This window comes from Haliotis rufescens, unplaced genomic scaffold (genome assembly GCF_023055435.1).
Source record: "Haliotis rufescens isolate VD_foot unplaced genomic scaffold, xgHalRufe1.0.p SCAF_11, whole genome shotgun sequence".
Taxonomy (NCBI): Eukaryota; Metazoa; Mollusca; class Gastropoda; order Lepetellida; family Haliotidae; genus Haliotis; species Haliotis rufescens.
The window spans coordinates 42,260,431-42,519,558 of NW_025963791.1; the positions used below are offsets into that span (position 1 = coordinate 42,260,431).

Consider the following 259,128-nt stretch of genomic DNA (forward strand, 5'->3'; position numbering starts at 1 on the left):
TGTTCTTTTTATTACCGAAGAAGATGTCTACATTTAGAGACGAATTTTATTATATACTTCAGTGTGAAAGACTGAGTTTTCTGAAGTTGAGAAAAGTGATATTTTCATTGCAGTTAACATAACACTTGATATTTCACTGCAGTGAACATAACACCTGATATTTCACTGCAGTGAACATAACACGTTGACGGAACTATGTTGGCCTACACGAGATAGCTCGTACACAAACTGTTGTATACGTCAGTTCAACGTTGACAAGTCATATAATGACAGATGGTCATTTATGTAGTTAATACCGATTCTTACCGTTTGTTATTTTGTTGAAAATGATTTGTATTAAACTGTGAATTTCTATTCTGATTTGTCAGTCGATACTTTACGTTTCGCAAAGCGCCATTTTGTTACTTGAATTGCGTGTATTCTTTCGCTTCGAACAACCATCTCATTGATTTGAAATTTATTTGTTGATGAATTTGATTTTGAATAAAATCATATCCAAATGTATACTAAAGAATTTTAGCGACATCAAATATTTTTGGTTACTTTTGTTTATAATTTTTAAGATTTAGCAAAGACGGAACTACATTTTTAGTCGTACTTACAGGGGTGGAAAACCGTCCATATGTGTTATGTAGGGAGAATTTACGCTTGAAGGTTTTACATTTGTAATGAAATATTTTAATCTTCCTGCAGACAACTACACATAAAGTATATAATAAATAGGATATTTCATGTGTCGAGTGAAATATCATGTTTCTCTCACCGAGTGACGGGGGGAAAGGAGATATTTTCACTCGTGGCGTAGTAGCCACGAGTGAAAATATCTCCTTTCCCCCCGTCACTCGGTGAGAGAAAAATGATATTTCACTCGACACATGAAATGTCCTCTATTTACGGACAGCAAGTCGCAACAGCATCGCAACCACAAATTGCCGAATGAGGTCAACAATCTTCAGCTATGACGTCGTTTCAAATGTGACTTCATTCCGACCTTACGTCACAATAAAATTCGAATGACGTCAACAATGCCGTCCGGATGACGGAAACAATACACTGTTGTCTCGTGACGTGATCTGACCCTAGGGCACTTATGATTTTTATGAACCCCTAAATGTTTGCCCTCGTAGGTAATAAACATCCATATGATGCCCGACACTGAACGCGCACTGTACCGCAACATGAGACGGCGAGGCACACGTTTAAACACACAATGGCTTTCACAATGTCGCAGTTCAAATGTACTCCAGCGATAATAATTGGACCTGTTATTACATATATTATGGAAAGTAATAAATATGACTCTATATCCTCTTTATTGTTTAAACTGTTAAGCTGAAAGTGGGGTTTGTTGGTGTTTTCTTATCAAGCAAATTTCAATTCACTTCCTGCTTTACCATGTTGTTGTACACGAATTGTGAGTACAGTTCTGGAAATTATCATTTCATTATAGCAATGCTCGGGGGCTGGGACGGTAGATCACAGGTTAAAGCTCTGATGCAGTCCAACTTGGGTGAGGTTCTGATACTGAAATCCAACCTATAAACGGCTGCATGTACCTTGAGGTCGACATGAACCCGAGCTGCATGTACCGTGAGGTCGACATGAACCCGAACTGCATGAACCGTGAGGTTGACATGCACCCGAGCTGCATGTACCTCGGGGTCGACATGAACCCGAGCTGCATGTACCGTGAGGTTGACATGTACCTGAGCTGCATGTACCGTGAGGTCGATACGTAGCAGAGCTGTATGTACCGTGAGGTCGATACGTAGCAGAGCTGTATGTACCGTGAGGTCGATACGTAGCAGAGCTGTATGTACCGTGAGGTCGATACGTAGCAGAGCTGCATGTACCGTGAGGTCGACACTTAGCAGAGCTGCATGTACCGTGAGGTCGATACGTAGCAGAGCTGTATGTACCGTGAGGTCGATACGTAGCAGAGTTGCATGTATCGTGAGGTCGATACGTAGCAGAGCTGCATGTACCGTGAGGTCGATACGTAGCAGAGTTGCATGTACCGTGAGGTCGATACGTAGCAGAGCTGTATGTACCGTGAGGTCGATACGTAGCAGAGTTGCATGTACCGCGAGGTCGAAACGTAGCAGAGCTGCATGTACCGTGAGGTCGATACGTAGCAGAGCTGCATGTACCGTGAGGTCGATACGTAGCAGAGTTTCATGTACCGTGAGATCGATACGTAGCAGAGTTGCATGTACCGTGAGGTCGATACGTAGCAGAGTTGTATGTACCGTGAGGTCGATACGTAGCAGAGTTGCATGTACCGTGAGGTCGATAGGTAGCAGAGTTGTATGTACCGTGAGTTCGATACGTAGCAGAGTTGCATGTACCGTGAGGTCGATACATAGCAGAGTTGCATGTACCGTGAGGTCGATACGTAGCAGAGTTGTATGTACCGTGAGGTCGATACGTAGCAGAGTTGCATGTACCGTGAGGTCGATACGTAGCAGAGTTGTATGTACCGTGAGGTCGATACGTAGCAGAGCTGTATGTACCGTGAGGTCGATCCGTAGCAGAGTTGCATGTACCGTGAGGTCGATACGTAGCAGAGTTGCATGTACCGTGAGGTCGATACGTAGCAGAGCTGTATGTACCGTGAGGTCGATACGTAGCAGAGCTGTATGTACCGTGAGGTCGATATGTAGCAGAGCTGTATGTACCGTGAGGTCGATACGTAGCAGAGCTGTATGTACCGTGAGGTCGATACGTACTGCGAGGTGCATGTACCGTGAGGTCGATACGTAGCAGAGCTGCATGTACCGTGAGGTTGGCTTGTACCCGAGCTGCATGTACTGCGAGGTCGACATGTACTGCGAGGTCGACATGTACCCGAGGTGCATGTACCACGAGGTCGACATGTACCCGAGATGCATGTACCGTGAGGTCGATACGTAGCAGAGTTGCATGTACCGTGAGGTCGATACGTAGCAGAGCTGTATGTACCGTGAGGTCGATACGTAGCAGAGCTGCATGTACCGTGAGGTCGATATGTAGCAGAGCTGTATGTACCGTGAGGTCGATACGTAGCAGAGCTGTATGTACCGTGAGGTCGATACGTACTGCGAGGTGCATGTACCGTGAGGTCGATACGTAGCAGAGCTGTATGTACCGTGAGGTTGGCTTGTACCCGAGCTGCATGTACTGCGAGGTCGACATGTACTGCGAGGTCGACATGTACCCGAGGTGCATGTACCACGAGGTCGACATGTACCCGAGATGCATGTACCGTGAGGTCGATTCGTAGTAGAGCTGCATGTACCGTGAGGTCGACAAGTACCTGGGTTACATGTAACGTGAGGTCGACATGTACTCGAGCTACATGTACCACGAGGTCGACAAATATCCAGCTGTGGGTGTGAAGCAAGCGTGACGTTTGTGTTCAGATCCATGTGTGCACTCCTTAATCCACGAGTATTTAGACACGGGTAAACGTGACAACATTTCAACGGGATAATGGACACAGTTGCGACGGCTATGTGGCTCGGCTTTCCGAAAGAGTATTGTCACTCAACCTCTAACACTCCATGGATGACAGAGCCCGTGTCCTTGTCTCCAACAACCACATTCAGCAAGAGGAAGCCATCTTGATACGTCGTTTATCTGGCCAAAAAGACTGAACACAGAACAATAGTTAAATGATCCATATATATATATCTCACATTTTTCGATAACATATTCTAGTTATACCTACGTGTTTTCACAGGACTAAAGGTTGTAGCCCTAAAATTACCCCAAGCTATTCACACCTCAACACATGTATACCAGGCAGGTGTTCGGATTCTGATCCATCGTCTAGAATGGATTTTAAGCAACTGTCAGTGTTGATCCATCTTGTTGGGAGTAAACTTTATTGTAACAACCCTTCAACTAAAGCCTGACAATTTAAAGTGACATGACATTTGTTGGGTTCGCAATGCAGGTGTGTGAGCGAGAATAGCTGTGTTGAAGTATGTCCCGCGATATGGATCTGTACTGTGGATCCTGGGTAGAAAGCTGCGGTGGTCGCCATGGCCACAATCAACTCTTTCATTCAGCGTGTAGGATTCACACGCCCGGGAAATCATTAGGGACTTAAACACCTCCATATGAGGAACACAACATCGTTAGCATGCATTCTTCACCTCGATGGGACAGATTGCTACAGACGTGTATGTAAAAGAATGAGAACTTCACGTGTGAATGCATGTAAGATATGCGGACGTCTATAAGGCCAGCTTTGTTATCGGTACATGTACATGTATGCCATTAGCAAGTGAGTATGTACTTCTTACATGATTATCATAATGAAGAGACGGCATAAAGAAATATATGGGACTGACATTGGTGGAATAAGAAATGAAAACCTAGACAGTGAGACATTGTATGACATTGTATGACATTGTATGACATTGTGTAAGTACATTGCTGTGTTATGCAGCTGACCAGTGTTGTGAGAATGTAAAAGCCATGGGATACTGTGATTTATCATCCCAAACTGGCTCTCACAGGAGATATCGCTTGGGTGAGATCTACATTGTAGATATCGCTGCAATGAAATTGTATCACAATGATTTGCATACCATTGTGACGTCGTTGGTTACCATAACGTCACAATCAAATGACATCACTAATGACTCTACTACTTAAGCTGTTAGCAGAACTTTTTATACATACGACACTGCTTAGTACTGTCTACAAATTGGCAAAGCTGGAAGAATAATGTTGGATGATATAGAGAACCTCATCCGAGTGATATTCAAATATATCAACATGAGTTTATAAAAGTGGAAAAACTCTGAGGCTTGCCGAGGAGTTTTCCACTTTTATCAACGAGTGTTGATATATTTCATATCAAAAGAGACGAGGATGAGATTTTATTTACTTTACTATGAAACATTTGCTACATATATCTTATTATAATCTAGAAACTGTAAAAACACATCAGTCAATAATCATTGTCATGTTGGTCAGCTCGACGTCATGGAGTCATCCTCGATTGTCCAGGGCATTATATATCAATTCTTTATGACAATAAGCCTGGACACATTCGCCACCGTAGAGGTCTCGCCTCGATATCTCTAATGTCCAGTTTCCCACATGATATCTCTCGCTCTGTGAAATGTCTTTTTCATCCTCGTGTCATTCGAATCGGACTCCATAGAAATAATTGTTGCTAATAGGTCTAGGGTATATGTAATAAAAGACGCTGGTTATTCAGGGATAGACACTCTTACATCACCATCTCCGTAGATACTTAGTCGATATAAGCATCTATTCTGTAGACACCTAGTCGATATAAGCACCTAATCAGAAGACACCTACTCGATATAAGCACCAAATCAGAAGACACCTAGTCGATATAAGCATCTATTCTGTAGACACCAAGTCGATATAAGCACCTAATCAGTGGACACCTTGTCGATATAAGCAACTTATCAGTAGACACCTTGTCGATATTAGCACCATGTCTAAAGACACCTAGTCGATATAAGCATCTATTCTGAAGACACCAAGTCGATATAAACACCTAGTCTGTAGACATCTTGTCGATATTAGCACCATGTCTGTAGACACTAAGTCGATATAAGCATCTATTCTGTAGACACCTAGTTGATATAAGCACCTAATCAGTAGACACCTAGTCGATATAAGCATATATTCTGAAGACACCAAGTCGATATAAACACCTAGTCTGTAGACATCTTGTCGATATTAGCACCATGTCTGTAGACACTTAGTCGATATAAGCATCTATTCTGTAGACACTTAGTCGATATAAGAACCTAACCAGTAGACACCTTGTCGATATAAACACCTAATCAGTAGACACCTTGTCGAAATAAACACCTAGTCTGTAGACACCTAGTCGATATAAGCATCTATTCTGTAGACACCTTGTCGATATAAGCACCTAATCAGTAGACACCTTGTCGATATAAGCACCATGCCTAAAGACACCTTATCGATATACGCATCTATTCTGTAGACACCCAGTCGATATAAGCATCTAATCAGTAGACACCTAGTCGATATCAGCACCTAATCAGTAGACACCTAGTCGATATAAGCACCATGTCTGTAGACACCTTGTCCATATAAGCATATATTCTGTAGACACCTAGTCGATATAAGCATATATTCTGAGGACACCTAGTCGATAAAAGCACCTAATCAGTAGACACCTAGTCGATATAAGCACCATGTCTGTAGACACTTAGTCGATATAAGCATCTATTCTGTAGACACCTTGTCGATATAAGAACCTAATCAGTAGACACCGTGTCGATATTAGCACCATGTCTGTAGACACTTAGTCGATATAAGCACCTATTCTTTAGATAGACAGACAGACAGACAGAAGTTTATTCAATATTTTAGGCCATATGACCTATAGTACAGTAGTGTTTTTTTTTGTATCAACATTGTACAGTCACGTGTAGGTAATAATAAGTTTACATAGAATATTAACGTCTAATTTCAAAAATCTTCTTCAGGAATATTGACAGAGATGATATTGTATTTGCATTGCAGGAGTTCAACAAATTTTTCATCAGTTGTTCATCTTTGTACATAGTTGAAATCATAGGGAGGTATCTATTTCTAAGAGACTGATAATATTTACAAATGAGAAGTACATTCTTTAGACGCCTAGTCGATATAAAAACCTAGTCTGTAGACACCTAGTCGATATAAGCATACATTCTGTAGACACCTAGTTGATATAAGCACCTAATCAGTAGACACCTAGTCGATATAAACATCTATTCTAAAGTCACCTAGTCGATCTAAACACCTAATCAGTAGACACTTTGTCGATATAAACACCTAGTCTGTAGACACTGAATCAATGTATGCACCTATTCTTTAGACACCAAGTCGATATAAACACCTAATCAGTAGACACCTTGCCGATATTAGCACCATGACTGTAGACACCTAGTCGATATACGCACCATGTCTGTAGACACCAAGTCGATATAAGCATCTATTCTGTAGACACCAAGTCGATATAAACACCTAGTCTGTAGACACCTAGTCGATATAAACACCTAGTCTTTAGACACCTAGTCGATATAAGAGTACATTCTTTAGACGCCTAGTCGATATAAAAACCTAGTCTGTAGACACCTAGTCGATATACGCACCATGTCTGTAGACACCAAGTCGATATAAGCATCTATTCTGTAGACACCAAGTCGATATAAACACCTAGTCTGTAGACACCTAGTCGATATAAACACCTAGTCTGTAGACACCTAGTCGATATAAGAGTACATTCTTTAGACGCCTAGTCGATATAAAAACCTAGTCTGTAGACACCAAGTCGATATAAGCATACATTCTGTAGACACCTAGTTGATATAAGCACCTAATCAGTAGACACCTAGTCGATATAAAAACCTAGTCTGTAGACACCTAGTCGATATACGCACCATGTCTGTAGACACCAAGTCGATATAAGCATCTATTCTGTAGACACCAAGTCGATATAAACACCTAGTCTGTAGACACCTAGTCGATATAAACACCTAGTCTGTAGACACCTAGTCGATATAAGAGTACATTCTTTAGACGCCTAGTCGATATAAAAACCTAGTCTGTAGACACCAAGTCGATATAAGCATACATTCTGTAGACACCTAGTTGATATAAGCACCTAATCAGTAGACACCTAGTCGATATAAACATCTATTCTAAAGTCACCTAGTCGATCTAAACACCTAATCAGTAGACACTTTGTCGATATAAACACCTAGTCTGTAGACACTGAATCAATGTATGCACCTATTCTTTAGACACCAAGTCGATATAAACACCTAATCAGTAGACACCTTGCCGATATTAGCACCATGACTGTAGACACCTAGTCGATATAAGCACCATGTGTGTAGACACCTAGTCGATATACGCACCATGTCTGTAGACACCAAGTCGATATAAGCATCTATTCTGTAGACACCTAGTCGATATAAACACCTAGTCTGTAGACACCTAGTCGATATAAACACCTAGTCTTTAGACACCTAGTCGATATAAGCAACATGTCTGTAGACACCTAGTCGATATAAGCACCATGTGTGTAGACACCTAGTCGATATACGCACCATGTCTGTAGACACCAAGTCGATATAAGCATCTATTCTGTAGACACCAAGTCGATATAAACACCTAGTCTGTAGACACCTAGTCGATATAAACACCTAGTCTTTAGACACCTAGTCGATATAAGCAACATGTCTGTAGACACCTAGTCGATATAAGCACCATGTGTGTAGACACCTAGTCGATATACGCACCATGTCTGTAGACACCAAGTCGATATAAGCATCTATTCTGTAGACACCAAGTCGATATAAACACCTAGTCTGTAGACACCTAGTCGATATAAACACCTAGTCTTTAGACACCTAGTCGATATAAGCAACATGTCTGTAGACACCTAGTCGATATAAGCACCATGTGTGTAGACACCTAGTCGATATACGCACCATGTCTGTAGACACCAAGTCGATATAAGCATCTATTCTGTAGACACCAAGTCGATATAAACACCTAGTCTGTAGACACCTAGTCGATATAAACACCTAGTCTTTAGACATCTAGTCGATATAAGCAACATGTCTGTAGACACCTAGTCGATATAAGCACCATGTGTGTAGACACCTAGTCGATATACGCACCATGTCTGTAGACACCAAGTCGATATAAGCATCTATTCTGTAGACACCAAGTCGATATAAACACCTAGTCTGTAGACACCTAGTCGATATAAACACCTAGTCTTTAGACACCAAGTCGATATAAGCAACATGTCTGTAGACACCTAGTCGATATAAGCACCATGTGTGTAGACACCTAGTCGATATACGCACCATGTCTGTAGACACCAAGTCGATATAAGCATCTATTCTGTAGACACCAAGTCGATATAAACACCCAGTCTGTAGACACCTAGTCGATAAAAGCACCATGTCTGTAGACACCAAGTCGATATAAGCATCTATTCTGTAGACACCAAGTCGATATAAGCATCTATTCTGTAGACACCAAGTCGATATAAACACCTAGTCTTTAGACACCTAGTCGATATAAGCAACATGTCTGTAGACACCTAGTCGATATAAGCACCATGTGTGTAGACACCTAGTCGATATACGCACCATGTCTGTAGACACCAAGTCGATATAAGCATCTATTCTGTAGACACCAAGTCGATATAAACACCTAGTCTGTAGACACCTAGTCGATATAAACACCTAGTCTGTAGACACCTAGTCGATATAAGCAATATGTCTGTAGACACCTAGTCGATATAAGCACCATGTCTGTAGACACCAAGTCGATATAAGCATCTATTCTGTAGACACCAAGTCGATATAAACAACTAGTCTGTAGACACCAAGTCGATATAAGCATCTATTCTGTAGACACCAAGTCGATATAAACACCTAGTCAGTAGACACCTAGTCGATATAAACACCTAGTCTTTAGACACCTAGTCGATATAAGCAACATGTCTGTAGACACCTAGTCGATATAAGCATCTATTCTGTAGACACCTAGTCGATATACGCACCATGTCTGTAGACACCAAGTCGATATAAGCATCTATTCTGTAGACACCAAGTCGATATAAACACCTAGTCTGTAGACACCTAGTCGATATAAACACTTAGTCTTTAGACACCTAGTCGATATAAGCAACATGTCTGTAGACACCTAGTCGATATAAGCACCATGTGTGCAGACACCTAGTCGATATACGCACCATGTCTGTAGACACCAAGTCGATATAAGCATCTATTCTGTAGACACCAAGTCGATATAAACACCTAGTCTGTAGACACCTAGTCGATATACGCACCATGTCTGTAGACACCAAGTCGATATAAGCATCTATTCTGTAGACACCAAGTCGATATAAACACCTGGTCTTTAGACACCTAGTCGATATAAGCAACATGTCTGTAGACACCTAGTCGATATAAGCACCATGTGTGTAGACACCTAGTCGATATACGCACCATGTCTGTAGACACCAAGTCGATATAAGCATCTATTCTGTAGACACCAAGTCGATATAAACACCTAGTCTGTAGACACCTAGTCGATATAAACACCTAGTCTGTAGACACCTAGTCGATATAAGCAACATGTCTGTAGACACCTAGTCGATATACGCACCATGTGTGTAGACACCAAGTCGATATAAGCATCTACTCTGTAGACACCAAGGCGATGTAAGCATCTATTCTGTAGACACCTAGTCGATGTAGACACATGATCTCTGAAGACACCCGCCCCTACGGTGGAGACAATATAAGACGTTTCTAGCCTAGTATTTGCAATTGTAATAAATTCGAATATAAAATAATCTTAAAAGTCCCATTCCGATACAAACTAGGTTTTATCTTCAACTGCTTGACACAGACAGTGCGTAGCAGATCGGAGACTTGGGGGCAGGCTTGGAATATCTTCCATGATCTATGCTAATGGGTAATCTACCGCATCTTAGACTGAGCATCTTTTGTGCAAAACATTCTCAGTCAAGTGCGTTGTCCGCTGCAGGTTGATGAGGCGTTACAGTTGCCCAACCTGCCGCTACCCACAGGGTTGATTTCAACCATTCCGGCATGTGTACGCCCCCAGACCGTCTCTTGTCGTCTTTATGCCACGTTGAAGCACATATCATAAGAAACATGCACAGTCACTTTTGAAATGTCTCTTGTCAACTGAACCGGTTATGTGCGTGAAATCCCGTGTCAAGGGTTCACTGTTACGGACGCGGACAACCAGAGACAGTTTAACAAATAACCTTTCACAGCTCATGGAGGGCTTGTGGGCTTAACAACGGATTTGTTTCTTAAACGCCATCATTGTCACATCTCCAATCTGAGGTAATACGTGCATATACTGCTGAAGGGATGGTCGTGGGGCTGGCTAATGCACCAACCTGCTCTGGTGCTCTGTAAACTTAACCCACTTGTCGGGTGAACGTGACGATGAAGGCCGACTCCTGCTAGGTGCATAAGCTGCATACGTCATCAGTAACGGCGTAAATACGGAGGACATCGAGTTTTACTCCCCCTTTTCCCTCTCAAATAGAGCATCGCACTTATGTTGAATTATGCGGAAATACTCTGAAATCTAGTTATGCAAAAAGAGTACAGATGTAAATCCTTCAGGTACACGATCCCCATGTCACCTGCATTAGTTTGCGCCGCTTAACGTGGCCATCGGTGATTACGACGTGACATGAATGACTATAGGATTTAACTGTGAATGAACTGCCGTATATGTTTCCGAAATTAAAATTAAAATATCTATTAAATAGTGTTCGACAGTAGACACCAATTTTATCGTTCAAATATTTATATAAATCATTAGTGTAATCAATTATGCTGAGTCACGTTGTCCAATGCTGTTGACATTGTTGATCAGCGGCCTGTGTTTACAAGGTACATGGAGGGACATTACACAACAATCTGCAGGGTTCTCACCCGAGTATCTACATGCATAAGTAGAACAGGCGGAGGTAGATTGACCTAGATACTCCTTAGAGCGTCCAGTGGCCAGAGCTTCTCTCGGAGGGCGGGTAGTCGGGGATCTGATCCTCGTCATACCAAAAGACGTGGAAATGTGTAATCCTGCCTGGCAATCGGCATTAAGGGGCTAAATCAAGGACTCGGCTCGGAGTCAGTATACGGTGTCTGAGTGGGTATTCTGCAATTCATAACAAGGCAAAGAAAACCAATGTTTACACGGCACTACCCACATATTGGAGCACGTACATCCAATCTACACCCCATGTCAAATGCTTTAATCTACATATAGGGCAACGCACTTCCCATCTTCTCCTAAAGTCACGATCCACAACCTATTTATTGGGTCACGTACTTCTCATCTTCATTCAAAGTACCGGTTAGGTGGCTCGAGTCTCCACATAGGACCGTCCATATATGAAGCAGACTTGGAGAAAGCCACGAACACGGGTATGACAAAAAAAGACACCCCGATCATCGAATACTGGTATGAGTAAGGGACGTAACTCCGTATTCCGGCACCGATGTTTATCCGCTGATGTGTCTGAAAGGGAAGTGAAGCATAAGACTTTGACTGTTTTGAAGGACCGTTGGATAGCCAAGTGGTTGACGGTCGTCACGCCGACATTCAGCGTTTGACTTCTACCATGAGAACAGGGGCGGTCGGGTAGCCTAGTGGTTGAACGTCGTCACGCCGACATTCAGCGTTTGATTCCTACCATGAGAACACTGTGTCAAACCCATTCTTGATGGCCCCATCTGTGATTCAGTGTTGTGGGATAGACCCGTTCCAACTCACTCACTCACCAATTGTCGCGCGTGTCTGTATTCACGAGACAAGTACATTAATTACTCAAGGCTGAGGGCAACCCGACTCTTTCATATTTCTTTTGTTAACCGGCAATGTCGTGACAGATTAATTATAATGATATGAAACAACTGGGCGGTCGTTAACTTCTTTTGAGCAGTATGTATCTACATGAACTGTATGCTTCACGATTCTGATATCGCCGATGACAATGTTACGTCGTCATGGTCGACTTGTCATGTTTAATTAAGTTGAACTCATGTAGGACCCCTCTCTGTGCGCTTTCAGAACAGATCAAAGCATCTCATCCAGCTTTGTGTCAGTTTATAGTACACGTCACTTGCCTGGGGTAAACAATTTGCATCCAGACAATTCAACAGTGTACATCCTGCTTAACAAGAAATGAGTTTGCATAATAGCGTAGTCATAGTCTGCACGCATTCTGCTTCTACTTCCATGTCTGACTCTCTCTGAGACTGTGTCGATAGATACACTTGACCTGCACTGTGCATGATGTTTGACAGCCTCATCAACTATAGTCTGGAGGTTTTAAGGTACCGACGTTTACTACAATATCTGAAAAACTATTGGACCTACTCCAGTCAAAGTTGGTATGAGATTATTAAACAGTCATACATAACTGGATATTACATTTAAAGACAATCGGTGCATGAATAAAAAATCTGTCTACTTAGCTATCACTATATTTCATCAACAACCAGACCTGTTCGTCACGGGTGGAACGAGCATTCATTGTAACAGCCATCTGCATAATGCTAACCCTGAGTGACAGGGCCATATGACATAATTGAACCAATCAACTCAACTAGTAGTATAGGTAATGATGGCTCTGGACCACTTCCACTGGAGCCAGATTCGTATACCTATACTGCTACTACAGGGGGGATTTTTTATGTCAAAATGATTATGTGATTTAACGATAGTCATGAGTTTAAGTTAAATTGGCTCTAGCTCACCAATACCTGGGGCCAATCATTGCTTTAGATGAGCCTAAATGGTAATAAAAATATTCTTGATTATTTTCATCGATAAAGCGATGTTCAACATTTTTATTAAGTTCTTCGTTAATTTTACTAGGAGACCAGACTATATAACTACACTCTTTTTGTAAATTGATAAGAAACAATTGATAACCGTATTTGGTTGGTTTGACATCACTGATATAATAAAAACCTTGTGGTAATTCTTTCCATTTAATAGCTTTCTCCATTATTATATATTTATGTAAGCAATTGTCTAAATGTGATCAAACGATAGTAAGCAATCTATTTTTAATCTCCAACCAGTTCTTTGGTTTTGGCACGGAATAATTGACGAGCTTGTTGCCTCCCCTCTTCTATGAACTTTTTTTTCTCGCCTTCGCTAATACCACTGGTCTTACGAGATTTTGATCGAATCTCCTGCTTCATTTTATTGTATTTGTTAAGCTCCGACAGCACTAAACGAAACTCATCCTCGGATATCTTACAATCGGCCATTGCTGTCGAAATATGATCCTCGATGCTGTTCAACTTTGCTTCGGCGAGTATCCGAATATTATCGTGTTTTAATGCTTTCTTTTGTAACCCACGAGAAATGAATTTTATCGCTATTCCTGCCAGTCCCGAGACTCCAGCGGCTATTTCCATGCCTAGCACAATAGGCGCGGCGATTATAGTTGATAGGAAACCGATACCCGCTACACCGAGTCCCATGCCAGATACTACAAGAGCGGTGTCAACTCCGTCCAGAGCATTCACGGCTCTGCGATACTTTTTATACAATCCAAGTCTCAACTCCCTATCCTTCCCTATTCGATGTTTTATGTCGCTTATTTGATGTAATCGAAATCCATCAACAGTTTCCATCTTTTCAAATGCTTCATTGAGCGCCGGATATAAACTCATAGTGTATATAACGATCATATAATAGTCTTTAATTGGTCTTGTTTAAATGTTTTGAGACTATACATCAACCTTATTAAATGTATATTATACGGCAATAATATCTTAGAAAGAGAAATACTACCACTTTTAATAATTTGGACCCCCTCGAGGGTTGCAACGGGCGATGCTCCGATATGAATAATACTGCAACGTTGACGCTCGTGATTCTTGAACCATTTAATCGATAGACCTGGTAATATTTCGAAGGCATCTACCGGTGCATCTCCGAACAAGACTTCAATAATAAGCGTAGAAAGATTAGGTATTGCACTTAGGTTAACTTTAATTTCTTCGAATTCAGTAACCAAATTTAAACTAATGTTTTTTAAGGCCGGACGACTATATATCATATGACCTGGATCATCTGGCAGGGGAGTGACCAACACACTTTTTCGTTTTGACGGGATATAAGCCGCGAGTACGATGCCACTATTTATTATCTTAGTTAAATTATGTCCCTTACCCATCATCGCATAAGGTGGGATAATGACGATATTCAGTAGCCACTCGATGTTTGCTTCGACCATAGTCCATTTATTATCATCGTTGCGAGTAATATTGTACGAAGTGTTTTTAAGGAGTCTACTAACGTCAACATCGCTTAAATCTCCTAGATTACCCGTGAATGTGACTTCTTTCCGCTTGTATACATTATCGTGTAAGTGTAAAGCGTATAACTTACCATTGTCACCGGGTTTATCAAATCCTTCCGTGTCTCCGAGATCGGAAAGCGCAATTGTATTACATTGTCTGAGCGTTCCAGGGCCTGATGCATCAACCATTATTTTTAATATGGAGTGTTACGCTTAAGTATCCTATATGTACAGGTTGGTGTTTTACATCTAATACAGAAATTTTGAGGTCTGAAATAATACCACGCTTCAATTTTTTATATTGTAATGATGAGAAAGATTCCGTTCTACCGCTATTATATTTTTCATTTTTCACTGGAACACTTCTGAGCAGAGTTGAAGGACTTTCTTGTTGAATATTATCTGTCGTGCTTATTTGATCAAGATGGATGCACAACTCTTTATAGGGAACTAAATCGGGCAATGTATTTCCATGTTGTGTTTCGTTAGAACTTATAATTTTAAGCTCAAATCCAAGTGTAATTCCTAAGTATGGGATAAGAATTACACCATTTTCTCCAGTGTCGATTTTCAGCATCCCATTCGATTCATTTTGTGAGAAACTAATTCCATTAGGCTTAAAAATTTCATCATTGAGTGAGCATACGCTGTAATACCCATCAGGTATAGTAATGTATTTGTCAGGAGCATCTTCATCTAATATATGTATCCTATTATTAATTTTCGCAGCACTTATATTGGTCCACAGTGGGTAATATGTTACATCGCATAGTGCGACTTCGAGTTGTCCATCCGAGTTATCGATAGTACGAAGCAGTTGAATAGACTGACCATTTGTTATTCCCAGGAGTGTAACATACATATCAAATATACAATGATACTATATCATAACTTAAATATGGAATTAACCATTATTTTTAATATGGAGTGTTACACTTAAGTATCCTATATGTACAGGTTGATGTTTTACATCTAATACAGAAATTTTGAGGTCTGAAATAATACCACACTTCATTTTTTTATATTGTAATAACGAGAAAGATTCCGTTCTACCACTGTTATATTTTTCATTTTTAACTGGAACACTTCTTAGCAGAGTTGAAGGACTTTCTTGTTGAATATTATCTGTCGTGCTTATTTGATCAAGATGGATGAACAACTCTTTATAGGGAACTAAATCGGGTAATTCAGCTCCCTGTAATGATCCCTTGTGGAATATTATATAACTGCGTACAAATCCAAGTGTATCTGATAAGTTCTCGTAAATCTTTACATTATTTTCTCCAGCGTCGAATTTCACTGTCCCAGTCGCCTCATTTTGTGTGAGACTCATTCCATAAGACTTAAAAATTTCATCATTGAGTGAGCTTATGCTGTAATACCCATCAGGTATAGTAATAATATTATTAATTCTATCTTGGTCATCTAATATATCTATCCTATTATTACCTCTCGCAGCATTTATATTGGTCCACCGCGGGTAATACGTTACATCACAGATAGCTACTTCCAGTTGTCCATCCGAGTTATCGATAGTATGAAGCAGTTCAATAGACTGACCATTTGTTATTCCCGGGAGTGTAACATACATATTAAATATACAATGATACTATATCATAACTTAAATATGAAATCGACTCACATTACTAATCAATCGATTATGGTAACTGCCTCCGGTGCTGAGTTTACCGTTAAATTCCACGATATCTTTGAAAAATACAGTTTCACGGCAACTAACGATACAATGGTGGACGATTGGTTTAACCGTCCGATGCAATTTTGGCAGAATCAGTTAAACTTTGCCGTATGGTGTGCCACAACGGGATGTGGTGTATCTGTTAATGCCCCAGGATTTAAACTATATAAGTCTGTTATATTATTTCACGTGTACTATCAGATTAGACGTATACTTAAAGAAATTAGTGCTCCATTACCGATTGATCCAGCATGGAATCATGCAAATAATCATTATAATAAGAGGGCCTTCGAACGTATTTGTAATGAATTTAATGTTTCTACGAGTAAAGATTGGCGCATTAGTGGACCTAGCCATGGTCTAGGTATTCCGTACAATGGACAAAGAACTATTAAAGATAAAAGCGATTATTTAATTAAAGCGGGTGTGATCCCTTCAGGCTTTGCTCTCTCGGATAAACAGTTTAGAGCAGATCGTATGAACTTTGAGAGTGGCATTCCTTATCTTATAACAAAGTTTGTGCATCCAAACGATACAACAGATGCTTGGAATGAATTTCTTAATGATAAAACGGAAAATAATTTTACTAACCCAGGATTTGAAAGAGTTAATGAATCGATAAGAACTTATGTGTGGGCAATTCTCGGTGCACAATCGCAAACACGAACGTCCATTATTGGTACTGGGACGGCGTTCGACGCACAAAAACAGTTTGTCTCAAACGTGGAGGACGCCATTAATTCACCAGTTGACATACCATCGTCTATAAAGCGTTTTCAAGATGCATTACAGTACGCTCAATCCAAAGTGGACTTCGTTTATGCGCCGGGACTATACATGTCTCCGAGTAATATGGAACTTAAGATCGGTCAAGTGATAGGCTATAATAATAAAATTGTTATCGCTACCGAGCAACAAAAACCAGGTATAAATTCAGATATTAACGTCGAATTAATAACGCAAACGATCACGGGCGAAAAGGGAATAGTCAAGCCACAAACACCAACTATCGCTCTACCATCTACTAATGCACATGCACAAGTACCACCGCATATTGAGGCTAAAAATCAACAACATATCGATGAAAAAACAGCGCTTGTAGTGGGTGGAGTCTCGGTTGGTTTACTCATGATTTGGTGGTTAAATAGTTCTTAGCGAACACGTACAGCAGCCCTGCAATTGCTACGATCAGCCCCCACAAGTTTTGACTAAGCCAAGTGGTGGTCTTAGCTAATAAATTCAATAGCCAGGAAACAACACTCCCTATTATACCGGGAAGTGCGGCCGCGGCTTTCTCAGCGAGCTTTCCCAGTGCTGAACCTAATGCTTTTAAATGCTTTTTTATCCACTCTTTTATACCATTTTTATCGTTGGGCGGTGTACCTCCACCTGTACTGCCACCTGTTAACGAGAGAGTCAAAGTCGATATAATAAATCCCAACGCGGTTAAAATACTGGCAATGGTTATTCCCTGTTCTCTGAACAATGTTTTAATTTTATCGGCCAGTGTAGTGTCATCGTTGAGGACTTGATCGATAGTTTCTCGAATACGACTGATTTGCGAACGAAGTGCCTTTCTATTACTGGAAGCCGCTTCGAGGCGGGCCGATCTTTCGTCTTCTAAGTTACGCAATCTTTCCGCTACGCGGCGTCTACTGAACTCATCGTCCGCCTGTTCGAGTTTTGTTTTCTCTTTAGCTATATGCTTGTCGATTTCGGATATCTTGGCTGTATTATTGATGAGTTCTCCCCGCATTGTTCGCATTGCCTTGTCAAGACCTCGTAATTCCCTAATACTAAACTCCGAATATGGTGATACACTGACCGTGGAATTATCGTAATAGGTATCTAAGATTTCTCCGAGTCCGTTCGAGGCCACGTTAGAGGCTTCTTCCAAATCATCTGTATTAACGAGTTCATCACGCACGGTTCAAAGAACCTTAGTAGTCTTCGCGGAAAGTCGTCGGTAGTCCACAAAACCTAATTTATCACGAACAGTGCTGATGCCGTGTTTAGCAGCTATCGTAGACAAGGCTAGGGGCTTACGAGTACGAGAATGCATAAGATCAATATCCGGAGAGTCACGCAGTCGCAATATTCCTTTACTATCTATCTCAAACTTTGAATAGTCACGACCTATTGGGGTATCATCTTTTAAGGCATCGTAATAATCATTGACGGACGATTGTAAAAGTTCATCGTTAAGATTCGTGCCACCAAAGTTGGTTTCATCAGTACCCTCTTCGATTGGATTCAGATCATCATAGGTACTTAGATCATAGTTATTAATATCAAGATCAGTCATTTTTATATTAAACATAGGGTACATAATTTCAATATAAACAATGTCTTCGCAATACGGACGCAAGTTAAACCCACAACGTAGACTTCGAGATCCATTAGGGGTCAAGGCAATTCGTCAGTCTGTAACTATAACTAATAACCCTAGTACCATAGATCAGAATCAAACGCTTCTGGTTCGCTTTCCTAATCTCGGCGCACACGATGTGTTAGTTCCGGGAACTGTCCGACTAGCGTTTACGATTAGTTTGACTTCTACAGACGTTAACAGGGAGCCCGTTCAGAACATAGGTCGTGCTATCGTTAAGAAAATCGCCATTAAAATTAGCGGTAATGAGGTTTTGAGTATCGATGATAGCGATGTATACTATTGCTACATGGATCTCTGGAGAACGGATAAAGAGCGGGAAAACTTACAGTACCAAGGTATTTGTAATAAGAACACATTGAGACTGCGCGTGGGTGCTGAAAATGGTGTTGATACCAACGAAAAAGATAAGGCCGTTGCCGACGCATTAGGTAACAGATTCTATGTTCCCCTAGACTTTGAATTACTAGATTCCCACATGCCCTTTTATCAAGCATCCCTAGGTGATAGGTTAGAATACGAACTCACTTTTAATGACTACGGTAGAGTAATCAGATCTGTTAATGATGATGCTAGCTATTCTATTGACAATATCTCGCTGGAGTACGATATGATAACGGATCCCGAATTAGCCAGACAAATTCGTAACCAGTATACCGGAAGTTTAGCCATTTTGTACGATCGCGTGCTGCGACACCGAAAGATAACGAGGGACAAAAAAGATACGATGTGGAATATCAATCTAAACGTTCCCACGAGGTCGCTGAAGGGTATTTTAATGTTGTTCGAGGACCCCTCCGATGCGTTTAAAAGAAATACCGAGAAGTTCTACAATCCCAAGATTACAAAAGTAGAATTGACTATCGAGGGCGTTCCTAATCAACTATATAGCCAAGGAATGCTAGCGTATCACCAGTGGGATGAGATTAAAAAACTTCCTTCTATAAAACGTTCTCCGGAAGTTAACGCGGTCGTGAAAGATCTGTCTCTCGGGAGTGTATCGATGGGTGAATACCTCACCACGAAGTACGCGCTATGGCTCGACATGCGAACAACGGACGATGACCAATTACACGGCAGTGGGAGGAGAATAGAAAATGCTAGCGAGGGTGCCACCATACAGATAACGAAGCTCCAGGAAGCGGCTGGTAAATTAAACATATATTTGTACGTGATTATGGATGCGCAACTTAATATACAGAATGGGAGATTCGTGCAAGCAATCTATTGATAATCTTTTACCTAGAGATCCGCACTGCGCTATCATATGCGGGCAAACGGGCTGCGGAAAAACAGCTTTTATTCTAGATATTTTAGAAAGTCATTATCGGGACGTTTTCGATCATATCATTATTCTGTGTCCGACTATAAGCGTTAATAAAACATACTTATCGAGAGATTGGGTAATGAATGACGACGGGGTACACAGAGTCGATCCGGGCGATCGTTTACAAGACTGCCTCCGAGTATGTCACGAAAAATACAAAGGAGAATCGACCCTTTTCGTAATAGACGATTGCAGCGCGAGTAAAGAACTCACAAAAAAGAAAGATATGCTTTCGTATTTAGCATTCTCCGGTCGTCATACTCAACATAGCGTTTGGGTACTTACACAAAAATACAACTCTGTCCTGAAAGATCTCAGAGAGCAGACCAAATGGGTAGCACTCTTTCATTGCAAAGATCGAGATTCATTCGAGGAATGTCTACGCGAAAATGATGTCATTTATACCAAGGGGGAACGAGACAAAGTCAGAAAAGTGTTAGCAGCAACGAAGCACTGTAAACTCGTATTAAAAACCGATCAACCAGCTGCTTATGCAATTGCTTAGCAAATTGTAGCAAAATTATAGCAAAATTATAGCAAAATGTAGCAAAATTATAGCAGAATGTAGCAAAAATGTAGCAAAATTATAGCAAATTGAACATTAGCGGTTAATATTACATAAAATGTGGTTCGAAATCCTCATTCTTTCACAACAGTTCATTATTACGGGTTTTATTGGATATGTCATATTATATTATGTTAGACTTAAATATCTCCTTAGGTATTACATTATGGAATGCGACGAACTCATCGAACAAATGCTCAAAGAATCTGATGCAGATCAAAATGCTGATAAATCTTTAGATAAACATAGAGAAAGACTTGCCGCTTTGGTAGCCGGTGGAAAATGTTCCCAATATTTGGGAGAAAATTATACCATCGAAAAAATTGATAACATGACCGACGAAGAGATTAAAAAACTGTACGCTCGTTACGAGTCTAGACTGGGAGCTACCATGACTAAAACGATAGGGTCTTCTATATTACAACTATACACAGCCGTAGCTAGTACATTTCTCCCCATCCCGGCAGAACATCGCCTGTATTTATGCGAATCTCTCGAGAAAGACCCATTCATCGAACACGCTATAAGCTCAGTGAGCTGTGAGTTTTATCATAGATTCGGAATGTTCTTAGCTCCGTTCACCACAGCTTTAATAACGGCTAGGTATTGTCAATTTAAACATACGTGCCCACTTAATAATATAAATGGAGACACAGGTGACACCACAACAGATTGTGAACGAGGAACCACAACAGATTGCGGAACAACAAGTGAATGAGGAACCACCACCAGTGAATGAGAAAACAAAAAAACAACCCAGAGTTACTAAGAATCCTTTGAAAATAGCCGCAGGAAGAAAGGGTGGGCTGGCGCGCAAAGCAAAATTAATAAATAATTCAAATATTAATCCGATTAAAACATGGGCACTAGTAGGAGTTGCTGGTATAGCGGCTGTATGGTTCTTTTATAAGTCCGGAGAAGATAAAACGTCACCCCCGCCGCAACAACAAGTTCAATTAGAGGTTAGTCCCCATATAATGCTATAAGAAGCATGACTACTCCAGCTACAGATGGTAAAATGTTGGTAAACGCGACGTATCATTCAGCGGTGGTCACCGGCTTGGCCATTGGCTATGCCCGTATGGCTAAAATGATTACTAAAGCCACACCACCCAAGCTAGATTTTAATGGATATGACATCGGAATGGCCATTCTTGATATTGGATTAGCTATGGCAACGAAGGATATGCTCATCAAACAAGGACTTATCCCGGAAGACATAATGAAGTAATTAAACATTTGAATATTTTATATTATTATACATATGGCATCAATTGCGATGATGGTCGGTGGAGCTGTTGTTAATGCTCTAGCTTTTTCGGGGAGTAATTTTTTATTTTCCAGTATGAGGGAATCAAACGCTAAAGAAGTTGAAGAGGAGCGTAAACGACATAACGAAGCTTTAGAACAATACCAAGCAGCCCAGTTACAATATACACAGCAGAGAATGAAGAGATTAGACTTTATTCATGAACAACTGATGAAGGAAGGACATTCAATTCAAACGTTTAAGGATGTCGAATCTGCCATGCACGAATACTTCCTCGTTTATGGGAAAAAACTAGACCCAATACTGAGACCAACAATGAGTCAGTTTTATACACCGTCAGAGGCTCAAAAAAACCGAGAGATGACATTTATGATTATTGGTTTGACTGGTGTATTGATTTTCAGCTATACCATGCATAAGTCAGAGTGACAGCTGTGGCTATGAGCGATCTATAAATAGCGTTGGCTGACTGCCTAATCAATAGTGTAGATGTGTTTTACCTTTTAGACAAATGATATGATATGTGTATAACCACCATGAATCTATGCAAATATACACTCATGGGGAAATCGATTCAATGTCAGAAGCCATCGGTGGGTATTTACTGTGGCACTCACGCTTATAACATCAGAAAGGGTTTTAAAAATTACGTTTGTTCTGTATGTGGGATTGGAGTCAAATGTAGTTACAGTTTATGTAAGAGTCACGGTGCTGATAAGTTCAGGAAGCAGATTATTTATGCTAGGAAGAGAGATTACATCAATGAGAGGAATAGGTTGGGGAGAATACGTATTTATATATGAAAAACAACCATTTAGACAAATGAATCATTTTGTATATACCATTCAACCACAATGGTTTTTGTCAGAGAATTAAAAGCTATGGCAAAGCAAAGTGGACTGCATGGATATTCTCGTATGAGAAAAGCTGAATTGATGGATTTACTCGGTTTGGAATACAACAGACCCGAGACTGTTAGAGAACTCAAAGTTCGAGCGAGAAACAGTGGGCTGAGAGGTTATTCTCGAATGATAAGAGCTGAATTGATCGCTTTACTAGATAATAATCAACCTAATGATAATGTTGATGATATTGATAATGTTGATAATGATAATGATGATGATAATCAACAACAAGAATTAATATTTGTACCCACATCCACCGGCGTTGGTAAATATCTAAGAGGTTGGAAGATGGATATTAATTCCAACATGGATGTTAACGATATTAAGCCCATCATATCGAGTAAAATTAACGAGGAATTAGATGATTTACATAGTATAAAATACCAGCTGACGATTAAAATGACATTGAGTAAAAGTAACACAGACGATAGCACCGAATATACCGAACCATATTTCCGTAGCAATCAAGAAGTTATAACCGAATCCGATGCTATAAACTCATCATTAGATACATCAATTCAGAGAATACAGGAAACTTTAGAACGCTGGACTAATAGAGGTTCGGGTTGGGGTGTTGATAAAATCGATAGTTTATATTTAGATATAGCGAATTATATGCCCTTCAAAGGTGGATCTTATATAGATTTACCTCCGTATTATAAGAAGAAAAAAGCCATAATTAACGTAAAAAATAAATCCGATGACTGTTTAAGAATGATGATAAGATCTGCATTGTTCCCCGTAGACAAGCATCCGGATAGACCTTCTAGCTATCCTCAAAACGATGGACTCAACTTCGATGGTATAGACGAACCTACACCAATATCACAAATTGATAAGGTGGAAAAGCAAAATAATTTAGCTATAAATGTTTTTGGACATTCTAAAGGAATTGTTGTACACAGGATAAGCTCCGCTCCGGAAAATATCCCCAGAATCAATTCATGTCTGATCGAAAAAGATGGTAAATATCATTATACGTGGATAAAGAGTTTAAACAGGCTACTATACGATCAAACAAAACATGCTAGAAAGAAATATTTCTGTGAAAGATGCCTGCATGGGTACAGCAGACAAGATCTATTAGAAGCGCATAAAGAAGACTGTAGAGGTGTTGGACAGAATGCTATCAGGATCGATATGCCTAAAGAAGGAAAAAATATATTAAAATTTGAACATTATTGTAATCAAATGCCAGTACCGTACGTAACGCCGACTTCGAAGCGCTTATCAAACCCATAGAAAATACCAACCATAATAATCAAGATAGTTTTACGTACAAAACTCAAGAACATATTCCTTGTGGGTTTGGATATGTAGTTGTAAGGTATGATGGGAAAACAAACACTCCCGTGATTTACAGAGGTCCCGATGCAGCGGGAAAGTTCCTAGAATATCTACAAAATGAAGAGAGAATAATCAGGGAAAAATTATCGTGTAAGATACCCATGCGTATGACGAGGGATGATTGGAGTACCTATAAGAAGTCAACGAGTTGTCACGTTTGTAATAAACCCCTGGATGGGGATTCCGTAAGAGATCATTGTCACGTCACGGGTAATTATCGGGGAGCCGCTCATAACGAGTGTAACTTGAAACTAAAAATGAACTCTCAAACAATACCCATCCCCGTTGTGTTTCATAACCTTAGGGGATACGATTCACATCTCATTATGCAAGCTATCTCGAAGACCGACGGCGGTTTAACGTGCATTCCTAACAATATGGAAAAATACATATCGTTCTCGTTGACTAAACCTATACATTATAGGGACAAGGATGGGAAATCTAGAACAAAGCAAAGTAATGGGCTTAGATTCATAGACTCCGTACAGTTTCTGTTATCTTCCCTGGACAATTTAGCTAATGCGAACAATCCCGATGACTTTGCGATAACAAATCAATATACCGATAAGATAACTCGTCATTTGTTGCTGAGAAAAGGTGTATATCCTTACGAATATATGGATGATTGGTCTAGATTCGAAGAAACTGAATTACCACCCCTCGAATCATTCTATAGTAACTTAACAGAATCTAGAATAACAGATGCCGATTATGAACACGCTCTGACGGTCTGGGATAAATTAGGTTGTAAGAATTTAGGTGATTATCACGATCTGTACTTAAAAACCGATGTACTGTTACTCGCCGATATATTCGAGATATTTAGAAAGACGTGTTTCAAACAATACGGCTTGGACCCGGCATGGTACTATTCCAGTCCCGGACTATCGTGGGATGCATTGTTGAAGAAGACCGGCGTAGAACTAAAACTACTCACAGATTATGATATGCACTTGTTTATTGAGAAAGGATTAAGAGGTGGTATATCGATGGCAGCTAAAAGGTATTCTAAGGCTAATAATAAATTGGTGGAAGGATACGATCCTAGTAAACCCGACACCCACATATTACATCTCGACGCTAACAATTTGTACGGATGGGCTATGAGTCAACCTTTACCCACGGGTGGTTTTGAATGGGTCAATGATATCAATGTGAATAATATCAATAATATCGAAGTGAATAAAGGGTACATACTAGAAGTTGACTTGGAATATCCAAGTTCGTTACATAAAGATCATAACAGTTATCCGCTAGCTCCCGAAAGATTAATGGTTAATAAAGATTGGATGTCGGAATATCAACGCTCCTTGATGGGTAATAGTAGGTTAGCTAACGTAGAAAAACTCGTACCAAATTTGATGGATAAAACAAAATATATAGTTCACTACAGAAATCTCCAGTTGTATCTATCGTTAGGTATGAAACTTAAGAAAATACACAGAGTTCTAAAGTTCGATCAAAGCCCTTGGATGGAGCCCTATATAAGGTTGAACACAGATTTAAGAAAGATAGCTACCAGCGATTTCGAAAAGAATCTATATAAGCTCATGAATAACTCGGTATTTGGTAAAACTATGGAGAATCTAAGGAAGCGTGTTGATGTTAAATTAGTCAGATCTAATGAGGAAGAAAGACTCAGGAAACTTATAGCCAGTCCGGCTTTTAACAGAAGCAAGATATTTGATAACGACTTAGCCGCGTTGCATATGCAGAAGAGTAATATAAAATTCAACAGACCGGTGTACGTCGGTATGAGTATTCTCGACTTGTCAAAACACTTAATGTATGACTTTTATTACAACGAACTTAAGAAGCAATACAGCGATAGATGCGAGGTGTTATATACCGACACAGATTCTTTGTTGATGGAAATACAAACCGAGGATGTGTATAAAGATATGGCAGAAAAAATAGATATGTACGACACGAGCGATTACCCTAAAGATAATCCACTGCACAGCGTAGTAAATAAAAAGGTATTAGGTAAGATGAAGGATGAATGTGCTGGGACCCCTATAGCGGAGTATGTGGGATTAAGACCTAAGATGTATTCTATAAAGAAGTCCGATAATGGAGAGATAAGAAAAGCTAAGGGCGTTAAGAAGTATGTTGTAAAAAAGCATATCAAACATGAACAGTATAAAGAATCATTATTCAACGGTAGAACGTTCAAACACGAGATGAACTCTTTAAGAAGTTACGATCATAGGATATATGGATTAAGAATGAACAAGACATCATTATCCCCCTTAGATACAAAGAGATGGATTGATAATGATGGTGTAAATACCTATGCTTATGGTTATGGTGGTAATACCGTACCATCGGGAACTATGAACAACTCTTCTCGTACAAATGCCCTACCCGGTCCATCTTGAAGATAATAAAGAATAGGCTCTCCTTCTTTCGTAACCAATCGACTAATGTTATACGTCTTAAGGGACCATATGGGATCGGTTGCGCGACGTAGGCCTCCTTCGAGTTCACCGGCCTGATATAAATATCTTACCCTTACTCTATCCGGAAGTTTTCGTTCTTTGCCTCTCCTCGGTGCTGAAGATTCGGAAGTCACGGATTTCATTTTAATAGCATCGGATGGTTTCTTCCCTATTAATCTCATCACTTCATTATTCAGCGCTGATACAACGGCTGATAATCGTGTCACCCATTCGGTTGATCTCAATCGCTCGGATTTCATTTCGATCCCATACTGATAGCCAAACAAACGTTCTGCTAATGTCCTATTAAATCTTTCGACGATAGCTTGACTGCGGTGGGCCTCTCTTTCACCACGGACGATTTTGACATCGTTCTTTGTTAACAGTTTAGTTACCGATCCCATAAACTCGCGACCGGGATCTACTTGAAATAGCTTAGGCCATTTTAGCGGTCCACGTTTATATATGCGACTCAGTGCATTAGCTACCTCTGTTGATTCTTTCGATGTTAATGGCTCAGCCTCTTTGTATCGACTAGCCACATCCACTACCGTTAAAGCGTATTTGTACGTTTTGCGTTTTACCTTATCGTGGGGAAGAAACAAGAGGTCAGCCTGATGAACTTCATTCGTTGTAAAAATATCAAACTTCTTCCTCGGTATATAACGCGGTGCCGGTAAATATATCTGCCACATCGCTTGTTTCTTTAACCAATCCTTGGCCACATCTTTAGATACCTTAGCCGTGGTGGCTAATTTTTTTATTGCTCCTACACCTTTCCAATATCCTCGTGGGCTATAGTAAATTTTATCCATTATTAATTAATATTGATATTTCGTTTAATACGAATTATGACTATCGTTAAATCACATAATCATTTTGACATAAAAAATCCCCCCTGTAGTAGCAGTATAGGTATATGAATCTGGCTCCAGTGGAAGTGGTCCAGAACCATCATTACCTATACTACTCAACTCGAAAGGTTGCACGGGAATCACGCACGCACGAATACGGTGTTAGCATTAGATGTATTGATGTCTTTGCGCAAGCATCTTTCCGCTGATGCGAAAGGTTTCGTTGTTAAAATATTTGAATACTTTAAGGCTGAAAGTGAAAGACGTTCGCCCTTCTTTGACATTTCAAAGTACATAAAAAGAACAATTCATGCGTTACAGCTTCCCAAACAAACCGTAGTAAAGATTTTGAACTCTCATAAAAACACATGCTCCCCTGCACATCCCTTAGAGGGCATCTCAAAACAGGATAGGAAATTAAAGTTAGATTCCTTTGAAAAGAAAGTTGTCAGGGACGTGATTCGGCGGTTAACACGAGAAAATGAATTTATTTCAACACGAAAACTAATACAAGTTCTCCTTACAGAGCATGACTTAGATATTTCCAAATGGACCATTTGTAAACTCCTTTCCAAATGTGGATATCAGTACAAAAAGGCGAAAGGGTCGAAACTAGCAATGTGTGAACGACCAGATAGCATTCGTTTGCGTATCAATTATTTGCGCACTATCAAAAAGAAACGAGAAGAAGGCTATGAGCCTGTCTATTTGAACGAAACCTGGGTTAACGCCTGCCACACAGCGGCTTATCAATGGTCTCACCCAGATACCAGAAAGCCACAGCGCAAGATCCCCCCTGGTAAAGAGGAGCGCCTGATTGTCCTCCATGCAGGCTCCCACAGAGGTTTCCTCCCTGGGTGTGATCTAGTGTTCAGATCCAGATCTACAGATGGCAGAGACTACCATACCGAGATGAATAGTCAGGTTTTCACTGCGTATGTTGAGGAGCAGCTCCTCTTAGCACTGCCTGATAGATGCTTGGTGGTTATGGACATTGCTCCCTATCACAGTTGTCGAGATACTATTAACCGTTGTCCAACCTCAAATTCCACCAAAGGTGAGATATGTTAGTGGTTGGACAACACGGCCCACGAAAGCCAAAAAAACTGACTACTACCAACTGGCTCTTCAGAACAAACCCCCGCCCTCTTATTTGATTGACAACATGTTGAGAGAACACGGTCGCACGGCAAAATACGACCTTCAAGCTTGCCGACGTCAAGCAGATTGTCTTGAAAGGATGGGAGAAATTACAGATGTACGTTGGGCAAACTGTGTCCAACATGTTATTAAAGTTGAGGAAGAGTATTCGAAACAAGACTGTATCCGACCAGATACTGTCCAGCCTGTTGTTGTTCACTTAGGTGACAGCACAGACTCCGAATCTGACGACGAGGGCATTTCGTCGGACCAAGAATAGTGCAATACATATACCCCTGTTTCACTACGACATGTTATAGCCCGAATTACCACTGATATGAATTCTTACATATTCGTACATATTCTTGATCGTTTCTTAAGAATCCTAAATATATCTTAATTGATTCCTAAACATTCTTGCAGTTCGTGTGATTCGTGAGAAAACATTTGTTTATCAAAGAATTTCTAGGAATCGTCTACGAATTTCAGGTTCGTGCGTTGTAGTACATGTCGTAATCAGATCTTGTCCACTTTGTGCAATTCTTGGCTCAGATTTTGATTCTCTTTCACCCGAAACAGCCCCGACAGTCTCGAATCATCTACGAAAATATTAAAATATTTTCTTCGAAACCATTAAGCAATGATTTGTCTGAATGAATAATTACGTATGATATATTACACCTAATAACATGATGCATGACATAAAATAATGTTGCAAGGAATGATACATTCAAGTCAATAACACTGACCTGAAAAAGAGTGCAAAAATAATTAGATAAATATTATTAACTGTTTGAGACGCCCAACGCTAACACCGTATTCGTGCGTGCGTGATTCCCGTGCAACCTTTCGAGTTGAGTTGATTGGTTCAACTGTGTCATATGGCCCTGTGACGCAGGGGTAGCATTATGCAGATGGCTGTTACAATGAATGCTCGTTCCACCCGTGACGAACAGGTCTGGTTGTTGATGAAATATAGTGATAGCTAAATAGACAGATTTTTTTATTCATGCACCGATTGTCTTTAAATGTAATATCCAGTTATGTATGACTGTTTAATAATCTCATACCAACTTTGACTGGCGTAGATCCAATAGTTTTTCAGATATTGTAGTAAACGTCGGCACCTTAAATTAACTTCCAGACTTTACTGGCGCAATGCATGACGTCCCACTTCACTGCCGCGCTCGCCGCAACCGTTCATTGCAGATTCAAAGTGACAGATGCCCCAATAAAATCCTTCCTGGGAGTGTTATGAAATGTGCGTCCACATCATTGGGGAAAAGTTGTTTCTTAAGTTGACATCTGTTTTGGGCTGACATGTGTGGAGGTGCTGGAGAGACGGTGCAGCCTATACCGGACGAGTGAGGACATTATATTATGTCATTGAAAGTTGTGTTTATCCTTTTCCCCGTGTATTGATGTTATTTTTACATTGAACCATTTTGAAATTTCGTTAATTATACACGCTCTCTATGTCCATATATACTGAACCAAATTAAAAACTTCACAATCCTAAATTTTTAACAATTTGACCAGTTATCATTGTGGGCCCTTATTGTGTATTTTAACAGTAATGGCCACGTACTGTCTTCAGATAACACCCGTTTTTGTGCAGGTGAATCGATCAAAATCATGTGCACAGCACTTTAGTGGCAAAAGTGTTTTTTTCACGTGCAGCTGGTCACGTGGCCAAAATACCGCACGTGTTTTCAGCCATACTTCAGAAAAACACAAGAAAACAAAAGTCTTTACGGCCATTTGTCATGCCACGCCTTTCAAATGTGCAACGTGAACGTGCCATCGGCATGTTACAGACGGGAACGTCCGTAGCTGAAGTCGCATGGGCGATGGGTTGTAGTCGACGGACTGTTTATGATTTACAGACGCGTCTACAGCAAACGGGTACCACCGCTGATCGCCCTCGGCCAGGTCGACCACGTGTGACGTCACATGCAGAGGATCGTCAGATTGTCTTACGTCACCTCCGTAACCGATTTTTGACGGCTACATCAACTAGAAATGAACTGTTTAGGGGTAGACTGAGTGCGCAAACTGTTCGAAACCGTCTGAAAACTTGTCACCTTCAAGCACGACGGCCATCGTGCGGGCCGATTCTGATTCAATTACACAGACGTCAACGTCAATTGTGGGCACAGCGACACTTACGGTGGACTCAGAGGAATTGGAATCAACTCGTCTTCAGTGATGAATCCCCATTTAATCTTCGATTTGCTGATGGTAGGGCGAGGGTGTGGAGGCGCCGTCATGAACGTTACGCCCAGTGTTGTGTACAGGAAGTTGACAGATTTCGAGGCGGAAGTGTCATGGTGTGGGTCGCTTTCTGTGGCAATGCACGTTCGAGGCTTCCTGTCATCCGTGGCAACCTCAACGCTGCTGCTTACCGCGACGAGGTACTGGCACCAGAACTTTTGCCTTTTATGGCAGCACATGGACCCGGTTTGATCTTCCAACACGACAATGCCAGGCCCCACACAGAAATTTTGACAAGGAATTCCCTTCAGAATGCGGGAGTCAACGTCATGGACTTGCCGTCAAGGTCTCCCAACCTCAATCCCATCGAACACGTCTGGGATGCTCTTGGCACTCTCCAGAACCAACCACAAAGTTTGCAAGATCTTGGCACCATTATGCAGCAACAACGGCGTCGTCTTCCCAATCATGTGTTCACAAGCATCACAAGGTCCATGCGGAGGCGTTGTGTGGCTGTTGTCAACGCACATGGTGGCCATACACGCTACTGAACTTGTGTGCCATCAGATTCTCGTGCTTGGGACTTATGATTTAAACTGTTGATGTTATTACCGAATACCGTAGGTGCAAACCGTTAATTACCACCGTTAATTAAAATCCTTCTTTGGACATAATGATTAAAAATTACCTTCTCTAATACATTTGTCCGTTGTATATCATATATCGGATTACTTTTAAAAATGTGTTTTTAATTTGACTCAGTATATTTTCATTGGCTGTGTAGCCTGTCGAAGCCGCCAAATCCAGTTGCACAAATTATCGAAATGTTCAGGAATTATGTGATAGACTTGGGTTCAGGGACGTCGCGTTATCGCCTTCAGTTACGGCCGCGAGAAAGCGAGAAAGCGATCACACGAGACGAGAAAGCGATATTGTGCTATCGCTTTCTCGTCTTGTTCTATCACTTTCTCATCTTGTTCTATCGCTTTCTCCTCTTGTGCTATCGCTTTCTCGCTTTGTGCTATGGCTTTGTCTTCTTGTACTATCGCTTTCTCCTCTTGTTCTATCACTTTCTCGTCTGGTGCTATCACTTTCTCCTCTTGTGCTATTGCTTTCTCCTCTTGTTTTATCGCTTTCTTGTCTTATATTATCGCTTTCTCGTCTTGTTCTATCGCTTTCTTGTCTTGTGCTATCGCTTTCTCGTCTTGTTCTATCGCTTTCTCATCTTGTTCTGTTGCTTTCTCATCTTGTTCTATCACTTTCACATCTTGTAAAATCGCTTTCTCCTCTTGTTTTATCGCTTTCTCGTCTTGTACTATCGCTTTCTCCTCTTGTTTTATCACTTTCTCGTCTTGTACTATCACTTTCTCGTCTTGTACTTTCACTTTCTCGTCTTGTGCTATCGCTTTCTCGTCTTGGGCTATTGCTTTCTCCTCTTGTTTTATCGCTTTCTCGTCTTGTACTATCGCTTTCTTGTCTTGTTCTATCGCTTTCTTGTCTTGTGCTATCGCTTTCTCGTCTTGTACTATCGCTTTCTCATCTTTTTCTGTCGCTTTCTCATCTTGTTCTATGGCTTTCTCGTCTTGTGCTATCAATTTCCCGCCTTGTTCTATCGCTTTCTCGTCTTGTGCTATCGCTTTCTCTTCTTGTGCTGTCACTTTCTCATCTCGTACTATCGCTTTCTCGTCTTGTACTTTCACTTTCTCGTCTTGTGCTATTGCTTTCTCATCTTGTGCTTTTGCTTTTTCCTCTTGTTTTATCGCTTTCTCGTCTTGTACTATCGCTTTCTCGTCTTGTACTATCGCACTTTCTCGTCTTGTACTTTCACCTTCTCGTCTTGTGCTATCGCTTTCTCGTCTTGTGCTATTGCTTTCTCCTCTTGTTTTATCGCTTTCTCATCTTGTACTATCGCTTTCTTGTCTTGTTCTATCACTTTCCTGCCTTGTGCTATCGCTTTCTCGTCTTGTACTATCGCTTTCTCATCTTGTTCTGTCGCTTTCTCATCTTGTTCTACCACTTTCTCATCTTGTAAAATCGCTTTCTCCTCTTGTTTTATAGCTTCTTGTCTTGTACTATCGCTTTCTCATCTTGTACTATCGCTTTCTCGTCTTGTACTATCGCTTTCTTGTCTTGTTCTATCGCTTTCTTGTCTTGTGCTATTGCTTTCTCATCTTGTGCTATTGCTTTCTCCTCTTGTTTTATCGCTTTCTCGTCTTGTACTATCGCTTTCTCGTCTTGTGCTATTGCTTTCTCATCTTGTGCTTTTGCTTTTTCCTCTTGTTTTATCGCTTTCTCGTCTTGTACTATCGCTTTCTCGTCTTGTACTATCGCACTTTCTCGTCTTGTACTTTCACCTTCTCGTCTTGTGCTATCGCTTTCTCGTCTTGTGCTATTGCTTTCTCCTCTTGTTTTATCGCTTTCTCGTCTTGTACTATCGCTTTCTTGTCTTGTTCTATCACTTTCCTGCCTTGTGCTATCGCTTTCTCGTCTTGTACTATCGCTTTCTCATCTTGTTCTGTCGCTTTCTCATCTTGTTCTACCACTTTCTCATCTTGTAAAATCGCTTTCTCCTCTTGTTTTATAGCTTCTTGTCTTGTACTATCGCTTTCTTATCTTGTACTATCGCTTTCTCGTCTTGTACTATCGCTTTCTTGTCTTGTTCTATCGCTTTCTTGTCTTGTGCTATTGCTTTCTCATCTTGTGCTATTGCTTTCTCCTCTTGTTCTATCGCTTTCTCGTCTTGTACTATCGCTTTCTCGTCTTGTGCTATTGCTTTCTCATGTTGTACTATCGCTTTCTCATCTTGCTCTATCACTTTCTCATCTTGTAAAATCGCTTTCTCCTCTTGTGATATCGCTTTCTTGTCTTCTACTACCGCTTTCTCGTCTAGTGCTATCTTCTACTACCGCTTTCTCGTCTTGTGCTATCGCTTTCTCGTCTTGTACGATGGCTTTCTCTTCTTGTGCTATCGATTTCCCGTCTTGTTCTATCGCATTCTGGTCTTGTGCTATCACTTTCTCTTCTTGTGCTATCGCTTTCTCATCTTGTACTATTGCTTTCTCGTCTTGTACTATCACTTTCTCGTCTTGTATTTTCACTTTCTCGTCTTGTGCTATTGCTTTCTCGTCTTGTGCTATTGCTTTCTCCTCTTGTTTTAATGCTTTCTCGTCTTGTACTATCGCTTTCTTGTCTTGTACTATCGCTTTCTCGTCTTGTACTATCACTTTCTCGTCTTGTACTTTCACTTTCTCGTCTTGTGCTATCGCTTTCTCGTCTTGTACTATCACTTTCTCGTCTTGTACTTTCACTTTCTCGTCTTGTGATATCGCTTTCTCGTCTTGTGCTATCGCTTTCTCATCTTGTGCTATCGATTTCTCGTCTCGTGTTATCGCTTTCTCATCTTGTGCTGTCGCTTTCTCGTCTTGTGCTATAGCTTTCTCGTCTTTTACTAACGCTTTCTCGTCTCGTGTTATCGCTTTCTCGTCTCGTGCTATCGCTTTCTCGTCTTGTACTATCGCTTTCTCGTCTCGTGTTATTGCTTTGTCACTTTCTCGCGGCCACCATATTAGAGAGCAGGCATCCATTACTGCTCCAACTGCGAGACTGTCATATGTAGGACAATGCGAGATCAGTAAAATCTAGTTCTGTTGTAAAGCGGATGTCAGGCCGACTGACAACAGTATATGTCGTTATCTAGATGTTTAACTGCATTGCATGCTTTAAGTGTTTAGTTATGTTTTTATCGCGATAGTGCACATGACAGCACCCTTTGTTGCTTGGTACAATGTTAGGTATACGTTACACACTTGGCTTTGGTAGCTGTCACAGCACACGCTGTGAAGTAAAACTTAGACCTGTAGTAATAGAGATAAGTAATTTGTTTACATGGAGACAGGAACGCCATTGTTTGGCGAGAGAATGTTAGGGAGGACCGACCATTTTGATAGTCTGGAATGGGTGGGGTGGTGGATGGTCTGGGATTTTGTAACAAGATCAGATGTTTGTTAGCTATGATCCCGAACGTTCAGAGCATGGGAACCCCATTGTTAAGCGGGAGAACTGCACAGAACAAGATGATACAGACAGTTGATCCTGACACAATAAACGCAGTGTCTTCTGATCAGTCTTGCGACAAGTACACTGCCTGGCAAAAGAAAGTATCCACCCATGTTTGATGGAGGCATAAAAGTGAAATGGTTATTCCACGGTGATGTATTTGATACGGGTATCATAGGCGATGTTCCATACATCTTGTCAATGAAAAACAGGTCAGCCGAGTCACTTACTAGCGTTACAAACGTGTGTAATCGTTTTGTCAAATCCAATTGTCAATTGTATTCTTCTTTTACCCGGCGGTATATATACTCACACGCAAAAGAAACGCAAGTGGTTTAAGCAAATAGGTAACAAACACGGAACCACAAATTGATACGAGTTTTAGCATGTAGTGAAGCCTGATGGTGTTATCAATATTTTTGGTTGCATTTTGGAAGCCCCGAGTAAAAACGCAACATAAAAAACGAATCGCCAAACGCACCATTTGAATGAATACGTGGATATCATGCACCCATTTCTCGCGAAATCGAAAATGCACGAACTGTCACGAACTGTAGTAGGTATAAAACTGTGGCCGATTCTTGGACCTACCACTCCTTTGTCAACAATGCCACGCCTAACTCAAATTCACGCCTAACTCAAACCAGGTTATCGGACGTTTGGAAGCTGGAGAGTCTGTCCAAGATGTTGCCCGTCATTTTAACGTTAACATAACCACAATTTACCGTCTCCTGCATCGATACAATGCTACACAGACCACAGATGACCTTCCTCGGAGCGGTCGTCCTTGGGTCACAACACCTCGACAAGATCGGCAGATTACCCGTCAACACCAGCGACATCCGTTCCTAACTGCAAGTGAAAGTGCTCGACAGACCATAGGAACACATAATCGACACATTAGCCGGGATATTGTGATCACTGTCTCCGTTCCAACAACCTCAGATGTCGCCGACCAGCACGTCATCCTGTTCTCCAACCACGGCATCGACAAGCACGACTTCAGTAGGCACAGGATCATCGCAATTGACCTCATCGTGAGTGGAGGCGTGTCATCTTCTCTGATGAAAGTCGCTTTTGTGTCTCCAATGCAGACGGAAGAGTCAGAATTTGGCGGCGTCGAGGTGATCGTTTCGCTGACAGAAACGTTGTGTAAAGGGATCTATTGGGTGGACCTAGCGTCATGATATGGGCAGGGATTGGACTTAATGTGAGACTTCGACCCATGTGCTTTTGTGAATGTTGGTCAAGGTCGGGGACACGGCGTCACTGCCCAGCGGTATATCGACCTAGTGATCAGACCCCACGTTGTTCCATTTTTTGCACAGCATTAACAACACATTTTCCAGCAGGACAACGCTCGTCCCCATGTTGCCAGAGCTACCATGGCCTTTCTGCAACAATACGACATCCGTGTTCTACCGTGGCCAGCCCTCAGCCCTGATCTGAACCCCATCGAACACTTGTGGGGTGAGGTTCAAAGGCGTCTGCACAATGTGCGCGCAGTCCCTACAACTGCCGATGAACTACGCACAGCTTCTCTGGATGTGTGCAGGAGGATCCCTAGTGCCTTCACAAATCGTCTGATCAACTCAATGTACAGGAGATGTGTGGCAGTGATCAATGCTAATGGTGGTCACACCAGGTATTGACTGATATTTAAGGTATTGACCCGAAACTGTGTAAGCCCTTAACACTTGGGAAAAAACAATTATGTCATCTGCCTTTTAATCCATTAAACTGTCTTCAGTCAATTTCTTGTCAATCTTGCCCTATTAGTATTTCTTGTCTTTACTGTTGAAAATAAATAACATGTATACTGCATACTCGACTTGCGTTTCTTTTGCATGTGAGTATATGAAAGGTTGACTGAGTGTATTCAACCACAGCAATATTGGAGGCGGGTCTTCTACCACGGCAATATGGGAGGCGGGTCTTCTACAACGGCAAGATTGGAAGTGGGTCTTCGACCACAGCAATATGGGAGGCGGGTCTTCTACCACGGCAAGATGGGAAGTGGGTCTTCGACCCCAGCAATATGGGAGGCGGGTCTTCGACCACAGCAATATGGGAGGCCGGTCTTCTACCACAGCAATATGGGAGGCGGGTCATCTACCACAGCAATATGGGAGGCGGGTCTTCTACCACAGCAATATGGGAGGCCGGTCTTCTACCACAGCAATATGGGAGGCGGGTCATCTACCACAGCAATATGGGAGGCGGGTCTTCTACCACGGCAAGATGGGAAGTGGATCTTCGACCACAGCAATATGGGAGGCGGGTCTTCTACCACAGCAATATGGGAGGCCGGTCTTCTACCACAGCAATATGGGAGGCCGGTCTTCTACCACGGCAAGATGGGAAGTGGATCTTCGACCACGGCAATATGGGAGGCGGGTCATCTACCACAGCAATATGGGAGGCGGGTCTTCTACCACAGCAATATGGGAGGCGGGTCTTCTACCACAGCATTATGGGAGGCTGGTCTTCTACCACAGCATTATGGGAGGCGGGTCTTCTAACACAGCAATATGGGAAGTGGGTTTTCTACCACGGCAGATGGGAAGTGGGTCTTCGACCACAACAAGATGAGAGGCGGGTCTTCTACCACAGCAATATGGGAAGTGGGTCTTCTACCACAGCAATATGGGAGGCTGGTCTTCTACCACAGCAAGATGGGAAGTGGGTCTACTACAACAGCAGATTGGTAGGCGGGTCTTATACCACAGCAATGTGAGGGGCGGGTCTTCTACCACAGCAATGTGGGAGGCTGGTCTTCTACCACAGCAGGATGAGAGACGGGTCCTATACCCAGCAATATGGGAGGCGGGTCTTTTAATACAGCAAAATGGGATGCGAGTCTTCTCCAACAGCAGGATGGTATAAGGCGTGTTTATGTGAGGTTATAGAATCTCAGACCATGAAAGTATGTTCACCCTTCTTAACTCAATATTCTCTTCACATCGAGACCTTGCTCGATCTCGATATTCGGCTCACCTCGACACTCTGTTAATAAAGACATTCTGCTCACCTCGACACCCTGTTTATCAAGATATTCGGCACACATCGACACCCTGTTTCTAAAGACATTCTGCACACCTCGACACCCTTTTTATCAAGATATTCGGCTCACCTCGACACCCTGTTTATCAAGATATTCCGCTTACCTCGACACCCTTTTTATCAAGATATTCGGCTCACCTTGACACCCTTTTTATCAAAACATTCGGCTCACCTCGACACCCTGTTTATCAAGATATTCGGCACACATCGACACCCTGTTTCTAAAGACATTCTGCACACCTCGACACCCTTTTTATCAAGATATTCGGCTCACCTCGACACCCTGTTTATCAAGATATTCCGCTTACCTCGACACCCTTTTTATCAAGATATTCGGCTCACCTTGACACCCTGTTTATCAAAACATTCGGCTCACCTCGACACCCTGTTTATCAAGATATTCGGCTCACCTCGACACCCTGTTTATAAAGATATTCTGCTCACCTCGACACCCTGTTTATCAAGATATTCTGCTCACCTCGACACCCTGTTTATCAAGATATTCGGCTCACCTCGACACCCTGTTTATCAAGATATTCCGCTTACCTCGACACCAGTTTATATCAAGACATTCGGCTCGCCTCGACACTCTGTTTATCAAGATATTCGGCTCACCTCGACACCCTGTTTATAAAGATATTCAGCTTATATCTGATTATCTTCATACTGATGTCATGTCTACTGTATGTAGAAGGGCGTCACTTGATATGTTAATGACTGGCTGATGCGTTGGTTCTAGCCCTGTTTAACCTTCATTAAAGCAGGCAGTAACAGGACAGATATATATTAAGGAGCATGTGTGTTGAGCAGATGTTCGTTGCTGATAGTCTATCACGTGACCTGTTACAAGCGAACTGTTGGGAACTGATAGTCTATCACGTGACCTTTTACTAGCAACTGTTGGGTACTGATAGTCTATCACGTGACCTTTTACTAGGAACTGTTGGGTACTGATAGTCTATCACGTGACCTTTTACTAGCAATTGTTGGGTACTGATAATCTATCACGTGACCTAGTACGAGTGTGAAGTAGAAGTAATTAGTAATTAGTAAATATTAGCATAATTGATATTCATCTTCACCAGGGGCGGTCGGGTAGCCTAGTGGTTAAAGCGTTCGCTCATCACGCCGAAGACCCGGGTTCGATTCCCGACATGGGTACAATGTGTGAAGCCCATTTCTGGTGTCCCCCGCCGTGATATTGCTGGAATATTGCTAAAAGCGGCGTAAAACCATACTCACTCACTCACTCATCTTCACTACAGTAGAACGATAGCAGATCTGATTGTAGGAGATAGACGACTCAGACCGAAGCTTACTGGGCGGGTATTGGTTACCCCGATCCAAGCACGATTACCCCGTCCACGCCGCAGTGAATATATCCGATGTTGGTCTGACCACAGAACGACACTTACATTCGCACTCGCAAGACAACACCGTCGTTTGTCTATACTTACAAGATCAATACACAATCATACACTGTGGACGTACACGGCCACACAGGACGCTGGTCGTTCATTGTTCGACACGGGTCTGTCTGGTTGGTCGGGGAACACCTCACACCAGAGTAGAGATCCAGTAATTGAACATTCAGACTGTCGCTGCTTTGACGGTAATGACCAACTGGGAGCCTGATATCGGTAATCATAAGCTTAATGGGGTATAAAATAGAGGCTATTACTAGGCCACGGAATTAGCGGCATTGAATCCAGCTGGGAAATATGGGCCCTAGGCTCGGAAACATCACAGAATACCCATAACTGCCCGGTTACCTAACTGTAGCATCTTAATACTGACAAGTAGAGCATTACACTTGATGTCGAACAAAGATCGTACCATAGAGACTGGATCATTGGACTTGAAACTGATTAAAGAGGATGATGGCATGTTTAGTTTGTCATAAGTGGGTCATTCCTTTTCTTGTAGCTGATTCAGGACAACCGACTTCATTAGGGTAATACATTAATCATAGTATCGGCGTTCTGATGCATCGTAACTATGCATTGAATATTCACGTCCTTGCGTCTTGCTAGGAACAAGGACTTGGTTACCGCTTCAGGAGAGACGAGCAGAGCGGCTAGCTCCACTCTGGAATGGTTGGCGGTACAGCAATTGCAGTATCGATTATTGCCATCAGGCCATACCACGGGATAAACCATTGACTACGGCGAAGTGGCAAGAGGCGGGAGAGACGTGTTGATGTTGTCGTGAAGGTGTAGAGGAGTTGCAGTCGTCGTGACAGCCGGGTGGTTAGGTATCTCAACAGGAGATATCGTCATCAACAGGAGGGTGATTACCTTCCCATGACCAGGGTTCTTGTAGGAGGGTCAGATTGTCTCACTGGCTTCTCGTGTCTCGTGTCTCAAGGATGTAAACTGAGGGTGCGCCACCACCGCCGGATATAGACTTTAAAAACTACGTGACACCCATTTGTCGTCATGCACGTGCAGTTCGAGCTCCTCGTGCCTATCGTGGCTCTGTTTCTACATGTAGGTCGACAGGTGGCCGCTGATGTTCAAGGTAAGTGGCTTAAGGGCGGGCGGTCGATATTTGTGATGCGTTTTTTGGCAACTCGTTAAGTCAAGGCGATGGATCGTTACGTTTTTATCAGTTTAAACCTCGTGGTAAGATACAGCCCTATTATATGTCTGTGTTGATGACACGATGCCCATTGAGTCCTGCAGCTGATGCTGATGTGGTTGTTGAAGACGTTGCACTGTGGATACTCAATGAGAGGCTAGAGGCTATTTTATATGCCGTGATGAGGGAATTGGCGTCGTTTGAAGTGGTGATTGATGGTGTTTTGAGTGAACTATCACATGCAGAGAGGCTACATTTAAGTTCTTTAATTGAAGTCAAGTATGAATAATGTGATAGCTCTCGAGTTGGAATAGCATAATTAGAATGCATTACGTCCGCTGCACCAGTGAGCATCATTAATATCTCTTGTTGTGTGGTTGAATGTGTGAATGAGCCATCATCTTCAAGACCATATGATACTGACACACAACATATAATCATCATTATATATCCCGAATAAAAAGGATATATAATTTATATTCTGTGAGGGGTCCGAGTCAGAATAGCTCCTAAACAACCTATATACTTGAGGCGACGAACTTATTCGGGTGACTTGTTTGATTGCGAGGCTTCACATCCCGAGGACGTAGGACGTTGCTTGTAATATCAGTCACTTGTTTGTCTGATCCAGACTCAGTTACTTGCCGGCCGCATTGACAAAGCTGGAATATTGCTTTCCTTGGTGTAAACAACAACAAAAATAACACAAAACTGATATATTCCATATCGATTCACCATAGTCTTGACATAACGCATATAATATTGCCATACCATATTTGGATTCCCTATTACATTGCCAGACCATGTATGGATTCCCTCTTAAATAGCCATATCATACATGGATTACCTTTGATATTGACATGCTTCCTTGGTGACAATAACTTAGCATGGTATTTTATGTACCTGTGCACACAATCCGACACGACACACCCGCAGATTCTATTGACTACTGCCACACTATGTTACTGCACCACAGTCTCGACATGCCAGTCGACCCGTGAAGATCCGGGGTAGAATAGGTCTTCAGCTAGCCATGCTTGCCGTAAAAGGCGACTATGCTTGTCGTAAAAGGCGACTAACGGGATCGGGTGGTCAGGGTCGCTGACTTGGTTGATGCATGTCATCGATGCCAATGGCGTGGATCTATGCTCATGATATTAATCACTGGATTGTCTGGTCCAGACTCGATTATTTACAGACCGCCGTCATATAGCTGGACTATTGCTGATTGCGGCGTTAAACAACAAACCAACCAAACCAACAAACCAACATGCCAGTCACGGGAAACCAACTTTATCCTCATTCATGTTTAAGGTTATTTATCCCCCACGTGGAACTGGTCAATAGTATGTTATGCAGTCATCTTATATATTTAGTGAGTGAGTTGGGTTTAACGCCGCTATTAACAGTATCCCAGTGTCGGCTTACTGTGGGATGAACTCCCGACATGATGCAGGTCTCAGACGTTTACCACTTTGCTGAAACCCGCATATGGTGCTGACAAACCTGCTTGTTTTTAGTAGTAGTTATACTCAGTGTATTGGTGGCACATTGTCCTCATATTCTATTAGATGTCATACAGTTAAAACGCCGGATGTTGATGACACATTGTTGTCACACATTCTATTAGATGTCATACAGTTAAAACGCCGGATGTTGATGACACATTGTTGTCACATATTCTATTAGATGTCATACAGTTAAAACGCCGGATGTTGATGACACATTGTTGTCACATATTCTATTAGATGTCATACAGTTAAAACGCAGGATGTTGATGACACATTGTTGTCACATATTCTATTAGATGTCATACAGTTAAAGACCCGTGAAGATTCCGGGGTAGAATAGACCCGTGAAGATTCCGGGGTAGAATAGGTCTTCAGCAACCCATGCTTGCCGTAAAAGGTGACTCTGCTTGTCGTAAAAGGCGACCAACGGGATCGGGTGGTCAGGCTCGCTGACTTGGTTGATGCATGTCATCGATCCCAATTGCGTGGATCGATGCTCATGATATTAATCACTGGATTGTCTGGTCCAGACTCGATTATTTACAGACCGCCGTCATATAGCTGGAATATTGCTGATTGCGGCGTTAAAAAACAAACCAACCAACCAACCAATCATACAGTTAAAACCCCGGGTATTGATGACACATTGTTGTCATATATTCTATTAGATGTCAAACTGTTAAAACGACGGGTATTGATGACACATGTCGTGACATATTCTATCGTGACATGTTTATTCAGATGTAATATAGCCATAACGTCGGGTATTGTAATTGCAGTCATGAGACAAATTACAAATACTGTACTAGATGCTGTGTAATTATGAGCTATTGTTGGTGATCTGGCCCTGGCCTTTAGTGTGCAGATGTCGTGCGGCAGTTATAGCTGACATAATCGTCTCACAATGTGCCAGGATGACTTGAAAACGCGACCATTTTGTCACCCGATGGCGTGCAATTGGATGGTTACGCGTCTGTATACCAAAGGTGTGTTATGCAGCGTACAAACATACAAGTATCGTGTTGGCTCACACGGGAAGCAGCCGTGTGATGCTCACACGGGAAGGAGCTGTGTGATGTCAGTGTGTACATCGTGTACACAACACGTATTTGTTTCCGTGGCGCTGTCGTTCCAGGCAATTGTCAGATCAATATTCACAATTCGAGACGACGCTTTTAGTCGTACGCGTATCTTAGCCTGGCTGAGAATCGATCTTCAAGACACAGGGTATAGCGGCTCCGATCAGAATGCGTGTCGTCTGCTCATTGAACCGGGGGAAATGGCTAATGTCTCCAGCCTTGTGCTGACAGGTCATGATAACCCACTGAGCAAATATTAGAGAGAATACACAACTGTTTCCGTCACACGGTTAAGTCGGTCGACGGATTGACATGAAACATCTTTGATGAATATAGAATGATTGTGCACATGTTTTGTCTGCATTGAAACACGAACAGAACAGAATGTTAGAAAGGCGCATACGTATATATCGGTGTATCTAGTTCGCTTTTCCTGTCATTTCTTGTGTAACATGTGTCAGCTGTATGTGGAAACACCGTGAGGTCATTGTACCAAAACCATGTCCAGCTATCAGAGGACCCATCATGGCTGACTGCTATACAGTCATATTCTGTCCCAAGGTCCGATGCTTACTATATATATTGGCTTCTGGTTTACCATCTTCCCGAGGTGAGGGAGTTAACTGAGCTTATAGGGTCAGGGAAACTACACTTGTAAAGTCAGTTAACTCCCTTGCCTCGTGAAGATGCTGGTTTAACATGCTCCGAGCCGAACTGGACGCGCTGCTACGGGATATAGCTGGAAAAGTGATCTAAGCTAAAATGAATAAAACTTTTGCATTCAAGATATCTATTTCTCCATATTTATCGAAACTAGATGTCATAATATAGGTACAATATATACCTGACTACAGGCTGGCGTCATTTAGCTGCAATATCTATCTGGCTACAGGCGAAGTATGTGGTGATATACATATGGTATAGCTGAGTGAAGGTTGTGATGATATACTTGTGGTATAGCTGAGTGAAGGTTATGGTGACATACTTGTGGTATAGCTGAGTGAAGTTTGTGATGATATACATGTGGTATAGCTGAGTGAAGGTTGTGGTGATATACATGTGGTATAGCTGTCTCACGTTTGTGGTGATATACCTGTGGAATAGCTGAGTGAAGGTTGTGATGATATACATGTGGTATAGCTGAGTGATGGTTGTGGTGATATACATGTGGTATAGTTGTCTCAAGGTTGTGATATACTTATGGTATAGCTAAGGGAAGTTTGTGATATACTTATGGTATAGCTGAGTAAAGTTTGTGGTGATATACATGTGATATAGCTTAGTGAAGGTTGTGATATACTTATGGTATAGCTGAGTGAAGGTTGTGATATACTTATGGTATAGCTTAGTGAAGTTTATGGTGATACACTTGTGGAATAGGTGAGTGAAGGTTGAGATATACTTATTGTATAGCTGAGTGAAGTTTGTGGTGATATACTTGTGGAATAGCTGAGTGAAGTTTGAGGTGATATGTTTATGGTATAGCTGAGTGAAGGTTCTGGTGAAATACTTGTTGTATAGCTTAGTGAAGGTTGTGATATACTTATGGTATAGCTGAGTGAAGGTTCTGATATACTTATGGTATAGCTAAGTGAAGTTTGTGGTGATATACTTGTGGTATAGCTTAGTGAAGGTTGTGATATACTTATGGTATAGCTGAGTGAAGGTTGTGATATACTTATGGTATAGCTGAGTGAAGTGTGTGGTGATATACTTGTGGAATAGCTGGATGAAGGCTGTGGTGATATACTTATGGTATAGCTGAGTGAAGTTTGTTGTGATATACTTGTGGAATAGCTGAGTGAAGGTTGTGGTGATATACTTGTGGTATAGCTTTGTGAAGTTTGTGATATACTTATGGTATAGCTGAGTGAAGGTTGTGGTGATATACTTGTGGAATAGCTGAGTGAAGGTTGTGGTGATATACTTATGGTATAGCTGAGTGAAGTTTGTGGTGATATACTTGTGGAATAGCTGAGTGAAGGCTGTGGTGATATACTTGTGGAATTGCTGAGTGAAGGTTGTGGTGATATACTTGTGGTGTAGCTGAGTGAAGTTTGTTGTGATATGCTTATGGTATAGCTGAGTGAAGGTTGTGATATGCTTAAGGTATAGCTGAGTGAAGTTTGTGGTGATATACTTGTGGAATAGCTGGATGAAGGTTGTGGTGATATACTTGTGGAATAGCTGAGTGAAGTTTGTGATATACTTATGGTATAGCTGGGTGATGGTTTTGGTGATATACTTGTGGAATAGCTGAGTGAAGGTTGTGGTCATATACTTGTGGTATAGCTGAGTTAAGTTTGTGATATACTTATGGTATAGCTGAGTGAAGGTTGGGATATACTTGTGGAATAGCTGAGTGAAGGTTGTGGTGATATACTTGTGGAATAGCTGATTGAAGGTTGTTGTGATATACTTATGGTATAGCTGGGTGATGGTTTTGGTGATATACTTGTGGAATAGCTGAGTGAAGGTTGTGGTCATATACTTGTGGTATAGCTGAGTTAAGTTTGTGATATACTTATGGTATAGCTGAGTGAAGGTTGGGATATACTTGTGGAATAGCTGAGTGAAGTTTGAGGTGATATGTTTATGGTATAGCTGAGTGAAGGTTCTGGTGATATACTTGTTGTATAGCTTAGTGAAGGTTGTGATATACTTATGGTATAGCTGAGTGAAGGTTCTGATATACTTATGGTATAGCTGAGTGAGGTTTGTGGTGATATACTTGTGGTATAGCTTAGTGAAGGTTGTGATATACTTATGGTATAGCTGAGTGAAGGTTGTGATATACTTATGGTATAGCTGAGTGAAGTTTGTGGTGATATACTTGTGGAATAGCTGGATGAAGGTTGTGGTGATATACTTATGGTATAGCTGAGTGAAGTTTGTGGTGATATACTTGTGGAATAGCTGAGTGAAGTTTGTGGTGATATACTTGTGGAATAGCTGGATGAAGGTTGTGGTGATATACTTGTGGAATAGCTGAGTGAAGTTTGTGATATACTTATGGTATAGCTGAGTGAAGGTTGTGATATACTTGTGGAATAGCTGAGTGAAGGTTGTGGTGATATACTTGTGGAATAGCTGATTGAAGGTTGTTGTGATATACTTATGGTATAGCTGGGTGATGGTTTTGGTGATATACTTGTGGAATAGCTGAGTGAAGGTTGTGGTCATATACTTGTGGTATAGCTGAGTTAAGTTTGTGATATACTTATGGTATAGCTGAGTGAAGGTTGGGATATACTTGTGGAATAGCTGAGTGAAGTTTGAGGTGATATGTTTATGGTATAGCTGAGTGAAGGTTCTGGTGATATACTTGTTGTATAGCTTAGTGAAGGTTGTGATATACTTATGGTATAGCTGAGTGAAGGTTCTGATATACTTGTGGTATAGCTGAGTGAAGTTTGTGGTGATATACATGTGGTATAGCTTGGTGAAGGTTGTGATATACTTATGGTATAGCTGAGTGAAGGTTGTGATATACTTATGGTATAGCTGAGTGAAGTTTGTGGTGATATACTTGTGGAATAGCTGGATAAAGGTTGTGGTGATATGCTTGTGGAATAGCTGAGTGAAGTTTGTGATATACTTATGGTATAGCTGAGTGAAGTTTGTGGTGATATACTTGTGGAATAGCTGAGTGAAGGTTGTGGTGATATACTTATGGTATAGCTGAGTGAAGGTTGTGGTGATATACTTGTTGTATAGCTGAGTGAAGTTTGTGATATACTTGTTGTATAGCTTAGTGAAGGTTGTGATATACTTATGGTATAGCTGAGTGAAATTTGTGGTGATATACTTATGGTATAGCTGAGTGAAATTTGTGGTGATATACTTGTGGAATAGCTGAGTGAAGGTTGTGGTGATATACTTGTGGAATAGTTGAGTGAAGTTTGTGTTGATATACTTGTGGAATAGCCGAGTGAAGTTTTTGGTGATATACTTGTGGAATAGCTGAGTGAAGGTTGTGGTGATATACTTATGGTATAGCGGTGTGAAGTTTGTGGTGACATACTTGTGGAATAACTGAGTGAAGGTTGTGGTGATATACTTATGGTATAGCCGAGTGAAGTTTGTGGTAATATACTTGTGGAATAGCCGAGTGAAGTTTGTGATATACTTATGGTATAGCTGAATGAAGTTTGTGGTGACATACATGTGGTATAGCTGAGTGAAGGTTGTGATATACTTATTTTATAGCTGAGTGAAGGTTGTGGTGATATACTTATGGTATTGCTGAGTGAAGGATGTGGTGATATAATTGTGGAATAGCTGAGTGAAGGTTGTGGTGATATACTGATTGTATTGCTGAGTGAAGGATGTGGTGATATACTTGTGGAATAGCTGAGTGAAGGTTGTGGTGATATATTTGTGGAATAGCTGGGTGATGGTTTTGGAGATATACTTGTGGAATAGCTGAGTGAATGTTGTGGTGATATACTTATGGTATAGCTGAGTGAAGTTTGTGGTGATATACATGTGGTATAGCTTGGTGAAGGTTGTGATATACTTATGGTATAGCTGAGTGAAGGTTGTGATATACTTATGGTATAGCTGAGTGAAGTTTGTGGTGATATACTTGTGGAATAGCTGGATGAAGTTTGTGGTGATATACTTGTGGAATAGCTGAGTGAAGTTTGTGATATACTTATGGTATAGCTGAGTGAAGTTTGTGGTGATATACTTGTGGAATAGCGGAGTGAAGGTTGTGGTGATATACTTATGGTATAGCTGAGTGAAGGTTGTGGTGATATACTTGTTGTATAGCTTAGTGAAGTTTGTGATATACTTGTTGTATAGCTTAGTGAAGGTTGTGATATACTTATGGTATAGCTGAGTGAAATTTGTGGTGATATACTTATGGTATAGCTGAGTTAAATTTGTGGTGATATACTTGTGGAATAGCTGAGTGAAGGTTGTGGTGATATACTTGTGGAATAGTTGAGTGAAGGTTGTGTTGATATACTTGTGGAATAGCCGAGTGAAGTTTTTGGTGATATACTTGTGGAATAGCTGAGTGAAGGTTGTGGTGATATACTTATGGTATAGCGGAGTGAAGTTTGTGGTGACATACTTGTGGAATAACTGAGTGAAGGTTGTGGTGATATACTTATGGTATAGCCGAGTGAAGTTTGTGGTAATATACTTGTGGAATAGCCGAGTGAAGTTTGTGATATACTTATGGTATAGCTGAATGAAGTTTGAGGTGACATACATGTGGTATAGCTGAGTGAAGGTTGTGATATACTTATTTTATAGCTGAGTGAAGGTTGTGGTGATATACTTATGGTATTGCTGAGTGAAGGATGTGGTGATATAATTGTGGAATAGCTGAGTGAAGGTTGTGGTGATATACTGATTGTATTGCTGAGTGAAGGATGTGGTGATATACTTGTGGAATAGCTGAGTGAAGGTTGTGGTGATATATTTGTGGAATAGCTGGGTGATGGTTTTGGAGATATACTTGTGGAATAGCTGAGTGAATGTTGTGGTGATATACTTATGGTATAGCTGAGTGAAGGTTGTGGTGATATACTTGTGGAATAGCTGAGTGAAGGTTGTGGTGAGATACTTGTGGAATTGCTGAGTGAAGGTTGTGGTGATATACTTATGGTATAGCTGAGTGAAGGTTGTGGTGATATACTTGTGGAATAGCTGAATGAAGGCTGTGGTGATATACTTGTGGAATAGCTGAGTGAAGGTTGTGGTGATATACTTATGGTATAGCGGAGTGAAGGTTGTGGTGATATACTTTCGGAATAGCTGGGTGATGGTTTTGGTGATATTCTTGTGGAATAGCTGAGTGAAGGTTGTGGTGATATACTTGTGGAATAGCTGAGTGAAGGTTGTGGTGATCTACATGTGGTATAGCTGAGTCAAGTTTGTGGTTTATAATATGTTATTCGAGCTAATTATATACTTAGACACACACCATGCACATTCATTTATCAGTGTGAAAATGTCAACCGGCCGATTTCCTGAAAATGGCCCAGTCTGTGAGTGAGACTGAGACTGAGACTGTGAGGGAGACTGAGACTGAGACTGTGAGGGAGACTGAGACTGAGACTGTGAGTGAGACTGAGACTGTGAGTGAGACTGAGACTGTGACTGTGAGTGCGACTGAGACTGAGACTGTGAGGGAGACTGAGACTAAGATTTCCCCGTGTCCCCAGGCTACCAGACTGGCAAGATGGCGGTGAGACAGCCCCTGCGGTGCTACGACTGCTACGAGAGGGAGAAGAACTGCCAGACGCTTGCCAACCTCACCGACATCATGGTGACCAAGTGCAGAGACTATGAGCATTTCTGTAAGGTGAGTCTCATTGATATGACCCGTGAAGACCCGGGGTAGAACAGGTCTTTAGCAATCCATGCTTGCCGTAAGAGGCGGATAACGTGATCGGGTGGTCAGACTGGCTGACTTGGTTGATGCATGCCATCGTATCCCAATTGCGTTGATCGATCATACCGCCGTTATATAACTGGAATATTACTATGCGTGACGTTAAACAACAAACAAACAAACAAACAAACAAGCATACCTCCGATAATATGTTGTTATGTCTAAAGCATCTACAACACGTGATACTCCGTACCTCTGATATTATGTTGTTATGTCTAAAGCACCTACAACACGTGATACTCCGTACCTCTGATATTATGTTGTTATGTCTAAAGCACCTACAACACGTGATACTCCGTACCTCTGATATTGTGTTGTTATGTCTAAAGCATCTACAACACGTGATACTCCGTACCTCTGATATTATGTTGTTATGTCTAAAGCACCTACAACACGTGATACTCCGTACCTCTGATATTGTGTTGTTATGTCTAAAGCATCTACAACACGTGATACTCCGTATCTCTGATATTGTGTTGTTATGTCTAAAGCACCTACAACACGTGATACTCCGTACCTCTGATATTATGTTGTTATGTCTAAAGCATCTACAACACGTGATACTCCGTACCTCTGATATTGTGTTGTTATGTCTAAAGCACCTACAACACGTGATACTCCGTACCTCTGATATTTTGTTGTTATGTCTAAAGCATCTACAACACGTGATACTCCGTATCTCTGATATTGTGTTGTTATGTCTAAAGCACCTACAACACGTGATACTCCGTACCTCTGATATTATGTTGTTATGTCTAAAGCACCTACAACACGTGATACTCCGTATCTCTGATATTATGTTGTTATGTCTAAAGCATCTACAACACGTGATACTCCGTACCTCTGATATTATGTTGTTATGTCTAAAGCACCTACAACACGTGATACTCCGTATCTCTGATATTATGTTGTTATGTCTAAAGCATCTACAACACGTGATACTCCGTACCTCTGATATTGTGTTGTTATGTCTAAAGCATCTACAACACGTGATACTCCGTACCTCTGATATTATGTTGTTATGTCTAAAGCACCTACAACACGTGATACTCCGTACCTCTGATATTGTGTTGTTATGTCTAAAGCATCTACAACACGTGATACTCCGTACCTCTGATATTGTGTTGTTATGTCTAAAGCATCTACAACACGTGATACTCCGTACCTCTGATATTGTGTTGTTATGTCTAAAGCATCTACAACACGTGATACTCCGTACCTCTGATATTGTGTTGTTATGTCTAAAGCATCTACAACACGTGATACTCCGTATCTCTGATATTATGTTGTTATGTCAGTTCATCAGTACCTCTGATATAGATTATGCTGCTTGGTCTGAAGCTCCCCCAACACATGGTCCCCCGAACTTCGGATATTATGCTGATCTGTCAAAAGCACCTACAACACGTCTTCCTGCAGTACCCTCTGACTTGGTCGATGTCATCGTATCCCAATTGTGTAGATCGATGCACATGATGCCAATCACTGGATTGTCTGGTCCATGCTTGCTTAGCTACAGATCGCCGTCATACATGCATATCTGAGTATGGCGTTAAGCAATAAACCTCTGATGTAATATTATTATGTCTAAAGTACCAACAACACATGTTTCCATCATCCATGTCAGATTGACGAGATCAGATTGTTTCACGTGATCTTGATAAAACACTATGTATGTATCCCGCCTGATGGGACATAAACGAACGGCCAAAAGAAACTCAATCTCTTTAAATTCAGACCTCAGTTCTCGCTACCGCTAAACAAAGATCTGAGGACATCCCATTAGGGGTCACGTCAGAACGTTGCATGAGGTTAGTTGAAACACGGGAGCAACTAAAACATCTAGCAATGTGGGCATTGGTGGCCCCCATCTGTATCATACCCGCAGCCCGCTCGCGTTGTTCGGGTGTCACTCGTGGCCATTCGGAGGTGATTGTTATTCATTGTGAGTGACTGACATGCCGTCCGTATCATTTATATACCCTCATTGCACGTGTAGTTCCGTCTGCCCAAGCGGCACGTGTTTTTCCCTTTTTGCATTTTCTACAGAAAATCTTGCCGTGGACGTGTATCACTTTCTGCACAGAACATTGAGAATAAATCCTTTATACCCCGCTTCGAAGATTTTTCAGAGATATAGGACAAGTTAACCTTCTCTCAATGGAACAGCTGTTTTCTATCAATTTTGAATTATTTTATAATGGCACATTAAAACATGTCGATAAGATAATTTCGTTGTAACAGCATCATTCGGGGTTGCCATGCTTTAAACACATATAAAACATGACCCTCCGTACCTCTGATATTATGTTGCCATTCTTAAAGCACATACAACCATCTATACCAATGTTTCAGGTTCGTCGTATAAACAACCGGAAGTCTCAAACAGTGTTTGAGCGCAGGTGCAGTCCTGACTGCACACCCGGATGTACCACCATGTTGTTCCGAACTCAGTGTGTGTCCTGCTGCACATCAGACTTATGCAACAGCGACAACATGGCACAACGTCATGACGTCACGTGGCACGTGACACTGGCAACTGGGATCCTTGTTCTAATGACAAATGTGATGTGACCTGGTTTTAAATAGATTGGATCTGACTCTTTCTGAAACTTGAATGTAACCGAAACCCTCTCCTTAAATGTAAAAGAAATAATCGTGGAGTGACGAAATAGTTAAATTGTTAATAAAAGTTTCATTGCGATAAAAAAATATGTTTGCAATTATAATGTGCTTTCAGAATGTTTTGAAGCAGATCCAATCTATATATTCATACCCGGAAGAGATGCAGCAAAAACGGCCAGGGTTAATGAGAATTTGAAAAAAGCTATTTGTTTTGAAGGAGGTTGGTTTATAGCATTTGTGAGCTGCGCGTGACTCAACATTGAAATTTAAAGCCTCTCTTTAAAGGTTGTGTATTTGATTGCCCGAATGACACGGGTTTGTGATGTGGGTTGTGAATGTAGATATACATGCACCTGTACAACATCAATGATATACACTGTCAACAACATGAGACATATGCTATACACTGTCAACAACATGGAACATATGATATACACTGTCAACAACATGGAACATATGATATACACTGTCAACAACGTGGAACATATGATATACACTTTCAACAACATGGAACATATGATACACACTGTCAACAGCATGAGACATATGATATACACTGTCAACAACATGGAACATATGATATACACTGTCAACAACATGGAACATATGATACACACTGTCAACAACATGGAACATATGATACACACTGTCAACAACATGGAACATATGATATACACTGTCAACAACATGGAACATATGATATACACTGTCAACAACATGGAACATATGATATACACTGTCAACAACATGGAACATATGATATACACTGTCAACAACATGGAACATATGATACACACTGTCAACAACATGGAACATATGATACACACTGTCAACAACATGGAACATATGATACACACTGTCAACAACATGGAACATATGATACACACTGTCAACAACATGGAACATATGATACACACTGTCAACAACATGGAACATATGATACACACTGTCAACAACATGGAACATATGATATACACTGTCAACAACATGGAACATATGATACACACTGTCAACAACATGTAACATATAATATACACTGTCAACAACATGGAACATATGATATACACTGTCAACAACATGGAACATATGATATACTCTGTCAACAACATGTAACATATAATATACACTGTCAACAACATGGAACATATGATATACACTGTCAACAACATGGAACATATGATATACTCTGTCAACAACGTGGAACATATAATATACACTGTCAACAACATGGAACATATGATATACATTGTCAACAACATGGAACATATAATATACATTGTCAACAACATGGAACATATGATACACACTGTCAACAACATGAGACATATGATATACACTGTCAACAACGTGGAACATATGATATACACTGTCAACAACATGAGACATATGATAAACACTGTCAAAAACATGAGACATATGATATACACTGTCAACAACATGGAACATATGATATGCACTGTCAACAAACTGTTTCATGTTATATACACTGTGAACAACTTGAGACATATGATATACACTCGCCAACGTGGAACATAAGATATACACTGTCACTAACATGGAACGTGTTATACACACTGTATATGAACATAACGATACACACAAGTGTGTGCGACACTTTACTGGTACTCTCCACAGGCGAAGCGTGCTTACCTCCCTTTAATCCTTCACACCGCCATGTCGTATATACACCTTGTTATCTCATAGAAATCATAGATTGTCATTATATCATCTTTTTTATATATCTAGCTGACAGCATATTTCACCGTTTTTAGTAGTGAAAGTATTACAGGAAGATGAAAATCTTAAATCATTCAATCGACATTTCCACTGCACCTGTGAGTAGGAACTCTTTAATTAGATCCAAATCGCCGGGATATTGCAGAAATAGTATCCCCTTTTCCAAGATGATAACCCAGTATGTGACAACAGAGTATATCGTGACTTTCAAAGGGTGACTACACAGCTGTGTACAGTATGTCCGGGCCTCCTAGAGGGACTACCCAGCTGTGTACAGTAGGTCGGGGTCTCCTAGAGGGACAACCCAGCTGTGTACAGAGGTCGGGGTCTCCTAGAGGGACTACCCAGCTGTGTACAGTAGGTCGGGGTCTCCTAGAGGGACAACCCAGCTGTGTACAGAGGTCGGGGCCTCCTAGAGGGACTACCCAGCTGTGTACAGTAGGTCGGGGTCTGCTAGAGGGACAACCCAGCTGTGTACAGAGGTCGAGGTCTCCTAGAGGGACTATCCAGCTGTGTACAGTAGGTCGGGGCCTCCTAGAGGGACTTCCCAGCTGTGTACAGAGGTCGGGGTCTGCTAGAGGGACTACCCAGCTGTGTACAGAGGTCGGGGTCTGCTAGAGGGACTACCCAGCTGTGTACAAAGGTCGGGGTCTGCTAGAGGGACTACCCAGCTGTGTACAGAGGTTGGGGTCTCCTAGAGGGACTACCCAGCTGTGTACAGAGGTCGGGGTCTCCTAGAGGGACTACCCAGCTGTGTACAGAGGTCGGGGTCTGCTAGAGGGACTACCCAGCTGTGTACAGAGGTCGGGGTCTCCTAGAGGGACTACCCAGCTGTGTACAGAGGTCGGTGTCTCCTAGAGGGACTACCCAGCTGTGTACAGAGGTCGGGGTCTGCTAGAGGGACTACCCAGCTGTGTACAGAGGTCGGGGTCTCCTAGAGGGACTACCCAGCTGTGTACAGTAGGTCGGGGTCTCCTAGAGGGACTACCCAGCTGTGAACAGAGGTCGGGGTCTCCTAGAGGGACTACCCAGCTGTGTACAGTAGGTCGGGGTCTCCTAGAGGGACTACCCAGCTGTGAACAGAGGTCGGGGTCTCCTAGAGGGACTACCCAGCTGTGTACAGAGGTCGGGGTCTGCTAGAGGGACTACCCAGCTGTGTACAGTAGGTCGGGGTCTCCTAGAGGGACTACCCAGCTGTGTACAGAGGTCGGGGTCTCCTAGAGGGACTACCCAGCTGTGTACAGAGGTCGGGGTCTGCTAGAGGGACTACCCAGCTGTGTACAGTAGGTCGGGGTCTCCTAGAGGGACTACCCAGCTGTGTACAGAGGTCGGGGTCTCCTAGAGGGACTACCCAGCTGTGTACAGTAGGTCGGGGTCTCCTAGAGGGACTACCCAACTATGTACAGTAGGTCGGGGTCTCCTAGAGGGACTACCCAGCTGTGTACAGTAGGTCGGGGTCTCCTAGAGGGACTACCCAGCTGTGTACAGTAGGTCCGGGTCTCCTAGAGGGACTATCCAGCTGTGTACAGTAGGTCCGGGCCTCCTAGAGGGACTACCCAGCTGTGTACAGTAGGTCGGGGTCTCCTAGAGGGACTACCCAGCTGTGTACAGTAGGTCGGGGTCTCCTAGAGGGACTACCCAGCTGTGTACAGTAGGTCGGGGTCTCCTAGAGGGACTACCCAGCTGTGTACAGTAGGTCGGGGTCTCCAGAGGGACTACCCAGCTGTGTACAGAGGTCGAGGTCTCCTAGAGGGACTACCAAGCTGTGTACAGTAGGTCGGGGCCTCCTAGAGGGACTACCCAGCTGTGTACAGTAGGTCCGGGTCTCCTAGAAAGACTACCTAGCTGTGTACAGAGGTCGGTGTCTCCTAGAGGTACTACCCAGCTGTGTACAGCAATATTGTTCAGGATATGGGATCATGAAGTGAAGAAAAACACCCGAAAAGGAAAGATGTTAACAGTATCTGAACCGTAAACCCTCAAGCCAAATTATGTGAAAGGAACTTAAAAGCCCGGGGGCTACACACGGAACCCAGAAATCCAGATGATGTCACGGGAGGTTTCTAAGGTCGTCTCATGTGTAACGTGCGGGTGTGCGCCATCGCTTCAATTCCGCCATTGGGATGCTTGTCCCATTTCCCATGACAAATTTGGCTGTACCCATAGAACCAGTACACGCGCGTATGTGTAGGTTGTTGTGAATACACAGTGAAATGCAGAAGACGCACAACGTATGATGTAGATTATGATGTTTAATGTATGTCCATGAAAAACTATGATCATCATGTCACGATTCCGGATGCTGCATACTGCCTGCGGCCTGACAGGCTGCTGTCACAAAGCGAACTCTGCGACGATGGTTCCCTCAATACGTCGACATTCTATACGTCAGTACGTGGACCTGCGACTGAGGTTACGTCTGAACGTCGACATTATATACGTCAATACGTGGACCTACGACTGAGGTTACGTCTGAACGTCCACATTCTATACGTCAATACGTTGACCTACGACTGAGATTACCTCAATACGTCGACACTGTATACGTCAATATCAATACGTTGACCTACGAACATCGTTGCCTCAATATTTGGATATTCTGTACGTCAACATTGACGTACACCAGTCGTCAAGTTCTTTTAGTGGACACGGGCCTTGGCGCCAAACGCCACCCACTTTTTGTGAAATGGTGACGCATACTTACAATTCAATGATCACAAAAATCTCAGGAAAGTTCAAACGCCATTCGTTGCAAATCGCCATTAAAAATGTCAGTGAAAGGTTACAGCTGCGGTTTACAGGTTACAGTTACTACAGTAACGACAGTCAACGTCGTTAATGTCCATCTATATCTGTCTCCCTTGCAGTGATAGTTAGTAGTGGTTGTGGGTGTTTATCGGATGTCGTCAACAGATTTTAAAGACAATGAGCTGCTTAATGCCTTTACTTATGGAAGGGGAGTAACTCGTCATTGTGCGTCACCATTTCAAAAATTTGGAAAGGGGTTTCTTTGTACATTGTAATTTTTATCTACATTTTTCATATATGGATTTTTCAGACATTTTGATGAATCAATTCCCTTGTTCTCTTTAGAATCGCCACTTTTTTCCTGAATATCTCTTTATATCATTTTTTCTACTTCTATAATGATATATTTGTGCCTACAAGTTCTATACTATAGTTCACTCACATGTTCCGTGTTCTTCTCCAGCGGTAATACAGTAGATTCATGTGATTGGTCATGGCCTTCTATGCAAACAGTGACACACTTTAATAAATAGACGTACAGTACTTGTCGTTTTCTGGTATTTGTCTGTCATTTCCTTCAACGATTTGCGAGAAATGGATCAAAAGACTGACATGGGATTTCTAGTATGTGAATATCTTGTGACGCCCAAGAATGGAGTGAGTGTGAGTGAGTTTGGCTTAACGCCGTTTTTTACGGTATTCCAGTTATATCTCGGCGTGTCAGCTTTATGTGGGAGGAAAGCCCGAAGTGATGCAGGTCTCAGACGTTTACCACTTCGGTGAAACCCACGAGCACGGTGCTGACAAACCTAGAAACATAGACGACTGGGCCCCCCCTATCCCCCCCCCCCCCCCCATGAATGGATAAACGAGATTCCCACTATTACATCTCTAGTGATGAACCTCGTTCATCCATCCATCCGCGTCACTTATTACAGCGGGGGCAAAGTTGCGTCCCTTTGGCACGACAGAAACCTATGATTGTGGGTTCGACTCCCGGTTCGCCCCGATTGTGTTTCTAGGTTTGTCAGCACCATACCCGTGTTTCACAGATGTGGTAAACGTCTGTGACCTGCATTACTTCGGGCTTTCCTCACACATTAAGCTGGCACGCCGTGATATAACTGGAATATTGTTAAAAAGCGGCTTTACACCCACCTCACTCACTCACTCACTCACTCACTCACTCACACTAACTCCAGCAATACTCAGACGGAATATATTTGAAGATTTTCGAGACAACCCGAACAGCCACATATTTCACTCAAGGTCTTCGGGGATGAAGACACTTGGGGTTCTGATGATATTTAGGAGACAACTGCTTCAAGGTATGTCCCCTTGAGACCCCTTGAGACCCCTTGAGACCCCTAGTTCGTCTAACAATAGTGGCATTGATTATTATTACCCTAGTTTTATGAGAGACAAAAATTGTGTGAGGGATTGTCTTCGTTCACATGATCTGGATCCAAAAATAGTATCCTGCTTTGTCACTTAGTGCAGTGTGGCGTGCTGGGGTTGATTAATTTCCCCCCGTGTCTTATATTAGGTACTGCTGGGAAACCGCTAACTCCAACTCATTTAACTCGCTAGGTCGTTTAAGACGACCATACGTTGTGGTTCCGAGGGAATATTGCCAGCACTAGGATCAAACATAGACTTTCCGCTAGTCTCCAACTGCGGATGTATTTGTTGGTCCGCTTCCAATTAACGATCTTTACCGTGTATATGTGAAATCCCCATTTCATTAACATATCGACCCGTGAAGATCCGGGGTAGAAAAGGTCTTTAGCAACCCTTGCTTGCCGTAAGAGGAGACTATGATTGTTGTAAGAGGCGACTGACGGGATCGGGTGATCTGGCTCGCTGACTTTGTTGATGCATGCCATCGGATCCCAATTGCGTAGATCGATGCTCATGATGTCAATCTCTGGATTGTTTTGTTCAGACTCGATTATTTTCAGACCGCCGTCATAAGCTGGAATGCTGCTGAGTGCGGCGTTAAACAACAAACAAACAAATATTAACATATCATGAGTTAGAAGGACATGTCTTTCTCTGATGCTGTGAGAGAATCCAGGAGCGATAAACCAAGCTTCGACTGGGTCCAGCTCAACTCAGGGGACAGAGTATGATAATAACTGCTTCTCTAGAAATGTACTCGAACTCCCCTTATTCCAAGTTGGTCAACACCACTCCTCATACTCCGGAGCGGCCATTTGTAAAATCGAAATTTGAATTCTGAGCCTTTTATTGAATTCATAGGTGATATGAAAATGACCTTGTGATGTTGGTTTCTCAGCTTGTGTCATCGCGTCACAACATAAACATAGATACAAACTCACGCAGTGTATGAAAATTATATATTTCTCAACACACAACATGGATAGGTCATAAATTACAGGACTTGAAGGAGTTGTGACAGAGGGGCATCAGTCGCCAGCACTGAGAAGGCCAAGCAGGTCATACAGGAAGGCCGCTGGAAGCTGCATACATCCAGAATGTTGCACACGTCCTGTTCCTCTCGACATCAGGCTCGTTGAGGTGAGGGCGGCAAATAGTTCACCCTCAAAATGTCTCGGAATAAGTCATTTGGCATATCTTCCATAAGTGTGACTAAGGATTCTGTCATATATGTTGGCCAAGCACAACGGAGCATCGTAAGACGTACATGGATCTACAACAAGCATCAGATGAAGTGCCCATGGAAGTGGAGGTTCTGTCGCCGCGCCCTCCATCTCTCCCGCCGGGTCCGGAACTGAGACAGCGTCTGCTCAAAGTCGTAGAAGGCCAAGTTGTCCAACAGCTCGTACACGCCCACTCGTGCTGCCACCTAGCGGAGGAAGCCAAATATAAGTTTATGTCTACGGCCTCTACGTGCCCGACCCATAAGAGTAAGCGTTTCACTCCCAACGAGGACGAAATATGTCTTTTGGAGTGGCAGTTAAGGGTCTTAACAATTGTTTACAATATCCCAGCAACACCAAGTGTGACCTACCAGGAGAAAAGGGACATTATGAGTACTGTGAGGTCAAAAAGATGTTTGACATAAACTTACTTTATTGAAGATCGCAATGTGTGCGGACTGTACAAGAATATCTTATATTTCTCTCCTTAGTTCATAATGTAATAAAAACATTATTTCAAAACATTCCAGCATACGTGTCTACTTTCAATTCATCAGGCATTATGTCTAGATACTGGAATTGTTACTTAAACAGTTATAAGTCGGAAAATGAGACCAAATGTTTGAAGTCATGTATCTCTGTAAAACAATATGAATTGAAGCTTGTGAATTGTATAAAGTCAAAATGTAATTTTTCACCAATCAGGTCCCTTATCTCATGGTTGGTCAGGGGCGGTCGGGTAGCCTAATGGTTACAGCGTTCGCTCGTCACGCCGAAGACACGGGTTCGATTCCCGACATTGGTACAATGTGTGAAGCCCATTTCTGGTGTCCCCCGCCGTTGTATTGCTGGAATATTGCTAAAAGCGGCGTAAAACCATACTCACTCACTCACTCATGGTGGGTGACAAAAGTGTACATGGCTATGTTAAGTCGTGGTTATCTCACTATTCTTCGCTACACAACAATATTTGGAAAAATATGTCACACAAAGAATTAGCATCATAATTTAATTGACCGTACCCGTGCGGGGAATCGACACCGGGTGTGACGAGGGTACAGACTCTCCACAAGGTTTACCCCTAGTCGGATACTCTCGCTCGCGGTGTGCCTACCTCACGCATCCATAGACTGACAGTGTCCCTACCTCACACATCCACTGACAGAAGGTGTCCCTACCTGACACATCCATTGACAGAAGGTGTCCCTACCTGACACATCCACTGACAGAAGGTGTCCCTACCTGACACATCCACTGACAGAAGGTGTCCCTACCTGACACATCCATTGACAGAAGGTGTCCCTACCTGACACATCCATTGACAGAAGGTGTCCCTACCTCACACATCCACTGACTGAAGGTGTCCCTACCTCGTACATCCACTAACAGAAGGTGTCCCTACCTCACACATCCACTGACAGAAGGTGTCCCTACCTGACACATCCACTGACAGTAGGTGTCCCTACCTGACACATCCACTGACAGAAGGTGTCCCTACCTCACACATCCACTGACAGAAGGTGTCCCTACCTGACACATCCACTGACAGAAGGTGTCCCTACCTCACACATCCACTGACAGAAGGTGTCCCTACCTCGTACTTCCACTGACAGAAGGTGTCCCTACCTCACACATCCACTGACAGAAGGTGTCCCTACCTCACACATCCACTGACAGAAGGTGTCCCTACCTCACACATCCACTGACAGAAGGTGTCCCTACCTGACACATCCACTGACAGAAGGTGTCCCTACCTCACACATCCACTGATAGAAGGTGTCCCTACCCGACACATCCAGAAGGTGTTTGACACATCCACTGACAGAAGGTGTCCCTTCCTTACACATCCACTAACTAAAGGTTCCTTACCTGACACATCCACTGACAGAAGGTGTCCCTACCTCACACATCCACTGACTGAAGGTGTCCCTACCTCACACATCCACTGACTGAAGGTGTCCCTACCTCATACATCCACTGACAGAAGGTGTCCCTACCTCACACATCCACTGACAGAAGGTGTCCCTACCTCACACATCCACTGACAGAAGGTGTCCCTACCTCACACATCCACTGACAGAAGGTGTCCCTACCTCATACATCCACTGACTGAAGGTGTCCCTACCTCACACATCCACTGACTGAAGGTGTCCCTACCTCATACATCCACTGACAGAAGGTGTCCCTACCTCACACATCCATTGACAGAAGGTGTCCCTACCTCACACATCCACTGACAGAAGGTGTCCCTACCTCACACATCCACTGACAGAAGGTGTCCCTACCTCACACATCCACTGACAGAAGGTGTCCCTACCTCACACATCCACTGACAGAAGGTGTCCCTACCTCACACATCCACTGACTGAAGGTGTCCCTACCTCATACATCCACTGACAGAAGGTGTCCCTACCTCACACATCCACTTACAGAAGGTGTCCCTACCTCACACATCCACTGACAGAAGGTGTCCCTACCTCACACATCCACTGACAGAAGGTGTCCCTACCTCACACATCCACTAACAGAAGGTGTCCCTACCTGACACATCCACTGACTGAAGGTGTCCCTACCTCACACATCCACTGACTGACGGCGTCCCTACCTCACACATCCACTGACTGAAGGTGTCCCTACCTCACACATCCACTGACAGAAGGTGTCCCTACCTGACACATCCACTGACAGAAGGTGTCCCTACCTCACACATCCACTGACTGAAGGTGTCCCTACCTCACACATCCACTGACAGAAGGTGTCCCTACCTCACACATCCACTGAAAGAAGGTGTCCCTACCTCACACATCCACTGACTGAAGGTGTCCCTACCTCACACATCCACTGACTGAAGGTGTCCCTACCTCATACATCCACTGACAGAAGGTGTCCCTACCTCACACATCCACTGACAGAAGGTGTCCCTACCTCACACATCCACTGACAGAAGGTGTCCCTACCTCACACATCCACTGACTGAAGGTGTCCCTACCTCACACATCCACTAACAGAAGGTGTCCCTACCTGACACATCCACTGACTGAAGGTGTCCCTACCTCACACATCCACTGACTGACGGCGTCCCTACCTCACACATCCACTGACTGAAGGTGTCCCTACCTCACACATCCACTGACAGAAGGTGTCCCTACCTCACACATCCACTGACTGAAGGTGTCCCTACCTCACACATCCACTGACTGACGGCGTCCCAACCTCACACATCCACTGACTGAAGGTGTCCCTACCTCACACATCCACTGACTGACGGCGTCCCTACCTCATACATCCATTGACTGAAGGTGTCCCTACCTCATACATCCACTGACTGAAGGTGGTCTCCCAGTTTGAGCCCTCCTGGTGATGGAGGTAGGCGTTGTAGAGAATCAGCAACAGGTATCTCTCCAGGTGGTCCACGCTGAGCCGCTGCATACTCTGCCTCTGGCTCTCCGTCCGGGCACTCTTGATCTGACACAGTAGCAAGCAACATATCACCCTCATGTACAAGTCAGGCCAGCTATTTGTCAGGCATCTTCCCGAGACAAGGGCGTTAACTGACTATAGACGTCCAACTAGGCTGGAGTTTCTGGGCTCAACCGAAGCGCCACCAGTGGCTAGTGCGAGTTATGTTCCTATTACTGACCAATCAAATTCCTCCTCTCTTATCACTTGCATATGCTTTAAATAAAATGGCGTCGCCCAGTGAAGACGATCTGGTCGATTATCAAGATCTATATTTTAATGAAAAGGGTTTTTACTTCGCAAAGTGCATCAAATCACGTGAGCACCTTGATTAAAAACATGAACATATTTGGAAAATATCTGTTGACGCTCAGTTGATGGTAAACATGCTTTGCAAATCCTGCAATCGACCGAAATCTGCACGGCAGTTTACGAACCGGATGTCAATACGCGATTTTGATTGGACTTTTGATTAGTCCGGCCGAAATATAACTCTATAGTTCCAGCCTTGTTCGGCAAATGTGGTAACGGGACTTTTATGGTCACTTAACTCCCTTGCCTCGGGAAGATGTTTGCCAGGTCGATCTCCGTGTAAGTTATCATACACGCGTGATTATAATAGGGATCTACTTCTCCGGTCGGACTTCTACAAATGGTTAATGTGAGCTTACAGTACGTCACTCAACTATTTCAGCCCAATTCTAACTCCATTATTTCTTATGGACATCGTGACGACTGGAGTGGGGGTACAGGAACAATATCTCAGTCTAACTCATGGCACTAACGACAGCGTTCAGATCTATCCTACCCGTGAAGATCCGGGGTAGAATAGGTCTTCAGCAACCCACGCTTGTCGACGTCGTAGGAGGCGACTGACGGGATCGGGTGGTCAGGCTCGCTGACTTGGTTGATGCATGTCATCGTATCCCAATTGCGAAGATCGATGCTCATGTCAATCTCTGGATTGTCTAGTCCAGACTCGATTATTTTCAGACCGCCGTCATATAGCTTGAATATTGCTGAGTGCGGCGTAAAACAACAAACAACACCACCATCTGATCTACCATGGAAATGCCCATTAAATCGTGAAGCTTTTTTGAAGAATGTCACCGTGTCACAATTACTTTGATGAAATAAAGTATCAAAGGAATCAGAAGTTTGAAGCATGAGTTTAATAGCCCTTTATACCTACCTACATACCTATATTCATGTAGTATGTACTCAGACAAGGGGTGAAATGCGCCACTAATAATCCCGCACGCTTGTCGTCTGTAATTCATTAGATTATATTCAGTGCGGATCTAGTGTGTTATGGTTTCTTTGATCGTCGACGCGAAGGCGTTAATGCATTGCTGCTGTAGTGGACACAAAAGAAGTGCATAGTGATCATTTAAACACACGAAAGCAAATATATTTGGGTTCTCAAAGTTGGAAGTTGACTCGGTGCGAGATTTTACTGGCGCATTTCACTCCTTGTCTTTCAATATGGTAGACCGCTAGGTGTACTACAGTGGGACTATGTCTGCTGACACTCTGCGCATCCGGTGGTGTTGCCGGGATCTCACCTTGTTGTAGGTGACGAAGATGACCTCCCTGAGATGGAAGTGCATGGGACTCATTGTCTCGAACACCTGGTCCAGCACCAGGTCCACCTCGCGCTTCACCTGCTGACCGTCCGGTAACACCCGCACTAACTTCTGGACGATCTGGACAAGAAGGCAGCTTTATGTCAGGTGTATCTAACACGCCCTGTCTTACTCGCAAACCATACACGTTTCCCTTTAATAGCATACACACGTTACACTGCTATACCAAACACACGTTACACTGCTATACCAAACACACGTTACACTGCTATACCACACACGCGTTACACTGATGTACCAAACACACGTTACACTGATGTACCAAACACATGTTACACTGATATACCAAACACATGTTACACTGCTATACCATACACGCGTTACACTGCTATACCATACACGCGTTACACTGCTATACCAAACACACGTTACACTGCTATACCATCCACGCGTTACACTGCTATAACAAACACACGTTACACTGCTATACCATACACGCGTTACACTGATGTACCAAACACACGTTACACCTATGTACCAAACACACGTTACACTGATATACCAAACACATGTTACACTGCTATACCATACACGCGTTACACTGCTATACCATACACCTGTTATATCCTAGACTGCTATACCAAACACACGTTTCACTTAAATATCATACACACGGTACACTGCTAAACCATACACGCGTTACACTGCTAAACCATACACGCGTTACACTGATATACCAAACACATGTTACACTGCTATACCATACACGCGTTACACTGCTATACCATACACCTGTTATATCCTAGACTGCTATACCAAACACACGTTTCACTTAAATATCATACACACGGTACACTGCTAAACCATACACGCGTTACACTGCTAAACCATACACGCGTTACACTGCTATACCAAACACACGTTACACTGCTATACCATACACGCGTTACACTGCTATACCAAACACGCGTTACACTGCTATACCAAACACACGTTACACTGCTATACTATACACGCGTTACACTGCTATACCAAACACACGTTTCACTGCTATACCATACACGCGTTACACTGATGTACCATACATATGTTTAATCCTTGATCAAATACGCCTTTGGTTCACGCGTTACACTGCTATACCAAACACACGTTACACTGATAGTTGACGTACAATGAAGTCTCCCTGTGTGTGTGTTTACATATGAGGTGAACTCGAAATAGAAAGGGGTACAGTTGACGTACAATGAAGTCTCCCTCTCTGTGTGTTTACATATGAGGTGAACTAGCGATAGAAAGGGGTAGTGTGTGTGTGTGTGTGTGTGTGTGTGTGTGTGTGTGTGTGTGTGTGTGTGTGTGTGTGTGGTAAAGGAAGTTGACGTACAATGACGTCTCAGTGTGTGTATATATGGGAGGTGAACTAGAGACACAAGGATATATAGCTGACGTACAGTGAAATCTCCCTGTGTGTGCATACATATGAGGTGAACTAGAGACACAAGGGTATATAGTTGACGTACAATGAAGTCTCCCTCTGTGTGTATACATATGAGGTGAACTAGAGACACAAGGGTATATAGGTGACGTACAATGAAGTATCCCTGTGTGTGTATACATATGAGGTGAACTAGAGACACAAGGGTATATAGGTGACGTACAATGAAGTATCCCTGTGTGTGTATACATATGAGGTGAACTAGAGACACAAGGGTATATAGGTGACGTACAATGAAGTATCCCTGTGTGTGTATACATATGAGGTGAACTAGAGACACAAGGGTATATAGGTGACGTACAATGAAGTATCCCTGTGTGTGTATACATATGAGGTGAACTAGAGACACAAGGGTATATAGGTGACGTACAATGAAGTATCCCTGTGTGTGTATACATATGAGGTGAACTAGAGACACAAGGGTATATAGGTGACGTACAATGAAGTATCCCTGTGTGTGTATACATATGAGGTGAACTAGAGACACAAGGGTATATAGATGACGTACAATGAAGTATCCCTGTGTGTGTATACATATGAGGTGAACTAGAGACACAAGGGTATATAGATGACGTACAATGAAGTCTCCCTGTGTGTAGGCGGCGTTGGGGCAGGACACACGCTCCTCTTCTCCTGGTTTCGAGCCATAGGGGATGCCCTGGTGAACGTGGAGAGGTGAACAGTGTAAACATGGAGGATACTGCGGGTGTCGAGTAACATGTCATGTTTCTCTTATCGAGTGACTAAAATCTTGAAACGTAAATTCTCCCTACCTAACGTTTCAGCACCCCTTTTAGTTAATAGTTAAGTTAACCCCTAATAGTTAAGGCCACGAAAGTTCATTATCATACATTAAGATATGATTTAATACAAAATCAACTTCTACAAAAAATATTCTTGAAATCTACGAGACAACTGTTGGAAGCGAAAGAATACACGCTGATCAAGTAACAAATATGGCGTTTTGCGCAACGAACAGTCCCGATTGACGAGTTAAATGAGAAATTTACAGTTAATAAAGAAACATTTTCTAGAGAATAACAAACAACAAGAAGCGATATTAACTCCGTTAATGACCATCTATAACTGTTTTGTCTTGTTAATGCGGAACTTTGGTAAAAAGGAATTCAACAGTTTGTGTACGGGCAAGACACGTACGATAAAGGGAGGTAACTCTAGCATGTCAATAGTTCAGTCAAAGTATTATGTTCACTGCGGTGAAATATCAATTGTTTTGTTCACTGCAATGAAGCTTTCTCTACTTCAGAAAACTCAGTCTTTCACTCTAAGTAAGTGAGTGAGTATGGTTTTACGCCGCTTTTAGCAATACTCCAGCAATATCAAGGCGGGGGACACCTGAAATGGACTTAACACATTGTACCCATGTCGGGAATCGAACCCAGGTCTTCGGCGCGACGAGCGAACGCTTTAACCACTAGGCTACCCGACCGCCCCTCAAACGTAAAAGGTACTGTTATAGCCGTGATGTCGTGTTAAATGTCAGTGATATTGTGTAATATCGGTTAAACCGTTAAATTGGAGATACCATGTCATGCTATGGTTGTATTGTGCTGTGTCCAAGGTATCGTGTATTATCACACGTGTTAGCTCGGTGATGTATAAGATAGCTACGCGATTAATCGCAAAGAACAATGAAGAACGAAGTGTGGGTTTTTTTCACGATAAAACATTGTTCTATCATGACGTCATTTCTGGAGATTGATGACGTCGTAAATTGGACGACGTTGAATTCGATAGGAAAGTATCTAATGAGTTGTTCCCCATAGATGTAGCTGGGCAACGTAATGGCCGAACGATCGCTTCCAAAAGTGGAAGAGATATGAGAGTCGATATTGTGAGAGAAGCTGCAGATAACCGACGTAAAACTTGTGAGTATGCGGGAAAAAACAAATTTAACCCCCTTGGTAATAAAATGGACTTGTCCGACATTGTCGCATTCGGATTCTATTCAGGGAGTCATTATTATTAAAATATGAGTAAATATTTTTGAAGCGTGTACTTTTTACTAACAGCCTCAAATAGGCTGTACGTAATGTTGATATCTCATATAAGAAATAAACAACTCGTGGTCGTTGTTATCGTACAATAAAACACTGAAGGGAGAATAAACCTATATCTCTTAAATATACTGGTCCTACCCGCTTGTGGTAGAAGATGAGGCCGGCCACAGCCATCGCGAGGGATGTCCTGCTCTTCCCCGTCCTGCACGTGAAGACCAGGCCCACGGTGTCCTCACTCCACGAGTGCTGGGAGGTGTAGTGGCTGCACACCGCGGACTGGATCAGGTCCAGCTCCTGGAGCAGGCAGCAAGGAGTCATATCTCACACCATAGAGGCTGAACACGACAGAGTTATATCTCACACGATAGAGGAGAAGCAGTATAGAGTCATATATCGCACGACTGAGGCGGAACCATATAGAGTCATATCTCACACCATAGAGGCTGAACACGACAGAGTTATATCTCACACGATAGAGGAGAAGCAGTATAGAGTCATATATCGCACGACTGAGGCGGAACCATATAGTGTCATATCTCACACCATAGAGGCTGAACACGAGAGAGTCATATCTCACACGATAGAGGAGGAGCAATATAGAGTCGTATCTCACACGATTAGAAGCGGGACAGTATAGAGTCATATCTCACACAATAGAGGCGAAAGAGTATAGAGTCATATCTCACACGATAGAGGAGAAGCAGTATAGAGTCATATATCGCACGACTGAGGCGGAACCATATAGAGTCATATCTCACACCGTAGAGGCTGAACACGAGAGAGTCATATCTCACACGATAGAAGAGGAGCAATATAGAGTCATATCTCACACGATTAAAAGCGGGACAGTATAGAGTCATATCTCACACAATAGAGGCGAAACTGTATAGAGTCATATCTCACACGATAGAGGAGAAGCAGTATAGAGTCATATATCGCACGACTGAGGCGGAACCATATAGAGTCATATCTCACACCAAAGAGGCGGCACAATAGAGTCATATCTCACAGAATAGAGGAGGAGCAGTATAGAGTCATATCTCACACGATTAGAAGCGGGACAGTATAGAGTCATATCTCACACAATAGAGGCGAAACAGTATAGAGTCATATCTCACACGATAGAGGCGGAGCTGTATAGAGCCATATCTTACATTATAGAGGTAGAACAGTCCAGAGCAATATGTCTCACAATGGCCACAACAGTATATAGTCACGTGTCTCACAACGGCCACAACAGTATATAGTCACGTGTCTCACAAAAGGCAGAAGAGCTGTTATGTGGCAGTATATTTTGATGACAGCAGATTGAAGCGCTCGTAAAATCAGAGTGACATCCCTTAGTTGTTTACAGTTACGTTTACCAAGCTCCGCCCCAGCGCTTCACACATTCGTTATCTTCGCGCTGTGAGGAGCTTGTTGACAGACGTTAAATCACTTCCGGGACATACTTTGCCTTTCGGAAACCTTCGCGAGGTAGCCGTTTCTAGAAGGCTGTCTGTACCTCTATAAGAGCGAGACCAGGACGATATGAGGCCTTCTGTGAGTTATATACCTGTCCCGTGTGGACGGGACATCTAGGTGAAAGTGGTGGATTCCAACACTGAATTTAGGAACGGGTAACGTGCCTCACTCAAGACATCAACTGTGACACATTCGTGGTTGCAATTACTTATGTAACATGGTGTCTTATTGGTTGCTGAGTGAGTGAGTGAGTTAAAATTTAACGTCACATCAGCAATATTACAACCCTATCGTGACGAGTCAAACATTTGCATACAAAGAAATTCCAACTTGTGAAATACCTGTCGCCAAAGGACAGTACAAAAACTAGAGTATCACAGATTTTAGTTAAAACTAGTTATATAGAGTATATAAAAGAATAAGCTACAATTCAACAACACAATATAAAAACGGGTTATAGATCGCCAGCAACCAAAGTTAGGCCACCACACTAGGGACCGAGGGGACTTACGATGCTTTTGCTACCCAGCAGGATTTACACCATCCCTTCAGTCGCTGGCGTTTGTAGTCAATACTAACCACCAATTAAAACTAATAAATATACTACGATTAAAAATGTGATAGTTATAAATTTACTTTGAAATAAATGTAACTTATGTATCCTCTCTGGTAGACAATAATTTTACCACACTAGGGACCGAGGGGACTTACGATGCTTTTGCTACCCAGCAGGATTTACACCATCCCTTCAGTCGCTGGCGATTGTAGTCAATACTAACCACCAATTAAAACTAATAAATATACTACGATTAAAAATGTGATAGTTATAAATTTACTTTGAAATAAATGTAACTTATGTATCCTCTCTGGTAGACAATAATTTTACTGTACTTTAACCCCCTTCGAAGATACAGCCACTTACAATCGCAGTTGTTAATATATTCTACCAAATTTAAAACATAGTTTTTATACAATTTTATTAATTAAAATTTTGCAAACAATTCAATATGTTTTAAAAAAAACTATGATTAAACGAGAGTTATTACTAGTAAAAAGATCCTTAATAGATGATGCTTTGAAATATTGATCCCTTGACCGTGATTCTTTCATCAAAATGGATGCAGAATGGAGGATCCTCACCTTTCAACAAATATTCATGAGTATATCGAGAATGGGCAATACGACATCGTCTTAATACGACCTCTTCAAATCTGGGCAGACAATCCAAGTAGATATAACCTATATTTGCTTTTATTGCATGTAAGTTATTGATACCTACTTGGGTGTCCCACTTCTTCTGCATTTGATCTCTGATGTAACATCTAATGACAGGTTTATAATCTCTGTAGGGTAGAACAAGTGGTGTCACAGATTTGTTGAGAGCTGCTTTTGCTGTAGCATCAGCTAAAGTGTTACCAACGATCCCATCATGGCTGGGTACCCAGCAAAAGACGATGTCGTATTGGCCAGTTGCAAGATTATTGTGTAATTCAATTATGTCAAGTGAAATTGGAAGCTGACACGACATATATTTTATTGCTTGAAGACAGGACAACGAGCCTGAAAAAATAATAAATTCCTTATGTTTAGACTGGTTATTTATATAGTCTAGAGAAGTTTATATTGCCTTTGATTCTGCTGTAAACATTGAAGAGTCATCTTGTAATCTAGTTGATATTTTTCTGGATCCAATGATGATGGCGCTGGCAACAGCACCTCCATCCTTGGATCCATCTGTTAATATTGATTTGTAAGTGTTATATTGGCTTCTTAACTGATTATATTCTTGTTTATATTGTAATTGGTTAGTGTCATATTTCTTTAGTTTAGATAATGTAAGATCCACATGTGGCTTTACCAATTGCCAAGGAGGAGAAGAAAGCAGGCGGAAAGGAGATATATTTTCGAGTTCAATTTTTGCAGCAGAAATGAAAGGTTTAATTCTGATTTCGAGTGCTGCTGCCACATATTTGACCCATTGTATTGTCTTTTATTATGATTAAACCAAGTTTGTGTATTTCAATATCATTTTTTTAATTAGTAATTGATCTTTTGAGGTAATTTACATTACAGTCACATCTTCCACAATAAAGACAGAAGTGTACCGTGTCATGCCTCCAACAACAGATTCCTACCTTCTCTGTGGGCGAGTGGTCGTATTGTATAGGTAGTCTGGTATAGCTCATATCAAGTGTTTGAAGCTTTTGCTGTTCCCACAGATCCTCCGGTGACAGGACGCTGCCAAACTCCATGGTAACGGGCGGTCTGTTGGTCTCCGTGTACACCTGGAGATGTACCGTATTTCTTCTAATGAGGACTGATTCAGAGCCGGGTGACTCAAAACGTAGAGATTTCACCCCATTGTGAGTTTACATTAAATGTAGTAACTATAAAGTGTACTTACATAAACCGTCCCCTCTCGTTACAGATACGAAACGAAAAAATGCAGGGCCTCCAATAAATACCGGGTCTCATATAATAGCCGGGCCTCTAATAAATATCGGCCCCTAATAAGAGCCGGCCTCTAATATTGACCGTATTTGAAAGGAAACATCACTTATTAAGGGCCCGGGTATGAATGAGAGAGAGAGTGAGAGAGAGAGCGCTCACTTTGACGCACAAAATATGACGTCACAGTCGGTTACAAAACTGTGATTTGATATACCTCCAATTTACTAATCAGAATCGTTTAAAATCCGAAATCCATAGTAGAAATAATTATATCTGTAAACGCACAAAAATGCTAATATAGCATGCGGTAGATACTGAAATACTACAACATTCCTGCTGGAGCTCTGGGGGTAAGACAGAAGTATTGGGTTCATCGTCCTTTAATATTGTGACGCCCCTTTAAAAAACCCGTGTTATTGTTGTTGCTTTTAAATTCGTTTCAGTGGTTTTGTAAACCTAAAGCCGTAACAAAGAAACTCAGTAAAAATAGAATGTAATTATCAGCGTACGAAAACTACTGACCTCCAGTTCCTTATAGGACTTCACTTCTTTCTTCAGAGTTTCCTCTTTTTCCTAAAACATACAGCCGCGACACAATGACTAATGAGTAATATGACTCGGATAATACCTGTCCGATACAAATCCTTGTCTGAGCCATCGCATAAACAACCATCAAAATATTGAACCGATTGCTGCGGAGGGGGCTAAAAATACTGCAGAGATTATACGGCCGCTTCCACTACTGTTTGACAAGGCGTCACGGCCATAATAAAAACGGGGAAAAGCCCTGAGGCGATAATGTCGCAGTCTGCTTTTAGAGATCAGTGGGTGCTGATTCAATCTTGACAGAGGCGTCTTCCTGTCAGTCCCTGTTGCCGAGCCGCCCTAATCACACAAGTTATATCTGGGCGAGCTTGTCTCGAGGAGACGTATGATTGTCGAAGACATCGGGAAAACAATATGAGGGGAACGAATATAGTTATGACGACGAGGAAACGCTTTTTGTGTTATAGGTCATGTGATATGAATTATGATGGTTTAATCAATGAATATCTTGCATACTGCTTTGACGTTATACGACAACTCAACAGTTGTAACCTTGAATAATTATCATAACCGTCTTCTTAAACAGAGAATATGTTGCGGTAACGTGGGTGAGTGAGGAGGATTTTATGCACTTAAGCAACATTCGCGTGGGTCAGAGGGTAAGTGGTCGAACCAGAACCCGGTTTCTGCTTGAGGAGCGAACGCTTTAACCACTTGGCTACCCCCGCCCGACTAGTTGACCTTTGCTTTGCTTTCATCTCCCTCATGTTGAGCTTCTGAAATAAAATAAATGCCTCCATCAGTGTATGAGTACTTGTGTCTGTGTCGATGGACTATGTACCTCTAATTCACTTGCAGTTGTCTCCACAATCAAGACTGGTTCTTCCAGATTGCTGACGTCACGCACGTTATAGGTGGCGCCATCACACTCTACTGTGACGTCATTCCTGAGACCTATGACCGCCACATGCTTGTATCCCTGGCGCTTGTCCAGCAGATGACTGACAACCCGAGACAAACCCTGAAACACAGGTGACATCCAAATTCAACTTGAAATAGTGAATGTAATTCGGAAGGTAAATGCCTAAATATGTGAAAGCATTCTACGATGGAAGATATCTATTAATGCTAACTACCTCCGTCTGTCACACATATCCCCTTGTCTAGAGGACGGTGTCTGTCGACCTATCCCCTTGTCTAGAGGACGGCGACAGTGTCTGTCAATCTATCCCATTGTCTAGAGGACGGTGTCTGTCAATCTATCCCTTTGTCTAGAGGACGGCGACGGTGTCTGTCAATCTATACCTTTGTCTAGAGGACGGCGACAGTGTCTGTCAATCTATCCCCTTGTCTAGAGGACGGCGACAGTGTCTGTCACACATATCCCATTGTCTAGAGGACAGTGTCTGTCAATCTATCCCCTTGTCTAGAGGACGGCGACAGTGTCTGTCAATATATCCCATTGTCTAGAGGACAGTGTCTGTCACTCTATCCCCTTGTCTAGAGGACGGTGTCTGTCAATCTATCCCTTTGTCTAGAAGACGGCGACAGTGTCTGTCAATATATCCCATTGTCTAGAGGACAGTGTCTGTCACTCTATCCCCTTGTCTAGAGGACGGTGCCTGTCAATATATCCCTTTGTCTAGAGGACGGCGACAGTGTCTGTCAATCTATCCCTTTGTCTAGAGGACAGCTACAGTGTCTGTCACTCTATCCCCTTGTCTAGAGGACGGTGTCTGTCACTCTATCCCCTTGTCTAGAGGACGGCGACAGTGTCTGTCAATCTATCCCATTGTCTTTGGACGCTGACATAGTTCCTTGTCTACTGTTCCCCCTTGTCTGGGGAATTGCGACACGCAGTCTGCCCCCCGTGTACTCACGTCCCGCGGAGCCTGCGCCATGCCGTAGATCGGGAGCCCCATCAACTTGCGGAAGTTGGCGACCCGGACGTCACATTGCGACCCCAGCACGTCCAGACCAATGTAGTCGTCGGCTACCTTCAGAAGGAAACAGTCACATTCACAAACATTGTATAGAACGGAGGACGCTACCAGAGAAACATGTTGGGATTACAGAGTGATCCTGAAGCATCACAAACAATGCCAGACACAAATCCACTTACTTATCGAGGCTCTGTTCGTAAGAGTGAGACATATCCTATGTAAACTGGAATAAAAATTTAAGTGACTCTAAATTACACATAATCCAAGTCTATCTCCATAACCCTAGAGAATAAGTTTAAAAAGACCAACTCAAATCTAGAATGATTGGGCAAGTGTAGATTGTGACAGTTCTAGGCAACAGCCAGTAGCTGTGGACGACATCAACGTCACTTTAAAATATGGATGCCTCAAATCCGATCTGGGTTATTACAAAAACACTATAGAGTGGCAACCCACTGACACATGGTTCACGGCAGCAAGGTGACACTGGAGTCTACCACTTACTAAAACTCGGGTTTGTGGTATGAGCAACTGTTGTGGGGACCTCTCGCTGTTGTCTGCACGGCACGTGAGTTTGATGAGATTTGGGTGAGTTTGCATCCACTTGGAGAACATAATGCTGAGACCTCTGGGAACCTAGACAGGAAGGAAGGTATTTAACAGGAACTCATACAATACTGGAAGACACGTGTTGAGACCACTTTAAAATTAGTTCGTAAAAGCGTTGATCGTCACGCCTAAAACCGGGTTCTATGTTCCTACCGCTGGATTCTCTCACCTGTTCTTTGAGGTATGCGTTGAAGCAGATGATGGTGATGTATCGCTCCAGGAGGGATGTGCACTCGCTCCTCAACTCTGCTCTCGCCACCTGGTCCTGTGTAGATAAGTAGACATAGCCTCATAACACTGCCTTTAGATAAACCACTGTTTAAATCGTAGGCTTGACACTTAAAGTGCGAGACCTACGGTCGGTGTTCAAGAGATGGCATCGCGTTAATCGTAATGCTACGCTTTCCCTTCTGCTATGCCCTGTGTAAAGCTCTTCCCTAACATACGGCCTTCGTAAGTTATGCTCTCCCTTAAATATGTTCCACGTAATGCTACGCTGTACGCAATGCTACGCTCTGCCCTATGCTACGTCCTACATAATGGTGCGCTCTGTCTATTGCTATGTCCTGCGTAAGCCTACGCTCTCCCGTAAGATCTACTCAATGCTACGCTCTCCCCTATGCTACGACCTTCGTAAGTCACTGTCTCACGTATATAAGCTCTCCGTAATGCTACGCTCTCCCATATCTACGCCCTACGTTAGTTTACGCTCTCCGGACGTACTCTGCTCGTCTCCAGCTGCTGCTTGGTTTGCAGGATGGCGCTTCTCAGGTTGGTGGCAGCGGAGCACTGGTCAATCACGGTGTCCACCTACAACAGGACGTGCATTCTAACCATTACCCGGGCGATAGAACAACATCAGCAGCACAATGTGATGGGAGCACAAGACATACTTTGGAACCAGGACACACACGTTGGACTACAACATATAAGTTGGGGTGTGTGGGACTTGGCAAGTAATCTACTAGTATATGGCTGAAATATTGCTGAAGCAACATTAGCCTTCAACTCGCGCACTCACCTGGTGTTTCAGCAGGGCTCCGTCGGGAAGAGCACGCACCAGGTCCCGCACAACCTGGAACTCGCCACGGCCGTAATGGGGACATCTGTCGTTTATCTGGCAGACGGTCTTACTGAAGTCACAAATGGACAGATACCACGTGACACAGCGATATTTACCCATGACAACAAAAAGAGGAGAGTATCAACAAAGAATGAGATGTAACTGCGTTGTTTAGGAAGGATGTCAATACGCCTGATGACAAGACCGTGACTGGAGTTAACAAGATTCCAGTCACGTTCGCAGGAAAACAAGACACCGCTGAAGGATGAAAAATATAGCTAAATCCATTACTGACATGTAATGCTTCAGCGTGGTAGATTAAGAAGTTTTGTATTGTTTATCGTTTAACGTCGCACTCAGCAATATTCAAAACTATATGACTGCGGTCTGTAAATAATCGAATCTAGACCAGACAATACAGTGATTGATAGCATGAGCACCGACCTACGTAGTCGAGTATAAGTTGGTAAAGTCCAGTTACCTGGTCTGTGCGTTGGATGCGGAAAGATGCGAGTATAACAGCGACGTCAGCACCATCCCCAGAGTCGACCGTTCTTTGCCGTTGTCACACACGAACAGCACCGCCGGGAGGTCGGGGGACCGGTCGCACTACACACAAGGAAACATTTCATGCGATGCACGAGCACGGCAGCAAACTCTTTGTTGGTAAAATTCTAGTAAAACAATTTCCCCATGGTCATTTTGGAAGACTATTACGAAAAATATTCGGAATGTTATATCAACACATAAACATTTAGAAGAAGAAATAATACTCGAACGCATTTTCCGTTCACTCGTTCCACTTCTGTATGTTTCACTATTGCTTTAGAGCGTCCGCCCGGAGAGCGGAAGGTTCGGAGTTCGATCCCCGGTCGCATCATACCAAAAGACGTTAAAAGACGTTAAAAGTTAACTTGTTGTTACCCTGTCTGGCGCTCGGCATTAAGGGGCTAAAACAAGGACTGGTCGGCTCGGAGTCAGTATACTGTGTCTGAGTGGGATATTCATGTTAAACTGCGGGATGGTATCTCAGTGAGCTAGCACTATAAATCGGCATCAGTCCGGACTAGTACAAGCAGCCACACAAACACACACACGTGCATGCACGTCGCTATATAAGTCCAATAATCTTGGACGCGACGTTAAACCCCAATTCACCTCACCTCACTTCACTATTGCTTTGCCTCGTATGGAGTTACCTCCCGTAATGAATTCAGAAACTCTGCTGGACTATTCAGGTCACGGGTCTCCCTTTCATTATTGTGAAAAATTTAGGATTCGTTAAAAAATAAATTGAACAACTAACAATATAATGGGAATGTGTAAAACATACATACCAACAGTGAATTGTCACAGACAGTTGTAGACAAAATTGGGAAGCATGAATTTCCTATAGAATTATCCATTAACCCCCTTGTGCCCCAAAACAGAAGTGTATAAATAAATATCATCAGTGTCTTCAATATGTGCAACACAATCAACGTGGAGGTTCTGCACGGCTTGTGTAATATCAAAATCATCGATATCCCGCACTTCTAAATATGTTCATTAAACAAAGTGTATAGATTTTATACATATATATCGTATACCTGATTATCAAACACTAAAACTAGGCAATATGAGGGACCACTGGAAACAAGCAGGTGTTGCTTGGGACCTGTTCTAACCATGACTCCCCACAGAGTTTTCTGATGTATGATATCCGACGTGCATACAAAGTTGCATCAAGAATATTAAACACTTGATGAGTTCTACACCAGAACCATACGGTCATTTGGAACTTAGTCAGAAATGTTGTCATTGAAACCCAAAATTAGATTCAAGAATTCATATCAGTGTTTTATGAGTTGGGCTCCAGAAATTAACTTTCTTTGAACAGCAAAAGGCACAAGTTTAGCACGTATGTACTGAACTGGAACCGTTTGTGAGTAACGCCCCGAAACGAAACGTGACAGTACCAGTAATTGGCTGAAGAGAACCCTGGTCGACAGCAAACAAGCGTACACATTTACCGCCAGACCCTCGTTATATTTCTTACAGCAATCACAAAGATAATCAGAAAACTAGAGCTGTCAGCGCCAGATTGGTAAGAGATTAGCCCTGAACTGACAACAGAGAATATTTACACGATCCAAAGTAGACGATGTAAAGTGTCGCGGTAAATTGGTGGAGATGTGCTGACATTTCTACCGTCATTAATCCGGGATGAATCAGATGAGCGTGTTCGAGAAATGCGAACTGAAGACAATGATTCCAACACTTACAAGTCTGACATTTAGCTTCATCTCTGATAGGAAGTTGTCAATCTCCTTCATAGAGGGCGCTCCAGAGACAGGGAAACACAGGCGCCGAGTCCTAGGGAAGATAACACAACCGGAAGTTGACGTCATGTGCGCATATTGCTGCAATAATCACGAAATCTGGTAATATTGTTTAAGACAACCATGGACCAGCGTGGAGCCCTGTGTGGAGCCCAGTGTGGAGCTTGACAGAAATAGGGGGAATGGTTTGCATGTGTGGGGTTTTGTAAAAATACACGACAGTCAAATGGTCAGTGTTGTTTGTTTGTTTGTATGTTGATTAACGCCGTACTCAGCAATATTCCAGCTATATGACGGCGGTCTGTAAATAATTGAGTCTGGACCAGACTATCCAGTGATTGACATTATGAGCATCGATCCACGCTATTGGGATTCGATGACATGCATCAACCAAGTCAGCGAGCCTGACCACCCGATCCCGTTAGTCACCTCTTACGACAATTATAGTCGCCTTTTACGGCAAGCAAGGGTTGCTGAAGACCTATTCTACCCTAGATCTTCACGGGCACTATGATAATGGTTTACGTCTATACCCTTATCATATGTTTGTCACAGATCATAGTTCTTAAGACAGTGTAGATCGGATTGAAGAATATTATCGCACTGGGCTCAGAAGACAAAAAGTACAACGATAAGTGGATACCGGATAAGCGCGTTATACTGAGGGCTTTGCTCCACGTTTAACGGTTCACTTAAATGTGGTGTGCTTCGCTCCAGTGAACTTGTGAAATAGTGACCAGTTTAGACAGCATCACAAAGTTTTAGTTACATGACGTAATGTTTTTATTGGGTGACATGGAGCCTGTGTATAGAGGGGTGACGTGGAGCCTGTGTATAGATCCACACGAGGATGTGTATAGAGGGGTGACGTGGAGCCAGTGTATAGAGAGGTGACGTGGAGCCTGTGTATAGAGGGGTGACATGGAGCCAGTGTATAGATCCACACGAGGATGTGTATAGAGGGGTGACATGGATCCTGTGTATAGAGAGGTGACGTGGAGCCTGTGATAGAGAGGTGATATGGAGACTGTATATAGATCCACGTGAGCCTGTGTATTGAGAGGTGACGTTGAGCCTGTGTATAGAGAGGTGACGTGGAGACTGTGTATAGAGAGTGACATTGTGCTAGTGTAAAGAGGGGTGACGTTGAGCCTGTGTATAGAGAGGTGACATGGAGACTGTGTATAGAGAGTGACATTGTGCTAGTGTATAGAGGGGTGACGTTGAGCCTGTGTATAGAGAGGTGACGTGGAGCCTGTGTATAGAGAGGTGACGTTGAGCCTGTGTATAGAGGGGTGACGTTGAGCCTGTGTATAGAGAAGTGACGTGGAGCCTGTGTATAGAGAGGTGACGTGGAGCCTGTGTATAGAGGGGTGACATGGAGCCTGTGTATAGAGGGGTGACGTGGAGCCTGTGTATAGAGGGGTGACGTGGAGCCTGTGTATAGAGGGGTGACATGGAGCCTGTGTATAGAGGGGTGACGTGGAGCCTGTGTATAGAGGGGTGACGTGGAGCCTGTGTATAGAGGGGTGACATGGAGCCTGTGTATAGAGGGGTGACGTGGAGCCTGTGTATAGAGGGGTGACGTGGAGCCTGTGTATAGAGGGGTGACATGGAGCCTGTGTATAGAGGGGTGACGTTGAGCCTGTGTATAGAGAGGTGACGTGGAGCCTGTGTATAGAGAGGTGACGTGGATCCTGTGTATAGAGGGGTGATATGGAGCCTGTGTATAGAGGGGTGACGTGGAGCCTGTGTATAGAGGGGTGACGTGGAGCCTGTGTATAGAGGGGTGACATGGAGCCTGTGTATAGAGAGGTGACGTTGAGCCTGTGTATAGAGGGGTGACGTTGAGCCTGTGTATAGAGAGGTGACGTTGAGCCTGTGTATAGAGAGGTGACGTGGAGCCTGTGTATAGAGGGGTGACATGGAGCCTGTATATAGAGACTGACATTGTGCTAGTGTATAGAGAGGTGATATGGAGCCAGTGTATAGATCCACACGAGGATGTGTATAGAGGGGTGACATGGAGCCTGTATATAGAGAGGTGACGTGGAGCCTGTGTATAGAGGGGTGACGTGGAGCCTGTGTATAGAGGGGTGACGTGGAGCCTGTGTATAGAGGGGTGACGTGGAGCCTGTGTATAGAGGGGTGACGTGGAGCCTGTGTATAGAGAGTGACATTGTGCTAGTGTATAGAGGGGTGATATGGAGCCTGTATATAGATCCACACGAGCCCGTGTATAGAGAGGTGACGTTAAGCCTGTGTATAGAGGAGTGACATGGAGCCTGTGTAAAGAGAGTGACAAGGCGCTAGTGTAAAGAGGGGTGACATGGATCCGGCTCCCGACCTGTAGTCAGGGAAGTGGAAACAGAGGCGTGTGTACACCTCCTCCGCCACCAGCAGGTCGTCCTCACAGTTGATGTCCACCACGTGGGGCTCCCCATCCAGGCACGTGACGTTGTTGTAGAAGTGGAACTTGTTGACGTCATCAAGACTACTGAGGTCCACAACCTGATAGACAGAACAGTGTGTCAGCAATATTGTCAGTTTAGTGTCAGCAATGTTGTCAACTTAATGTCAGGAATGTTGTCAACTTAATGTCAGCAATGTTGTCAGCTTCAGCTAAATGTCATCAATATTGTCATCAATGTTGCCAGCTAAATGTCAGCAATAGGTGGAGCCTATTTGTCATCAATGTTGCCAGCTTAATGTCACACATGTTGTCAGCTTAATGTCAGCAATGTTGTCAGCTTAATGTCAGCAATGGTGTCAACTTAATGTTGTCATTTGTTTGCTGTCAGTCTCATAACGCCAGTCAAGGATGTGTAACACTTGCCGTGTTGCGCTGACAGATACAATAGCATCGTCGGAGGAACCTGGAATCCAACCTTAACAAGCGGATCCTGACACGAATAAGGGACGCAATTCAAAGTATCACTATAACGGTGTTCATAAACATGAGCGGAGCACATGATAAGTGTTCTTCCTACCTCCTTCCTGATGCGCGCCTCTCTCTCGCTGGTCTCAGGATCCGATTGCCCGAGGTTGACAATGTCGTGCAGGTGATCAGCGTGTCTGATGGTGTATGTAGCGTTCACGCCGGTGGGGAATAGCACAGCCTCCTCCCGCGTGTTGAAAAGTATGAGTCTCTGTCAAGGGGAAAAATTGTTGTTTCATCTTCAGTACAGGATCTTATATAGCTGGAATACCCTTCTCATATGCATGTCTATACAATTAATCTCATTGGAATATATATATATATGGTTCTGCATGGTGTGGACTTTACATGACACCATGACTCCTGCTGCCAGTGAGTACAGTTTGCAGTACGATATAACATATAATAGAAAGAAAATACGTTAACTGTCCCTCTGTCATACTATTACGATAAGACAATAACATAACTTGAACATGAGGAATATCGAGGTACAAATTGTGACAAGATGACACCGAATCTTAGAGAGGTCAAATATCCACCCAAGCATACATATGTCATGTTAATTATCTTGAGAATGGTTAAGAAACTACGGATACGGAGTGTAGCCCAAGGGGATGTAGGGATGGTTGGGATCTCCGCCACGTATCGACTGCGAGAAACACCTACTGACGAGATCAAGATGTTGGAAAGCGCTGTAAATCTATAACTACATTCAATCCCAGTCTTAATCCAATCCAGTGTCACTCACTCACCCTGATGTGATGGGACTTTGAAAAAGACCTGATGTGGGATCTGGTTTCAGAAGCCCTCTACCACGTCGACTGTTGGTTCGGGGTCTTTGATTATGTTTTATTAACCTTCATTATCCTCACCGACTTTAGTCTACGTCGCGGCCGGTCGGGTAGCCTAGTGGTTAAAGCGTTCGCTCCTCACGCCGAAGACCCGGGTTCGATTCCCGACATGGGTTCAAAATGTGAAGCCAATTTCTGGTGTCCCCCGTTGTGAAATTGCTGGAATATTGCTAAAAGCGGCGCAAATACTCACTCACTCACTCACCCTGTGTCGTCCTTGATGAGTCTTCTACAAACTTAATATTTATATGTCCCTGGGCTGAAGCAGGTCTTCACAACCGCAATGATAACCCTACTTCGCCTAAAGAAGGTCTTCACAAACTTAATGATAACCCTGCCTCGGCTGAAATAGGACTTCGTAAACGCAATGACAACCCTACCTCGGCTGAAGTAGGTCTTCACAAACGCAATGATAACCTTACCTCTGCTTACATAGGTCTTCACAAACGCAGTGACAACCCTACCTCTGCTGAAAAAGGTCTTCACAAACGCAGTGACAACCCTACCTCTGCTGAAATTGGTCTTAATAAACGCAGTGACAACCCTACCTCGGCTGAAGTAGGTCTTTACAAACGCAGTGACAACCCTATCTCTGCTGAAATAGGTCTTCACAAACGCAATGATAACCTTACCTCTGCTGAATTAAGTCATCACAAACGCAATGATAACCCTTTCTCGGCTGAAGTAAGTCATCACAAACGCAATGATAAACCTTCCTCGGCTGAAGTAGGTCTTTACAAACGCAGTGACAACCCTACCTCTGCTGAAATAGGTCTTTACAAACGCAGTGACAACCCTACCCTCTGCTGATAATAGGTCTTCACAAACGCAATGATAACCTTACCTCTGCTGAATTAAGTCATCACAAACGCAATGATAACCCTTCCTCGGCTGAAGTAAGTCATCACAAACGCAATGATAAACCTTTTTCGGCTGAAGTAGGTCTTTACAAACGCAGTGACAACCCTACCTCTGCTGAAATAGGTCTTCACAAACGCAGTGACAACCCTACCTCTGCTGAAATAGGTCTTTACAAACGCAGTGACAACCCTACCTCTGCTGAAACAGGTCTTCACAAACGCAGTGACAACCCTACCTCTGCTGAAATAGGTCTTTACAAACGCAGTGACAGCCCTACCTCTGCCGAAATAGGTCTCTACAAACGCAATGATAACCTTACCTCTGCTGAATTAAGTCATCACAAACGCAATGATAACCCTTCCTCAGGTGAAGTAAGTCATCACAAACGCAATGATAAACCTTCCTCGGCTGAAGTAGGTCTTTACAAACGCAGTGACAACCCTACCTCTGCTGAAGTAAGTCATCACAAACGCAATGATAAACCTTCCTCGGCTGAAGTAGGTCTTTACAAACGCAGTGACAACCCTACCTCTGCTGAAATAGGTCTTTACAAACGCAGTGACAACCCTACCTCTGCTGAAATAGGTCTTCACAAACGCAGTGACAACCCTACCTCTGCTGAAATTGGTCTTAATAAACGCAGTGACAACCCTACCTCGGCTGAAGTAGGTCTTTACAAACGCAGTGACAACCCTATCTCTGCCGAAATAGGTCTTCACAAACGCTATGACAGCCCTACCTCTGCTGAAATAGGTCTTCACAAACGCAATGATAACCCTTCCTCGGCTGAAGTAAGTCATAACAAACGCAATGATAAACCTTCCTCGGCTGAAGTAGGTCTTTACAAACGCAGTGACAACCTTACCTCTGCTGAAATAGGTCTTTACAAACGCAGTGACAACCCTACCCTCTGCTGAAGTAAGTCATCACAAACGCAATGATAAACCTACCTCGGCTTAAATAGGTCTTCACAAACGCAATGATAACCCCACCTCTGCTGAAGAAGTTTTTCGCAATCGCAATAATGACCTTTCCTCGGCAGAAGTAGTTAGTTTACACAAATTGTAAATCACTATATCTACGCTGAACTATGTCTTCACAACACTTTTTATTTACCTGTACGCAGCGCTTAGCCACTATCGGACCTTGAAAAACGTATAAAATACTGCCTCCGGAATTTGATTATTCTGCAGGATTGTAAGACAAGGACAAGAATACTATGTACCTGATGTTTGGCGAGAAGGTATTTAACGATACTGTGTACACCATCCCGATCTGGCTGAGCACACCCGAACACAGGCAAGGTATTGTCTGCCTGTATGAAGCCACGACACTTGTCTGGGGCGTTGCCACCAGACGCTGACTTGGTCGACGGAGAAGCGTGCAGATATTTGTTGTCTGCATCAGCGTTCCCTCCAGTGATACCATCGACGACCAGGAAGTACTTGCCCTGAAGACACAAAAGTGACACACTGATATATAACGTACATCAGACAAGAGTTGGGTTAAACCCCTTTTTGAGCTGCAGTATTTAACGGCGTTTCAGCTCCAGAGTGATGCAGCTCCTAGTCGATTACCACTTTGATCATACCCCCAGCAGAGTCAGCTATATAATGGAAGGACCTACTTCTATATAGCCGTGACTGCCATCTTCAATTGAAGCACATACTACTATATAGCCGTACCTGTCATCTTCAATTGAAGCTCATACTACTAAATAGCCACACCTGTCTTCTCCGGTGTAAGCACATACTACTATACAGACATATTTGTCATCTCCGGTGTAAGCGATGTAAGCACATACTACTATATTTGTCATCTTCAATTGAAGCACATACTACTTTATAACGCCACGTGTCAACATCAATGGTAGCATATACTACTACTATATAGCCGTACTTGTCATCTTCAATGGTAGCACATACTACTAGTATTTAGCCGTACCTGTCATCTTCAGTTGAAGCACATAATACTAAATAGCCATACCTATCATCTCTGGTGTAAGCACATACTACTACTATTTAGCCGTACCTGTCACCTCCGGTGTAAGAACATACTACTATATAACCATACCTTTCATCTTCAATTGAAGCACATACTACTACTATATAGCCGTACCTGTCATCTTCAATGGAAGCACATACTACTACTATTTAGCCGTACCTGTCACCTCCGGTGTAAGCACATACTACTATATAACCATACCTTTCATCTTCAATTGAAGCACATGCTTATACTATATAGCCGTACTTGTCATCTTCAATTGAAGCACATACTACTATATAGCCGTACCTGTCATCTTCAATTGAAGCACATACTACTACTTTATAGCCGTACCTGTCATCTTCAATGGTAGCAAATAACACTACTATATAGCCGTACCTGTCATCTCCGGTGTAAGCACATACTACTATATAACCATGCCTGTCATCTTCAATTGAAGGACATACTACTTTATAACGCCACATGTCAACATCAATGGAAGCTCATACTACTACTATTTAGCCGTACCTGTCATCTCCACTTGAGGCACATACTACTATATAGCCGTACCTGTCATCTTCAATAGAAAGGCATACTACTGTATGATCATGCCTGTCACCTCCAGGTGAGGGACATATAGCCATAGAGCGCCACTTGTCAACATCAGGTGAAGCACATGCAGCCATAGAGCGCCACTTGTCACCTCCAGGTGAAGCACATATAGCCATAGAGTGCCACTTGTCAACATCAGTGCAAGCATATATAGCCATAGAGTGCCACTTGTCACCTCCAGGTGAAGCACATATAGCCATAGAGCGCCACTTGTCACCTCCAGGTGAAGCACATATAGCCATAGAGTGCCACTTGTCACCTCCAGGTGAAGCACATATAGCCATAAACGCCGCTTGTCACCTCCAGTTGAAGCACATATAGCCATAGAGTGCCACTTGTCACCTCCAGGTGAAGCACATATAGCCATAAACACCGCTTGTCACCTCCAGGTGAAGCACAAATAGCCATAGAGTACCACTTGTCACATCAGTGCAAGCACATACAGCCATAGAGTGCCACTTGTCACCTCCATGTGAAGCTTATACAGCCATAGAGCGCCACTTGTCACCTCCAGGTGAAGCACATACAACCATAGAGCGCCTCTTGTCAACATCAAGCAAGCACATACAACCATAGAGTGCTACTTGTCACCTCCAGGTGAGGCACATACAACCATAGAGCGCCACTTGTCACCTCCAGGTGAGGCACATACAACCATAGAGCGCCACTTGTCAACATCAAGCAAGCACATACAACCATAGAGTGCTACTTGTCACCTCCAGGTGAGGCACATACAACCATAGAGCGCTACTTGTCACCTCCAGGTGAGGCACATACAACCATAGAGCGCCACTTGTCACCTCCAGGTGAAGCACATACAACAATAGAGCGCCACTTGTCAACATCAAGCAAGCACATACAACCATAGAGCGCTACTTGTCAACATCAGTGCAAGGGCATACAACCATAGAGCGCCACTTGTCAACATCAAGCAAGCACATACAACCATAGAGTGCCACTTGTCAACATCAGTGCAAGGGCATACAACCATAGAGCGCCACTTGTCAACATCAAGCAAGCACATACATCCATAGAGCGCCACTTGTCACCTCCAGGTGAAGCACATATAGCCATAGAGTACCACTTGTCAACATCAAGCAAGCACATACAACCATAGAGCGCCACTTGTCAACATCAGTGCAAGGACATACAGCCATAGAGTGCCACTTGTCACCTCCAGGTGAAGCTTATACAGCCATAGAGTGCCACTTGTCAACATCAAGCAAGCACATACAGCCATAGAGCGCCACTTGTCAACATCAAGCAAGCACATACAGCCATAGAGTGCCACTTGTCAACATCAGTGCAAGGACATACAGCCATAGAGTGCCACTTGTCACCTCCGGGTGAAGCTTATACAGACATAGAGCGCCACTTGTCAACATCAGTGCAAGGACATACAGCCATAGAGCGCCACTTGTCACCTCCAGGTGAAGCTTATACAGCCATAGAGTGCCACTTGTCACCTCCAGGTGAAGCACATACAACCATAGAGCGCCACTTGTCACCTCCAGGTGAAGCTTATACAACCATAGAGCGCCACTTGTCAACATCAGTGCAAGGACATACAGCCATAGAGTGCCTCTTGTCACCTCCGGGTGAAGCTTATACAGCCATAGAGCGCCACTTGTCAACATCAGTGCAAGGACATACAGCCATAGAGCGCCACTTGTCAACATCAGTGCAAGGACATATAGCCATAGAGCGCCACTTGTCAACATCAGTGCAAGGACATATAGCCATAGAGTGCCACTTGTCACCTCCGGGTGAAGCTTATACAGCCATAGAGCGCCACTTGTCAACATCAGTGCAAGGACATACAACCATAGAGCGCCACTTGTCAACATCAGTGCAAGGACATATAGCCATAGAGCGCCACTTGTCAACATCAGTGCAAGGACATATAGCCATAGAGTGCCACTTGTCAGTAACAAAGGCAGGATATGGAACCGTGGTGACGAGTGGCGCCTATTATAGACCACTGCATGGCGTGAAGGCACGACGATTAAAGGTTAAAACATAGACTAATATTAACAGGAACAGTGATGCTTTTTTACACTATTTAAAGGCTTATCACAACAATGAAAGGTTTTACACCATCTAATGGCATCTGTATAAACTAAAAGGTTATTTCACTTCAAATGGCAAATTTGACCAATGGAAGGTTTTAACATCTTCTAATGGCATATAGGACGAATGAGACGCTAGCACTGATGAAACACTACAACCTGTGATGACATCACTGCCCCCCACTCCCACCCCAGCTTCAAGCCAAATACACCTTCGTGCAACCACTGAACAGGCTGACAAGCTGCAGAACATGAAAGCTTGACTTGGCAGTAGGTGATATGTTCAGCTTCAATTGAACTTGACAGACTTCGCTTGAAGCCCCTTTGATTTTTTCTGCAACGGCCATTATGCTTTGAAAAAAATCAATATGATGTGACAAGATGTGTTTACATTTGAACCTGGTACTGGATCTATGTTTGAAAACTTATTTGTGATGACGGACTCCCGCATCAAATTCTCCGTTTTTAGTGTGTTGAGTATGTGGGTCTCCGTACTTCACGTGTACGTGATACTCTCTCTGTACGTGATGCTCTCTCTGTACGTGATGCTCTCTCTGTACGTAATGCTCTCTCTGTACGAGACGTGCGACACACGGGGCAGGCCTGCAGGGGTATACTGGCGATTCCTCATTTTAAAGCAATTAAGTTCTAGACAAAATCATACAAGAAGCAATCGATATTTCCTTAGGTGCATAATACGAATGCGAAATGTGAGAAGCTGTCATTTGGAAAAAAATCCATAAACTCTAGAAGACGTTGTTCTACCACAATACAGGGTCAATGAGCAAATCTCCCCTCGCCCTTCAGCATTAGGCATCATTGCAACGTTGCTTGGTCTTCATCCAAACGGCTATCACGTGTTGGACTTAAACAAATAGAGGAAAACGTGATAAAATTGTACCTGGCAGCATCGATATTCTTGAAATACTGCTGCAGTAATTGAAACCGGGCCTGTAATGCCACCTGGGTCGGTTACACGGGCGTGACGTGTTCTGTGACATGACACCTGGGTCGGTTACACGGGCGTGACGTGTTCTGTGACATGACACCTGGGTCGGTTACACGGGCGTGACGTGTTTTGTGACATGACACCTGGGTCGGTTACACGGGCGTGACGTGTTCTGTGACATGACACCTGGGTCGGTTACACGGGCGTAACGTGTTCTGTGACATGACACCTGGGTCGGTTTCACGGGCGTGACGTGTTATGTGACATGACACCTGGGTCGGATACACGGGCGTGACGTGTTCTGTGACATGACACTTGGGACGGATACACGGGCGTGACGTGTTCTGTGACATGACACCTGGGTTGGATACACGGGCGTGACGTGTTCTGTGACATGACACCTGGGTCGGATACACGGGCGTGACGTGTTCTGTGACATGACACCTGATTCGGATACACGGGCGTGACGTGTTCTGTGACATGACACCTGGGTTGGATACACGGGCGTGACGTGCAAGGACATACAGCCATAGAGCGCCACTTGTCACCTCCGGGTGAAGCTTATACAGACATAGAGCGCCACTTGTCAACATCAGTGCAAGGACATACAGCCATAGAGCGCCACTTGTGACGTGACGTGTTCTGTGACATGACACCTGGGTCGGATACACGGGCGTGACGTGTTCTGTGACATGACACCTGGGTTGGATACACGGGCGTGACGTGCAAGGACATACAGCCATAGAGTGCCACTTGTGACGTGTTCTGTGACATGACACCTGGGTTGGATACACGGGCGTGACGTGTTCTGTGACATGACACCTGGGTCGGATACACGGGCGTGACGTGTTCTGTGACATGACACCTGATTCGGATACACGGGCGTGACGTGTTCTGTGACATGACACCTGGGTTGGATACACGGGCGTGACGTGTTCTGTGACATGACACCTGGGTCGGATACACGGGCGTGACGTGTTCTGTGACATGACACCTGATTCGGATACACGGGCGTGACGTGTTCTGTGACATGACACCTGGGTCGGATACACGGGCGTAACTTGATCTTGACATGACACCTGGGTCGGATACACGGGCGTGACGTATTCTGTGACATGACACCTGGGTCGGATACACGGGCATGACGTGTTCTGTGACATGATACCTGGGTCGGTTACACGGGCGTGACGTGTTCTGTGACATGACACCTGGGTCGGTTTCACGGGCGTGACGTGTTATGTGACATGACACCTGGGTCGGATACACGGGCGTGACGTGTTATGTGACATGACACCTGGGTCGGATACACGGGCATGACGTGTTCTGTGACATGACACCTGGGTCGGATACACGGGCGTAACGTGTTCTGTGACATGAAACCTGGGTCGGATACACGGGCGTGACGTGTTCTGTGACATGACACCTGATTCGGATACACGAGCATGACGTATTCTGTGACATGACACCTGGGTCGGATACACGGGCGTAACGTGTTCTGTGACATGAAACCTGGGTTGGATACACGGGCGTGACGTGTTCTGTGACATGACACCTGGGTCGGATACACGGGCGTAACGTGTTCTGTGACATGACACGTGATAGCCAGCGAACAAATGCTGCAACTACACAGGCCTCATCCGAATTTCAAAGCTCGCCACTGCTACACATTCACATAGTTTGGATTAATTGAGGATTCATTGAGAATTGTTGGTATTTCAATGGCCTTCGGAGGATTTGACACTCACCAAATGAACTACCATAATTGTTGCTGTTTTAAACGACTTTCAAGAGGATTTGACACTCACCAAATGAACTACCATAATTGTTGCTGTTTTAAACGACTTTCAAGAGGATTTGACACTCACCAAATGAACTACCATAATTGTTGCTGTTTTAAACGACTTTCAAGAGGATTTGACACTCACCAAATGAACTACCATAATTGTTGCTGTTTTAAACGACTTTCAAGAGGATTTGACACTCACTAACTGAAAGTACCACAAAAGTTCCTATTTTGATGCCTTTCAAGAGGACTTGACAGTCACTTAATGAAAGTACCGTAATTGTTGCTATTTTAATGGCTTTCAGGCGGATTTGACAGTCATCTAATGAAAGTACCACAACAGTTGCTATTTTAATGGCTTTCAGGCGGATTTGGGACTCACTAAATGAAATACCACAACAGTTGCTATTTTAATGGCTTTCCGGAGTATTTGACACTCATTAAACGATAGTACCACAACAGCTGTTACATTTAGATTCCTTTCCTTGGACTTTAAGACAAAAAAACAACAGCCATTATTGTTGGTTTCAGATTTCTTTCCGAGGGAATGAACCACCACTAAAAGAAATAACAACAATCGTTATTAAAGTGAGCTTCCATCCCCATGGGATTGAGGAGGCAATAAAGATTGTCCACATACTCTCTGATAGAATCCAATATGGCTCCCTGATCCTAAAAGCCCGGCTATGGCTGGGCTTTGTGGGGTCTATCTATGACATGGTCAATGCGGACTCGGCTTATCTCGGCGTCAGTGCCAGGTTAAACGACAAGCTGTTGCTTCAGAAGCCATTCCCTATTAATGGCGGCAGCTACATTGAGCACGCCGCTAATCACCTGCCTCTAGATGTGTGGAAGGATGCACCATGTTAATACAAAACAAAGCCTTCATGGACAGACTGGGGTTTCTGACGTCCAGCGCATGTCAGCCGAAATGTGGTGTTTCAGTCACTTATTTCAGTCGTCAACATGACATTAGTAGACAGCTCAGCACGACATTTGCTTCTGCCTTTGGCCAGCAGTGCATCGGTGCCGTGGGACACAACATGGACAACAACGCTTAATCCTCATAGAAAATAGGAGAAGTGCCGGCTGCAAAGCAGAATCTATTTAAGCACGCACATACCGCATTTAGTTTAATTTACGATTAGACATAGTTCGTGCAGTATTCTAACGGAGTGACTTTAAAAATCCAGATTTTCGGAGACTGTTATAAAAATACTATCAAGATGCGGTTTTCTGTAATTTAATGCGTTATCGTGTACCATGTACCAAACAGGAAGTGACCTTTGTCCAATTTTCGAAGGTATCCGCTGTCGGAAATGATGGAATTAGACCGGGTCTGGCGGGGCCCTCACACAGACCTGATTTAGTTAACGTAACACTTAGAGGGGGTGTCAAACGTTCGCACGTATTTTCAAAATGTGTTTTATGAGATCGGACCTGACTACTCCCATATATTAACATACATCGCAATTGAAAATTATAAGCATTTTTCAACTTAAAAAAACCTGCAGCATCAAACATTATTCTTATATTTCAGATGTCAGGTGTACGGGTATAAGTTGAATCATAATGGAACACGCACTGAAAATTGGTAAAAAAACAACTTTTCTCTTTGTGTCAGTATAACCAACCACACTCGCAAACATATCTGTAAATGGCGTAAAAAACCTTTGAAACAACCGCTTTGAATCAAGAGATCGTTGTATGCAAAGTGACACCTCCGCGTGGAGGAACTGCATCCCCATCAAGGTGTCCACGTCCCCGCTTACGTGAACTGGTTTCGGCTGGAGATTTAAACCTATTTTTACACCCAATATTCAATAGGTTCTAATTGATGCCTCGTTTGTCTTCTTTGCGGCAGGTGGTCGTGCCTGAATATGCAAGAGGAAGACGGCGACTGTAGACAACGGCCACTTACTGATGGTGTCTTGACGTAAAGTGCAGTGATGAGGTTTACCACGGCCCCGTGTCCCCCGCCCCCCACTCCCCACCATCAAGTTCGAGCCAGAGAACACCGTATTGACGACGGCCGTCACAGTGGGTTACAGCCTAATATGTTTAGGGTTCCTGTACAGAGATGACCAAATTGTATTACGGTGGTCTGTATTTACGTGCTCACGGGAAGAACGCTCGAGCTTAAATGACTTAATCAAGCCTATTTCATGTAGGTTTTTATACGCGTGGTCGCGGGTTCAAGGGCACTCTTGCAGTGAGGTGTTGTTAGTCATCAAACCCTAGGTTAAATTCCAATTCAGACTCAGCAGGTTGTCAATTACGCAAAGTAGAATTAAGGTTTACGCTTGTGTTTCCAGTCTTATGACGCATCTTACATTTAACAATGCACATTATCCCATTCAGTAATTGCAAGCATAAATCAGTCCCTTACGCTCTGTGTTTTGAAAGTAGTCTAAATTCTATTTTCTTTCACATGTTTCACTGTTGCCGTGTCTAACACTATTAACCAGCGTCAAATATTTGCAAAAGGGATTCATTTCTATTTGATCTTATCTGAATGTTTCATGTTGGATCTGTAAATTGATAATGCTCTCAATCAAAGTGGATGTTGATTTTGAATGCGAGTCTGCCCCGTCAACGAAATACAATGTTAAGTATGAGGTGGAATGCAGTCCACTGTGGCTACAGTCCGAGGGGATGTTTGTTCAATGCGTCCGTCAATGAAGTCCCCGTTGTCCCGTGCTTCCCTCTCTCTGGCTTCCGGGCTTCTGAAGCTGGCTTCCATTTGGTAGTAAGAGGAAATCGGTGTACCCCAGCGCGCATATTTACACAGAGTGCCGTTCTGATCAGGACTCGGCTAGAACACTGGTGTGTGTAGCCAAGTGATGGCTGGGATTAATTTAAGATAGGATCATCCCTCGGGAAGACCACGTTCTGGGATTTCCACCGATAAACTTCTATCCCCAAATTGTATTAATTCAACATTTTCCGGAAAAAGACACCATTTAACTGATTCCACGTATCTCACATAGCATGCCCTAATTCTATAAAATATCGCTTAATGAAAATATCAGGTGATGTTTCAGGTTTCCCCTGTGATTCTGAAACTATCTCATTACAATAGCAGCCGCTGATAGAAACATGGCAAGGATGAATCCATCGACATCTTCCAACAACTCCCAGAAACAATCATCAGTGGCACTCACTTTACACTACGATGCAATTTCCATGGTAACACAGTAATCATCTGTAGCGCACACAGGGCAGAAGCTACTGACCACTCCTAGCCTGCACGGTCTGTCTGTCTGTCCATCCATTGACCCATCCATCCAACAGCCTCCCTCTATCTACCACCACAACACACAACCCTCCATCTCCCATCCAACAACCTCCCTCTATCTACCAACACAACACACAACCCTCCATCTTCCATCCAACAGCCTCCCTCTATCTACCAACACAACACACAACTCACTATCTTCCATCCCAAAACCTCCACCTATCTACCATCTAACAACCTCCCTCTATCTACCAACACAACACACAACCCTCCATATTCCATCCAACAACCGTCCGTCTCTCTTCGAACCAACAACCTCCCTCTATCTACCAACCAACAACCTCCCTCTATCTACCAACACAACACACAACTCACTATCTTCGATCCCAAAACCTCCACCTATCTACCATCTAACAACCTCCCTCTATCTACCAACACAACACACAACCCTCCATATTCCATCCAACAACCGTCCGTCTCTCTTCCATCCAACAACTTCCCTCTATCTACCAACCAACAACCTCCCTCTATCTTCCACCCAACAACCTCCCTCTATCTACCAACACAACACACAACTCTCTATCTTCCATCCAACAACCTCCCTATGTCTACGAACACAACACACAACTCTCTATCTTCCATCCAACAACCTCCCTATGTCTACGAACACAACACACAACTCTCTATCTTCCACCCAACAACCTCCCTATGTCTACGAACACAACACACAACTCTCTATCTTCCATTCAACAACCTCCCTATGTCTACGAACACAACACACAACTCTCTATCTTCCATCCAACAACCTCCCTATGTCTACGAACACAACACACAACTCTCTATCTTCCATCCAACAACCTCTCTATGTCTACGAACACAACACACAACTCTCTATCTTCCATCCAACAACCTCCCTATGTCTACGAACACAACACACAACTCTCTATCTTCCATCCAACAACCTCCCTATGTCTACGAACACAACACACAACTCTCTATCTTCCATCCAACAACCTCCCTATGTCTACGAACACAACACACAACTCTCTATCTTCCATCCAACAACTTCCCTCTATCTACCAACACAACACACAACCATCCCTCTAGCCATGCCATCCAACTGTAGTTCCAACAACCACTAATCTTTAGGGGAACCGTCCATCTACCAAGACAATCTTTGAGACAACTAACCATCTATATCTACACTGTTCCCACACCACTGACATAGCTATCTACCAAAACAAAACAAACCTTAACGAATACACGACACTAGATCTGTTAATGTCCCTACGTGGATCCAGAGAGGGTGGGGGTGCCCCGACCTACTCCACAACCCCCCTCCCTCCCTGCCCCCGCCCCTCCCTTTAAAAATGCTGGTTCTGCCCTTGATGTTTACACCTAAGTTCTTTTATCTATCCATCAGTTCTCCATTTCAGCTGTTATACCATATACGTGTGGCCATCTTTATTAGGCAACGTAACGTCCGCACGACGTGGGTGTACCTTGATGAGCGGGTGCAGCGGCAGGCCCTCAGCCATCCTCCCCTTCACAATCGGGTCCTTGAACTTTGACAACCGCTGGAACTCCTCACGGCAGTCCTTGATGACAATCGGGGCAACCTGGTCACGTGACTTCATCACATGGTCTTGTCCATTCCCGATATCGCCGTAGGCTGAAACAAAGGTGATGATGGTGTATCGATTGTGAGTTGGTCATTTCACCGGCCATGGACCTCGCTGTATGAAGCTTATTATTGAATACAGAACGGGGCTACTGCTGAACAAGCATTATGAACCGACATGAATATAACTGTCAATATGTCATATTCCTGCTGTGTAGACAACGCGTCTCGGGTGTGGAAGCCATGACAGCTCGGTTGTACGGGTAGCGGGTCCACACCGGACCGCGTCTACTACCCGTTGTGTTGACATTGCAATCAACAAGATAAGAACATGCTGCTTACACCAAGGACAGCGGAAGGAAGTGTCAATGCCGGCACGGAACAATGTCAATCAAAGCAATGGTATAAATAATTGCAGACTCTCTCATCAGCAGCGGTGTCGCCGATATCCAGGGTGGGAACTAGGCGGGTAACGTTGTATATTGACAATATCTAGGCGGGGTGGAACTAGGCGGGTAATGTGGTATATTGACAATATCTAGGTGGGCTGGAACTAGACTGGAAGATGGTATATTGACAATATCTAGGCGGGGTGGAACCAGACTGGAAGATGGTATATTGACAATATCTAGGCGGGGTGGAACCAGACTGGAAGATTGTATATTGACTACATCCTGGTGGGGTATGACGGTGAACTAGACTGGAAGATTGTATATTGACAATATCTAGGTTAGTTGGAACTAGACAGGAAGATGGTATATTGACAATATCTAAGTGAGTTGGAACTAGACTGGAAGATGGTATATTGACAATATCTAGGTGAGTTGGAATTAGACAGGAAGATTGTATATTGACAATATCTGGGTGGGATGGAACTAGACGGGAAGATGGTATATTGACAATATCTAGGTGAGTTGGAACTAGACGGGAAGATGGTATATTGACAATATCTAGGTGAGTTGGAACTAGACGGGAAGATGGTATATTGACAATATCTAGGCGGGGTGGAACCAGACTGGAAGATTGTATATTGACTACATCCTGTAGGGGTATGACGGTGAACTAGACGGGAAGATGGTATATTGACAATATCTAGGTGAGTTGGAACTAGACAGGAAGATGGTATATTGACAATATCTAGGTGAGTTGGAACTAGACTGGAAGATTGTATATTGACAATATCTAGGTTAGTTGGAACTAGACAGGAAGATGGTATATTGACAATATCTAAGTGAGTTGGAACTAGACTGGAAGATGGTATATTGACAATATCTAGGTGAGTTGGAATTAGACAGGAAGATTGTATATTGACAATATCTGGGTGGGATGGAACTAGACGGGAAGATGGTATATTGACAATATCTGGGTGGGCTGGAACTAGACGGGAAGATGGTATATTGACAATATCTGGGTGGGCTGGAACTAGACGGGAAGATGGCATATTGACAATATCTGGGTGGGCTGGAACTAGACGGGAAGATGGTATATTGACAATATCTGGGTGGGATGGAACTAGACGGGAAGATAGTATATTGACAATATCTAGGTGGGGTGGAACTAGACGGGAAGATGGCGTATTGACAATATCTGGGTGGGATGGAACTTGACGGGAAGATGGCGTATTGACAATATCTAGGTGGGGTGGAACTAGACGGGAAGATGGCGTATTGACAATATCTGGGTGGGCTATAGAGGGGATATATCCAACTATGGATGAAGGTCATGCTCTGTGTTCATAGTAGAGGCGGAAAGTGTTTAACAAATAGGGTTACAGGATTACCTGATATACAGACAATGGTTGGTGTTGACGGAAAGGAGTGATCGGATTGATTACATAGTACTAAGACTAATGATATAATGTTATAAATGTAAAGTCAGTGAGTGAGTTGGGTTTAACACTGCTGTTAACAGTATTCCAGTTACATCACGGCGTGTCAGCTTAATGCGGGAGGATATCCCGAAGTGATGCAGGTCTCAGACGTTAACCACTTCGGTGAAAAACGGATATGTACACACCAAGAAACATCATCAGGGCGAACCGGGATTCGAACAGCTAGGACAATGGTTACAGTGTCGACGGAAAAAAGTTAAAGATTTGATTACATGGTACTGGGACAATGGTTACAGTGTCGACGGAAAAGGGTTAAAGAGTTGATTACATGGTACTGGGACAATGGTTACAGTGTCGACGGAAAAGGGTTAAAGAGTTGATTACATGGTACTCGGACAATGGTTACAGTGTCGACGGAAAAGGGTTAAAGAGTTGATAACATGGTACTGGGACAATGGTTACAATGTCGACGGAAAAGGGTTAAAGAGTTGATAACATGGTACTGGGACAATGGTTACAGTGTCGACGGAAAAGGGTTAAAGAGTTGATTACATGGTACTCGGACAATGGTTACAGTGTTGACGGAAAAGGGTTAAAGAGTTGATTACATGGTACTGGGACAATGGTTATAATGTCGACGGAAAAGGATTAAAGAGTTGATTACATGGTACTGGGACAATGGTTACAATGTCGACGGAAAAGGGTTAAAGAGTTGATAACATGGTATTGGGACAATGGTTACAGTGTCGACGGAAAAGGGTTAAAGAGTTGGTAACATGGTACTGGGACAATGGTTACAGTGTCGACGAAAAAGGATTAAAGAGTTGATAACATGGTACTGGGACAATGGTTACAATGTCGACGGAAAATAGTTAAAGAGTTGATAACATGGTACTGGGACAATGGTTACAGTGTCGACGGAAAAGGGTTAAAGAGTTGATTACATGGTACTGGGGCAATGGTTACAGTGTCGACGGAAAAGGGTTAAAGAGTTGATTACATGGTACTGGGACAATGGTTACAGTGTCGACGGAAAAGGGTTAAAGAGTTGATAACATGGTACTGGGACAATGGTTACAGTGTCGACGGAACAGGGTTAAAGAGTTGATTACATGGTACTGGGACAATGGTTACAGTGTCGACGGAAAAGGATTAAAGAGTTGACTTCATAGTGGATTATATGGTGGTGAACCTATGTTGACCATTAAATGCTAGGGCGGGGTGGAGTGGGTGACTCCAGCACAGGCGAACCCTGGTGATCCCTGACAATGTGTAGTCTTACCCTGCTGAGTGATGTGATCCCTGACAATGTGCGTGGTCTTACCTTGCTGAGTGATGTGATCCCTGACAATGTGTAGTCTTACCCTGCTGAGTGATGTGATCCCTGACAATGTGTAGTCTTACCTTGCTGAGTGATGTGATCCCTGACAATGTGTGTAGTCTTACCTAGCTGAGTGATGTGATCCCCGACAATGTGTAGTCTTACCTTGCTGAGGGATGTGATCCCTGACAATGTGTGTAGTCTTACCTTGCTGAGTGATGTGATCCCTGACAATGTGTAGTCTTACCTTGCTGAGTGATGTGATCCCTGACAATGTGTAGTCTTACCTTGCTGAGTGATGTGATCCCTGACAATGTGTAGTCTTACCCTGCTGAGTGATGTGATCCCTGACAATGTGTAGTCTTACCTTGCTGAGTGATTTGATCCCTGACAATGTGTAGTCTTACCTTGCTGAGTGATGTGATCCCTGACAATGTGTAGTCTTACCTTGCTGAGTGATGTGATCCCTGACAATGTGTAGTCTTACCTTGCTGAGTGATGTGATCCCTGACAATGTGTAGTCTTACCTTGCTGAGGAATGTGATCCCTGACAATGTGTAGTCTTACCTTGCTGAGTGATGTGATCCCTGACAATGTGTAGTCTTACCCTGCTGAGTGATGTGATCCCTGACAATGTGTAGTCTTACCTTGCTGAGTGATGTGATCCCTGACAATGTGTGTGGTCTTACCCTGCTGAGTGATGTGATCCCTGACAATGTGTAGTCTTACCTTGCTGAGTGATGTGATCCCTGACAATGTGTAGTCTTACCTTGCTGAGTGATGTGATCCCTGACAATGTGTAGTCTTACCTTGCTGAGTGATGTGATCCCTGACAATGTGTAGTCTTACCTTGCTGAGTGATGTGATCCCTGACAATGTGTAGTCTTACCTAGCTGAGGGATGTGATCCCTGACAATGTGTAGTCTTACCTTGCTGAGTGATGTGATCCCTGACAATGTGTAGTCTTACCCTGCTGAGTGATGTGATCCCTGACAATGTGTAGTCTTACCTTGCTGAGTGATGTGATCCCTGACAATGTGTGTGGTCTTACCCTGCTGAGTGATGTGATCCCTGACAATGTGTAGTCTTACCTTGCTGAGTGATGTGATCCCTGACAATGTGTAGTCTTACCCTGCTGAGTGATGTGATCCCTGACAATGTGTAGTCTTACCCTGCTGAGTGATGTGATCCCTGACAATGTGTAGTCTTACCTTGCTGAGTGATGTGATCCCTGACAATGTGTAGTCTTACCTTGCTGAGTGATGTGATCCCTGACAATGTGTGTAGTCTTACCTTGCTGAGTGATGTGATCCCTGACAATGTGTAGTCTTACCTTGCTGAGTGATGTGATCCCTGACAATGTGTAGTCTTACCCTGCTGAGTGATGTGATCCCTGACAATGTGTAGTCTTACCCTGCTGAGTGATGTGATCCCTGACAATGTGTAGTCTTACCTTGCTGAGTGATGTGATCCCTCACAATCTGTAGTCTTACCTTGCTGAGTGATGTGATCCCTGACAATGTGTGTAGTCTTACCTTGCTGAGTGATGTGATCCCTGACAATGTGTAGTCTTACCTTGCTGAGTGATGTGATCCCCGACAATGTGTAGTCTTACCTTGCTGAGGGATGTGATCACGGCTAGTTGGGGACGGAGGCGGGGTGATGTTGCTGGCAGCGCTCCCCATGGTAGTACGGCTGAGAAATCACTCCACACTGTGCTATGTGCTTATGAATCACTACTGGTCCACGTAATACGAACGTTTCTTTAAGACGTTGCTGTAGTTCATGTTATCTGGCTTCTCCTGGAACACATAGGACTTCCTACAGCGTCATGTTCCCATGGTCTAATGGGCGAGAGATGTCCAAGGGGCCACAGCGCTGCCGATCTGCACGGCGAGGAGACTACCACTCTGGGCGAGAGATCACGGATGGTAAACACTCCCTCGCTTCTTAAACTCTGTTATCATTGTTAGTAGAAGTACAGAGCAGAAGTCTACAGTAGTGGACATCACCATGGTAACACATATAACAGGTATATAATTAGAGGCCCGAGTCAGGTTGCTATGGTGACAGGTGACACGACGCCGAGTGGTGGTACTACATTGTCTTCACTGTGTCATTTAACAGGTAGGTAGTCCCCAGCTCCATTGAAAGAACATGTGACATAAACAAACTTGATTTAACACCTAACGTGTTTTAACACCTGTCTACATGGGTCCGATGGAACAGTCTCCTGGTGCCGTGCGCGCGCTGGCCACGATGAAGGGACGAGGTGGATCAGCGGCGTGGGTGAGCGTCACTGATGCTACCGTTAGCCATACAGCTGGCGAGCGGTAATTATCGGTCTGCCGACACCTTCTGTCTCCTTTCACTGTAATGGCCACAATGATGTGCATTAGAGCAAAATGAACAATGAAATGGTGGCTCTCGATCCATATGGAGCCCCGAAAATTGACGCGGTGTTTGCTTGGGGAAAATAGTTTCGTGATAAACCGTAAATAAAGTCACGTGATCACCTCGAAGCGCTGGCTCTTGGGACTGATTGCATGTCGCTTTTAATTCAACACGGACCTGAAGGTGAAGCCGCGGCAAACAGCACCCGGTAATTACATTAGCCTTCACTGTTTCGGGCGGAATCCTACAAAACAGAGACAGCGACGGAACGAGGTTTTTCATCAATATCGAAGAACTCTTCTCAGATAATCTCAAGATAAAACATTTAGGTTTGCAACGCAGATGACTGCGAGTAAATAGTTTGAGATGAGATAGCAGACACTGTATGTTGTGTTATACGTTGGGTGAAACTGTACATAATGCCAGGTCGTCTCTGATACAAGCAGATCAAGGTGTGTTGTGACATCATGTTGTGTGGGTGACAGTGAGACTGTGTGAGGGACAGTTGGACTGTGTGGGGCGAGAGTGTGGGGACAGTTGGACTGTGTGGGGCGACAGTGTAGGCGACAGTTGGACTGTGTGGGGCGACTGTGTGGGAGACAGTTGGAGTGTGTGGGGCGACTGTGTGGGAGACAGTTGGAGTGTGTGGGGCGACAGTGTGGGAGACAGTTGGAGTGTGTGGGGCGACTGTGTGGGAGACAGTTGGACTGTGTGGGGCGACTGTGTGGGAGACAGTTGGAGTGTGTGGGGCGACAGTGTGGGAGACAGTTGGACTGTGTGGGGCGACAGTGTGGGAGACAGTTGGACTGTGTGGGGCGACAGTGTGGGGACAGTTGGATTGTGTGGGGCGACAGTGTAGGGGACAGTTGGACTGTGTGGGGCGACAGTGTGGGAGACAGTTGGAGTGTGTGGGGCGACTGTGTGGGAGACAGTTGGACTGTGTGGGGCGACTGTGTGGGAGACAGTTTGACTGTGTGGGGCGACAGTGTAGGCGACAGTTGGAGTGTGTGGGGCGACAGTGTGGGAGACAGTTTGACTGTGTGGGGCGACTGTGTGGGAGACAGTTTGACTGTGTGGGGCGACTGTGTGGGAGACAGTTGGAGTGTGTGGGGCGACTGTGTGGGAGACAGTTTGACTGTGTGGGGCGACAGTGTGGGAGACAGTTGGAGTGTGTGGGGCGACTGTGTGGGAGACAGTTTGACTGTGTGGGGCGACTGTGTGGGAGACAGTTGGAGTGTGTGGGGCGACTGTGTGGGGACAGTTGGACTGTGTGGGGCGACTGTGGGAGACAGTTGGAGTGTGTGGGGCGACTGTGTGGGAGACAGTTGCAGTGTGTGGGGCGACTGTGTGGGAGACAGTTTGACTGTGTGGGGCGACTGTGGGAGACAGTTGGAGTGTGTGGGACGACAGTGTGGGAGACAGTTGGACTGTGTGGGGCGACTGTGGGAGACAGTTGGAGTGTGTGGGGCGACAGTGTGGGAGACAGTTGGACTGTGTGGGGCGACTGTGTGGGAGACAGTTGGACTGTGTGGGGCGACTGTGGGAGACAGTTGGACTGTGTGGGGCGACTGTGGGAGACAGTTGGACTGTGTGGGGCGACTGTGTGGGAGACAGTTGGAGTGTGTGGGGCGACTGTGTGGGAGACAGTTGGAGTGTGTGGGGCGACAATGTGGGAGACAGTTGGACTGTGTGGGGCGACTGTGTGGGAGACAGTTGGAGTGTGTGGGGCGACAGTGTGGGAGACAGTTGGAGTGTGTGGTGCGACTGTGTGGGAGACAGTTGGAGTGTGTGGGGCGACAGTGTGGGAGACAGTTGGACTGTGTGGGGCGACTGTGTGGGAGACAGTTTGACTGTGTAGGGCGACTGTGTGGGAGACAGTTGGACTGTGTGGGGCGACTGTGTGGGAGACAGTTGGAGTGTGTGGGGCGACTGTGTGGGAGACAGTTGGAGTGTGTGGGGCGACAGTGTGGGAGACAGTTGGAGTGTGTGGGGCGACTGTGTGGGAGACAGTTGGACTGTGTGGGGCGACTGTGTGGGAGACAGTTGGAGTGTGTGGGGCGACAGTGTGGGAGACAGTTGGACTGTGTGGGGCGACTGTGTGGGAGACAGTTGGACTGTGTGGGGCGACAGTGTGGGGACAGTTGGATTGTGTGGGGCGACAGTGTAGGGGACAGTTGGACTGTGTGGGGCGACAGTGTGGGAGACAGTTGGAGTGTGTGGGGCGACTGTGTGGGAGACAGTTGGACTGTGTGGGGCGACTGTGTGGGAGACAGTTTGACTGTGTGGGGCGACAGTGTAGGCGACAGTTGGAGTGTGTGGGGCGACAGTGTGGGAGACAGTTTGACTGTGTGGGGCGACTGTGTGGGAGACAGTTTGACTGTGTGGGGCGACTGTGTGGGAGACAGTTGGAGTGTGTGGGGCGACTGTGTGGGAGACAGTTTGACTGTGTGGGGCGACAGTGTGGGAGACAGTTGGAGTGTGTGGGGCGACTGTGTGGGAGACAGTTTGACTGTGTGGGGCGACTGTGTGGGAGACAGTTGGAGCGTGTGGGGCGACTGTGTGGGGACAGTTGGACTGTGTGGGGCGACTGTGGGAGACAGTTGGAGTGTGTGGGGCGACTGTGTGGGAGACAGTTGCAGTGTGTGGGGCGACAGTGTGGGAGACAGTTGGAGTGTGTGGGGCGACTGTGGGAGACAGTTGGAGTGTGTGGGGCGACAGTGTGGGAGACAGTTGGACTGTGTGGGGCGACTGTGGGAGACAGTTGGAGTGTGTGGGGCGACAGTGTGGGAGACAGTTGGACTGTGTGGGGCGACTGTGTGGGAGACAGTTGGACTGTGTGGGGCGACTGTGGGAGACAGTTGGACTGTGTGGGGCGACTGTGGGAGACAGTTGGACTGTGTGGGGCGACTGTGTGGGAGACAGTTGGAGTGTGTGGGGCGACTGTGTGGGAGACAGTTGGAGTGTGTGGGGCGACTGTGTGGGAGACAGTTGGACTGTGTGGGGCGACTGTGTGGGAGACAGTTGGAGTGTGTGGGGCGACAGTGTGGGAGACAGTTGGAGTGTGTGGTGCGACTGTGTGGGAGACAGTTGGAGTGTGTGGGGCGACAGTGTGGGAGACAGTTGGACTGTGTGGGGCGACTGTGTGGGAGACAGTTTGACTGTGTAGGGCGACTGTGTGGGAGACAGTTGGAGTGTGTGGGGCGACAGTGTGGGAGACAGTTTGAGTGTGTGGGGCGACTGTGTGGGAGACAGTTTGAGTGTGTGGGGCGACAGTGTGGGAGACAGTTGGAGTGTGTGGGGCGACAGTGTGGGAGACAGTTGGAGTGTGTGGGGCGACTGTGTGGGAGACAGATGGAGTGTGTGGGGCGACTGTGTGGGGACAGTTGGAGTGTGTGGGGCGACAGTGTGGGAGACAGTTGGAGTGTGTGAGGCGACAGTGTGGGAGACAGTTGGAGTGTGTGGGGCGACTGTGTGGGGACAGTTGGAGTGTGTGGGGCGACAGTGTGGGAGACAGTTGGAGTGTGTGGGGCGACAGTGTGGGAGACAGTTGGAGTGTGTGGGGCGACAGTGTGGGAGACAGTTTGAGTGTGTGGGGCGACTGTGGGAGACAGTTGGACTGTGTGGGGCGACAGTGTGGGAGACAGTTGGACTGTGTGGGGCGACTGTGGGAGACAGTTGGACTGTGTGGGGCGACAGTGTGGGAGACAGTTGGAGTGTGTAGGGCGACTGTGTGGGAGACAGTTGGACTGTGTGGGGCGACTGTGGGAGACAGTTGGACTGTGTGGGGCGACAGTGTAGGCGACAGTTGGAGTGTGTAGGTCGACTGTGTGGGAGACAGTTGGAGTGTGTGGGGCGACTGTGGGAGACAGTTGGAGTGTGTGGGGCGACTGTGTGGGAGACAGTTGGAGTGTGTGGGGCGACTGTGTGGGAGACAGTTGGAGTGTGTGGGGCGACTGTGTGGGAGACAGTTGGACTGTGTGGGGCGACAGTGTGGGAGACAGTTGGAGTGTGTGGGGCGACTGTGTGGGAGACAGTTGGAGTGTGTGGGGCGACTGTGGGAGACAGTTGGACTGTGTGGGGCGACTGTGTGGGAGACAGTTGGAGTGTGTGGGGCGACTGTGTGGGAGATAGTTGGAGTGTGTGGGGCGACTGTGTGGGAGACAGTTTGACTGTGTGGGGCGACTGTGTGGGAGACAGTTGGACTGTGTGGGGCGACTGTGTGGGAGACAGTTTGACTGTGTGGGGCGACTGTGTGGGAGACAGTTTGACTGTGTGGGGCGACTGTGTGGGAGACAGTTGGACTGTGTGGGGCGACAGTGTGGGAGACAGTTGGACTGTGTGGGGCGACAGTGTGGGAGACAGTTGGAGTGTGTGGTGCGACTGTGTGAGAGACAGTTGGAGTGTGTGGTGCGACTGTGTGGGAGACAGTTGGAGTGTGTGGTGCGACTGTGTGGGAGACAGTTGGACAGTGTGGGAGACAGTTGGACTGTGTGGGGCGACAGTGTGGGAGACAGTTGGAGTGTGTGGGGCGACAGTGTGGGAGACAGTTGGATTGTGTGGGGCGACAGTGTGGGAGACAGTTGGACTGTGTGGGGCGACAGTGTGGGAGACAGTTGGACTGTGTGGGGCGACAGTGTGGGAGACAGTTGGAGTGTGTGGGGCGACAGTGTGGGAGACAGTTGGACAGTGGTAGGCGGCAGTGTAGGTGACAGTTGGAGTGTGTGGGGCGACAGTGTGGGAGACAGTTGGACAGTGGTAGGCGGCAGTGTAGGTGACAGTTGGACTGTGTGGGGCGACAGTGTGGGAGACAGTTGGAGTGTGGGGGGGACAGTTGGACAGTGTTAGGAGGCAGTGTAGGTGACAGTTGGACAGTGGTAGGCGGCAGTGTAGGTGACAGTTGGACTGAGTTGGGACAGTTGGACAGTGTGGGGGACAGTTGGACTGTGTGGGAGACAATTGCACTGTGTTTGGAAACAGTGTGGGAGACAGTGAACTGTGAAACTGTGTGGGGGACAGTTGGACAGTGTCGGGACAGTTGGACTGGGTGGGGACAGTTGGACTGTGTAGGGACAAGTAGACTGTTGGGGGACAGTTGGACTGTGTTAGGCAACAGTGTGGGAGACAGTGAACTGTGAAACTGTGTGGGTGACAGTTGGACTGCGTGGGAGACAGTTGGAGTGTGTGGGGCGACAGTGTGGGAGACAGTTGGACTGTGTGGGGCGACTGTGTGGGAGACAGTTTGACTGTGTAGGGCGACTGTGTGGGAGACAGTTGGAGTGTGTGGGGCGACAGTGTGGGAGACAGTTTGAGTGTGTGGGGCGACTGTGTGGGAGACAGTTTGAGTGTGTGGGGCGACAGTGTGGGAGACAGTTGGAGTGTGTGGGGCGACAGTGTGGGAGACAGTTGGAGTGTGTGGGGCGACTGTGTGGGAGACAGATGGAGTGTGTGGGGCGACTGTGTGGGGACAGTTGGAGTGTGTGGGGCGACAGTGTGGGAGACAGTTGGAGTGTGTGAGGCGACAGTGTGGGAGACAGTTGGAGTGTGTGGGGCGACTGTGTGGGGACAGTTGGAGTGTGTGGGGCGACAGTGTGGGAGACAGTTGGAGTGTGTGGGGCGACAGTGTGGGAGACAGTTGGAGTGTGTGGGGCGACAGTGTGGGAGACAGTTTGAGTGTGTGGGGCGACTGTGGGAGACAGTTGGACTGTGTGGGGCGACAGTGTGGGAGACAGTTGGACTGTGTGGGGCGACTGTGGGAGACAGTTGGACTGTGTGGGGCGACAGTGTGGGAGACAGTTGGAGTGTGTAGGGCGACTGTGTGGGAGACAGTTGGACTGTGTGGGGCGACTGTGGGAGACAGTTGGACTGTGTGGGGCGACAGTGTAGGCGACGTTTGGAGTGTGTAGGTCGACTGTGTGGGAGACAGTTGGAGTGTGTGGGGCGACTGTGGGAGACAGTTGGAGTGTGTGGGGCGACTGTGTGGGAGACAGTTGGAGTGTGTGGGGCGACTGTGTGGGAGACAGTTGGAGTGTGTGGGGCGACTGTGTGGGAGACAGTTGGACTGTGTGGGGCGACAGTGTGGGAGACAGTTGGAGTGTGTGGGGCGACTGTGTGGGAGACAGTTGGAGTGTGTGGGGCGACTGTGGGAGACAGTTGGACTGTGTGGGGCGACTGTGTGGGAGACAGTTGGAGTGTGTGGGGCGACTGTGTGGGAGATAGTTGGAGTGTGTGGGGCGACTGTGTGGGAGACAGTTTGACTGTGTGGGGCGACTGTGTGGGAGACAGTTGGACTGTGTGGGGCGACTGTGTGGGAGACAGTTTGACTGTGTGGGGCGACTGTGTGGGAGACAGTTGGACTGTGTGGGGCGACTGTGTGGGAGACAGTTGGACTGTGTGGGGCGACAGTGTGGGAGACAGTTGGACTGTGTGGGGCGACAGTGTGGGAGACAGTTGGAGTGTGTGGTGCGACTGTGTGAGAGACAGTTGGAGTGTGTGGTGCGACTGTGTGGGAGACAGTTGGAGTGTGTGGTGCGACTGTGTGGGAGACAGTTGGACAGTGTGGGAGACAGTTGGACTGTGTGGGGCGACAGTGTGGGAGACAGTTGGAGTGTGTGGGGCGACAGTGTGGGAGACAGTTGGATTGTGTGGGGCGACAGTGTGGGAGACAGTTGGACTGTGTGGGGCGACAGTGTGGGAGACAGTTGGAGTGTGTGGGGCGACAGTGTGGGAGACAGTTGGACAGTGGTAGGCGGCAGTGTAGGTGACAGTTGGACTGTGTGGGGCGACAGTGTGGGAGACAGTTGGAGTGTGGGGGGGACAGTTGGACAGTGTTAGGAGGCAGTGTAGGTGACAGTTGGACAGTGGTAGGCGGCAGTGTAGGTGACAGTTGGACTGAGTTGGGACAGTTGGACAGTGTGGGGGACAGTTGGACTGTGTGGGAGACAATTGCACTGTGTTTGGAAACAGTGTGGGAGACAGTGAACTGTGAAACTGTGTGGGGGACAGTTGGACAGTGTCGGGACAGTTGGACTGGGTGGGGACAGTTGGACTGTGTAGGGACAAGTAGACTGTTGGGGGACAGTTGGACTGTGTTAGGCAACAGTGTGGGAGACAGTGAACTGTGAAACTGTGTGGGGGACAGTTGGACTGCGTGGGAGACAATTGGACTGTGTTAGGCAACAGTGTGGGAGACAGTGAACTGTGAAACTGTGTGGGGACAGTTGGACTGTGTGGGAGACAATTGGACTGTGTTAGGCAACAGTGTGGGAGACAGTGAACTGTGAAACTGTGTGGGGACAGTTGGACTGTGTGGTGACAGTTGGACTGTAGGGGCAGTTGGACTGTGTGGGGACAGTTGGACAGTGTGGGGACAGTTGGACTGTGTGGGAGACAGTTGGACTGTGTCGGGACAGTTGGACTGTGTGGGGACAGTTGGACTGTGTCGGGACAGTTGGACTGTAGGGACAGTTGCACAGTGTGGGGACAGTTGGACAGTGTGGTGACAGTTGGACTGTAGGGACAGTTGGACAGTGTGGGAACAGTTGGACTGTGTGGGGACAGTTGGACTGTGTCGGGACAGTTGGACAGTGTGGGGACAGTTGGACTGTGTCGGGACAGTTGGACAGTGTGGTGACAGTTGGACTGTAGGGACAGTTGGACTGTGTCGGGACAGTTGGACAGTGTGGGGACAGTTGGACTGTGTGGTGACAGTTGGACTGTAGGGACAGTTGGACTGTGTGGGGACAGTTGGACTGTGTCGGGACAGTTGGACAGTGTGGGGACAGTTGGACTGTGTGGTGACAGTTGGACAGTGTGGGGACAGTTGGACTGTGTGGTGACAGTTGGACTGTGTGGTGACAGTTGGACTGTGTGGGGCGACATTGTAGGTGACAGTTTGACTGTGTGGGGCGACAGTGTGGGAGACAGTTGGACTGTGTGGTGACAGTTGGACTGTGTGGTGACAGTTGGACAGTGTGGGGACAGTTGGACTGTGTGGTGACAGTTGGACTGTGGTGACAGTTTGACTGTGTGGGGACATTTGGACAGTGTGGGGACAGTTGGACTGTGTGGTGACAGTTGGACTGTGTGGTGACAGTTGGACAGTTTGGGGACAGTTGGACTGTGTGGTGACAGTTGGACTGTGTGGTGACAGTTGGACTGTGTGGGGCGACAGTGTAGGTGACAGTTTGACTGTGTGGGGCGACAGTGTGGGAGACAGTTGGACTGTGTGGTGACAGTTGGACTGTGTGGTGACAGTTGGACAGTGTGGGGACAGTTGGACTGTGTGGTGACAGTTGGACTGTGTGGTGACAGTTGGACTGTGTGGGGCCACAGTGTGGGGACAGTTGGACTGTGTGGTGACAGTTGGACTGTGTGGTGACAGTTGGACTGTGTGGGGCGACAGTGTAGGTGACAGTTGGACTGTGTTGGGCGACAGTGTGGGAGACTGTTGGAGTGTGTGGGGGACAGTAGGACTGTGTGGGGACAGTTGGACAGTGTGGGGACAGTTGGACAGTGTGGGCGACTGTTTGGGAGACAGTGAGACTGTGTGGGGCGACAGTGTGGGAGACAGTTTGACTGTGTGGGGCGACAGTGTGGGAGACAGTTGGACAGTGCGGGGATAGCTGGACTGTGTGGTGACAGTTGGACAGTGTGGGGAAATTTGGACTGTGTTGGTGTCAGTTGGACAGTGTGGGGACAGATGGACTGTGTGGGGGACAGTTGGACAGTGTGGGGACAGTTGGACTGTGTGGTGACAGTTGGACAGTGTGGGGACAGATGGACTGTGTGGTGACAGTTGGACAGTGTGGGGACAGATGGACTGTGTGGGGCCACAGTGTGGGGACAGATGGACTGTGTGGGGGACAGTTGGACAGTGTGGGGACAGTTGGACTGTGTGGTGACAGTTGGACAGTGTGGAGACAGATGGACTGTGTGGGGGACAGTTGGACAGTGTGGGGACAGTTGGACAGTGTGGTGACAGTTGGACAGTGTGGGGACAGATGGACTCTGTGGGGGACAGTTGGACAGTGTGGGGACAGTTGGACTGTGTGGTGACAGTTGGACAGTGTGGGGACAGTTGGACAGTGTGGGGATAGCTGGACTGTGTGGTGACAGTTGGACAGTGTGGGGACAGTTGGACTGTGTGGTGACAGTTGGACTGTGTGGTGACAGTTGGACAGTGTGGGGACAGTTGGACTGTGTGGTGACAGTTGGACTGTGTGGTGACAGTTGGACTGTGTGGGGCGACAGTGTAGGTGACAGTTTGACTGTGTGGGGCGACAGTGTGGGAGACAGTTGGACTGTGTGGTGACAGTTGGACTGTGTGGTGACAGTTGGACAGTGTGGGGACAGTTGGACTGTGTGGTGACAGTTGGACTGTGTGGTGACAGTTTGACTGTGTGGGGCGACAGTGTGGGGACAGTTTGACTGTGTGGTGACAGTTGGACTGTGTGGTGACAGTTGGACTGTGTGGGACGACAGTGTAGGTGACAGTTGGACTGTGTTGGGCGACAGTGTGGGAGACTGTTGGAGTGTGTGGGGGACAGTTGGACAGTGTGGTGACAGTTGGACGGTGTGGGGACAGTTGGACAGTGTGGGCGACTGTTTGGGAGACAGTGAGACTGTGTGGGGCGACAGTGTGGGAGACAGTTTGACTGTGTGGGGCGACAGTGTGGGAGACAGTTGGACAGTGCGGGGATAGCTGGACTGTGTGGGGACAGTTGGACAGTGTGGGGAAATTTGGACTGTGTTGGTGTCAGTTGGACAGTGTGGGGACAGATGGACTGTGTGGGGGACAGTTGGACTGTGTGGGGGACAGTTGGACAGTGTAGGGACAGTATGAGAGTGAAGGGGACAGTTGGACACTGTGGGGCGACTGTGTGGGGACAGTTGGACTGTGTGGGGCGACTGAGTGGGAGACAGCTGGACAGTGTGGGGACAGCTGGACAGTGTGAGGACAGTTGGACTGTGAGGGGGACAGATGGACTGTGTGGGGACAGTTGGACTGTGTGGGAGACAGTTGGACTGTGAGGGGGACAGATGGACTGTGAGGGGGACAGATGGACTGTGCTGGGCGACAGTGTGGGGCGACAGTTGGACTGTGTGGGAAAAAGCTGGACTGTGAAGGGGACAGATGGACTGTTTTTGGCGACAGTGTGGGGGACAGTTGGACTGTGTGGGGGACAGTTGAACAGTTTGGGTCGACTGTGTGGGGACAATTGGGCTTTTTCGGGGGACGGTTGGACGGTGTGGGGCGACTGCGAGGTGGACAGGTGGACTATGTGGCGGACAGTTGGATCGTCATGCTGTAATACATGTTGGAACAGTGTAACACCACATCGACATGATGTAATACAAGTTGGAACAATGTAACACAACATCGAGATCTGTATCTGACTTACGACTTTGGTGTCTCCATGGCTGTACGAGATGTTTATCTGACATACGACTTTGGTGTCTCCATGGCTGTACGAGATCTGTATCTCACTTACGACTGTGGTGTATACATGGCTGTACGAGATCTGTATCCGACACACGACTTTGGTGTCTCCAGGACTGTATCTGACATACGACTTTGGTGTCTCCATGGCTGTACGAGATGTGTACCTGACATACGACTGTGGTGTCTACATGGCTGTATGAGATCTGTATCTGACATACGACTGTGGTGTATACATGGCTGTACGAGATCTGTATCTGACATACGACTTTGGTGTATACATGGCTGTATGAGATCTGCGTCTGACATACGACTGTGGTGTCTCCATGGCTGTACGAGATCTGTATCTGACTTACGACTGTGGTGTCTCCATGGCTGTACGAGATCTGTATCTGACTTACGACTGTGGTGTCTATATGGCTGTATCTGACATACGACTGTGGTGTCTCCATGGCTGTACGAGATCTGCATCTGACATACGACTGTGGTGTCTACATGGCTGTATCTGACATACGACTGTGGTGTCTCCATGGCTGTACGAGATCTGCATCTGACATACGACTGTGGTGTCTCCATGGCTGTATCTGACATACGACTGTGGTGTCTCCATGGCTTGTATCTGACATACGACTGTGGTGTCTACATGGCTGTATCTGACTTACGACTGCGGTGTCTCCATGGCTGTATCTGACGTACGACTGTGGTGTCTCCATGGCTGTATCTGACTTACGACTTTGGTGTCTACATGGCTGTATCTGACTTACGACTGCGGTGTCTCCATGGCTGTATCTGACTTACGACTGTGGTGTCTACATGGCTGTATCTGACTTACGACTTTGGTGTCTACATGGCTGTATCTGACTTACGACTGCGGTGTCTCCATGGCTGTACGAGATCTGCATCTGACATACGACTGTGGTGTCTCCATGGCTGTATCTGACTTACGACTGTGGTGTCTCCATGGCTGTACGAGATCTGCATCTGACATACGACTGTGGTGTCTCCATGGCTGTACGAGATCTGTATCTGACATACGTCTTTGGTGTCTCCATGGCTGTATCTGACATACGACTGTGGTGGCTCCATGGCTGTATCTGACATACGACTGTGGTGTCTCCATGGCTGTATCTGACATACGACTGTGGTGTCTCCATGGCTGTATCTGACATACGACTGTGGTGTCTCCATGGCTGTATCTGACATACGACTGTGGTGTCTCCATGGCTGTATCTGACATACGTCTTTGGTGTCTCCATGGCTGTACGAGATCTGTATCTCACTTACGACTGTTGTGTATACATAGCTGTACGAGATCTGTATCCGACACACGACTTTGGTGTCTACAGGACTGTATCTGACATACGACTGCGGTGTCTACATGGCTCTACGAGATCTGCATCTGACTTACGATTGTGGTGTCTACATGGCTGTACGAGATCTGCATCTGACTTACGACTGTGGTGTCTACATGGCTGTACGAGATCTGCATCTGACTTACGACTGCGGTGTCTACATGGCTGTACGAGATCTCTATCTGACATACGACTGTGGTGTATACATGGCTGTACGAGATCTGTATCCGACACACGACTTTGGTGTCTACAGGACTGTATCTGACATACGACTGCGATGTCTACATGGCTCTACGAGATCTGCATCTGACTTACGACTGTGGTGTCTACATGGCTGTACGAGATCTGCATCTGACTTACGACTGTGGTGTCTACATGGCTGTACGAGATCTGCATCTGACATACGACTGCGGTGTCTACATGGCTGTACGAGGTCTCTATCTGACATACGACTGTGGTGTCTACATGGCTGTACGAGGTCTCTATCCGACATACGACTTTGGTGTCTCCATGGCTGTATCTGAAATACGGTGGTGGTATCTCCAGGACTGCATCTGACATACGACTGAGGTGTCTCCATGGCTGTACGAGATCTGTATCTGACATACGACTTTGGTTTCTCCAGGACTGTATCTGACATACGACTGTGGTGTCTACAGGGGTGTACGATATCTGCATTTGACATACGACTGTTTTGTCTACAGGGTTGTACGATATCTGCATTCGACATACGACTGTGGTGTCTACAGGGGTGTACGAGGTCTGTGTTACACATTTTAAATCGTTTGCGTCTTGAAAAGGCGTACCAGATGAAAGTGAGATGTTGCTTCATAATCCAAAAGGAAGGGTCACATGAGTCGATCTGATGGAGAGAATCAGTCAACCCCATTTAATATTTCCATCTCAGAAACCCTATACAGCATCAAACAGTCTATGAATGAGCTGAGACGTCGATGAATCAACATCAACGCTATTAATGCTTAAAAGGCAGTTGGCAGCATAACGGTGTGACAGACCAAGACCAAGCTAAACATCCTCCCGTGTCACACCTCTTTGTTTCACTGTAATTATCATTTCTAGATGCCTACATTGTGACCTAGATTGTCAGCGAAATATGTATTCTTGCGTGAGCAGTTGGGACAGGCAATATGCGGATGTCTCCCGGCAACAGTGGAAAGTATAGTGGCATTAAGCCAAGTAACAAGAAACCGATAATTGCATTCACTCAGTAATCTGGGCCCGGTCTTGGTCGTGCCGCTTTTAAAGGTTATAGGAAAAATAGCGAATAGTTAGCTCCATTCATAACGGTTTGATAACCGTGGTATTTATTTTTATTGTATCTATGCTTTACTCCACTGACAGTAAACTGGGGCTGTCCTTAGTTCCTGCGTATAACTGAATACTTTAACACGTTCACTGTTGCACTCTGACTCTTCCGGGAGACTGCACAGGGATGACAGCCACGGAGGATCGTGTGTCCCTGGTGATTACTTAATGAAATTACCTATTCTGAAGAATGTCATATTTGAAATATGAAGTACTTCCGTTAATTTTCAGCGAGGGGAACACGCTTCACACAATTCTAAGCTCGGGGAACTTCAAGGTGGTTTCCACCGAGAACACACTTCACACAATTCTAAACTGGGGAAGTTTGAGGAGGTTTCCGCCGAGGAGAACACGCTCACACAGGCTCTTAGCTCGGAGGTTTCCACCGAGGAGAACACACTTCACACAATTCTAAACTCGGGGACCCTCAAGGAGGTTTCCGCCGAGAACACACTTCACACAATCTCTTAGCTCGGGGACCTTCAAGGAGGTTTCCACCAAGGAGAACACACTTCACACAATCTCTTAGCTCGGGGACCTTCAAGGAGGTATCCGTCGAGGAGAACACACTTCACTCAACTCTAAACTGGGGAAGTTTGAGGAGGTTTCCGCCGAGGAGAACACGCTCCACACAGGCTCTTAGGTCGGAGGTTTCCACCGAGGAGAACACACTTCACACAATTCTAAACTCGGGGACCCTCGAGGAGGTTTCCGCCGAGAACACACTTCACTCAATTCTAAACTCGGTGGCCTTCAAGGAGGTTTCAGCCGAGAACACACTTCACACAATCTCTTAGCTCTGGGAACTTCAAGGAGGTTTCCACAAAGGAGAACACGTTTCTCACAATCTCTTAGCTCGGGGACCTTCAAGGAGGTTTCCACCAAGGAGAACACTCTTCACACAATCTCTTAGCTCTGGGAACTTCAAGGAGGTATCCGTCGAGGAAAACACACTTCACTCAATTCTACACTCGGGGACCTTAAGTGAGGTTTCCGCCGAGAACACGCTTCACATAGTCGCTTAACTCGGGGACCTTGAAGGAGGTTTCCGCCGAGGAGAAAACACTTCACACAATCCTAAACTCGGAGAACTTCAAGGAGGTTTCCACCGAGGAGAACACGCTTCACACAGTCTCTTAGCTCGGGGACCTTCAAGGAGGTTTCCGCTGAGAACACACTTCACACAGTCTCTAAACTCGGGGAACTTCAAGGAGGTTTCCACCGAGGAGAACACGCTTCACACAGTCTCTTAGCTCGGGGACCTTCAAGGAGGTTTCCACCAAGGAGAACACACTTCACAAAATCTCTTAGCTCTGGGAACTTCAAGGAGGTATCCGTCGAGGAGAACACACTTCACTCAATTCTACACTCGGGGACCTTAAGTGAGGTTTCCGCCGAGAACAGGCTTCACATAGTCGCTTAACTCGGGGACCTTGAAGGAGGTTTCCGCCGAGGAGAACACACTTCACACAATCCTAAACTCGGAGAACTTCAAGGAGGTTTCCACCGAGGAGAACACGCTTCACACAGTCTCTTAGCTCGGGGACCTTCAAGGAGGTTTCCACCAAGGAGAACACGCTTCACACAGTCTCTAAACTCGGGGAACTTCAAGGAGGTTTCCACCGAGGAGAACACACTTCACTCAGTCTCTTAGCTCGGGGACCTTCAAGGAGGTTTCCGCTGAGAACACGCTTCACAAGGTCTCTTAGCTCGGGGAACTTCAAGGAGGTTTCCGCTGAGAACACGCTTCACACAGTCTCTTAGCTCGGGGACCTTCAAGGAGGTTTCCACCGAGGAGAACACGCTTCACACAGTCTCTTAGCTCTGGGACCTTCAAGGACGTTTCCGCTGAGAACACGCTTTACACAATTCTAAGCTCGGGGACCTTCAATGAGGTTTCCACCGAGGAGAACACGCTCCACACAGGCTCTTAGGTCGGAGGTTTCCACCGAGGAGAACACACTTCACACAATTCTAAACTCGGGGACCCTCGAGGAGGTTCCCGCCGAGAACACACTTCACTCAATTCTAAACTCGGTGACCTTCAAGGAGGTTTCCGCCGAGGAGAACACGCTTCACACTATTCTAAGCTCGGGGAACTTCAAGGAGGTTTCCGCCGAGGAGAACACGCTTCACACTATTCTAAGCTCGGGGAACTTCAAGGAGGTTTCCACCGAGGAGAACACACTTCACACAATCTCTTAGCTCGGAGACCTTCATGGAGGTTTCCGCCGAGGAGAACACGCTTCACATTATTCTAAGCTCGGGCAACTTCAAGGAGATTTCCTCCGAGGGGAACACACTTCTAAACTTGGGGAACTTCAAGGAGATTTCCTCCGAGGGGAACACACTTCTAAACTCGGGGAACTTCAAGGAGATTTCCTCCGAGGGGAACGCACTTCTAAACTCGGGGAACTTCAAGGAGATTTCCTCCGAGGGGAACACACTTCTAAACTCGGGGAACTTCAAGGAGGTTTCCGCGGAAAACACGCATCACACAGTCTCTTAGCAGTCAGACATATTTATTTCCTATATGTGGCCATGAGGACAATATAACAATGACATTTTGTTGTAGGAAAATTCTTCGTGGAGCCCCATTTGTATTTTGTACCTGAACAGATGTAAACATTTGAGTTTTATTAATATTCAATGTATCATCTTTCTTTCAAATGTCTTATTAACAAAAACTGCAAGTCTGAGAAGAATGTGGCCAGTGTTTGATACAATGAGCAACGACCGACGGCGTTAGGAACAACGGTACACAGTCAAACACATAACACACTGTAACCAAAAGTCGTCTCGTACAGCCGTGAGGTACTGGCCACCTTTCCTGCGCCTGACTTCCCCGAGGGCCATGATGGCCGGTGCTTGACCTCTCCGGTTGTCACCAGGGAGATGGCACCATCCCTATAAGCATGTAGGCTTTGTGATGTAATCGGCCAGAAGGTATCAGGCGTTATATGATCCGTTGATTAGTTTGGAAACGATACGGGGGTGTCGTAACATGTTCTCCCGCCACAGCTCGCGTACTCTGATGCTATGATCTACGCCCACGGCAGGGCCATCGCTAAACCATGCATCAATAGGCCTTCCTGCAGCTAGTATTCCACTAAATGATTTGAACGAAGGGGACATTCAATGCCTTGGGTTGCTGCTAAAGTAATTAACAAGTGGACATTTTTAGGTGTAATATATCAAACGTAAGCAAAAAAACAGAATAGTGTTTTTTATGAATCAATTCTTTTTCAACAGAATATGCTTCGGATTTAGCTCACCTGATTGAAGGGTATCTGTGGTAAATGTTGAAGCTGTTGTCAGCAATAACTTTAAAACATTCCGGTCAGGATGACCGAGGCTTGTGTTTGACCGTTTTAACGAAATTTATTCATCAACACTACCAACACTAAATTGAGTTGCATTGACATATTAAACCACTGGCATGAAATAACTTTGATTAATATATAAGGATCTATACCGAAACGTCGCTATTGCTTATTAATGAAAAGGTGATATCCAAAAATTGTATCTACTTTGTCATCCGTCAACTTCTAAGAAATGCCTATCAAACCATTCGATGATGAATATGTTGGAGATTTAACGAGCGCTTTCGGAAGGCCCGATTTCGCACTCAGTGTATTTGGGAGTGGATTGGGTGAAGTGCAACTGTGTCAAAGTCAAACCAAGAATTGGCTTCCAACATTGCATACCATGATCTAGATCTTTGACATGACCAACAAAAACTTTACAACCATACAAACACCCGTCACCAACACCAACAACCCACCCACTGCGATCACTGTCCCCAGCTCTTACAGCGAGTTATAGGAAATATTTCAGCCATGGAATCACGTGTGTTTCTTCAGAGACGTAAAAATACACCGGATATTGAGACGTCGTTCCCGGCATCTCCGCCAAGTGGCTGCTTCTGCTGACATTGTAAGTTACTGAATGTATAATTAAGTTAGTAACACTGACCTTGCACTATTATATAACCGCGCTGGGTCAGACAATGGCATTTGGGTGTACATTCTTGAACAACATTTAAACAACCACAAACAAGTTGTTTTATATAAAAAAAACAATATCCTTCCTGAATTCCTGGTATTGTGTTTGTCTCGGCCACACTGAAACACTAACAACCAGGTCATGATAACGAGTGAGTGAGTGAGAGAGTGAGTGAGTGAGTGAGTGAGTGAGTGAGTGAGTGAGTATGGTTTTAACGCCGCTTTTAGCAATATTCCAGCAATATCACGGCGGGGGACACCAGAAATGAGCTTGACACATTGTATCCATGTCGGGATTCGAACCCAGGTATTCGGCATGACAAGAAAACGCTTTATCCACTAGGCTACCCCACCGCCCTTCATGATAACGAGGGGCTGCTGATGATGTTCTGGGCCTGACTATGATGGACTGCGTTGATGGAGTTGGATGCTAATAATGTTTCACATAATGCCAGAGGTCCGCTCACTTCTGTCAACGATGCTGGAGTCCCTGGATCTCAGTGGTGTAGAAGGCTTCCTCTGACATTCTCACGCAGTTGCCTAGGCAGATAAGCATAATATTGACCTGCATAATACCATGGCCTTTCAGGAGGGAGGTAGTCCACCAGTAGGATTTCTTTGGAATTCCAGAAACACCGAAGCCATCACCTTGTCAGCTGATGGAACAGGATTTGCTTTCTTCTGAAACTTTATGTGTCCACTGCTTTGACTACTGTTTAGTCTCTGACTGATACTGATGAACCCAACGCCTATCCATGGTTACAAATAGCTCAACAAAATCAGCTGGGTCTGCTACAGAACGACGTAAATTCTCGAGATAGATGATGAACCTAGCGTACCATGCCCAGAATATTGTCAACTCTCTCACGAGACATGCCTATGTGACGTGAGGTTTGTCATCGACCATACGTTTTGTTTGTTTGTTTGTTGTTTTACGCCGCACTCAGCAATATTCCAGCTATATGACGGCGATCTGTAAATAATCGAGTCTGGACTCGACAATCCAGTGATTAAAATCATGAGCATCGATCCACGCAATTGGGATCGATGACATGCCTCAACCAAGTCAGTGAGCCTGACCACCCGATCCCGTTAGTCGCCTTTTACGACAAGCATAGTCGCCTTTTACGGCAAGCATGGGTTGCCGAAGACCTATTCTACCCCGGAATCTTCACGGGTCCGACCATACGTAATCATATGTAGTTAATAAACATTTTCCTTAGAGGTGGCGGTTGAAGGTCTTCCTGATCCTGGACCATCTTCGAGGCTCCCTCTTCTACTGAGCAGTGCCAAAGGGAGGAGCATCGTCTAAAGTTGGCACCATATCCGCACGACTGGCTCTTGGGAGTTGCCCCTATCAGTTGGAGATCATCGATGACAGCCCGGTAGCCAAGTTTACATTGTCACTTTGATGCCTGTGGTGTATTTAGTTCAAATGTAGCCTGTGAGCATGCAAACGATTAATGGTGGACTATACATTCTTCGTAGTTAGGCTTATTCGCTGTGCAGAGTTGCGTCCCTTGGGCATGCCAGAAACCTATGATTGTGGGTTCGAATCCCGGTTCGCCCCAATTATGTTTCCAGGTTTGTCAGCACCATTCCCGTGCTCGTGGGTTTCACCGAGTGGTAAACGTCTGAGACCTGCATCACTTCGGACTTTCCTCACACATTAGGCTGACACGCCGTGATATAACTGGAATACTGTTAAAAGCAGCGTTAAACCTAACTCACTCACTCACGCGTAGTTAGGCTAAACATCTTTCGAGAACCCCTCCTATTATATGATACAAATCATCTGTTAAATATATAGCAGTCACCACCTCAAGTCGTTCTTAACGACATACACATAATACTTTTTTCCAGAAAATGCCATTTTAGTTTCACATTTAATAATGTCGCAGGGCCTGGCAGACATCAGATTTTCCCTTCAATATTTTCAAGTAAATAACAGTCTGTATGGACAAGGGAACGTAGACTCATTTACAAGTGCTGCTCAGAAAGTTTAATAACCTTATGGTTAAACCAAGAACAGATATTTCATTCAAAGGCATTTCCTGGAGGGTGAGGTGACATGACGTGAAATGGTTGGTTGGTTTGTTGTTTTACTCCGCACTCAGCAATATTCCAGATATTAAATATTCGAGTCTGGACCAGACAATCCAGTGATTGATATCATGAGCAATGATCCACGCAATTGGGATCGATGACATGCATCAACCAAGTCAGTGACCCCGACCATCCGATCCCATTAGTCGCTTCTTACGACCGGCATAGTCGCCTTTTACGGCAAGCATGGGTTGCTGAAGACCTATTCTACCCCGATCTTCACGGGTCGACGTGAAATGGAGAATTTCACCCAAGTATCTTTTGATATCAAATATCGACATGAGTCGATAAACGTTTTAAAAAACCCAAGGCTTGACTAGACTAAAAACATATATAAAAATATCCATACTATCCAAGTATTTCCATTTTATCCCCTTCATCAATATGGAAAGAATTGTTGTTCCCACTGCAGTAAATCCTGCTTTAAATAATGACAAAAGAAGGTGCAAATCTATTAATATATTTTATTATTTATTAAAATATACAATAGTTAAAGAGATTCGCATTCCATCATAAAACAATGATTTCACCTACACCACAGGTATCACTAAAATATTTGTGTAAAGCTTTGGCATAAAAACAGTTACGACTATGGAAAACAGCATATCAAACTGTCAACAAGCACTTCATGATTAGAGTCGTAGGTTAATGCTGCACCAAACAAACAGCGTCTTCCCGAGGCAAGGGCGTTAACTGACTTTAAAAGTCCAGTTCCCACCCTTGACGAACTAGGTTGGAATTGTTTCTAGCCTCGATGGTAGCACCACCAGTGGCCTTCTATGTCCCTCCTATTGGCAATCAGATTCCATCACTCATATGGAATTTGAATTTGAATTTGCTTCAAGCAAATGAAGGCGCCCGGTCAAAACGACCTGATCGATAATCAAGGTCTATATTATAATAAACATCAAAACACGAAATATCAAATCACTTGAACACTTTGATTATGAACATGAAAATATTTGCAAAATATATGTCAACGCCCAGTTGGCAGAACACTTGTTTTGCAAATCTTGCAGTCGACAGCACATTGAAATCCATGTTGTCCAGGAGCGGAGGTCTAGTTCCTTAACTCGATTTTGAGTGGACAATAGACTCGTTAGCCCAGCCAAAATGCAACTCCAGTATTCCAGCCTAGTTGGCATGGTGGGAACTGGACTTTTATAGTCAGTTATTGACCTTGCCTTGGGAAGATGAACAAACAGGTAAGTACACCTAAAACCGATTTACCTTAAGACACAGGGTCTTCAACAATATGGCACACATTTATAAGCACACATATATCATAAGTATGGGACACAAGGTAACAAAACAAGACATTTCCACTTCAAATGGTCCATAGAGTGGATAATTGTGTAGTGATCAGTTTTAAAATGTTTGTCATCTTGTCTGCCATGCTTCCAAACCAAGGAAACATCTCGTCAACAGACACATGAAATGTGAACATAGTGAGTCACTGTTCATCTTGGCGAACAGACACATGACATGTGAACATAGTGAGTCACTGTCCATCTTGGTGAACAGACACATGAAATGTGGACATAGCGCTGTCATTGTTCATCTTGGTGAACAGACACATGAAATGTGGACATAGTGAGTCATTGTTCATCTTGGTGAACAGACACATGACATGTGGACATAGTGAGTCATTGTTCATCTTGGCGAACAGACACATGAAATGTAAACATAGTGAGTCATTGTTCATCTTGGCAAACAGACACATGACATGTGGACATAGTGAGTCATTGTTCATCTTGGTGAACAGACACATGAAATGTGGACATAGCGCTGTCATTGTTCATCTTGGTGAACAGACACATGAAATGTGAACATAGTGAGTCATTGTTCATCTTGGTGAACAGACACATGACATGTGAACATAGTGAGTCATTGTTCATCTTGGTGAACAGACACATGAAATGTAAACATAGTGAGTCATTGTTCATCTTGGCGAACAGACATATGAAATGTGGACATAGCGCTGTCATTGTTCATCTTGGTGAACAGACATATGAAATATGAACACAGCGCTGTCATTGTTCATCTTGGTGAATAGACACATGAAATATGAATATAGCACTGTCATTGTTCATCTTGGTGAACAGACACATGAAATATGAATATAGCACTGTCATTGTTCATCTTGGTGAACAGACACATGAAATATGAATATAGCACTGTCATTGTTCATCTTGGTGAACAGACACATGAAATATGAATATAGCACTGTCATTGTTCATCTTAATTCATATGTAGTGACCTCAATCTAGTTCAGCTTTCTGATAGAATGTGGATATTTGAGTTTATTCATTTTAATGGCAATAATATTACTTTTTATATGCCTATCCACAAATGATCATCGGAAACACAGAAGTAGAATCAGGTTACATGGCAACGGTAACTGTACACATAATGTAATCTTTGGTACAAAGTCTCCAAATATGTGGAGAAATTTCACTTTTGTAATATAAGAATTTTGCATCTGTTGAATACTGTTTCGGGTTGACAAGAATTACAAAAAACATTTGACATATATTTGTAACAAAGTGTGTGATTTTTCCTATATACCCTGATTCATTTAAATATGTGGTCTCATACACCAAAAACTGCATGACAATTTGCAACCCTTAATCACCCTCACAAACCGAAGCCCTGTTGCCTATCTTCAGTCCTTCTACTTGCAATCTTTGACACACTGTATACAAACATGACATTGTATACAAACTTGTTATTTATAGGTGTGCACCACTACTGCACATACCACAGGCCTCTATCAGCTGGGTCATGTCACAGTCTAATGGGTGTTTGTGATGTTTCTGTAGATTAGAAACAGTTGGAATATTCTCTCACATCCAGACTTAATTCAACGTCTTTGGTCCAAAATGATATCAAAATTATTCAAATGGAATCCACATGAAGCCATAACATAGTTTTTCAATGTTACAAATTAACAGAAATTAGCAAGATGTACCACAGATCTAATCTAGAGACATAAGAATGCACCGAAGATCTTGAGTCCTATCAAGGCTCTTGGTTGTACATGCTTATTCAGTTGTGTGTAACCTTTAACCTTAAAGCACAGACTAATACTCCTGCCATGTGAGGGCTTGCTATTCCTCACTTCATCTAATAGTTTCCAGGCACTAGTAGATGAAGCAAATAGCTACATGTTTTTCCTTCTGTCTCTTCTTAATGAAGCAAACTAAAATGAGGTCCTACTAAACATTCATACTTCCTGTCAATCACAACCATCAACAGTTAAGGTATCAACTGTTTAAAAGAAAAGAAAATATTTAAAAATTCAAATCACCTCACATTTTTTTAAAGATCTGAATGAAAACTAAAAAAATGATTTTTCAAAGATAAGGTTCTATTTTAATTATCACTTAACTGTCAACTCTTTCCCGATATATCCACACAAATCACAAGCAGGGAGTTGACCAGACAGATGGTGTACAACACACATCTCATAAAAATCAGACCTTTCACTCCGATACAAGACCTCTCTGTATTAAGATCTGAGGATACCTCCACAGGAGGTCATGCCTAACTTTCTTATCAGGCATTCCGAGTCAAGGATTCTAAAATATCAGCACACGTGAGCAAAGCATTCAAACCAGCATATCTGATTTCTGTATCTCGAAAATTAACTACAACACGTCTTTGAAAGGCATTTAGAAGTGACATATAAACGATTAAAGGTCGCTCAGGGTTCACCTGATGCAGCCTCCTATGGAACCATCCTTAAATCTTAATGCACAGAGGTATTATATTGAAGTAAAAAGATCTGATTTTAATGAGATTGATCAACAGAAACATCTGATTGTTGTGTTTTTTATGTTCCCAATCAAATTTGTTCCTGAGAAAGGAAATGGACCTTCAATATGCTTTTGTTTGTTTGTTTGTTTGTTTGTTGTTTTACGCCGCACTCAGCAATATTCCAGCTATATGATGGCGGTCTGTAAATAATCGAGTCTGGACCAGACAATCCAGTGATTGACATCATGAGCATCAGTCCACGCATTTGGGACCGATGACATGCATCAACCAAGTCAGCGAGCCTGACCACCTGACCCCGTTAGTCACCTTTTACAACAAGCATAGTCGCCTTTTACGGCAAGGACGAGTTGCTGAAGACCTATTCTACCCCGGATCTTCATGGGTCTATCCAGATCTCAAAGTGTTTGCAAAGCTAAATGATTATCGACTCTTTGTTGATGAGCTTAAGTAAATATAGAATACACAGACATATGAGGTTTCTGACTTTAAAATAAACCCTCCTTTTGGTGTTTCTATGGCACATGGACGGGATAACACTAAGACCAGCATGTACATGGAGGTCGGGTCGCTGTAGTGCAATTTTAACACACCGAGACACACAGAACAGACCGATCATGCAAACATAACAACCTCACACACATCGGTGAGTTCTACAGTGACACACGACATATCACCAGTGAGTCTGTCAGACATACAACGGCAAGTACAATAATATTGTTTAAGTATTTGTTCAACTGATTTTAAAACAGTTTCCTAGTGTTGCTCCGTACACAGTTTTTCAATGTTACAAATTAACAGAAATTAGCACGATGTACCAGAGATCTAATCTAGAGACATAACAATGCACCGAAGATCTTGAATCCTACCAAGGCTCTTGGTTGTACATGCTTATTCAGTTGTGTGTAACCTTTAACCTTAAAGCACAGCCTAATACTCCTGCCATGTGAGAGCTTGCTATTTGATCACCCAAAGTACACTTAATTCCCAATTAGGTACTGCAACAGTCCATTTCATGGAACTGTTTGTTGAAAGTCACATTTGGCTGTGCTATAATTCAGATAGAAAACAGGTAACAGTAAATCCCCAGGTTACAGAGTTTCTGCATGTTTTCCCCTTTGTCATCCCTGTAACTGTACCACAACAATGATGGTAACTAGAAACACACCAGTGTGGCCAAGGTATGTTCACTGCTTCAGGAACTCACCACAACAAATCAGCATAGATCCAGCCTTAAACACTGCACTGCAGATTTTACCTATCCAGACAGAACTTCTGCAGCCATGAGGGGGACAAACCTGCTTAAGGCTTAAAAAAATAAAAGAATTGGATCTCAGGCAATGGCTTTTGAAAATATAGTGTGGGTGGGCGGTGTTAAATTGGGGGGGGGGGTGGTGGTGTTGTTCAAACTACATGTGGTATGTAACCAAATAAAATGTTTGGTGTTTTTTTTCAAAATTGAAATAAAGACGAAACGGGTGGCGAACTTATGATGATATGGGCGGTGCCTGAGAACTAAGACTATTATTTTTTTTAGCCTAAGGAATAATTCAAGTAAACAAATCAAAGACATTCAACTGATGGTGAACAATTGCTTCCTTTTCATGACCTAAGGAATATTTCCTGTATGTAAAGATTGATATTGTTCACTTCGCTTCCTGTTCCAAACTCAACACATCAGCACATCAGCACACAAACAGAGACTACAGAGCTAGATTACTAATTAGATGCATGATTATCTCAACAATTCTGTTAACACAAGATCATATCCAACACTACAGGGAGGAAAAGATAAGTGAAAGTGACTGATTGAAATCATCATAAATTATTAATGATAGATAAAAACCTGGTAATGTCTTTACCACAAAGTCAAACAGCCTATCGGAATACAGTTATGACGCTTGATATGAAACAAATAATTACTACATTTTGAGCATTAAGACAAAAGTAATGAGCATAAATTCATTTGTCATGACCGAGCTCTTCTTGCCATATACTTCCTACTAAGTATACATATATATTAATTATCTAAAATCTTAGCAAGACAGTTTGTTACGATAGGCATTTTCAGAGTTGAGTAATCGCTAAATCATTACATGACTTGATTACGAACTCCTATTGATCCTAGTTATAAAGCCTAGGAACTCTGAAGACGCTATCTATGATCATTTAATGATTTTCAAGCTGAATTACTTGGTCTAGCACTAGGATAAATGTAGAGATTTTCTGGAACTACAACATCTATTTTGTTCCTTTGATTAAACAATAGCATTTGTTCAAAACATGTGCTATGAGTGAAGCCCACAGATTATGTCAACTCAAAGTCAATGTCCTTCTTGTACGCCAGCAGTGTGTTCTTCATCAGCATGGCAACGGTAACCGGCCCCACCCCTCCAGGGACTGGGGTGATATAGGCAGCCTTCTCCCTCACACCTGCAACAAAGGACATCTGTAAGAACAACACAGGCCTCAGACGCACATTAAATATACATGGCAACAAGTGTTATAAACAATAGATGTGGGGCAACGATGAGGACAGCCAACTCAGCCTACAGTTTTAATACCCTTGGGATGACTTAGCTGAACCATTCGGCATTGGCAATCATCTCCTTGCCAGAGTCACACTTCAACTCAAGCATCCAATAGGTCTTCTTGCATCATTGATTCCTAACAGATTTCTTCCCAGTACATATGGGTTATTAATAGTTGACTGTAAGTTTACAAGACAAGGATTTGACCTTAGGTGAGGTGAAATTGAACACTGCTGTATGTATATTTTAATAATATATAATAATGTGTGTGCTGATTTTGCACTAGATTCCAAACACTCAAAGCGCTAATATTATTATTCAGTGGCCCAGTTAATGGATCAGTGTGCCCTCGTTTATCATTCTCAGCTCCCTGGGGAGTTTACAAACAGCTGAGGTGCTAGAAGGTTAACTGCCACATTGCCATCTCATCCTACAGGGTACCTATTCAGATACCCCCTCGTAGATGTACGTCAATCTCAGGGATCCCTCGTCACACTAAGTGTATAACACTCAGTATTTACCAAATGTAGCAGTAAAATGGTTGTGCATGACCCTCCTCATGGTTTAATCCCCTTCGCACGAGGCTGTCATAATTTGCCAGCATTATTGCATTTCTGGTTTCCATGGCGATTTTGTTACCTTCACAATCCCCTGCCCTAAATACATGCCAAAACAACAGCAAATGTTTCCTAACATAGCTTCTGGTGTCATCTTTCATGATAAAAGTGAGTGAATGTTGTTATATGTTGTGTTCACCAGTATTCCAGCTTATTCATATTGGCCTGTAATAATTGTGACATGACAAAATAGTGGTTGATATACCCAAGTAGGATAAAAAGAATTGAGTTACGATGAGTGAGTAAGTGAGTATGGTTTTACGCCACTTTTAGCAATATTCCTCGATATCACGGCAAGGGACACCAGAAATGGGCTTCACACATTGTACCAATGTCGGGAATCGAACCCAGGTCTTCGGCGTGACGAGTGAAAGCTTTAACCACTAGGCTACCCCACCGCCCCAAGTTATGATGAGACACAATAAGATAAGCCAGGACACACATGATCCTCGCCTAGTCAGCACTTTAACAAGACTAGCACAGGGTGCCAGATACCAACAGAGCTCCATGTGAAATGAGATTGTTGTAACTGATTCACACGAAGCTAGTGCACTGCTTCCTGTTCACTCTACAGAGCTGGCACTGCAAACACATGTCACTGAGAAGCATCAATATCTCATGGAGCCTACTCCCACTAAGGAGATTAGTCCAGCAGAATTTCAGAGCTAAAACTTGTGACTCACTTAGTCACCAATGTGACCTTTTTTGTTGTTATGGCAACTAACATTTTCACCAAAATGATTCCAGAACATTTGACTGTTTTCTCACTTGCTTTACCGATTTCCTCGATCAACATACAGGGATAAAAAGGGAAAATACAGTTGTGATCTTTACTCTTTTCAGTGTGGGCAACAGTCTGATATATTTGCCAGGAGATTAATAGGCTTTTTCCCCCCCTCTTTTTTATCCTATTAAACTCTTGGTTAATATATTACTTACCCACAATGTCTTCAGTGTCGAGACTAGCTAGTTTTTTTAAGCAGACTCACTCCAGCTCAGTCCAGTATAATTTGAGAGATAAGCCAACACATGATGTCTACTAGAAACAAGACCTTTCTGCTGTCTCAGGCACGCTATCTAGAAGTCGGGAAACAGACTCAACTTTCAACTTCCACTTGTTGCCATGGAAAGTGTCACCTTATTTGCTCTTTCGTTTTCAGAGAATAATACAATGTCGTGTCACAGCACTGTAGCTCACCTGGTACTGCACATGTTGTCAACAGTTTACAATGTACTGTGGTACAGTTACTTTCAGAGAATAATACGATGTCGTGTCACAGCATTGTAGCTCACCTGGTCCTGCACATGTCAACAGTTTACAATGTACTGTGGTACAGTTGCTTTCAGAGAATAATACGATGTCGTGTCACAGCACTGTAGCTCACCTGGTCCTGCACATGTCAACAGTTTACAAAGTACTGCGGTAAACAAACACAGCCATGTTCCGCGAGTTGCTTTTAGCACTGACATTCAAATATTTTCTTAATAGATATTGACGACATTTTCAAAATGTTTCTTAATCTGCAACAATGATTGTCACATATAACAGTGTTTGAAATTAAGCACGAACAGGCAAGGGATCCTTGTCACAAACCAAAATGAGAAATATTATAGTTTTCAGATACATTTTGCAATTCATTTTCTTGAATGGCCTTTATTTTATATGCTGACAAAAGAATAATAACTATTAAGACATATTCAAAAGTTATATTTCCCTGATATTTCATGTCATTCCCTGACAAATTCAAGTAAAAACTTGGAAATATATTAACAATAACAGCAAAGTGCATCAAATCACATGAGCACCTTGATTAAAAACATGAAAAGATTTGGAAAATATCTGTTGACGAGTTGGCAGTGCACATGCTTTGCAAATCCTGCAATCGACCAAAATCTGTATGACAGTTTATGAACCGGATTTCGATTTCGTTGCATGATTAGTCCAGCCAAAATGTAACTCCATAATACCAGCCTAGTTTGGCAATGGTGGAAACTGGACCATTTTATAGTCAGTTAACTCTCTTGCCTCGGGAAGATGTCCATAACTATACCAAATATGATGCTAGCTAGAATTAGATGATAAAACTTTACAGATTTTTGAGTGACAGTCTCATCACCTTTTCATATAAAGTGTTGAAAATCAGACTGTGGTTTTGATGACTTTCAGTGTGACCGTGGACCAAGTTTCATTGACCTTCAGCAAATCCTTCTCGAGTTACAAAACTTGTTGTTTGAAGACCTTGACACTTGACAAGACATATATATGTGTCAAAACTATATTCCCAGGATTATACAGGAGGTATGGATGTTGTGATATCCCTGAGAAAACCACATGGTTAAAAAAACAAAGTGTGGATAATTAACCTTGATTAAACCTTAAAGAATCCTTGGTCGGATACCTTGAACAACTTGAACCTCCTTCTAGTACAAACATTCACACAAATTTCAGTTGAATCCATCAAGCCATTTTGGACCATGATGGTGGATGATGAAGAACGACTTGCATCGTCATAAGCTCACATGACCGTAGCAGAATTATGTGAGTTGAGAAAGAGTTTTTTTCTCAAGCGAAATCATGAAGAAAGCTTTCACTTGCAGAACATGTGAATGACTTCAGTGCTGAGTATTCTCCTAATACAGCTACTGAGTTTGTGTTAACAAGCAACAATGGTTACAGTCAGCAGTTACGTCAAACATAAATGTCATCTTCTTATGGAATATTTGCCTCAAACTTACCTTGGAAATCTCCATCTCCCACCAGATTACCTTGGAAATCCACATCTCCCACCAGCCTACCTTGGAAATCTACATATCACCAGCTTACCTTGGAAAAATACATCTCCCACCAGCCTACCTTGGAAATCTCCATCTCCCACCAGCTTACCTTGGAAATCTCCATCTCCCACCAGCTTACCTTGGAAATCTCCATCTCCCACCAGCTTACCTTGGAAATCTCCATCTCCCACCAGCCTACCTTGGAAATCTCCATCTCCCACCAGCCTACCTTGGAAATCTCCATTTCCCACCAGCTTACCTTGGAAAAATACTTTTTACCAGCTTACCTTGGAAATCTCCATCTCCTACCAGCTTACCTTGGAAATCTCCTTCTCCCACCAGCTTACCTTGGAAATCTCCATCTCCCACCAGCTTACCTTGGAAATCTCCATCTCCCACCAGCTGACCTTGGAAATCTCCATCTCCCACCAGCTTACCTTGGAAATCTCCATCTCCCACCAGCTTACCTCGGAAAAATACTTTTTACCAGCTTACCTTGGAAATCTCCATCTCCCACCAGCCTACCTTGGAAATCTCCATTTCCCACCAGCTTACCTTGGAAAAATACTTTTTACCAGCTTACCTTGGAAATCTACATCTCCCAACAGCTTACCTTGGAAATCTCCATCTCCCAACAGCTTACCTTGGAAATCTCCATCTCCCACCAGCTTACCTTGGAAATCTACATCTCCCACCAGCCTACCTTGGAAATCTCCATCTCCAACCAGCTTACCTTGGAAATCTCCATCTCCCACCAGCCTACCTTGGAAATCTCCATCTCCCACCAGCTTACCTTGGAAATCTCCATCTCCCACCAGCTTACCTTGGAAATCTCCATCTCCTACCAGCTTACCTTGGAAATCTCCATCTCCCACCAGCTTACCTTGGAAATCTCCATCTCCCACCAGCTTACCTTGGAAATCTCCATCTCCTACCAGCTTACCTTGGAAATCTCCATCTCCAACCAGCCTACCTTGGAAATCTCCATTTCCCACCAGCTTACCTTGGAAATCTCCATCTCCTACCAGCTTACCTTGGAAATCTCCATCTCCCACCAGCTTACCTTGGAAATCTCCATCTCCCACCAGCTTACCTTGGAAATCTCCATCTCCTACCAGCTTACCTTGGAAATCTCCATCTCCTACCAGCCTACCTTGGAAATCTCCATCTCCCACCAGCTTACCTTGGAAATCTCCATCTCCTACCAGCTTACCTTGGAAATCTCCATTTCCCACCAGCTTACCTTGGAAATCTCCATCTCCTACCAGCTTACCTTGGAAATCTCCATCTCCCACCAGCTTACGTTGGAAATCTCCATCTCCCACCAGCTTACCTTGGAAATCTCCATCTCCCACCAGCTTACCTTGGAAATCTACATCTCCCACCAGCTAACCATGGAAATCTACATCTCCCACCAGCTTACCTTGGAAATCCACATCTCCCAACAGCTTACCTTGGAAATCTACATATCACCAGCTTACCTTGGAAATCTACATATCACCAGCTTACCTTGGAAATCTACATCTCCCACCAGCTTACCATGGAAATCCACATCTCCCACCAGCCTTCCTTGGAAATCCACATCTCCCACCAGCCTACCTTGGAAATCCACATCTCCCAACAGCTTATTTTGGAAATTTACATCTCACCAGCCTTCCTTGGAAATCCACATCTCCCAACAGCTTATTTTGGAAATTTACATCTCACCAGCTTACCTTGGAAATCTACATCTCCCACCAGCTTAGTTTTGTCGGTTTCTTCATCTTTGATCCTGTTGATGCCCACATCGATGACTGCGGCCCCCGGTTTGACCATGTCGGCAGTGATGAGGTTAGGCACTCCAGCAGCCGCTATGATGATGTCCGCGGTGGTGGTGAACACCTTCAGCTGATCTGGGGGCGTGAAACGGTGGCAGATTGTCGTTGTTGCATCACCTGGAACAACAATCATTTTCTTTTAAAAGTTAATATCATAAAATTAAAAAATAATATCTGTACGTTTCATGAACGATATTTTGGAGGGACAAAAATCAATCATCAATGAAATAAACAATGACTCATCAACATTCACCACAATTCCTGCAAGCCTACAATTGTAAATTAACAATCTTTGTGAAAACGTTAGGCACTGATCGTAACTTCCCTTCCAGTTTTGCACCAAATGGAAAGGTTTGGCACCAGACAATCTACCCTGGAAAGCAAAGATTACAATAATACATATTCCAGAACATCGTAGAGCACTTGCCTGACTGGGAAAAACACATTAAAACATGGGCCACAGCTCGGCAAAAGAAATAACTCTTGATGGTAGTTTTTAAACTTGATAACATAATCATCAATTAATGGCAGACTCAAAATGTCATCAATAGTGGTTTCTGAGAAAACTTGTCACCATTAGTGGTACTGTGCACAATGTCCAAAAGATCACACAAGGGCCATAATTCTGCTAAATGCTAATTCTTGATGTTTCTTCAACTCAATGAACAAATTTATCCCTCAATGATGAAAGTAAAATGTCACCCCTGCATCCATAGCGGTTTCCAAACAAAGGAGTTCCCTTCGAGGCACAGTCCACCATGTCCAAACACACAGGGTGTGGGAGTGAGTGAGTTTGGCTTTACACCGCTTTTAGCAATATTCCAGCAATATCACGGCAGGGGACACCATAAATTGGCTTCACACATTGTACCCCTGTCGGGAATCGAACCCGGGACTTCGGCGTGACGAGTGAACGCTTTAACCACTAGGCTACTCGACCGCCCCCCATATGTGAGTGAGTGAGTGAGTTGGGTTTACCTCCGCTTTTAACAGTATTCCAGTTATATCACAGCGTGTCAGCTTAATGTGGGAGGAAAGCCCCAAGTGATGCAGGTCTCAGTCATTTACCACGAGCACGGGTATGGTGCTGACAAACCTGGATACATAATCGGGGTGACCCGGGATTCGAACCCACAATCATAGGTTTCTGGCGTGCCCAAGGGACGCAGCTCTGCACAGCGAATCACGGCACCTTAGACGACTGGGCCACCCGTGCTCCCCTCCCCCTATAGGGTAAAGGAAGTATAACATATAGAGCGTAAAATATTAATTGTGGATGTTATTTTTTAACTTGATCTACATATGTACCACATAACTATGTATACATGTGTTTCCAGTCTGTTAATTACAGGTACACCTGAAGCCCTTACCTGCATCTGTATCGTTGCGTCCATCAGCATGGAGGAGGATGGCAATTGGCAGGCCCACATTTTTTGATCGGCCAACAACTACAGCATTCTTTCCAAATGTAGGGATACCTGTATTATAATAGGCTATTTATGTTGCGCATATTTCCACAGCACACAGGGGCATGCTAAAAGCTCTATTAATACCCCGGTCACTGGATCAGTGTGCACGCAACAACCATTCTCAACTCCATGGGGAGTATGCAACCCAAGCTGCCTGTTAGGCAGTAGAAGGTTAACAATCAGAGAAGTCAGACCTTTCAGTTGGAGATAATTAGTAAGACGAATTTGTCTGTTCTGTAGAGGAGCAGTGTTTCAATTTGTTCTGGGTCTGTTTCTATCCAGTCTGACATCGGAGAGGCTTGGTGTGGACACTAAATGCATCATGATTCACACCAAAGGTTGTCTGCGTCAAGACAGGTGGTATCTAGGTAGGTCTTGTTGATTCTGATAGACTCCTTGTTTTAATGAAAACAGGACAAAGTACTACTTGGCCAACAAGAACTGACACTATTATACAAATGAGGACAAAAACTTTACAGATTTGTATGCAAGTTATCAGGTATATTCATGTGAAAGGGAGTTGGACTTTGTTCTTGACTCATAACAAAAACAGACATAAGGCTTAAATATGTCAGAAATGTTTACCTCAACAATTATTAAACATATGCAAGTTTTCGACCCAAGTTGATTCCCTTAGGAGATATTTTCCCAAAGGCTAAGACTTCAAGTAGGATCACAGATTTGCTCCAGAAGTTCACACTTCAGCCTGTTTCACTCACTATGATCATTGTACTTAGTCATGACAAGTCTAAAACTTATTAACATTACTTGAAAGTTATCAATGACCTTCATTGGCCACTTGCACTTGGCCCAGAAAGGCCCCTCTCATGCCTCGTACAGTACAATGAGTGAGTGAGTGAGCCGACCGCCCCTCGTCCAGTACAAGGAGGTTGTTGCTTAGTCCATGTACCTCTGTGAACAGAGACACAATACATCCCAAACTCCACCTGGTTTGTTTGATAACAGATTAGAAAATTTATATAATTGGTACTGGAGAGATTTGGGGATTAAAGAAAAAGCCAGACTCCATCCGTGACACTTGGCATCAGAAGACGAGAAGGAACGTACCTGTCCTGCGAATGATTTCCAGAACTGCTGCTGGCGTCGCTGGGACATAGGCTGTCTGATCCACACAGAAGCGCCCGATGTTCACCACACCGAACCCATCCACATCCTTGCTTGGTGTGACAGCATTGCACACCCTACGCTCATGGATGTGAGGTGGAACTGGCAACTGGACCAGGATTCCATCCACCTCTGCCGACTTGTTCAAAGTGTCAATGTGACTCAACAGTTCGGCCTCCGTCACACTAGCCGGGAGCTTGAGGGTGGAGCTTGTTATACCTACGTATGTGAGATTCAAATATTCATGTATTGGCTTATTAAATATTTGTGAAGTCATGAAACTTGTCAATCACAGAACATAAAATAAATTGATCTGCTATATTTAATATTGAAGGACGGATTGACCTGTGGATTTCAGATTAATTCAGGTTTCAAGGATTTATTCCCCTACTGAGGCCAATTAGATAAAAGTGACAAAACCCTTTCCATGTTCATAAGAAATCTATACAAAAAGCAGAAAGTTCATTGTACGATTCCCACTATGTCATGAGCATGTGTTTATACCAGACAAGGTGAGCATATCCATCAGACCCCTGTGACAGACATTGTTACAATGTTAATCTAGTGTTGGTGCACAGTACACACCTTTCTAATCTTACCATATAAATATTATACATAAACATTAAACTGAATAAAGTTTTTGCTTGTTTAAAATAACATAACAACGGAAGCCTTGGCTGAAATGAAATGGAGTTCAATGACTATTGACATACGCAGCACAATGTATACATAAAACATGAGTTTCATTTCTAATATTTACCCAGTAATACAGAGGCCTTCATCATCAGTACACTTATATCAACCACTTCTAACATGTTGTACTCTGTATGAATAAAAGCCACTTCAAAATGTTAATAAAGCCCTATTTTTCTTCTTAACATTAATATTACATAAATTTCTCAATCAATTAATGACTTATGATAAATTTCAAACATTTTCCCATCCGTACCGGTAATTAAATTATGGCATTCTGGCACCACACAGTCTGCTAAATAGACTACAAATGTCAACTAATAAGCCCTCTTATCTAACTACTAATGAGATCCAAGCAATTCCTGAAACCATACAAGAATATGTTTCATGCATGTGTAGTCTGGTGGGGACTTGGATCAAGTGCTAGTTTTCCGTAACATTTCGGTGCAGATGATATGGACCAGCACCGTAATGGCAGAATGAAAGATGAAAAGTAGTCAATCCTGTATTTATTGCCACTTAAAGAACTCCTATTTATAATGCAATGCATTTTTACATCAAATGTGAAACCATAAAACTTATGATAAACTCAAGTTAGAAAATGTCACACCAAATGGATCTGGAGACTTAGACCAATAGGCAATAGCAAAACTTGTCGCCTCCAGTTACACTGTTTTCAAAGTGAAGAGCCAGGCTAAGACTGGTGACTTGTCTTGTTTGATATATATAGAACATCAAATAGATCACTGTGGAGTTTCTTTAACTGGTTTCCAACACTGCCTAAATACATTGGAAAATTGGAATACATGTATTTCAAACTTCTTAATGTAGTGAGTGAGTGAGGCTAAACACCATTTTAAACATTTTGCAAATCATGGTGAACTGGTGATGCAGGTGATGAAACCAACAAGCAGGAGTCTGATGCTGCCCAAGAATTACAATCACAGCCAATCAGGGATTCGAAACCCACCTTTAAATAGAAAGGCTTATTACCATGATTACCCAATCATTTAAATGAGAGAAGAACAGGACCACACACACTGCTCTAAACATGTTGAATATCATCATATGCAATCATGAAACAAAATTCTGCTTTAAAAAATGTTTAGTTAATATTTCCTTGAAAGGGCTGACTACATTGATGACTTGTGATCCCTATACCCCCCAACACCCTGAGATACAACATGGGTAATTACTATGAAGAAGACGGAGTGTTTCCTGACCAGTGTGCTTTGTTGCTTTGATCTTGTTGTTGACATACACCTGGCTGGCAGGGTCGACGCCAACAAGTACCACAGACAGATGGGGAGGACGACGCCCACTGGACACCACCTCATCAATCTCCGACTTCACTTCCTCACGGATTGCCTTTGCAACTGATTTCCCGTCTATAACACAAGCTGAGGCCAATCTGGAATCATTCATTAGAATTAGGTATATCATTTCAATTACTGTCAACAACATCGGTAATGTGACTCAAAGAGTGAAAATCAATAATGTTGATGAATCCAACAACTTGTAAATTACAAGCCCAGAACACATCTTGCATGTGCACAAACACCAAATAAGAGGAGCTGTCTAGTTATTTGCCTCATATCTTGGATTCATACTTTGCTTGCTGGTTCTCCTTGGGATGATACCAGAGCTATAGAGAAACACTGACTTGTACATTAAATATAACATGTTTATCAAACCAGTAACATTCCAAATAAACAGTAAGGTGGACTGACAAAAGTGTAATTCATAAGTAGGTCATCCTTATGTGGATAACTGTCAGTTCTGTAAGTTCTACACGTCCTATTGATGCCAGTGCCATTTTGGTTATTATCCTATTACTCGTGCCAGTTTCCACTGATGACATTCAGCCTACTCACATTACCTCAAAGTCAAACACCTATATCTTACATTCTATTGTTTCGTTTACAGATCCACATACCTTATAAAATAGAAAATCTAGAAAAAAATACAATTAGAATAACATATTTTTTTTAATACCAACGGATTTATAGTCTGGAGGTAATTTAGGGTACCGACGTTTACTACAATATCTGAAAAACTATTGGACCTACTCCAGTCAAAGTTGGTATGAGATTATTAAACAGTCATACATAACTGGATATTACATTTAAAGACAATCGGTGCATGAATAAAAAAATCTGTCTATTTAGCTATCACTATATTTCATCAACAACCAGACCTGTTCATCACGGGTGGAACAAGCATTCACTGAAACAGCCATCTGCATAATGCTACCCCTGCGTCACAGGGCCATATGATACAGTTGAACCAATCAACTCACTTCGAAAGGGTGCACGGGAATCACGCACGCACGAACACGGTGGTTAGCGTTGGGCGTCTCAACGTGCATGACTCTCGTGCACCCTTTCGAGTTGGGTATAGAACCTATTGAATGTGCAGCTTGAACATAACATCATGATAGATAACAGCACACTCCTCTCCATACAGGTTAATAAATCACATTCTGCTTAATACTCAGAGACATATCTACAAGTCTTGCATTAATTATTGTAATATTGCAAATATTGTCATTTCATCTCATAAGACCACACCTACAATGTTGAAACATTTATTGCAAAGGCAATATCGAAAAATGTATTGCGAAGAAATTGTAGGTGTCTTTAATGGTTCCAATAACAAAATCTAACGACAATAGGAAGGGGCAAATACGGTCTAAGCTGCTTACAAGTTACAGACTGTACTGGGGATTTATTCTCCCCCAGAAACAGGGGTCAGTTGATCCGATGGGGTCATTCTCGACCTAATTACCATTGTCTTGTACCAGGGTACATTCGAATATATATATTATTTACAGACCGCCGTCATATAGCTGGAATATTGCTGAGTGTGGCGTTAAACAACAAACCAACCAATCTGAGTTGATGTCAAACCTATTGATCCTTATTGTCAACATTGTAATGGTTATGTCAAGATGGTAACATTGTTGTCAAGATGGTAACATTTTGTCATGTCAGTATTGTACAAATACACATGTACAGCTTAGAACTCCTTCTCTCCGAAAGGCCTCTGTATTAGAGACACCAGGTTGTCCATTTGTAGCAAGCGGCACATCTCATGGACTGTCAAACATTAAATCAAGCTGGACAATACCATTCAGTCTGAAATGAATTTGTTATCAAAACTAATAACAGGCATGGTCTCAGTGTGAAAGGAGTGCTTATTAGACAGTCTAGACTCAGTCCTAAGGGTCCTTCATAACTGCACAGTCAACTTACAAATGGGATCAGGTCTTTAACAAGACTTTTCAAAAAGATGTTTTACAGGTTCTGACTCATAAATTGAAAACTGTTGAATAGGTTTATCCGAAAAGACCTATTATTTTTAACTGTTGGCATTCTAAAAGTTGGTGAGAAAATAAGAAAACGCACAACTTAATGGATAACAACTTCTGGTTAATTGCATACAGCGACGTTTTTATGTAGATTCTTACACTGTTATCAAGCTGGAGTGACTAAAGCAGCGTTAGAAATTGGCACTAGTCCTTGTCAAACTGCCCAATAATAAAGGTATCATAAGGACTAGTAGAAATTTGCCATTTTTAAAGGTTTTGCTATATGATATCATTATCAGCATTAGTGGGCTAAAACTGTTAATTTCTATCACTGACTAAAGTCGGAAATGCTAGAAAACTGCTTTCCTGGCTTCATTTCATAAATACAAGTCATAGGACTATAAAAAGAGCATATATCAAAATAACGTAAATTGCCCTAATATGGCCTGTCCTAACTGACGCTGTAATTACCCTTAAAATGTACTTTTACAGGTAAAATGATGATCAACTTAGAACATATTCGTGTCTTGTCATGCATGTATGAAATGGCCTATAACCTGAGGTTATTACCTAACACCTGTCCCGAGGTGATGACCTCACACCGTCCCATGCATTCTCACCATTGCTCACAGGTGCAAACGTCACCGATTTGGGGGTGGTCTCAAAATATTGCTATTATTGTACTTAATTGACATGTGCATTGATGGGGTAGCAATTTAGGATATATACTGCATTATATTTGCTTGGAAACAGGATGAAAGGATTCAGAGCTATGAAACGGAATGAGTATTGGAAGGTTGCGGTTTTGGAATCCAGAAGTATTTGTTGTTCTACAGATGATTTCTTGAGGCAGCATTTATCTCCGCTGAATATCTCTATATATGAATCTGTACTTTTGAATGTTAATTGTGCTATGTCTTGCCACAAACCCTTTACACTTAGCCAAGATGGGCACAACAGGCTTGAGCTCACAATGTCTGACTAGCGTACGTAAGACAGCGTGACCGTGTTGTGCCACCAGCACATATGTCCTGTACTTTACAGGGTCTGCATTCGGCCGAATTTTCTCCATGAGTTGAACTTTCGTCTCATATGGTTTGAAGTTGACATGTCATATATTCCTGTATGGTCGCCTTCAGACTACTCATTGTTTGGGCGACAATATCTGAATTCCGGACGTTATATCAACTGGCGTTATCTATGACACTGACCTTTAAAATTGGCAATAGCTGAAGATCCAACCAGTCTATTAACACATCATATAATTTCATATAATTTCCTTATTAAAATTATCAGTTTTCTTTTTCGCCTCCAAAACTAGGTCGATCGGTAGTTACTCGATATTTCAGTAACAACAGTAACAACAGTCTGTGAAAAATCATATCCTTTTTTAACAGGCAAAAAGCAGTTTTCTAGCATTTCCGACAGGACTCTAACAACCATGCTAAGAGAGGTATATATACATGATATGTTGTGATAAGCAGCAGATAGTATTAACCACAACAGGTAATACATAACAAGAAGCACGCAGATAATTGGATGAATCTTATTGTACATCAGGTTTCATCCAATTATCTGTGTGCTACTCGTTATCTATTACCTGTTGTTGTCGATGCTAACCTGCTGCTTATCACAACATATCATGTCTTTATACCTCTCTCAACATGGTTGTAGTCACTCCAGCTTGATAACAGTGTAAGAATCTATATAGAAAATTTGCTATATGCAATAAACCAGAAAATGTCTATATCATGGCTCTTTTGTAAGGAAATAAAAATGAATTCAGAATTATTCTCTCCGTAGTTTTTAAATTCTCTCACTAATGAAAATTAGACAAAATATGGGCTTATGATTTAATAACTTGACAATAACTGTGTTTAATTTCTGACTAAAAATCTATTACTATGCACCTAGCTTTAGTTTAGACATCCAACAATCAATAAGCCTTCTGTCTCTTTTTTGCTTAACACAGCAATATTTTATGTATATGACAGCAGTCTTTAAATAATCCATTGTCCAACTGTCTAACTCACAGGGCTCAATTTACTATATAACACATGCACCAGTGCCACCTGTTATTGAGATGCAACCTGATATTTGTCTACATGCACTATTCTTACTGTTACATCCAACAACCACTGTTTGTGAGTATCCATGAAACATAATGTAGATAATGTATAAAGATGTTCAACAGGCATCATGTTGGGTATATTTTCATACTGTTGAGTGGTTGCTGTTTGGTGATTAGTCTGAACTTGGATAAATGAGGTTTGGAAAGCTCAAAATTACCAAATGCAAAGTCATCTGACATTTGGTCTTTTTAGAAAAAGTGATATTATTTTTATTGCCTCTTACATAATATCATACGATTCACACTCAGTATTTGTGGACTTGAAATGTACCTAAATATATTATTACATGCACTCACCTCTGTTACTCAACATGCTCACCTCTGTTACTCAACACTCTCAACTCTGTCACTCAACATGCTCACCTCTGTCACTCAACATGCTCAACTCCGTTACTCAACATACTCAACTCTGTTACTCAACTCTGTTACTCAACATATTCAACTCTGTTACTCAACATACTCAACTCCGTTACTCAACTCTGTTACTCAACATACTCAACTCTGTTACTCAACTCTGTTACTCAACATGCTCAACTCTGTTACTCAACTGTTACTCAACATGCTCAAATCTGTTACTCAACATGCTCAATGCTGTTACTCAACATGCTCAACACTGTTATTCAAATCCGTTAGTCAACATGCTCAACGCTGTTACTCAACCACTCAACTCTGTTATTCAACATGTTTAACTCTTTTACTTAACACCATGTTGAATAAATCAGAGATGATAAAAGTATGTTCAGAATGGTTGACTTGTGTGGAGGTGTATCTTTTATGAAAAAGAAAATGATTATGACTTTGGTCAACACGAGTTGATATATTTGATATCAAAAGACACGAGGGTGAGATTTTATTCATCATCCAACATCATTCTTCCAACTTTTTCAGTTTGTAGACGTTAATTAGCAGTATCTAAGTGTAAAAAGTACTGCTAACAGCTTCAGTAGCAGAGCCATTAGTGATGTCATTTCATTGTGACGTCATGGTAACCAGTGACGTGATAATGGTCTGCAAACCATTGTGATGCAATTTCATTGATCTCATCCAAGCGATAGCTCCTGTGGGAACCAGTTTTTTATGATAAATATCTGTTTTGTACTGCTAACCATCAGGTATTAAGTCTTTGAAATTAGGCAATGTTACGGTAACTTGGGTAAAAAATGTGAAAGCTTCCATTTTAATATTTGAAATTATGGAGTGATTTGTGCCAAGGTTGAGATTCCACCCATCGGTTTCTCAGAATTGACCAAAGACACTGATGTGAGTGGGTGAGCTGACCTAAAGACCTCTCTGATAGGATCATACTGCTGGTCAAAGTTAATGTATTTTTAAACATTGAATCCCTTTTTGTTCAAGCTATCTCCCCAAACATGTGTGAGTGATTGGATTATCAAGCTTTGCTATGGACACTCTGTAGGTAATCTGTGTCGGGGCAAGTCAAACCAGTGGATGCAGCATGGGTTCAATTCCCAACAATGAGGGAAGCCATGTCTGGTGTCCCCCGTCGTAATATTGCCGGAACATTGCTAAAACCTGCATAACAACACATTCACTCAGAACAAGTGAGGGGTTGCTGGGTATCTTTCTGACTTAAATGTCTTTGGATACCATATGACCTTCCACCTCGTTGTTAGAAAGTGGCACTAGTCCTGTAGTCCTTGCCAAACTGCCCAATAGTTAATGTATTTTAAGGACTAGTAGAAATTTGCCCTTTTTAAGGGTTTTGCTATATGTTCTCATTATAAGGACGAGTGGACTAGAACTGTTAGTTCTATCACTGCACCTACTTATTGTTCACAAATAGGACCTAAATCAAACCTGACTGTGAAGAAGGACTACTAAAAACAAAGTGTGGTAAGGTTTATTCAATGTAGAATACCGGGTACCCATGGTATTAGGACCAAGTTCATGGTGTTGACCCTGACTGAGCAGGCATAGATACGATGTATGTGTATACAGTCTACATGAACCTACACCTCTACTACAAGATACGATCTAACTGTGTGAGGGAGACAGAAATGATTCTAATCAACTGAAAGCAGAGAGGAATAGTAAAAGGATTGAATCCTCTAACATCTCAAATCCTTTGTCTACCACAGTATGGCTGATGTTTGCAGGCACATGTGACATAACATGCATAAGTTGTGTTCTTGTCGAGTAACGTAGACCTAGCTCAGCATTATTGTGACCCAACAGCGGATGTACTGTGTGACAGACATTAACCTGGAATGTGGACTTGCCAGAATATTGATACCACATGACAATCCACACACAAAAAGTTGGAAAGGCAGCTTACCCCCAGCTAGCAGTCAAGTGATACTTTCCATCCTTGCTTCATAATGTAGATATATTGGTCAACTAATTTGTACATTTAATAGCAAAATATTTACACACGTTATATCCAAAACCATTAACAATGCACTTGTGATCTATCACAGACCTTAGAGTACCTGGTACACCTAAGAGTAGTAATAACTGGAAGAGAAATTCATGGTAAGGCATCAATATCATATTTTGTTAATATAATTTAATTTAATTACATCAACATAAATATATGCAATTGACAAAAAGATATGCAATTGAAAAATCGTATTCACTTTTTTTTCAATCAAAATTTCCTAATTATTTCTCTTTAATTTGGTAATGATAATCCAACAGAGGAATGTCCTATTAAAAATTGGAAAAAATAAAGAAAATTACCTTAAACCATCTCTTTGGGAATATTGGAAAATACATAAATAAATCAAATTTGCTTGACACCATGAGCATTATGGGTGATTTTTTGTGAGCCTGTATTCTGGCTGGTTACTTGTGACAGGGCAGCCTGACATGACCGCCACCTGTTTTGTGGCATGTACAAGTACATGTATTCTGGTATAAGTACATAGAGCTCTTTGTCTTGGTGTCCATTCAGATTTCTTAATCTATTCAAATTAGTTTTATCTTCTATTCAATCATTTTATTTCCTATACATATAGGCCACAGGCCTTTGTGTACAAAAGTTGAGTACAGACAGGTTTTAAACATTCAGTAACGCATTTCTTACTTCATTTGCAAAGTATAGATATTTTGCTAGATTTGTAATATTATATGTATCTGGTGATGACAGAAGCATATTAAATTTATGAACATTAGGATGACAAGAGAACTTTGCTTTGAGATATAGTTGCCGTAACTTGACATACGTTGGACAAAAAAGCAGGAATTGGTACTTGGTTTCAACACAGTCTAATTTACAAAGTTTTTTTTCTTAAATTTCTTGGAATTTTATAATGACGTCCATTCTCAATTTCCAAAATATGACAACTCAGTCTGAATCTTGTGAAGGTTGTTTTCATATTTTGCAAATTTAAGAATGACAAATAAGGTTCACATCTAACAAAAGTATTAAAACAAGCATAATGTGACATTTTTTAACTTGCAAGAAGTTTGCTATGCCAGATCTGCTGAAAATTGTCTTTTAAACGTTGTTGAAACATATAAAGAAAAACCTTTCGGTTTCCATACATTTGACACATCCATACATATCTGAACCCAAGTTTACAAAGACAGTTCCTTAATTTAGTTACCCAATTGACAGGACCAAGTTCATCATACACGCACAACATATTGTAGCACTTTCCTGGTAAACAGAAGTCTGGCATCTTTAGTATGTTCAGCCAATATTTCACACATTTATCTTCTATTACCTACATATTATTGTACTAACTTGTGTATAGTATTTTCATACCATGTCTTTTTTGTCCCATGTATTTAATCTATTGTATTTTTTTGCATAAAACCTTTCCAAAGAAGGGAATATTTCTTTATTGAAAGTTCAAAGCAACATCAAGGTAAGGGAGAGAACTCTGAAATGAATGACAACTTTCAATTGGTAGCTCTAACCACTTTTATTCAGGACATTCAAACTCCCCTTTTTGTCTGCTGACTATTGTGTATCCATCTAGCAGTTGACATGGCTGATGCTTAATCTAATTATGGTGAGGCTGTCTCAGTTTCACACATATTGCCTAGACTACAAAGGGCACAAGCAGCATACATCAATATCTCCATTAAGGGAAACAACACTCCAACTTTGAAAATATTGACATATGGATTGGCTTTTTCTGTGCAGATTCAACATGTGCTTATTATACAATAATCTTGAAGCAACATCAATCGGAGGATAGAAGAATGAGAAATTGTAACAAAGGATATACAATAAAGATCTGCAGCAAAACAGACATGTGTTTTTGTTGTTGGTTCATTAATGCACATACATGACTTGAAAGGGTGACGATATCGGTCAACATCCTAATATATACAGTGAGTGTGTGAGTGAGTTTGGTTTTACGCTGCTTTTAGCAATTTTCCAGCAATATCACAGTGGGGGACACCAGAAATGGGCTTCACACATTGTACCCATGTCTGGAATCGAACCCGGGGCTTCGGCATGACGAGCCAAGGCTTTAACCACTTGGCTACCCGACCGCCCCTAATATATACAGTAAAAACTACATAGTATCCCTTCAGAAAATTCAGGTAAAGAAATAGGTGATAACTAGAGCTGTTACGATTCACTCGTGTAAACCGTTTGCCTTCATGAATTGAATTCTTTATTTGTGGTCACTAGAATCGAACCTTTACAAAAAAAATTAAAAGAGTGTTTTTGACTTGAAGTTGTCTTTTATTCATCAAAGCAAGATAGGCAAAATGGAATAAAATCAAGCCATGAAGTAGTTTGTTGTGTGGGGCATCTACAACTCTACCGCAGTTAAATTGCTGATCGTCCATAACGCTCATCAAATATTTGGCCCCCAAAGGTAACGTTTTCACGAGCGATCACTGTATGTTTCATTGAATATAATAAATAATAAACAACTGCTGACTAGTTGTATTCATGAAAAACTAATCATATTCGATACCCTATATTTGTGATACATATCATATTCGCCTCATTGTGTGTTGATTGCAGCTCTAGTGACAACAAACTTGGTCAAGATAAATTTGAAATTTGAGATAAATTATCACTAGACATGATGCTTTACTATTTTAATTTTTTTTTTTCTGTTCATGAGGCACTGTTTTATAAACAGAAATAAAGATCACCTCGTGTATGTTATGTAAACCTTGCCAGAAATAGCAATCAGCTGTACACACATTTTCTACCAATCTACCAGCGATTGGGTTTAGAAAAAAATAAATATATATATATATATATAACTTAAAGAATTTTGATGCATAATAGGATGAACTATATCTGAAACTACAATTTTATCAAAAATATTATATTCCAATATTAAGTTATTTTAGATGGAGCTTTAGGTATAAATATTTAAAATACTAATCATAAGCGTGGCACTTTGGAACAGGTGACTGCTATTGCCAGATATGTTTTAAGTATGAAACAATTTCATTAGTCACTGTTGAGGCCTCCTGCGTTCTTGCTACTTGAATGAAAACAAAACGTGAATATCGTAATTACAACCGACAAAAGTTATTTGTATAATATCATGCAGTTACCTCGTTCAAAGAATGTATCCTTCAATATCCACATAACGGAACAATATCCCATACATCTTAGGCTGTACAAAGAAACTTGTCTTTGTAACAGAAATTGATGACTTAGCATACAAAAAAGATACATACTTATTGTATACTTCAGACTGAGTTTCCTGAAGTTGAAAAAAGTGGTATTTTCACTGCAGCGACCACGACACTTTCACGGAACTATTGTCTTTCAAGAGTCACCTCCCCGCACATTGTCTCCCCTTTATCATCAGCGTCTCACCCAGACACAAACAGACTTCATTTTTACGTTAGTTCCACATTGACAAGGCAAAATAATGACAGATGACATCTATGGAGCTAATGTCGCTTAATTCTTGCCGTTTGTTATTCTCTTGAAAATGTTTCGTCATAAACTTCGTCATTCATCATGTAGATTTCAAGAATATCTTTTGTTGAAGTTGATTTTGTATGTAATCATATCTAAATGTACGATAAAGTGAGTGAGTGAGTGAGTGAGTGAGTGAGTGAGTGAGTGAGTGAGAGAGAGAGAATGATTTTATGGCGTTTTCAGCAATATTCCAGCAATATCACATTGGGGGACACCAGAAATGGACTTCACACATTGCACCAATGTGGGGAATCGAAGTCGGGTCTTCAGCATCTGAACCACTAAAATACCCCAGGGTCCCATATGAATGATAAAGATTTTTATCAAATCAAATATTTTTTGCTACTTTTGCTTATAGATCTATTTGTTTAAGATTTTGCAAAAATGGAACCACTTTTTAAGTCGCAATTACAAGGGGTGGTGAAACGTCCTTGTGTATAAGGTTGGGAGAATTTACGTTTCAAACTTTGACATTAATGAAATAATTCATTTTCCGGTAGACAACTACACAAAAGTATATAATGAATAAGATATTCTATGTGTCAAGTGAAATATCATGGAATATTCTCTATGTGTTACTATCTGTATCCTCTAACAAGATGATGCAACATTCAGATATACCCAACAAACATGATAAAGCAATAATAAAGTGCTTGTGCATGCACATTGACCCCCAAACCTGCACCTGGAGCGCTCGCAGCTAACGCGTCCAAGGACCCACTTGTTGTGGAGACCAATGCAGTCACTGCATCACTCTATCAATTTAATGCAGACGCGTATTCTTTTATTTGAAAGGTCTTTGAATTATTCAAAAATGATGAAAAACAAACCTATCCGATGACGAACATTTCTGTCAACGTCTGTGTCTTATTACAAAATGTTAAAAACTAGTCTAGGTCTAGGCCTATAGGCCTACATTTACACGACCATCATTCTCGTTGAAACATACTTACCTGTCATCTAAATGTAAACCTCTTCTAAAGTGCGTCAAATATGTTGTCACTGGTTTGCTAAGATGTCTAACTGGTGAAAACAACATCATCTCAAACTAGTTGTATGTTGTCACGGTCAAACTATCATCGTTTACAAACCGGGCGATAACATAACATGCCACGCTGTGGTCTTGTGCAGACGAACTATTTCCGAGTTCGCGTGGACGAGATTTAGAACAACCCCTTTAAAAACAAATGGTTAATATTTGCAGCTGTTGAAATGCGATATCTGTCATTCTGACTCATAGTTGTATTCGTTGTAGTTAATAAAACAATATTCTCGTGACACCGAGAGGTCGGAGGTCAGGTCATTCAATATGGCGACTGCAGAATCAAAACATGATTCGAAGGGGGGTGGAAACACGCTAAGTTTACAGGAGGAGCTTGCGGCATGTGCACCTAAAGTTGATGATGACGCGTGGCCCAAACCGGTGGTTGCCCAAGCTGCCGAAGATAAGGTTGTTAAATCAAGACAAAACCCTCAACCACGAGAAAACCAACCACGACCGAGAGTCAAACGAGAGCGTGAGTTTAGACTGTCAACTGTGTTCAGTTTGTATGATTCTCATATTTACGTTTCTATTTTGATTTGTGAAAAAAGGTAAGCGTCGATTGAAACGCCGATATTCCTGTGTATGATATGACACTGGATCATAAACTTAGGTGGATGACAATGCACGACTATGTGTGACCACAGATTTGAAGGAACTCCCAAACTTCAGATTTAGAACCCAGCGTGAAACATCCGGAAAGCATCAGCTGATCATGTGCAGTTAGACGCAGTGTCATTATGCAAGTTTTGTTATGCCTAATGCAGGTTTTGCAAATATTAATCACAGATTTTACATGACAGGAATAAATTGTACCTGCCAAACATGTTTTAAATGTGATGATAGTTTTTGGGTCACACATTTCCCTTTTAGCATGATTCAACAGCTCCAAAACCCTCCCACTTTTCTAACTAAGCAGGTTTGAAGGTCTGATTGGGCTGAAAGTATTGTCACAGGTTTCGTATCCTGATCAGTTCGTATCTCAGTAGTTTCGCTACCTGTAGTTTGTTTCGTATCTCGGCAGTCTTGTATTGCAGTGTGTGTTTTGTTGAGCGATAATGCTGTTAATAACAAGATATATACAAACTTCAAACATTTATTCAAATAAGAACAAATGGACACATGGTACATTTAGCATATAAACTTGTTCAAACAGAAGTAATAGCAATATAAGAAGATAAGTGTATCAAAGTGTAGCGGCCATAAAATTTCCGAGTCCAGTGATGGGATTCGAACCACGGACCTTCTGATCAGAGGTCGGACGCCTTGTCCACATGACCAAAGAGGTTAACCCCGTCAGCAAGCTGACAAGGTAGGGATGTCAACTGTGGGTTGACTTCACGCCCTGCTACAAAAGCGCTATAAGCATTACTCAGCATTCACCACAGGGAGGTTGCCCTTCCAGCAGAAATACGAAAATGGAAGTTATTCTGCTATTTTGGACAGGATTAAGTTGGATAATCAATATCGTATATTGCAATATATTGCTAAAGGTAATGTGCATAGATTATTTAAATCAAAGAAAAGGGTGGTAGGGATAATGTGGATAATAGTTAGGAACGAGGGAGGCATGAACATGGCTGTTGAAGACACTTGTGTGAGTTCGCTTTTGAATCAATACATAAAAATGTAGCGGGTGAAAGTGTGTGTGAATGTTCCAGGACAGTTTCCAGTAGCCAAAATATTCGACACATAACCAATCATCCTTTTTACTTGATGTTTTTGTGTTAAGATTATTAGGAGCCGCTATAGAATCTATAATAGCGGGTACCTAACCCTCAAGGGGTGATTGATTTTAAAGGGGATCAAAGGGCTAAGGATAGAGTTTGGTGTAACCTACCCGAACACCGGCAACATTTGGATGTGTTCATCACCAGTATAATATACCTAATAAACTGCATTCTGGTGCATAAAAATGAAAATTAATAAACCGAAAAAATAATATATGTATATTAGTTCCCATTTATAACCATTTTAGCCACTTGAATTATGAAAAATATATATATATATATATATATATTGAAAATAAAAGTGCTTTCATTAACTAGCGCTTGCTATAAAACGCGCCGCCGCAAGCTATATTTAGTAAACAAATATTAACATGTTACATGACTGTGGTTATCAGTTTTTAGTTGTGCAAAGAATGACAGGTGGCAACATGTGCTGATCGTTTCGTCCCAATACAGGAATTTAGAAGAGAAACGTTGTTATAAAACAACATAGTAACAGAGTTGAACAAAATGAACTTATCCACAATTAGTGAATAAAAATTGTTCATTATAGAAAATAGTGTCATTGATTAGATACATTGAAAAGTTTGAACTTGTTCCAATAGTTTATTGTTTTGAATTGTCAGTGTCACTATCATGTGTATCCATGAAGTAACCGAGGAATATGACAACAATCTGTATGGTTGACCTGTCTACCTGACCACTCCTCATCCCATATTTCAATGATTTGCCATTAAAAAGCTGCCACAGTGTATCTGCTTCTTTAACATGTGCAATATGTGATATGATAATGTCACATGACTACCAATTATCGGACAGCAATAAATCAAACCTTGATGAGAATATTCCCTTCAATGTCACTTCCCTTCACATTACCACTGTCATTCAGATGTTCCTTCTGTCACCTGCCACACTTGGTATAAGGCCTGGGATGGGAAACTCGGGAACTTGGGTTGGATAGGTCCTGAGTAGGACCTGGGTACCAACATGACTTTCCAGTTCCGGGGTTGGTCACTTGATAAATTGTTTCATGACAATCACAATCAAACTTCATAGTTACACTACAAGTTGCTAAATTTCTTTCTGACTAGGCACACATTCTTTCTGACCTATGTGTTTGAGTAAAGATAAAGCTTCAGTCAGCTTCAGTGTATACATGATCAGACCGCGATATGAGTTTATCTAAATAGATTTTGCAAGGGCTCCTGTAAAACAATTATCAATTGGACATTTTGTGGCCAACTTGAGACCAACAGCGGGTATATGGTTAGGGTCAGGTCTATGCTTTCAATATTTCTTTCTGTTCATTGAGGTATCAATTGAAAAACTTATGTGCAAACTGTATGAATTCTTATGATTAATGTTCACAACATATATTCTCAACCACATGAATGAATGGTTTGATGACACAATCATGTAAATCTAAACAGGTACATTTGATGAGATCGTTTAACATTCCTGACATACGAATCCAACTTTTGATGTTTGATCAACAGAAATTAGCAACAAACGATGTTCCTGGAGCCTGTCAATCAAGGCAGGAGAAATTGAATTACAGTGAGGAACGAATAAGAACAAATACTATTCAACAACATTAATGAATGACAGCTGTGACATAGAGCAAGTTGCTTCATGGGCATCGGCATATATACAAAGGGAAACAACCCACAATATAGAACTAACATAGTCATTTCTGCAGCTTGCAGATTCTATAAGTTGTAGCTGTATCAAAAGGGGTACATTATAAGTTGTAGCCATATCACAAGGAGTACATTATAAGTTGTAGCACTATCATAAGGGATACATTATAAGTTGTAGCACTATCATAAGGGATACATTATAAGTTGTAGCACTATCATAAGGGATACATTATAAGTTGTAGCACTATCATAAGGGATACATTATAAGTTGTAGCACTATCATAAGGTGTACATTATAAGTTGAAGCAGTATCATAAGGGATACATTATAAGTTGTAGTAGTATCACGAGCGGGGTATAAGGGATTTATTCTTCCGCTCAGAAATCCACTTGCAGCCTGTGTTCTTCATGGCAGGGTATAAGGGATTTATTCTCCCGCTCAGAAATTCATTTCCCTCTCAGGCAAGATACATAGTATTTTGTCAGGATCACATGAACCAACCACATCTCATAATTCTGGGCCATGACGACGCAAAAACGGTAGAACAACAGGCCAATGATCTCGGCGCGGTAGCGCTGTCCATTGAGATTTCCCTCTACCACTATCAAACGGGTCCTCTGTCTTGCTGTAATCCCACCCCATACCATAACACTTCCGCCCCCGAACCGATCTTCTTCCATGACACAATGATTGACGTAACGTTCACCTCGACGTCGGTACACTCGAATCCGTCCATCGCTGCGGCTGAGGTGAAACGAGACTTGTCAGTGAATAGAACTTGTCCTCACTGCATGGCCGTCCAGTGTGGACGCTGTCTGCACCACTGTAGAGGTGCTTGATGGTGGTTTCCTGTCAAAATGGGACGTCTGGCGGGTCTTCTGGCGACAATCCCTGCACATCTGAGGCGACGACGTACGGTTTGTGAAGATATTCGTCAGGGATGCTCTTTGCAGTCACTGTTGCTGGCTGTAATCGATTTCGTAGGTGTGTTGTTCGAATCCAGTTGTCTTGTCGATTATTGGTTACGCGTGGCCTGCCACTCCGAGGATGGTCTCTAAATGCATTCATATGTTGCCAACGTTGCCATAAACACCAAATGGTGTTTCTGTGGACGTTAAATTGTCTTGCAACATCACATTGACTCGATCCTGCTTCAAGCATACCAATGGCTCGCAGACGCTCATTTTCGGACAGGCGTGGCATTTCGTAATGTTGAATAATTGCGTAATTTTGTTGTTTTTCTGAGTGGTTGTTGTCTACACGATGCTAAACAATGCATATGGAATCCTGTTAACGCACATGTTTTTATACCCATTCTTGGGAAGTGAATTGCATGGGGCTTGCATAAAAGTAAACCTTTGCATGGAATGCATGCTTTTCTGTAGCAGTTGTGTTTGTGTGACTTGATTCCATACATGAACTACAATATTGAAAACCAAACTTTACTTGTTTGAAAAATACACTAAAATATTGGTGTCACAGGAACTTTTGTTGTTGAGTATAGTTGAGGCTGATGTCCGAAGCCTTATAATAGTCAATATGATAACACTAAAACCTGAGCATCACTCAATAACATGGCCTACAGGTAAATCAACAATCATCTTTCTTTTAGGTTTTTTTTTAGTAATCAATCAAATTTGAAAAGATTCATTTTCATTAACACTGGATTGTGCACTTCCTGCAAGTACACAGTGCCTTTATTAATTTCCAATGGCAATATGTGTATGTATGAATGTGTTATCTAATGTGTATCCCTTTCTTCATGTAATTTAGAAACTTTTGTTACTTCTTTCTTCATCGACCGCCTCCGTGGTCTTGTGGTAGAGCATCCGCCCGGAGAGCGGAAGGTCCAGGGTTCGATCCCGGGCCGCGTCATACAAAAAGACGTTAAAAGATTGTACTTGTTGTTACCCTGTCTGGCGCTCGGCATTAAGGGGCTAAAACAAGGACTGGTCGGCTCGGAGTCAGTACACTGTGTCTGAGTGGGGTATTCATGTTAAACTGCGGCATGGTATCTCAGTGAGCTAGCACTATAAATCGGCATCAGTCCGGACTAGTACAAGCAGCCACACACACACATACACGTGCATGCACTTCGCTATTTAAGTGCAATAATCTTGGACGCGACGTTAAACCCAATTTCACCTCACCTCACCTCTTTCTTCATCTTCTTGATTTTGTTACCCTTGAATAATCTAATGTAATCAACATTCATCCTTCTTTCAGAATATTTTTAGTTTGTTGTTTGTTTTGTATCTTATACAAGATATTAGGCAGGTATTAATTAGATTGACAGGAAATGTGTACCAGAATGGATTAGTTATGAACATGATGAATCAAGTGTTTGTTGAATGTGTTGAGTGTAGTACCTACGTTGGCTGTGTAGATAGATATAGGCAATAATCCTCCCCTAAATCACTGCAAACAAAGTACACTTCACAGCGTAGTGAAGGATGTATTGTTGTGTCACACTTTCTGCTGTATCTATTCCATGTGTGACAGGGGGCACGGGTGGCCCAGTCGTCTAAGGCGCCGTGATTCGCTGTGCAGAGTTGCGTCCCTTGGGCACGCCAGAAACCTATGATTGTGGGTTCGAATCCCGGTTCGCCCTGATTATGTTTCTAGGTTTGTCAGCACCATACCCGTGCTCGTGGGTTTCACCGAAGTGGTAAACGTCTGAGATCTGCATCACTTCGGGCTTTCCTCCCACATTAAGCTGACACGCCGTGATATAACTGGAATACTGTTAAAAGGGGCGTTAAACCCAACTCACTCACTCACCATGTGTGACATGCATTTTGAAGTAAGTAGTGTCCCTGACACGGATCTAGAGGAGTTCACCAACACCATCATTGTCTAAGGGAGATAATCCATGCACCAAGTTTAGCATGGGCTCAGAATAGTGTAGAGTACTGAATTGTGCAAAACATAGATCCCTAAGTCACCAAATAGAGCAGTTCTTGCTCAGTTTTTAAATATGGTCTTCAGTTTGCGAAGCCCCAGTTTAGTAAAAGTCTGTTTGATCCAGTGAGCTGAGCTAATAGTAGTCCTAAATCTATATCTACTGAAAATAATGTGTAGAGCCTTGTTCAGGCTAGTAGACTAAAAAGTGGTTGGCACAGAATGAGACTTCGTACAGTTTAGTAATGAACATAGCAACATTTTGAAACATGCAGAAATAGTTATTATTTAAAATGTATTGCATTGAAATAATAAGCAGGGTTGGGAATTTCTTGTATTGGACCAATGGCTGAGATAAAGTATGTTGACTGTGCCACCAGGGCTCAGTAAGGAATCCTATCTGTTTAATACCTTGTGATGATGTTTCTTGTGTGAAGTTAGATATACATCGGTTTTTACAGTAAGCTGGACACAACAATGGAAATAGAAGATGTGAGAGCCATTTATGCACAGTATGGTTAACACAATGAACCTGCTGGGGATTTAGAAATGGAATGAGTATCATCAATCTCGATGAACAGGAAGTGATAATAGTTTGAAAATACTAGCTCTGAATGATCTGGCTGATGGTGAAACAAACATAGCATTTCAAAGTGGACACTAGCTTATGGGCACAGTCATTTAATAATATCTTATTAGAAAAAAACCCTCTGTTTTCTATTAACAGCTTTTGTAATTTGTCTAATGGCATTTATTACTACACAGGCTTAATGAGGATAGCTTTGTAATGTCATTTTATTATGTTAATAGGTTAAATGAGGATACCTTTCTAATGTCATTTTATTATGTTAATAGGTTTAATGAGGATACCTTTCTAATGTCATTTTATTATGTTAATAGGTTTAATGAGAATTTAAGCTTTGTAATGTCATTTTATTATGTTAATAGGTTTAATGATGATACCTGTCTAATGTCATTTTATTATGATAATAGGTTTAATGAGGATACCTTTCTAATGTCATTTTATTATGTTAATAGGTTTAATGATGATACCTGTCTAATGTCATTTTCTTATGTTAATAGGTTTAATGATGATACCTGTCTAATGTCATTTTATTATGTTAATAGGTTTAATGAGGATAGCTTTCTGTGTCATTTTATTATGTTAATAGGTTTAATGACAATTTAAGCTTTGTAATGTCATTTCATTATGTTAATAGGTTTAATGAGGATACCTGTCTAATGTCATTTTATTATGTTAATAGGTTTAATGAGGATTCCTGTCTAATGTCATTTTATTATGTTAATAGGTTTAATGAGGATAGCTTTCTATTGTCATTTTATTATATTGAAGGTTAAATGAGGATACCTGTCTAATGGTGTTTATAATGTTCGCAGGCTTAATGATAACATCTGTCTATTGGTATTCATAATGTTAGCCCATTAATGAGACGGGGAGGTCGGGTAGCCAAATGGTTAAAGCGTTCGCTCGTCATGCCTAAGACCTGGGTTCAATTCCCGACATTGGTACAATGTGTGAAGCCCATTTCTGGTGTCCCTTGCCGTGATATTGCTGGAATATTGCTAAAAGCAGTGTAAAACCATACTCACTCACTCATCATAACTCAATTCTTTTTATCCTACTTGGGTATGTCAACCACAAATGCAATTTCCTAGTACAATGTTAAAATAGGCCTACCTCAGAGTTTACCGAAAAAAAGAACTTTAAAAAATCCCCAGGGACACTTAGTTTAGAATCCTAGGTAAGTCTCTGCAGTCACAGTGTGAAGTGAGCATGTTTTGACCATGGAAACAGTTACCTTGTGCATGTTTAAGAAATGACTTTCACTGTGTGCGATTGTGATGGAGAATGAACCTTAATACAGTGAGGGACAAACGATGTGATTGCTATCATCATCAGAACTGGCAGTGTTTCCGTCATTGTTAGAGTAAACAGGGTATGATTGCTAGATGGTGTAGTCACGTGAGAAGATGTTTGAAAGTGAACTGTTCATCCATGTAACCCGTGATCAGACCCTGAGCCAGAGGGAAATCTGTGTATTAAGTATAAATGTCAAGTTTCCAATTGCACCACAACCACACAATGGAATTGTTGGAAAACATCTGGTGCTTCCGGGTTTTGTCCATTTAAAGAATTTCCTCTCTTTAATGATTTGCTCTGAATTGGAAAAGCATTTGTCTTTCTTCATTTATACCTAGCGGGTCATTCTGATATATTTCCCGGTTCTGAATTTAGCCATTTCTAATTGGGTGGGTGAGCGGGTGAGTGTGAGAGTGAGTGAGTGAGTGTGAGAGTGAGTGAGTGATGGTCTATGCCGAGGTCAGCAATATTTCTGCTCCTGCTATGAACAACTGTGTAATTCTTTCAATAATAAAGTTGGTTGAATGGAGACAACAGGCACGCTAAATGACAGGACCACAAGTTGGTTTTAGAGTATGTTACACTTATAAAAGGAGTCTAATGATGCATTACACTTAAAACGCCTTACACTGTTATTCTGCGTGTGGTAAAGTGATGTTTATGAATACTTAGAAGTAATTGTGGATAATCTTTTCACTCCTATGTAAAAGATTAATATTATAGCTTCATTTTTTATTATTCTGCAATTATATTAATGTCAAGATAAATGGATCTCATGTTGAAGAATGGAACTATTTTTTTAACTTTTGTTCTTGTGTCTTAATGGACGTTTTATTTCGAAGTTCCAACCAGGTATGATTTTACTATTTTTTATAGATGAATCTGTTGGATTGCCAGAACCTATAATCAGTATGTCAGAAGTAACGTGACCCAACAAGAATGTGTCATCTTTAAGTTTTGAAAGATTTACACAGCATGTATGCCTGAAGAAACTTTGGTTGGATGATGTCATTGTATGACACACTTTGTTTTGTTTCAAAGCTAACAAGTTGGGTCTGGATTTTAACTGACATTGTTGTCCACACCAGGAAATACAGGCTATTTAGTTTACACAATCTTGCTTCAAGACATCATGTTGTATTTTCATGAATACAACAAAACATCCAACTTTGTCTTTTGTGCTTGTGCAGGAAAATGGGTCACATGTATGCAGCAAATTAATTATCTTAAATAATTGTCAGCATTGAAATTGAAATACATGAACATAAATGCCAAAGAATTATCTGTTGAGCCACTGTGCCTAAACTTAAACTGAAAATCCTCAACACCACGTTTTCTACCCTTGCTTTCTTCAAGTTACAAAAATAACATTGAAATATTGATATTGTGAAATATTTTTATTTTAAAATCTTTTTAAATAACACTTTTATTTGATAAGATGCATAACTTATTTTCAATAGTAGATGACAATATGTGTGAATGCATAGGTTGCTTGTTAATATGTAACTGACATATGTTTCATGAAAAAAAAATCTGCATCAATTTGAATTTTTATAATGTATTTAGTTTACAAAATTAATGTCATTCTGTGAAAGACTAATTTTCAGTTCGTCACTGGTTCTGAACAGGGTCTTTCACTATCCGTGTATCAGAATGTCCCAGAATCTGCCAGGTAACAAGAGTTGCCTCCCTTTGACTGCTAATTGTCATAATGTATGAAGCCTTCATCTGTCAGCCATGAGATGCTTGCTTCACAGCACTGGTGAGCAGTGAACATCAGCTACCTGGCCAGGCCATTCCTGACAAGAATAGTGAGCACTGCTAGTGGAGCGTGTCGCCACGGCTCAGTGATCAAGCTGTCTCGCCACAGGGAGATGTGGATAGCCAGCCTAGTGTCCCTTGGTGCCGGGGTATATTAGCATAATGATTGTGTGCATTGGCTGAGATCAATACCTTGTACTCTGAGACAGCAGGTTCCTGGTATGTGGGAAGACAACATGGAGGAAGAATACAGTGTCCTCTGCCTGCTGGCACTGCTAGCTGCCTCAGGCCACATTCACTGAACATTCTGTGGAGGGCATTCTCTCACTGACTGAAGACACTGCTTCCCACAGATAGTGCATCATGGCAGAAGAAACCATTTATCTGTGTAATTTCCGTGTGTCTGTTGATGGCGACTGGCTGTGTCTGCGAGAGCTCAGCGATGTCCAGTTGCAACTGCATGACGAGATGATCGTCTCCTCCGACGATGGTAGGCAGGGGAGGGGCGTGGCAGGGGGGTGGAGTGGGTAGATTCTTTTCTCATATGGTCCGTTTCCATTGATGCAATTTTTCAAAATAATTTATGGTATTGTAATATGGGGAACAATCTGTAAATATGTTGTTAAGACATTAATTAGAATTCAGGGAAAGATAAATGTGATATTTGAACATGATTGTTAATTTTGGTAATGTCAACAAACATGTTGCTTTTATGTGACTGACATGCAACATGCTGGCATTGTCATGTGTCCCAGAAAGACAAATTATGTTGATGTTAATCTGTGACATTTAGATGTTAGTGTCCGTTCACCATGGCCCGCGTGTGCAATATGTCTCACAATAACAAACGTCGATGAACATGATGAAGGCAATATTGATTATTTTGTGAAGGTTTGCAGTGTCACGATTTTATTCACATAAACAATATCTGTCAAAACTGTACTGTTGACATCATCAATTAAAATGAAGTTTTCACTCCATATCATGCATATTTTATATTGAACAGTGTTAAATGTATAAAATGTGTAAATATATTTATTGTTTGGAACAGTTTCATATATCAGCATTCTGCATGTGTTGTCAACATTAATAAGAGTAACCATGGTAACCGAGAGTTTACAAATAGTTCTAAGCTAACACCTAAACACACCTGGAGGTGGGCGGTGTGGTTTCATATGAAACACTGAAAATGTCAGTCACAGAAACATGACGTGAACTTTGTTGAATTACTGATAGCTGAGATAAAACATCTGACAAGTTAATGGATATTAAATTGTTTGTCATTATAACTCAGTATGTTTGGATGTTGAACTGTCAGGAATCTGTAATTGTTAATGCTGTGTCATGTTTGTCAGAAATATAGGGTCCTTGAGGTTTCTGCTTATGAACCCCTCGCAGGCTAAGAAAGATTACCATTACAGTAAACTACGGTTATAACGAACACCCTTATAACGAACTGACGGATATAACAAACTACTTTTTTGGTCCCGATAATTAGCTGTATTATGCTGTATATATGCTTATAACGAACTACGGTTATAACGAACTAAAATTAGTAGTCCCTTTGAGTTCGTTATAACCGTACTTTACTGTATTAGGTTATGTAAAATTTCATCGTGTATATTTGGGACACTTGAAAGTGTTGATTTATGTAGTTTACATACAAGCTCACAATGAATTGAGCAGATTCACTGTGGTCAGTTTTACCTCGCAGAACATGCAATATACCATGCATGATATACCATCATATACCTAGATATACCAAGATATTCCATGTGATATACTATAATAAAGCAAAATATCCTTGTTATACAAAGATATTCCAATCCATGATATAAAGCAACACACCAAGATATTCAATGATATTCATAAATATACCAAGATATTCTATCATATTCCAAAATATATGTAAATATTCCTTGATATTCCTTGATGTGAAACAGCACACAAAGATATTCAATGATATTCCACAATATACTGTGATATCCATGATATTCAGCAATATACCAAAATATACCATGATGTTCCAAAATAAACCAAGATATTCCATAATATGCGACAACACACCAAGATATTCCATGATATTCCGCAATATACCAAAATATTATATGATATATTCCAAAATAAACCAAGATATTCCATAATATGCGAAAACACACCAAGATATTCCATGATATTCCACAATATACCAAACTATACCATGATAATCCATGATATACCGAGATATGCCACAGTGTTTAACATACACCTTTATAAAGAATATTGCTAATGTGTAACAATAATTATGACATGAATTTGCACAACCTTCTTCACCTTGAACCTGGTGTATTTAAACATTGTTTTCAGTTTTCTTTCATTGGGGTTATCTTTCTGCTTCTTTCGCAAGAGAGGCGACTTTTTATGGGGTGTAACAACATTGTATACTTTTGGCAGTTGCATTCCTGCGAATTTCTTCCAATGAGATATTATTGTGTTTTCACAAGCTAAGACTTGCACCTGGGTAGGGTCGTCCTAAATAAAAATAAAATTTACAACATGTGATGCACTGCTGGCGTATTCCATTACAGTCTTCCGTTTGCTCATCAAGCCGAAGCCCCGGGTTCAATTCCCGACATGGGTACAATGTGTGAAGCCCATTTCTGGTGTCCCCGCCGTGATATTGCTGGAATATTGCCCAAAGTGACATAAAACCAAACTCACTCACTCATTCTTCCAGTCCTCTCTGTAAATCGGTATATCTCTTTTTCTGTGGAGGTGGTCTCTGACCAGAAGTGTCCTGGATGAAGTGTATGTCCTTCCCCTTCTGTTCGGCACACAGAAATCATATCACTTCAAACAGGTTTCCATGGGCTTTACCAATAAGTTGCTTTATTCTTCCATGCCACCCCTAAAAATGGTTGTTCACTCGTGGACCTTTCGTTCATTGGTGGTTCTGTGAAGATTAGCTCAGGCCTCCACTGCTCCAAATGGTTGTTCGTTCGAGGACCTGTCATTTTCATGAAGACTGGTTCAGGCCTCCACTGCTCCAAATGGTTGTTCGTTCAAGGACCTGTCATTTTCATGAAGACTGGTTCAGGCCTCCACTGCTCCAAATGGTTGTTCGTTCGAGGACCTGTCATTTTCATGAAGACTGGTTCAGGCCTCCACTGCTCCAAATGGTTGTTCGTTCGAGGACCTGTCATTTTCATGAAGACTGGTTCAGGCCTCCACTGCTCCAAATGGTTGTTCGTTCAAGGACCTGTCATTTTCATGAAGACTGGTTCAGGCCTCCACTGCTCCAAATGGTTGTTCGTTCAAGGACCTGTCATTTTAATGAAGACTGGTTCAGGCCTCCACTGCTCCAAATGGTTGTTCGTTCGAGGACCTGTCATTTTCATGAAGACTGGTTCAGGCCTCCACTGCTCCAAATGGTTGTTCGTTCAAGGACCTGTCATTTTCATGAAGATTGGTTCAGGCCTCCACTGCTCCAAATGGTTGTTCGTTCGAGGACCTGTCATTTTCATGAAGACTGGTTCAGGCCTCCACTGCTCCAAATGGTTGTTCGTTCAAGGACCTGTCATTTTCATGAAGATTGGTTCAGGCCTCCACTGCTCCAAATGGTTGTTCGTTCGAGGACCTGTCATTTTAATGAAGACTGGTTCAGGCCTCCACCCCTCCAAATGGTTGTTCGTTCGAGGACCTGTCATTTTCATGAAGACTGGTTCAGGCCTCCACTGCTCCAAATGGTTGTTCGTTCGAGGACCTGTCATTTTCATGAAGATTGGCTCAGGCCTCTCCCCCTCCAAATGGTAATTAATGCATGGACCTGTCGTCCCGTGGTGGTTCAGTGAAGACTAGTCCTGGCCTCCCTCAATCCAAGTTGCTGTGACGTAATCCGGGCCAGTTGTCCTGTGGCATATCTGCTAGCATTTGGAGCCATACAAGAAAGTCATACAAGAAAGCAAAAGCTACAAATTAAACAAGAGGAGTACATAAATTAATGATTTGCTTTTTACATATTAGGTTCGAGTGTTGAAAATCAAAATAAAAGTAAGTAAATATTATGGTTACTTACCTCTTGCAAAGGTATAAAGTAGGACTGCTCAACATCTCACGAATCGATTGATGTCAGTGTTGTTGGAGTAATAGCCTTTCACTTGCTGATTCTATGCATTAAACCACCAACATACAAATATCTGCCACCGCACAACATGGGAAGGAACTTGTAGTCTACCTGTGCATTTGCCATCTTGATTGTGATGCACATAACTTCAGCAAGGGATATATATGTCAATGTTTTCAATACACAGATAGGTGAACTAAGTTCAGTAAAGTGTGTTTTCTTTATTGAGCGTATGTCAGGTAAGATATTCACACAGCCCCTCAATCATAATCCCTTAACTATACTCAAACCAAATAGCAAGAAACTTCAATATGCACCACGATTCTCTTTTCTGCAGATAGCTAAACCTAAAGGGTCGCCTTCTTGCTAAGACACCGTTTTTCCGTAATACGCCTAATGTGAGTTCTGTGAGTGCAGGCCATTGCTGAGTGGTAGTACCAGTGTCCTGGGGGAAGAATGCACGCCTCCACTCTGACTTCTGGTACAAATAACGTATCATCATTCCTCTGCTGGCAATGGTCAGTTGTTTTCTGTGATTGTGAATATGGTTGTTGGCATTATTTTGTATTTTGTTGTGTTACAGGAAAGGACCCAAGGACGATTGAGAGAGCCAACTTGTTGAATGTCTCCAAACTTATTGTGAAGGAACTGATAGACTCGTCCTTGGCCCATGGCCGGATGCTGGACGATGACCATGTTCCACTCCAACAGTTCTTCGTGGTGCTCGAGCATGTGCTTCGACATGGACTCAAACGTAAGTATGTTAGACGAGGAAGATCATAATACACAGTGATGTACATAGTTACAGTAACTTCTTTCGTCCCGACAACTCTCAGTTTGTTGACCTTTGGTGTGTAGGAAGTGCCACTAACTTGATGTCTGGGAGTCTTGAGAGGAAAGTAGTCATAACAATAATAATGAACTTGCATCGTGTTGCTTTAAAGAACACAAGTGTAGGATTATCAGTTAGCTTTGTGGGGAGACAACTATGCAAAGGTGGGTTTTTATTACAGATTTGAGGGTTGTTTTTGATGCTGTGGTCCTGATAGAAGAAGACTGTTCCACAGTACAGACTGCCCAGGAGTCTCTGTCACCCATTTTTGTGTTTGTACTTTAAAGTCGACAATGACCACAGAGCAGAGGGAATGCTTTACGGTACCTTACTGATCCTGATAACATTCGGAGATATATGTGCTAGGATCTGTATCAAAGAGGAAAATCTTTGAAGTGAATTCTTTGTTTGAGTGGTAGTCAATGAAGGGCTTGTAGAACTGGTGAAATATGTTCTGTGTGCTGATTATGTCAAGTGCTTCGTCTTTTGTGCTTTTTTATGTCGGGGGTATATAGTTATACCAAGATTCCGTCCATCCGTCCGTCCATCTGTCAGTCTGTCTGTCCGTCCAAAAACTTTGTTCGTGCGATTTCTCTTAAACTATTCAGGGGATTCATCTCAAACTTAGTACATATAATCTGTGTCATATGGAGGGGTGCAGTCAAAAGAAAAAAATTGTTTTTATTAATTTTCCATTTTTATGAATTTTTCAAACCTTAACGTCTGTCTGAAAACTTTGTCCGCGCGATTTCTCTTAAACTATTCAGTGGATCCATCTCAAACTTAGTACATATAATCTGTGTCATATGGAGGGGTGCAGTCAAAAGAAAAAAATTGTGTTTATTAATTTTCCATTTTTTTATGAATTTTTCAAACCCTAACCAGGGTTTCCCCTGACGCAGAATTCTTGTGTATATGACTCTCAATTAAGGAAAAATACGTCCAGAAATAAATGACTGCATCATGACTGACGCAATTTCAAAATATCTATGTTGTTTGGAATGAAAATATTACAACTACTCACCTGAACTTAATTTATAAACATTTTCTGAAGACAATATATGCAAACGTCTTAAAATTTTCTCACTAAAAGTTAACCATGACATATGATTATCTAGATGTGTAGACTCGTAAAAAATGAAACAAAAGAAAATATTATCATTGTTGCGGTGAATATGTGGTTAAGTGGAACCTATGGAACAGGGTAAACAGAAGTTGTAAGTATCGGAGGGACACATGTTATTGCCGAAATTTAGGTAAACATTATTGAATGAAATTTTAAATAAAATTAATAAAATAGATGACAAACATAAGGTCAGATATACAGAGAACACATTTTTATTACCAGATAGTGTAACAACAGGATTAACTTGGGTAATTCAATTCGGATTTGTTATGCTATTTCCGATGACAGATCATGACAGCCTGAAATGAGACTGAAGAAAAGTCTGTGCGTATTATACACAAGAGATATTTTTTCAGGATTTAATTGCCCATAATTAGGGGTGCGTATTATACATGAGTGTGTATTATACACGAATAAATATGGTATATACGAAATGTTAAGCTTTGGGCGTGTTTGTTGTTGCTAATAAACTGTATTCAACCAGAAAATATTACGAGTGTTCACAATTCTTCAGTTTAACTTCACTGTTGATAGATAATTCAAGATAACTAGATAAAAGATGTAAATGAGTTAGTGGTATTAAATTATAATCTGACATGAAATGTATTTTAATATCCATCCATGATTAAAAATTATGTCTCACAGTTGAGACTGATGTTATTTATTCATCCTGTATTAGTATTATTAGTGTCACTGTAAATTGTTTCATGAGCTGTGAAGTAATTAAAGATTGTGAAAAAATAAAACCAACAAACTTTGTTTTTCATTCATTTATACTTTATTTCTCTGTAGTACAATCAGCTGAGAACATTAATTAGCACTTGTTAACTAAAGACATATAATATTTAAAAGATACTTAACTTTAAGTGTAACAATTAACAGTGAACACTTTAAATTTCATTAATCATGCAATAAAACATTTGACTCTCAAAAAATATTTTTGACTCCCAAAAATTCATAGGCTGAGTCAAGGTGACTCTCCGATATTGGAATCTAGGGGGAACCCTGCCTAACCCTATCCTAGCTATTTAATTTGTGACTACTGACACACTAGGTGGGTTGGGGGTATTAGTGAGCCACGCTCACTTTTGCACTTGTTTACTGTTAAATTTATGACTGATACATTTCAGTTTTGTGTATTGTGGGGCCATAAAATTGTGATATTATTTTCAGCCAGAAAAGGTATTTTGCGTGATCGGAAAGAGTTCTGGGGGGTGCTAGAAGCTTTTGAAAAGTTCGCTCCTGAAGCAGGGGAGATAACCACGAGTGTGCGGGACATGCCACACATCAAGTAAGTGATGGACTGTATTCTGGGGGGCTATACCATTGGTTTGGAGGCAGTTTGTATGACGGCCATCTTTAACTTCCTTTGTACATTTCTTCAATAAAGAAAATGACAAACATTTACTCCATCATCAATATTCTCGGGTATGTATGCATGCACTATGTTTCTCTATCAACCAGGGGAACGGGTGGTCCAGAAACCTATGATTTGCATCCCGGTTCCCAATTGTGTTTCTAGGTTTGTCAGCACTGTACCCGTGCTCGTGGGTTTCTCCAAGGTGGTAAACGTCTGAGATCTACATCACTTTGGGCTTTCCACCAACATTCAGCTGACATGCCGCAATATTACTTAGCAGTGTTAAAACCCAACTCTCTCACTCACTCACTCACTCACTCACTCACTACCTCACTCACTCACTCACTCACTCACTCACTCACTCACTCACTCACTCACTCACTCACTCACTCACTCACTCACTCACTCACTCTCACTCACTCTCACTCACTCACTCACTCACTCACTCACTCACTCTGAATGAATGAATTGGGCCAATATGCAGTGTAGAGGTGATATGTCTTATTTTCGTCAGCTAATGATGTGAGGCCATATGTATCTGGGTCCAATGAGCTCTACTCCATGCTGCACCTCGTGTGAACCCTACTATCGCCTGACACTGAAACAATGTGTGGAGCTCGGTGTCAACTAGGAAACATTGCTGTTTGTATGATGTAAATTGAGCATAGGTCTCACATGTTTCCTTCTCACTGGAACCAGGGTGTTATGAACAGCAACTACTCCGCATTGTGACCATGTGTGTTGCCTTGTGATGGAGGAACGTGGGGCACAACAGGCTACAAACCCATGAAGTATTCACCAACATTTACTCTTCTTGTATTTAGTTTTGTCTTCTCACAATGTTACAAACTGTAGGAGACTAACATTATAACTTCTTTGAGTGGCATTTAGAAGTTGGAGTGATAAAGTAAGACGAGTTCTATGGATGAACAACTTCTTTATTACAATTGGTGCGACGTTTCGGTGTAGATCCTAACACCTTTATCAAGCAACATTATATCATAGCGAGTATTTCATATTTTCTCAAAAACAAGAAGTTGGCCACTTTAATTATCACAGTTGTTTTAAATGTCCAGTTTCATGTACTCCCTGGTCCATCTGTCAGTGGACATGCCAGGTCAAGTTGAGATGCATAAGAACATCACAAGCTGTTGTATTACATTGAGAGGCACAACGGTGTGGCCAGGACAATTATGTTGATTGCCTCTGGTTTGGGATTTGAACCAGTTTTATAGCTCCTGATATATTCCAGAACGCCGCTGGGCCGAGCACGTGCATGGATCCGCCTAGCCCTGATGCAGAAGACTCTGGCCGACTACTTCAAGATTATGATAGAGAAGAAGGATAATATGCTTAGGTGAGCGGGAAGAAGGGTACCTCCTACTGTGTTAATCCAGGTTGTTTACTTAGTGTTATGGGTGGTCGCAGGGCCTGGCGAGTTTTTCTAAGGAGTTTTTCTAAGTGTGCTTGAAGTCTTGATGTTCAGTGATTTTGACACAAAAAGCTATATACAGGTCAATGACTTGGACCCAAGAAATGTAATAAGTCAGTGGCAAAAGTCAACAAGTCACTTAAACAAAGATTCCGGATGCAGTAAAATTTCGAAGTTAAATCAGTACTTTTAAAAAATCGGGTATAGCTTCCGCACACCCGGCTACCTGCCGGGTCTGGGAGCAATACTGCCATCAACTTCACCCCCCATCCCCCAGACACAAGGACAACTGTCACAAGCGTGCAATGTCTGACCTTTGCCCATGTTGAAATATATATTTTTTTTAAATAGCCTTGTACTTACTTACCTTTTGTTGAAAAAAACATTGCAAACATGACATTATTTCAACACATATCCAGGGTTATGGGTTTTCCGACACTGAAGAAACAGTCATAGTTTTCTCACTGATCACATGAACAACTGTAAGTGTAAAACTTCTCATTCACTTTATTCATAAAGGACAACTTTATCTTAGAATCAAGCCATCATCTGAGTATTTATAATTTCTGTGTGACACCTACCGTTATGGTGCAAGTATTCGTGATTGAAAACGTATGATTTCCGAAAACCTATGATCCGACGATAACAGTATTGTGTCATGAATAATAATAAAGGCATAATTGATGCTGAAAGTTCTGATTGAAAACAGGACAATCCGCGACGGTTCTCCGGAAACACGATATTTTCGGAGTATTTTTTTTAATCTTTAATTATATTTTTACGAGGAAGATGACTCTTTTCGAGGACCACTGTTTTAAAAAACGCAATTTTCGGCGTTTTTGCGGAGATTTCACATTGTTAGATCTAATTATTTACGTATTGAACAAATTGACCAGTCACCGAAGGGACTTCCCGCGCTACATGTATTTCGATTGCGAAAGTGTTATGTTGACATTTAATAGTCAAATTGCCTCAAATATGACTTTAAATGAGTCAAGGTATGGCATTTATGATATGTGTATCCATTCTCTTGCAAATAAAGTTCGTTTCAAGGCGTCAATAGCGGTAATCTGACCGTGGTTGCTGTAAATAACGGTGAGTTGTGCGATCTACCGATCACTTAGCATACGATTTCGCCAAAATTATTATAATTATTGAATAAATTTTTTAATAAAATCTATAAGATATATTGCAAACATAAGTCCAGATAAACAATGAACACCTTTTTATAACCAGATATTATAATAATAGGATTAAATTGCGTACTTCAGTTCGGATTTGTTGACTGGTATTTCCGGTGTTACGTGATCGCGGTGATCAGTTGATTATGTTTTTTTGAGATGGGGGAAAACATTGTGTCATTGGAAAACTTGAGTTTATTATAAACATAAGTAAATTTTGGGACCATGCTTTACCGCCCGCTATAACCGAGTAAGCGCTATTATTGACGGGCGCAATAGCGAGAGAACACTCACTGTATATGATACTGAAAGCTCGGATCGAAAACAGGACAATATGTGTACTGTACATTCTCTCGATTGGCACTAAACTTTATGAGAGCATTTCATCGGGCATTAAAATCGATACCCTGAGTGGAATAATCCCTACTATTTAATCATGAAATTATGACATGTGTGACGGCTTGCTTAGCATTTCTATCGGTCAAAAGTCCAACAACTTAAACAAACCATCGGTCAAATAGAAATTTTATCGGTCTATGACCGGTGACCGACGGCCATCTGAAACCCTGATGTTTTATCAAGAAGAATTTTGACAAGGACACCAAGACTTTCATCCGTAATTTCAACCATTGAATAATGCAACATGATTTAGTTGGTACATTATCATCCATTCTGTATCCTGCAATGTAAAGGGATTTGTTATTGAAGCAAGGTTTCAGGGGCTGGTGGGGGGAATTGGAGGTGTTTATGTTATCTGTGACTCAGTGTTTCAGTGCCTCATTGCTGGAATAAAGGTGGGAATTGGAGGTGTTTATGTTATCTGTGACTCAGTGTTTCAGTGCCTCATTGCTCGAATAAAGGTGGGAATTGGAGGTGTTTATGTTATCTGTGACTCAGTGTTTCAGTGCCTCATTGCTGGAATAAAGGTGGGAATAGGAGGTGTTTATGTTATCTGTGCCACGATGTTTCAGTGACTACTATGAGGGCGGGGCCTTGATGATGGAGGATGAAGGGATGGTGATAGCCGGGCTGCTGGTGGGGCTCAATGTCATTGACTGCAACCTCTGCATCAAGGAGGAGGATCTGGACCAGCCGGTCAGTATGAACCTTCTTCTTTTGTCCTGAGTTGAGTCAGAAATTGACTCCATTTATTTCTGTGTTGAGGTCGGTGTGAAGATTATTATAGAACAATTGTTCAGTCACAAATATCTGCAGTGTTTGAAATAATCTTAGAACCCAACAATACAGTCGGGCAGGTGACTTATAAGTGTTGCCTGCCCATCCTCAAAGTTACCTGCCCGCATTCAGACATTGTTAATATTGAAAAATCGTGAAAAAATATGAGACAAATCTAATCTTAATTCAGTTGAAATATGCAAACAATTACTTGAGAATCTACAAGGAGTTATAATAAAGCTGAATACATAATTAGTCTTAAAATTATCTGCCAGACAGCCGGGCAGGTGGAGGAAAAGTTCATAAGAGAAAAGTTATCAGGCTGGGGAGGCAGTTATTTCGGACACTACGTATCTGTAGTACGCTATGCTGGAACCCCTTCAGCCACACTTACAGGCGAGTCTCTTTTCAGATGGGCGTGATTGACTTTAGCTTATACCTGAAGGGAGGCAAGTACAATGGTGACAACGATGAATCTGAAAGGTGAGGAGGATGCTATTTGTGGAATAGTTTCTGTTGCTTTTGAATGTGTCAGGTTTGTGTTACTCCAGTATGGAAGAATTACTGTAAATCATGAACTTAATGCAAGTGCATTATGAATTTGATGTGAATAGCCCTGCCTTTGAGACAGCCTCCGTACTCCAGTGCTGGACCGTCCGCCTGGAAAGTGGAAGGTCCTGGGTTCGATCCCTGGCTGCGTCATACCAAAAGACTTTAGAAGATGGTACTTGTTGTTACCCTGCCTTGTTCTTGGCAACAAGGGGCTAAAACAAGGACTGGTCGGCTGTGAGTGAGCATACTGTGTCTTGGTGGGGCATTCATGTTAAACTGTGGCATGGTATCTCAGTGTGCTTGCACTATAAATCGGCTTAAGTCCGGACTAGTACAAGCAGCCACACACACACACACACACACACGCATGTGTGCATGCACATCGCTATATAAGTGCAATAATCTAGGATGCAACGTTCAACCCCATTTCACCTCACCTCACCATGCCTTTGAACTGTAAATTTAACTAATCAGCAAACGATAACACCAAGAATGTAGACTTGGAATCGATTGAATAGCGTTTGCTCGTATATAGATTTAACTTCAACAGCTTGACATGTGATCTCACTTCCAAGAAACAAAAACCAGGAAATTCCTGATAATGTATATTCAAATGAGAGGTCGGGTCACCAACAAAGATTGTACAGGTTCCAAAGGTGCTGTGTTATGCATCACCACGGCTGCTGTTACTGATGTTGTTACAAGATTATTTGAGAAGGTTACCAACAACAAAGATGCCATCATACATGGTTGGCGACTGTCATCACATCTTGATCAACTTGTGTAACAAATTGAGCACACTTGACATGGTTCAGCTTGGTGGGAAGCACTGTCTGAATACAAGGCTCAAGTACATCGTTTACCTGAGCTTTGTTATATGTATGTACCGGTAATTGTTTCCGCCCAGTGAACCTGACATCACAAAATATTCCATTAGCCTAGATTTTTCGCATTTATTTCATACTCGCATTGTTTTCTTGATTTACAGTTTTGAACAATGTTCATTAACAAACACATTCATCTGGGTTTTTTTCCAGCGTGGAAGGCAAGTCCAAAATGGCGACCATTCTGGATCAGAAGAACTATCTGGAAGAACTCAATAGACACCTTAAGTAAGTGGAGGCATTTCACTGTCTACATGTCCCTATTACCCTAGACTGACTCAGTGGTGTTTCTGTCCAGGTTACTAACAGGGAGTCACATATTCCCTACCAGGAGGGGCCAAAATATCTTCTCCCTGAACAATAATGTGTATGCTTGCGTTGACCTGGGTATGCTTGCATTGACCTGGGTGTGTTTGTGTTGACCTGGGTGTGCTTGCGTTGACCTGGGTATGCTTGCGTTGACCTGGGTGTGTTTGCGTTGACCTGGGTGTGTTTGTGTTGACCTGGGTGTGCTTGCGTTGACCTGGGTATGCTTGCGTTGACCTGGGTGTGTTTGTGTTGACCTGGGTGTGTTTGTGTTGACCTGGGTGTGCTTGCGTTGACCTGGGTGTGCTTGCGTTGACCTGGGTGTGTTTGTGTTGACCTGGGTGTGCTTGCGTTGACCTGGGTGTGTTTGTGTTGACCTGGGTGTGTTTGTGTTGACCTTGGTGTGCTTGCGTTGACCTGGGTGTGCTTGCGTTGACCTGGGTGTGCTAACGTTGACCTGGGTGTGTTTGTGTTGACCTGGGTGTGCTTGCGTTGACCTGGGTGTGTTTGTGTTGACCTGGGTGTGCTTGCGTTGACCTGGGTATGCTTGCATTGACCTGGGTGTGTTTGCGTTGACCTGGGTGTGTTTGTGTTGACCTGGGTGTGCTTGCGTTGACCTGGGTATGCTTGCGTTGACCTGGGTGTGTTTGTGTTGACCTGTGTGTGTTTGTGTTGACCTGGGTGTGCTTGCGTTGACCTGGGTGTGTTTGTGTTGACCTGGGTGTGCTTGTGTTGACCTGGGTGTGTTTGTGTTGACCTGGGTGTGTTTGTGTTGACCTGGGTATTCTTGTGTTGACCTGGGTATTCTTGTGTTGACCTGGCTATACATGTGTTGACCTGGGTATTCTTGTGTTGACTTTGGTATTCTTGTGTTGACCTGGGTATCCTTGTGTTGACTTGGGTATTCTTGTTGACTTGGGTATTCTTGTGTTCACCTGGGTATCCTTGTGTTGACTTGGGTATTCTTGTGTTGACTTGGGTATTCTTGTGTTGACTTGAGTATTCTTGTGTTGGCCTGGGTATCCTTGTGTTGACTTGGGTATTCTTGTGTTGACTTGGGTATTCTTGTGTTGACCTGGGTATCCTTGTGTTGACTTGGGTATTCTTGTGTTGACTTGGGTATGCTTGTGTTGACCTGGGTATTCTTGTGTTGACCTGGGTATTCTTGTGTTGACCTGGGTGTGTTTGTGTTGACCTGGTATTCTTGTGTTGACCTGGGTATACATGTGTTGACCTGGGTATCCTTGTGTTGACCTGGGTATCCTTGTGTTGACCTGGGTATGCTTGTGTTAACCTGGGTATACATGTGTTGACCTGGGTATCCATGTGTTGACCTGGGTATCCTTGTGTTGACCTGGGTATACATGTGTTGACCTGGGTATCCTTGTGTTGACCTGGGTATACATGTGTTCACCTGGGTATACATGTGTTCACCTGGGTATTCCTGTGTTCACCTGGTATTCCTGTGTTCACCTGGGTATTCTTGTGTTGACCTGGGTATCCTTGTGTTCACCTGGGTATTCCTGTGTTGAATTGGGTATTCTTGTGTTGAATTGGGTATTCTTGTGTTGACCTGGTATTCTTGTGTTGACTTGGGTATGCTTTTGTTGACCTGGGTATTCTCATGTTGACCTGGGTATACATGTGTTGACCTGGTATTCTTGTGTTGACTTGGGTATGCTTGTGTTGACCTGGGTATTCTTGTGTTGACCTGGGTATGCTTGTGTTGACCTGGGTATTCTTGTGTTGACCTGGGTGTGTTTGTGTTGACCTGGGTATTCTTGTGTTGACCTGGCTATACATGTGTTGACCTGGGTATCCTTGTGTTCACCTGGGTATCCTTGTGTTGACCTGGGTATGCTTGTGTTGACCTGGGTATACATGTGTTGACCTGGGTATCCTTGTGTTCACCTAGGTATACATGTGTTCACCTGGTATTCTTGTGTTCACCTGGGTATACATGTGTTCACCTGGGTATTCCTGTGTTCACCTGGGTATTCTTGTGTTGACCTGGGTATTCTTGTGTTGACCTGGGTATCCTTGTGTTGACCTGGGTATTCCTGTGTTCACCTGGTATTCTTGAATTGACCTGGGTATTCTTGTGTTGACCTGGGTAGCCTTGTGTTGACCTGGATATGCTTGTGTTCACCTGGGTATGCTTGTGTTCACCTGGGTATACATGTGTTGACCTGGGTATCCTTGTGTTGACCTGGGTATCCATGTGTTGACCTGGGTATGCTTGTGTTGACCTGGGTATCCTTGTGTTGACCTGGGTATCCTTGTGTTGACTTGGGTACCCTGGAATGTTTGTGTTGACCCTGGAACGTTTGTGTTGACCTGACTGTGTTTGTGTTGACCTGTTCATATTCATGTTCCAGCGCAACTGTGACCAACCTCCAGCAGAAGATGGAGCACCTGCAGACAACAAATGCACTTATGAAGGAAGATCTCGCCATCGCCAAAAACAGCATTCTCACCATCCAAGAGGAAAACGACCTTCTCCGCAGAGAGCGGGACTTTGTGACGGAGGGCTTGCAGAAACAGATGGAGGTATGGTCACACTGCTGATGTCTGTTTGTTGTGTAGTGGACTGACAACCACTCCTAACATCCAGCTATCATTCTTGGTATGTTAGGTGTGAGCAAATGGGCTTCTTCAATGGAAACTGTTGGCACATAGAATCTGATGGCTAATCAATATTTATGATGTCTGCAATGGACTGGAGTGTAGAGAAATGGAAGTACTGTGCCTGCCATGACTAATTTACCTGTACAGAGGATGCAGTGTATCTCAAACTGTCTCACAAGATGTTTTCCCTCGTGAGGAATCCGGGTAGGATCCAGGGGTCCGGAAACCGTCATATGCGCCGGACATGTCCGATTGGGAATCTCAAATGTCCGGTTTAAAATATTGCTTACTGGACATTTAAATTTTTCTGTCCGGACATTTTAAAAAGTATTGTCCGGACATTCTTAAATTTTGACTGGACGTGATCAACAGTTAGGACTAAGCAGTTTCCGTCTGCAGTTGTAACACAATGAAGATTATCTACACTGACAAGCTTTGTTTGTTTTGATTGCTGTAAATACATCGTACCTACATGATAGTCCAATCGGTCAATCACTGTAATAGGCAATAAACTGAGTTGACACTGATTAATCGAGGATTAATTACTGAGAACATCATGTTAATTTGAGTAAAATGTGTTTACAACTGTACATAAATACCTTGCATCATCGATGTACCTCATTATCCTCACAATGCTACGATACGTAACCTCAGACAAGAAGCGAAAGCGTGACGACAGCCAGTCGACCGATGCAAATCAGTCGAGCGGATCTGCCAAACCCTCAAAGTCTGAATGATCATTTTGTAAGTCGTGGCTAACGACTTTCACTTGGTTGACATACAATGAGGACTTGCAGATTTTATTGTTTTCAGTAGCTAGTCGTATATTGAATCTTGATTGACCGCCATTTTGCTTTCTGTGACGATCGATATCAAATTTTTTTATGGTCAATAATTAAGAACAGATGAAAAAAGTATTCAAATAACTATTGCTATCAACGATATTTTAGTATTTATGATTATATTATCTGTCTTGTTTATATATAATCTTTAGTTTAAAAAAACCCTTTTCCCGTGAGGTCACGTGATAACCAAATATGGGATAATAGTCTCGATCCAAATGTTACAACGCGTACACTTGAGCAGACTCATGAATATTAATTAGACCGTTCACTACGTTAACAGATCGTTATTATAACAGAAACAAACGTATGTTTGCCATATATATCTAAAATGATATTATTTGTTATTAATTGTCCGATGAATTAAACAATTTAAATTGAAACAATTCATAATTCATCATATTATGAATACGTAACAACTTGTAATGTGTGTGTAAAAAGTCGTTCTAAAATACGCTATTTGCAGGGGGCGTGGCCTAAATGCAAATGTCCGATTGGGATTTTAAATTTTCCGGACCCCTGGTAGGATCATAGGTTCCCAGCAAGCAAAGCTGGTTGTAAGAGGTGACCACATGGATGGGGTGGTGACTTCATTGATAGCCTGTCCTTGTACCTGATGGCATGGATTGTTGCTTACAGTTGCGATCTCTGGATTGTTGGTCCAGATGGTGTGTCTGCAATAGACTTAGCACTTGTCACATGACAGCTGAATGAAACAGTAATGCAGTCTACTGTTAGGACCTTTGTTTGGTCAAAACTCCATATATCTAAGGGGTTAATTTGCCCCTATCAATTTGAAAAAATCCCTTCACTTGATTTCATAGGCAACCAAGCAAGACATTGATGTGGAGCGTGAGACATACCAGACAAACCGGGCGGGGCTGGAGAGCCTGTACACTGGCGTAAAACATCAGCTGGAGGGGGAGACCGAGATGAGGCTGGTGAGTTATCTGGGGGACAGAGGTGGGGCTGGTGAGTTGTCTGGGGGACATAGATGGGGCTGGTGAGTTGTCAGGGGGACAGAGATGGGGCTGGTGAGTTGTCAGGGGGACAGAGATGGGGCTGGTGTCAGGGGGACAGAGATGGGGCTGGTGTCAGAGGGACAGAGATGGGGCTGGTGTCAGGGGGACAGAGATGGGGCTGGTGAGTTGTCAGGGGGACAGAGATGGGGCTGGTGTCAGGGGGACAGAGATGGGGCTGGTGTCAGAGGGACAGAGATGGGGCTGGTGTCAGAGGGACAGAGATGGGGCTGGTGAGTTGTCAGCGGGACAGAGATGGGGCTGGTGAGTTGTCAGGGGGAACAGAGATGGGGCTGGTGAGTTGTCAGGGGGACAGAGATGGGGCTGGTGTCAGCGGGACAGAGATGGGGCTGGTGTCAGAGGGACAGAGATGGGACTGGTGTCAGAGGGACAGAGATGGGGCTGGTGAGTTGTCAGCGTGACAGAGATGGGGCTGGTGTCAGCGGGACAGAGATGGGGCTGGTGTCAGCGGGACAGAGATGGGGCTGGTGTCAGCGGGACAGTGATGGGGCTGGTGTCAGAGGGACTGAGATGGGGCTGGTGAGTTGTCAGGGGGACAGAGGCGGGGCTGGTGTCAGGGGGACAGAGATGGGGCTGGTGAGTTGTCATGGGGACAGAGATGGGGCTGGTGATTTGTCAAGGGGGAGAGAGATGGGGCTGGTGAGTTGTCAGGGGGACAGAGATGGGGCTGGTGAGTTGTCGGGGGGACAGAGATGGGGCTGGTGAGTTGTTAGGGGGACAGCTATGGGGCTGGTGAGTTGTCAGGGGGACAGAGGTGGGGCCTGTGAGTTGTGAGAGGGACAGAGATGAGGCTGGTGAGTTGTCAGGGGGACAGATGGGGCTGGTGAGTTGTCAGGGGGACAGAGATGGGGCTGGTGTCAGAGGGACAGAGATGAGGCTAGTGTCAGAGGGACAGAGATGAGGCTGGTGTCGGGGACAGAGATGGGGCTGATGAGTTGCCAGGGGGACAGAGATGGGGCTGGTGAGTTGTCAGGGGGACAGAGGTGGGGCCTGTGAGTTGTGAGAGGGACAGAGATGAGGCTGGTGAGTTGTCAGGGGGACAGATGGGGCTGGTGAGTTGTCAGGGGGACAGAGATGGGGCTGGTGTCAGAGGGACAGAGATGGGGCTGGTGTCAGGGGGACAGAGATGGGGCTGGTGAGTTGTCAGGGGGACAGAGATGGGGCTGGTGTCAGGGGGACAGAGATGGGGCTGGTGTCAGAGGGACAGAGATGGGGCTGGTGTCAGAGGGACAGAGATGGGGCTGGTGAGTTGTCAGCGGGACAGAGATGGGGCTGGTGAGTTGTCAGGGGGAACAGAGATGGGGCTGGTGAGTTGTCAGGGGGACAGAGATGGGGCTGGTGTCAGCGGGACAGAGATGGGGCTGGTGTCAGAGGGACAGAGATGGGACTGGTGTCAGAGGGACAGAGATGGGGCTGGTGAGTTGTCAGCGTGACAGAGATGGGGCTGGTGTCAGCGGGACAGAGATGGGGCTGGTGTCAGCGGGACAGAGATGGGGCTGGTGTCAGCGGGACAGTGATGGGGCTGGTGTCAGAGGGACTGAGATGGGGCTGGTGAGTTGTCAGGGGGACAGAGGCGGGGCTGGTGTCAGGGGGACAGAGATGGGGCTGGTGAGTTGTCATGGGGACAGAGATGGGGCTGGTGATTTGTCAAGGGGGAGAGAGATGGGGCTGGTGAGTTGTCAGGGGGACAGAGATGGGGCTGGTGAGTTGTCGGGGGGACAGAGATGGGGCTGGTGAGTTGTTAGGGGGACAGCTATGGGGCTGGTGAGTTGTCAGGGGGACAGAGGTGGGGCCTGTGAGTTGTGAGAGGGACAGAGATGAGGCTGGTGAGTTGTCAGGGGGACAGATGGGGCTGGTGAGTTGTCAGGGGGACAGAGATGGGGCTGGTGTCAGAGGGACAGAGATGAGGCTAGTGTCAGAGGGACAGAGATGAGGCTGGTGTCGGGGACAGAGATGGGGCTGATGAGTTGCCAGGGGGACAGAGATGGGGCTGGTGTCAGAGGGACAGAGATCGGGCTGGTGTCAGGGGGACAGAGATGGGGCTGGTGAGTTGCCAGGGGGACAGAGATGGGGCTGGTGTCAGAGGGACTGAGATGGGGCTGGTGAGTTGTCAGGGGGACAGAGGCGGGGCTGGTGTCAGAGGGACAGAGATGGGGCTGGTGTCAGCGGGACAGAGATGGGGCTGGTGTCAGCGGGACAGAGATGGGGCTGGTGTCAGAGGGACAGAGATGGGGCTGGTGTCAGAGGGACTGAGATGGGGCTGGTGTCAGCGGGACAGAGATGGGGCTGGTGTCAGCGGGACAGAGATGGGGCTGGTGTCAGAGGGACAGAGATGGGGCTGGTGTCAGAGGGACTGAGATGGGGCTGGTGTCAGGGGGACAGAGATGGGGCTGGTGAGTTGTCAGGGGGACAGAGGTGGGGCTGGTGTCAGAGGGACAGAGATGGGGCTGGTGTCAGAGGGACTGAGATGGGGCTGGTGTCAGGGGGACAGAGATGGGGCTGGTGAGTTGTCAGGGGGACTGAGATGGGGCTGGTGTCAGGGGGACAGAGATGGGGCTGGTGAGTTGTCATGGGGACAGAGATGGGGCTGGTGTCAGCGGGACAGAGATGGGGCTGGTGTCAGAGGGACAGAGATGGGACTGGTGTCAGAGGGACAGAGATGGGGCTGGTGAGTTGTCAGCGTGACAGAGATGGGGCTGGTGTCAGCGGGACAGAGATGGGGCTGGTGTCAGAGGACAGAGATGGGGCTGGTGTCAGCGGGACAGTGATGAGGCTGGTGTCAGAGGGACAGAGATGGGGCTGGTGAGTTGTCAGGGGGACAGAGGCGGGGCTGGTGTCAGGGGGACAGAGATGGGGCTGGTGAGTTGTCAGGGGGACAGAGATGGGGCTGGTGATTTGTCAAGGGGGAGAGAGATGGGGCTGGTGAGTTGTCAGGGGGACAGAGATGGGGCTGTGAGTTGTCAGGGGGGACAGAGATGGGGCTGGTGAGTTGTTAGGGGGACAGCTATGGGGCTGGTGAGTTGTCAGGGGGACAGAGGTGGGGCCTGTGAGTTGTGAGAGGGACAGAGATGAGGCTGGTGAGTTGTCAGGGGGACAGAGATGGGGCTGGTGAGTTGTCAGGGGGACAGAGATGGGGCTGGTGAGTTGTCAGGGGGACAGAGATGGGGCTGGTGTCAGAGGGACAGAGATGAGGCTAGTGTCAGAGGGACAGAGATGAGGCTGGTGTCGGGGACAGAGATGGGGCTGATGAGTTGCAAGGGGGACAGAGATGGGGCTGGTGTCAGAGGGACAGAGATGGGGCTGGTGTCAGGGGGACAGAGATGGGGCTGGTGAGTTGCCAGGGGGACAGAGATGGGGCTGGTGTCAGAGGGACTGAGATGGGGCTGGTGAGTTGTCAGGGGGACAGAGGCGGGGCTGGTGTCAGAGGGACAGAGATGGGGCTGGTGTCAGCGGGACAGAGATGGGGCTGGTGTCAGCGGGACAGAGATGGGGCTGGTGTCAGAGGGACAGAGATGGGGCTGGTGTCAGAGGGACTGAGATGGGGCTGGTGTCAGGGGGACAGAGATGGGGCTGGTGAGTTGTCAGGGGGACAGAGGTGGGGCTGGTGTCAGAGGGACAGAGATGGGGCTGGTGTCAGAGGGACTGAGATGGGGCTGGTGTCAGGGGGACAAAGATGGGGCTGGTGAGTTGTCAAGGGGACTGAGATGGGGCTGGTGTCAGGGGGACAGAGATGGGGCTGGTGAGTTGTCAGGGGGACAGAGGTGGGGCTGGTGTCAGAGGGACAGAGATGGGGCTGGTGTCAGAGGGACTGAGATGGGGCCAGTGTCAGGGGGACAGAGATGGGGCTGGTGAGTTGTCAGGGGGACTGAGATGGGGCTGGTGAGTTGTCAGGGGGACAGAGGTGGGGCTGGTGTCAGAGGGACAGAAATGAGGCTGGTGTCAGAGGGACAGAGATGGGGCTGGTGTCGGGGACAGAGATGGGGCTGGTGAGTTGCCAGGGGGACAGAGGTGGGGCTGGTGTCAGGGGAACAGAGATGGGGCTGGTGTCAGAGGGACAGAGATGGGGCTGGTGTCAGAGGGACAGAGATGGGGCTGGTGTCAGCGTGACAGAGATGGGGCTGGTGAGTTGCCAGGGGGACAGAGATGGGGCTGGTGTCAGAGGGACAGAGATGGGGCTGGTGTCAGAGGGACAGAAATGAGGCTGGTGTCAGAGGGACAGAGATGGGGCTGGTGAGTTGCCAGGGGGACAGAGGTGGGGCTGGTGTCAGCGTGACAGAGATGGGGCTGGTGAGTTGTCAGCGTGACAGAGATGGGGCTGGTGTCAGAGGGACAGAAATGAGGCTTGTGTCAGAGGGACAGAGATGAGGCTGGTGTCAGCGGGACAGAGGTGGGGCTGGTGTCAGACGGACAGAGATGGGGCTGGTTTCAGGGGAACAGAGATGGGGCTGGTGAGTTGCCAGGGGGACAGAGATGGGACTGGTGTCAGAGGGACTGAGATGGGGCTGGTGTCAGCGGGACAGAGGTGGGGCTGGTGTCAGAGGGACAGAGATGGGGCTGGTGTCAGCAGGACAGAGATGGGGCTGGTGTCAGCGGGACAGAGATGGGGCTGGTGTCAGAGGGACTGAGATGGGGCTGGTGTCAGGGGGACAGAGATGGGGCTGGTGAGTTGTCAGGGGGACAGAGGTGGGGCTGGTGTCAGAGGGACAGAGATGGGGCTGGTGTCAGCGGGACAGAGATGGGGCTGGTGTCAGAGGGACTGAGATGGGGCTGGTGTCAGCGGGACAGAGGTGGGGCTGGTGTCAGGGGAACAGAGATGCGGCTGGTGAGTTGTCAGGGGGACAGAGGTGGGGCTGGTGTCAGAGGGACAGAGATGGGGCTGGTGTCAGCGGGACAGAGATGGGGCTGGTGTCAGAGGGACTGAGATGGGGCTGGTGTCAGGGGGACAGAGATGGGGCTGGTGAGTTGTCAGGGGGACAGAGGTGGGGCTGGTGTCAGCGGGACAGAGATGGGGCTGGTGTCAGCGGACAGAGATGGGGCTGGTGTCAGAGGGACTGAGATGGGGCTGGTGTCAGGGGGACAGAGATGGGGCTGGTGAGTTGTCAGGGGGACTGAGATGGGGCTGGTGAGTTGTCAGGGGGACAGAGGTGGGGCTGGTGTCAGAGGGACAGAGATGAGGCTGGTGTCAGAGGGACAGAGATGGGGCTGGTGTCAGAGGGACAGAGATGGGGCTGGTGTCAGAGGGACTGAGATGGGGCTGGTGTCAGAGGGACTGAGATGGGGCTGGTGTCAGGGGGACAGAGATGGGGCTGGTGAGTTGTCAGGGGGACTGAGATGGGGCTGGTGAGTTGTCAGGGGGACAGAGGTGGGGCTGGTGTCAGAGGGACAGAGATGAGGCTGGTGTCAGAGGGACAGAGATGGGGCTGGTGTCGGGGACAGAGATGGGGCTGATGAGTTGCCAGGGGGACAGAGGTGGGGCTGGTGTCAGGGGAACAGAGATGGGGCTGGTGAGTTGCCAGGGGGACAGAGATGGGGCTGGTGTCAGAGGGACAGAGATGCGGCTGGTGAGTTGTCAGGGGGACAGAGGTGGGGCTGGTGTCAGAGGGACAGAGATGGGGCTGGTGTCAGCGGGACAGAGATGGGGCTGGTGTCAGCGGGACAGAGATGGGGCTGGTGTCAGTGGGACAGAGATGGGGCTGGTGTCAGAGGGACAGAGATGGGGCTGGTGAGTTGTCAGGGGGACAGAGATGAGGCTGGTTTCAGAGGGACAGAGATGGGGCTGGTGTCAGGGACAAACAGGGTTTAAGACACCTTTTAAGCTATGATTGTTTCACCTTGCCATACTGTGTATTTCTATGTGTACAATGTTTCCAGGATGTGGAGCGCGAGCTGGAGCTACAGATCGGGATGAAGACGGAGATGGAGCTGGCGATGCGACTCCTTGAGCGGGACATCCACGAGAAACAGGACAGCATTGTGACACTTCGTCATCAGCTGGATGAGATCAAGTCCATAAACCAGGAGATGTACCACAAACTGCAGGTGAGCGACACGTGACACGTGCCCAGTCACACAATATCAATACTGATGTGGCAAAACATAACAGGTGCCCCTATCACACGCCATCAATACTGGTGTGGCGACACATAACAGGTGCCCCCAGCCCTGACACTGAGCATGCTGAATGCATAGTGTGATGTTTAAATGACTGTGTATGTTTGCTGCTGTGTGAACATATGGTTGAGCCTGTAATGTTGCACAATTAATCACTGCTGCCTGTGTGTACGAAGTAATGCCATGATAACACCATGTCACCATCTGCCATTGTGATGCAAGGAGGATTGTCTGAATTGTTATGCAATAATATTTGTATGCCATGATGATGCTATAAATCCCTGATATCTCTGTGGCTTCCACTAAGTTCTACAGTATTAAACACTTCCTAATTGTGATGCTGCAGAGTGATAACCCTTTAGTCAGCGGCCTATGTCAACAATTCTGATCATGAGCTGGAACAACGGTGTCGTTATGTACTGTGGATGGTGAGCGCAATTAAGGGGTAGCCATTTGCCCTTCAATAGCCTTCACGTGCCCTTCACATGGAGAACAGGCTGAGATTGTGTGACTGTTGCAGTATGATCTACTTCATTGTACCTTGATCATCTGTGGACTTGCTGCACCCAAACAATGTCCTGGTGTCTGGACGCTGACACCATAAACGCTTTTGTCGTCTTGTGGACAAGGCTGCAACCTAACTTCAGAATGTTCATGTTTCAATCCCGGGACTGGGAAATGTTATGACTGCCTCAGTAGGATCACAGGTTTCGAGATGACCGACATTCCCAGCAAGCTGTACAGACAGCGTGGGACTGTTCATGGCACCGGATGTGACTAGAACACTTTGACATCAATTCCCATGTATTACAGTGTTGGGTAATGGAGCATGTATCCATGTAACTGTTCAACTGTCTACACCAATAACAGGGTGTAGTATGTCCTAGTGGCTTGTCTTTTCCTGTTGATCTGTTGCTCTGTTAATGATAGGGCTGGGACGATACACCAGCTGTGCGATCCGATACGTATCATGATACCTTGCTCACGATCCGATATGTATCACGATACTTGTATTTGCTCTTATCTGTGGTACGTAAGCCATCCTTTTCACAGACACGATGGCCAAATACCTGACAAGTATGGCGCAATGGATGAAAGTTATTATGCTTTCATTACTCATTTTCACTAGTAATTAGTGTTTGGTGTAACATTTGTTAAAGAATCGAGAGTTTATACTTGGTGTGCAATTGTGATCAATACTTGTATAGAGAAGTAAAAAATCATGATCAACCGATGCATCAGTGTCTGAAGATTCTGGGCCGACTAAGTGTCCAGTGTTCTGGGATTTGTGAAAGGTTAGAACTAGGAGTCTAACGATTCACAATACCTAGGATATCATCGATACTTAGGTACATACGATACTTGTATCATCAGTATGTGATATTGCAATATGTTATTAATAGAACAGTAATAGAGTAATAGAGTTACCTCCCATTATGGCAGAAGTAGCAAGCTCCTTCCCAGCGGGTGACACCTTCGTTACACTCTCGGTAACATCGCTGCCACCAGTGTGGGCACGGCCATTACAAGAATCTTGAAATTTGCCCTCTAACCCAAAATGTAGCACCATTTATACTTTTGTTAATGTCTTTGGGAATGCCATCATAGTTCATTTTGAAAAGGTTTTCCAGATGAATTTAATTTGTTGTTTGTTTAATCAGATTGGTTCGAGATTGCAGACTTACGGAAAATCAACCAACTTCTGCCTTACATTCTTATAATATCAATAACATGATAGTTTTAATGAAATAGAAATTTAAATTGACAATAAAAGAAAGTAATTTAGCAGGGGTAAGTGTAATCGGCGTCACGACAGTCGTCACTTTTTTGTAAACATCACGGTCAATCGGTTGCGAGTTCAACTCCAAGCATGGTTGGGGCCACCTATCACAGTGGGGAGTTTTGACTGGTGGCAGCGATAGTCTAAAGAGCTCCGTGAACGGGCTATCGCTGCAAGGAGCTTGCAAATATAGCATAGCGCCACCCCGAAGCATGGCAGAACACAAGGATGTAGTACCTGAGACCATGCTGGCTTACTGTTACATTTTATAAGCATCCCTTCGATTCAAACTGTTCTGTTCTTGTGGTTTTCTTTGTTTAGGTTTTGAGATAACAATAAATAAATATATGAAGAAAGAGGTTTTAGAGCTGTATTTCAGTGATTTCATCATTTCTTACTATTTGATATGGTGTATCGTGATACCATTAGTATCGTCAGTCTGTATTGTAATACAAATTGTATCACAAGATACCAGGCGATACTCGGCCCAGGTAGAATGGTGATGAGGTGGTTGTTTTTGACCAGGATGATATGATATCATGACCAACTAAAGTGGAGTGTTGCTCACTCTATTGACTGTTCTTTGTCTCGTCCAAACTCATTTCTTACTATTTGATCTGCGACAAGCTGTACTAGTTATGTGCATTTCTTAACACACTGTTTAACTGAAGTGAACTTTTGTCTTTGATGTAAGGATCTGCCTTTTTTGATTGTATGGCATCCAACATCCTCCGTACATTTTCTTTCTTCAATAAACTTCTTGGCTGCCATTGAGTCCTATTGCATCATAAACAATTACAGACAGGGTAGTGATGGTTGGTTGGTTGGTTGGTTGTTTAACGCCGCACTCAGCAATGTTCCAGCTATATGACGGCTGTCTGTAAATAACTGACATCATGAGCATCGATCCACGCAATTGGGATCGATGACATGTATCAACCAAGTCAGCGAGCCTGACCACCCGATCCCGTTAGTCGCCTTTTACGACAAGCATAGTCGCCTTTTACGGCAAGTATGGGTTGCTGAAGACCTATTCTACCCCGGATCTTCACGGGTCGGGTAGTGATGGAGTAAGGTAAAACCATGTTGTCAGTCCCACAGGTACAACAGTCACAGTGGTCACAGTGGTCACAGGGGTCACGGGTTAACATAGGAGTGATGAATGCAAGTTATTGTGAACCAATTTAGTTATCTAATATCATAATGAGATTAAAAAAAGACAAGAGAAACAGCTTCCCACATTATGAAAGTGGATGACTGGTTTGTTAAATCTTTATTAGAAATAATAATGGCTTTTTCAATATAATTACAACGTTTTTCATCTTATATTATTGAATATCTGCGAGTACCGGCACATGTCTTGCAGTCCGACTTCGCTGTGTTTTTTGCCTTTCACTTCCTGGTTCGGCTTATCTCCGGGTCATATCATTTTCTTTCGTATTTCAATGGTCAAGTTAATACCTCGGCTAATCTACGGGGCTGGCTTATCTTTCCTGTAAAATGTCCATGTGTAAATGTTCAGTCTGCTCAAAAGGATGGAATGTGGTCCTCCATCTGGCATCCGTCGACCTCTAACCCTCGTCCAGGACAAGGGCTAGGCCAGTCCCCATGGCAATGGTGAAGTTATGAGATATTAGTGACTGAGTAAACTCTGTTTTATTGCATTTTCAGTGATAATTATGATATCCTAATAAAGTGGTTTGAAAACACAACAGTAAAAAATATGAATGCTTTAGTTGACACTTGTCAGTTTTGTTAGCTGGGCTTCACCCATTGTACACATGACGGAATGAAACATGGGTCTTCTATTGTAGGAGATATTAATAGTATTCGTTAGTCGTCTTATTATTCTATAGGTGCAGGACAGTGAAGACATATTTCCTAGATGATGTGATGTGGTTGTGATCCATACATCCTCAGAACTCCTGATAACGTTTTGAGCAATTGAGTTTTTGAGTTATTATTCTAGGGTTACTTTTGGGTTATTACATTTTCAATTGGGTAACCAATATTGTTTTACTCATATATTCATCTGTTGGGTCTTTCCCCAAATTAGTGTACAATTTAAGATTTAAAAAAAATAAAATAATGTTTTAGACTTATATATCTGTTCTAAATATATAGGCTTGACTTGAAAGTAAATTAGCTTGTTATTGTGTTTAGGAAATTAGCACCGTTGTATGCATGCTGAAAAATCTTTATTGGGTATTTACGCGTGCTGTTTTTATACATTTGAGTTTTTCATTTAATGCATGCGTTTCTGTACGCAAGTAAATTGAAAGTAATTGAGTTTTGAGTAGTTTGAGGGAGTATTTTACGCAAATACGCTGCTCATCTGTAGCTCGGCATCTTTCCTTTCTATGCATGAAGTGAACAAGGCCACAAGTTGCCCTGTCGTGGAAGGTGCCAGAAGTCACTGCACATGGGCTGTAATGGGTGCTGGAGTACCCAAAAAGGGAGATAACTCTAAATGAAACTAAGGAAAGATATCTTGTTAGCAGTACTCACGACTGCAGTTGGCCAACGGAATCAAAGAGCAACGTTCCCACAGTGTGTGGTCGCACTTGCACCTTGATACAGCTGAAAGGAAACTGCTAAGATACACAGGAATTTAACCAATTCAATGCATCGACATCTTAGTGTGAAACACAAATCAATTTCAATTACTGGGCCTGTATTTGTAGATCTTGCCGTCCAGCCAAACCCAAACACAATCTGTGTTTTAGCACTGCAACTGATTATCCTCCAATAGGACTGTCTCCGTGGTCAAGTGGTAGAGCGTCCGCCCGGAGAGCGGAAGGTCCGGGGTTTGATCCCCAGCCACGTCATACTAAAAATCGTTAAAAGATGGTACTTGTTGTTACCCTGTCTGGTACTCGGCATTTAGGGGCTAAAACAAGGACTGATCAGCTAGGAGTCGGTATACTGTGTCTGAGTGGGGTATTCATGTTAAACTGTGGCATGGCATCTCAGTGAGTTAGCACTATAAATCAGCATCAGTCCGGACTAGTACAAGCACACTGCCACACACACAGTCACACACACACAGTGTCACACACAGCCAAAGACACATGGTCTCACACACAGCATCAAAGGCAATATCACATACAGCCTCACACACACACACAGTGTCACGTACAGCCACAGACACATGGTCTCGCACACAGTCTCACACACGATCTCACATACAGCCTCACACACACACAGTGTCACACACAGCCACACACACGTGGTCTCGCACACAGTCTCACACACGATCTCACATACAGCCACACACACACACAGTGTCACACACAGCCACACACACATGGTCTCGCACACAGTCTCGCACACAATCTCAAATACAGCCTCACACACACACAGTGTCACACACAGCCACACACACGTGGTCTCGCACACAGTCTCACACACGATCTCACGGACAGCCACACACACACACAGTGTCACACACAGCCACACACACGTGGTCTCGCACACAGTCTCACATACAGCCTCACACACACATGGTCTCGCACACAGTCTCACACACGATCTCACGGACAGCCTCACACACACACAGTGTCACACACAGCCACACACACGTGGTCTCGCACACAGTCTCACACACGATCTCACGGACAGCCACACACACACACAGTGTCACACACAGCCACACACACATGGACTCGCACACAGTCTCACATACAGCCTCACACACACATGGTCTCGCACACAGTCTCACACACGATCTCACGGACAGCCTCACACACACACAGTGTCACACACAGCCACACACACGTGGTCTCGCACACAGTCTCACACACGATCTCACGGACAGCCTCACACACACACAGTGTCACACACAGCCACACACACGTGGTCTCGCACACAGTCTCACACACGATCTCACGGACAGCCACACACACAGTGTCACACACAGCCACACACACATGGTCTCGGACACAGTCTCGCACACGATCTCACATACAGCCTCACACACACACAGTGTCACACACAGCCACACACACGTGGTCTCGCACACAGTCTTACACACGATCTCACGGACAGCCTCACACACACACAGTGTCACACACAGCCACACACACGTGGTCTCGCACACAGTCTCACACACGATCTCACGGACAGCCTCACACACACACACACAGTGTCACACACAGCCACACACACGTGGTCTCGCACACAGTCTCACACACGATCTCACGGACAGCCACACACACACACAGTGTCACACACAGCCACACACACATGGTCTCGCACACAGTCTCACACACGATCTCACATACAGCCTCACACACACACAGTGTCACACACAGCCACACACACGTGGTCTCGCACACAGTCTTACACACGATCTCACGGACAGCCACACACACACACAGTGTCACACACAGCCACACACACGTGGTCTCGCACACAGTCTCACACACGATCTCACATACAGCCACACACACACACAGTGTCACACACAGCCACACACACGTGGTCTCGCACACAGTCTCACACACGATCTCACATACAGCCTCACACACACACAGTGTCACACACAGCCACACACACGTGGTCTCGCACACAGTCTCACACACGATCTCACGGACAGCCTCACACACACACAGTGTCACACACAGCCACACACACGTGGTCTCGCACACAGTCTCACACACGATCTCACGGACAGCCACACACACAGTGTCACACACAGCCACACACACATGGTCTCGCACACAGTCTCGCACACGATCTCACATACAGCCTCACACACACACAGTGTCACACACAGCCACACACACGTGGTCTCGCACACAGTCTTACACACGATCTCACGGACAGTCTCACACACACACAGTGTCACACACAGCCACACACACGTGGTCTCGCACACAGTCTCACACACGATCTCACGGACAGCCTCACACACACACACACAGTGTCACACACAGCCACACACACGTGGTCTCGCACACAGTCTCACACACGATCTCACATACAGCCACACACACACACAGTGTCACACACAGCCACACACACATGGTCTCGCACACAGTCTCACACACGATCTCACATACAGCCTCACACACACACAGTGTCACACACAGCCACACACACGTGGTCTCGCACACAGTCTTACACACGATCTCACGGACAGCCACACACACACACAGTGTCACACACAGCCACACACACGTGGTCTCGCACACAGTCTCACACACGATCTCACATACAGCCACACACACACACAGTGTCACACACAGCCACACACACAGTGTCACACACAGCCACACACACATGGTCTCACACACGATCTCAAATACAGCCACACACACAGTGTCACACATAGCCATACATACATAGTTTTGCACACAGTCTCACATACAGCCACACACAAAGCAATACACACATGGTCTCACACAGTGTCTCACATACATCCTCACACACAGCCTCACACAAGGCCTCATACAAGGCCTCATGAACTCATACAGCCTCACACACAGGGACTCACTTAGGGACTCACACAGGGCCTCATACACTCATACAGCCTCACACACAGCCTCATACACTCATACACTCATACAGCCTCACAGAGAGCCAACTGAAGCCTAAGGTAAATAGCCAACATTTTTATGGTAGAGATGAATTCTGAACCTCTACAACATACAGTTTATTGTTTATATACGCTGTGTTGGAGTCACAAAGTACTGCTTCGAATATAAGTTTCATGAGGCTGTTGTCAGATATTTATTGCTGATGGTTGTGTTCCTTGGATACCAGAGAAACCTTTGCTCAAGGGTTCAAATGCTGGTGTGCCCTGATTATGTTTGTAGGTTGGTCAGCGCTAAGCCTGTGCACATGGGTTTCACCCAAGTGGTAAACATCTGAGACATGCATGAGTTTTGTCTTTCCTCCAACACTAAGCTGACACACCATTATATAACTGGAACGCTGTTCAAAGCGGCATTGGGGGCACGGGTGGCCCAATCATCTAAGGCGCCGCGATTCACTGTGCAGAGTTGCGTCCCTTGAGCACTCCAGAAACTTATGATTTTAGGTTCGAATCCCGGTTCGCCCCGATTATGTATCTAGGTTTGTCAGCACCATTCCCGTGCTGGTGGGTTTCACCGAAGTGGTAAACGTCTGAGACCTGCATCACTTGTGGCTTTCCTCCCACATTAAGCTGAATATAACTGGAATACTGTTAAAAACGGCATTAAACCCAACTCACTCAAAGCGGCATCAAACCCAACTCACTCACTCACTCGATAATTGGAGACAAAGTCAACTTGACACAAAGCTCTGTGCCTCCTCTATCTGATCACGAGGAAGCCAGTGTTATGCCAGCTCTCATATCTATGTTGACTTTTCAAGAGTTGTACCAAACATGTAATGTCTATGCATGTTTTGCTGTTATGTTATACATTCTACACCTGTTCCCATCACTCAGTGTAGACTGAAAAGGAAATGTATGAAAGGACACCTGTTGGGTTCCAACTATGGTTTTCACTGATGTAGGGTGTGTTCAGACCGGCGTTGTTCTTATGCTCACATCATCACCCATTGGTTTGTCTGATCTATTCCTGATAATATTTGCAGACTGCCATGAATTAATAGCTTTAGGTCTTCAGCAACCCATGCTTGCAGTAAAAGGCAACTATGCTTGTCGTAGGAGGCGACTTATGTGATCGGGTGGTCAGGCTTGGTTGATGCATGTCATCATATCCCGACCCGTGAAGATTCCGGGGTAGAATAGGTCTTCAGCAGCCCATGCTTGCCGTAAAAGGTGACTATGCTTGTCGTAAAAGGAGACTAACGGGATCGGGTGGTCAGGCTCGCTGACTTGGTTGATGCATGTCATCGATCCCAATTGCTTGGATCGATGCTCATGATATTAATCACTGGATTGTCTGGTCCAGGCTGGATTATATACAGACCACCGTCATATAGCTGGAATATTGCTGAGTGCGGCGTTAAACAACAAACCAACCAACCAATCATGATATCCCAAGTGCATAGATCGATGCACATGATGTCAATCACTGGATTGTCTGTCCAGACTTGATTATTTACAGACCGCTGTCATATATTGTTTGATAGGCATTTCTTAGAAGTTGACAGATGATATAGCTGAAATATTGCTTAGTGCGGCGTTGAACAACAAACAAACAAACAAACATACCAAAACTAGGCTAAGGCAGCGGAATGAGCTGTGCCAAGGTGGGACATTGGGGTGTGACAGAATCCATGTGAGAGGCCATGATGAGTTGTGTATGAGAAGTAAATTATCCAGCGTGTTTAGCACCAAGGGGACACAACTCCAAGGGTGTGCTGTACTTAGAAGATACCTGTCATAACTAGCCTAAGCTTCTGAATACTGAATTACAGCATGAAAGTGACAAATACTGCAGATGGGAAGGAATCCTCATAAAGTGTAAGAGGCAATTCACAGTAATGATCAGAGGCAGGAACAGGTCCTATGCTCACAGGTTCGAATCCTTCCTTTTTACTGATTATGATTTTTGACTTATCAGTGCCATAGGTCGTGGTTTTCACCAAAGTGGTAAACATCTAAGACTTGCATCACTTCAGGCTTTCCTACCTTAATAAATATGAAGTACTTTTCAAAGTGGGCTTAAAACCACCTCACTCACTCACTTTTTTAATGCCTGTTATAGTGAGTTTCATAGGGGGTGAGGGGGATCGCTAAGACCTGCATCACTTTCAGCTTTCCTCCCACACCAAGCCAACATGCTGTGATATAACTGTGATATTGTTCAAAGTGGCAATAAACACCCAACTCACTATCTCACCTTTGTTAAAATGATTGTAACCAACAGATATCTTCCATAGAAAACTGATTTATTTCCTTGCAAGTATGTACATGATTGTCCTCGTCAAACCATGCATGCATGTGTTCAGACTGAACACACAGGGTTGACTGAACGTCTCTGAGCAGTCAACTTCATACCTGCCATGCACCTGATAATACACCTGGATATATACCTGAATAATCACCTGGATATACACCTGGATAATCAGCAGGACACACCTGGGCACACCTGGCAGATGCTGGGGAGAGCTGGAGGGGTTAGTGGTACACGTCCAGTTATAGTCCTGTACTGACAGGTTCCATGCAAGGAAAGAGTCAGGATCTGGGGTCATTGGTGGAGTGAACTAATCTTGTAAAATAATAAACAACGTGAGTTAATTCCTATTTGGTTCCTGTTGGCGCTGCTGGTATTTAACTGCTGAATTGTTGCTGTGTGGTCATCGTCTGTGTTGTAGGGGTGGCTTGGGCGAGAAAGGCAGTTGCTTCACGATCTTCACTTCCATCGCTTGTCTGTCAGCTGGTTGTCAGAATCAGCTTCCACTGTGTCAGGCTGCAATGGAGAATACAGGTGTCTCTGAACAGTCATGGAAAATAACTCCGGGATGAATAGCTCTGTGCTCCTTGTGGGAGGGTACTACAGGGATAATTCTAGGCTGGGCCTTGTGCTTTTAGCCCCTAAATTTGAAAAAATACAATGGGGCATTTTAACATTGTGCTGTATGGGCACAACTCTGGAATATTTAAAATTTTCACATGAAGGGCTTATGTCAGAACATTCCTGGAGGGAACCCTGGTGCTTGCAATACAATCAGATAGTCACAAAGAGCTGTAGTGTGTGGGAAAAGTATCATATTCAGTGTATTGAGCTCCATGTGAACATAAGACGTACAAGAGGCATGCTTTACCGATTAAGTTCTGTATTGTTTTACTGTTTTAGTATCTTTGTTTGCCATTGTGTCGGTATGTATACAATATGTAAAAGACTTCCTTGCGGGTAATAAAGTAGTGTTCTCATCGTCATAAATAAAGACATGTAACGATATTCAGGTATACAAGCTGATAAGGCTACATTGTGAAATTAGGCACAGTGTTGTTTGTATGCTATTGGGTTTTTGAATTTTAGGTTTTGTCATCAGATGCCGGATCTACTTTGACTCAGTTAAGCTTCTGCATACTGTATTGATTATAAACTACAATTGGAAGGAATCTTGATAGAGGACACTGAATTTTTGTGAGGGAAGTTTTTGGGAACAGGATCTTAATACAATAAAAGTGGTGAAGAAAACCAGCTCCTCCCCTCTGGATTGGAGGGAAGAGCAGATGGATGACGAGAGACATTCATGTACAAAATGGCACTGATGCATCAAGACGCAGTGGCCAAGCTGAGTCGTGTGTCCCACACCACAACCAGATTGCACATAGTCTGGTCTTCCTGGACAAAGTCCTCTTGCCGTGGTGTCTCTCTCAGTTTGTTGTGATCTGTAGTGTGCACCAATGCTTCGACAGTCACAGTCATTTTGACTTGTTCAAGCCACAGGGAGATAACCCTAATGTTACATGGTAGCCCAGCCAGTGACTGTGAGCTGGAGGGGAGGCGTCAGTGCTTAGTAGTTGAAGACACTGCCAGTCACTGTACCAAGTCCTACAGGTGTACAGTTATCCTGTACTTACAGTTACAGGTTCAAATCCCAGACTTGGTTGTGGTCCTGGATTGGCCAGCACCATACTCATACTGCAGACTTCAGTGGTTCATGTCTAAGACCTGCATCACTTCGGCTTTCCTCCCACAATAAGCTGACATGTTGTCATATGACTGGAGTACTGTTATAAGTGGCGTTAAACCACTCACTCACTCACTCACTCACTCACTCACTCACTCACTCACTCACTCACTCACTCACTCACTCACTCAAGGTATGATTGGTGTATGCTCGTAAAGGTCCAGCGTGGGTCTGACTCACCTCTGTGAAGTCCATGTGCGGCACTCCGTTCTGGCAGCGATGGGCCACACGAGATGATTCCTCCTGGAGTAAACATGGAGAAAATAATCACTTTCATATCCACATGACAAATACTAAAATGTTTTGTCCTCTACTAAAGTCTTGTAAAGACAAAGTTTCAAGCTGAAGTTGCAGTAGAATTGAAGCCTGAAATACAGGTAAAGTGGGACCCTTTTTAACTGAAGTCTACTGTGGCTACATGTGCCTTCCTCCTTCCTTTGCAATGGCCTCACAACAGTCAACTTACTGGATTTTGTGTCACATATACTAGTATATAAAAACTGAGACCTTGTTCACTTGATGTAACACCTGGAAGAAACAGCACTATGATCTATGATGAGTCGTCCATTTGTCTCACAATGTGGATAACTCGACTGGTATTTATCTTCAATGTTCCAAAGGAGTTCATGATTTATCACTCTATGGAGTAACTTATGAAATACTCATATCCCTTCCGAAAACCGTCATTTTCAGTCTAAGTCAAAGTCGTTGCCATGGAAAGTCGAAAAATATCAAACTATCAAAAGGCTCCAGTTCACCACTAGACCTATCTATGTGCCAAGTTTGGTTAAGATATCTCTCATGTTTTTTTAGTACTGCTCCGGAATGAAACGTGACAGAAGGACAGATGGACAGCATCCATTCCTATTTCCTGAAAAGGGCTATAGTAATCCCCCAGCAGATAAATGTACATGTGTAACTCAGTTCCAGTCTCTGAAGTTATTCTTGGCAATCTTAGTTCCCATCCTTAGATATGATATCATGGTGGTCATCTTGTTAATATTGCTTTGTCTGACAGTCTTGAACTAAAGTGATTTACTCAAGTATTCTACACAGTGACATGGCTTCCCTCTGGGTACACCGAGGGCAGTGAGGTAGTCTAGTGGTTAAAGCATTTGCTCTTCACACCAAAGATCCGGGTTCGATTTCCCACATGGGTTCAATGGGTTCAATTGGTGGAATATTGCTCAAGGCGGCGTAAAACCATACTCACTCACTCACTCTGGGTACACCTACCATGATCAGTTTGTTGACAAGCATGAGGATGTCTTTCCTGAAGGCGCAGCTGGTGCTGTCCCCGCCACGTTTCCTGCCTGCGTGCCAGCCGTTGCTGAAGTGGTAGTTCTGGCCTCCAACAGCGTGTACTGTGAGCAGCAGCAGCAGCACCGACACAGTCACCCCTTGTCTTGATAGTACTGACATTCTGAAACAGAGAAGTGCAAGGTGGAGATCCCCACGCCACGTTGAAACATGGTGGAAGTCAGTTCTTGAATGACATAAAGTATGATTGCTTTCAGATCATGTCATCTGGATCTGCATACCACACAGGGATGCATGAAATGAGGGAACACAGGTGTCAAAGTCATTTCAGTAATGCAATTCACTGTGCTGAGTTGTGTCCTTTAGGGGTGCCAGGATCTTATGATCATGGATTATTATTCTTGGTTTTGTCATTACTATGGATTTCATCAAAGTAGTAAACGTCTGTGACCTACAGAACTTTGGGCTTTTTCAAGACATTAAACTGTAACGCCGTAATAAAACTGGAATACTGACATGCCATGATATAACAGGAATACTGACATGCCATGATATAACTGGAATGCTGACATGCCATGATATAACTGGAATACTGACATGCCATGATATAACAGGAATACTGACATGCCATGATATAACTGGAATGCTGACACGCCATGATATAACTGGAATAATGCCATGCCATGATATAACTGGAATTTGTTCAAAGTGACATCAAACCCAGATTTTGCTCAAGCCATCCCAACAACTCCTGTCCAATCCATATGACCACTTAATGTTGATATAATATGTTTAAAACAAAAAGAAACCCAACTCACTCCCTCAGTTTGAATGCTTGATGATTTATTGCCTGAGTCAACAGATCAGCATGCATTCCATTTCCATTCCCCTCTGCCTGAAGAGGTAATAACCCAAGTTGCCTTGGAAGGTTTGCATTGACCTTGAGCAGTGAGCCCTCCTGGTCTCATGACAGTTGACAGACTTCGTCACAGGCAGCCTAATCCTCAGAAACTATGAAAACCACAGTGCTGACAGAGTGTCCATGCCGACAGAGAGTCCATGCCGACAGAGTGTCAGTGCCGACAGAGTGTCAATGCCGACAGAGTGTCCATGCCGACAGAGTGTCAGTGCCGACAGTGTCCATGCCGACAGAGTGTCCATGCCGACAGAGTGTCCATGCCGACAGAGTGTCAGTGCCGACAGAGTGTCAATGCCGACAGAGTGTCAGTGCCGACAGAGTGTCCATGCCGACAGAGAGTCCATGCCGACAGTGTCAGTGCCGACAGAGAGTCCATGCCGACAGAGTGTCAGTGCTGACAGAGTGTCCATGCCGATAGTGTCAGTGCCATGGAATTTAATTTGAACACACATTCCTAACAATGTCCCAATGTGTGTTGCAAGCAGTGACAAGCCCCAAAAAGTTGTGGTTGGATAACACTTGCACAAGCTTGGCCCAGTTGTATAACACTGACTGGCCGTCAGAGACTGCTGCTTGTGACTTTTGCAATTCTTTCATCAGTATTATAATACTGGTATTATCCTGGAGCGTTTCATCTACCTCCCTTTTGCTAGACTCCCTTTCTTCATTTCTGAGGTGATTAAGTTTTTTCCCCTTTGATTGTCCAATTTTGTGTAACCACTCTTCGGCCTAAACCCATCTTGCTCAATTTCAGTTTAAAATTGCCTCGTGAATGTTAGAATATCTTTTATGTAGGAATTGTAGAATATTTGGGGAATTACAAGGATCATGTTGTTCTTTTTATTTGTGAACTTTTTATAGGATTTTTCGATGATCAAAGATGTGATGGAGTAATATTGGATGTAACTTAGGTAGTACGACTGAAGCAGACAGACGGCTATGGTTTGTATTTTACGATCTTGGGAATATTTCTCCGTCAAACAATTGTGCGGAGAACAAAGCTGACTGTGTCAGCAGATTAAGGCTTCATCCTGCCCTCCGCTAAACTGAGTTATTTAGACAATTATATTTCCCACCTACTTCTTGCAGATATTCTTTGGGTAAAAAGAACCTTGCAGACAACTGAGAGAGCAGACAGACATCCTACTCATAGAACATTGATTCCAAGGATTCAATAATTGTTCTTTTAATCTGAAAAATTGTTTTCAGGAGATAAACAGATAATTGATTGGTTGAAGTTATAACATTAGCATCAACCAATCAATTATCTTTTTGTCTCCTGAAAACTATTTTTTAGATTAAAAGAACAATTATTAAATATTAAATGGAAGAACGTTAAATGAAATAAATTGAACAGTTAGTTTTTCATTGAGCAACTCAATTAAATTCTGATTTGTAGGATGGCTTTGGTAATATAAGTATTCACAAGGGGAAGAATAGGTCTTGCTGTTGAGAGGCTCAGCTTACAACTATTGTTTGTTCATATGACATTTACTAAAGGCCTGGCTGATTTTATACCCTGTTTCATGTAGAACAGAACAGTGTAGACTGGTTGATGGCCGTCAGTTTCAAAGAAAACATGTCATGAATGTTGAATAAATAAGAATAAAAAATATCTTCCAATATGGTCCAGCCAAGATATTGGGATGTTAACACATTTATTCCACCCTATGAGACTAAGTTTGTTTGTTAACGCCGCACTCAGCAATATTCCTCCTATATGCCCGCAGTCTGTAAATAATTGAATCTTGACTAGACAATCCAGTGATTGACATCATGAGCATCGATCCATGCAATTGGGATACGACATGCATTGACCAAGTCAGTGAGCCTGACCACCCGATCCTGTTAGTCACCTCTTATGACAAGCAAAGTCACCTTTTACAGCAAGCATGGGTTTCTGAAGACCTATTCTACCCTTATCTTCCATTGGTTGAGACAAAGTAATGACCTTGTACACTGTGACAACTCCAGACATGCTTGACCTGAGTCCTTCTGTTCCAGTCAGCTAAAGTCTCTCTTGAATGGTGGAAGGACTACGTATCTCCAGAACTCACTGTGGAGATGTTGGACTTTTTGTATTCAATGTGCCCAATCTGTACTTTGTATCTGAGCTGTCCTTCACAGCTTATTGGATGGTTATTGTCTGCAAGTGCTTCAGTGTCATTTACAAGCAGGCTGACTTTTAGAAGAGAGAACTTTGTCAGATTAATTGGAGACTGGTTCACTAAGGGGCACCTGCTCTTCTCATAGAAACACAGTTTTATTCTTATTCGGAATTGAAAGATATTTTATGTTTATTGAGAAACTGAAGCGCATGTAAAAAGATGTATTTAATAACAAGTTTTGGAGAAGTAGATCTTTCAAACTGTGACAACTTGATACAATGCAGATGTTGAACAAAACAGAGGATGTTGGGATATTCATGTTGTATAGACTGACATGACACGTACTTTATTTTAGGTGAACATATCTGGACGTGTTGCAGTTCAGTGAGGTAGTCAGTCGTGTGTGTTGTAGTTTTAAAATTACAGAATATTCTGAAGAAATTGTTCCTTTTGAGAAAGCTCAAACCTGCTCAGTAGAGTTGCAGGCAACAAATTGGAGAAACAGACTCATAATTGTTAAAAATGTATTAAAGAAACTGATATTATCAAATATTGATCCTGAACTCTCAGGATTAAAAAACGATAAATTGGTGGGGAAAATCAAGAAAATTCTTCGATGTTTTCAGAAAAATATCCTGAGAACTGACCATTCAGTGTACCTTATGATCCACCTACACATCAGTAGCTCTAGCTCTCTGAAAGGGGCCCTGATTCCACACACCAATAGCTGTAGCTCTATGAAAGGGGCCCTGATTCCACACACCAATAGCTGTAGCTCTGTGAAAGGGGCCCTGATTCTACACAGCAATAGTTGTAGCTCTCTGAAAGGGGCCTTGATTCCAAACAGCAATAGCTGTAGCTCTATGAAAGGGGCCCTGTTTGTACTGGACTTTATTAAAGCACTGATTGTGAGTTAGCAAGCAGAAGTTCTGCTTGTGTCTCATTTAAAGTATATTAAGTTTACTAAAGTTTACTTATGTGTACTGAATTGTAGTGAACTTACTGAAGTGTACTGAAATGTATATATAAATGTCTATGTTGAAATGATAAATGTCAAAATGCCTGTAAAGACAGAAAGTGACATCTATTTGTGCCCAGTGAGTCATGAGACGGCCTGGTGCTGTGACTCACAGCCGAGTGTCACATACTCTGTCCATCCTACAGGATCTCATGTCTTCATATGGAGATCACGAAGAGGTAGCCCTCAAAGAAGCAGCCATTTTGGTTGCCAAATGCGACTTAATCTATGATTGCCGACCTAAATTTATCTACTGCTTGCCACTTGGCTACCTAACAGTAAACATAACTGGCAACAATATCTGTTTTAGATAACTGTTGGCTCCTAAAAACTTAGTTTTGGCTCCTAAAAAATTCATGGTAGTAGACGCTTGGCTCCCTAACAAGGAAACAAACTTGGAGGACTGAGATCAAGAAAATGTGATCTGTGGGTAACTTGATGTGAGGGTTGTAATTGACAGCTTTCCTGAAGTGTTAAAACCAAAACTTTTGCGGTGATTAAAAAAATTACGTTTTCTTTCTACGATACATTATGATTTGTTTTGTAAGGACGATCACTCTCATTTACTTGTTCCGTTTATGCAGCCAGTTTTGTAGTTAGAGGTTATAACTTGTATCCCTGTGTTAAAACTTGTATCCCTGTGTTAAGTGTTATAACTTGTGTCCCTGTGTTAAGTGTTATAACTTGTGTCCCTGTATTAAGTGTTATAACTTGTGTCCCTGTGTTAAGTGTTATAACTTGTATCCCTGTGTTAAGTGTTATAAATTGTATCCCTGTGTTAAGTGTTATAACTTGTATCCCTGTGTTAAGTGTTATAACTTGTATCCCTGTGTTAAGTGTCTGTTACAGTGCCAATCTGACTCTCGAGTCATGGATCTATGACATCACATGTGATGCGTTCATGAGAGTCGATTCACACAACATAACATTTTTTTCGTTTGTGCATTGAGCCAAGCTACTGTCTCTTGAATATGAGTAATTCTTCATATATCAACCAACATGTATCGTATTCACATTTCTCTGGGAGGTGATTAATAACATTAAAATCTACTGAACATGATGCTAAGAGCCATGTTCGGGGAGTAGTCTCAAAGTGGCGTGATAGATCAACTTTAGTAATATGAAAGAATCGGGTGTTCTTTAACTTCTTTTGAGTAGTATACCTAGCTGGATCCATAAGACCATTTCAGTGCTGGAATTTTGCTTCTTTTCGAAGAAGCAATATTTTACTGCCAAGTTTTTCTCACATAAATCTTGGCCAAAATGTTGCCAAAAGAAGTTTCACACACACACAAAAAGGAGAATTTTCAAATTTAACATTCTTTTGTCATCAGTCCAAGTTAACTGTTTCAGCTCCTGTGAAACTATCAGTGAGTACAGGCAATCAGTTTACTCGCAGTAAGTGGCCAAGCAGAGCTTGGACAACGTCTAATTATTAGCTAACAGAAGACATTTTTAGGCAGCATCTCTGCTACTTGTGGCAAGTTTCAAGGCTTTACCATATTTGACGTATTAAGCGCACAGACCCAAGAAGTGTCCTCTGACAACAATTCTAGACTAATCTGGAAGTAATTGTGCCTCCTGCTAAATTTACATGACAGCCTGTATTTTCTTGTGTAAATTACAGATTATTTACAGAAAAAAGCTATAGAGATGAGGAATATGATTGCCTTGTAGTTGTAGCCGTTATAAAAAAAATCATCTACGTTTGAACAAAGTTTGTTCACCAATACTCGATCTCTGACAACAAATGAACTTGTTTATGGTTTAAGAAGTGCCCCCATTGTCAATTTTCTAAGCGTCCAAGGCACTTACTATGGTGCTTATGTTATATATGGCCAGTGTTCCAGCTCGCTTTTGAAACTGCCTGTCCTCGCAGACTGGCAACTCTAAAAAATTACCAGGCCCCACTAATTTTTGTCAGTCCCAACTTTCAACAAATAAAAAAACATAAGAAAGTTAAAAAGTATCTTGTTTTAATTCTTTCTACATTATGTTCAGTGCAATGAGTTCATCTGTGAAGTAACTTAGTTAGATCTTTATGTCATTCACACAAAGTTCACCCATAATTTTCTCTTTTCTTTTTGAATATTTCGAGACTAAGTTGCTACAAATATATATTTAACCAAAAATAGACAAGGGGAACCTGATGGTAACAGACAAGTTGACTTCGTTCGAAAAATATACTTATATGAATAACGCGGATGTTTTGTGCAACAACTAAGATTTATAAGGTACTTTATTTGCTGATCTGCAGGGACAAGCAGTCACATGGTTTACCGGTCCAAGCCTTATTTTACCAGTAAAAAAACTGGTAATTACCGGTAAACGGGAACACTGTATATGGCCAGTGTAGAACATGATGTGTCAGTGCCAGGGCCATCATCGTTATCAGTCAGAGGCCCCTTTTGTATCACTTTCTTTATATGGGGCATCAGGGGCTGAGCCTACAAGACATCAGTCTTTTGTCTAGACTCGGACTTAGGGTTAAAGACTAGACACTATATGGTATGCAATATATATATATATATCACTGAACAGTAAAGAATATTATTGCTTTATGTTCAGACTATACACCAGCTATTATAGTGTAGTGTATAAGAATATATATCGATATATCTATCTAATACATATATTAATAGTGTATCTCTTAAGACAATGTGTAATGGCAGTATAGTCCCTATGACTATTTGCACTTTGTATCACAAATAAGACTATTCATTCACTGTGTTGCACAGAATACTAGTTTATGCCCAATGTAGCAGTAAGGTAATATATAAAGTAACAGTGTAATAATAACACACATTGAAGCAAGTGCATGAAGACATGGATGGTAAGGTGCTGGATAACTTACCTGTGGTTTGGTGCGTGTGGGGTTAAGCAGTCTCGGACACCTGTACAGATCCTTGGTACTTGCCTGTCGAGTCTCAGCACAATCCCTTCTCCCAGCTCACACTATATATAGTCGGCTGAGGAGGGCGCTGCTTCAGAGAGAGTCAGCAAGCGGGGGTGTAGTCCCTCCTCTTCCCTCCCTCTCCATCCTCTCCGTTATCTGCCTCCCCAGTGGGGTCGTGGCATCTTCACCTGCAACTCAATTACTGTGCATCCCGTGTGATTGTGTTGATGCAGACTTGGTGCACGTTGCCAGCGGCACAGGGGGCAGATGGCGACAATGTTGTTGCCAGACTTGGCGCCTTGCTCTCCCTCGTCAATCATCCAAATTACCCTGTAATTATTGTTAGACCTTTGTGATACAACACATGCACTGGCCAATCAGTTGTCAATTGAACTTGGTGAAGGGAACCAAATAAATGGAGGTTTTTTAATGTAAATTGACCTTTGAATTGTTTTTGTTTGTATTCCAATTACCATGTAGTTGGACCTGGGTTGAGGAAGGATGGTTTCATGTTGTTTTGTGTGTGGCTTGCAGAGTTGTGAAGGGTCCATGAAGCACAAGGTCGACATGGTGAGCAAGCTGGAGGAGAAGACGACCCAGCTGGTGACCACACTCCGAGACTTGGAGAAGAGGTGAGTGACTGTCCCATGACATAGTGGTCATCAGAAAAGTTCATCAGTATGTTATATGTACCGTGGTGCTTTGCTTTCAACAACATTTGTACCACAGTTACCGTCTTTATGATCAGCAGTGGAAATGTTTGAATCTCAGTGTTCTACTTACAATCATCTCACAGTTGATTCTACAGTGAAGAATACTGTGAATTATAGATGAAAAACATTTAAGGTTATTGTATAGATCAAAACACCTGAGGCTCAAAGAAGATTGTGTAAGCATCCTCATGCTCTATCTATAATAATTCAGGGCAAAACTATACTTTATTACACTCCACATGGGGGTAGAGCAAACTTTATTACTTTTCTAAGATGCTGAATTTAAAAATTATCGTGTGTTAAACTGGAGATGTGTTTAAAATCAAATCTGTACTAAACATGCCGTAAATTGAAAATCCTCGAACATGGCTAACTGACGGGCTGTTCCGCTTGATTGCCTGTACCCTTACGTTAAGAGACATATTTATTTTTTAAACATAATACAACACCACTAGAATTAGTAGTTTATTATTTAAATATGTCATATTTCCTTATAGGAAACAGGAAGGATTTAAAAATTTAACTTTTTATATAAATTTGCTTCAATTTAATCATGTGACTCCAAGCATTCCACAAGTGCATTGTGGGGCTGACCTAACATGTGAACATAGCCAAAGTTGGGTGTCGCTAGTTATTTTGAGTTGAGGTGTTTTCTGTTGTACAATGTTGCAATGTTATTTCTGCCACTAATGTTAGCAGACTGAAGAAACTACAAACAATGAAATAGTGTGCTTACTTAGTTGGTTGCGCTACATGATACCATAACCAACGTAAAGCAACATCCCCAGGCGTGGTATGGCGTCGCCGTGGGACGAACAGGAAGAGCAACGGTGGCTGGTTTGTTTGACTGCTGTATTCTGCTCAATGCTGTACGCTGAGCAACAGGTGTATGTGTGATTATGAAAATTTCAAGGATTGGTCATTCTGTTATCTTGAGAGACCTACATGATTCATAGGGAACCAATGCCCGCCTCGGACAACTCTGTGACTGCTGTGGTACAGACTCAGTAGTTTCAAATTGTTTGGGATTAGTCTGTGGCATGAGAGATGGTTAACATCATCTTGCCATATTTTGTCCTAGGTAATAACATTCAAATTCTACAAGTTTAATTAACTATTTACCCAATAACCAATTTTGGATGCGCCATCTTGTAATGACAGTAATGAAAGAACAATGTTACCAAGGAAACGTTAGATCACATGGGAGGTAATTTGAACAGCATCATGACGTCAGCCCATTATGACGTAACTCAAAAAGTGTACTTTATAGCAGGATAAAGTACACTCAGCAGTATTGATCAAAAGAGCAGAATGGGCAGAATGTGTGAAGCCAATTTCTGGTGTCCCCCGCCGTGATATTGCTGGAATATTGCTAAAAGCGGCTTAAAACCCAACTCACTCACTCACTCACGGATGACAACCTCCATGAGAACTGTTTCATGCATATACGTCAATACATTGTTGTAGAAAATATGAAGGCAATAGATACCATTTTAATAGATATCTAACTACTTTTCTTTATCAGAAACAAACATTCTTTTCAAGAATATAATTAAGAGACACGTGCTGACAATTTTAATCACACTTCTGTGGAACAGGCCTTTTTATGAATTCATTTCTACCAAGTACCCTCTGCCAGTACCTCTTTAACCTTTAAGGGTAATATATTTATAATATATATGTTGTTATTAGCATTTAAATAGAAAAGGAAACATTTAAACATCCAATAAAGACCTTAATGGTTCAGATAGTAAAGACTGTACAGGCGTCAGTTCGATAAGATAAGGCTTTTTTTATCCCAAGAGAAATTGATATTGCACAGTTGATTAGCGCTAAAATATGAACAAAAATAAAAAATGTATGATATTAAGATATGTACATAAAATAGGCACTTACTAATATAAAAAGAGGTGAAAACATGTAGAGAATTGAACACTATCACAGTGACGACAAGTAATGGTCTTTTGAAGTATGTGTATTTATATATACTATATATCTATATCACAGCAAATATCACAGCAAGAGTAAACTTGGATAAAAGGGAAATTGGCAGGATAACAGCGAACTGTTAAAAAGTATTGATCAGATAATCATTTTAACGACTACTTGCTGGTATGATTGATTTCCAGGCCCTGTTTGTAGTCAGCATCGGCATGCGCAGTTGGTGGCCAGAATGTAGTGACTGGTATTCAAAGTGAAGCATATGATTTCTGTCATTTTGTATCTTACGCGCTTTTTGACAACTTGCTGCTCATAAATTTTGCCGATGTTTTGAAATATGGTACCTGAGATTTTGCTTGCTGTATTTAAAAATATTATGTATTTTAGATTTATTTTGAATACACGAGGCTCCCATTCCAGCAGTTAACAACATTAAATAGTAAAATGCTCTGAATAGATGTTCTATAAAACAGGGAGAGTATTGTATTATGAACTTTAAGATACCTAAGACGTAGTGAGAAATACAATTGCTTTCTGATCTTTATATTAATATGTTGACATTCCAAGTGAGTTTCAAATCAATAATGGCGTCAAGATACTTATACTGTTCAACCAAATCAATATTTTCGTTATCAATAACAATTGGCAGAACTACTTTTTTCTGAAATCTATAATCATTTTCTTTGTCTTTTTAATATTGAGAGTAGGAAAATAAATCTTGCACCATTGGACAAATTTTTAAATTTGGGAGCGATAATCCATTTCAGATTGCTTTATGAATCCGGCCAGCACTGTGTCATCTGCAAACTTGACTGTTAAACAATTGTGAAAATTACTGACACGGTCATTTGTAAAAGATGATACAAAATAAAACAGGAGAGAGCACACAACCCTGGGGGGGGCGCCTGTATATATAAAGGTCACAGATGATTGGATACCATTTACAGTAACAAATTGGCTATCTAGTGATTGTTGAATTAACAGAAATGTTAGATACTTTTTGCATAAGCAGATGAGGTTGTACGGTAGTAAGAGCAGAGGAGAAATTAACAAACAAGATTCGTACAAATGAATTGGAAGTTTCAAGATGATTGTATATATTGTTTAACAGTGTAAGAGTGGCATCCTCTACTCCTCTCCCAGCTATGTAGGCATCCTCTACTCCTCTCCTGGCTCTGTAGGCATCCTCTACTCCTCTCCCGGTCCTGTAGGCATCCTCTACTCCTCTCCCGGCTCTGTAGGCACTCTCTACTCCTGTCCCGGCCCTGTAGGCATCCTCTGCTCCTCTCCCGGCCTTGAAGGCATCCTCTTCTCCTCTCCCGGCCCTGTAGGCATCCTCTACTCCTCTCCCGGCCCTGTAGGCATCCTCTACTCCTCTCCGGGCCTTGTAGGCATCCTCTACTCCTCTCCCGGCTCTGTAGGCATCCTCTACTCATTTCCCGGCCCTGTAGGCATCCTCAATCCTCTCCCAGCTCTGAAGGCATCCTCTACTCCTCTCCCAGCTCTGTAGGCATCCTCTACTCCTCTCCCAGCTCTGTAGGCATCCTCTACTCCTCTCCCGGCCCTGTAGGCATCCTCTACTCCTTTTCCGGCCCTGTAGGCATCCTCAATCCTCTCCCAGCTCTGAAGGCATCCCCTATTCCTCTCCCGGCCCTGAAGGCATCCCCTATTCCTCTCCCGGGCCTGTAGGCATCCTCTGCTCCTCTCCCGGCCCTGTAGGCATCCTCTACTCCTCTCCTGGCCCTGTAGGGATCCTCTACTCCTCTCCTGGCCCTGTAGGGATCCTCCTCTCCCGGCCCTGTAGGCATCCTTAATCCTCTCCCAGCTCTGAAGGCATCCTCTACCCCTCTCCCGGCCCTGGAGGCATCCTCTTCTCCTCTCCCGGCTCTGTAGGCATCTTCTACTCCTCTCCCGGCCCTGTAGGCATCCTCTACTCCTCTCCCGGCCCTGTAGGCATCCTCTACTCCTCTCCCGGCTCTGTAGGCATCCTCTACTCCTCTCCCGGCTCTGTAGGCATCCTCTACTCCTCTCCCGGCCCTGTAGGCATCCTCTACTCATTTCCCGGCCCTGTAGGCATCCCCTACTCCTCTCCCGGCCCTGTACGTATCTTCTACTCCTCTCCCGGCCCTGTAGGCATCCTCTACTCCTTTTCTGGCCCTGTAGGCATACTCAATCCTCTCTCCAGCTCTGAAGGCATCCCCTATTCCTCTCCCGGCCCTGAAGGCATCCCCTATTCCTCTCCCGGCCCTGTAGGCATCCTCTGCTCCTCTCCTGGCCCTGTAGGCATCCCCTACTCCTCTCCTGGCCCTGTAGGCATCCTCCTCTCCCGGCCCTGTAGGCATCCTCAATCCTCTCCCAGCTCTGAAGGCATCCTCTACTCCTCTCCCGGTCCTGTAGGCATCCCCTACTCCTCTCCTGGCCCTGTAGGCATCCTCAATCCTCTCCCAGCTCTGAAGGCATCCTCTACTCCTCTCCCGGTCCTGTAGGCATCCCCTACTCCTCTCCTGGCCCTGTAGGCATCCTCCTCTCCCGGCCCTGTAGGCATCCTCAATCCTCTCCCAGCTCTGAAGGCATCCTCTACTCCTCTCCCGGTCCTGTAGGCATCCTCTACTCCTCTCCCGGCCTTGTAGGCATCCTCTACTCCTCTCCCGGCCTTGTAGGCATCCTCTACTCCTCTCCCGGCCTTGTAGGCATCCTCTACTCCTGTCCCGGCCCTGTAGGCATCCTCTACTCCTCTACCGGCCTTGTAGGCATCCTCTACTCCTCTCCCGGCCTTGTAGGCATCCTCTACTCCTCTACCGGCCCTGTAGGCATCCTCTAATCCTCAAAGGCTCTGTGAGCAAACTGACGTGGGTCAAGTAAATCTTCTGTCTGTCTAAAAAGTAAATATTTGAAAATAGAATTTTGGAATATTTTTTTTAAAACATGACAGAGTTGATCATGACATTCCTTCAATGCCATTACACATAGATTTTCAGCACCTGTAGCTGTGCAGACATTTATTTTAGAAAAAGATTGTAGCACATCACAGGTAGTTTCTTCTAGCCTTTCACAATCTGATAAAGCATTTCGGAACAATTCTCTTTCTTTACTGAAGTCTGAAGTGTCAAAGCACATTTCTTTTCTGTGTCAATTATTGTCTTAACAAACTTTCAAGCCCTTCAATTATCAGAATCAGCAAACTATCTTTCTTTTTTTTACTTGTATTGAAGTTAACATTTTTCTGTGGCACGTGATATTTCTTTCTGTACAGATTTAACCTTCAACTTGTCCCCAGCACAAACAGACCTTTCCTTTTCATTTACTACTGACTAATTGTTCTGGAAGATCTTGATAGCTTGAAGGCACAATACAGTGACTACAGAATACCACAGTTTAACATGAATACCCCACTCAGACACATTATACTGACTCTTAGCTGACCAGTCCTTGTTTTAGCCCCTAAATACCAAGCGCCAGACAGGGTAACAACAAGTACCATCTTTTAGCATCTTTTGGTATGACACGACTGGGGATCGAACCCCGGACCTTCCACTCTCCGGGCAGATATTCTACTTCTAGACCATGGAGGCGGTGATAGGCAGTTGGAGGTTGAAAAAACACGAAGACATGAAATCTTTCAAGGATAACAACTTGTTTATTGTTTTAACAGTGTTTCAGGGTTACTTTGCCCTTTCGTGAGGTTAAGGTATTTTTAGTCTTAGATCTACAAGGGTCATATATCACATTGTATCTGATGTGTATGCTTTAAACTTATCTGCTGTGTGAACATCAATTTATCATTCTATCTTGTATAAACATTGATTATCCACATGTATATAACCTTCCTACTTTTCTGGACCCTTGAAGATCCGGGTTACAACAGGTCTTCAGCAAACCATGCTTTGCCGTAACAGGCAACTATGCTTGTCATAAAAGGCGACTAGCGGGATCAGGTTGTCAGACTCACTGACTTGGTTGATGCATGTCATCATATCCCAAATGCGTAGATCGATGCTCATGGTCTCAACCACTGGATTGTCTGGTCTAGTATCGATTATTTACAGACTGCCATCATATAGCTTGAATATTGCTGAGTGCTGCGTTAAACAACATTCTAGCATGAATTTGAAGTTTACTCGATTCTGATTGGTCAATCAGAGGCTCTTAAATCACAATAAACCCCCTCTGATTGAAACAGCTGGTTTGACGGCCGCATCACAGCGTGAGCTAATATTCATAGAATAGTACTATTTTCAGTCATTGTGGGTAGGCATATGTTAATAATTATATCTACAATTACAGGTTACAAAATGCACAGATGCGGTTACTACAATATTCAAAGGATGTGTAACAATACATTTCGTGCAGAAAACACGATAGAAATCTACAAAGGGAATGTATTTACGTTTTGGAGACAACAGAGAGCTTGGAATTTTGGCGCTTTTCTATCTACGACTGTGACGTCATATCTTTTGCGTCACAATGACCGATATGACGTCATATTGGTGACGTGCGATGTAGAGCGAAAGCCTTGCAAAGCTTGCTTTGTTTTATTTAGGGATGCCCACCTCATGTTAGCTTACCAAGTTGCCATGCTTAAATGATTTCAATGCCTGTCATATGTTCGAGTGAAGTATTACGGTGTAAACAAACAGCTTGAGTATATACAGCACCATATTTTGTTAGGTGATTCTGTTATTCAGATCGATAACAAAACACTGGACTCAACCCATGCCGCTTCACACAGTTTATTTGCTAACAGCAAAGTGTTTTATTAAGTCATGGTAGAATGGAGATATAGATACTGTTTTTTCAATGTGGAGCTAGGTTACCTGTAGATTTAACCGTGCTAAATTTAACATTTGAAACATCACACTACACATTCGGTTCCAAATTCAATTTAGAGCATTTCAATCTACAGGTAACCTAGCTCTTCATTGAAAACACAGTATGTTTATCTCATAAATAAATATCAACATCAACAACTTCACAATTCTGTACAACACTTACATGGTGTTAGTATCTACACCAAAACATCTCATTCATTGTAATAATGAAGTTGTTTGTCCATAGAACTATCTTCCTTGTTCATCATACCAAGTTTAAATGCCACTTGAAGACGTTAGGAGGTACAAGTCGTCATGATTTGGCTGACCAATCGGATCCTGTATTCTCCAAGGTGATGGTAATGACTGTGAGGGTGCATGGCCCTCCAGATGCCCTTGACATGTTTGTCAGATTCCATGTACATGAGAGAGCTCGTTCTTATTAGCATTAGTTAGGCCAGGAGTGTCATGACAGTGGTCTTGTATACCCCAGAGGCTGTGGATCCCCTCCCCACTGAAGACGCTAAAGTGGAGCCATACTTTCACACTAACTGCATTTGTAAACCTCTGGGCTATGTCGTCTAATCATAGTCAAGTGTACATTTGACCCCATGAGCCTTATGTATCTGCCTTTCAAGTCTCAATTGACCATTTACAGTAACAAATAATTAGTCAGGGACACCAGTATTGACCAAACAGGCTATAAATAGTTCATATGACAAGGAACTAGAACTAAACTCCAAAGCATTCCTAGCCCCGGTAAAGATAAAATGCCCTAATATTGCTAAAACGATGGGGAAATTGGGAAATTACTCACCCGCAGGAATTTGTACTAGCCCCAGGCTATCAGGCTAGTGTTAATTTGTAACCCTGATTATTATATCCTGGGACTTCAGGCAATATATACATGTTTCACTGGTCAGTGTAAACCAATCATTTATTCATTATACGATGTTTCAAAGCTACTTCTTGCTCCTTCATCAGGTGAATGCTTAGTAAGTGCATAGAGTTTTTATATATATCATGATGTTTATACAACACAAGTTGGGATGAATGTACTAAGATAACAACATAATGACAAAGTCAATGACATAGACACAGGATTAATCCCTTCGTCTTCGTCATTATATTGTTATCTTTGTACATTAATCCTATGTCTATGTCATGATGAGACGCGAGTCAGCTGGTAGCTGTATATTACAACGTGATCTTGATAAAATACGATGTATCCCGCCTTGGAGGGAAATAAATTTCTCAGCAGGTGAATAAATCCCTTATACCCCACCACGAGCAAGTCGGGCTGCACGTGGATTTCTGGGAGGCAAAATAAATCCCTTATACCCCGCTTCAAAGCAAAGAACCACACACTTTTTCCGAGTCAATGAAAGTCACGTGACATAGCACGAGTTAACGTAAGCTCAAACAAACAGCTGTTTCCTATGTCGGTTATGTCAGTAACATAAATTTGATTCAGGGTACGTGGGGTTTTATGCATCCCAAGTTAGGTTTTATACCACTCGCCTCCCTAACACATAAAACCCCATGTACCCCTCGTGATCCTGCTACAACGTCTGTTGTAGACAATCTATAACACTTCTGTAAGGGGTGCATGTAGTTCCATCAGATTGTGTTAATGTTCCTACAGGTCGGGGGGCGGTCGGGTAGCTTAGTGGTTAAAGCGTTCGCTTGTCACTCCGAAGACTCGGGTTCAATTCCCGACATGGGTACAATGTGTGAAGCCCATTTCTGGTGTTCCCCGCCGTGATATTGCTGGAATATTGCTAAAAGCGGCGTTAAACTATACTCACTCACTCACTCACTCCTACAAGTCGGACCATTAGGACATTGTGTACTACTATAATCTGTGTCAGTCCAGTACAAGCTGGTGAATCTAAAAGACAAGCTAAGGTTTCAAATTGAGATTATTATTTTGTGATAATTATGTGTTTGGACATCGGATACATGAGTATCACATTAATGTGATGATCCTTCCCATCAGCGTGATCCCTAATTACAAATGAGTACATATACAAACTATTTTTAAGACGTGTTAACGAGATTAAAACTGTGATGACAGTCTTGTATAACAAACAAAGTACAGTGTATTTATGTTCCGCGATGACCTATACCCTATCATTGAGCCTATCATAAAGGAAATCAGTGTCCATGGAGTCGGGAAGAAATGCTATATCCCTGCTAATCAGTATCACATGACTACCGTCTTATTTCTCTTAATGGTTTATATGACCAGCAACATTTTTCTGTTATTTGATATTTGACAACCTAAATAAAATAAAACCTGTCGTCTAGGCATGAATAGGTGAAGTTGAATTCTTGAAAGATGATTTACTTGAAAAGTTCACTGAACAAACATATTTATGAATATCATTTGTTGTTTTGTATTGCAAACACTAAGTTGAGCTTCCTCTTTGACATTTTATTGTTCATGTTTGTCTCCTGTATGTATTCCATGGTAATTTTGAAATTAACAATATAACAAAAACATGACGTTTATGGATTCTAATGTTCCAATGAATGTGTGGGCAGATTTTAGTTTTTTGTTTCCAGACGGTAAAAACAAGTTTAACAACTTCGGGGAAGACAGTACCTTCGTAAATATGCTTGAAAATAGCTTTTCCCTGTAGAAATGAAGAGAAATTTGTAAATAAGCAGCAGTCATTTTATTAAATAACGATAATGAGTGTTATTATTGAGGCTTTCTGTACAACTCACAATGGTGCAGTTGTGTGCCTGGTATTTAACAGTCAGCATTTTGAAGTCATTACCATTTATGGCATGTAGAGCTCACGCACCATGTTTAATCTAGAACATTATTAAATTTCTCTTTTCACCTTCAGTCCTAACATTGCCCTCCTCTGTGTGTGTGTCTTCTAGTCACATTCTAAATTTGGAATAATTGGACAAATAGTCTTTGGTAAAATCCATCCATACCATCCAGGTTCTGGGTGAGTTTCCTGGCCAGATGGTTTCTGTGATGACTATATCTAGTTTATGGCATCACATTCTTGAAAATAAACACCTTTTTGCAATTTCAGCAGAAAATCTGATATAAATGTTGTAAATGAAGCGCTCTGAGCGTACTTTATTGTGTTCAGTATAGTGATCATACTTTATCGTGTGGAGTATTGCACTATATAAGCAACCCTGTAGATCATTGTTGACTGTGTTGTCTCAACTATTTATTTGTTTTTTATTAATGTCAAGAGAAGGTTTTAAAAACTATATGTATATGTTTATGTATATTTGTATTTTATGAGGATGAATATATGTTGTTTTTCTATAGAGATGTATCAACAGAGCAGTATTTCTTGCAGTGTTCGAAATTACACATGGAAATCAAGATGTCATAGCCCTAATGTTAACAAGCATGAAGTACTCATATCCCCCGTCAATATGACATGTCCGGTTGCTATGAAATTTCATTTTTTTTAAATTCCCAAACAATAAAAAGGCAACAGGTACCACTGGACCTATCTATGTGCCATGTTCAGTAAAGAATTATTAGTTGTACTATTTTCAAGATCTGCCCCGGACAGGAGCACTACCGTCATTTTCAGTCAAAGTCAAAGTCGTTGCCATGGAAACTTAAAAAATCCCAAACTTATCAAAAGGCACCAGTTAACCACTAGACCTATCTATGTGCCAAGGTTGGTTAGATATCTCTCATGGTTTTTGAGTTCTATTAAGGAAACTAAATGTGATGGAAGGAAGGATGGACTATCCCTCTTCAACTTCGTGGCGGGGATAAAAGTAAAGATTTAGGGTCCCCAGATTCAAATACCAGGGGAGCACACCTCAAAGACCCAGGAGCCATCTTTAGTTTCGAACACTGTATTGTTACCATGGTTCCCAGCTGTTGTTATCAGAGGACACTCTCTATATGTTGTATTAGCTTTCACCAGCTTTTGTCGTTGTGTTGTTGTTGATTTTTTTGTTTCATTTCTTTGCATGTTGTTTGGTTGCCGCCCGCCTGCACGTATTGTAGACATAAAAAAGCTGAATCCGACAAAATGGCGGCCGAGGAAACAGCACGCAAACTTGGGCAGATTATTGCTGAGAAGGACGCGAAGCGGTAAGGGCAAGGCATGCACTATTTCTGATGTGTAGTAGAAGTAATCTCCCTTGGAACTCAATGATGCTATTTTTGTTTCTTTCCAATGTGAGATCCTATTTGTGAATTATTTTGTTTTTATATACGTTTCTTATTTTTGGCAGATGACAGAATCCCACATGTAACAAATGTTATACTGTAAATCTTGAAAATAACGCGAGCGTGAATTAAATGCAAAAAATGCGATTGGCCTTTGCTCACATTATTAAACATTGCATTTATATTAACAATAAGACATTTTGGATAGCAGAAATACCAACTTAGACATACGCTGAAAACAAACAACTATGTATTCCACACCACTGTTTATTGAGCAGCACTTGTAACAAGTATATAAACAATATCATTCAAACACTAATTACATCCTGTGAATTGTCACTGCTGGGGTCAAGACAAGAGTTCTACTCACTTATGTCATCACTGATCACACCTGCAAGTCCAGACAAACGCCACCCACGTAACTTGGTGTCTTTGTTCTTTGCAACTGCGTCAAAGGCCGATGTGTTGTTTTATCAGAATTACTCTACTCAGTGCTAATAAGCAGTGCTATTTGGTGTGTGATTGGATTAATGTAAGGTTGGATTTAGGTGAAGATTCTCCTGTAAACCTGACAGAGGAAATTTTCTTTAGATATAAATCCACTGATGCTTTAGAGGAGGGGGGGTGATGCATTCATATTGAGTCGCATTGTTGGCTATTATGGCCAGTGCTTGAATTCATTTGGAGACGCATTAATTTCATGATTTACAGTATTTGGGATAACACTTTCTTAGAAGAGTACAGATTCTAGTACTTTTTGGGTGTGAGTCCTGCCCGGGATTCGAACCCACACTCTTCTCATGGGGTCCTAGGTCAGGAAAGGACCCTGGTACCTCAAGCTTGTGAGCAGCGTAAATCAGGGGGATGTGATCAGGCTCTGGGACGTGGCTGCTCGGAGGTCATTGTAGGACATGGATGGTGCCATCAGCCTCTGGTTCCAGACCCCCCTCTGGTTCCAGACCCACTCTGGTACAGACCACCGTCATAGAGCTGCAATATTGCTGACTGTGACCTAAATAACAAACAAAACCAAACTAGGCATCTGGCACTTGTGTCCTGTTTGTACCTGGCTAACTGCACAAAACAGAAGGTTCCAGGTGTTCTGGGTGCATGGGGACACAGAACACAATGTCCATTCATGAAATAAAGTATCTTTTTCACAACCAGGCAACATTTTTAGTCCACTAGTCCTTATAATGATGACATGTAGTAAAACCCTTAAAAATGGCAAGGCAAGGACTACAGGACTATTTCTAACGCTGCCAGGGTTTTAACATAAAAGACCAATAAAATTCAGAAAGACACTGACATTTTCTTGTGGACTACCAGATTTACTGTTAGATAGATGGCATCTCTATGGCTTGTCATGTTTGCAGACTGGTGAAAATATAAATAATTTTTCTAACCCAGACTACGGTGGTAACAAAGGTCCTTGGGCCCTGTTTTCTTAGGGCTAAAACTGACTTAAATCTCTTACTTGCGACTTACAATAGTCATGTCACTAAGATTACTTTCTTGACCAGAACCCTGTGGTTTTTCTCATTGTTTGTGGGCAGTTAGAATCCTGAACTGGGTTCTTCTTATTCCTGTTTCTGTTGTATAGCTCACAGTTCATTTACAATAATATCAGTGTTTGATAAATATTTGATAGATGATGCCCCATTAAAAAAAGATCATAAAAATTGTGCTAATGTCAAAACCATTACCAGATTTAAGTAGAAGTTGATTCTTTGTCATACGAGATGTTATGGTAAGTATTTACGATTCCACAGATAATTACCGTCCTTGGTAGTACCTATTACTCACCTTTCCAACATTTTGTTTTGTTGGATGAATTTTGCCTTTAAACAGATTGTAAATCAAATTCTCAATCTTGGAGATAGTTTTTTGTGTAGGTGTTAAGTAGAGTGATTTGTAAGAGTTAGCCTCAGCCTGACCACTTGATGTGGTACATGCTGTTGCCCCTGTCATCGGTTCTAGGAATATAAATCAGGGAGTATATAGACAGGAAAACAGGGCAGGTGGGTGTCAGCAACGCCCCCAGCATCTCTGCGACAGCGCTGCTTCATCACCAACATGATCACTCAGATGTTGTGCTTATTTCAGGAAAATAATCACTACAGTTAGCCATTATACTGAATCCCTCCTGTACATCCACCTGTTTCAACAATCTTTCATGAGGAGGGTAATAGTTTTCTTCAGAAATGATTTTTGCTATTTTTTAGATGAATAGTTATTGTTTGAATAACATGCTGGAAAAGAACAAGATTCCTTCTGGGTCATGTCTGCCTCCATTAATGTAAGTGCTCTGTAAGTATGACAGCACAATTTACAAAGTGTAGCAGTTTGGCTTCTTTGCAATTACAGAATAGTTGTATGTACAGATGATGTAACAGAGCTGGAGCGATTGTAACGACTGCAACAACTGTAGCAACTACAGCAACTACTGCAACTCCTATCTGGCAACAGGCTGCGTTGATTGACAGTAATAGGCTTAAGTCAGAAGAAAGATGCTTGTCTATCATTCTTTGATGCTGGTTATCCTTGCTTGAAGTAGACAAGAAACTTGTTTTATAATTTTGTAATAAGCCTCTGAAATAGAACAATAACTATTGTTTTTAGAGAAATGGCAATTTTATGTCATTTCATGTTATTGCCATAACTGTCCAAATTCAAAAATTGCCAAGAGTGGCCCCAATTTTTCCCCTTGGCACGTGGCAGTTTATTATGTTGATAATTCACCATTGACTATTGGTGCTGTTCAACAATAGGAATTCTTTACCTAACTGAAAATGTTAAGCTTGACTAGAATTGAAACAGGTTTAATGACCTTCCTGTATTGGATGAGAAAACTGTTACGTCTCGGTGATAGCTGTACTTTCCCTTTTCCTTGTATGTACTTGGACAAAATTTTCACAATGGAAGGAGAGACGTGTTTTTTGATCATTCAGTGTAGTTTCTCTTGTTAATTGCCCCTGTGACAGCTATGGACATTGCGTAGGTGTCTTTGTGATTCACCATACTTATTGATTGGATCATGTACAATAGTTTGGATTTTGATAGTACAATATTTGTCTTTTTGAGAAAAGATGTGATGCTTTCAAGGGTTCCAATTAGTAGATATAACTACTGGGTTTTTTTTTTAAAAATTGAGTTTGTCTAACTGTAGTTTACTGACCTTATTTTATTTGGTACCAAGAGCTTTACCAAAGTAGGGTTGTCTCCATTTTACCAGGATAACTTCAGAATGACTAGATCTGTGAAGAAATGTGCCAGAATAGGTCTTCAGCAACCCATGCTTGCTGTAAAATGTGACAATGCTTGTCATAAGAGGCGACTCATAGCATTGGGTGGTCAGGGTCGCTGACATGGTTGATGAATGTTATCGTATCCCATTTGCGTGGATCGATGCTCATGATATCAATCACTGGATTCTCTGGTCCAGACTCGATTATTTACAGACTGCCCTTATATAGATGGAATATTTGCTGAGAGCGGTGTATGACAACAATCAAACCAATCAGAATGACTATCTCTCGTTCCCAACTGTGACCTGGGTGAACTTGACTTACTGTGCTTCTGTTACTCTTCACTGTTCATGGCTGCCAAATTTGTTGTTCACAGTGACTGTGCTGTTTACAAATTGCATTAAAACAAGAGGACATTCCTGTCTGTAGTTATTTTCAAGATTAACCTGTTGATCTACTAGTGCAAAGGGGGCACGGGTGGCCCAGTCGTCTATAGCACCACAATTAGCTGTGAAGAGTTGCCTCCCTTGAGCATGCCAGAAACCTATGATTGTGGATTCGAATCCCAGTTCACCTTGATTATGTTTCTAGGTTTGTCAGCACCAGACCCGTGCTTGTGGGTTTCACCAAAGTGGTAAATATCTAAGACCTACATCACTTCAGGCTTTCCTGGGGCGGTCGGGTAGCCTAGTGGTTAAAGCGTTCGCTCATCACGCCGAAGACCCAGGTTCAATTCCCAACATGGGTACAATGTGTGAAGCCCATTTCTGGTGTCCCCCGCCGTGATATTGCTGGAATATTGCTAAAAGCAGCGTTAAACCATACTCACTCACTCACTCGAGCTTTCCTCCCACATTAAGCTGACACGCCTTGATATAACAGGAATATTGTTAAAAGCGGAGTTAAACCCAACTCACTCACTCACTCACTACTGGTGGCACAACCATTACCAGCGGAGCCACTCTGGAGTATGGTTGAATATGTCAGATGTATCGGGTGAAGCCGGGGCGGCCTGAGTGACATGATAGACTGATCTGTTATGTGGCACAGTGGTTTGTGTATGTGTTGCTTAACTGTATAGGTTCTGAAATAGATTTCATCATGTTTGTTAAGTTGTTGTGACCAAGTGCTTGTGCAGTGTGCCAGTAAGTGACAGCATCAGATAATGTCCAATAAGAATGTATACAGTAATAATGAGCAAGTCTGTTTTATATGCATGGATATATAGCCTATTGATAGAGCGATGTATACATGTGCAAGTTTTTTTGGAATAGACAAAAACTAGAATGGATGCCTTGCAATGTAGGTTTATTCATTGAAATAAATGTACATGATGCATTTGCACAGAAACATAAGTTACATACACGATTCATGAAAAATTTAATGTTTTTGTTGATAGTGGGAAATACAATTAGGTACATGTGGAATTGCCTGCTGTCGGATCAACTGGAAACATGTCTGTGCGAAGGGGAGGAATCAGACCTTTGAAAGTCCATGTATACAGCATGAAAGTAGACAAACCTTCACCTCCTGCTCTGTGTGAAGGTTAAGATAGTATAGTTTGCAGTTTGTATGACATGTCAGTTATTATGTCAGTCACAAATGAAATCCAGACAGGTGGATGAACTCAACATTTTGAATCTCACAGTTTCATCCTTTGGCTGAAAATTTGTGCTTGTGAAATGTCCCTGATGTCAGTTGTACACTCTGACGAAGTCTGTCGTGGTGTGAAAATTAAACACCAGCGATAATCATCCATGGTCATGACATTTTCCTGGATTATGCTTGTAATACTAACAAGTCTGTTAGCTCCTTGCAGGGGTAGATTTAACAACAAATTTGTATGTAGCCAACAGGGCTAACTCCTTTTACAGTTACTGTCACTTCTCCAAACTAACTGGCCTACAACCATGGGGGAGGCTGCAAAGTGGCCGAACCTGAGAAGATGTAGCCACCTAGCAGGGCTCTTACCATTTTTGAACTCCTCACCAAAAAAACGTTTTGTCCCTGCACTCAGAGATTATATCTGGCTTCCATTTGCTTCATTTGATGGCGATTTATGAGGAAATAAAAAAGTTGTTGTACACAACATTACAAAATGGCGACCAGATGTCATTCTACTGAGATGATCCAATTCAAATAAATTATACATACACATAGAAGGGGTGAAATATTGACTAGCCAGACGAACCATCTACTTTACATTTCAGCAAGCCCTTTGTAATTTTAACCAGCCACAGGCCAACACGCCAGCAGTTAAATCAATCCCTCCCTTGATATTTCAAACTATGAATGAAGGTGGTGGTTGGAACCTTCATGATATAGGTGAACCAAAAACCACAAACAAACAAAATGTCAGTGCTTCTTTCTTTGTGAGTTGTCATTACAGTAAGTTCAGTATAAGATGTCAAGGCCCTAGGTATGTAAATACTTGTCCGATCCTCATGACAAAAAACTCAAAGTTCTCACTTGTCTGATCTATTAGAACAGCATCATTACAGCTTATAGGTGAATGTTAAGTAAACAGGTTGTCCCCTGCCACTGACTTCAGTAAACAGGTTGTTCCCTGCCACTGACTTCAGTAAACAGGTTCTTGCCTGCCACTGACTTCAGTAAACAGGTTGTTCCCTGCCACTGACTTCAGTAAACAGGTTGTTCCCTCCCACTGACTTCAGTAAACAGGTTCTTGCCTGCCACTGACTTCAGTAAACAGGTTCTTGCCTGCCACTGACTTCAGTAAACAGGTTCTTGCCTGCTACTGACTTCAGTAAACAGGTTCTTGCCTGCCACTGACTTCAGTAAACAGATTGTCCCCTGCCACTTACTTTAGTAAACAGATTGTCCCTGCAACTAACTTCAGTAAACAGATTGTCCCTGCCACTGACTTCAGTAAACAGATTGTCCCCTGCCACTGACTTCAGTAAACAGGTTGTCCTCTGCCACTTACTTCAGTAAACAGTTTGTCCCTGCCACTGACTTCAGTAAACAGTTTGTCCCCTGCCACTGACTTCAGTAAACAGGTTGTCCCCTGCCACTTACTTTAGTAAACAGATTGTCCCTGCAACTAACTTCAGTAAACAGATTGTCCCCTGCCACTGACTTCAGTAAACAGGTTCTTGCCTGCCACTTACTTCAGTAAACAGATTGTCCCCTGCCACTTACTTTAGTAAACAGATTGTCCCTGCAACTAACTTCAGTAAACAGGTTGTCCCCTGCCACTGACTTCAGTAAACAGATTGTCCCCTGCCACTGACTTCAGTAAACAGATTGTCCCTGCCACTGACTTCAGTAAACAGATTGTCCCTGCCACTTCAGTAAACAGATTGTCCCTGCCACTGACTTCAGTAAACAGATTGTCCCCTGCCACTTCAGTAAACAGATTGTCCCCTGCCACTGACTTCAGTAAACAGATTGTCCCTGCCACTGACTTCAGTAAACAGATTGTCCCTGCCACTTCAGTAAACAGATTGTCCCTGCCACTGACTTCAGTAAACAGATTGTCCCTGCCACTGACTTCAGTAAACAGATTGTCCCCTGCCACTGACTTCAGTAAACAGGTTCTTGCCTGCCACTTACTTCAGTAAACAGATTGTCCCCTGCCACTTACTTTAGTAAACAGATTGTCCCTGCAACTAACTTCAGTAAACAGGTTGTCCCCTGCCACTGACTTCAGTAAACAGATTGTCCCCTGCCACTGACTTCAGTAAACAGATTGTCCCTGCCACTGACTTCAGTAAACAGATTGTCCCTGCCACTTCAGTAAACAGATTGTCCCTGCCACTGACTTCAGTAAACAGATTGTCCCCTGCCACTTCAGTAAACAGATTGTCCCCTGCCACTGACTTCAGTAAACAGATTGTCCCTGCCACTGACTTCAGTAAACAGATTGTCCCTGCCACTTCAGTAAACAGATTGTCCCTGCCACTGACTTCAGTAAACAGATTGTCCCTGCCACTGACTTCAGTAAACAGATTGTCCCTGCCACTGACTTCAGTAAACAGATTGTCCCTGCCACTTCAGTTAACAGATTGTCCCTGCCACTGACTTCAGTAAACAGATTGTCCCTGCCACTGACTTCAGTAAACAGATTGTACCTGCCACTTCAGTAAACAGATTGTCCCTGCCACTGACTTCAGTAAACAGATTGTCCCTGCCACTGACTTCAGTAAACAGATTGTCCCTGCCACTGACTTCAGTAAACAGATTGTCCCTGCCACTTCAGTAAACAGATTGTCCCTGCCACTGACTTCAGTAAACAGATTGTCCCTGCCACTGACTTCAGTAAACAGATTGTCCCTGCCACTAACTTCAGTGAACAGATTGTCCCTACCACTTACTTCAGTAAACAGGTTGTACCTGCCACTTCAGTAAACAGATTGTCCCTGCCACTGACTTCAGTAAACAGATTGTCCCTGCCACTGACTTCAGTAAACAGATTGTCCCTGCCACTGACTTCAGTAAACAGATTGTCCCTGCCACTTCAGTAAACAGATTGTCCCTGCCACTGACTTCAGTAAACAGATTGTCCCTGCCACTGACTTCAGTAAACAGATTGTCCCTGCCACTAACTTCAGTGAACAGATTGTCCCTACCACTTACTTCAGTAAACAGGTTGTTCCCTGCCATTAACTTCAGTAAAAAGATTCTCTCTGCCACTGAATTCAGTAAACAGGTTGTCCCTGACACTGACTTCCAGTAAACAGGTCGTAGTTAAGATTGTGTGTATTGTTGTTGCAGCACGGCCCTGGAGACGGACCTGCGGATTGAGCGGGAATGGCGCAGCACATTGCAGCACAATCTGGAGGAAGAGAAGACACATGGCAGCCAGCTGCTGATGGAGTTACAGCATATGAAGGACCTCAAAAAGGTAAAGATGCTGCCACCAGATCCTTGCTACTTCATAACTAGACCCTTGTGGGAGGCTGATGCTGCTTCATAACTAGACCCATGTAGGGAGGCAGATGCTGCTTCATAACTTGACCCTTGTGGGGAGGCTGATGCTGCTTCATAACTAGACGCTTGTAGGGAGGCTGATGCTGCTTCATAACTAGACCTTGTAGAGGCTGATGCTGCTTCATAACTAGGATGTTGTAGAAAGGCTGATGCTGCTTCATGACTAGACCCTTGTAGGGAGGCTGATGCTGCTTCATAACTAGACCCTTGTAGAGGCTGATGCTGCTTCATAACTAGACCCTTGTTGGGAGGCTGATGCTGCTTCATAACTAGACCCTTGTAGAGGCTGATGCTGCTTCATAACTAGACCCTTGTAGAGGCTGATGCTGCTTCATAACTAGACCCTTGTTGGGAGGCTGATGCTGCTTCATAACTAGACCCTTGTGGGGAGGCTGATGCTGCTTCATAACTAGACCCTTGTAGAGGCTGATGCTGCTTCATAACTAGACCCTCGTGGGGAGGCTGATGCTGCTTCATAACTAGACCCTCATTGGGAGGCTGATGCTGCTTCATAACTAGACCCTTTATAGAGGCTAGATTGTTTGAAAGGCATTACTTAAAAGTTGACGGATGACAAGGTAGACACAATTTTATGGACATTTCGGTATAGATCCTTATACTGTTGTCAAGCAAGACATTGTCGCTTTTTACAGTATTAAAGAAGTTGTTATCCATAAAATTGTGTCTACCTTATAAGGAGGCTGATGCTGCTTCATAACTAGACCCTTGAGGGGTGGTAGGGTAGCCTTTTGGTTTAAGTGTTCACTCATCATGCCGAAGACCTGGGTTCAATTTCCCACATGGGTAGAATGTCTTACTTGTGTCCCCCGCTGTGATAATTCTGCATTATTACGAAAGCTGCACTAAACCATAACTCACTCACTCACTCACTCACTCACTCACTCACTCACTCACTCACTCACTCACTCACTCACTCACTCACTCACTCACTCACTCACTCACTCACTCACTCACTCACTCACTCACTCACTCACTCACTCACTCACTCACTCACTCACTCACTCACTCACTCACTCACTCACTCACTCACTCACTCACTCACTCACTCACTCACTCACTCACTCACTCACTCACTCACTCACTCACTCACTCACTCACTCACTCACTCACTCACTCACTCACTCACTCACTCACTCACTCACTCACTCACTCACTCACTCACTCACTCACTCACTCACTCACTCACTCACTCACTCACTCACTCACTCACTCACTCACTCACTCACTCACTCACTCACTCACTCACTCACTCACTCACTCACTCACTCACTCACTCACTCACTCACTCACTCACTTGACCCTTGTAGGGAGACTGGTGCTGCCCCCTAACCAGACTTCTTCTAGTATTTACATTCCTGCTTATTGACTCACTTCAGCTTCCAGTCCTTTGTATCTGTCCACACAGTGTAGAACATTCGGGTTCATGTCCTCCTTCCAGGTGGTAAACCGTATCAAAGACTGCTTGATGAAAACATTGATTAGATGGCATTAGTAATCAGATAATTCAGCAGGTAGTGACCTAGGGAATGAAAGACTGGAAGTACCATGTAGTGCACTTTTTGAGATGTAGAGGTTATGACTTGTATAAATAGTGTTAAGATCTCTGAGTGAGGTGAAGGTGAGGAATGTACTGACTGATGTTGCTTGTTTCAGGAGTATGACGGTCTGCGGCAAAAACACGAGCATCTCAGTCAGACGTGTGAGGAACAGGAAAAAGCCTTGTCTGAGCTTGGATCTCATCTCAGCGAGTATGTACTGGCAGGAAATATCTCCTGAACTGAAGTTCATCTGCTTATCTGAAACACCACATGGTGTCCTATGCACAGGAGTAATACGCTAAGCACTGGACAGTGACACAGTATTAATACGCTAAACACTGGACGGAGTGACACAGGAGTAATACACTAAGCACTGGACAGTGACACAGTATTAATACGCTAAGCACTGGACGGAGTGACACAGGAGTAATACGCTAAGCACTGGACAGTGACACAGTATTAATACGCTAAGCACTGGACGGAGTAAACCAATAGGCCAAGACAGAGTGTCCCAGCAGTAATACGCCAAGCGCAGGACAGTGACCCAATACGCCAAGCACTAGACAGAGTGACACATTACCCCAAGTACTGGACAGAGTGACCCTTACCCCAAGTACTGGATAGAGTGACCCTTACCCCAAGCACTGGACAGAGTGACCCTTACCCCAAGCACTGGACAGAGTGACCCTTACCCCAAGCACTGGACAGAGTGACCCTTACCCCAAGCACTGGACAGAGTGACCCTTACCCCAAGCACTGGACAGAGTGACCCTTACCCCAAGCACTGGACTATGGCCTTAGTAACCCAACTGTAAAGCATTTATGCCCAAATGACCTTGAAGGCAGAACAGCTGTAACTTAATCCTCGCTTTGTAAGAATAATGTAAAACTGAAACACACACACACTAATTGACACCAGTTCCATGGCAACCTATGCTTGTGTTGAAGCACCCGATGCACAACAGTTCCCTCTTCAAGTAGGTCCCCCGCAACCTTTGCTTGTTGTAACAGACAACTGAAATAAAGCTGGTGGTCATAATACACCGACTATCTGGGTTGTTGCTCGTAATATAAATCTCTGATTTATCTGGTCCAGACCATCTTTTTTTTCCTTGTTTTTTCATTATTCCATTTCATGTATAATGTTACAAGTGTAGGTATTAACATGTGTATATATGACAGTATTAACACAAGTTATTTTCATAGGTGAGGACAGGTAGGTTGTGTAGGATATGTCGTTATTAAGGTTCTTCTCAAACTGAGAGGGAGATTACAGATAATTGTTTACAAGAAATAGATGATTACTTATTAACAGGTAATATGTTTCAACTGCTTCATTAGATTATGAGATGTAAGTTTTGCTATTTCTGAGCATATTGGTTAAATTGATTATTTTTTTTAGCGATATACCTTTCCAAACAAATAGTGTCTTTTAGTAGTGAAAGAAATTGTTCGAAATATAAATCTTGTTGTTTTATGTTTGATATGTAGATGAATCTCTTTGCTAGTATAATAATATGATTTGCTACATGGTTTTGAGTGGAAATTCCAAAAAAGATATAGGTCCAGACCATCTTGATGAAGGTGAAATATTGCTGACTGCTGTGTGACAGAAGGTTGATGAACTACGTGGGTGTTGCAGGTCCAAGTTGAAGGTGGAGGACATGCGGGAAGCCAACCTGGTGCTGAAGGAGGCGCAGTGGGTGGGGGACAACGCAGCCACATCCTGTAAACAGTGCAGCAAGGACTTCTCTATATCCAGGAGAAAGGTGACTAGTTCATCTACCTAGACTCAGAGGTCACTTGTGTCATGTGTCAGGGAAGGCGGAAGGTCACATGTGTTATGTGTCAGAGAAGAGGGAGGTCGTGCCTTGTGTCAGGGGGGAGGGAGGTCGTGCCTTGTGTCAGGGAGGAGGGAGGTCGTGCCTTGTGTCGGAGAGGGAGGTCAGCCTTGTGTCAGGGAGGAGGGAGGTCGTGCCTTGTGTCGGAGAGGGAGGTCAGCCTTGTGTCAGGGAGGAGGGAGGTCGTGCCTTGTGTTATGGAGGAGGGAGGTCATGCCTTGTGTCAGGGAGGAGGGAGGTCACTTGTGTCTTGTGTCAGGCAGGAGGGAGGTCACTTGTGCCTTGTGTCAGGGAGGAGGGAGGTCACTTGTGCCTTGTGTCAGGGAGGAGGGAGGTCACTTGTGTCTTGTGTCAGGGAAGAGGGAGGTCACTTGTGTCTTGTGTCAGGGAGGAGGGAGGTCACTTGTGCCTTGTGTCAGGGAGGAGGGAGGTCACTTGTGCCTTGTGTCAGGGAGGAGGGAGGTCACTTGTGTCTTGTGTCAGGGAGAAGGAAGGTCACTTGTGTCAGGGAGGAGGGAGGTCACTTGTGCCTTGTGTCAGGGAGGAGGGAGGTCACTTGTGCCTTGTGTCAGGGAGGAGGGAGGTCACTTGTGTCTTGTGTCAGGGAGGAGGGAGGTCACCTGTGTCTTGTGTCAGGGAGGAGGGAGGTCACTTGTGCCTTGTGTCAGGGAGGAGGGAGGTCACTTGTGTCTTGTGTCAGGGAGGAGGGAGGTCACTTGTGTCTTGTGTCAGGGAAGGGGGAAAGTCACATGTGTTATATGTCAGGGAGGAGGGAGGTCACTTGTGCCTTGTGTCAGGGAGGAGGGAGGTCACTTGTGTCTTGTGTCAGGGAGGAAGGTAGTGCCTTATGTCAGGGAGGAGGGAGGTCACTTGTGCCTTGTGTCAGGGAGGAGGGAGGTCACTTGTGTCTTGTGTCAGGGAGGAGGGAGGTCACTTGTGTCTTGTGTCAGGGAAGGGGGAAAGTCACATGTGTTATGTGTCAGGGAGGAGGGAGGTCACTTGTGCCTTGTGTCAGGGAGGAGGGAGGTCACTTGTGTCTTGTGTCAGGGAGGAAGGTAGTGCCTTATGTCAGGGAGGAGGGAGGTCACTTGTGCCTTGTGTCAGGGAGGAGGGAGGTCACTTGTGTCTTGTGTCAGGGAAGGGGGAAGGTCACATGTGTTATGTGTCAGGGGGGAGGGAGGTCGTGCCTTATGTCAGGGAGGAGGGAGGTCACTTGTGCCTTGTGTCAGGGAGGAAGGTAGTGCCTTATGTCAGGGAGGAGGGAGGTCACTTGTGCCTTGTGTCAGGGAGGAGGGAGGTCACATGTGCTTTGTGTCAGGGAGGAGAGAGGTCACTTGTGTCTTGTGACATCGAAGCGGGAGGTAGTGCCTTGTGTCAGGAAGAAGGGAGGTCTCTCGTGTCATGTGTCGGGGAAGGGGGAAGTTGTGCCCTGTGTCAGGGAGGAGGGAGGTCACTTGTTTCGTGTGTCAGGGAAGGGGGAAGTTGTGCCCTGTGTCAGGGAGGAGGGGTGTCACTTGTGTCTTGTGTCAGGGAGGAGGGAGGTCGTACCTTGTGTCAGGGAGGAGGGAGGTCACTTGTTTCGTGTGTCAGGGAATTGGAGGTGGGGGTTTGGGGAGAAGTAGTTGTCATTTACACCATGTGTACTTAAATGATTTACTTTGTTGAACCCTTAGAAGTTGATATCTGTAGAATAAATGGCTCAGAATTTATATTGTGTACAGGAAAGTCCTCAATATGCATGCAGCACATGTTGAAATGTCATCACTGAAACTTTGATAAGGAACTGTAGTTCTGTGGCACTAGTTTTGCCATGTATTAGAAGAAGGATACTTTTCAATTGTATACTAGAACAAATGTTGGTAGGTTTTAACATGCAAGAGTCTGACAAAGAAATACCTGATATTATTTGTCACGTTTCAGATTTTGTGTATGACAACACATGTAATATGAACGTCTTCTGATTTCAGCACCACTGTCGAAACTGTGGAGATATTTTTTGTAATGAGTGTTCCGACAATAAAATGCCTCTTCCATCGTCGTCAAAGCCTGTGAGAGTTTGCGATAGCTGCCAGGCACTGCTCCTGCAGAGGTACTCCGCCACATAGCCCAGTCTCACTCAATGTCTTCACAGCAGCACACGGACAGGAAACACAACGGAACAAGAGGAAGCTCTGCCACATTGCCCAGTCTCACTCAATGTCTTCACAGCAACAGAACAAGAGAAAGCTCAAGGTCAGTCACCATGCAAGGTCAAGGACAAGTGTGCAGTTGCAAGGATATTCACTTGCAAGGTCACAGACTGTCTCTGTGCAGTCAAGGACAGTGATTGCAAGATCAAGGACAGTGACTGCAAGGTCAAGGACAGTGACTGCAAGGTCAAGGACAGTGGCTGCAAGGTCAAGGACAGTGACTGCACAAGGTCAAGGATTGTGCAGAGACTGTGTTTCTGGGCAGATTGAGATTACAGACAAACTGTGCAATATGAACTCCCATCTCCCTCTTGTGACAAGAACTGTGATATGTAGAACTGTGTAAAGAGCTTGGAGCTTGACCACAGTGCTTGACAGGTTGCACTTGCATGAACAAGTATTTTGTTGATGAAGATGTTTAAGTGAAAGATTCATTGGTTTAACTTGTAGAGTAACATTCAGCTTTGCATATTGTCTCACAGTTGAGAAAACAAAGAAATCAAAAATTCATCAAAACATTTTATTATTCAATGATATGATATTTTTTTATTTCTTTCCCTTGATGTCTACAAAATGTAATCAGTGTATAAATACTGGTGCAGATGGGAGCCAATGCAGAGATTTCACTGAATCACTGGAATTAACACTGTCATGATAAAGAAAACAAGGTTGTGTGTCTAAACAAGAAAGTTGAATGTTCATGTGAAGGCATTTTGCTTTGATAATCCAAACTTAAGTGCTATTCTTTCTTGATAAAACTGTGTACATAGTTATTCATGGGCCTCAACCTGCTGCTTAAGTCAGTGGGTCATCCCTATGTCACTGGCCATTGCTAGTTCTCCAGGGTACATTTCCTGTTCTATTCCAACCAGGTATCCTTGATGTAGCTGAGTGGCTTGTAGAAGCAGTGTAAGGCAAAATAGCTCATGTAATTCTTCTGTATTGCAAAAGGGGGGCACGGGGGTGGCCCAATCGCCTAAGGCGCCGCAATTAGCTGTGCAGAGTTGCGTCCCTTGGGCACACCAGAAACCCCTGATTGTCAGATCGAATCCCATTTCGCCCTGATTATGTTTCTAGGTTTGTCAGCACATACCTGTGCTTGTGGGTTTCACCGAAGTGGTAAATATCTGAGACCTGCATCACTTGGGGCTTTACTCCCACATTAAGCTGACACGCCGTGATATAACTGGAATACTTAAAAGTGGCGTTAAACCCAACTCACTCACTCACTCACTGTATTGCAAAACCTGAGAACCAACATTGTGGACTGTGTGTTGGAGCATAAGATGCTGCTGTGGTAAAGATGGTGATGTAGATTGAATACACAAAACAAGACTAGATGAGCAGCATCTCTCCACTGAAGTTTCCTTGGAGCATCACTGCTGAGGCTTCGTTGCTGTCAAAGATTGCATGAACCAGCATCTTCATCATCAGATAATTATCACCTCAACTTTTGGAGGTCTCCGTCATGAACACATAAGATCCCAGGAGTTTTGATTTTGATCCTTTACAAATGTTTAAGATGACCTGAGACCTGTCAAAATAAAAACAAAATATGAATGTTTATATTTCGCATGATGTTGTCTGCATAGTGGAAAGGAGTAAATGCTTCACCTAGCTGAGACGTGGATGTTTGCTTTCTGTATTGTACCAAATTATGATTACTGTCAGAGATTAGTTTGTTTTCTTACATTGCTATGTCCAGTGAGACTCATAATATATTATGATTTATTAACGTGTATTTTTCGAGGCTACCTAAATAGTGCAGACAGGCAAGTACAAATATTATTCTGGTGACAGTTCCTAAAGTGACGTACAGTATGATAGTGTTGCCTCAACCTGCTAGATGGCAGTCGGAATTCACTCCTCCAGAGCTCATTCCAAATAGGGATTGTACCTAAGACAATTGTAAACTTTACATACACTTATGACAGACGTAGCACCTGTGATTGCTTATGGATGGGAATGTGATCTCAGCAATGCTGCTATCGTAACTCCTGTGGAATGGGGGCCCTGTTCCAACTTTAATGGCCTGACATCATTACTGGCGGGTTGGCAAGTTGACAAGGTTTTGTCAGGTACATTTGGCCATCATGCCGAGGGTGGGGTTAGATGCCTAACATGGATACAATGTGTGAAGCCCATGACCTCAAACTGGCAGGTCCTGGCTGTGTGGTGGCCTTGACCTTTAACTGATACATCCTGGCTGTGTGGTGGCCTTGACCTTAAACTGATACGTCCTGGCTGTGTAGTGTCCTTAACCTCAAACTGCTTGTATCTCCATCTTGCCATTATGAACAAATATGTAGCCAAAGGTTTTGTTGTCGGGTTAACTGTTTTGTAGCTATATGACATAAGGATTGACTGACCATCAGTAATGTGGCTTGTGTGTTCTAGTGTGTATGGTGTTGGGGTTCACTACTGGTTTGTGAGTTTCGCCGGCTTTCAGTAATAATTTGGGGAGGGTCCTGGACATAAGATGGCAGTCACCAGGTACTGATTATAGATGGGGATTCCTTGGTTGAAATGAAACTTAAACATAAAGGAATGCTGAAATGGATAGTTTGAAGTTCGATTGTATTTTGTTTCAGAATAGAAACCACAGTTGGATCAAATGTGGATTAGTTTTTGTGATTCAAACAGCACTACTTTTGCAGTGATCCAAACTAAGCATGGACATCCTGGGGTCCTTGTCATAAGCCTGCTGTTAGAAGTTAAAGATTTAGATGGTCTGTACATTCAAATACCTAAGGACCAAATCTTCAGGACCCCCCTTAATATTGAACACTGCTTTGGACATCCCATTGGGTTCCTGTAGTAGTTGTGTCCATTTCAAATTTCTATGCTAGCTGATATAGTTTGCATCTGGTATAAGCTAAGGTTAGAGCAGAACCACGGTATTGAGACTGTGATTACTAATTAGATATTCCTGGTGGATGAAGAGTTCAGGGACACCCTCTCTGTGTTACATGTCTGATATTGTAAACTTGAGTTAATGATTTCAAATTGCCTACAGTTGCGAGTCCATCACGTCACATTTCACAAGAAAGTACACTAAGCAAAGCAGCATCTTATAAAGCATAAGATTGTTCAACACAGGTTGAGATTAATGATGGAATTATAGATCAGTATTTTTGTCCTTGACATCAAACTGGCAGATCCTGGCTGTTTGGTGTCCTTGACCTCAAACTGGCAGATCCTGGCTGTGTGATGTCCTTGACCTCAAACTGGCAGGTACTGGCTGTGTGATGTCCTTGACCTTAAACTGGCAGATCCTGGCTGTGTGATGTCCTTGACCTCAAACTGGCAGGTACTGGCTGTGTGATGTCCTTGACCTCAAACTGGCAGGTACTGGCTGTGATGTCCTTGACCTCAAACTGGCAGGTACTGGCTGTGATGTCCTTGACCTCAAACTGGCAGATCCTGGCTGTTTGGTGTCCTTGACCTCAAACTGGCAGATCCTGGCTGTGTGATATCCTTGACCTCAAACTGACATACAACATTAAGCACCCCCAGATCAACTTCAAGACCAGTCTGTAAGTTATCTTTAAAATGGTCCCCTGATAATACCGAAAACTGATGTGACAGTCCTTACTTTCTTGTGTATGTTGCAGATTATTTTGTCAAAACAGCAGTGTAGAAGTGGAATGTTATTGCCTGGTAACCATTATAAAAACATTCCTTTCCAATGATGTTTCTAGTATGTTTGTTCACTACTGCTCTATCTCTGAAAACAAATGTAGCTCGCCATAAATGATATAGCTTGCACACACACACACAAACACACACACACACACACACACACACACACACACACACACGTTGTGATATAACTGCAAGAAACTTTAACGCCACGTTAAACCCCATTTCATTTCACTTCATGTCAATTTTCTGGGCTCCCAAGGCTCTTATTAAGTCAAATACGGTAGCTTGCGTAGTGTACTCGATGGGGCAACCGAGCTAGGCTGATTGGCACTGTCCACTCTCAGCACTGGGTGTATTGGATGTACATAGGTAACACCAGCTACTAAATATATGCTTTGATTGTGACTCATGCATTAGGATGAGACAAGATTAAGTCCGAATGAACCAAATATATATAGACTTGACATTTGTCTATGGTCAGATCTTGACATCCTATAATGAGTTGTGCCGATACTGCTATATGTTTAAAGTGTATATGCACCAGTGTGCTTAACCAGTTCAAGTTTGGTTAGTACAATATCAAGGAAATATTTACTTGGTTTGTGCAGTTGATGTTTCTGAGCAGATACCAGAACAAAGATACTTGTGCTGTTATACTTATGTGTACTGGTGCGTGCATGCAGCAGAGCTGAGCTAGGCTGTGTGGCTATGTGTATATATGTATGTATTATGTACTTATGTAAATATTCAACAAATGTGTATGTGGATGTATCTCAACAAATATAGATTTATAAAATCTAACCAATAAAGGCATTTCAAGAACACATATTTCTCACTTTTGGACTATGACCAGAAATCCTTTCAGATTTGTTTGTCTGACTGTGTGAGTTACCTGGAACCACTGTTATTTTATTTCTTTCACAGGTATACTGGTTGGATAATGAAATCTGTGTTAACGTCTGGTAAATCCATCAATGTCAAGGGACATGGTTTGGAAACCAGTGTTGCCATACTTTTGTCCAGATGAGGTCATCTTTGAGAAGAAGGTGCTTCATGGTCAGTTAAAGTCCACCCCTTTGGGGATTCTGGCCTGGAAATAGATCCCAGCAATCTATGCCAGTTGTAACAGGCGACAAGATGAGTCAGATGACTCGGTTAATAGTTTGTTATCATGCCCTGTTGCTCATAATATCAATCACTCGTTTGTCTGGTCCAGACGGGTTTTTTACAGGCAGCAATGTGTGATGTTAAACAACAAACTAATAAACAAACAAAACAATCAGTATAGGTGTCGACATTGTAATCAGTTTGTTTGTTTGTTTGTTGTTTAACACTGCAGTCAGCAGACTTCCAGCTATATGAAGACGGCCTGTAAATAATCAAGTCTGGACCAGACAGTCCAGTGATCAATGTCATGAGCATCGTTCCACGAAATTGGGACACGATGACATCCAAGTAAGCAAGCCTGACCACCTGATCCTGTTGGTCCCCTCTTACAACAAGCACAGTCACCTTTTACGGCAAGCATGGATCTTCACGGGTCTTGTTATTGGTACCGTGTGATACAGACATGTTTCTGTGTATCATTGGTAACTTGTAAATTAATATACATCATAATGATTGAACTAAGAGGTAAACAAAGTGTTGCCCAGTCCTCCGCTACCTCCTTCAGATTACTGTTGAACCTATTATGCTTGCTTTTAAAATGTTAAGACATTAAGTTCTACCATTATTTCCTTCAAGTTATCCAGAAACCCATCCAGTGTTAGTTATATGACATTAATTGAACCTATATTAACAGATTTTCCTGTATATGTGATCATGTGTATATGTACCATATTTCTACAAATCAAATCATTCATTCTTTGTAAGATGGATTTTTGACACCTCCAAGAAAAAGGAAAGTTCAGTAACCATATCTTGACACAGGATAGTTCAGTAACCATGTCTTGACACAGGATAGTTCAGTAACCATATCTTGTCACAGGATAGTTCAGTAAACATATTTTGACACAGGATAGTTCAGTAACCATATCTTGTCACAGGATAGTTCAGTAACCATATCTTGTCACAGGATAGTTCAGTAACCATATCTTGACACAGGATAGTTCAGTAACAATATCTTGTCACAGGATAGTTCAGTAACCATATCTTGACACAGGATAGTTCAGTTACCATATCTTGACACAGGATAGTTCAATAACCATATCTTGACACAGGATAGTTCAGTGACCATGTCTTGACACAGGATAGTTCAGTTACCATATCTTGACACAGGATAGTTCAGTAACCATGTCTTGACACAGGATAGTTCAGTAACCATATCTTGACACAGGATAGTTCAGTAACCATATCTTGACACAGGATAGTTCAATAACCATATCTTGACACAGGATAGTTCAGTTACCATATCTTGACACAGGATAGTTCAGTAACCATGTCTTGACACAGGATAGTTCAGTAACCATATCTTGACACAGGATGGTTCATTAACCATATCTTGACACAGGATAGTTCAGTAACCATGTCTTGACACAGGATAGTTCAGTTACCATATCTTGACACAGGATAGTTCAATAACCATATCTTGACACAGGATGGTTCATTAACCATGTCTTGTCACAGGATAGTTCAGTAACCATATCTTGACACAGGATCGTTCAGTAACCATATCTTGCCACAGGATAGTTCAGTAACCATATCTTGACACAGGATAGTTCAATAACCATAACGTCGCTATATAAGTGCAATAATCTTGGACGCGACGTTAACCCCCATATCACCTCACCTTCAATAACCATATCTTGACACAGGATAGTTCAGTAACCATATCTTGACACAGGATAGTTCAATAACCATATCTTGACACAGGATGGTTCATTAACCATGTCTTGTCACAGGATAGTTCAGTAACCATATCTTGACACAGGATAGTTCAGTAACCATATCTTGTCACAGGATAGTTCAGTAACCAATTTACCATTCAGTAACCAATTTCTAGCAATAGCTATTGTAACTGGTATGACAGATGAGAGGATACCTGAAATGTGGTTGTTAAGCAAGGTCCGAAGTATCCCGACTCCCAGGGCTCGGGTGGGCATTGCTCGCAGATTTGGCCGACTGTATGTCATTGTGCCCGTGGAGCATGGTTCAATGCATCTTCCCGAGGCAAGTGAGTTAACTGACTATTAAAGTCCAACTGGACTTTTAAAGTCAGTTAACTCTCTTGCCTCGGGAAGATGGGTTCCATGCAGTATCTCGTCAGTCAACCAAAACATCTGGTGTTTAAACGGGTAGGACACACTGGGGGAAAGTTTGTGTGTATTCTGGACTTTCCAGTGATCGGAGGCTGCCGTGGTTAGCTGGAATAATTGCTGGCTGCAAGGCTTAACAAACAAACACCCACTCATTCGCTTGTTACAAGCGACAGACACGGCTTTAGAATATACTGCAGAGCTCCAGAAGGGCTGCGTAACATACAAAAACAATTCATCATAACCGTATTAATGGGTGATGCTGGTGTACAAAGACGCAATACAATTCATCATAACCGTATTGATGGGTGATGCTGGTGTACAAAGACGCAATACAATTCATCATGACCGTATTAATGGGTGATGCTGGCGTACAAAGACGCAATACAATTCATCATAACCGTATTAATGGGTGATGCTGGTGTACAAAGACGCAATACAATTCATCATGACCGTATTAATGGATCATGCTGGTCTACAAAGACGCAATACAATTCATCATAACCGTATTAATGGGTGATGCTGGTGTACAAAGACGCAATTCAATTCATCATGACCGTATTAATGGATCATGCTGGCCTACAAAGACGCAATACAATTCATCATGACCGTATTAATGGATCATGCTGGTGTACAAAGACGCAATACAATTCATCATAACCGTATTAATGGGTGATGCTGGTCTTCAAAGACGCAATACAATTCATCATAACCGTATTAATGGGTGCTGCTGGTCTACAAAGACGCAATACAATTCATCATAACCGTATTAATGGGTGATGCTGGTCTACAAAGACGCAATACAATTCATCATGACCGTGTTAATGGGTGATGCTGGTGTACAAAGACGCAATACAAATCATCATAACCGTGTTAATGGGTGATGCTGGTGTACAAAGACGCAATACAATTCATCATAACCGTATTAATGGGTGATGCTGGTCTACAAAGACGCAATACAATTCATCATAACCGTGTTAATGGGTGATGCTGGTCTACAAAGACGCAATACAATTCATCATAACCGTATTAATGGGTGATGCTGGTCTACAAAGACGCAATACAATTCATCATGACCGTGTTAATGGGTGATGCTGGTGTACAAAGACGCAATACAATTCATCATAACCGTGTTAATGGGTGATGCTGGTCTACAAAGACGCAATACAATTCATCATGACCGTGTTAATGGGTGATGCTGGTGTACAAAGACGCAATACAATTCATCATGACCGTGTTAATGGGTGATGCTGGTGTACAAAGACGCAATACAAATCATCATAACCGTGTTAATGGGTGATGCTGGTGTACAAAGACGCAATACAATTCATCATAACCGTATTAATGGGTGATGCTGGTGTACAAAGACGCAATACAATTCATCATAACCGTATTAATGGGTGATGCTGGTCTACAAAGACGCAATACAATTCATCATAACCGTGTTAATGGGTGATGCTGGTCTACAAAGTCGCAATACAATTCATCATAACCGTGTTAATGGGTGATGCTGGTCTACACAGACGCAATACAATTCATCATAACCGTATTAATGGGTGATGCTGGTCTACAAAGACGCAATACAATTCATCATAACCGTGTTAATGGGTGATGCTGGTCTACAAAGACGCAATACAATTCATCATAACCGTGTTAATGGGTGATGCTGGTCTACAAAGACGCAATACAATTCATCATAACCGTATTAATGGGTGATGCTGGTCTACAAAGACGCAATACAATTCATCATAACCGTGTTAATGGGTGATGCTGGTCTACAAAGACGCAATACAATTCATCATAACCGTATTAATGGGTGATGCTGGTCTACAAAGACGCAATACAATTCATCATAACCGTGTTAATGGGTGATGCTGGTGTACAAAGACGCAATACAATTCATCATAACCGTATTAATGGGTGATGCTGGTCTACAAAGACGCAATACAATTCATCATGACCGTGTTAATGGGTGATGCTGGTGTACAAAGACGCAATACAAATCATCATAACCGTATTAATGGGTGATGCTGGTGTACAAAGACGCAATACAATTCATCATGACTGTATTAATGGGTGATGCTGGTGTACAAAGACGCAATACAATTCATCATGATCGTATTAATGGATCATGCTGGTCTACAAAGACGCAATACAATTCATCATGACCGTGTTAATGGGTGATGCTGGTGTACAAAGACGCAATACAAATCATCATAACCGTATTAATGGGTGATGCTGGTGTACAAAGACGCAATACAAATCATCATAACCGTGTTAATGGGTGATGCTGGTGTACAAAGACGCAATACAAATCATCATAACCGTATTAATGGGTGATGCTGGTGTACAAAGACGCAATACAATTCATCATGACTGTATTAATGGGTGATGCTGGTGTACAAAGACGCAATACAATTCATCATGACCGTATTAATGGATCATGCTGGTCTACAAAGACGCAATACAATTCATCATAACCGTATTAATGGGTGATGCTGGTGTACAAAGACGCAATTCAATTCATCATGACCGTATTAATGGATCATGCTGGTCTACAAAGACGCAATACAATTCATCATGACCGTATTAATGGATCATGCTGGTCTACAAAGACGCAATACAATTCATCATAACCGTATTAATGGGTGATGCTGGTCTTCAAAGACGCAATACAATTCATCATAACCGTATTAATGGGTGCTGCTGGTCTACAAAGACGCAATACAATTCATCATAACCGTATTAATTGGTGATGCTGGTCTACAAAGACGCAATACAATTCATCATGACCGTGTTAATGGGTGATGCTGGTGTACAAAGACGCAATACAAATCATCATAACCGTGTTAATGGGTGATGCTGGTGTACAAAGACGCAATACAATTCATCATGACTGTATTAATGGGTGATGCTGGTGTACAAAGACGCAATACAAATCATCATAACCGTGTTAATGGGTGATGCTGGTGTACAAAGACGCAATACAATTCATCATGACTGTATTAATGGGTGATGCTGGTGTACAAAGACGCAATACAATTCATCATAACCGTATTAATGGGTAATGCTGGTGTACAAAGACGCAATACAATTCATCATAACCGTATTAATGGGTGATGCTGGTCTACAAAGACGCAATACAATTCATCATGACCGTGTTAATGGGTGATGCTGGTGTACAAAGACGCAATACAAATCATCATAACCGTATTAATGGGTGATGCTGGTGTACAAAGACGCAATACAATTCATCATGACCGTGTTAATGGGTGATGCTGGTGTACAAAGACGCAATACAATTCATCATGACCGTATTAATGGGTGATGCTGGTGTACAAAGACGCAATACAATTCATCATAACCGTATTAATGGGTGATGCTGGTGTACAAAGACGCAATACAATTCATCATGACTGTATTAATGGGTGATGCTGGTGTACAAAGACGCAATACAATTCATCATAACCGTATTAATGGGTGATGCTGGTGTACAAAGACGCAATACAATTCATCATAACCGTATTAATGGGTGATGCTGGTGTACAAAGACGCAATACAATTCATCATAACCCAATTTATGGGAGTTGCTGGCATACAATACGCTGTACAATTTAAAACAACCAATAGTACAACACTGTGATTACACAATGTAGCCTTTTAACGTACCCGAATATCTTGACTCTTATCTTTACTTACCGAAAGCATCACCTGTTCATAAGCTCCACTGCAGTGCATATTGTACAAAACGGCTACGTCTCGCTTAAAGTAACTCAGACATATATCGTCCCCGTAAGCAAATGGGACATGTAAAAGCACATAAAAAAGAATATTAGCAGTAACCTGAAATAACATTGTAGAAGAACTAGGTTTTGCTTTCCTCCCGCAATAAGCTGACTCGTCGTGATACATTGTATAACAAACACCATACTCACTCACTTATTTGCAAGCAGTGACTTGTTTGTCGAAAGGGCGTATCAATTGTACTATGACTGCCATGTCAACATATGCATGCATCCTAAATACTGTGAACCGGGTGTAACCTCTCACAATAACATTAACTCACTTAATGTAGGAGACAGTATTACAATATGTTTCTTTTTAGGTGTGTTCTCGCTGATTTTATCTGATGTAATTGTAAATGTGGATCAAGTTTTTCGAAGTGCATCTGTACGTCGCTATCAAAGTCGTTCGCAGTATACGTGAACTGTGGCTTCACTGCTACAGATTCATAAAGGTCACACCTAAAGACAGGCACAGGAATATGTAGTTATGTTATGTCATGTTGTATGTTAATAATAATAATAATAATAATAATAATAATAATAATAATAATAATATGTGCATTTATTATGCGCCAAATTCAAGTCACTATTATTGCCCCGGTCAATGGATCACTGTGCACTCGATTTTCATTCTCAGCTCCCTGGGGAGTATACAACCCAAGCTGCCTGTGAGCCACATTACCATTTCATCCTACCGGGTACCCACTCACTGCTGGGTGGACAGAGACACATTTCCAACAAAGCCCCTTGCCAAAGGAGATGCCACATGTGAATCCCGAATACCATCAGATTTTTACATGCTCAACCATTTCCTCAACCCTGAATCCCGAACACAAAAATCTGAAATCACATCAGAATTCTCTCCACAAAGGCAGAATGTCAATCCCAGACGAAAACGGAAAGAACACGTTTCTATGTCATAAATGGGTGCGATCTGAAGATAAATTACTGAAATAAAATAGAGAAGAAAATGAAATATATGTAGACTATTTTTACGCGCACCATTATTTTCTTAAATGTTGAATCTACGTACCAAATACGACTTTATTTGCATCCGCGTACCTACTGAGACCCTTATTCTCTCTAAACAGGCCCCTCAATTGCCGTACCAAAAGTGGATTGGCACTCTTACACATTGCACATGCTCGCTGGTATGTGGATAAAATCTACTGCAGGTTTATATACTGAACAACAAAAGTTCCTGTGACATTGAATAAGATTTAATGCAAAGTTGTTTTTTTGGACCAGGTGTCGCACAAAGTCCTGTGGGATATCTGTCCATATCTGCTGGAGCATGTTTCGAAGTTCCTGGAGTGACTGTGGAACACGTGGTTGACGTCGAAGGCGCCGTGTGCTCGAGTGGTAAGAGATCAGGGGAGCGAGTCGGCCTGGGGATGAAATTCACGTTTATTTGTTGAAGTGAATCCTGATCAAGTCGAGCAATATGAGGCCGGGCGTTGTCATGTTGAAAGGTAATGCCTGGGCCATGACGACGCAAAAACGGTAGAACAACAGGGCCGATATTCTCGTCGCGATAGCGCTGTCCATTGAGATTTCCCTCTACCACTATCAAACGGGTCCTCTGTCTTGCTGTAGTCCCACCCAATACCATAACGCTGCCGACCCCGAACCGACCTTCTTCCATGACACAATGATTGACGTAACGTTCACCTCGATGTCGGTACATCGCTGTGGCGAGACTCGTCAGTGAAAAGAACTTGTCCCCACTGCATGGCCGTCCAGCGTAGACGCTGTCTGCACCACTGTAGACGTGCTTGACGGTGGTTTCCTGTCAAAATGGGACGTCTGGCGGGTCTTCTGGCGACAATCCCTGCACATCTGAGGCGACGTTATATTCGTCGAAGGCCAGGGATGCTTCTTGCAGTCACTGTTGCCGGCTGGAATCGATTTCGTAGGTGCGTTGTTCGAATCCAGTTGTCTTGTCGATTATTGGTTACGCGTAGCCTGCCACTCCGAGGATGGTCTCTGACTGCATTCGCGTTTGTTACCAAGGTTGCCATAAACACAAAATGGTGTTTCTGTGGACGTTAAATTGTCTTGCAACATTACGTTGACTCGAACCTGCTTCAAGCATACCAATGGCTCGCAGTACTCATTTTCGGACAGGCGTGGCATTTCGTAATGTTGAATAATTGCGTAATTATGGGTTTTTTCTGAGTCGTTGTCAGCACGATGCTGAACAATGCATATGGAATCCCGTTAACGCACAAGTTTTTATACCCATTCTTGGGTAGTGAAATGCATGGGGCTTGCATTAAAGTCAACTTTTGCATGGAATGCATGTTTTTCTGTAGCAGATGTGTTTTTGTAACTTGATTCCATACATGTACTACAATATTGAAAACCAAATTTTACTTGTTTGAAAAATACACTAAAATATTGGTGTCACAGGAACTTTTGTTGTTGAGTATATTTATATTTATACACAGAAATAATATCTGTACAAACATTTTATTTTTTTAATTCTTTTCAACCGTCAAAGACTTTACAGTCGGCCTAATAGAAAGAAGCCCCAGTGCACGCAAGAACAAATCAATTCAAGTTACCTCCCTTTGATCGAAGAGCCTCCATTGTATCCCACCTGACATCGCGAGCAGGGCCAGAAAACTGTTTGTAATTTCAAACACCTTCATTCGCGTTGAGACACAAATCTGAGCCGGTGGGAATGGAAACATTATGATTTCTCTTACGTAATGTTTACCGATAAAATAACGACCCACCTACACAAATAATTGTTCTAAAAATAGAATGACATGCTCCGGCAGTGGATCGTCGCTGTGAGAAGGGACGTAGATGACATCGCTCTGAGAACAACACGCTTTCCGGGGTGGGTACAATTTAATGTGGTAAGTTTAGAATGTATTCTTATGACCGTTCGTAACCAGTGGTCACGTCGGAGCCATATGCAGCAAAGGTATCGAAGCCTGAGAGCGTTCTGCCTCCCGATCAATGATGCATGTCTGCGTGTACTCGGTGGAGGTGCACTGTTAGTCATTGGGACACGAGACATACGGCCAAATGTAGGTCATACTCTTTGACCCTGAGCATGCGCACACGACATTCTTATATCAACACATCTGTGAAGTACGACTTTTCGTGGAAATTAGAATTCTCGCGAAGTTAGCCGAACACAAGCACGCGTCGGTGGCGTGGTTGGTTTACCGAGTTGCGGTCATTTTGGGAAGGTAAACCTAGCTATCTTTCTGTGAACGACTGCACGAGTGTTACATTTGCTGGAAGTTGAATTTTGCGCGGGAGATCTCAACTGATATACATGTAGCTCTTCGTAATGTTGAGGGTCATGTTATGATAAAAGTAACTATCTTTAGAAGCTACTAAATACAAAATAATATAAGTCTTACTTACATCTTAATTACAATCGTTGGATCGTTTTTTATAATATCAATCACTGGTTCGCCTGGCCCAGACTCGATTATTCACAGGCCGTCGTCATATATATACTATGGATGTTTTGTTTGTTTGTTGTTTAACGCTGCTCTCGGCAATTTACTATATATGTGAAGCTACACAGCAAATATATCATGTGACTCTAAGCCCTAAATATAGTTTTACGCAACATTCGGCAATATATGCCAGTTATCAGGGGCTTCTCTTGACCTGCTCAAAAGCCGGTATTCGGCCCGAAGACTGCAACTTCCTAATTCTTATTAACATTTTCCCAATTCATGTTAATATACTAGTTATAACTAATGTTAAGGCTTTGACATCACTGACAACAGGGCCAATAAAGAGGAAGAGATATTTAATCTTAGTTTTACACTATCGCACAGAATGCAATGTTAAAATACCTCCGAATCTAGGAAAATAGAAAAAAATAAATTAAAATCCCAATTTAAACAAAATAATGAATGTTATTCCCGGTTTGGCTGCAGTGGGCACGTAGTTTCCTAGATCCTAGATCAATCCCTGGCAACTTGATGAGGCCTGTATTGGCATTGGTGCTTGTCATTGGACTTGCGCATGGCCAGCTCAAAGCTGAATTGTCCCTCCTGTTGTCACAACTAATAAAATATCCCTGAAACAACCATACAGATCCTCCTTTAGGCGACTACTACCTTCGTGTTTGAGTGAATACAATGTCTGTCTGGAGCCACACACACAGACACACACAAACCGCACAATATTGGGGCTATGATCTTGTCCGCGACATGAAACCACATTTCACCTTCACCTTTAGACTCCCTTTCGTCCAACTGGGTGCAGGATACTGGGAGACGGAATCTGTTCTATTTATAGTAATCACATGTTCACGTCCATACCCCCCAATATCGAAGCCTGGCATTCTGTCGTGCGGACTGACACATTCCACAATACAAACATTTGTTTGTTGCAGTATTCCGGTGGTCTGTAAATAATCGAGTGTGGACCAGACAATCCAGTGATTGACATATGCATGGATCCACGCAATTGGGATACAATAACATGCATCAACCAACGTCGGCGAACCTGACCACCGATCCCGTTAGGCGCATCTTACGACAAGCATAGTCGTCTTTTACAGCAAGCATCACAACACAACCAAGATAACGTTGATCCAAAGAGAATGTGTAGCATACCTACCCATTGATGCCAGTTCTTATACTGTTACAGGGGGCACGGGTGGCCCATTCGTCTAAGGCGCCGCGATTCGCTGTGCAGAGTTGCGTCCCTTGGGCACGCCAGAAACCTATGGTTGTGGGTTCGAATCCCGGTTCGCCCCGATTATATTTCTAGGTTTGTCAGCACCATACCCGTGCTCGTGGGTTTCACCGAAGTGGTAAACGTCTGAGACCTGCATCACTTCGGGTTTTACTCCCACACTAAGCTGACATGCCGCGATATAACTGTAATACTGTTTACAGCGGCGTTAAACCCAACTCACTCACTCACTCTTATACTGTTATAAATCGCACGTGTGTAACCCAGAAGATAAAACAAATTGCATGTGGTCCTCCAGGATCAGGAATGAGAATATGGCACATTTCAGTTTCAATATTTTTGTAATATAAAAGTAGATAACAATCATATTATGGAAACAAAACTAGTAACAAATGTCTCAGGAAGTCATTGTTTTTAAAACATATTGCTAGTTTTGTTTTCATGTTTGTTTTCTACTTTCATGATACATAAATGAAATGTGACATATTCTCATTCCTGATTCTGAAGGTACCATATGCAAATATTACAATTTCTTTCATTATCTTTTCAAAGTAATAGCTACAATGTTGTGATATTATTTTATGATGAAGTAGATCTGGACATGGAGACATGCATATATTGTTAAATTGAAACCCACAACGTTGTGAGTGCGTTTGTTATTTTCAAACATGAACCATATTTCTCTATGCGAGTTACCCTCTTAATGGTAATATGTGTTTACTCCTGTAGCCTGACATGTCAATTATTCGCGCTGTCCAAAAGTGGGTCTACGTTCCCAACATAACGATTTGCTATAGGTCAGTTCCCGACCCCCTCGACAGACAGACCCGCTTCGTGCATGGAAATCGGTCAACGTTTCACGCAGCGAAATGCTGTTCGGGAAAATAGGTCGGATAGAGCTAGACTTGGACCCTGCCTCCTAGCGGCTGCAGGCGAGAAACGCAAGCGCTCTTGGGCATGTAAACCAGTCTAGGTCAGGAGGTGTCTCCCTGTTATGATTGTTGCCGAATAACTTAAACATGTAATATTTTACAGTTTGGGATGTTTAAAATATATTTTTATAATAATTTATATATTTCGTATGTGCGCCTATCATTATACACATGTGAGACAATGATAAAGTTTCTTTCCAAAGTTTGGTTACATGTTTCCAACGATTACTCATCCCCTTGGCCCATGCTCCCTTGTAATTTTCTCAAACCCTTCTCAAACGCTTATTAGCGCAGAGTAGAGCACCCATTCAGTGATACCTCACTCGATGCCCATTGTAGTATTTCTATTCTTTGAATGACATTGTTATGTACTTGTTACAACCGCTGCTCAATAAACTGTGATGTGGAATACTTGTATATAGTTTGTGTTTATATTCAAGTTGGTATGTCCGCTTTCCAAAGTGTGTAGTAAGGCCGACTTTCTATAACCATTTCTATTCTCCTGGGAGATAATTAATACTTCTACGTAACTATGACAGTCTATACCCAGTACAGGTTGACCCAGTAAAGACTTTTTGTGCCAGGGCACAGTAGTCGCTGGTTCGAATCCCAGATTCAACAATGACCACGACTAACACACCCTAATATAACTTAAATATTGTTCAGTTGGTCCAACTCACTCACTCACGACCCGTGAAGATCCGGGTTAGAATTGGTCTTCAGCAACCAATGCTTGTCGTAAGAGGCGACTAATGGGATCGGATGTCAGGCTCTCTGATTTGGTTGATGCATGTCATCGTATCCCAGTTTTGTAGATCGATGCTCATAATGTTAATCATGATTGTATGGACTAGAGCCCCTTTCCGCAAAGCGACCTTAGAGCTACGATGACCGTAATCCTATGTTAAAGTTTGGGAGTTGCCTGTCACCTTAGCGCTAGGATCGCATTGCGGAACGAGTCCTGGTACAGCTTGCACAAAGCGACCTTAGCCCTAAAACTATCGTAAGTCTATATACTTAATACTATTAAAGTATGGGAGTTACAGTCATCTGAGCGCTAAGATCGCTTTGTGCAAGTGGACCCTGGACTCGATCATTTACAGACTGCCGTCATGTAACTGAAATATTGCTGAGTTCGACGTTAAGTAACACCCTCACTCACTCACTCACTCACCGTGTTAAGTTTGTGTTTTTCACTTTTCAGGTGCATGACGTGTAGCGCAGACTAACGAGGTCACAGTGTGGACTTCGTGGAGCAGTTTCACCCCAGTGTCCATGCTTGGACATACCACATACCACATAACAGTGATTGCTCGGGTCATAGGAATGGGCTCTTGGAATTATCCCGGGGACTGATTCATTTCTAAAACACAAACTGATAATTTCAAGTAAAGTAACACGGAATTACACGCGTGGGATGCGTTCTGCCGGGGTTAGCCTGCCGTGAAGGGATAGGTGGTCAGGTTTAACATGTTGACGTCCTGGGCCAGCATGGGCACAATGTTGATGGAGTGCCTGGAGAGGGAGGACGTCGAGCTCGTTAAGATCCTACTCAAGGCTGGATGTGATGCGTCCTGTTCTGTGGATGACTACGGTAATAAGGCTCTGCATATCGCGGCCAGTACTGGAAACGTGGAGCTCGTCAGCCTGCTGCTTGACAATGGCGGCGACGTATCTGCTCGCAACATACACGGTGATACTGCCCTATTGATAGCAGTCAAGGCGGGTCACCTTCAAGTTTTTGAAAGGCTGCTTGAAGCAGGGAGTGAATTCGATCCCCATGAAGAGCGGAATATTTGGGGCTTGACACCACTGATGTATGCAGTCAGGAACGACCACATTGACATAGTCAACTTCCTCCTGGCCCGCATCGACTCGGTAAACCACGCCAACAGGGGCGGCCAGACAGCGTTGCATGAAGCATGTAACGGAGGGTTCACGGACTGCACTGACGCACTGTTACGAGCAGGGGCGTCTCCGGAGATGACAGACGTTCACGGCCAGAGCCCTTTGATTGTGGCCGTGAGAAAGTGGCACACAGGCTGCGCTAGAGTTCTGTTACAACACGGTGCCAACCCTTGCCAGGAATCCATCACCCTCCACAGACGCCGGTGGGTGAACATGACACCTATGTACGCGGCCCTGTTTTCCGGACGGATGGACATGGTCCGCGTGTTGTGGGCTGCCAGGCCGTGTTCTGACGCCGATCTGTTCAGGTTCAGCCTCGACCCTGAACTCAGACAACGAGTTGAAGAACAGAACCCGGATGTGTGGGGGTGGCTGGTGACGAACTGCCAGTCCCCCCAGGCGCTAGGGAGTCTCTGCCACAGGGCGGTGTCTCAGCTTGTCGGTTACTCCTCGGGCAGAAACTGCAGGTTACAATCTCTGGACGTTCCCGCAGAGCTGAAGAATAAGTTACTCTTGCTAGATTTGTGATATGTTTGTTTGTTGAACATTGTACATATTGGATTATTCAAGATAAACATAATTATGCATTATTTCAGTGTTGGTGATTGTCTCGATGTCAACAAACGAACACAAGAGCATGTCGTTCCGTATATGTTCATGATATAGTGCCAGTATGGCAATACCGCTACATACTACATGTTCGAGCACAACGCCCTTAGCAGCTATTTGAATTCACCAAGTGTAAGGACAATGTTACACGTTTAACAGTACATACAATTCAGTTTCAGTCCAAGAGCTTTTTTACATGATTTAGCACCGTATTCAAATATGGTTGAACTGAATCCTCTGGTAGCTAAGGTCCTGGATTGACCAGGTAGTTTAAGGTGCTGTGACAGGAACGTGTGTCGATTCGTACAGTCCGTTGGTAGCCAAGGAGAACACAGCTTCTGCTTCTGACCTCGGAACATGAATCGGTGGGCCCTGAGCGAGTGTAGGAAGTACTGATTAGAGCAACTTCTGCAAATATAATCCGTATCAGATGTTGCCACCCTCGAGAAGACCACGATGACATCCTTTGAAGATCTATCAGAATTTGGTGTTTACGACGTCCTTTTCGTCGTAGGTGATGGTGTATCCGTTGTTATCCGCGCCTTCCACCTGGTCGGGGCCTGTGTCGTCACGAGAGGGGGGAGGCAGGTACTTGTACCAGCGCGCCACCAGAAGGAAGCCGAAGAAGTTGACGAGCATGAGGCCGCCCAACAGGAAGAACAAATACTCCGCCTTTCCGTTGTTGATGTCGTCGGGAAACCAGGGATCTGAGGGAGACGGGTATTGTTCATTAACATGACATTCAGACAGTACATACACGTGTATTTTTTTACGTACGTACATACACGTGTACTTTTGTACGTACGTACGTGCGTGCGTGTGTAAGTCGCAACTTAAGCGCGTGTATGTACGTACGTACGTACGTACACGTGCACTTCGTACGTAAGTACGTACATTCACGCGTACTTTCGTACGCACATCCTTAACGTAGCATATCGCACAAGATAGACATCCATCCATCCATCACACACACACACACACACACACACACACACACACACACACACACATACATACATACATACATAGAGACCGTAAGAGGTGACTATGCTTGTTACTAACGGGATCGAGCTCGCTGACGTGGTTGATGCATGTCATCGTATCCCAACTGCTTGGATCGATGCTCATGACATCTATCACTGGATTGTCTGGTTCAGATTCGATTATTTACAGACCGCCGTCATATAGCTGCCATATTGCTGAGTGCGGCGTTAATCAACAAACAAACAAACATCGCAACTCACCAGCTGTTGTGGCTGCTTCAACAATTTTGAGAATGGCTGACGAGACGAAGCTGCCTATCCCGGAGGTCATCAGGAAGAGGCCTGTAAGGAGCCCCTGCATGGACGGGGGCGCTTGTGTGAAGGCGAACTCCAGACCTGGGAACGGATCTTGTCTTTTACACTTTAGATTTGATAGATAATATAATGTAATGTTTACATATTCTGTAGGTTATAAAACCCAGTGGCTTTGCTATAATCACGGACCGTCCTTACGTGTGTGGTATCGCATCCTACAGGTTCCCCTGATATACAGTCAAACACCGTTGTGTCGAAGGTGAAGGGACCAAGGTAAATGATTCGAGTTATCCGAGGTTCGACACAACCGAAAATGATGAATAAAGAAGGAATACGCAGGGACCTTTCTTTTACTTTGCGACAGCTGTACGTTCGACACATCAAAGTTCGACACAACGGTGTTTGACTGTAGTTGTAATATTCCCGACTACAGGCTACCGTCATATAATTATATTACCGTGCTATATAGAAATACTATGTCCGGAGATATCCTACGACGAATGCTGCACATGACTTAGTGAAGGTCAAGGCCTAGGTCACTGTTGTGCTTGTATCAAACAATGCAAACTTGTTAAGAACATAGTTGTCTCACCTGTAATGCTGGCAAATACTTCGCTTGCCCCCACAAAGGCGTACTCTGGAATCTGTACAAACACGGACATGGAGGATGCGTTGAACCTCTCATGGCCGAGAACCTGCACGATGGCCCCGTGGTCAGCAATGCTCTGCTTCCTGTAGATCTCCACTACCCCCGCCACCACCACGGACCCCCCAGCCAGCAGGAGACCCACACCTGCAGAAGGGACAGACACCATGTAACGCTATCCATGTCAGGCTTTCAAGATGGAACTGCACCCGTGAAGATCCGGGTTAGAATAGGTCTTTAGCAACCCATGCTTGCCTAACAGACGACTATGCTTGTTGTGAAAGGCGACTAACGGGATTGGGTGGTCAGACTCGCTGACTTTGTTAATGCATATCATCATATCCCAATTGCGTGGATCGATGCTCATGATGTCAATCAGTGGATTGTCTCGACCATTTACAGACCGCCGTCATAAAGCTGGAATATTGCGGCGATAAACAACAAACAAACAAACAAACAAGATGGACCAAAGACAGTTCTGCAGCAATGTTAAAAACAAACATATGATGGTCGCATTGGCCTGTGTTCCGTTTCCTGATGAAACCTTCGAGGGTCAATGTCGCACATAGTTTAGTGAAATAAGTGAAAACTATTTCGCCTCAAGACGTTAATTAGTTACAACGGTTATGTATGGAATACTACAGGGGACATTGTCGCGTTATTTGTTATTGAGAATGCCTCACCCATTCGCTGGAGATGTGTGAGAGGAATCCCATCTTTTACGAAGCGGGGTTATAGGAACCGCGGATATAATGAAACTTGAGAAAACTACTTCAACTCAAGACGTTAATTATTGACAACGGTTATTTGTTATTGAGAATCCCTCACCCATTCGCTGGAGATGTGTGAGGGGGCGTCCCATCTTTTCGAAGAGGGGATATATCAGCCGGTCCACGAGGGGGATGAGCAGCAGGATGATGATGGTGTTGAAGATGTTCAGCATGGCGGCGGGGATTTTGACGTCCCCTACTTTGACGTTCATCCTCTCAGCTTGCAAGAAGAAGGTTGACTGCATCTTTTTAACATACACACGTTATCTTATGAAATTAAGAAGCAATTGAGCTTGTGAAAATATACACTAGAAACCATCTTTTATAGATGTGCTGCAATCTAAGCTTGACACACTGGGATTGACGTTACACACTGGCTTGACGTCACCTTACACACTGGGGTTGACGTCACATACTGACTTGACGTCACATTACACACTGGTTGACGTCACCTTACACACTGGGGTTGACGTCACACACTGACTTGACGTCACCTTACACACTGGGGTTGACGTTACACACTGGCTTGACGTCACATTACACACTGGTTAACGTCACCTTACGCACTTGGGTTGACGTTACATACTGGCTTGATGTCACCTTACTGGTTGACGTCAGCTTACACAATGGTATTGACATCACACACTGGCCTGACGTTACCTTACACACTGGGGTTGACATCACACACTGGTTTGACGTCATCTTACACACTGGTTGACGTCAGATACTGGCTTAACGTCACCTTACACACAGAGGCTGACCGTCACACACTGGTTTGACTTCTTACACACTGGTTAACGTCACCATGCACACTGGGGTTGACGTCACACACTGGTTGGATGTCACCTTATATACCGACTGGTATCCTTATACACATGGGTGCGTTGCAAAGCGCAAAGCGCTTGCAAGTGATGTACAGCGATTCGCCTTACAACAGTGCGCTAACTTTTGCAAGCGAAACAATCGCTGGCTGAGGTCGCTTCGTCCTCAAAGCAAAATGGCGGCTAACTTTGACAGCGGAACAAGAAATTCTTGACTGGAGCCACGGGGAAATGAGCAAAGGCAGTCTGCTATAAATCGTAAAAGTAGTCATAAATTTCATCAGCTCGTCATCGAGCCTCCTCTGTTACGTTCTTCATTAGGCCAAGACAACCAAGTGGTATTTGCGCCGCCATTTTGGAACTGTTGCAGCTCCGGGATGAGCGATTAATTTGCTTCTCTAAGCGATTCGTGGCTTGCATCGCGCCCCTGTTTTGACGTCAACTGTTAGTTTAAAATTGGTATTTTGGCGTTTTATTCTGTGGTTATTTTGTCAGGTGATATTCTAGGAATGGTGGGTACCTGTGAGTAGATGGCCCAGTAGAAGATCATGAGTAAATACACTGGCAAGACTCTCAATACACTGACAGCGCCGTCTACCGTCACGTCATCAATCGTCCCGCCATTCGTTTTCTTCACCCGGTCAAAATGGCCGCAGCCTTTCCGCCACACGTTGAAAACAGTGGCCAGCACGCTCTCTGAAACAACTCTCACTTGTTACTGTTGGACTAATTGGAGTTTCATCGCCAATATAAGTGTGCGTCACACAGAAAATGCCATAGATTCTTTATTACAACTTTTCTGACATGTATGACAAGACATACAGCTTTTTCAGCTATTCCAGATCCACTACAAGCGGCAGGCCCTGAAGCGGTCGCTCGTCACAGCCAAGGCCGGGTTCGATTACCCACAAGTCTATGTGTAAAACCCATATGCCCCGCTTTGATATTGCCGGAATAGTACGGAAAATGTCTGAATTGTTTCAGACATCCAACTACAAGATGAAGCTACTGTCGTGCCACATAGCAATATAGACCCGCCAAACCAGCTACTAAGATAATGGTTCATGGATCTTCCGCCACAGACTAGAGGGCGTCATGTTTTGAACCAGACTGTATTGGCTGCTTATAATAACATGTAGATCGACGTATTGGTCAGGAACTAATTGTGCCTTTTCTCACTGCGTTTAGATGTCAAAAATATCGAAAGGCTTCTTCCGCTCGAGTCTGGCCAAGACAATCCAGTGATTGACATCATGAGCATCGATCCCCTAATTGGGATACGATGACATGCATCAACCAAGTCGGCGAGTCTGACCACCCGATACCGTCAGTCGCCTCTTACGACTTGAACACCTGGAATGATGGCTATTTGCTAGTGATTCCTAAACACATGCTGTCGTATACTGACCCCCTGGAGGCAGGTGTTCGTAGTGGGATCTGGCAAGGACAAACACAATAAGAGCCAGGATCATGCTGAAGAGAGGGACTGAGAAACCCCACGCCCAGCTGTAGTTCTGTTGTAGGTAGGCCACCCCCGAGTAGGCGACCAAAGCCCCAGCATTGATGAACCAGTAGAACCTGTGAAATATATCAGGTACACATTTCATATACTCCGCTGGGAAATGCCGAGCAAATGCGAATATACGATTTGATTATATCTCGAAACTGAAAACATTAACCGCAGTTTAGAGAACTTAATCAAACACATCCGATTGTAGAGCAAGAACGGTGTGAAAAGGTTCGTTTGTCGTACCGATGAAGACATTTTAGATTGACTGTAAAAAACTACGCTGGAAAGAAAAATTCGTTATCAACCGATGCCGCGGGATATACAGTGTGATGTACCCTGTTTACCCCTCGGCTACCTGTAGACCGGCATTATTATATTAATATTTTAATGTCAACAACGAACGACAGAGAAATCTTATAAATGTCGTCATATTTGATGGATCGAACCCAGACATTCTGCATTATTATCCTTTTGAGTAATTGCGCCTTTTACCATAGGGGACTTTTGAGTAATCGCGCCTTTCACCATTCGGGCCTTTTACGTAATCACGCCTTTTATCATTCGGGCCTTTAGAGTAATCGCGCCTTTTACCATTCGGGCATTTTACGTAATCACGCCTTTTTTTCATTCGGGCCTTTTGAGTAATCGCGCCTTTTACCATTCGGGCCTTTTAAGTAATCGCGCCTTTTACCATTCGGGCCTTTTGAGTAATCGCGCCTTTTATCATTCGGGCCTTTTGAGTAATCGCGCCTTTTATCATTCGGGCCTTTTGAGTAATCGCGCCTTTTACCATTCGGGCATTTTACGTAATCACGCCTTTTACCATTCGGGCCTTTTGAGTAATCGCGCCTTTTATCATCCGAGCCTTTTGAGTAATCGCGCCTTTTACCATTCGGGCCTTTTGAGTAATCGCGCCTATTATCATTCGGGCCTTTTGAGTAAGCGCGCCTTTTATCATTCGGGCCTTTTGAGTAATCGCGCCTTTTACCATTCGGGCCTTTTGAGTAATCACGCCTTTTATCATTCGGGCCTTTTGAGTAATCACGCCTTTTATCATTCGGGCCTTTTGAGTAATCGCGCCTTTTATCATTCGGGCCTTTTGAGTAATCGCGCCTTTTATCATTCGGGCCTTTTGAGTAATCGCGCCTTTTATCATTCGGGCCTTTTGAGTAATCGCGCCTTTTATCATTCGGGCCTTTTGAGTAATCGCGCCTTTTATCATTCGGGCCTTTTGAGTAATCGCGCCTTTTATCATTCGGGCCTTTTTGAGTAATTGCGCCTTTTATCATTCGGGCCTTTTGAGTAATCGCGCCTTTTACCATTCGGGCCTTTAACGTAATCACGCCTTTTATCATTCGGGCCTTTTGAGTAATCGTGCTTTATACCATTCGGGCCTTTTCAGCAATCATGCCTTGTACCAAACGATCCATTTGGATACATGTACAGTCGTAGAGCACTAGTGTATTGAATGTACAGTCTTAGAGCACTAGTGTATTGAATGTACAGTCGTAGAGCACTAGTGTATTGAATGTACGGTTGTAGAGCACTAGTGTATTGAATGTTCGGTTGTAGAGCACTAGTGTATTGAATGTACAGTCGTAGAGCACTAGTGTATTGAATGCACGGTTGTAGAGCACTAGTGTATTGAATGTACGGCTGTAGAGCACTAGTGTATTGAATGTACAGTCGTAGAGCGCTAGTGTATTGAATATACGGTTGTAGAGCACTAGTGTATTGAATGTACAGTCGTAGAGCGCTAGTGTATTGAATGTACAGTCGTAGAGCACAAGTGTATTGAATGTACGGTTGTAGAGCACTTGTGTATTGAATGTACGGTTGTAGAGCACTAGTGTATTGCATGTGTGGTTGTAGAGCACTAGTGTATTGAATGTACGGTTGTAGAGCACAAGTGTATTGAATGTACGGTTGTAGAGCACAAGTGTCTTGAATGTACAGTCGTAGAGCACTAGTGTATTGAATGTACAGTCTTAGAGCACAAGTGTATTGAATGTACGGTTGTAGAGCACTAGTGTATTGAATGTACGGTTGTAGAGCACTAGTGTATTGAATGTACGGTTGTAGAGCACTAGTGTATTGAATGTACAGTCGTAGAGCGCTTGTGTATTGAATGTACGGTTGTAGAGCACTAGTGTATTGAATGTACAGTCGTAGAGCACAAGTGTATTGAATGTACCGTTGTAGAGCACTAGTGTATTGAATGTACGGTTATAGAGCACAAGTGTATTGAATGTACAGTTGTAGAGCACTAGTGTATTGAATGTAAAGTTGTAGGGCACAAGTGTCTTGAATGTACAGTCGTTGAGCACTAGTGTATTGAATGTACGGTCGTAGAACACTAGTGTATTGAATGTACGGTTGTAGGGCACTAGTGTATTGAATGTACAGTCTTAGAGCACAAATGTATTGAATGTACGGTTGTAGAGCACAAGTGTATTGAATGTACGGTTGTAGAGCACAAGTGTCTTGAATGTACAGTCGTAGAGCACTAGTGTATTGAATGTACAGTCTTAGAGCACTTGTGTATTACACGTACGGTTGTAGAGCACAAGTGTATTGAATGTACGGTTGTAGAGCACAAGTGTATTGAATGTACGGTTGTAGAGCACTAGTGTATTGAATGTACGGTTGTAGAGCACTAGTGTATTGAATGTACGGTTGTAGAGCACAAGTGTATTGAATGTACAGTCGTAGAGCACAAGTGTATTGAATGTACGGTTGTAGAGCACTAGTGTATTGAATGTACGATTGTAGAGCACTAGTGTATTGAATGTACGGTTGTAGAGTACTAGTGTATTGAATGTACAGTTGTAGAGCAATAGTGTATTGTATGTTCGGTTGTAGAGCACAAGTGTATTGAATGTACGGTTGTAGAGCACTAGTGTATTGAATGTACAGTCGTAGAGCACAAGTGTATTGAATGTACAGTCGTAGAGCACTTGTGTATTACACGTACAATCGTAGAGCACTAGTGTATTGAATGTACAGTCGTAGAACACTGGTGTAATGAATGTACGGTTGTAGAGTACTAGTGTATTGAATGTACAGTTGTAGAGCACTAGTGTATTGAATGTACGGTTGTAGAGCACTAGTGTATTGAATGTACAGTCGTAGAGCACAAGTGTATTGAATATACAGTCGTAGAGCACGTGTGTATTGAATATACAGTCGTAGAGCACGTGTGTATTGAATATACAGTCGTAGAGCACGTGTGTATTGAATGTACAGTCGTAGAGCACAAGTGTATTGAATATACAGTCGTAGAGCACTTGTATATTGAATATACAGTCGTAGAGCACAAGTGTATTGAATATACAGTCGTAGAGCACTTGTGTATTACACGTACAATCGTAGAGCACTAGTGTATTGAATGTACAGTCGTAGAGTACTAGTGTATTGAATGTACAGTTGTAGAGCACTAGTGTATTGAATGTACGGTTGTAGAGTACTAGTGTATTGAATGTACAGTTGTAGAGCAATAGTGTATTGTATGTTCAGTTGTAGAGCACTAGTGTATTGAATGTACGGTTGTAGAGCACTAGTGTATTAAATGTGTGGTTGTAGAGCACTAGTGTGTTGAATGTACGGTTGTAGAGCATTAGTGTGTTGAATGTACGGTTGTAGAGCATTAGTGTGTTGAATGTACGGTTGTAGAGCATTAGTGTGTTGAATGTACGGTTGTAGAGCACTAGTGTGTTGAATGTGTGGTTGTAAAGTACTAGTGTATTGAATGTACGGTTGTAGAGCACTAGTGTATTGAATGTATGGTTGTAGAGCACTAGTGTATTGAATGTACAGTTGTAGAGCACTAGTCTATTGCATGTGTGGTTGTAGAGCACTAGTGTATTGAATGTACGGTTGTAGAGCACTAGTGAATTGAATGTACAGTCGTAGAGCACTAGTGTATTGTATGTTCGGTTGTTGAGCACTAGTGTATTGAATGTACGGTTGTAGAGCACTAGTGTATTGAATGTACGGTTGTAGAGCACTAGTGTATTGTATGTTCGGTTGTAGAGCACTAGTGTATTGAATGTACGGTTGTAGAGCACTAGTGTATTGTATGTTCGGTTGTTGAGCACTAGTGTATTGAATGTACGGTTGTAGAGCACGTGTGTGTGGAATGTACGATTGTAGAGCACTAGTGTGTTGAATGTACGGTAGTAGAGCACTAGTGTATTGAATGTACAGTCGTAGAGCACTAGTGTATTGTATGTTCGGTTGTTGAGCACTAGTGTATTGAATGTACGGTTGTAGAGCACGTGTGTGTGGAATGTACGATTGTAGAGCACTAGTGTGTTGAATGTACGGTTGTAGAGCACTAGTGTATTGAATGTACAGTCGTAGAGCACTAGTGGATTGAATGTACAGTCGTAGAGCACTAATGTATTAAATGTACGGTTGTAGAGCACTAGCTATAGTGTATTGAATGTACGGTCTTTGATTACCAGTTAAAGAAGGACTGCACGGCAGCTTCTCCGAGCTTCTCCAACTGCTGGGCCCCGAAGGGTCCGACATTGGCCTTGATACCACCAGTCCCTATCGCTACAAACGCCAGACCCCCCAGGAAGAATCCACGTCTCGCCTCCTGGAGAAAACATGAGGCAGTCTATACTTCGGTTTAAAATAATCTGGACGGAAATCTAACAAAAGGTCATGAAGCTAAAATAGCACGATGGACATATAAAATACAGGTTTCTAATCAATTCCAGATTTAAAAATGGCAAAATGACTAGGCTTTCTGAGTGGTGACAGCGAATGAAGACAACCAGAGACGCTAAAATGAGAGAGAATATTTAATTTCAACAATGAAAATGTTGAAAGTACATTCCATGACCGTGAAAACGGCTATTGTCCCGGCCACTTGAAAAAGGATCACGAAATATTGCGACGATTAATTAATACTTATGAAGTGAAAACAAGCCATTCCGCCGATAAGGAATATTACTTACAGTAATGACAAAAAATGCAGAGTGCGCTTTTCAAGAAATATCCATTTCGCTAGCGATAAGCACCACCACTGAGTTTTGATCACGTGGCTACAATCCGGGTAAGAATCGGCAGTCAGGTTTGTCAGCGTTAGTCATGGATCTGGTACACGATCAGCATGCACATTGCTCCTATGCCTATGATCCATATCTTTAGACATATTGTAGTACTGCCGGTGTTTCAACTTACCAGTGTCATGTCATAGGCCGACCCATCCTCCGACCTGCCGAACATGCTTTTATAGTCTATGGAGGAGGCCGGGATCATCACAAGACCTGCAATGGAGAATGTGAGCAGACTGCAGTCCACTGGGATCTACAGCGGCGGACTTCTGGCCCCACACACACATCAAGCTGAACCTTTTTTGCAAACGGCAAATGATGCATGCAAATATAGTTCATTATCATAAGCATTGCACTGCAGGGTCAGGCCTAACACTACACTACAGGTCCAGGTCCAGCACTACACCACAGGTCCAGGTCTAGTACTACACCACAGGCCCAGGTCCAGCACTTCACTACAGGTCCAGGTCCAGCACTACACCACAGGTCCAGGTCCAGCACTACACTACAGGTCCAGGTCCAGCACTACACTACAGGTCCAGGTCCAGCACTATACTACAGGTCCAGGTCCAGCACTACACCACAGGTCCAGGTCCAGCACTACACTACAGGTCCAGGTCCAGCACTACATCAACAGGTCCAGGTCCAGCACTACACTACAGGTCCAGGTCCAGCACTACACTACAGGTCCAGGTCCAGCACTACACTACAGGTCCAGGTCCAGCACTACACCACAGGTCCAGGTCCAGCACTACACCACAGGTCCAGGTCCAGCACTACACTACAGGTCCAGGTCCAGCACTACACGTCCAGGTCTAACACGACAATACAGGACCAGCACTACACGTCCATCTCCTGGTCCAGCGCTACACGTCCAGGTCTAACACTACAATACAGGACAAGCACTACACTACAGGTCCAGGTCCAGCACTACACCACAGGTCCAGGTCCAGCACTACACGTCCAGGTCTAACACTACAATACAGGACCAGCACTACACTACAGGTCCAGGTCCAGCACTACACTACAGGTCCAGGTCCAGCAGTACACTACAGGTCCAGGTCCAGCACTACACTACGGGTTCAGGTCCAGCACTACACGTCCAGGTCTAACACTACACTACAGGTCCAGGTCCAGCAGTACACTACGGGTCCAGGTCCAGCACTACACTACAGGTCCAGGTCCAGCACTACACTACAGGTCCAGGTCCAGCACTATACACAGGTCCAGCACTACACTACGGGTCCAGGTCCAGCACTACACGTCCAGGTCTAACACTACGCTACAGGTCCAGGTCCAGCACTACACTACAGGTCCAGGTCCAGCAGTACACTACAGGTCCAGGTCCAGCAGTACACTACAGGTCCAGGTCCAGCACTACACGTCCAGGTCCAGCACTACACTACGGGTCCAGGTCCAGCACTACACTACGGGTCCAGGTCCAGTACTACACTACAAGCCCAGATCCAGCACTACACTACACGTCCAGGTCTAGCACTACACTACGGGTCCAGATCCAGCACTACACTACAGATCCAGGTACAGCACTACACCACAGGCCCAGGTCCAGCACTACACCACAGACCCTCGTTATCCCTATACAACTGTGGACACACTAGACCTGCCACCACGCTCGGTTGTCAAGGACTGACCAGGAAGTGCTGAGAGAGCTAGGTAGACCAGGCCTGCAATTCAGTCTTTGCGATCTGGGTAACTCCCCGTTGAGGTAGATGAGGCCCGCTCCAAGGCATCTTCCCGAGGCAAGGGAGTGAAATGACTAAAAAAATCCCCTTTCCACCCTTATCGAACTACGCTAGAATTTCCAGGGGCCATCAGTGGCTATTACGAGTTATATCCCTTCTATGTCCCTCCTATTGACCAATCATATTCCATCTCTCATATCACTTGCATATGCTTGAAACAAAATGGCGGCGCCCAGTCAAGACGATCTGATCGATAATAAAGATCTATATTGCAATAAAACGGGTCTTACGCCGCGAAGTGCATCAACTCACCTGAGCACCTTGATTAAAAACGTGAAAAGATTTGCTACATATCTGTCGACGCCAAGTTGACAGTATACATGCTTTGCAAATCCTGCACTTTGAAATCCGTGTTGTTGACGAACCGGATGTCTAGTTCGTCACGCGATTTTTATTGGACTATGCACAGACTCGTAAAAATGTAATTCCGGTATTCGAGGCTAGTTCGGCGAGGGTGGAAACTGGACTTTTATCGTCAGTTAGCGTCCTTGCCTCGTGTTGTACCGGTCCGACATATCGTCTGGGATGTAGGTAACTTACCTATCAGGTAGATCAGGCCCGCTCCTAGGATGGTGTTGTAGCGGCCCGCCATGGCGTCTGGGATGTAGGTAACTTACCTATCAGGTAGATGAGGCCCGCTCCTAGGATGGTGTTGTAGCGGCCCGCCATGGCGTCTGGGATGTAGGTAACTTACCTATCAGGCAGATGAGGCCTGCTCCTAGGATGGTGTTGTAGCGGCCCGCCATGGCGTCTGGGATGTAGGTCACTTACCTATCAGGTAGATCAGGCCCGCTCCTAGGATGGTGTTGTAGCGGCCCGCCATGGCGTCTGGGATGTAGGTAACTTACCTATCAGGTAGATCAGACCCGCTCCGAGGATGGTGTTGTAGCGGCCTGCCATGGCGTCGGCGATGTATCCCCCTGCCACGGGGATGAAGTACACCACACCTACACACAGATGGAGCGTACAACATACAGTGGCTGACATTACAGTTCTACTTACATGATTATACCGAGACACGTTCAACTATAACATATAAAAAGTGTTATATTTGGGAGCACACTTTCTTAGTAAAGTACAATTTCTACTACTTTTGGGGGCTGAGTCCCGTCCCACACTCTCAAAATGAGCTCACGAAGTCAGCGATCTAACACACTCAGCCACCGAGACTTCAAGAATATTGAAGTCCAACAAGTGGTAGTGGTCAAATGTAACAAATGTTATTTTGCGGGTCACTAAAAAGTGTGACCCAGAAAAATAACATTCGTTACGTTTGACCACTTTCTAAAAGGCATTGTGTATTTATAGCTATGGCATAGTTGAAAAAGACAAATGCATATAAAATACATATATCTTTAAAATGCATATTAAAAACATTCTAGATAATGTAAACGGTATATCGCAACGTGTTGATCACGTAATAAATGCTAAAGCATAGACCACAACTCCACCATGTCAAAACAGAATAGTACACGACTTGATACCGGATTGGGTAAGCACAGTGGACGTTGTATTGGAGAGACTAAGATCCGGATCCTGCTGGTTATGTGTGATACTGCACCTATAGGTCATCGGTCGATGATCACATATCAGCCAGATGTTTACATACACCATACCCGCTTATACATCACCGTCTGTTTGCAGCTGTCACAGCCCTCAAACTATAGTAGATTCCAGCATTGGGTAGGGACATTGTGACCCCTCTACACAGCACAGTACACACTGGCGCGAGGTCATATCCTATCACGCGCACCCCCGACACTAAAGGTCAGATAATGACTTTTTTTTATGTCGGCATATGTTTATAGATGTGAGCAAGGTAACTGGTATTAGTAAACTAGACATTTAATAATTGCGAGCTTCATGTACCTCCAGTCTAGAGGAAAGAGTTATGTAGCAGACATAGGGACCATTGTGCAGAAGAAACACTGCAATTATCTATAACCAGTATTGCGTTTGAAACCATTTCTGTCAAATATTCAAACAAGGAATAGCAATCGTAGAACGCGTCAATACTTCACATCTTGGCTTACTATTGCACAAGGACATCTGAACGCGTTTAAACGTCTTTCAGTAGCCCAAGTAACGTATATTTTAGCTTTGTTATTTAAGTCAGAAAAAAAAAAAAATTGTTTTCAAGCTCTTTCGAATGAAATGAAGATGAAAATTTGAAACATTCATCCCGTTTCATGCATGTACCGCGAAACGTTTCCTAAGACTGACCTGAGAAGACGAGGCTGATGGTCGCTGCATCCGGGCTACTATACTTCAAGGTGCTGGTGCAGAAGAGGATGAGGTTGGCCACGATGCTGTAGTACGTCAGTCGCTCACACAGCTCGCAGATCAGGATGGACGTGACCACAAACACTTTGGTGGGGCCAAGCTTCACTTTGGTTTTGCCTGGCAGCTGCTCCGAGGCGGAGAACTCGTCCAGTGACTTCTCATAGGTCTTCTTGGTCGCCATCTTGTCGCCCTGAAGCAGCGGTTGTGTCTCCCCGACGGCCACATAGCTGGTGTTGTCGGGTCTGGGCATATCAACGGAGATATGTAGACCTTCACCTGCATAGTAAACACTCTTATCAGCCAGCATGAAGGAACGAGGTGTGATGTATCGTATGTTTACTGTACATACATAGGTACAACCGTATCAGAGCTGGTGGGGCGCAGAGTGCATTGTTAACGTA

At 43.4% G+C, this 259,128-nt stretch overlaps 10 protein-coding genes and 1 pseudogene across 16 annotated transcripts in view; 3 read left to right on the forward strand and 8 right to left on the reverse strand.

The window, feature by feature from the left end:
- Nucleotides 1–32,051: 32,051 nt before the first annotated feature.
- LOC124142350 (golgin subfamily A member 6-like protein 6) lies at nucleotides 32,052–33,060 on the reverse strand. Its single transcript, XM_048392988.1, has 3 exons — nucleotides 33,050–33,060; nucleotides 32,843–32,972; nucleotides 32,052–32,783 (listed from the first exon to the last, which is right to left on the reverse strand). The coding sequence occupies exons 1-3, from the start codon at nucleotides 33,058–33,060 to the stop codon at nucleotides 32,178–32,180; spliced, it is 747 nt and encodes a 248-aa protein (XP_048248945.1). The 3' UTR covers nucleotides 32,052–32,177.
- Nucleotides 32,978–38,113, reverse strand: LOC125378126 (annotated as a pseudogene).
- Nucleotides 38,114–40,197: 2,084 nt separating this feature from the next.
- On the forward strand, nucleotides 40,198–57,389 carry LOC124142263. Its single transcript, XM_048392774.1, has 3 exons — nucleotides 40,198–40,674; nucleotides 49,507–49,646; nucleotides 52,092–57,389. Exon 3 carries the CDS (start codon nucleotides 52,709–52,711, stop codon nucleotides 54,131–54,133), a length of 1,425 nt encoding a protein of 474 aa, XP_048248731.1. The 5' UTR covers nucleotides 40,198–40,674; nucleotides 49,507–49,646; nucleotides 52,092–52,708; the 3' UTR covers nucleotides 54,134–57,389.
- On the reverse strand, nucleotides 44,605–47,346 carry LOC125378127 (cell wall protein DAN4-like). The gene is made up of 2 exons (XM_048392989.1): nucleotides 46,545–47,346; nucleotides 44,605–44,822 (listed from the first exon to the last, which is right to left on the reverse strand). The coding sequence occupies exons 1-2, from the start codon at nucleotides 47,344–47,346 to the stop codon at nucleotides 44,680–44,682; spliced, it is 945 nt and encodes a 314-aa protein (XP_048248946.1). The 3' UTR covers nucleotides 44,605–44,679.
- A 1,748-nt stretch (nucleotides 57,390–59,137) lies between the features above and the next one.
- Nucleotides 59,138–100,946, reverse strand: LOC124142262 (paladin-like). Its single transcript, XM_046510605.2, has 20 exons — nucleotides 100,098–100,946; nucleotides 95,212–95,381; nucleotides 84,301–84,525; nucleotides 81,416–81,574; nucleotides 80,773–80,936; nucleotides 78,369–78,459; nucleotides 76,586–76,713; nucleotides 76,063–76,174; nucleotides 75,765–75,851; nucleotides 75,211–75,306; nucleotides 74,937–75,068; nucleotides 74,370–74,486; nucleotides 73,331–73,510; nucleotides 72,466–72,516; nucleotides 71,628–71,777; nucleotides 68,167–68,322; nucleotides 66,585–66,665; nucleotides 64,495–64,635; nucleotides 62,780–62,935; nucleotides 59,138–59,676 (listed from the first exon to the last, which is right to left on the reverse strand). The coding sequence occupies exons 1-20, from the start codon at nucleotides 100,165–100,167 to the stop codon at nucleotides 59,533–59,535; spliced, it is 2,610 nt and encodes an 869-aa protein (XP_046366561.2). The 5' UTR covers nucleotides 100,168–100,946; the 3' UTR covers nucleotides 59,138–59,532.
- A 4,771-nt stretch (nucleotides 100,947–105,717) lies between these two features.
- Nucleotides 105,718–112,400, reverse strand: LOC125378128 (mucin-2-like). The gene is made up of 3 exons (XM_048392990.1): nucleotides 112,260–112,400; nucleotides 107,606–111,046; nucleotides 105,718–105,837 (listed from the first exon to the last, which is right to left on the reverse strand). Exons 1-3 carry the CDS (start codon nucleotides 112,398–112,400, stop codon nucleotides 105,718–105,720), a joined length of 3,702 nt encoding a protein of 1,233 aa, XP_048248947.1.
- Nucleotides 112,401–124,145: 11,745 nt separating this feature from the next.
- Nucleotides 124,146–147,422, reverse strand: LOC124142260 (bifunctional methylenetetrahydrofolate dehydrogenase/cyclohydrolase, mitochondrial-like). The gene is made up of 6 exons (XM_046510604.2): nucleotides 147,179–147,422; nucleotides 136,130–136,317; nucleotides 134,157–134,432; nucleotides 132,990–133,097; nucleotides 131,518–131,736; nucleotides 124,146–126,312 (listed from the first exon to the last, which is right to left on the reverse strand). The coding sequence occupies exons 1-6, from the start codon at nucleotides 147,265–147,267 to the stop codon at nucleotides 126,188–126,190; spliced, it is 1,005 nt and encodes a 334-aa protein (XP_046366560.1). The 5' UTR covers nucleotides 147,268–147,422; the 3' UTR covers nucleotides 124,146–126,187.
- Nucleotides 147,423–147,533: 111 nt separating this feature from the next.
- On the forward strand, nucleotides 147,534–230,226 carry LOC124142257 (RUN and FYVE domain-containing protein 2-like). 3 transcript variants are annotated; one of them, XM_046510598.2, is made up of 16 exons: nucleotides 147,534–147,742; nucleotides 161,867–162,037; nucleotides 164,415–164,532; nucleotides 165,854–165,958; nucleotides 168,186–168,309; nucleotides 168,803–168,873; nucleotides 169,980–170,054; nucleotides 172,511–172,682; nucleotides 174,427–174,543; nucleotides 180,514–180,681; nucleotides 200,869–200,966; nucleotides 211,803–211,889; nucleotides 219,953–220,082; nucleotides 221,843–221,937; nucleotides 223,370–223,496; nucleotides 225,536–230,226. In XM_046510598.2, exons 1-16 carry the CDS (start codon nucleotides 147,535–147,537, stop codon nucleotides 225,671–225,673), a joined length of 2,004 nt encoding a protein of 667 aa, XP_046366554.1. In that variant the 5' UTR covers nucleotide 147,534; the 3' UTR covers nucleotides 225,674–230,226. The 3 variants fall into 3 exon arrangements, with proteins under 3 accessions (XP_046366554.1, XP_046366556.1, XP_046366555.1); XM_046510599.2 differs by lacking the exon at nucleotides 147,534–147,742 and adding an exon at nucleotides 157,114–157,671; XM_046510600.2 differs by lacking the exon at nucleotides 211,803–211,889.
- On the reverse strand, nucleotides 190,365–200,441 carry LOC124142259 (prepro-gonadotropin-releasing hormone-like protein). Its single transcript, XM_046510603.1, has 4 exons — nucleotides 200,293–200,441; nucleotides 193,370–193,556; nucleotides 192,314–192,376; nucleotides 190,365–190,902 (listed from the first exon to the last, which is right to left on the reverse strand). Exons 2-4 carry the CDS (start codon nucleotides 193,553–193,555, stop codon nucleotides 190,846–190,848), a joined length of 306 nt encoding a protein of 101 aa, XP_046366559.1. The 5' UTR covers nucleotide 193,556; nucleotides 200,293–200,441; the 3' UTR covers nucleotides 190,365–190,845.
- An 8,799-nt stretch (nucleotides 230,227–239,025) lies between the features above and the next one.
- LOC124142366 (ankyrin-3-like) lies at nucleotides 239,026–244,551 on the forward strand. Of its 3 annotated transcripts, none has more exons than XM_048392778.1 (2): nucleotides 239,026–239,308; nucleotides 243,258–244,551. In XM_048392778.1, exon 2 carries the CDS (start codon nucleotides 243,524–243,526, stop codon nucleotides 244,487–244,489), a length of 966 nt encoding a protein of 321 aa, XP_048248735.1. In that variant the 5' UTR covers nucleotides 239,026–239,308; nucleotides 243,258–243,523; the 3' UTR covers nucleotides 244,490–244,551. The 3 variants fall into 3 exon arrangements, with proteins under 3 accessions (XP_048248735.1, XP_048248734.1, XP_048248736.1); XM_048392777.1 differs by having other exon boundaries at nucleotides 239,026–239,289; XM_048392779.1 differs by lacking the exon at nucleotides 239,026–239,308 and adding an exon at nucleotides 239,497–239,647.
- Nucleotides 244,552–244,601: 50 nt separating this feature from the next.
- LOC124142258 (solute carrier family 15 member 4-like) overlaps nucleotides 244,602–259,128 on the reverse strand; it is a 21,569-nt gene continuing 7,042 nt past the window's right edge. For all 3 annotated transcript variants that reach the window (XM_046510602.2, XM_046510601.2, XM_048392776.1), the window contains exons 2-11: nucleotides 258,668–259,003; nucleotides 257,293–257,391; nucleotides 254,809–254,894; nucleotides 254,079–254,218; nucleotides 249,514–249,683; nucleotides 248,626–248,801; nucleotides 247,343–247,529; nucleotides 246,461–246,661; nucleotides 245,815–245,949; nucleotides 244,602–245,277 (exon numbers count right to left, since the gene is read on the reverse strand). In XM_046510602.2, coding sequence (XP_046366558.1) covers nucleotides 245,048–245,277; nucleotides 245,815–245,949; nucleotides 246,461–246,661; nucleotides 247,343–247,529; nucleotides 248,626–248,801; nucleotides 249,514–249,683; nucleotides 254,079–254,218; nucleotides 254,809–254,894; nucleotides 257,293–257,391; nucleotides 258,668–258,977 — 1,734 coding nt within the window. In that variant the 5' untranslated portion in view covers nucleotides 258,978–259,003 and the 3' untranslated portion in view covers nucleotides 244,602–245,047. The remainder of the gene's footprint in view (nucleotides 245,278–245,814; nucleotides 245,950–246,460; nucleotides 246,662–247,342; nucleotides 247,530–248,625; nucleotides 248,802–249,513; nucleotides 249,684–254,078; nucleotides 254,219–254,808; nucleotides 254,895–257,292; nucleotides 257,392–258,667; nucleotides 259,004–259,128) is intronic.

What these genes read in the sequence shown, in the direction of transcription:
- LOC124142350 (XM_048392988.1), bottom strand. An exon ending in TGAAAGTACAAGACGAGAAA is followed by an intron (nt 32,784 to 32,842) that starts GTGCGATAGTAC and finishes ATAAAACAAGAG; the next exon opens with GAAAAAGCAAAAGCACAAGA.
- LOC125378127 (XM_048392989.1), bottom strand. Translation starts at nt 47,346, where the DNA reads ATGTCACCACAAACTTCACACCGCTATACCATAAGTATATCACCACAA. An exon ending in TTCACTCAGCTATACCATAA is followed by an intron (nt 44,823 to 46,544) that starts GTATATCACAAA and finishes GTATTTCACCAG; the next exon opens with AACCTTCACTCAGCTATACC.
- LOC124142263 (XM_048392774.1), top strand. Translation starts at nt 52,709, where the DNA reads ATGCACCTGTACAACATCAATGATATACACTGTCAACAACATGAGACA.
- LOC124142262 (XM_046510605.2), bottom strand. Translation starts at nt 100,167, where the DNA reads ATGGGGAGCGCTGCCAGCAACATCACCCCGCCTCCGTCCCCAACTAGC. An exon ending in ACGCATACCTCAAAGAACAG is followed by an intron (nt 75,069 to 75,210) that starts GTGAGAGAATCC and finishes CTTCCTGTCTAG; the next exon opens with GTTCCCAGAGGTCTCAGCAT. An exon ending in AGTCCTATAAGGAACTGGAG is followed by an intron (nt 71,778 to 72,465) that starts GTCAGTAGTTTT and finishes GTACATCTCCAG; the next exon opens with GTGTACACGGAGACCAACAG.
- LOC125378128 (XM_048392990.1), bottom strand. Translation starts at nt 112,400, where the DNA reads ATGGAGCCACCACAGTCGTATGTCAGATACAGCCATGGAGACACCAAA. An exon ending in GCCATGGAGACACCACAGTC is followed by an intron (nt 111,047 to 112,259) that starts GTAAGTCAGATA and finishes TCCCCCACACAG; the next exon opens with TCCAACTGTCCCCCACACTG. An exon ending in CCGCCTACCACTGTCCAACT is followed by an intron (nt 105,838 to 107,605) that starts GTCTCCCACACT and finishes TTCCAAACACAG; the next exon opens with TGCAATTGTCTCCCACACAG.
- LOC124142260 (XM_046510604.2), bottom strand. Translation starts at nt 147,267, where the DNA reads ATGATGTTGTTTTCACCAGTTAGACATCTTAGCAAACCAGTGACAACA. An exon ending in CAAAGCAACAAAGCACACTG is followed by an intron (nt 134,433 to 136,129) that starts GTCAGGAAACAC and finishes TCACATACGTAG; the next exon opens with GTATAACAAGCTCCACCCTC. An exon ending in GGGAGATGTAGATTTCCAAG is followed by an intron (nt 126,313 to 131,517) that starts GTAAGCTGGTGA and finishes CCTTTGTTGCAG; the next exon opens with GTGTGAGGGAGAAGGCTGCC.
- LOC124142257 (XM_046510598.2), top strand. Translation starts at nt 147,535, where the DNA reads ATGGCGACTGCAGAATCAAAACATGATTCGAAGGGGGGTGGAAACACG. An exon ending in ACCGAGAGTCAAACGAGAGC is followed by an intron (nt 147,743 to 161,866) that starts GTGAGTTTAGAC and finishes GTTGTGTTACAG; the next exon opens with GAAAGGACCCAAGGACGATT. An exon ending in GCTGAGAAGGACGCGAAGCG is followed by an intron (nt 211,890 to 219,952) that starts GTAAGGGCAAGG and finishes TTGTTGTTGCAG; the next exon opens with CACGGCCCTGGAGACGGACC.
- LOC124142259 (XM_046510603.1), bottom strand. Translation starts at nt 193,555, where the DNA reads ATGTCAGTACTATCAAGACAAGGGGTGACTGTGTCGGTGCTGCTGCTG. An exon ending in TTGTCAACAAACTGATCATG is followed by an intron (nt 192,377 to 193,369) that starts GTAGGTGTACCC and finishes TGTTTACTCCAG; the next exon opens with GAGGAATCATCTCGTGTGGC. An exon ending in CGCACATGGACTTCACAGAG is followed by an intron (nt 190,903 to 192,313) that starts GTGAGTCAGACC and finishes TCTCCATTGCAG; the next exon opens with CCTGACACAGTGGAAGCTGA.
- LOC124142366 (XM_048392778.1), top strand. Translation starts at nt 243,524, where the DNA reads ATGTTGACGTCCTGGGCCAGCATGGGCACAATGTTGATGGAGTGCCTG.